Raw genomic sequence first — 272,802 nt, 5'->3', positions numbered from 1 at the left:
CTAAACTGAGTGAAACAGAACCCAGGGGAGACTGGACAAGCCACCACTTATTCCTAATATGAAGTCAGCCGATCAACTCTTTTACATTATATATCATAACCTTACTTTTGGTTTTGTACAAGAGTCGAACACTGGTCTCAGCTTTCTTCCTATTGCATATTGTCATTACGTCCATCATGCTTCCTGTTATAACTAACAATAAACATGAATCCTACGTTCTGTCTCTGGTAGGTACGAGTCAGGTCTGTTGACTGTTAGGACCTGATAACACTGGCCACCGCAAATATTACTGCAATAAATATTTAAGATTTTTGTACCTCAAGGATGAAAAAGAAAGTCATAGTTGTTTTTTTTTTTATCTCTCATCTCAAACACAGAAGCAAAAAGAGGACTGCTTACTGAACATGTCACACTTCAGATAAATACCTGTCAACCTAGTTCGCTGCATGTACATCCCTGATAAAAGAAATGTTCTAGGATCAATTAAAAAACAAAAACAAAAGACATTTCAACCATCCGTCTAAAGGTTTTAATAACAAAAGAATCATCTGTCAAGCGTCCATGTAATTGTTGTTTCTACAAACGATTTTATTCACCAGTCATTGTTTCTGCACATACGTTGCAGCTCTGCATCCACACTGTACATGTGGAATTGAATAACTCACCTGGGCAAAATCCTTTCATCAACAGTGTTTTCTTTTGTTTGTTTTTAACATTTTTGCAATTCATTTTAAAAATCATTTACCCGAAATGGAGTTGGCGTGTTTGTTTGCATACAGGATAGAGAGTGATGTGTTTCCTTCACAAACATAGCGACGACACGTTGCATCGGCTACAAAACAATGACATCATCCAACGAGCGCTCAAGCCATATCAGCTTTCAAAGAGGAGTGCGACAACAACACCGCTGTGGTGCTGAATGGGTTAAATCCCTGGGCATCAACAACCTTTATTCTGAAAGCATAGAGAGCTCCTCAGATCTCAACGCGACTCCACACGCTTCCCTGGCAAAGAGAACAGCAGAGAAGAAGAAGTTTGAATAAGAAATCTGAACCCTTTCAAATTAAAATTTTCCATGCGCCTTTTTATTTACATTTAACCATGAAAACATCTCTGAGCCCGTCCCGTTCAGTTACTGACTGTACTTTAAAAGGATGTGGCTATCTGTCGTGTGGAGCTGGAAGATGCGGCTGATGACGACATCCTTGCATTTCGTCTGAAATGGTCTTTCAAATCCAGCAAGTGCGCTCCTATGTTAATGTTGCAGAAATCACATTGAACTTTGCTGTGACCTGCTTCGTAGCGCGACGTCCATTACGACAAGTCTCTACATTTTCCACACTTTTGACATCTTCGTATGGCTGCGACCTGCTAGTGCTTCTTAATCTACTTCGTCACTTTGTCTTGATGACCCGCTGGATGGAGATCGTGGCCTTTTGGGCTCGAAGCCAGCTCAAATTGTCTGCATTTATGTTGGATTTGTGAAAAGATTTCGCTTTTGTTATCGACTGCAAGTTTTGTTTTTGGTTTTTTTGTGAGCAGCTTGAAACCAGCAGCATTCAGAGCATTGACAATGGTGTGCACGCACACACACACACCCACACCCACACGTTGAAGCTTATAAAAAGTAGACTGCACACAGTGAGTCCCACTAACCTAAAAAAAAAAAAAAAAAAAACGATGCAATTTCACTTCTTGCTCAGCTAGAGCAAAACGTTCCACCTTGAAGCCACAATGGGAGATACAGTAAACCTCAGAGGAACACCATCGCCAGCACAACCGCGCACCACAAATTACAGGACCTCAGGCCAGCAACAGGACAAAGTGTAGAGATGGAGTAAAAGGGAGCAGAAGTGAAAAGAACAGAAATAAAGTGAAATCTTGTCAGCCTGAGTTTTATATTCGACAGTAAAAAAAAAAAAAAACCAACCTTTTCTATTTCTGATTCCTCCATTTTTCTGAAGGCCGGCTCCAACATCACAGAAGCACAAGACAGAGCCACATTGTGGATGAACGCAGTGCTTTTGTTCTCCTGCATTTCAGTTTAATTGTGCTTTCCAGCAGCTGCCATATGAGGCCCAGCGTCCAAGGACACTTCAACATATGGACGGATGAGGGATTCAATTTGCAACCTTCAGATTGAGGAATAAACCTGCTCTATGAACCAAGCCACAGCCATCCTCTTTCCCCACTCTATCTGGACAGAATCGCACTCAGACACAATTCAAACTTGATGAATCGAATAACATGCGGTCAAAACTGAAAACAAATACATCTAATCCCCATTGAAAGTCACGTAACTCAGAGAGGAAGCTGGACGGTAATCGCTGAAGATGGCAGGAGGAGAAGAGGAATACCGCAGGGAATATTCAGGGATGTTTTATTGGACGTCTTGGAGATGGCTGGCGCAGCGGGGGGATACGATGTGTTTAAGGCAGACGAGTACCTAATGAATAAGCAAACTGAAAAAGTCTAATGGCTGAAGAGCATAAAGCATCCGCGTTGCCGTGGCAACAGGTTTCTCCCAACATAATCTCAGGGTTTCCTCTTAATATTGCAGATCTATAAGATAGAGCTTAGCAACATTTAAGCTCCGAACCATTTATTTGATTCAGTTCTCTTCTTAGTAATCTTGAAGAGGGTTTTGTAGTTACAGCTTTGGTCTGCTATGACGAGCAGCACACGTTACGTAAAGGGTTGCCGTCCGGCTTGATGCTCTGAATCCATTTGTTTATCAGCAGGAAAACGCCGGCGGGTCAGAGGAATGCTTTCACCCTGCAGGATTTTAATTTTTTAAAAAGATCAGATGAAATACGCATCAACAACCATTAGTATATCACTCATTGCACACTATATAGCCTTTAGAAGAGTATCTGAATAAGTCAATAAGTCATGAATAAGGCAATTGCAGAATGTGGAAGCTTTTATTTAAAAGACCAGTCCAGCATGTTTAGCTTCAGGAGCTGTCATTCCCAGCATATTACAGACTCCTATTAATTCCTACATTTCCCCTCTAGGCATCTGGGGCATTTATTTTCATCACTGGTGGTAATATGGCAGGTGAAGGCCTTAAAAAGTAATGCATTTAATTATCCAAAACCTATAGTGCTCGTCAAAGCATTGGTAAGGCCTCACTACACACGCCGTCCGTCCTGGTTGTGTATACTTAAGTTTTCATCGGTTATCTTGGTAAATGGGTGTCATGTCTGTTTAGTATGCTGTACATAGAGCAGCCGTGGCTGATCTAGATAACAGCACTTAAAAGTGTGCGCTTCAGCGATTCCTTTTAACGTTGTATGCAGAAGCACGTTCCAGCAAAACAAAGCCCGTTTTTGCATTAACATGCAGATACAGTAGAGCTCAAACACTTTGCTCTTGCCTCGGTCTCACCACCCCCCACCCCCCATCAGCATTTGTTATGGTGTATCTCCGAAAGGCCCACGGCCACAGACACCAGCCAGCGACGCAGCTTGATCATACAGTTTTAAATGATACATTTTTTTTTTTTTTTTTTTTAAACATAACCATGACGACGACAAACAGAAGAAAAAAACTCCAGGCGTTATCACTTGTTAATGCTTTATCTTCAAAAATTAGACCATTATCATTTACAGTGACCCTTGATGTAAAATTTCATATCAAAATGACCTGGGAAATCAACAGCTTTCAAGCACCTGCTCCAAGTCAGAGGGAAGTTCGAGGCACATTCAGTTTTAGGAGTACAAGGTTAAACTGGATCTAGTGGCATGCGCGTTTGATATCTGCTCTCTTCAAGGCTCGGTTCCCTTCGGACACAAAGAACAAACGACATTCACACAGAGCTGAGCAGTGTGTCGATATCAGAGTAGCAACAAGTATTAAAACTGTCTCGGACCAACATGATCAAAGTGTTGAGCGAACTAGTTATCGAGCAAATTTCAACATGAGGAATTAAGTTCCACTACAAGTTAACCCTTGAACTGAGTAGAAGCGAGCTGGCGCCGGGGTCTCACAGCTTGGCCTTGCCCGGTGCGACCTGCAGGTTCTGCAGCTTCATAGCCATGCCCATGTTCCCAGCGATCTTCAGCTTTCCTTTGAAGAATGCCTGATGTTCCAGGAGGAGAGAGAAAAAATAAATAAAGGAACTTCATCATTGATTTAAGTTACTTCCTTTGAAACACACCGACCGGGTGGAACATTGACAATGCAAGTTTTTTTTCTTAGATTTGGAGATTTTAGGAGCCTTGCTCAAGGGCCCACAGTGGGTTGGCGGTCAAGCGGACACTTGTACTTTTCTCACCAAAATATCAAACTCCAAAAATTTCCCTGACAAGTAACACATTTTCAACAACACATTTTGTGGTTGAAATCTCGCTTCGTACGATGGCTTTCCCAGTGGGCTGCATTTGCAGAGCATGCTCGAACATACACACCCATGAGCCATAACATGAGAAACATTGGCCACTTTTGCTGGCCCATACACCACTGTTTACTCTAATAGCTTTCATTTCAGACCCACCAGCAAACTTCACAGCAATCTGAGCTCCATTAAGTCATTCTAGATTGGGCTTTTATGCCGCATACACATCAAAGACCCGCTTTCTAGGATCCTGTTTTACAGATATCGACTCCTGCAGAACGGTAACAACTCACACTGACTGCATCTCAAAGATGCTTTTTTTTGAGGACACAATGTTAGCTCAAGTTACAATATGTCACCCACTTACAGGTGTCATGACAAAGAGACAATATATGTTATCTATTTTACATAAGTGGTCATACTGCTGTGGAGGATGAGTGCCTGTCGCAGCATATAGCAGGATTTGCAATCCTAAACACCACTAGGTTGCCAAAATCTTTTGCTACGAACGGTTTCACCCACCGTCTACAATAGCCTTAATTTTATGTCATGGTTACATCACGGTGAGATTCATTTTATCTACAGATATGCTTGTCTGGGGTGATGTGTCAACCAACATTATTCTGTTTGGACACAAATCTATGGTATTGAGCACGTGTTCACACACCAAAATCCATTCAGTTCAATTTATACACGTGAGTCTTTGGTTTTTAGTGACTGCAGCCTTAACAACTCTGCTGGGTACTCAATATCTCATAGGTCAATATTTCTGGAAGATTTCATGAGATTATATATATATATGTATATATATTCAGAGACCATTACAGCCTACTCTCCAGAAAACATCGATTGTTGGACTCCTGCAGGATAGGAGAATAAGAAAGCTAATGAGGATGAAAACAAACAAGGGTTTAGTTTTGCTTTTTCTGCAATGGACTGGGAATATGTAACCTGCATAACTCGGATGACAACAGAATTTTAATAAGTTCAGGAGTCCCTTAAGGTAAACATAAGAAGAAACAGACAGCCTAATAAATTTTGTTCAATTATTTGTGTCGGTCGGTCATGTCACGTGTTGGTCTTCCTGCCATATTTGGTGAGCATGCTGGAGATAGTTCACTATAGGTGAATTATTTGAAAACGAAACAGGAAAGCAAAAAGTGAAGATAACATAAAACAAACCGTTTGCGGATTCAGCTTTCCATTCATCAAATCAGGGAGATCTTCATCACTCATTGATATGGTGCAGTCTGCCTTTTTACCTAAAAGAAACACATATGTAGTAAACACACACTTCAAATTGTTACCAATACAACTCAGCTAAAAACCCACATCCTCAGGAAACTACTTTGAATTGCTCAAACAGAAGAAAAAAAATCCTTAGTGCATAACAATGGTCTTATATTAAGCACTCTGTCATAAACATTTCTTTTCACTGAAGCAACAATTCAGAACACTTTGTGACACATGCGTTCTACTCTCGTCAGTTCTACTGTTTGGCTTTTAAAGGGAAACAGCCATTAGTGTGGCAAGAGTGTTTTCCTCATTTCAAAACAGACATGTTTTCTACCTCAGCTGATAATGATGCTTCCCACCACTCGACAATGCATTCATCTGGGTTGGACTTAGGCATTAATAGCTTTGTGTATATACACTTTTTTTCATACCATCCAATCAATCCCTATTTATAAAGTACTTTAAAACAACCACAAGGAGACAAAGAGCAGGACACAAAATAACACATTAAAAAACCTGAAGAAGACAAATAAATGAATACATTAAAAATACAAAGAATACATAAAACAAGCAGCTAAAACAAGAACTAAAATTAGCATTGGTTAAAAACCTAGAATAAAAGGCGAGTTTTAAGATTTCATTTAAAAAAGAAACACTTGTTTTCTAAGTATAGATCCAAGGGGCAATAAACAGGAAAAGACCCCAAACTGAACCTTGTGGAACACCACATGAGGGAAGCGGTGGTAGACATAGAACGTTTGATCTGCCAGGTAAGCGCTGGATCATTCCAGGACCCCTGATTCCACCCACACCTCCAAACCAGAAATCAGGGCATCATGGTCCACTGTGTCAAATGCAGCAGTTTAATCTAAAAGTACCAAGACAATTAAAAGCCATTAAAAATCCTTAAAAACTACTAACTCTGTGCTGTGCAAACCTTCAAACCTGGATTGGAAAACCTCAAAAATATTGTTTAAAAAGTCTATTGGTTGGCAAGTTCAAGTCAACTTTATTTATATAGCACCAAATACAACACAGTCATTTCTAGGTGGTTTCCAAATGAACCATTTTGTTCAGAACTTTTGATAAAAAGTTGAAATTCAACATCAGTCTAAAATTATCTGCAAGTGTAGGGTGCAAAGTTTAGGGGGCTCAAAATCAGAGGCTGCACAAGTGCACCTTCAAAAATGACTGGGGCCAAACCTGAGGAAGAAAAGTCCATAGTTCTCAGGACAGCAGGCCCAACTGTGGGAGAAAGCTCTTTGTACAATGGTGGAGGGATAATATCATTTGGAGAACCAAAATTTTTCAAATGACCTCCAGTTTCTAATAAAAGCAAACATAAACAGTTTCCTGATGAGTCTCATACTGAGGGAGACGTCAGCACATCAGAAGGATTGTACATCAAAGAAAACTGCTTCAGTAATATTGGAACACACCAAGTCTGCCACAATTAACAAGCATTAACTGAATTTCTGGTAAAACCAGAATAGCTAAAGCCACTGCTGCTAAACTGTCAGTGTCCTCAATTAGCAAGCAACCATACTGCAGAGACTGTATCAAAAAGCAGAAATATACAACAGGTCTCGTCGCAGAAGTTGCCCAGTCTTGATCCAATGGCTTGAGTTGGTGTTGGGCAATGAAGCAAAAAAAGAAATGTTGCAAAAGATTTAATAGAACAGCTTGTACAAGAACACACCTCAGGATTTTTCTGATCATCTCTTTCCATTTGGATTCAGTGCTGATCTCAGAAATAATGGCTGAGATGCAGTCAACAACACGGGGGAGTAGCTCTAATGGAAACATGTGGCCATTTATGAGAGTCTGTGTGTCATAACATGCTTTTAAAGGCAGGATGTAACTCTCCCCTTGATCACTTCTCCCTGTATGGAAGTGCTGTGCAGCTCAAAAAGGGACTTTGTGATTGTTTAGCTTTTCGTGGAGTTTAGACCGAGTTCCTCGTTTGTTTCGTGTTTTGATCCCAGGTGCAGCAGCAACATGAGCCCTGAAATATCATTTCAACTGTGTCCAGAAGAAAAATTCCATTGAAGCTGAACTACTACACAGAAAGCTGCAGCTATTGATAAGGCCAGTCAGACTCGGCAGTCTTTAATAGAACTTTATATCGAGTCTCTGCGGCTGAACTCAAAATCAGAGTGGTGACATGTCACAACCGTGTTTGCACGGCTGAGAAAGTCACACAGTGAGTTAAAAAAGTGAAATCCCCTCCCATTACAAACCTGGGTCATTGTTCACAGAACCGCTGCCATTTTTCACATCCACAATCCAAGTAGCCTCTTTCCCTCCTGGGCCACCCTTCACTTTGAAGGCAAACACTCCTCCGACCTTCTTGACAAGGCGCTCTCCATCCTGCAAAGGAGTGGACAAGAGTTTAGGAGCTGCATTAAATATTTCCTCTCCTGCAGACGGTATGTACAGCCAGAGACTACCCACACCATTAAAGTTGAACTCCACATCCACTAATACTGTATGTGTAACAGCTTGACATGGATATCTTAAAGTGGGGCTTTTGTGATGAAGCCTTTTAAAGAAAATGACTCAATCAAAAATCAGTGTGCGGTTAACACACCGGCAAGAAACTAACAGGTCGTCTATGTCTGACTGTGAAACAAGCGGCGCCATTCTTATTTTATACGGTACCTTTCTCTGAGGTTGTCAAAGTTAGAGCTGCACCAAGTAAAGAAAATCATAAAAACACTTTGTAGAATCTGAAACTGTCTGTCAACAGCCTTTCCTGAACGCAATCTAGAGGCGATCCAGGCAAACCACTGCTCGCCGGTCATACCTTACACCACTTTGAACTAACTGCAGTTCACAAGTGTTCAAAGAACCTTGATTGCTTCTGGAGTCATCGAGTGTACAACATTTACAGGGGTTAAAACCATCTTCATTAAAGCCGTCCACGTGGTTTCACTTCCCCCAATGAGCGGCGACTAACCGTTCCACAGAGATTGTACAAGATTACGTACTGGGCTGAGTTGAATGAAATCTATATTATATATAAAAATACACAAGAACAAACTCACAAAAATGACTACATTTCATACTTTTCACCATGAAGTGGATCCCCTGCGCACCCGCACCTAAAAATGTCGACTGTTGTGCATGTGCGCAGGGGATCCACTGCGCACCCGCACCTAAAAATGTCGACTGTTGTGCATGTGTGCAGTTTTAGCAAGCAAATCAATGACCAATCACAAGCTCAAATTAAATCAAAGTGGTGTCTGTCAACACAAATAAATCAATTCTTCTCAATCTTGTAACAAGATTTTTTTTCCTTTATTTGACAGTCTATAACTATTATGATCAGTTTCATTATGACACTCCTTAATAACACAAAACAAATTCATTCAACATTTTCTCAACTCATTGTTTCAGTTACAGCACAGGATTGTCAGCTATGAGTAAGAAAAGGAAGCAAAGAAAATCAAATGCAAGCATGCGTTTAAATGAAACAAAATATGTAAAAACTCTGCGTTTTTGTGTGCAAGCAGCCATTTTACCTTCTCAATGAGTTTCTCAATCTCCTTGAACACAGGGTACGCTTTAAATGCTTCCAGACTGCTGGCCGAAGTCAGTACTGCAGCTGGACGAGATCTGTGACACGCACACAATTTATACAATACACATAAATCAACTATCACAGTATTACGAGGGACGCGCTGTCAGTGAATACAGTTTCCAGAGGATACATTTCCTAAACTTTGGACGGATCTGAAAGCTTCTTAATGTTGTTTTTACCCTTCATCAGTAACTATACTTAACTTAGCAAACACAAAGAAGCATTTCAGTTCAATCATCTAATCTTTCTGTAATTAATTTATTATTTACTTTGCAGTTTTGCACCACCTTCATATAGACATTCAATACTTTGTCATTTTTAAAGGTAATACTTGCATTAAAAGTAAGTTTAATGTCAAATAAAGGAGTGTAAATTAGAGACTTTCTTTGCGTTGTTTTTCTCGTGTCTATAAGATTAGAGAAAAGGCAATAAATGGCGATGTTGAACTGAATTTTAGATTCAGATTTTTTTTGTTTTTGTTTTTTTACTGGTATAACTAAACCTTTACCGACCTGATTGAACTTCAGTATTAAACGCTGGAAGAGATCTGATTTTCAAAAAAACTCCCCCCCCCCCAAGGAGTGAATTCAAACGGACTAAAACGTACTATCAAACTATCAAAAGTAATGGAACAAGAACATCTTTGGTACTCCAAATAAGTTGCAACGTAGTTTCATATAAAGTTTGCAAACCTCGTCTCCTGCGGGAAACCTTTCCTGTAAAGTCCCACGACCACAGCGCCCCCTAGGCCGATGTTGTGCTGCAGGGCCACCTTTGCTCCCGGGACCTGCCTCTTCCCGGCCTCCCCCCGGAGCTGCCAGCACAGCTCGGCACACTGTGCCAGACCTGTGGGAACCAATCACTGAGTGAGAGACTAGAGACGTACATGTAAACGTGTTGGCTCTCGACCTGGATGTATCAGTTAGTTTGAACGTTTTATATGTGTATGTTGAAGCTCCACGCCAAAATCCCGACCCGGAGGTCAAACAGCTTTTGAAAAGATCAGCAGAAACTCAAATAGAAGATGACCGATTTGGAATTGTAAGCAGGCTGCCTGTGTGGTCTGAGTCACCAGCTTTAATAGTCAAGTTATTGTTTTCGATCACGATGCACAACGTGCTACTGTGGATGTGGTGTCCCAGTACAAATAAGCAGTACAACCCGAAACACCTTAACTACTAAATAGGAAAGTTATATATTTCAGAGTCTCCCTGTTTAACTATTTAGTTTTGTTTTAACGTGTTGATTGAAACGTTGATATGCAGAAAGAAAAAGGAAAAAAACGACCCTGAAAGAAATGTCACAAAAGGGATAAATGGGAGGTTTTTCTGTTGCGGTTCATTTCATTTATAGAAAAATATGCTTTTAGTTTCATGAGACTCAAAAGGCAACAAAAGCAGGATGATTTATATGCAAAGTATTGACAGCGTGGGCAAAAATACACACTGTAAAGACAACGTGTGACTGTCGTCTTCTTTTGAGCAGACAAGAGGAATTCGTAACAACCATAAAGTTTATATAATCTTAAAGGGCCTCTAATCTCAAAAGTGGTTGACGTAACTGCGCAAACATGCCTCAAGTCCCACAACTTTATCGACCGAGGCAATACATGTTGACCACCATGACAAAATGCCCAACTCTCACACCAACTCCATTCCAACTCTCAAAGGTGTGTGTACTTTTGTGGCGTATTTTGATCTCCACCACTGTGTGATCTGAGGAAGAAAACATGAAGGATGGACAAGCACATTAAAAAAAAAAAAAGTGTTTCAGTGAGATTCAAAATTGAGAAAATGGATCATATTTCAATGGTCCTGATGTGAGAGAGTGATGAATGGTAATATGAAGCTGTGTGGCCTATTGGTCTTTGTTATTGTTGCTCACTGGATTAAAAAAAGGTTTTCTGACCATTCTATGTCAATAGAATAGTGATTAACCATTAGATATTTGCATTTCCTACATGATGTGATTGGACATATCAACACATTTGACAAGCATTTAAAGCAAAGACAGGTATAAAAGATGGGTTTAATAACAAAAGGGATGTAAAGGGATGCCAAAAACTCTTACACTCGCACATTTTATCAGTGACTAAAAAATGGTTAAAGAAATCAGGTGATATTCAGTCGAAAAACATTTTCGGGATTATATTCAGTCACAGTTTTTTGAATGAAAATAGAAAATAACGCGAGAAAAACCCTCTACAGAGCCTGTCTACAATCCATACACCAGAGCATCACGCAAAGGTAAAACCTAATATCCTCCAAATAAGAGGAGTGGCAAGTTGACACCTAATCTGACAACTTGCTCTCTAATCTCACCAGCGGCAGCTCCTGCACCAACATTATGGCTAAGCATTTCATCCCATCTGCTTAATGAGCTTTTGCATTTCTCTATTATCCCAACAAGCTAAAAGACTTAAGGATGAAGACCTGTAGAGACACGAAGCGTCTTTCACAGCACTCCTAATCTTCGTCCCTGAGGTGTGTGTGTGTGTGTGTGTACTTTTTAGTGCTGGGTGAGGAATTTACTGCATCCTTCAGTAGCCACTTCATTAAAATTAATTTTAATTTAATATAAAACTTATAATTATAGTAGAGGACAGTCTCACAGGGACAAAAGTATTTCACTGACGTAAATCCAGTTTATCCTCTGAAGAAGGGAGACTTCACCGAGACAAAAGAGAACACTCCAGTCTTCCCTTATCACTCCAACGGGTAATACTTTGTGGTGATTAAAAATGGGACCTCAAGGAGCCTAAATATCTGACCACCACGGAGCAGCTCCACTTCCTAAAAAGAAGACCCGGGTGGGGATGTCCAGTGCACAGGTCAAGCAATTAGCCGTCAATATCGGTGCTCACGGTGTTCCAAGAGGAAGAGGTCAGAGCTTCACAGGCAGATTAGGAGCAACACCATAGATCAGACAGAGCTTAGCTTACTGAGGCATTTACATGCTGTGAGAGCAACCTGGGAAGGCAGCTGATGAGGAAGGGGAGGCCTGGGGGGGGGGGGTGTATGATGTCAGTAAAACTTCTTCAAGAACACAAACCAGCAGGAAGTGTTTAGGGAATAAAGGATTACAAATTTAAATAAATATATTAAGTCACTGAATATCATAACAAGATGTAACATTTCCCTTTCTTCATTTAACTCAATACTGTGCGTGGTGCGTGCGTGCGCCAGTCTCCACGGGCCCGGACTTGTTGTTCTATTAAGTACGCATGTGTGTAACAAATACGAGTAGCAGATACAGATTTGGCTGCTCCGCTGTTTGCTTCATCTTGTCCCCAACGGTTTAAAATGTGGAGAGATTACAGGGAAGGCTCGCCAAACTCACAGCCGGCTGCCTGCTCACATGCAGGCTCGCTCGTCTCCGCCACAATGGGGGCGATCATCACTATGAGACACACGCCACCTTGTGGCCTTTGTAGAAATTGCTAAGCAAAGTTTGCATGTGCTCAAGAGAGCAGTAGCACAGAAAAAGATCTCTCATACCTCACTTGAGTCCAACTTACTGTGTGGACATAATCTGACCGCTGATAGCTTTTCCTCAACAGACCTGGAGTTTTTATTACTTGCACTGATTCAACATATTCATAAAAAGACCCACTTCTATACAGAAGGAACTGTAAGGCATACCTGTTGCACCAAGAGGATGTCCCTTTGAGATGAGACCCCCACTGGGGTTGACCACATATTTTCCGCCGTACGTGTTGTCCCCTCTGTCAATAAACTCTCCGGCCTTACCTGAAAAAAAACAAAAAGAAATAGCTGAGAGTGAACCGTGACCGCGCATTAGTAAAAGTCATGATCTTACCGGAATACACGCAGCAAACACTGCTTCTTAAGGTGCGTGTGAAAGTACGTTAGATCTGCCTTTTTTATTCTAGATTCAATACACAACGCATAATATTTACCAATAATCATTCATTTTCACATGCAAATAGAATTCTGCTCGGAAAGCAGAAGCTGAGAGGTAAAGATGTAGTATGCATTCATTCTTACTGACTGGTAAAATCTAGCCTTACCCTCTGAACATAACCCCAAGGCTTCATAGGTGATGAGCTCATTAGCCGAGAAGCAGTCGTGCAGCTCCACCACATCAACATCATTTGGAGTCAGACCTGCAGCTTCAAAGCATCTTTTCGCGGCGGTGCGAGACATGTCATATCCCACCTATAAATGAAAAAATAAAAAATAAAAAAACATCTTGATTGTCTTGTCTGTCAAAAGACCATCTAGTGTTACTTCAAATACGAAAACTGAATTTCCAGAAATATTATACCATTTTAATGCAGCTCTTTTCTTCAAATGTGGAGGAAAGATCAGTGACCATCTCTTGGGCCAAAATCTCCACTGCCTGATTTTCAAGGTTGTGCTTTTTCACAAAGGCCTCGCTGGCCAAAATTGCTGCTCCAGCACCGTCTGATGTTGGACTGAGATCAGAAACAACGAGTAAGACTCACATCAAACAAAAAAACTCTCCTGATACAGTTTCATTCCATACTTGGTTCATCATTTTGAAAACACATGACCAAGTCTTACCAGCACTGCAGGAGAGTGAGATACTCAAACACCTTCCTGGATTTGATCACCTGCTGTAAACTGTACTCGTCCTGGAACTGGGAGTACCTGCAGGAATGTACACAAACCAAAAACTCACTCCAATTATCATGATTCAGACATGGATGAATCATTGACGAGGCCAACTGTGTCTTACGGATTGTTGGTGGAATGTTTGTGGTTTTTCCAGGCAATTTTAGCAAAGTGCTCTGGTTTGGTCCCTGGAAGAAGAAAAAAAGAAACGTTTTAAAGTATTAAAATGATTACATAATTTTACATCTTAGTTACAATGGGCGGACTAAATGTAATTTCTCTTGTCAGAATGTTGTACCATATTTCTCCATATGCTCCTTGCCAGCGTTGCCAAACATCTGAGCGGTCATTGGTGCCGGCTGAATCCCGTAGCGGTTGACCATCACTTCCATGTGCTTGTCCATGGGACTGGTCCTGTCCGTATACTGAAAGCAAACGTTTTCCATTTAAGAAAAAAAACAAAAAACCTTTATACAACCCTGGCATTTAAAGAAATGAAATATTTAGGCAATCACACTGACTCACGATATCAATGTTGTTAGAAACATGAGCAGACTCAAACTGGTTGTTTGTTTATACTTCTTATGTTGTAAATATGGACATACATCTTTATTGAACATTTTTATCATCATTTACATTTTCACATCTATTATTCTTCAATATTCTTGTTTTCATACATTTTGCGCAACCTGGAGCTGCTGTGATAACCGAGTTATTCCAAGTTAGATGACTAAAGTTTTATCTTATTTTATCTAAACATTAGCTCTGTCTGTGGATTAAGGTTATTATTTAATCATTGGCCCGCTCGATGGCCAAAAGAGTACCAGCAAACAGATCAGCCTCTCTAATTGCAAAACTGCACTAACCCAGGGCACCAACAGGTGGCACCACAACTGAGTCCTGCAAGATCGAGCAGAGATCACTGAAGCACACGGGCTTGAAGAACCAGGCCTGGCCAACAGCACTAAGCACACCGCCATAGCCTCTCTTTGAGCAGACATCATACTCTGGTAATATCATGGCCTGACTCTGCCATGTGGAGAGCACACACCCATCTAGAGGACAATGCCTTTAATGATTCCCTAAGCGAGAAGGGGAACTCTCCACTGTTTTCACAGAAAAAGACAAGATCCTAGCATGAGAAGAACACCTCTGTGAGATGGAGGAACACCTGTGCGAGGCTCCTCTTTGTCAATTTTAGTTGGGCCTTTAATACGATTGGGGTCTTTTTAAGCTCCGAGCCAAACTACACCATTTAGGACTGAACATCTCACTGTGTATTTGGATCAAGGACTTTTTCATAAACCGAACAGAGTATTAGACTAGACAAGCACACTCCCTTTTAATCAACACCGGGGACCCCCCCCCCCCCCCCCCCCCCCAAGGGTGTGTGCTTAGCCCTCTGCTCTACACCAGTTACACATGGCTGCTCTGCTTCTTTTCCTTACGATCTCATTGTTAAAATCGCCGACAACACCACAGTGCTCGGAATCATCAACAACGACAAGACGGAATACAAGACTGAAGTGCAACATCTCGCGTCACGGTGTGTGGGTAATACTCTCGTAATGAACGTCAAGAACACCCTGGAGATTGTTGTAGATCCTCGTAAGAAAAGATAAAACAACCACCCTCCATTGTTAGCTCCTAAACCTTCAGGTTAACAAATAAATGTCACAACAAAAGCATGAGCAGGTTCCAAGACGATGTTTTGTCAACTTTGTTTAGGACGAAATGTTCTGAGGTGCAAACAAAAAGCGGTGTGTCTCGGTCTGTCAGCGACTGCTGAATAATTCCCTTGGGGGTGGTAATTCAAATTTATTCAAATTCACATACATAATATTGTTTTACTTTGGTAACATAATTACATCAAGTAAACAGCAAAAGTATTTATACCTTGGAAGTCAAAGAGCCCTTTTCCATCTTCTCAAAGCCGAGAGCCAGTACACAATCAGCAAGACCTGCAACAATAACACGAGTGCTTTTAACACCCAGCAGACGAACATAGCGAAGGGCTATCAATTCGATTCTTTCATTACCAATAACAAATTCTCTACATAATTACAGTGTACATTCAGATTGGCCACAACAGTCAGAGATGTGTAATAGAACAAATCGAAACCCTGGCTAAACCTCACAGTCTCCAGATGTATGAGGATCATATTTGTCTCACCTCCTCTGACCAGCTGGCGAGCCATGTAGAGAGCAGTGGAGCCAGTGGAGCAGTTGTTGTTTACATTTATGATTGGAATCCCGGTCAGACCCAGGCCGTGATAAATGGCCCTCTGTCCACATGTGGATTCCCCTGACAAAGTAAATTACTGGATGAGACATCATCATCATCATCATCATCATCATTACTAGTATTATTATTACACATGAAATTTATTTCATTTGAGCAGAGCAGGACATGATCAAAGGTTTTTCTTCTTTAAAAAAAATACATAATATTTGCAGTTTAACATATAAAGTACTTTTCCTCACCACATACAATAGTGTACAAGATGCTGCATATGGGAGCACATACTGTATGTGACACATGGAGTGCTTTATCTTTCAGCCTTACCATAAACATATCCCACACAAGCATGTTCGATGCACGTGTAAGGGATTCCTGCATCTTGTAGAGCCTTTTCACCTGTTACAGAACACAGAAAGAGAGGAGTGAAGTAATGTTACATAACAAGACAGATAAAGATATTCAGAACGACTGATTATCAGTGAAGATACGGACCGGCTTCCTTGGCCATCTCAGGGTAGTCATCATTGTCGCCAGTTCCAGGCTTTTCAAACTGCAATAAAATCACAATAGAGATTAAAAATGAATTCAAAATCATTTTGACACACAACATGTTTCTTTCAATTATTGAAGTCGAAACTCTCAGAAATAAAACTTTTGCATTCGTTTCTTCTTAATTTGATGACATTACATGCCGAGTTTCTCAGGCCCGAAAGCTCGTTTTTAGCTTCTTCTTATTTTAATCTTATAATGCGAGTTCTCAATTGTTTGTGAAATGTGTGGCTTTGTGTAAACAATAAAACACAGAGCTGAAGTAAGACATTAAAAAAAAAAAACGGAGGGATTTTCAGCCATGAATAAGAAAAAGGGCAACTGATAAAGGGTCACAATACAGTGTGTGCACATAGCCAGAGGGAATACTTCAAAAAGAGGCCAAAACACTTTAGACACAAAAAAATGATAATGATATAAAGATTCACGACAACAACACAGAGCTGCATAGTGGAACAAAAACATGCCAAATAAACAATACCAGCAACCATTTGAACCCACTTGTCTGCGAATGTTCATTATGTTAGGTTGGTTTTATGAATTGGTGCTTTTACGGTGACACACTCATCCTTCTTCTATAATATTTACTGTTTGATTCAGCCAGCTGGAAGCAGTCACAGCAGACATGCTTTCAATAAAAGCCAAACACCTGTGGATATGGATTGCTCTATTAAGAGAATATCTGTGCATGGAAAAGTCCCAACCTGCATAGATCTTTTGATAGAGTGGTTGGTGACTCCTGGAGCAAGACACTGAACCCCAGACTGCATGGCAGCAGCCCCCTCTACTGATGTGTGGATGTGATTAAAAGCGTAAAGCGATTTGGAGGCTGCTCCAAGCTTTGGTAAATCACTGTACAAGTGAAATCCATTTACCATTTATCACGATTCGACAGTGCAAACCACTGGTACACCATACCACCTGTTGTGTAATAATCCTGACAATGTGACACAACCTCACACAATATATCTAAGTTAATTGTACAACAAACAGGATAACGGTATAATAGTACACTAGTGCCTTTGGTAAAGTTTACAATCAGGGTTTGATATGTTAGTTTTCTTCCTCAGATTGAACGTGTTGAGCAGCTCTGGAATTAAAGTTCACCAGCCAGCTGGACCGAGGACCCTTGACACACTTCTGCTTATCGTGAACTATGGACTCTCACTGGAGCCGCAAGATGCAGGACAAACACTCCGAAAAGCAGGAAAACGTCTCAACCAGAGATAATGTCCTTCAAGCCCCTAACAAACAGGGTTTTGTTTTTCTTTTGTAACAGAAGATGGAATAGTTTTATTTTGTTCCGAGTTTTAGCTTTAGGTTCCTGTCAGCTGTGACGCAACACACAATATGAGCAAGTTTACCAAGAACACAGTGTGTGACAGCTATTACTAATAGCAACATGTCGAGTCAAGGAATAGAAAAGCTTCTTTTTATAATATTATTATTAAAAACAGGCTAAATGCACCAAACTGTAAAGCTAGCCACCACTTCCCCTTGGTTTGCTTTGTTGAGTTACTTAGCTGGCCTTGACAGCAATACAAATGATAAATAAACTGATAGCATTTACCTTTGTCATGCCCACGCCGATGACAAACACTTTGTTCGTGCCACGATGTGCCATGGTGTGTTTTTGTTTTCCTGGGGAGCAGTGTGCAGAGAAACTAGGAGGTCAGTAACACTGAGCAGGAGCTCCGGCAGGAGCAGTCAGTTATTTACCAGGACGAACCAGCTGCTCTTCTTCTCTCTAGTACTAACAGTCAGTGTGTGTGTGTACAGCGCCATCTAGCCCCAGGATGTCGCACGGCAGAGCGCAACTGGTGGATCAGTTCGTTCCTTTTTTTTTTTTTCAATAAATAATTTAAATCTATTTTCAAAACATAGAATCGTCCAAAAAAATCGCCCAGAAACGTATTTTCTGTATGATCACCTGCACGTGGCTTGTTGGTGTTAGAGTCAACTTCTTGTAATATAATTTTTCCACTATTCTAAATGCATTTTATTAGCTTCATTTGAAATACTTAACTCCATATTCTACTGTTTTATTTAAAGTTTCAACGCACCTTTATTGTTCTTAATATTTTGTTTAATTTCTATGATTTCTAATGCAATTGTATGTATTTGTTTGCCTTTTTTAAGCCATTTGAATTGCTTTGTGTATGAACGGTGCCTTGCCTTACCTGACTCTTAGTCTACAACAAAAAAGGGAGAGGAGAGGATCCAGTGTTCAAAATGTACATTTATTCTAAAATAAAGGTAAAGATGTGTCAGATGTCAGTGGCATGTGAGTATGTAGTTTTATATGCAGGGCCACAAATCAGCATCACATGTGTTTTTGGACTGTGGGAAGACGGTGGAGTACCTGGAGAAAATGTAAACTAACTCCCCAGTGTTGGAAGGCTCAAATCAGTGCATGGATCTCTTTCTAACTCATAAAGTATAACAAATTAAACTTTTTTTTAGGTGGGGTGTAAAAACTAACATTGTTACCGTCAACCTCAGCATTACTCACATCCACCTGCATTCCATGAAGGCACTGCAGGGACAGGTGGTGAGCGCAGGACAGACTGAACATTGATGAAAGCTGCTGGTGCAGATCTGAGTAAGTCTGCCAGGGGGTTAATGACAGCAGAAATATTATTACAAAAACGGCAGTAGCACCAAACCAGATTAAGGTTGCGACCAAATATGTGTAATGCTGCATATACTGTTCATATGTGTTGGGGTTTTTTTTCTCATTTGTAATCGTCCCGTTTTTGTTGTGGTGCTCCCATTTGTTGTTCTCCTTCCAGACACTGGCGACATAACACATGTATTAACCAATGCCTGTTCCCTGAACTTTTTTCATACATTCATATCATTGTCTCATCGGAAATCCGTATGTGTCTCTTTGTGACGCTTCTTGAATGAAAAGGGGATTTGGGTTTTTTAACACTATATGTACCATGCTGCTCCAGAATAAAATAACTAAATATGTGTGTGATCTGGATGTTGTGTGAGACTGCACTGCCCTCATCTGAATCTCAAATACTTGGTAAACTTGTATAGTCTTTCAAATAAACAATAACTAGTGTTTTCCAGTCAGGTCTTTGAAGATTCCTTCAGTTTTGTAAACTCCCTGAACCGTCACATAATCAAGCTCTGCATGAGCCTTACAATGAGCTATTTATAGCAGAGTGACAAAACGTGCATGAAGTCACACCAATGGCTCAATAATAGAAGGCGTCATCCAAAGAAATGTTGCGAATCAGAGATTGAAATCAAAGAAACATGTCAACACAACATAGTGATGTTTGGATTTTATTGAGGCGATGAAAAAAAAAGTCCTGTTTATTGAGAATGTTCTTCCATCCACACAAAGACACCTGCATGGACAGCCAGCTGTGTTAAGTCCACGTATTCTGTCCTTCATCATCACCAAACCTCCTCATCTTCTGATCTGACGCGTCATCGTCATCAGGCAACAGGATATTTAGCGGTAGTGTTCATTTGTTGACCGACTCCGAGGTTCAGCACTTAATGAAGCGGTGTGTGACCTCGTAAATCCCCACAGACTCATTAACTTTCTCATCGTAGTCCGTCCAGTCCTGAAAGGATTCAAATGAAAATGAACGGTGTTGGGATCACTACCGACAGCCACTGTGGGGCAACCCGGACATGAAAAAGAAAATCCACTGAATGGATTATCTGTTCATGAGAAAAAAAACTTCATACAACTTAATAAATTTCTGTTTGGAGTGAAAAACTGCAAGAAATGATTGTTTGCAAGTGAAACAACATGTAAGACCTTCTGCTCCACTCACCTTTTCTAGTAGAGTAATTTCAGGAAATTGTGTTCCAGACTCGGCTCCTTCTGCAGCAAAACCAGCCTGGAGGAGAGAACAAGGAGATGTGAAATCCTGAAACACCTTGAGTTACGCACGCTTAAAAAAATTTGTTGTGGAAAAGTAACTAAGTACTCCAGTTCTTCAAGTTTGGACAACATTACCTGACTTGTATTTAATGTAACTTTACAAATTTGGGGATTGCATTCAGGATATTGAGTTATTTTAACTCTTTCACATTGTCAAAATGACAGAGAAGCAAATGGGGGTTTGTTTTGATATTTCTGTTGGTCTTCAAGACCTTATCTCCACGTCGACTGTCCTGCCATTTCTTAAATTACATATCGACTGAGGAAATCTCAGGATACTTTCTCCTTTTAACTCTAGAATTGCAGAAAACCGATACAATACACTGATACTACTTCCAATATTGCAAAATACTATTTCATGGTTAACTTTATGCCTTTGGGGGCCCATATTGTGTAAAATCCAGATTTGCTTTGATTCCAACACAGAACAAAAATCAAGAAAGAGATGAGGCAGGACCCGTACGCTGTACGATGTACTTTGAAGGCAACGCGCACAAAAATGATCCTCACCTGCGGCTGGAAGTCGACGGGTTCCAGACCTCGACACTCAAACTGCACCATCGTCTTGAAGCTCTCGCTGTCTTCGGCCTTCAACCGAGCAGACATGGCGGTAAAGAATTTAAAAAAATTTAAATGTTTTCATTCAACAAAGCAGTGGGAGAGATAAAGTGGAAAAAAATACTCTTTTATCAGAATACCAGTGATACAAACATACCTCTAGAACCGGCAAGGCTATCGTTATACTACTCAATTCATCTGTACTTTAATGTATCCGGATCACTGTGGTCTCCTTTTTTAAACAGTCAATAGTGCAATATTTTAGTACTGAAGACAGAAAAGTAAGACTTGTGTTGATGGGTTGAATCTTTACTTACATTATAAGGTGTGATTGTGTCTGCAAGGATATCTGGAAGGAAAACGTACTTTTAGACACATCGAGAGAAGAGAGAAAATAAATGAGTGGAGATTCAAACCCACCGATGGAATTCTCCCTGGCACAAAGTTTACATTTCTGCACCATGCTGGCACTGCCTCTCCCTCCTTTCAGCGGCACGCTCTCCTGAGGAAACACAACAGGAAGGATGCTGCATGCATCATCACATTTATTGATAAGGACAGTTTTGTAATCACAAAGAAGGTCTTCATCCTCACCATGAGAGTCACATACTGCCATTTATCTGGGATCTCACCACAGTTCCCACATTTCAGCTAAATTAGAAAGAAGAAAGACAAAGAAGTGAACAATTCTAATATGTCCAAGGTAACACTAAAAAATATATATATTTTAGCGTATCAAAGTACTAAAGAGTTTTTAAAGATTGACGGAATATAGAGATGGTGTAAATAACTGAGTTAAGTTCCACATTAAAATATCGAAGCAAATACAAACAAAAGAATATATGATTGTCCAAAGAAGCATTTTTCCACCTAAAGGAAAAACACTGAATATTCACTATTATTTGGCAGCAGTAGTCTGGTAACTTCATGCTCCTTCTAGTCAATCGAGATAATTTAAGATGGCCCTAGATGTGTATGTGTATGGGTGTTTGCCCTGTGATGGACTGGACTGGCAGTGGCAGAAAATGGTTCAAAGGATGAAGGGATGAAGGGAGGACTCTGGATTACATGAGGAATAAAACATGGAGAGAGAGAGAGAGCGATGACATGTAAACCCCTCAAAGCTCCTGACCAGAATAAATTCAGTACAATTAGTACATCAATCAATGTGGATTTCCACCCTGGATCTCTTAAAATCGTCAATTATAGATGTAGCTTGCATAAATAATAATCATACATAATATAATAAACCATCAGTCGTGTCTTTATCTAAAGCTATTAACTATTACTGCATCGTTATTAAAGTGCAATAACTTTGAATCAACTATGTCAACACAATCTGTAAAGTTTTATTAGTTAGGTGGCAGATGAAAGTGTAACGTTAGCAATAAATACGACAGACACGGTGAACCTTACCGCACACAAACATGGAGTTAAAAAAAAGAAGCTTGACTGAAATAAGGAGGTAAATATAAAAGTAGCATGTTAGCACGAGAGCTATGCTACCTTCAGGAACCAGCGGAAATCGTCGCCCAGCGGCCTCACTTTGGTGACGTTCTCCAGCGTGGCTTTAAACTGAAGCCCGAATTTCTGCCATGAAGGGAAAAATCAGGTGAGTTGAAACAAAACTGAGCAGAATTATGTATTTTGAACCCATAGATACACAGAGACATGCTGCAGGTTTACGTACCACCATGTTGACGCTGTACTGCTGACGTTTCTGCTGCGTTCAGGACGCCTCGGAAAATAGGTCTTCACACACTGACAGGCGAGGATAGATAGATAGATAGATAGATAGATAGATAGATAGATAGATAGATAGATAGATAGATAGATAGATAGATAGATAGATAGATAGATAGATAGATAGATAGATAGATAGATGGATAAGTCTGCCATCCTCTGTAAAGGCTCTCACATCCAGACTATTGATGAAAAATGAAAAATAACAAATGAGCCATCAGCTCTTTAAATAATTGCTGACCTGGGCATTGTCTACGTTTTTACACAATTACATTTGGTATTTATATTACCTGTATAATTTCTGTACTTTTTTATTGATGCACAAAGGGAGCAGCACATGCAATTTTAGTATATGAGGCTTGTTATGACAAATAAAGCTATTCTAGTCTATTCTAAAATTTGACCGGGAGTCTCCAGTCATCGGTTTTTAAGATAATTTTAGCCTGATCACAACAGTGGGGATGATGCCAGAAGTATGACTCGTTGACTAGAAATAGCTGCCATCAGAAACTGGCCGTATAATTCATCCTGCCGTTTAGTCATTGTATTTTAAAGTGGATTATTTCTGAATAAGACTGAATGGAACTGTTATGTTAGTGCATATTGGTGGTCCATGTAACACCTTCTTCCTCAAACAAGCAGGGCTATGAGTCTAATCTGAACCTGGTGAACAGGCAGACTCTAAAGTTTACTGACATGTGCATAAACTGTTTATTTATTCCAATTACACAGTATGTCCTGACATGATTTGGACAACTGGACGCTCTATTTATCCAAGATTTAGCAGAACCACATGCACCGGAGCGTTCACATGTTGGAACTGTGTATGTTTGAACTTATGGTTTAGAGGTGACATCAGTCTGCCAAAGTATTCTAAGCACATGTCATACCAGTTAACTTGGTGTAACACATGCAGGCAGAGCATACTGGACGGTTGTGCGGGTTGAGTGAAGCAGTCCTGGGACAATTAGACTGGAGATGGACACTCCTCAGATTGTTGTGTCCTTTGCAACACCTATCTGAGTAAAATTAGAGTGAGCTCGTGTACATAGTTTATTGAGAAGATTGTGCCATCTAGTGGGTAGATTATGGCATCCAACCAAAGGCTGACAGGAAGTATTGTTATTTTATTTTGTTTTCGGGTATTTGTATATTTCTTTTGGGGGGTTTCGAGGAAGATTAAGTCATTTGATGAAGAAACTCACCAAATGAAAGCAAATATTTTATAAAAAATAAGTATATTATCATGGGTCCAGTCAAAACAAGTGGAGTAATTCCCCCTCTGGTTGTACAACTTAAAAATAAACTGCGTGATGAACGGTGGAATATGAATTGCACGTGTATGCAAAAGATTCAATAAATATGAAGAAACACAAAGAAAATAACTATATAGTAATGTGCAAAGTCCATTTGAAGTATTGCACACGCTTGTTCTCTTCTTCAACATCAGAATCAGAAGTACGCTATTTGTCCCTTGGGGGAATTCTTTATATGTCTGGATTTAAAGGAAAACTAGTGAGATATTTCTTCACTGAAGCTGTATCATGTTTTACATCTCCGCCTCGCTTCGTTGCAGCAGTTGCATGACGGACTAAACCATTATGAGAGGGATGACGTAATCTTTGTATTTATAAATTTATTTTTTATGTATATAATCGATAAGTGCTTTCAGTTATTATATTCTGTAAATTATATGTTGAGGGGTGGGACAGTTAATCGTTTCATCAAATAACACGGGTCCGGACACCCCCGGGATTTCCGCCAAAAAATCCAAACAGACATTTCGATTGTGAGGGACCACCCAACACTCTTTAATATTCACTTCAGTTTATTGACCATCAACTGAGTTCAATTACAAATCACACGTAATCGATTCAACAGCCATACAGTACAAATATTTTAGTACAAATCATTCATTCAATTGCACTATACAGACACAGGACGTGGCATACAAAACGGGATTCAAGGGTTTTTATTGTAACCTCGAAACAGAAACCAGTTTGCAGTGTGGGTGCTGAGCAGAAATGTCAACCTGAGGCAGTTTCGCAGAGGCATTGCGGTGGGTCGTCCAGTAGTTAATGGCCACGCAAGTGGAGGGGTGGAAGTGATATTGCTGCGGAGATGAACACCTCCATCGCATCTTTTTGTCAGGCATTTCAAGTGGAGGGGTGTCATCAACCTGAGTGTGTGTGTGTGTGTGTGTGTGTGTGTGTGTGTGTGTGTGTGTCATCTTGAAATCAACAAGGCCGATTTGCAAATGTCATCGCTCGCGTCTGTAGCGGACAAGAGGAAAGTCACACCCAACGAGTCCTACGCCTGGCTGACAAGTCAAAATACTTTTTCATACAAAAAAAACCGAAATACTTCAGTCGTCACATATCAATTAGAAAAGGGACACAATTCATAATTTAATTGTATATGGTTGGTTTAGTCTGTTCAAATTCCCCAGCATTGGCTTCTTCAGTCATTAAGTATGTGATACTTAAGTGTTTGTTCTAGTGCTGTTTTCAAACAGAAACAATGCAGTGGAAACTATTTGTAGTTGACAGACTTCTAATGCCATGCATTGGACTGAACGACTCACTGAGGAAACATCAACACTCAAAACAACGGGAGGAAAGAGTTCCCAGATTGTCGCTACAAACAAGAGTGCCATTCATTTTTATTTAATTAACATCCGTCTCATTTGGACACCACCCTAGACATTTATTAGACTCCCCAGGTATTTGGGGTTCAAGTTTTATCAGTCATAAGTAAAAAGGTTTCCCCTCTTTTATTTGTTTTCGGCATAAATTTTAACAAAGCAGCAGGGGATACATTAAAAAAAAAAAAAAAAAAAATGCAATATGGGAGGAAAGTGTGTGGGATCAATGTTAACCCACAAAAGCAAAAAACTTATGCTTAACCTGCTCACAAAACTCTAAATCCAAGTTAAACAATTGCAAGGAAATCAATAATAAAGAGCAGTCATCAAATAATAAAAGGCATTTCATTTCTTTTTGCAATTTTTTTCCTTTTTTTTTTTTTTTTTTAAATACAGTGATGCCTAAAGGCATTTATTTACAGCACGACCCGCCCACACCCCTCTCCGCTCTGAAGAGAGGTGCGACGAGGTCAATGAGGCCGGCTGCTGGATTCAGAGGTCCGCCGCTGCCGAGGAGTGCTGTGGCCGTTCATGCAGCCGTTGTGGCGCTTGCTGAGTCCGCCGTTCAGAATGTCTTGGATGTGCTGTACTATCAAGTTTATGGCCACTGCAAGAAGACAGACGTGTGACACACACAGGGTCAGTCAGAACTGTTTGAGAGGGTCATTTCATAACTCATCAAAACTAAGCCGTACAAGTGGATCAGCCCAGTTATTGTGTGAACGTCGACTTAAAAGCTTTTTTTCCCAGAAAACTTCTGGAAAAGAAGAAACTGTTCCACTAGAAAATCTTTCTCAGTATCACAAATCTCTGAACAATGACTCCAATATCCAAGCGATTCATTCAAAGTGAGAAGGAAAAGAAAAAGAGCTCAACAAAACTTTGTCTCAGAATTCTTAAATGTTACAAGTAGCAGAGAATCGACAGTGTCTGCAATAAATCTGGGCTTTCCTTCACATTGACAATGCAGTGTTGCCCAAAAAAAAGAAAGAAACTCACCAAGGTTGTCTGCTCCTCGTGGAATTATCACATCTGCATATTTCTTTGTCTAGTAGAAACACAACTAATGTCAAACAATGCCTTGTATAAAAAGCTAAATGCAAGCAGGTTACTACTCCAGTCTAAACCACTAATACTGTTAAAAAATAAAGTTTTGTTGACAAGTATTTCTTGAGTTTGTCAAGAAATTCCATGTACACAGAATACCGTTTGAAAAAAGATCCATAGCTGAGTACAACTGTAAACAATACTTTTAACAAAGACTTGACCTAATGTGAATATTTGTCTAAACATGTTACGAGAATTGCATTTATATGGATTTTAAAAGACCGGATGATAAAATTTTATTGTCCGATCTGCAAAAAAAAAAAATCTAAACATCTCTTACTGGTAAACAGAACTCCTCAAAGGCCGGTTTCACAAAAGTGATGTACTGAGCCAGAACCTGTTCCAGCTCTCGACCGCGCTCACCGATGTCCCTGAGAACTGAGGAAAGCAGACAAAGAGTACGCGTCTCAGTCCAGACACAAACTCAAATTTGCTGAAACCAAACTCTTTTCAAAAGTGGACGTTTACATGTCAAGACATGCGAGGTATCGAGCACAACGCATTGACGCACCTCGACGTGACAGTCGCGTGTCCGGATCCGTGTCTACAAACAACTTCATCTGGAACAGATCTCGGATCTCTTGGGAGTAGAACATGAGGATTCCCTCAAAAAGGACCACATCGGCCGGATAAACTGTAACAAACTCATCTTTCCTGCAGCACAAACACACAGGCAACAAAATTACTTTTGCTGCAAACATTTAAACCCAGTGCACAATCAGCCCATAAGCCATTTCCCATATTAAACAACTAGTAGTGTCTGGGACCAGGAAATAGAAATACTTGCCTGGAATGAGTAACAAAGTCATAAACAGGGATCTGGACAGTCTTTCCCTGTAGTATCAGCCTGAGCGTCTGCAGGACCAGCTCATTGTCAAAGGCATCTGAGGACAAGAAAGACAACAAACTCAAACGTGATCTTTAAGCTATGACTTTCGTTTTAATACTGGTTCCACTCGCTCGGCGTGCACATGAGATTCATGCTGCACGTTTGGTAATTCAGGAATCCCTTTTGTAGAACAGGTGTTGGCTTCAGTCTGAACTTGAGAGCAGCTGCCTCTGAGAAACGCTTGCTGACTGTGGGGATTTCCTATCAGCCGAAAAAGGAAGCAGGAGCAAGAGGGGGCAAAGCCATGCTCCGTAAGCAGTGTTTGAGCGGTTTGCCTGTGCCATAAAAACTGAATAAACAGTCAACATGGCAGCAAAGTCTCAAAATAGGTCACTAATGAAATCTCTTGGGATAAATAGACTTTGACCTTAGGCCTTTTGCTTTCTGCAACACGAACTCCCAACAGTCGTACATTTGCTTACAAGTGAGTTTGAGCAATAGCAAAATATGTTAATCAATTAGCATTTCATTCCTAACACAACGTGAGCAACATCCATGACCTTACAGGCTACACATGTCAGGTGCCTGTACATGGGCCTTTGCAAACAGGTTGGGTCTGTGTTACCATACCTGGATGGTCAAAGTTGAATTGGCCTTTCAGCGCCTTGGCTTTCTGCTCTGGAGTCAGCACCTTGTAGAAACTGTCCTGGCTGAGGATCGCCACCTGCCGCTGGTGGTGGTCAATCTTGTTCTGCCCCAGTAGCTCCATGATTTTCTCACATACCGACGACTGAACAGATAAAATAAATGTCTGTAAGCACATGTTCAAAATACTAAAGATTCAAAAATGCTCCAGAGGTGAGGGCAAGTTCACATCATTATGAAGTCAACAATCCACCAGTCAAACTGCCCTTCAACTGGACACGTTTGTACCCAATGACCTCCCGCCTGTAGCAGTTTCATGCCCAATGCTGAGTGGGCAATCCTCAGCAGCCTAACGCACCATTGCCATTGTGTGCCCCCCCCCCAAAAAAAGAGTTCTGCTGTACTCATTTTGGGATGGCAGGTTGTATCAACCGAGTGAACTTCAAGTCAATATGGCTCTGAACACAACCATGACCAAGGCCATCCAGACTTACAAGACAATTAGCTGCATTAAGTGACGAACATTTTAATGTCTCTCTTTCCAAGTATAAATACACCATTAACATAATCTCTCATCAGCTTTGCTGAGCACCCCAATGGGGCTGCCGACCACATCCTACAAATAAGAAGGGTAAATACGGGAAAAAGGAATAATAAATTACATTTAGTTTAGTTAATGGGGAAAGCCAAACTGCACCTGAAGCTAGGATAAGTATATTGGTCTACTGTATGTTTTCAGAAATAGCATCACAATACAGCTACAATGAGGGGTGGGTGGGTGTGTGTGTGTGTGGGGGGGGGGGGGGGGGTCCTCAATATCACACTGAACAGTGATCTAACCAGTTTAGTGCAGCACTGGGTCACTTCCATTCTCGATACAGGAAACAAAACACTGGCTTACTGCCAGTCACATCAGGTATGGTACAAAGTTGAAGAGAGGAGCCAACAACAATACACACCCTGCCTCGCTTTCATGTAAAAGTCCATGGAGATTTAAAAAAAGGTTTGCACAAATCAATATTCCTCTGAGGATGTTGCACTTATTGAGCTAATCTCGGTAATGCCGTGTCTCTGGTGTGTCTGGCAGCACTTGCACTTGGTGGAGTCATGACAAAGGAAGCCAGTGACGTCTTTGGAAAAAGAGCCACGTCTCTCTGCCGTTTGCTCCGCACTGCCTCCGCAGCCCCCGATCACACTGCCTACATCTGACTTTCGCAAGGTGTGACGATTTGAGGGTTGGTTTTCACCAGAAATTCAGCTTGACACGATTGTTTCACGGCAGACTCGTGATGGTGAAGCGACTTATGCCGTATTTATCCAAATCTGAAGCACAAATGCCGGCCAGGACTGTCTCGAGCGCTCTGGATGCAAACGTGGACTAAACTAAAAAAATAACACAAATAAATCTAATATTTGTTTATAAACGCCTGCTTTCACCTTTAAGTGTATTTTACTGTAGTACTGGATGAAAACGGGTGTGTGCGTCCCTCCTGTAGAATTTCCCGCGGGCGCCACCGTTTGGATCAATTCAAAGCAACAAAATGTAGGTTAACGTTATTTAACGATGGCGGTTCGTCCCAGGTCAAGCAAACACAGACGTTTCGTCTGAACTGACGCTACCTCTTAACTACATTAACCGTGTCACGTACATAACTTGGGGGGGGGGGGGGGGGGTAGGGGGGGTAAAGGCGAGGAAAGGAATATGGGGCATTCGTGTTTACAAACACATAACAGGATTAGTGACGAGTTTAGCGCCGGCTATTGTCTTAGCCCATCCGGGACCGCGAGCGTGTGATGGAATTCGCCGCTAGCTCGGTGGCTAAGAAAGAAAAAGCTAACAAAGGTCTCCGGTTGACGCGAGCGGTAAATGACTTAAAATGAAGAGAAAGAGCAGGCCGGGTTCAGCGCCACAGACAGTGGGGAGCTAAAGCAGCATCTAGTGGCGCTCAGCGGTTGAACAGATGAGAGAGCTGTCAATCAAACTTCCGCCGAGAGACGCCGGAGCCACGCGGTCAACGAGCAGCCGGCTGCCGCGAGCGACCCTCGGCCTGGGGTCTTACTCAAAACGAGGCCAGTGTCACCTCGCGGAAATCATCAAAAACATCAACGGGGGTGCCAACCTTGCCGCTGGCGGTGCCTCCGGAGACACCGATGAGGAAAGGTTGTCGAATAATGGCGGTATTGTCGCTGCGGTCCCTGAGATGTGTCTCAGTGTCGCCGGCCATGCTTGCAGTGTGCGGCTCGAGCGGCTGAGGCGGAAAGTCTTTGTGACGAAGCCCCGCCCCTTTCACGACAAACTCATATTTGATATTTATACATATTTTCTATTTCAATTCCATTTAACGCTGGTTCACAGCAGCATATAATAATTGAGATTTAAATAGTTCATTTTAAAAGAAATATTTTGTTACCGTATTTCTGTGATTGACAGTCCAGTCATCCAATAGGGTGCTGGGGATCTTTCCGCTGCCTTTCGGGAACTGTCGTGGACTATTTGTCCCGCCTCGCGCTGCAACTTACGATAAAACGTTTAGGTTTGACAGCCAAAAATGCTACGTGTGGATCCACAACTTATCCACCGTATTTGATGTGAACACTTGTTTTGGGTGAGTTTCACACGCATGATGCGAGACGTTCACGCTCATGTCAGTGAGTGTGTTGGACACGACGAATATAACTGTCTCGGTTGTCTTTAAACTTCGCTGCAGTGACCTGTGTTAATAGTTGAACTCGGAGCGTTGCGTCAACATGCTCCGGAGGCTGGCCGCCGTCCCCCGCTCTCTCCCGCCCGCGGTGCGGAGTTTGTCTTCGGGCTCGGTGAGGATCACGGAGCCGCTCAACTTCTGGGCTGGAAAGCGAAGAGAAGGCCAGAAAAACAACAAGGAAAATGTTTACGAACCTTCAACCGGTAAATAAGTTTGTCGCTCTGTTGATGTTATTGAGTATGTGTGCTGCGCGTGGACTTTGGTCGCTGCTGTTTTGTGAGCGAGTCTTAGAAAAAAACAGTTTTCTACACGGGTTGTCAAATATTTTCTGGTCTTTCCGCAAAATAATTGTTTTCAGAAAACGTCCCTTTCCTCTTTACGTACATCTCCAAATAGCCCAATATCAAAGAATCTAAGTCGTCGATCTGTTGTATGGTAAACTTCATTTTAATTGTGATAATTGTAATAATTATTACGTGTGTGTGTGCGTGTGTAATCCTGTCATCATGTTACCTCTTGATTTGTATATTAAACTGGATGACGCATCACTTTGCAGGGCTTGTCTTGTGCCAGCTGGAGCAGTGTGGTGCTGCAGAGGTGGATGAAGCGGTGCGGGCTGCCAAGTCGGCCTTTGGTCACTGGAGCAAAATGTCAGGGATGGAGAGAGCAAGAATCATGATAGAAGCTGCTCATATGATTGAGGTGTGTTAAACCAGTGAGGACACAAGAGTTCAAGTGGCACAGATGAATTAGAACCATATATTAAATGTGTCTCAGCAGATAAAGATTCATTCCGTGTTGTTTCCACGCAATTCCGAGTTATTGTGTTTGATATTAATGCGCAGAGCAGGAGAGAGGAGATCGCCGAACTGGAAGTGGTGAATAATGGGAAGTCCATCACAGAGGCCCGTCTGGACGTGGACTCAGCTAGACTGTGTATAGAGTACTATGCAGGACTGGCCAGCACAATGGCAGGTCGGTACAGCTTTCGTATGTTTAGGTCAGAGCCGCTTTTCCTAATATCATGAACTATGGATAAGTCATAGATTTTAAAGAACAATCTCATTGGAAAAGAAACCATTAGTTCATGTCATGACCCAAATTATTGGAATTTCACAGCGAACGTTACATATATTGTTGTTGTAGGAAAGCTGATTTGTAATAACATGTATACTTGACATCGCCGCACCTTTTTCCTGCTCGTTTTCCTTTGCCAAGGTCAGCACGTGCAGTTGCCTGGAGGATCCTTTGCTTACACCCGCAGGGAGCCTCTGGGAGTCTGTGTCGGCATCGGGGCTTGGAATTATCCCTTTCAGATAGTTGCATGGAAGTCTGCTCCGGCCCTGGCCTGTGGTAGGGATTTCTTCTTCACCAGTAGAGAAGACACACAACCACCTAGATTTATTTATACATGTGAGCCACACGACCATGAAACTCATACCCCATTGAAGAGCTTGTAAGACCCCATGCTTTATCTCTTCCAACCAATAGATGGCACCACTGCACAGTTTGTTACAGGCAGATTTCAGTTGTAGAAGTTTGTTCCTCACAATTTGTAAGTGACCTGACCAACGGTACAAGAGTTTAGATTCTGCTGCCCACTAGTGTCTTTGTGTTTGTTAGTGTGAGTTATTAATTTAGCCGATTTTCTCCAAAGGTAACTCCATGGTGTTTAAACCTTCCCCGATGACCCCTGTGACGGCCGTCATGCTGGCAGAGATCTTTACGCAGGCCGGAGCTCCAGAGGGGCTCGTGAATGTGGTGCAGGGCGGCCAGGAGACTGGCAGTTTACTCTGTCACCATCCCGATGTGGCTAAAGTCTCCTTCACTGGCAGTGTAGCCACAGGACAGAAGGTCAGCGGCTACACCAGCTCTGTCCTGATCTGAGACGTGACGATTTTCTTTATTGAATATTCTCCCGCGTCGTTCTTTACCTTCAGATTATGGAGATGGCATCTAAAGGAGTGAAACCGGTGACTTTGGAGCTCGGAGGAAAATCTCCATTGCTCATCTTCCAGGACAGCGACCTGGAGAACGCCGTGAAGGGAGCCCTCATGGCCAACTTCCTCTCTCAAGGCCAGGTGTGGTGTCCTGCTCTGAATATCCTTTCATCACTTTCATCCGGCATTTGACTGACTTCTACCTGTTCTGCAGGTCTGCAGCAACGGTACAAGAGTGTTTGTTCAGAAAGATATTCTGCCTGAGTTTGTGAGGGAGGTGGTGACGAGGACCAAAGCCATTGAAATCGGGGACCCCCTGTTAGAGAGCACCAGGATGGGCGCGTTGGTCAGCCGACCACACCTCAATAAAGTGCTGGCATTTGTCGAGCAAGCAAAACAGGAGGTACGTCAGGTTTATCTTCACCTAAAGAGCATGTCTGCCTGCTACAGCTTCAGTTTTGACTTTAGTTTGAACTCCACTGTCGTTAGGGAGCCACGGTGCTGTGTGGGGGAGAACCCTACGTCCCATCAGACCCCAAACTCAGAGGTGGATACTACATGACTCCCTGTGTACTTGGTGAGAAACCTTCTGATACCGTGTTGAGTTTAAAATAGGAAATATTTAATGGAAGTCATCTCAATTAAAAACGGCGATGAGTTATTCATGTGGGCTCATCTTAATCGGCTTTCCTGTGCCACAGGTGACTGCAGAGACGAAATGACCTGCGTGAAGGAGGAGATCTTTGGTCCCGTCATGTCCGTGTTGTCCTTTGAGACTGAGGAGGAAGTCCTACACAGAGCCAACAACACCACAATGGGTCTGGCTGCGGGAGTTTTCACCAGGTTGGTTTACAAAAAGGCAAAATCTGTCAAGTAATGTTATGCGAATAAGTCACTTTTTTTTTTTTTTCTTTTTTGAAGAGATGTGAGACGAGCCCATCGAGTGGTTGAGCAGCTCAAAGCCGGCTCCTGCTTCATCAACAACTACAACATCACTCCTGTGGAAGTGCCGTTTGGAGGCTTCAAGATGTCAGGTGCGACCTTGTTGGACCGGAGTCAGCAGAAAAAAACACATTGATCTATTCAAGCTGTGCTGTTGGAATGACATTTAAATGACACAAATCTATTTGCACTGAATTACGTAACCAAAAGCCTAACGATAGCACCATGCTCTACCCAATCTGATGACTAGGCATAGGGCGGGAGAACGGCCAGGTGACCATCGAGTTCTACTCCCAGCTCAAGACTGTGTTTGTGGAGATGGGAGACGTGGACAGCCTCTTCTAGACCACCCAGCAACAGGAGAGGAGCTGTAACACTCAGCCAGAGACTCACAAACACAGTGTGGCCCCGACCGGACGCCAATCAAACCCTTCAATCCTGGAAAGGTTGACTGGCTGTTAATCCCTGAAAATGGCTTCCTTATGAAGGAGGTGTCAAGTGAAGCAGTGAAACTTTGTACATAAAAACCCATCTGAGCCAAACTGACTGAATGGAACAAAGGTTTAGTATTTACTAAACACAAGCTGACCACGTCTTGTATTATTCCTTCCTTGTATTGAAGTAACTTTGTGTTTCCTGTTTGTACAAGAAAACAAAAACAATGTTTACAATCCAGCTTTATTTACTCAACTAGAGAGCCTTTTTATACAAATCCAAGATTTAATAACAAGTGTCAATAAATGAATTAATACATTAAACTCAGATGAAACACCATCTTGTCTGAACTAGAACCTGCCACACGAACATTTCTGTCTTGTCAGTCGTGAATTATGAGAGGAACTTAACACTTTGGTTTTTACCAAAACTTAAACAATGTTCCAATAATAATAAAAGAATAATGATAAGACTGTGTATGTTGTTTTTTTGTGCGCTCCTCTTGTTGACTAAAATCTTCTTTTCTTCCTCACTAGAGTTTTGGCAGGGGCTTTTCGCTGGAACAGACAAACAGGCAGTGATAACGGATTCCAATCTTTCTGTGTTGCAGCCATACGTGGAGTATAAATGTACCTTCACCACTCGGGTCTTCGGTCTCTTGAACTGTGCCGATTCTGTAAAAAGAAAACAGAGTGGGGTAAAGCGTTTGTTGACTACAACTCTCAGTATTGGTAATACCGGTTGCGGCGCGCAGCCTCACCATCTTCCGAAGGGAAATCTTCGTCATTGTGTATTTTCCCGCCAGGATCCTGGCAGCAGGTGTTTGGAAACATTGAGATGAACTGACGGATATTTACAAAATGCAACAGCCAGGAAAGAGTCAATAACTTGATGAAACTCACCTTCATCATGTCTTTCTTTGGAGAAAGCCCCTGGCCGAGCTGCTCAGTGTCCCTCAGCTGCAGTTGCTCTACCCGACCTTGCTCCACCAACACGTCCACACTGAAGCAGTGGAAGCCCGTCTGCACCTTGCCCACCTTGAAGTGCACAGCGTGGCCTTCGAACCACAGGCTGTCACACTGTGCCTCCTGGAAGCCCGGCGGCTGGTAGTCAACCGGGGTGACTTTGAACAGATCAGAGCAGCATGTGAGGTTTTGGTCTTGAAGTCACGGATAGACTCTTCAATGAATCTTACCGTCATCGTAGTAGTAAAGCTTCATGGTGAGGTGCACGTTGTCGGGGAGGGGCTCCATGTTCTGCATCAGCAGGTAGAGCTTCCTGATCAGCACCACAGAGGCTTTCTTGGTTTCCTCCAGACTCACATGCATCTCCACGCCATCGTTCCTGTAGTATCATTTCAGAACGTTTCAGGAGCCAATTAAAAGTCGGACCGCTTGGCAGCATTTTGTATACTTGTGAGGCATCGAGCCATTCAAACCTGACGATGTTGAGCTCTGGACCCTGGGCGGAGTATCTGATCTTGAGCAGGTAGGACTCAATGACGCACTGCAAAGTCCGACGAGGTAATCAGACTCTTTCACAAAGACGATCGCATGAACAACTTAAAAATCTTTACAAATGGAAAGTTTAGAAAACTCACATCCGGTTCATCTGGATTGGTGTAGACCTAAATTACAAAAATAACCAACACTGGAAATACAATCAGCACTGGAAATACAGCAGTAGTCATGTGATTCACTCACCCCGATGTACACAACCTGGAGCTTTTCCGAATTCAGACAGAAGCATTTAACAAAAAGAATAAGTGACAATTAAAAGACCAAATCCCACACAATATTACATTTTTAAAGTTAAAAAACAAAAATAAAGTAAAAAAGGTGTGATAAACTTACATATTGCTTTTCTAACGCGTCAAAGCAGCCCATCATCCTGGGTAAAACCATTTGAGAAAAACACAAGAACATCAACTGCTGATGAATACTGCATATTTACAAATTGTCACCGGATCTGAGTTCTGCAAGTGAGCATTGTTACTCAGCCAAAAATAGAGATATCATATTTACCATTTCACAATTTGGTTTGCAGCATTGTTCATGCAGTTTTCCCGCAAAATCTTGAGGCACACATCTGTTTTCAAAACACATACATGACAAAATAAATATTGAAAAACGTCGTGAATTCTTTTCTGTCATTATTGCAAAAAATAACGTTTTTTTAATGGCTGTCAAACACACCTGGAGTTGATACCAGTTTATCATTTTGGTTGACTTTTTAAATTGAGTTATATGTTGTTGTTTTTTTAATTTTGGAGTTACAGTTACTGCAATAACCTTTCAAATTAAAACATTTACCTTTTAATCCCATTTCTGTACGTGCCCCTTTATAATGTCATCTTTAGAATCCCAAGTCTAAATTGTACAAATTTAATAATGATTTGTAAAAAACAAAAAAAACATGACTCCCACACATTTGTAATCACCTGTTTCCTATTTCTGATCAAGTAGTATTGGTAAGTCTCTGACTGGCAGAAAGACGCTTTTGAGAGAAGAAATGAAAATCTAACAGCATCCTTGTTCAGTCTGACTGTTTAATCGAGTATTTTATGGCTAGTGTCAAAGTTTAAGCTCAGTTCTGGGAGGAACCGGAAGAAACGTGGAAGTCAGTGGCTGAATATGATCAGCCGCCTGATGAAGAGTGAGACACCGAGTGTGTGAAAACAGTGACTGAGTGTGTGAAAACATCCTTTCTCACATGTTGAGACTGTTGATAGTTTGACCTCATGGTGCCACAGCAGTGCAGTGTTTGTTTGTGCCTCAGTTCTGTTCACCTTCCAAGTATTTGGACCTGTAGGCCTCCTCGGGGAAGATCCCTCTCAGGTAGGTGATGTAGGACACAGTCACAGCCATCATCCTCTTGACAAAGACCAGAGACTCCTGCTTGGTTTTTAAGTCATTCGGGAAAAAGTTTTTCCACTATTAAAAAAAAACAAACAACAAAAAACTAATTTAATGAGAAATCAACAATTGACCTTAACCAACCGTGACTGCCGGTCACGTCACGGTGGATTCTTAGATTTTACAGCTAATAAGCAGGTATTAGTTGTTTATTAGTGTTGGTTTTGTGTTCATACCTCAGCCGTGGCCTCCTGCTGTTTGACCATCGTTTCCAGAGACGCCATTTTTAGCTCCAGCTAACAGACCGAGCGGGCCAGCTAAAGGGACAAATACTTCGTCGTGAGAGCTGCAAATTGCTTTCGGTATTAAAACGCGAGTGCTGGTTCAATAAGCCTCTTTCCTGTGGGTTGATTGGGTAAAATTAAAACGCTAAACCCCCGGGAGAGGCGCGATGGCGATAAATGCTCGTTTTTCCCGCACAAAATGCAACGACGTCACTTGGGGGGTGGGGGGGGGGGCACACAGGTGTTGAGCTAAGGTAATTGGGTTTTGGGGGACGCGGGTTCGAACCCCGCGGCTGGATTGAAAAAGAAAATAAAAAGCCAAACTTCCGTCTTTCAATGACTTTCTGACGCCCCCATTTAACTGTGTGACTTACGTTCTCTAATATACTTGTCTTGCTTTATATATTATTCTCTGTTTATTCATATGTGTTTATTAATCTACTGAACTGGACTGAGTAACTTTTTAATACAGGTTCTGGCTATGATTTTTGGGGGTTTTACTTATATTATTTGACCTGAAGAAAGTGTTTATCGTATTATCCATCCATACATCTTCTTTCCCGGTTTCTCCCATGCAGGGTCGCAGGGTGCTGAAGCCAAACCCCGTTAATTATGAGTGTAGGATGCAACGTGGGACAGGTTGCCAGTCCATCACAGGTCCAGCACAGAGAGACAGACAACTGAACACATTCACATCCATGCTTTTGGAGTGTGAGAGGAAAACGGATTACCTGGTGGAAACCCTCACACACACATGGACCTTCTCACTTTAAGGCCAGAGTGCTAACCACCGTTGCACCGTATAGCCCTTATTTTATTTATAATTAATTAAACTGTAACTCTGTAATTTATTTCCTGATGGGGAATTTCAAGGTCAACTGTCTTATTTAATGATCAAGTGCATATTTCTTTTCTTTTGCTTACAATAAAACGTATTAAGATGTGTGTCATCCGTGTTGTATTTGCTTGAATTACTCCCACAAGCATCCCACACATGTTCTAATCGATACCATTATGTTTCAAGATGGATTTGGATTGAAGCCACGTTCTAGTAACAAATCCCTAACAGACTCTTTGATTTATCATTATTCACACAATGGTTGGAGATTCAACCTGAGACGTGTACAATGTTCTGCATGAACTGTAAGTCAAGCAGAAACATTTCATTCAATTTTATCATTAAAGACATCAACAACAGCCTCGTTTAGACCGTAAACAAGTTCAGTTATTCAAATGATAATATCTGAATAACTGAACTTGTTTAGTTATTCAAATATTATCACTTGAATAACTGAACTTGTTTACGGTCTAAACAAGTTCAGTTATTCAAATAATATTTTCCTGATCGTCATATTACAAATTTATACAACTTTTGGAAGGTAAAATTACTTCAAATTCACAATGAGTCTTGTTCAACGTCAAGTGGAGTGGGAAGGGTAGATTATGGCTGTATCGGGATAATACAGCCTTCTAAATATATTTCGAAAAAACGAATACAGTCTTAGTAGCTTTCAGAACTCTTTATTTAGATGTGAAACATTTGTTGGACACTGTAAAAAAAAAAAAACATAATAAGCACTCCTTTCAATAATGAAGAAAAGGCTGTTGAGTCTTGTGTAAGTAACAATATTAAGGAATGACAGAAAATAATAGATTTACCACAGTGTAATGCTACTGCCACGAGTGCATTGTTGAGGCAACAGAGGACAGAACACAAACACAACATCGATGAACGAAAGAACCGGCTCCTCAACACTCCTCCACAGGCACAGTGGCTCGTATATTGGAAACGTAATCACAAAAGGAAATCTCCCTACAGCAGGCGGCAGACTCGAGGTTTGGGCTTATTACTGCTTGGAGAAGAAATCTTTGCTTTTCTGGACGTCTGGCTTGATTGTGTCGCTTCCTGGTTTCCAGCCGGCTGGGCAGACTGAAAAGATAAACCTGTAATGAGTCCTGACCAACAGATGAAACATCAACATGCTTCACAGAATACAATTTAAAACTTCTTTACATATCAAACAGGTCAGCATGTCAAAGGTTTGGGTATACGGTGTAAAACCTCTTTGTTCCAGTCTCTTCCCAAATCCCAAATTTTGCACACTGGCATCAGGATTAAACTATGAATATCAGTCAGCCTCTAAGATATTTCTTCTTTTCTAAACAGTCAATATAATTTTTTGCTCAAAGTGTTTATTGTGCCTGAAAACAATGCTTTATTTATTTCTTTGTGGCTTATCTGGCCCATCTGTGCAGAAGCAGATTGTATTCAATTAAGAATTAAAAATATAGTTTTTCCTGTAACTGTATATTTTTTTTGCCTGAACCAAGTGGAGAACAGAATTAGGCATGTAATATATATTTCTTTTCTAACACAGATCACGTCACAGTCGCCACAGAGGTGCAGGAGCTAAAACTCACCTTCTCCGTGCTTGTCTGTGAACTGAAAGGCTTGGACCAGACGCAAGGTCTCCTCAACGGAACGTCCAACCGGGAGGTCGTTGATTGTAATCTGCCTCAGGATGCCCTTGTCATCAATGATGAACAGACCCCTGAAGTAGGCAGAGAGCACTTTACAGATCAGCTCTTGAGAATGTTACTGAAGGACAGCTGATCAAATGCACAACTTTTCACAATAAGAGGGAAAAGAGAGTACGCCAATCGCCCTCCCAAAGTCCTAAGACATGCATATTAAGTTAGAATAATCAGTTCATCTTAATTGCAAGTAGGTGTGAGTGTGAGCGCAGGGATTGTGCTTGCCCAATTGGATTTTGAAAGATATCTAGAAAGGTGGATGTTCAGCAAACCTGTAGGCAATGCCTTCATCCTCCTTGAGTACGCCATAGTCTGTGGAAATGGTGCGGCGCGTGTCAGACACCAGGGGGATCTTCATGGGACCCAGGCCGCCCTGCTTACGTGGTGTGTTGGTCCTTAGAGAGCACACAAAGAAAATGTGAGAACTTTCTGAAAGTAAAGGCTCACAATCGCCGTGAATGTTTAAGTGTAAAAAATACCAGGCGAAATGGGAGAAGTGTGAGTCGACCGAGGCGGCTATGACCTCACATTTGATCTTCCGAAATTCGTCGGCAGCATCGCTGAAAGCAATGATTTCCGTCGGACACACAAAGGTGAAGTCCAGCGGGTAGAAGAAAAAGACCACATATTTTCCTGCGGCAAAGAGAAAAGGAACAATAAGGCCTGTAAAACTACCCTATTAAGGTGTAATTATCTGTGTTCTGTAGTGTAAATTAAGTGAATTCTGTTCCATTATAAAGCAGGGGATCACAAGGGGAGAGCGCCATCAAAGCACGTCCTGTAAGTGAGTCACCAGCCGTGGTGTACCTCTGTAGTCCGACAGCTTCAGGTCTCCAAACTGTCCATCTGGCATCACCGCTTTGGCAGTGAAGTCCGGGGCCAGCTTTCCAATACGTGCGTTTCCTGCAGACATCTTCAATCTGACGGATGGACAAAGGAAGAAAACTGTGTCTTACAAAGTCTGACATCGAAACCAAAACACACTATTGTTCACAGTGTATGTGGGGTCATGAATGAATGAAAACGCTTCCTTTTTTTTACGATTTTCTTTTTTCACGCAAAGTCAACTAACTCTTCCTCTTTATCTACGTCTAATGAAAACACTGTGGAATTTAAAGTAATATGCCCAGATTAATAGTTTTGTTATTAAAATTCTTATTTCACCTACAAGATTAATTTATACTTTATACAACAAATTAATACAAAAACTAGAGTTCACAAACATGCATTCAATAGATTATTGAATAGATAGAATTTCAGTGTTTTCACTCTTATCAATGCTCAACATCTCTGGATATCACGCCGAAGTTTGTTATCTTCATAACAAGAAAGTGCCGAGACAAAACAAGACATTTTGGCTGCACCTCTGTCTTTACAATATATTGATCAAACAAACAATCAACAGCACAAATAGTGAGATATGTATCAAGTTATTATAAAGAAAAATATTAGTTACAATAAATTTGTAGAAATCATACCAATGTTGACTTTGTTCTGTATTCTAGTTATTTTACTCCTATCGCGCCACTATTGACAGAACTTTACACACTTCTCATAACCGTTCCAGACCATTTAATATCTAGATAATACGTGATATGAATAGAGCTTTGTTCATGTATTACATCATCATTGCGATCAGATGAGTTTTTCAGTAGCTTCACAAATAGATAATTAAATTTGAAGCTACTAAATACAAAACTGATAAAAGAGAAAGTAACCATCCATAGTAATTATGGGCTGAGCTTTAACTTAAAGCTGAAGCAGAAAAGAACAGCCATGTTTCCGCCATCCATTAATATGTAGGTCCTTGAGCGAATGTTTCCTCGGGTTTTCAATAATGTCATTGTCGTCTAAAAATAGTCAATCAAATCTATTTAACGAATGATGGAAACAATTAGTAAAGAACTTAGACAGGACCCTTCGTGTTTTCCTCAATTTGCGACTTACAACCTGATGTCTAACTGTCTTTATATTACAATGCAACAGGTATTTAAGTCAACAAACATTTCCCATTCAAACACCCTGCACTTCTACAAACGAAACGCACGAAGCATTTACACTTCTCTAAATCCACAGCTGTTTCCGTGATTTCTTTCTTTTATTCTTTCTATAAGCTCCAGTTACATGGGGGAAAAAAATAACTTATTGAACAAGGTGAAGGTTTTCTACAAAATAATTATTTACTGTAGATACAGAAAATGGCAAATGAGTCTACATTTTAAGCATAAACGTGAACCAACAATCAATAACGGTCTCAAACTTGATCATGATCAAATCAATAATCTCAGTTTTTGAGTTTTGAAACACTTGTTGCATCACTTAACATCAGAAAAGTTTAGTCTGCCATGAAAACAACACTTACAAGTAAATACAGCAGGAGTTTATAAACAAACTATGATAAAGAAATAGATCATAAGAAGCAGATATAGACACGAACCTGAGTTTTTTTTTTTCTTTCTCTCCTTTCAGTACAAAGACACGGGCGGAGCGCAGAGTGGGAGCGAGCCCACTCCAGATAGGGTTTTATACAGAAGTCACATCTCGCGAGAACACGGAGGAGAACGTGACTCCAGCTCATTCCAGCTCAGTCATCCACAGACACACACTCACAGTCCTCTGCACACACACTCCTCTTACACAGCATGACTCTGCACTTTTCCTCTTGTGAAATCCACATCGTAGGGATGAGAAGGAAGACGGAAGAAACTGCTTTCAGGAAACGTCTCTCTGTAAAGACACATTTGTTTAAGCTTCTTATCTATAGAGCGCATTCCCGTCCTGGCACTGTGTTGCAATCAAGTCAAGTCCTTTATTTCTAACGCTGGATTCATTGGCTTTATTAATGTGAAACACAATCATTTCAGTTCTCTAACTCAAGGAAATACACACAGTCATGAGGTTTTGTCATCTGACCTTTACAGTTGGCTCACCATGAGCACACGAGAAGTAACACTTTCATATTTCAAATAGCCTCTCCATCCAGTGTTGTAGTACTCCAGAGCAGTCCGGTTCTTGAGCCCACATTTTCAAGATCTTGGTTTTGACTTGGTTCTCAGATTAGGTTGTGTTGACTTGTAGTCAGGACCACCTAATCTATCTCCATGATTTATCTCCATGGTCTATGACTAAACATTATAGTTAACTAGTCAGTAGAGCTTTCAGACTCCTTTTTGTTCCAACATTCTGAGTTCCCTGCTCTTCGTCTGGTGCCTCGTTGCGACATCTTGTACTTATCCAGATGGCTCCAGAACGCATTTTTCTCTGTCATATCCTCCTCGCTCACCACCGCTATATTTACCTAACGACTGGGCTGAGGAACAGCAGGCGTTCCTTGACACAAGGAAGGGCCATTCTGTTGGTTTATAAAAAGGAAAGATGAAACATTTATCTTGAATAAGGTTGGAATATCAGAACATACGTGCGGTGATTTGGATTGCATTCGCCCCGCTGTAACCTTTGTGTCCGTCGTTTTATGATCGTTTGCGATGCCTCGCCCCGGGCAGCTGGATGAGTCATAATTTCACCTTTTTCCTCCTGCATTTCTGCAAATCACAATGAGTTTCATTTGTTGGTGGACTTTAAACAATAGCTTCATTGTATATTGTGTTTTATTTGAGAGGAGGAGTTAATTACATGTTGCTTCCTTCCAGGTTGTTATGGGTAAACTAAATAGCACTGTTTTAATACTGTAAATTGGGATTTCGTGGGCCTGTACGTCGCACTTCATTGAGTGGAAGTGTCATCCAAGCTCCTGCTGTTCAATCTTCGTCTGTGTAATCAAGTGTCACCCTCACAGGGGTCCATTTGTGTGTTGACTCTTCAGGGTCATTGTTCAGACTCAGGAAGCTCACATGTGACTGGGAGTAATATAATGTACAACTAAGCATAAAGTAGTGAGCATGAGACAATAAACCTCATGCCAGAAACTACTCACAAAAAAGGAAAAGAAAAACAATGAAATGGGAAGTGAGAGTGGTTGGTGTACACACTACAGTGTGGATTACATTGTTTAGCTTTACAAGGACTTGTCTTACAGCTATCTGCAGTTAAGAACAGATTTAGAGATAATTGGAATAAATGCACCTTTTAGACAGATCGATGTCAATTATCTACATCACTTTAAAACAAGAGATTTAGCTCAACATGTGGTTTTCACAAGGGTGCACTCTGGATAGGCGGGGCTGCTGTCGGCTCAATCAGCTCCCTCTTTTCTCTGCTGTCATCGACCAATGTCTTCGCACGCTGTTGCCATGGCATTGCATCGAGGGTCAGATAAGAGGTGGAGGGGAGCAGGCACACAATAACCTCCTTTTGGAAGCACTGAGGCGAGCTTGTGATCAAACACTGCTCTGTGTTCGTCTGCTGCCACACAATCTGCCCATAATTAGTGCATCTGGTCCAGCGCCGGTTCCAAAGCTGCTGGATGTATAAAGAGCACTCGAGGGGCCATCATTCAGATGCATTCAAGCCAACAGAATAACAAATATGGTCATCACTATCACAGATTTGATGTGAATTGAAAAAGGCTTTAAAATAATTGGACGTTTAATCAAATGACAGGGAATTAATGCATCTCTGTGAGTACTCTTTGTTTAAATATATGTATAGATGTGACTGTTTTGAAGAACGCAAACAATTAAAATGCACAAATGTCAGCAAGAATATAAATAAGAACAGATTAAATCAAATTTTAAAGTGTAAAGCACACAACTGTTGCAGGTAATCACAAATGTTTTTGTTTTTTTTCCTTAGAGGGGAATTTCTTTCAAAATACATCTCGACTCGCAAAACATCTTTTTGAACAACATCCATATTTGACTGTGTGTTATATTCTCTGAAGTGCAGAGGGCTGTAGATTTCTTATGACATGAGGGCTGTGAAAGCCATGTATTCTAATGATGACTGTGTGAGCGAGTTTGAGTGGGATTGTCACAGTGGGAGATTAATTGGGTGCCAGGTCCAGACTTGTTTTTAAGAGGAAACCACACAGTGGAGACAGCAGGAGGAGCTCAGAGGAGAGCTGGATGATTCCTGTCCTTCACAGCAGGAAGTGACAGCAGCATGCTCTCATCCAGGCATGAAGAAGTAAAGATACACAGAGAACGACTTATACTACCATCCATTTTATTGGCCTATTATAAAGCTGTGGTTGTGTTTCACTATCAATCCATCTTCTATCCTGGTTTATCCAAGCCAGAGCTGAACCCGGGTGAAGGTCGAAGAACTGTGTAAATAAACACACACACACACGCACACACACACACACACACACACACACACACACACACACACACACACACACACACACACACACACACACACACACACACACACACACACACACACACACACACACAATATATAACTTGTTGCTGGACTGTATAGGAAATCCTACACATGGAAAACATGCAAATCCTGCAGAAAGAGTCTCAAGTCACAAACCAAAACTCAAAATCTTGTGACAATGAGGGATGAGTGTTTATCACTACTCCAGTGTGGCCTGACTGATGATGATGATGATGATGATGATCATTGTTGTTGTTGCTGCCCAGAAGCAGGTACTCCCTCTTCTCAGCCTTGAACACCAGCTGCATTCAACATTACTTATGTCGAGAGAAGCCTTTTCTTTAGTGATGATTTTGCAGAATATGCCTCTCATTGACTTTTCAATTGCTCCTAATTTTGAGATAATTTGCATTAAACCACACAGCAAATCTGTAACCTTTCGCCTCAATCGTCAAAGTGTCAGATGCAGTATTTAAATCAGTTGTAAAACGTGGCTTTCGATACCATGTGTATGGCACGTTAATACATATTTGATGTGCGTTTGGTAAGCTCGAGGTGGAAAGGAGCTGCATAGTATTAGTAGGCTGTAGTAGTAGTGGGTTTTGTGGCAGTGGTATTTCGCCTTGTGGTACTCGGTCCCTTTAAGAAATCTCCCGCGCTTTGTTTCGGAGCGTGGAACTGACCGGAAGAGGCAGGGACAATTCGCGCCAAATTGAAACAAGAGCGCGGTCGCAGGCAGCAGGCGACAGCAGACCAACTGAAAGACCCTCCGACACGACCTCAGTCCTTCTTCGTCCTCGCATCTGCCAAGGTATGTCGTTCTCTCAAGGAAGCGCGTGTCGGGATATTTCCTCCGCACTTCAATCGTGGGTTTTCTCTGACGTCATTCATGTTCATTGAGCTGGTGCGTGGCGGTGCTTTGTCTCCCGTGAAGCGAACATGGAGGAGGCTAACAAGCTGATCGGCACCGGCAAGAAGCACCTCGTGATGGGGAAGGCTGTGGAGGCGGCGAGCGTCCTGCAGGAGGCCTGCGGCATGCTGTGAGTACTTTAATCAGGGAGACGAGCCACAGCTGCACCCACAGTCATTCATCCATCCATCCTCCATGCTGCTTCATCCCAGTCAACAAAGGGCCCGCAGACAAGCTTTCAAACTCCGATTCACACGACACACTTTCTTATCCTTGAACCCAGTGCGGTGAGTTTAAAGTAGAAACGGTAACACGTTTCCTGTGAGGTTTAAAAAAACAAACAAACGAGGTAATCTAAAAAAGTAACTTCTCACTAAATATATGCTGGATTTACACACTCACCCTTGTATTTACCAGGTTTTAACAAATTACTTAATAGAATAATTAGCAACAGCTTTTAATAATAATTTAACATCGCTTGTTCCTTTAGCATATCTACTTCAGACTCCATATTAACATGAGTAATACTAAATGGGTGATATACTGGGTATGTTTTTAATTTGTCAATGATTCCTAATTGTTTTGCCGTTTCAGAGCTAAGAAGTACGGAGACACAGCAGATGAATGTGGCGAGGCTTTCCTCTGGTGTGGGAAAGCGCTCCTTGAACTGGCACGGTGGGTTTATGGCCATTATTTGTCTTCTGCCAGAGCTGTAGGACTCATGGATAATCTTAAATCATTGTTCGCCAACACGTGTTGGAAGTGTGATCCATTAATCGACTCACCTGCTGCTGTTGCAGGATGGAGAACTCGGTGCTGGGTAATGCTCTGGAGGGAGTGCCAGAGGAAGAGGAAGGAGAAGACAAAGCCAATGATTCCAAGTTTGAGAGTGCAGATAACCTTGATGGTGAGAAGAAAGGAAAAAAAAAAAGACTTGTTTCTGTGCCCCTTCACTCGGGTGATTCCCGCGGCTCGTCCTCACGCTCTCGTTTTGTCTCGACAGAGAAGACCCGGGACGAGCTGAGGGTTCAGGTGTACGACGCCATGGCAGAGAAAGAGGCGAAGAAGGCGGAGGGGAAGCAGAGCGAGGACGCAGACAAGACGGAGGCCGGAGAGAAACAACCAAAGGCTGAAAAGAAGGGCGACGAGAACAAGAGTGACACTGATGGAGCCGAGTCCAACGAAGGGAAAGAGGATGGCAAAGAGAAACCGGCCGGGGAGGAAACGGCGGCTTCGAAGGACGACGGCCCCACTGAAGCTAAAGACAAGTCGACTTCTGAGGACGAGAAATCTGCTGCTAAAGACGAGTCCTCTGAAAAGCAAGAGGAAGCGGGTGAGTTTTCCTTCTCACTGAACTTCCTGTCTGATGAGACTTGATCTCAAAACCTTCGACTTGTTTTGTTTTAGCCGAGGAGGAAGACGTGGAAATGGAGAGCGACGCTGAGGATCAAGGCGATGATGATGACGACGACGACGAAGATGCTGCTGAAAAGGTACCAAACACGATCAAGTGGTCAAAGTGCCTGAAAAAGAGTATCGGATGTAAACCTTTTCTTGATTTGGTCAGGACGAAGAAGAAGAGGTGGGCAACCTGCAGCTGGCCTGGGAGATGCTGGAATTGGCTAAAGTCATATACAAAAGGTAAAGAGCAGAGCTGGGATTTAAAGCTGACATTTGAGTGTAACTATATATATATATATATATTTTTTTTTTTCTTAAGGAAAGAGACCAAGGACGATCAGCTGCTTGCAGCCCAGGCTCATCTGAAGCTGGGGGAGGTTTCTGCTGAAACGGGTAATAATAATATGGCACTTTAACATTAGTTAATCTCAAGTGTGAACCAATTCGCCAATTATAGACTTACAATAGCGACCTAAAGTTGGATTTCCTTTTTTGTGTGTGTGTGATCACAGTTTTGGTTCCTCTCTTCATTCTGATGTTTTGAATCTCAGGAAATTACAGTCATGCTCTGGAGGACTTCCAGGAGTGTCTGAAGCTGCAGGTGACCCACCTAGACCCGGACAGCCGGCTGCTGGCGGAGACCCACTACCAGCTGGGTGTGACCTACAACCTGAACTCTCAGTACGGCCAGGCCGTGGAGGCCTTCAACAGCTCCGCCTCCGTCATCAAGAGCCGGCTGGGTAAGTCGCTGCCCGGTGGAACCCCTGGCGCGCTCTGGGGGTGGCTGCAGGCCCTCGGGGGTCAACGGCGCTTCGTTTGTGCTTTTCAGAGAAACTGCAGCAGATCATCAGCAAATGGGAGGAGACTCTGCAGAGCGAGAAGAAGGAGATGGAGGAGCTGAAGGCTTTGCTGCCGGAGATCCAGGAGAGGGTGGAGGACGCCACCGAGAGTCGGAAAACTGCAACTGAAGCTGTGAGGAGCCTCTTGGTGAGTTTTCTACGTCCTGGTCCCGGAGGCCAGTACGCTGAGCTGTATTTGTTTATACAGAGAAGAAATCAACCCGGTCACTGATTACATAACACTAAGAGGATCTTATGAGGCATTTCTGGATTTTTTATTTTTTTTTTCCTTCCTGCTTTAAATGATCCCGTCAATTCACGATGTCTGACTTTACTATAAAAACATCTGATTCAGGAAGGAGCCTCGACATCTTCCGCTTTCCCTTCATCCAGTGAGGGTCCTTCATCGTCCACGTCAGCAGTAAGTTGTGCACTAATTTGCTTTTATATAAAAACCAGAAATGAATCGGCTTGGCTGAATATTTCACGACGTTTAGTTTCCTCCCCGACAGGCTACAGCCGTTTCCCCCGACAAACTGGGCTCTCCGAGCAAACCCGCCTCCACAGCTCCCGTGTCGGACATCTCCCACCTGGTCAGAAAGAAGGTGAGGCAGGAACATGGTCGTTCGGATTCTAAACCGAGGTCACGCCGACGTGTCAACATTTCTAATGTAGAAACTGATCAGTCTGCTGCGTTTCAGAGGAAACCAGACGAGAGTCCCGTGAAGGAGAGCGCCGTCAAGAAGGTGAAGCAGGACGAGGAGAAGGCGAAGGACGCCGAGACTCAGACCAACGGACACTCCAAAGTGATGGAAGTTGCAAAGTAAGTTTGAGAATTCCTACAGGAGAGGATTGGTCAACGCATGAATCCGGCAATCGGACTAATAATTTCTGACTTTGTCTTTCAGGGAGTGAGGCCCGTCTGCCCCGAGCTTTACCTCAGTTCAACGATGCATTTACCAGCCTGCCCAAGTTGGGTCCTGACACATGCTTACACTTGTTTGCTCTTGTAAATATGTGTATCTTTTTCTGTGCCTGTTTGTATTTGTGAATTTCTAAACTTGAATAAATACTGTTGACTTAAGACTTGGGATTTGCAACGTCATTCCAGCAGAAGGTCTTTTGTTTTGAAGGTCAAGGAGCAGTCGGGTGCAAAAAATGTAGTTTTGCTGACGAGTGAAAAGTGAAACCTTTAAACTTAAGGATATTATACAGTAGGGATTAAAATCATGCAAGTAAACCTTAAGATTTTATGTGTTTTGCAGCTCATTAAATCTGATTTGGTGGAATGTCATAAAAGTTGCAGACCGCTGTACTGGACCCTCAACAATTTTAATTTCACTAATCCTTTAGTCATCACTGAGCTTGCTTTAACTGCTGAATTCTTCAGATTCGTAGCCTTGCTCCTGTCTCGGCAGAAACACTCATGACGCTCCCACCAGTCATCCGCAACATTGGATTAGAACCAAGAAATGGGAGGAGAGGCAAAACTCACCTGTTCAAAAGCCCTGTAATTAATTAGTTCCCATTGTTTTGAAATGTACCTTAACGGTCACTGAGGACTATTGACCAACAGTGTGTGTGTGACCTTCAGTAGCCTTTTAATGTGTTCGCCTGCCTCCTCCCCACACATTTTCACTTGATTTGACACATTAAATCCCACAAACTGAACACTGCAATCAGCTGGGCACCGGCCTCATCACTGTCTGAACACCATTACACACTCCTGCTCATCATCTCGACTTATCAGTGGAGGAGAGCTGCAGGTTGAGACAATACCAGTCATGTCACTGCAGGTATATATTTAACTCCAGTGGCTTTATGAAACTGAAAAGCAGATATACGTGGAGCCTGGGGAAGTAGCTTTTGACATTGAATTAATTGGTCATCTCTTGCCGTTCGGCTGCACGACTCAAATGTTAGGTCAGTGAGATTTCTGTGGCACCCCCAAAAAAGAAACATGCCAATGACATGAGTGAAAGCAGCTCGATATGTGGTCTGCTTAACATACAGGCACACTGTCCACCACGTTCATTCCTAAGGATCCAGTGATGCTGTAACCCAGGCAGAAAGAGTGAAAATACCACAGGAGCCACATTCATATTGAAACATATCAGCTTGTCAGGAACCAATTTTTATTAATATCATTAATGTGTCATCAGCATCAACAATGAAATGAGTTAGTCTGTTTAAAGCAGAATCAAGTGTGCATTCATTGCCCTTCTTTTCATGATGAACACTTCAGTTCCACAAAGCGAGGAAGAAAAAGGAAGGGGGTGGAGGGGGATGAGGGGTGCGGGGTTCGAACAGGGGCAGGGTCTGCAGTGAAGGAGGAAACGCAGGGAAAAGGACGCCTGGCAGAACAGGAAGCTTCCCCTTCACTGGGATATGATTGGTTTTTCCCTTGTGCAAGAACGACAAAAACAAAAAAATCAAAAAAGGAAATTCGAAATGGTGCTCTAGAAACGAAGATGAGAGGAGGAGGAGGGGGGGGGGGTTGCTTGCTGGGATGTGTGTGTTGGCTGTTGTGTTGTTGATTTTCTTTTTTGTTGTTTTGTTCCATGAAGCCACGTTAGGATTTGATGCAGTCGTCGTCGTCAGAGGTCTGGCTGCTGCTACTGGTTTCGGACTCGGAGCCCTCCTCGACGTGCGCCTCCGCCACACTCCTCCAGGGGGTGAAGTGGAGGGTCACACCCCGTGTCCTCGGGAGAACCCCGTTCCTCTGCACGCCGTTTCTCTTCAGCTGCTCAGACGGCACAGACACTCGGCGTCAGACAATCACACAGCGACGCGATGGGTTCACCTGGCCCGTCACGGCCGCCTCACCTGTTCCGTTTTAGTCTGGAACTCCCTCAGCTCGTCCTCCGTCAGAGGCAGAAAGTTGTCGTCGTTTTCTGGATACTCCTGCCAGCCCATGGCCTTCAGCAACCTGAGGCCGACAGAGCCATGTTATGCTGCGCCGACTCTGCGCGTGGAAACGCGGGGCAGTGGCGTCCTTACCTGTGCTCTGCCTCCAGGGAGCTGGACAGGTGTTCGGTGTCGGAGTCACTGAGGGAGTAGGACAGACCGTTCTCGTGGCAGACTTCCTCGCTGTAGGCTTTGGGCTCCGGGGTGCTGCTTTCACCCTGCGGAGAAAAGACGGCCGGTCAAACCTCGGAAAACTCAAACAAGGAGCCACAATTAAAATGTCTTTGGTCCGTTTTGCTGACTGAAGGGAGGCTTCATGTTTCAAAAATAAAAATAAAAATGTAAATTTGCTTTAGGATTTAAACTCACACTGAAATTAATGTTTTTATTAAATAAAAAATAAATAAAAAAGAGACGACACCAGGGCTGCTCTCTACAGCAAATCATCTGCCTCCATCCAACTATTTTACTGTTACACCAACTATCTCCACGTCGGCCTTCACTACACGGTTGAATCATCCGAGGTCTCCTCTTCTCCTCACTCGCTCTGTGATGGACTATCAATCCAAAGATTAAACTTCATCCAACAAACTACTGTGAATGAGAATGAATATTGTCGTTCCTTGATAATCATGCCCCTTGGTGAAAACATTAGAATTACATCAGGAAGTAATCCAAACGCTCACACGCATTTCAGACTCTTGATGATGACCAAATGTAGATCAATTATAAAAACAAAGACTCCAGAGACAGTATGACAATAAAAAAATGGTGTTTTTCTAAGTGAGTGGCTGCTCACCTCTCCTGACGTCCCTGGGCTGCTGCTTGTCGTCAGCTCGCCGGTGCCTTCGTCCTTAAGAGCTCGCAGGAACTCACTCTTACGGTCCGGACCCCGGCGCATCAGCTTCAACCTTGACGGAGCGATATCTATAGGAGGAGTCGTGCTGGAAGGGTGCTGCGTGCACGGGCCGAGCAAGTCGTGGAAAGAAAGACAGAAAGAAAGAAAGAAAAAAAAAAAAGAGTTAAAGTCATTCTTTGTCTCTACCAAGACGTCAGCGTAACAGCTGTGAAATCATTTGGACAGTTTAAAGTAGGTCAAAAATGAGCAGACATTTAACTGGCTGAACACTGGGGGAAGGAATATAATCTGCCAGATTAAAAAGCAAAGCAAACTGTACACCGCAAAAAGATTACACAATTATTATTAAGCAGAGAAGTAGTTCACCGGCTTGCTTGTTATCCAAATGATGTTATAAATAATGTGGCGAAAATGTCATTAAAATTACAATAATAATAATAATAATAATAAAAAAAAAGAAGTTAGTTAGTTTAGGGTTGGGGGGGGGGGTGGGGGGTAGTTACAAAAAGTGCTCTTCCTAATATGTTTGCCATGAGCCCCACTGTTTCATTTGTCTTGGCAGACATTAAAAAAACTAACTATGAGACCCAGAACGAACAAGCGGACTTCAGCGAGCTGCTGCAGCCTAAACTACCAACATCACATGACATCCGCACCGTGAGGGGCGGCTTGGGCCTTCCTCACCTCTTTTGGAGGGTTGTGCGGTGGTGCACTGGCTGGGGTGCTGGGTTTGGCTGCAGAGACGGGGCTGGTGAAGACTGAATCTCGGCCTGGCATGTGAAGGCCAGACTTGGCGATCTCTCTACCACCAGATTTCCATTGGGTGCTCTGGAAGAGAACGCGAGTGGCTGTTCAACGATGATGCTTCACACACACACACACATGCTGGCGTACGGAAATCAAACAAGCTGCTGAATGAGCCTGATGCGGCGGCTCACTTTGGTGGGGGCCACAGCGGGCTTGGGGACCAGGTTCTTGTAGACGCTGGAGCCAGCGATGGGAGTTTTGCTGCCGTTGGTAGGCAAGGGGCCAGCAGTGGCAAAGCCCGCAGAGAAGGCTGTGCTGGGGTCCTCCTTGGAAACTTTCTTGATAACCAGCATTTTGGACACCATCTGTTTGCCACTAGGGGGATTTTCTACAACATAACCAGGACAGACAATGAAACATTAACAAGTGAGGATAAGGAAACGGGGCCGAGCTGACACATGGCCACCTATTTGAGCTCTTACCCCAAACTCCAGCATGGGGGGCGACTGCTCGCATCTGAGTCCCAGGCTTTCCAGTTGTTTCAGGGTTGAGGGAAGGCTGTGAAAGGCAGAGAACGTATCTGGATGAAGTGCAAACTTTGTTCATGTATAACAGCATGAGGCGCCGACATCGTTCATCTCCACTTGTTTGTGAAGGAAAACCCTGATGAAGCATTAAAGCTCTTAAAACAAATGCCACAGAGATCGATCACAACGTCAGCTGTCTGACCTGATACCCAGACAAAAACGGCAAGGTTTTCAACTCACAAAGTCCTCCTCAACAAACTTCAGCTTGTCGTCCTTGCCGTCCTTGCGTTCCTCGTTGGGGAACTTGTCCTGGTACGAGGTGCCCTTGCGGGGATGGAAGTTCCCATTGCGCTGCCGGTGCCCCCCCTGCCTGTCCCTGTCGCCTCCGACCCGTTTGGGGTGGCGTCCCTGGTGGTGGTGGCTGTCCTGGGGACCCCGAGGAGCGCCGTGCCAGCTGGGTGTTTCCTTCCAACAAGAGCCCCCCACCAGCCCGCCGTGCCCGCCTTTAGCCACGCCCGAGTCCACAGAGTCATGCCTCAGGAGCAGAGAGGGCTGCTGCCATCCATCACCTCCACAGGGAGCAAAGACAGGAGACGTGAGAATGACGCTGCAGCAAATAGCGGATGAAACTAATCTGTACAGGCTTCAAACTTTACTGCTGTGCAAAGTGCTTTATGCAAAACGACTCCTTCAGTTCAGAGACTTCTGTCAAAGGATTTTCCTTCAGTCACAAAACCCAAACAAACCCATTGACAAGGCCATAAAAACATCACTGTGAATGATAAACAGGTCACTTTCCAGGTTCTCCCTGTCAAAAATATGCCTTTCTGTACAATCTCAAGTCTACCTCGCTTTATGTTTTGGTTGTTTGGTTGTTGATGGACACACAGAAAAGACAGATTTTCCGTGTCCCGTCCAGTTGGAGTTAAAACCAATGGATTCGGCGGGGCACTGAATGTTTCAGGTAGAATTGGCAGAATAGTTCCTCTTAAACGCAAACTAACATCTAGCAGCTCTTTTCACATTCATCTTTGTTAAAGGAGCTTACTTGTGCTCGGCCACATTAATTCTCAGCTCACACTAATGACACCAGAACTGAACATTAATCGAAACTCATTTTGAACAGGTGAAACTGAATATCGCCCACGTCCTGGGAAAAACTATGACTCTGGAGCAGAGTAAGATGTAAAAAAGTAAAATGAAACCAGCAGCACTCGCATCACAAGCCCTTAATCAAGTCTTTATCTGCTACAGACTCCGAGATTAGATCTTCTTTGCTTCTTCGCTTGATGCTGACGATCATCTTTGGAATCACATTCATTTCATTTTGAATTTGTCTGATGATGTGCTACGACGCCATAAAAACCAAAAGTGATCGCTCGGCGTCTCTATCCGCCTGTATAATCCCAACCCCAGACACCAGAGATTTAGAATGACTTGCTTGACGGGTCAACAATGGACTTTCATTAAAAAGGATGAATATAAAGTCCTACACACCTACAGTCATGCAGGATTTATTTAGGAGTGGGAGCGCTCCGATCTGTGGACAGAATTACTGAACTAATAGATGTGATATCTGACTGACGGCGCCGATCAAAATAAATCCTACACTTCATACGAGACCATGAATCAACGCTGATCATATTTTGATAATGTTGATTGTTTGGACAGTTTCTTCACTGTTATTTAAAATATTCCATTTGAAAACCTTAAAGTTGCATCTGTAACAACCCTACTTGAGTCATGCTACCCATGGTCAGTATTGTTGTTTATAACTTAAACTCAGTTATGAACAACATTGGATAATCTTGGTATTTTTTCCCCGACAGTCTTTACATTTTAATTTAAAGTATTTAATTTGAAAACCTGAGAGTTGTTGCTGCTCCCCATTTGTATTTTGAAGCCAACGTAGCCTCATTTAAGCTCACACATTATACCAGCAACAATAACAGTTGTGTTGGAATCAGAATCGACACTGAAAAAAAGTGAATCGGTGCGTCCCTAGCCCCCCCCCCCCTTGTTAGACTTCATGGTGCTACACCGACACTCAGATGTGAGGAGATTACATAGCAGGGGTATTAACCAGCTTAACCAAAAAGCGGGTCTTCACGGTTACCTGCTGGGGCACGCAGGGAGCCGTTGTTGAAGAAACCATCGGAAGAGTTGTGGCGGCGGCGGCTCACAGCGGTTCGGCCGTCTCTGTGGTGGTGGGGCTCACTTTGCTTGTCGAGGTTGGCAGCAGGGGACTGGGGGGGAGGACAGAGGCGGGGAGCGGGTTCGTCAGAGGGAGAACATGGAACGCTTGTTTGTCTTTTAGGTGCCTCCAGCTCACCCTGTCTCCTCCTTCAGGCGACTGGACCCAAAGTAACCCTGACAACTTTTCAAGATATTTGTAGTTTTAAGTTTAATCTTTGATCAAATTTACTTCATATCTCACTATTTCGCCTCTGTTGAAGAACCGACAAAAATAACTCTAAAGTGAAAATGTCACTAGTGGCATCTTATTCCAGCAAAGTAAAATGGAAAAACAAAAACCTCAAACAGTGTGTGAGATACAGACATGACATCCAGTCTAAATCTTCGTCATCAGTTGAGGTCCAAAGATCAAATTAAATACGTCTTCCTCAGCCCGTCCCTGTAAGCGTGACGCTGAATTTGTTTTTATAGCTGCCACAACAATAACAACAAAAAAACCTAGAATAAGAGTGAAACTATCTGCAGCCCTGCAGAGTGAATGCAAACAGATCCCGGAAGACAAAACAACACAGAGGTGAAGTCGCGTGTCTGCAGGAAAGTGACTGGCAACCTGTTGCCAATAAGAAGTGACCTCTGTTTCCTTCGCCATGTGGAAATCTTAGTCAGCCTGCACTGCTCTCAGGACAACACATCAATACATTACAAGGGAAAAACATATTCTCGAACAGTGAGATTTTCATACAAACTTAAATATTTCAAGCCTTTGTTTACTTTCTGGATTTTAGCTTATAAGTCACAGAGATTAAAAACAAATCCTGCTTTATATTGCTTGATACAGTTCCAGGTTGCAGGGGAGCTGGAGCCAAATCCTATCCTGTGCAGCTATATGACAGGTAACGGTAGTGTACACCCTGGACAGGTCTCCAGTGAGCACCGTTAGTTGTTTCAGTGATATCCTTCAACAATAACATAACGTTCACTTTAAAACAAAACTAACTTGTGCTCTCTGTAATGCACAATGTGACGGAGACATTTTTCCTTTTCTCCACTTGATCAAAGTCTAACGGAGCCGATCAAATCAATACGTAGGATAAACATCCAATCCTCTAAAACAGCTTGACCAAAGAATGGAAGCGAGATATTGTTATCATGTGTTCTGAATGTCGAAATGCGATCCGATGACTAAGCAGGTTAAGTGAGGTCAGTTTTTGATTTTCACTGTAATCCAGACGATCTGACATGTGGCTCATCCAGCTGAGGAGCTTCAGTGTCAATTCAATATTTAGTGTTTGAACTGTTTGTTTCTTAACCAAGACAAATAGTGTATATACGTATGTGTGTTGATTGCTCCATCAGCATCACACCAGCAAGAAGATAAAACTTTTCAATGTATGCTTAAGCTCAAACTCAGAAACTGTTTTTCTTTCTGTGGTTAAATGCATTGCATTTGTTACGGTTCACCACGATTGAGGGGAACTGTCAAAAGCGTTGAGAAGATGCTGAGGTGCAGTGGGGATGCGAATCCAATTTTTGGCGGGACACGGATTAAATGTGGTCGTTAAACTAATGTTTCAGTACTAATTCTAATCTCAAACTGCCCCAGTATTCGTTGCCACCCACCATTGATCCAAGAGTTTTGACCCAAGTCATTTCAACACTGATCACAATCTCATTTTACTGCACATGATGCACACAGTGACAAACACCTACCTTGGCAGGCTGGGGTGTGGAGAAGTTAAGCCAGGCAGGGACAAAGTCATGCTGCGCCATTTAGGTCCAGTGTTTCCGGTCAGTGGATTGAGGCATCAAACCTCATGGCCAGGATCTAACGAAAGACCAGTTAAGACTATTTTAATACTCAGTTCCTGTGAATTGAAGCCCACACACAAGCATCTTTGACAAGACAATCCAAGATCACTTTCATTCCATTCTATCTTTGACTTCATGTCATCTCTTTCAAGTGTTTTTCAAACATCAGCAATTTAGATTTCGTTGCATAAAAGATCTCCCACAAGACAAGTAAGTCCTATTCTTAGCAGAAAACAACAAAGCTTGACTCGCTGCAGCTGTAATTGTAAAGTCTGGATGGGAAACATCAAGTACAGCAGAATGCAGGCACATTTTGCATAGTATGGAGTAATCTAAACAGCACGACCATGCATGTTCGTCCTCTGTAGGTACGGTGAGGGGGAAAAGCGGTGACATTACCCCAGAGTCTGATGCTCTGAAGTCCTCAACCTCCTCTCGCAGTCCGGCTAAGGTCTGTTGCTCAGGCCTGTTGGCACCGATCACAGAGCGAGTGCACCGACAGTCGAGGAGCAGCACACTGAGAAGCCCTTCTCCACCTCCGCCAGGACAGCGCAGCCCCTTTCCACAGAGGCAGGTCCCTTCGTCCAGGGTGAAACACTTGGAGATGGGTCAAACGATTGTAGGAATGATCTGGAATAGCGATCCAGAGAATTGGCTGAGCAGGAAGCGTGATTGTGAAGCAGAAGTGTGGCGCTCTGTGAAGAACAGGTTCTCCTTTGTGGAACTAGAATCCAGGCCGTTCTCGTTGTCGGTGGGTCACGTATCTGACAATTGCTACAGTTTTCAGTCCAGGTAACCTTTTTCCCCAACGGATAAATTTCTTCAACTTACTCGAACATCCTGATTGGCAAAAAAGAAAAAAAAAAAAAAAAAAAAAAAGGTTCTGATGGTGATTTGTCACGATGGTGAAGAAGAGCAACACTATTGCGAGGAAAGAGTCTGTGAACGTTGTCTGTCCTGAAACATGGACAGCAGTGTGTGCAGCAGTTTCTCCTTGACACCAGATGAAGGGAGAGAGAGAGAGACAGGTGTTGCCCTGCCACACTGTGTGCCAGTATGTTTTTTGGGTCGACTCTTTTACCGAATCATTTTATGACCTGCGTGCAACATGCAGAAAAGAAAAGAAAAAAAAAAAAAAAAAAAAAATGAACTGAGAGACAGTCTTTTATTGGCAACGGAGGACACCGAAAACCACTGCTCACCTCATTAAACTGGTGAAGAGACTGTCTTGGGTTCGAAGAAAAGAATGCTTAAAGGTTTAAAGTCACATGACAATGAAGGAAGTGAAGCCCTATGTTACATCGCCGTCATTTTCAGGTTGGGTTAGTGAAACTGAGACGTCGCTGGGTGATGCATTATAATGACGTTTTTAGCTTTGAATGATTTACCATCACATTTGGAAGACGCCCATTTATCTATCTGCAGTTTTCGTACTGAAGTAGAGATAGGCTGTAGCACTGATTTCATAGATATGCAAAATTGAAAACCCAAAAAAGGTCAGGAGCAACAACAACAAAAAAAAATCCCCAAGAAGACTATCCTCGAGAGAACACGGACACGAGTTCTTCTCTGAAAAAAACAGGCGAAAGCTGAAAAACAGCAGGTATCCAAAATCTGTCAGGTGGGTTGATCTTTTCCCTCGAGTGTGTGGTTTGCCTCCGACACACAAACTTTCAGTGCAGTCGTCAAACTTCTTTGCACAGGAACACACTGCACCTGTAATGAACCACATGACAATTTCCGGTTGAAAAATTAATGAACATTTACACAGTTTCTAGTTTGTTTTAACTACATGTTGTTTAAAAAAAACACTTTATCAAAGATGTATAACTTATAAGAGGTGCAGATTCAACTACTTTGTTGAGCTGTTATCGGTGTGCTGGATCAGATTTAAAATAAGAAGCACAGAGTACTTAAAACAAGTTTAAAAGCAATCTAAATCACAAAACAAGAGAAGGACACAGCAAATAACTACTCAGACTAATCACAACAAACACGTCTTGGTGCAGTAAAGAGCTCCTTTTCTAAATCCCCTGAATAAATGCTAAAGATACCTTAAAATTCATAAGACTGTCAAAGTTAACAAATATACTTCTCCAGGTACTTCAAACACATTTTGGTTGGTATAAGAAACAACTCTGATTTGTGATCAAAGTCACACTGGAAGCTGGCTGCAGTTGTAAATTGTGTTGGCTTTTGCAAGTGAAATATTTATGCGAGTGTAAAAATAACACGGACACCATCTTTCTGGTACCTTTGCACAGACAGTGGCGCTCAATGCAGTCTGCAATGTCATGTCAATCTGAAGTTACGATCCACAACAATTATTTTTACACTATAGCTCAGATGGTGGGCACAGTAAAAGAAAACCAAAAACAAAAGCACATCAGCCTGTGCACAGACGCAGAGTAGTTGAAGAATCTCCACTGAACTATTACATAACAGCCCAACATCAATGAGTGGTGGCTCAGAGCAAGACATTTACATCCCTTTGTAAGCATGCCCACATGGATGATGGCTGCAGAGACACATCCGAGTATGGATAGTACTCCTCTAAGCATCCGTATCCAGTCTGGGTCACTCTTAGATCCACAAATGATGCAGCAAACCATTTAATCTTAGTGCAACGCACATCTCATGCAGCTTACATGCAGTGCAATGGCCAAGCTTAGGAGTCCGTTAAGGTGACCGATCACGTAAAGCTAGCCGATGTTGGTAACTAACTACTAACGTTGACTATCGCGCTTTAACTTAGCCTCCAGCTAACACGGCTTAGTTATCTAAGGTTATCATTAGCGTAGCAACTGTTAGCAGTTAGCTGGCGGAAGCTAACACGTTAAGTGGCCCATCAAAACTCCTCGCGTCCTGAATGAGTTGGCACACTTGGGGGGTTTATCCCGGTAGCAATGCAGTCAGTGCGCCTACGGTACCTGAAAGAGTGTATTTCGGCGGTTGTCACGGACAGAGAGTGGAGGTAAACAGAGCTGGCTTCGTTGGAACAACACAGTTTCAAAATGGCTACCTTAGCAGCGGCGGCACACATTCATCAGCCTGCTAAGAGCTAACCAGCTAACTGGCACTGTTTCATGCCATAAAGCTCCCCGGAGAGGGAGATTAATTCACATATACATGAATTCTGCAAACACGAACGACATAATAGAGGTTCCCCCGCGTTAATCCCGGGCTTGTGGATGTTTGTTTGGGTTTTCGTTGCTCTTACCACTGGCGCTGCCAATGCCTCTACCGTGCTGCGTTCAAGGCATACCGTCATTATGCAACTTACCGAGGTTCCGAAGTGTTTTAAAATCCAAACAGACAAAACAGCGGTGCTTTATAAATTACTAATTCCACCCAAACAAAATTAATGGATTTCCAACGTGATGTTTCTGAGTATTCGACCAAAAACTCAAAGAGCATACCCTGATAATACTAAAAGCAATATTTTGAAACATTGAACACAACTTAATACCTCCCCGCCGCCAGTAGCCCAAAGCAGTCGATACCAGAAACCGTCTCGGTGGTTTACTGAGGAAAGGCAGTTAATGGAGCGTCGATATTATGTAGGCGAGTGACCGACCTTTCGTCCAGCACGTTTCTGTTGTTGTTGTCACTATTTATGTGTTTTGTTGTGACTGCAGTTTCTAGACCAAGCTGGCGGATGATAAAATGTAAGGACAATGCTTCGGTAACGTGAGCAAGTGTGGGTTGTGGAATTCTTTTTGCAGTATGATAGCTCTGACAGATTGAATGCTAACTGCTAATACCAGCATCATTAGTCCCTCAATAATAATGAGAGTGAGAGTATCATTACTAATTTGTAGTGGGTTTCTGTTTGTTTGTTTGTTTGTTTGTTTTAGATAAAATGATCTCGATGGCAGCTGGGAGGCAGATAATGCCAGCGGTAAGAAAAACTTACAGAATAAATTAAGTTTAGTAAATATAATGTCATAATGATAATACTATTCTGTTTGACTTCAGGTTTCTGGATTGAGATGTTTCCAACACTTAACCAGAGCATCTCACTCCTCAACAAAAGCTCGGCTGCAGCTTCACTCTCCAGTCTCCTCTGGGATCCTTCCATGGAGACACACCTCCTCCACCAGCAGGCTGTTGCACATCAGGCCTGTCAGCTGGCAGGTTTCACGCTCCTGCAGCAGTGATTCTAAAGGCAACACTGAGACCGATGACAGAAAAGTGGGTTTCAGCACTAAGGCCCCCAAACCAGCTCTTTACCTTGGTTTTTCTGGGCTCATTCCCTTCATATCTGCCCCTCTCTTCATGGCTGCCACGCAGTCCTTCTACCCTGAAGTGGCACATGCTCAAATGTTGTACGGAGCCTCTATAGTGTCCTTCCTCGGAGGTGCCCGTTGGGGGTTCGCCCTCCCAGATGGGAGTCCGGCTCGGCCTGACTGGATGAACCTGGGCAACAGTGTGGTGCCTTCTCTTGTGGCCTGGCTGGCACTACTCTGCAGGGACAATATTGTTGAAGGAGCCCTTATCGTGATCATGGGACTGGGTTTGTCCCTTCATTACGACCTGAACGTCCTGCCAGGTTACCCTCCCTGGTTCAAAGTCATGCGAACTGTCCTCACCTTGGTCGCAACCTTCTCATTGGTGGCTACCCTGGCTATGAAGCAATTCTATGCTGAGAGGAAGATCACACAGACCTAAAATGAATTACAGGCAGAGCAATTTAGTTGGAGATGCTGCGTGAAATGTAAATTAAATACAAATTACAAATATATTTCAAACCTTTTGTTGCTCTTGTACTTTTTTTTTTTTGTTTATGGTGTTTTGAAAGTTTTCTGAGTTATTGTTATGCTTCTTTATATGAGCTACTGAGTGTGCTTTTGAATTGCTTCTTGGGGATGAATAAAGTTATTTGACTTTGACTTTATAGTTCAGATATTTACTTTGCACAAGTCTCAGTTTTGAAAGTGTTTACATGTGACTGTGTTCTGTTCACACCTTGGACATTGTCCCAGCTTTTCTGAGATCAAGGTTTTGCTTTATTGAACTTTATTACAAGAAAACGACAACTTTGAATGAAATATCACAATTAAGAAAATTATGAAAAACTTCATAAAGCTGTGAAGGTTTATAATCCAACTTATTGAAATAAGTGGGAAAGAGAATCATCAAATGGAGCAAGAACAAACAATGTTAAAGATATTTCTTGTATCATTATTACGTGGTAAGTAAAAAGAAAAATTTTTTCAACTATCTCTTCAAATATTGGATTTTTACATGTGTAAACTATTACATATATTGACTGAATAAAGATGATTTTATTACTTTTATTGTCATTATTGTGCAACTAAAAGTTAATGTAGCCCAAAAAAACTGGTGGAGAATTGATTATTAAGGTTACTAAATAGTTGTTTACATGTGTTAATATGATTAGTGATACTTCGAGAACATCTTCACCAATCCACCAAGTAAAAGTTTGATATCTTTTTGCTTCACGAACGTGATTGTTAAGGCGACACATGTGAAAGGCAGAGCCCCAAACCAGGAAATGCCACAAAAATAAATGTTCCACAAATAACCGTTGAAAGTGTAAATGTGTTTTGATGGACATAGAGTGGCCCAGCCACAGCTGAGACTGCAATCGGATTGAACACCTCTGGAGAGACACGAAAATGGCTTTGCGCTGATGTACATGTGATTTCTTCGTTTTTTTTATTTTCATTGTCATTATGGGACTTTGTGTGTAAAGTTTTTAAGGATTTCTTTTTTCATTTTTACATAATACAATATAGAAAAAGTGAACACTTTCCAGATACACAAGAGGGCTTTTTTTATTTTCAAAATGAGTAATAGGCTGAACTGCAGTCTGACTTCATAAATTAGTTGCTCAGTCACTGACATTCAGAGTTTGAGTGTTTTTCAAACCATCCATGCTCTACTGTTCAGGGTAGAACCAATGAGGTAATCCCAGCTGACTGTGGGGAAGGGCAGGGTGTGACCGAGACAGGTCGTCACACACACTTTTTCACTGTACCGGGATGAAAATTACCCAAGAACATTCAAATGCCAACAAACATATCATGATACACAACTCTTGTTTATTTAGTCAGAAAACCAAGTGAAATGACTTTATTTCAGTGATGTGAAATGACTGTTTAGCAGCCTGTGACGAGATAAAACAGTACGTGTTAGAAATTACTGTTATTTTGCTCTCAATCCAAACAGGAATGGTGTCGGCGTATTTCTTCACACTTGTAAGGATCAGTAGGTCTTGTGCCTCAGCGTCAAGAGGTTGAAATGTACGTTTTGGTCCTTTGTGGTCCATCCGATGAGTGAAACGACAACTAAAATCGGTGTAAATAGTGACAGAGGCGCTCGTATTTACATGAGCATATGTACAAAAGTCATCCAGTGGAAACGGAGAGAGAGCTCTGTGCTGTAGCGTCACCAGAAGCCTCTTATTCAAGTTTACAGAAATCACAGACCACGATATGAAAACAGCAGGGAGTTTGGACCGGTTCCAATCTTAACTGGGCTCAAGAGGTGTGACGAGACCGAAGAACAAAAGAGGAAAACAAACAGTTCTCTTACATCTCAGTGCTGAACATGTCGTCAGTCCCCACGGGGCCCCGATGCTTATCAAAAAAAGCTCTCCGATCATCAAAAAATAGAACTCTTCCTTTTTGAAAAAACCATCGTCCTCATCAGGAAAACTTTCTTTTCCAATATAAATAAGTTAGAAAATGAGTGTGCAGCCACGGTGACCAGTCCTGTGAAAAGATTCAGCGGATTGAAACGAGCGGGAGCTGATGAGTCATGTAACAGTGGAAGCAAAGGCAGCGTTGGCAGTTTCCAGTACGAGCTGTGCTTTCATAGTCACGTTTTCATTAGATGACGAACGCTCAGGGCAGACTTAAAAAAAAAAAAAAAGAGACTCATCCATGTACAAATAAGACACATAATCAATGTGGGTCCAGTTGAGATGCAAACACACAGTTCTGTGTGTTAAAGTGCAGCTTTTTCCTTCCAGTTTGTGCGGCTCCAGGAGGATGTCAGAGCACGGCCAGGCCGCCATCACAGCGGCTTGTGATCATGTTGCCGACCTCCGTCCAGGTGTCCAGGTGGGGGTCGTAGATCTCCACCGAATCCACCGTCACGGGTGCCGAGAAGTCACTGCTGGCGGCCCGTCCGCCAACGGCATAGAGCAGTCCGTTAACAGCGGACACCGACGCGCCCGCACGTGCTGTGGACATGGAGGCCACCTCCACCCACTTCTCCTACAGGAGCACATCCACACAACACCATGAATCAAACTGACATTTAAGTTAACCCAGCAAAAAACGACGATCTTCTCGTCACCTCTTCCGGACAGTATTTCTCCACCGTCTCCAGGGCTCCCAGCGCCTCGTTCCAGCCGCCCACAGCGTAAATGCAGTTACTGAGGCAGGCGACTCCGACGTAGGCCCGGCGCGTGACCATGACGGGCAGCGCGCTCCACCGCCGGGAGATGGGGTCGTACACCTCTGCCGAGCGCAGCTCCATTCCTTCATCGCTGATCCCTCCGATCACGTAAATGAATCCTGATGAAAGCAAAATACGGTTGGATCACAGCCGCTGAAGTGCTGCCAAGATAGAAACAGGAATCCAACAAAAGATCGGCGGCATCAACTCCAGACAGACGCACCGTGTAGCTCACAGCAGCCGAAGTAATATCGAGGAACTGCCATGCTGCCGATGACCTCCCACTTATTTTCCTCGGGGTCAAATCGCTCCATGGTCTTCCCGATCTCAGAGCCAATCCAGCCGCCTACAAGAGCACAGCGCACAACGGTCAGGAGTGGTCTTCTTGTTTAAAATGCTGATTATGAATCAGTCACCTAAAGGTGATGATTGTTTTTAACTGCTCTTCTTCACAATGGTTCAACTTAAAACAATAGATTTAGTTTGTTTTTACATCAAAGGCCCTTCCTGGATTCTTGTGCCAAAATGATCCAGATGTGTTTTTACGTTGTCTTTTCTTTAAGTCTCCCAGAGTTTCAATCTTTTACTGATCTGGATATCGTTTGTGCAAATATGCCGTCTCCCTCTGTAAAACGACACCCGTGGTGTTTTTTTAATTGTCTCTCGTGCGGTTATGCTCTTTACCGAGTGCGTACAGCGCTCCATGGCAGGGGCAGACACCAACTCCGCAGCGAGGGAAATTCAGCGACGCCACAGCGGCCCACTGCTTGGTGACGGGGTCGTATCTCTCTGTGCAGTCAAATATCATAGAGTCCTTTTCCCCTGGGAAGAAAAAAAAAAATAGAAGAAAAGTTTGTTTATTTCTTAACTTTAAGATACATTTTTCACTTTAACTTCAAACAGAGCAATAGCTTTCGGCTCCCTCACCGCCCACCACATAAATCATTCCCTCCAGGACGGCCACTCCCGGCCCACTGCGGGCCTGATGCAGCGACGACACGGTGGTCCAGTACTGGTTGAAGGTGTCGAAGCGCTCCACGCAGCTCAGCGCCCTGCTGTCGCTCCAGCGGCCGCCTTGCAGCCGGGTGTATCCTCCTAAACACGAGGAGACCAGAACGTTAGTCCCAGAGCCCATGAATACGTCTCACATTCAAGTTGGACAAAACAAGACCATACAGAACCTATAGCATAGAGGTATTTTCTGGCCTTTCTTCTTGGTCTCATCTTCGCTGGTTGCTGCAGACTGAACATTTTATTTTCTTTGGGAGACTTTGTGACCTCGGTGTATTCCTTCAGCAAAGTCTGCAGCGCCACCCGCAGGCTGAAGTCTGTAACACCTTAGTAGAAACGCAAAGCAGGTAAAAATATAAGATTTCAACTTATGCGTCAATAGATCTTTATTTTTCTTTGCAACGGATTACATTTTAAAGCAATTTATGCAATATAAATGTGAAATAGGAACGCACGCTTTCACGTTTGTCCCCACCTTCTAAGTACTTGAAGAGTCTCTGTGGAGAAAGCAGAGGGAAGCGGACTGGTTCCAACACCTCCACCACATGTTTTTTCCTCTTTGCAACATCCTGGAGCACCCAGTCCATGGCTGCAGTGAACACCTGGTACTCATCCTCAATCCTCAGCTCCTCGCTTCTTAGTAGCCTGACCAGGTGATCCTTCGACAGGCCTCTGAACTCATCGGTGACACACACCTGAAAAGGAACCGTACCAAAGTCAGCTTAGCAACACAAATCATGCAAATACAGTGAATATGAGATGCAGATTGTGTGTTATAGTGATTTTTTTTTCTTCTAAATTTGTGGAACTATCTTAGATAAGCAAAGAAATCGGAGAGTTAAACAACCAAACCAGTTTTCTTCAAGCCCACGACGGGTGGCTGTGTTTGAGTTCTACCTGACAAGAACTGTCGTCATAAATTGATAATATTTCTGACAAAAATGTGAATGCATTGAAGAACTCACACTGAATTTTAAAAGTTGTGGGCATACACGATGTACGTACAATGAGCATATATTGACGAGTGTCACTTTTTTGGCGGGGAATATTTTATCTTGAAGATAAAACACTGAGGTGAGAGCTGTTGTGGTAGATTGTATATACTCTCCACTCATTGCAGGGTTATCCCTGAGTCTTCTCCTCCAGTCAATGTGAGTTTAGTTATCTGTCTTTTCCAAATTTGCCCTGTGACCGATTGGTGCCCACGCCTTCACCCTAACCCAGAATGAGCGGGGATCAACTCCAGCGCCTTGTGACCATAAGCTAGGAAAAGCAGTTAGAAGTTTATTGGGAAGTAAGTGACACAAATGATCTATAATTCTCAGAGTCTCCAATCATTTATTGATTGGGAATATGAATTGATGTGAAAGAAAAATACTTTCACGCAATATTATTTCAGCTTCAAGATGGCTCAGGTGTTTCTTCTATTTTTTTAAAGCACTCTAATGACTCAGCTGCAAAACAATGGCTCGGAAGAAGACATACCTCCAGAAAGTGAACATGGATGTAGTTCTCTGAGAATTCAAGCATATCCAAGCAGGCGATTTGTTCCAGGAACTGAAAGATGCCCACACAGTTGGATGGATCCATATGGCTCTTTAGAAACTCTCCGCAGATGGTCACCACCTCGTTGAGCTGCAGCATGTCCGCTGCCACCATCAGCTCCTGGACGTTCTCCACAGTTACGCTGATCATCCCTGGTTTGAAACAGGACACGTTTGCACCCAGAACCTGAAGCAAAACAAGAGGTGACATCACACCGGCATTGACCCAGACCTGTGTATATGAAGTCGAGCAGGACCTCAAACACTTCGGTGTCCACTCCAAGGATCTGCACCTCGTCTTTGTCAGCCTCCCTCATACCACCGGAGAACAAGGCGGAGAAGTAGGGGCTGCTTGCAGCCAGCACAAGTCGGTGCACTCGGAACACGCGGCCGCCCACCTTGAGTCCCACGTCACAGAAGTCTGTGCGGAGTCGCATCTTGTTCATCTGGGCTAGGATGAGGCGGGCATAGCGGTCCGAGGCCAGCAGGGCCTGCTCGGAGGCTTGGGTTGCCATGGCAGCCGCAGCATCACCAGCACCACCACATCCAGCCGGGGTGGACACAGAGATGGAGGACATGGCAGAAGACGCAGGTTACCATGGAGGCCAGGATGTCCACAACTCCTCTCTGAAGTCCTCAGTTTGAAAAAAAAAAAAGAAGCCTGGAAGACATCAGAGCTGCTGCATAAACTCCAAAACAATGAGTGCCAGTGTGCAGAGGTGTTGTGTAACAGAGAGCTGCGGAGTGATCAGCAGATGAGGAAGGATAGACTTATATATATATATATATATATATAAATATATATTGACAAAAAAAAGAAGCTTTTTGTTTACTGCCAAGAAGGGCAATGACAGATTTAAATGATGATCAATGTAAACGAGGATCTTTATAAACACACTTGCAGCAGCTGTTAGCCGCGCGTGCTAACCAACAGAAAGCTCGCCAGCCTGAATTCAATCAGCGCATTCAACTGTGGGACAAAAACAAAACAGTTTCACTGCTCCGGAGATCTACGAAAAGTCTGCAGACTGTCTACAAATGAATGTTAATTTAAAGGTTTTAGTTTAGCGACCTACCTCCGAGGAGCTCCGAGAGGATGCCGCTACTTCCTGTCAATCCCGATCTCTGGATCTACTGAGCGGGTCTGAAGCTGCTCACCCTGAACTCCGAGAAAAGACAAGAAAACTCAGGAAAACACAAAGAAAAATCCCTTGTGGATCTGATCCGAAAGATCCCTGAGAGATAGAGCTCGGTTTTCTTCAAACTTCTTCATACAGCTAAAGTTTTTCTGTATAGCACTTTTCATGCACAAAGTGCTTCACATTTACAAAAACATAATAAGAATAAGAATAAGAATAAGAATAATAAGAATAAGAATAATAAAAACACAATCATCTCTCCCCTACCCCACAGTTTATTCATCATAGTGTGTAATGTACTGTGGTATTAAAAGCTAAATATATAAACTTATATTGGAGTCAAATTAAAAAATTTTTAACAATAGTGTAGTGATTGAGGATTAAATCAGTTCCTTTCTCTTCATCTCTAATCAATAACTGGAACCTGAGTTTTGTCCAGTTTCAGTTTCAGAAAGTTATCAGCCATCCAAGAGTTCATATCTACAATGCATTTAAATAGCCAGTCTGAGACTTACTCTGAGTCTTAAACAGTTTTATGAGCCGCATGGGGTCAGAGTCAGATTGAATTAGGTATTATTGTCATATTCAGCCTGAACAACCCAATTATCTTTTTACACATACTGTACATTTCTGAGAAGATGCAAAAAAATTATAATAAAATGAGAGCTTAATGCTTAAAATGTTTTAATTGAAACACACATTTATAAAACTGAATTTGAAATATGGTTCAAAACAACTACTGCAACAAGAGCAGCAGATTCGAACACCCATTTAAAACTACAATATGCCTTATAATGGGAAAAATAAGGCAGTAATGGCACGGAGGTATGCCTTGAACTCGTGTGGGGTTCTCTCAATAGACTTTTCCCTTAAATGTTCCTTAATTCATGAATGAGAATCTATTAATCTTTAAGTCAAAGCTCATCCAATCCACAGATTCCCTTGTCTTTTCTGAAATCAATTTGATGGGGCAGTGCAGGAATCATTTATCTCTTGGTGTTTATACTCTTAATATATTATGATGAATAATCAATTTGCCCCAGGGATCACGTGAAGATTTTCTTTAAACTCTGACGCCAGGTGGCAGTGTTGCCCTCAAACAAGCCGCAAACTGTCTGGAAGACCTTGACAACAGGCCACAGCACTCTAACATGTAAATTATCATAGTATTCTTACCATTTTGCCTCCCAGTAGAATGGTAATTTTAGCTGCAGCTAACCTCCAGTGTTGGCTCTAACCTCCTCCACTGACCAAGCTCACAGCCTATCCTACTCTTTAGACCGTGTTGCTGGGTAGTACAGTTTGTTTTAATCAGTAGCTTGGGACCAAATTAAGTTTAAATATTATGTTGGAGACCTGCTATTACCTACAGGACTCCATGCACTTTTGCTGACCTGTCTAGTGACAAAAGCCTCTGAACTCCATGGAAATATCTGGGTTAACTAACTGTAATGTTCACTGAGATTATGTGTCACACACCTGAAATACAAGTCCAGCAACATCTGTCGAACGACTTGTATTTCAATTCCATTACAATGAGTCCGTCCACAGCCATTGCTGCGGAGGGCAATAATATGTGGTGGCACCTATGTCATTGGGCCTAATAAAACTCAAAGGTAGTCATGTGCCACTCTGGCCTCCCTTTTAGCTGCTACACCCTTGGCAGGATTTCCCCTCAGTTCATGGGCGGATTATAAGACAACGAGCCTCAGGGCAGACAAGCATAAAAATTCCCCACCCTCCTTGGGAGCAAGAGAAATCTCTTTATCAGGCTTGTGTTCGTTTTTTAGTGTTTCTGCTCTTATGTGTCTCTTCACGACCATTTTTTTTTTTTTTTTAAAGTTAGTGATTATTTTAATGTTTTCTTGGCATTGAGCATCTTTATGGTCACTTTAAATCACATTATAGTTGTTGTTCGTCCTTTTTGTAATTTAGTATGTCTCTATGATGGTTTTGTTGCATTTTGTGTTTGTTTTTTTTCCATTTATGTAGCTATATTGAATTTTTTGTGTCATTTATTATACGTTCACACTTTTTTGTGACTTATTAGTGAGTCGTTGAGGTTATTTTGTGTCTTAGTGGTTGTTTTACAGAACTTTGGCCCCTTTGGGTTTCTGGGCCTGTGTGCCCACAGGAGGCTGTTCATTAATTCTAACATCCTTTAATGTTGCGTGTGTCTGGTTCCTCTGAAAGACACCCACCTTGACCATTATCTCTGCTGGACAATTAGCTTATTGGATACAGCCTAAATGGACTTCTAGTAAGCCAATACAAACCAAAGCTTTCTCTGAATTAGGAGGGGGCACCAACAGCAATCAGTGGTCCTCTCAGTGTTCATCTGAATGTTTCTCTCGGTGAAAGGGTCGTTATTTTAAAGATTTCATGTCCCATTATTTTTATTAAATTACCTATTTTAAACCATAATTATTGTCTTCATTTAAAGATTACAGATTTGTTAGAAAACTATAGAAACATTATTTACCACTGTATTGTTCATGTATGCACCTATCGTGTATATTTTGAATGACAATCAAGATCTATCTATCTATCTATCTATCTATCTATCTATCTATCTATCTATCTATCTATCTATCTATCTATCTATCTATCTAAAAATGTTTTGTCCATCTTCTCATAACATTCTCATCATTTTTCTGTCTTTATTTCTCAATAGTGGCATGATTATTGTGTCTGTTACCACAGGTTCGAGACGCGTGTTAATTACATTCCTTATTCTAAGCGGCCTCGAGGTGATCTGTGTTGCTTTGCAATTCAAGAACCTCATTAGTGTTTCATTGAAGTAAAACAACAGCCTCAATCAACGGATAGAACATGTTTCCTGCTAGTTCAACCATGTAATCTATCAGAGAGCCACTGAACACAATTTCAGTGACAAGGTCAGGTTGTTAAAATTTCACGCAATCAGAATAGCAAAAAAAAAAAAAAAAAAAACCTGAAACAGTTCATAGACTTTCTTAACAGCTTTTTTTTTTTTTGTGTCAAGTGAGTACGATGTCACATGACAGCGCTCCTTTTTATTTGCCTTTTGTTGCTTCAGCAGCTGCCTGGGGAGGTATCCCTTGTATAACTGGTTTTAAGGTTTTAATGAGAGGGCGAGGTGCTAAAATGAATGTGAACGTGGTGACACAGACTTCCATTGGTGTTGACTGAGTTATGATGGGGACTTTTTTATGTCTTGGCACTAACGTTTTATTTTTTTAATTTTTTTTCCCCTATAAGCAATGTTTTCACTTGTCATGACCGTCATCTTTTTTTTTTTTTTTTTTTTCCAGATCATTATGTTTCTCAGCTATGGTGTGCGTTTCCCCTCGCTCGCAGACTTTCCCATACTGTGGGACAAAAAGTAAATATTGTAAGGGTCATCCTATGGAAAGTGGTCAGCGTAATTACAATTCTGTTTTAAGTGCTGGGTTTGTCTGAGTTTATCACCAGGATTCTGTTAGCCTGCAAGGCTGTACTTTTACCAGGAGAGAAAAACATCATGAGCTATAGCTGACAAATTCAAAAAAAAGTTCATAGATCCGGCAAAGTGAAGTTTATTGATAGTTTCAAATATTATCATATGAAACAAAACAAGTTGTATCTCTGTGGTTGGAGCATATCTATAAAACTGTGGTACTACAATAATTCTTATCGACTGATAAGGTATCTCTGTTTTATGTTAATATGAGTTTGGTGCTCTTGCAGCAAAACTTTATCTCGCATGCATGTTTATTCTTGACAGACAAGGCTCCTGTCCTCACCTGACATGGTACGTGAACTGGGCAAGCTGTCCTTATCTTAGCTGGGTTTAACACCTACTGTGTGTATGCAGTATTATACGTTCAGACCAAGCAGCTTCTGATTTGAACCCTGAAGCTTGTCTGCCATCTGCACTGGAGCCGCCTACCCGTCAGTTCTGTGCCCTATTAAATCGCTGGCTGCGTGCCTGCTGCTTCTTTTTTTTCTTTCCTAATCTATTTGAGAGCTGAACTCCTGCAATGAGATTGTCCTGAGACTTTGAGGGCCATTGAAGAGCATGATGAAGATTTTCTTTTTTTGGTTTGGGACATAATGCAAAGTACTGTAACTTTCGCCATGCAATTCCTGTGCAGTTATCAAAACAAAAGTTCTTATCTTGCAGCGTTTTCATTAGAGGGAGGGATGCTTCATCTTCCACCCCAGCCTAAGCTGGTATCTGTAAATCTGATTTGGTTGTGACTCTTGGATTGGCCCTCATCCTGAAGCATTTGTTAAAAAGCAGCATTATGTTATCCCTGAGCTGGCTCAGTGTCACTTCCTGTTTCACTATGATCTGAGCCCCTTACGACAAACGCTGATACCACCAGCCCAACATTGGTCATAAATACTTTGTTCATGTCTGAATGCATCATGGGTATCCAGAAGTAATGTCATACTTGTTTTGTCAAACACATTAATAACATGTTTCCAAAGTTAGGTATCATCATTTAACAGATTTTTCCTCTTTGAACAACTTTCAGTAAATACTGACCTTTGCAGACTGCAAACACCCATCATGAGCTACTGAGAATCTTGAATCCTGCTGTTGAACTTCGACAATTCCATCATATATTAGGCTGTAAGTATGTATCCATACCTGTGAACACCACTTGATATCTATTTATTTTTTCATTAGTTAATAGGTGAGTCTCCAACACCCTTGGAGTGTTGAGATAATTGGGGGAATCCAAATTTTTACCAGGAATGAAGTTGTGCAAAAAAAATATTTGCACATGTCAAAGACAACCAACATAATACTTGCATCTAGTGAGAAAACGATCAATCTGCCAGTGGTTTGGCTTCAGTGTAATGTTTTTGGAAGCGACTTGCAGCCAATTTATAGAGGCAGTTGAACGGGTTCCTTGAAAAGGAGGTTTGAAACCACTGATCTATAAGGTTACAGTCGTGTATTCTATGTGTAGAGTAGTATAGCATGCAACATAATGCCAAGTCAAATTCCTTGAATACAAAACCTGTCAGAAAAAGCCCCAGATTAGGGTTCTATTAAGGGTTTCAGTTTGTTTAGTATGTACTGGGTTCAGCATTAATTACAAGAGGTCCTTGTCGTTTAATTTTAACTGGGCCACAGGAAGTATTACTCTTTACATTATTATAGGTATGTGGCATACTCAAAATAGCAATCACCCTCTTTTTTAGCAGGTATACGATACATTTTCTTATTTATCTCAGAGAGTACAGCCAGGATATTCAATAAGAAGGGCAAAAAGAGGAAAAAAACTTTAAATACAAACTTTCTCAACATAGTTTTGTGACAGAAACCTGTTTGATGGGCATCTCCGAGCACAATTCCTCTTGGCTTTGGAAAAAGTTTCCGTCTTCAGCTTCCAGGTTTTCTGTGACCCCCAAGAACTCAGTGGGTGACCAACCTGAGTACCTAAATTTAAACAAAACAACACAAAAAAACCCCCAAACCATCACACTTTAAATGCATCCACACATGTACATTAGGCAACACATGGACAATTTATTTACTTTTTTTTATTTTTTTTTAATATGTGGAGGTTTTCAAATAAAATGTGGCTCTGGTGTGTTTTTAATGGTTCGTTCAGTTGCCTACATGTTGGTTGGCAGGCAGCAACACTCCTGCCTTCAGCCTATAAGACAGCTATAATGTGAGCTAGTAAAAAAGAGAGAGAGAGAGAGAGAGAGAGAGAGAGAGAGAGAGAGAGAGAGAGAGAGAGAGAGAGAGAGAGAGAGAGAGAGAGAGAGAGAGGGACGCGGAAAAAAATCCCTCATCGATTCTGCTTCCAACATAGCAACTGCTCGCTGATTGGCTGGAGCGTGACACACTCTGGGGTTCTGATTGGCTGAGCCGGCAGCGTGAACTCGTGGAATCGGACGGAGACAAGCGCGGAGGAGCGACGCGATTGGCTGCTGCAAACTGAAAGCGAAAACCTCCTTTTTCTGAAAGCCTGCGAGACAGTTGATGGTGTGTGTATTTTAGGCGTGACTCCAAAGGTAATTCGTTCTCCTGCCCCCCCCCCCCCCCTCCTTGCCCTCCTCCTTCTCCTCTAGTCAGGACTTATTTAAATTAAGAGCTATAAAGCAAAAAGAGATGAATTTGAAATGAGCCAGCTGTGGGGAACTAGACACTGAGGGGTGTACTTGCCGAAGTAAGAGAAAGGGGGTAAAAAGGAGGAAAGGAGTTCTGTGTATGTGGGAGAGAGACACGAAAAAGATGTTGGGGGCGGGGTTTTTACAGAGTTTTAAGGCAAGCCTCTGGGGAAGTAGGTAAACTGCTGTAAAAGCAAATAGCTTGGAGCACAGCCAGGTGGGAGTGTGCTTGAGGTGAAAGGAAAGACAGGAAAGGCCCAACTTGACCTTTTCAGGCTTCATCTTACAGACCATCCTGTGCAGGAGCAAAGAGAAATGTACTTTTCCTGCCTTTCCACCCCACACACTTTCCTCTACCCACTCTCTTTATATTTTTTCGGGCCAGGCCTGAGGGTGACTCAGCTCCGGTACACTCTGTCCTATCTCACTATCTCTCTATTTTCACTGCATCTGGTCCGTCCAAGCAGAGCATGCATGCAGCCTCTTCACAAGGTCTCCATGCTGACACAGGTAAGAGGGAGTAATCCATCGCCTGAAACTGAGGCTCCCCCCTCTCAGTACATCCCTGCCCTCTGCACCTCATTAATCCTTACCTAACACAGACCTTATGTGATAGTTGAAGGAGGCCACCTGTTGCTCTGGTCACGGAGGGCCAGTAATGTTGAGATCCAGGGTAATTATCATTACGAGTCGAACCCATTGTATCATGTGGTTTTACAAAACTCTGCTGCAGTTGATTAATTTGGAAACAGGATTTCTATAAACAAAAACTATCCTGCCAGTTTGAGAAGTTGGTCTCAAACTTATGAACACAACACAAGATGTTCAATATGTTTGAAACATACATTCCTTCGTTGGGAGTATGTAGAGAAAAATGTTTGGTATCCTAAATACCATGAAGTCAGTTTGATGCATATTTTTGCTGTGAGTTAACGGCGCCCAGGCTGAGAAGGGAATGGGCCGGCGCATATCCTGCCATTGTCCTCATGGCTTCCTTTCTCTTCCATCTGTCCACAGTATGTCCTCCAGTGCCCTCGCCACAAAGCGCTATCTCTGCTGACCTGAGAATAAGCTGATTGGACTACAATGGCTCCACTCGAGACCTACGGTACACTTCCAACTAGTTATCGCCGCATTGTTTTTGGTCATTTTCCTGGCCCTGTCATTAAAATTTTTACCATTCCTTGGATTTAAAAAAAGGAACAAATACTTAATAAACACACAAAAAAAAACCTGATAACAGTTGCTTGAAAAAAGAAACTGCAACGGATTCTGTAAGTTGACAAAACCCTCATCAGTTTATTGTCTTTCAGCAAGAAAAAGGTCAGGATCTCACATTGCTTAGCTTCACCGGTGGAGTTTCCTCAACCTCCCTCTGCCCACTGCAAAGTTATACATATTTTTAGGAGGCTTAATCAACCTCCTTCCATAAATCAACCTCAGAAATACATTTTACGGTTTCTCTGTACAGAGTATCTATTGTCCTCAAACTTGAAAAAAATGTGCCAAGTTCAACATGGATTCCTTTCCCTCTTAAGCTATGTAGGCTGCATGTCACGGAAAAACATTCATAGCTTGAGCAATGCCACAGTTCAAGTAATGGAGGCAGGATACTTCCGGACCTCTGGCAGTTCACACAAACATTGGAGGCCACATCATACCGACACCACCAAAGAGAGTGCATTTTTGTGGCAAACGTCAACCTCTCAGCACAGCATTTACCTTCACCACCACCACCATCATACATTGCAACAATAGAAATACTGTTGGATTGCACTTTCTCAAGCTTTCATCTTGTGGCATGTTTATAGAAAAAATATATATAGAATACAAAAAGCTTATACTTCTTTGAGTAACAGAATATAACATACAGTACTTCAGATTATGTTTTGATCAGCACATCAGCAGGTGTACATAAATTTCCCTACCTTTGCCCAAATGCAATAACGGGACTAAACAAGGATGTAGTTTGCTCACTATTAAGTGCTTTGGTCAATGGGTATAACATTGAGTATGCCTTTAAAGATGGTATTCTACAGGATGTTAATGCTACATAATTATCCACTGTATATGAATGTCTAGTAAGAAAGGGGCAAATAGTCAAGATGCACCACGACATTTCACATATTCACACGTGGTATTTCACCCCCCCCCAAAAATGGTTTGGTCCACCAAACCGATACCATGGAATCAGCCAGTTTACAGCACCATTTATTTTAAATCCCTTACAAATGTACTTAGTAGTAGCGACATAGCTGTCAAATTTTCAGAACTAAATAAATTTTCACTCAGGAAAATTGACATCTCAAGCAACATTGACTCATAGCAGTTGTAAGAGCTGGAACTCAAACGAAGGTGCAGCACCCGATGTCAGTGAGCAAATTTCAGGTTGACAACGTCCCTAACTGTAAAGGTGTTCATTAAAACCAACGGTTTTAAATGATGTACAAAAATGTGTTTGAAAGCTTAAACAGTCTCTTTGAAAAACAAAAAACAAAAACTAAAGTTCAGGCTGACATTCAAGTTCCGGTCCCACTTCAATCTGTGAAATCCCATTCACAAAAAAAAACAAAAAAAACAATATACGATGGAATCACTGTAGTGCAAAATATTACACAATGCACCTCGATGCAGTCGTTCTCGCAGGATACAGTAAACATGTCCTTTTTGTATCTCTCCACTGGGTTACATCTCCGGAGCCGCAGGCGGGAGCCCCGATGTGTGTTTGGGAGTCTGTAACAGTTTGTGCTCCTCTGTGTTCTGAGATGGCGAGGTGGCGGCTTTGGCGTGTACGGGATGAGACAGCCGAACGTCCAGAGCATCGTTGTGTTGCGCAAGGGAGTGTAGACGATAGTGCAGGACAAGGTCTTTGAGAGAGCAGTGGATGTCGTAAGGCTCGGCAAAACCATATCCGTGTGGTGTGCTGTAAATCATGCAATGCTTGACCTCTTCGTTCACACTGTAACCAAGAGAGAAACGGACATACATGAGGCTCACGCAATTACACCGTGTTGCAACATACATTTGTAATGGCTTTTTTTTTTTTTTTCTTCCCCATTGCCGATGTCATACTTACACAACAGAGCAGGCATAGCATCCCTGTTTGCTGCTTTCCCGTATCAGGAATGTTCCTTGAGCTTTGCCCTGAAGCATCTCCTCAGCCTGCGTCCGACTCAGTTCACCAACAAACCAACTCGCCTCGTCCTGATGTGGCAAATTCTTCTCATCTCCTTTCAATACGTATGTGCTGAAAGAGGGGAATTAGAACATCTCCTAAATGTGTTCCTTTTCTGATGACGACGACAACAACATAAAAAAAAACGTATTGATACTTACTCATCAAGGCTGTCGCTGTGTATCCCGAGCCAGTCATTTATGTGTTTCTGTCGTACGCCTTTGTGATTAAGCCAGCTGCACGAAAAGGTACATAGTAAATGTTCCATTTCAAAATTAAATAAAAAGGGCAGCTTGAGAATTTTTTTTTTGATTCGTTGCTCTGATGACACATACTTGAGGTACTGGTCTCTGATGTTGCGTAGCTGGATGAGGTCCGGACGCAGACTGTTTATCTTTCTATCCGTCTCTCTGTAGTCCTCCACCTGTGTCCTCAAGTCCTCCTCCAAGTGAATTTTGCTATCGTAAATCTCCCCAAGGCGGCACTTCAGCTTCTCGTAATTCACTAGAAAGCTAATGAGGAAAAATAAAAGTCAAAAGGTAAGAACAGATGAATATTGGCTACACATAAACATAAACTTCACTTGAAAACTTTTTTTATTTATTTTTTTAAACATGTAATGAAGTACCTCTCAAGATCTTTGTCAACGCTTTCCAAAAGACTGTTCCTCTCAAATTCCTCTCCGTAACGTTCCTGCTCACGACACTGCTCCTCGAAAATGAGCATCGTCTCGTTGAAAGCCTCTATTGCCGTTCTCTTCATCTGTATCTCCTACGGTACGAAGAATAGATTCAGTCACAACAAACTCAGGGGTTTGGTAGAAAATAATTCCTATCATTTAAAATAGAAATGAAAGTCTTCTATTATGAGTTGGAATGACTTTTCTTCTTCTTTTTTTTTTTTTACCTGTGAAGTCTTTGTGAAAGCTTCATAAAGTCGGTCAAACTCCTTTGATTTCTCTTGGTACTGACAGTGGACTTCCTTTAGTTTTCTACCAGCAACGTCGACACTGTTTTCTCTTACCTGAAGACAAAAAAAAAAAAGTCCAGTTAACCAAAGAGCATGACAATTATTCAAGATGCAGGCAAGCAGATTGAGGATTCTCACTACTCTTAAAATACAAAACAATGGCATTTGTGAACACGAACCTGCTGGAAGCGGGACACGGGATGGGTGAGCATCAGGTCCAGTGTGGCGTTATATTCTACCAGCGGATGGTGCTGATAATGCCAAATGAGCTCAACTACTGAAGTGAAGGTGAGAGGGTCCGAGAAGCCGTATTTCCCATCATGGTGGTAAATCTTTATCAATTTGTTGTGCCCGTCTTTCCTGCAAGTGTGAAGAAACAACACATTAGCTATAGCACGTCAACAGCCTCCGTGATGGTGCTTTTGTTGGCAGTTTTGTTCAGCATACCTTAATGTCAGCGTAAAGTCTCCTTGCAACTTCGTGGATGCGTCACGCACCAGAAAGGAGCCATCAGGCGTGTCTCTGAGCTTCTGATTCACCTCATCCCTGAGGGGAGAAATCGGTCAACGCTTAATGACTCGCCAATGTGTTATGCAGCCAAACCACACATTCCTGTCATATACTGTGATGACTGTGGATGTTAGAATTCATTACCTTGTTATGTCTCCCCAATACCATTCAGCGTCCTGTAGTGAGTATGCAGGAGGGGAGAGGCAGTTGTTGTTCATGGTGGAAGACACTGGCTTTGTTGATCTGGGGGGGAGGGCTGAGGAGGAAAAGAAAGCACGATGAAATAAAATCCGGATGTCAGTTTCTTAGAAAGAGATCCCTGAGAAACTATAATGCATTCATCTGTTGCCAAGTTTGGTGAAGTAAAACAAGTACTGTAAAAAAAAAAAAAGAAAGAAAGAAAAACAAAAGACACTGCCACCCCCAGCAACATACACACACTACATACACACACTCTTCAGGATACTGTCATGATCTGGGGACAAGCCCAGGCATGTCTCCAAGTGCTATCAAATGCCATATCATGATCTAGAAGTGTGGTCAGCGCTAAAACAGGAATGTTCTCTTTTCAGAGTGCAATAAGTAATCCATGTTTGGTTTTTTTTGTTCTTTGAATTATTATCATTCTATGCATGAAAAATTATGATTATTACATTTTAAGTTTCCCACAAGGTATGCAAGGTATTCACAGTTTTTACAGATTTGCTTTGGCTCTGTCCTCAATCACATGACTGCTCTTAAATACATCATAAAATATACTCTTTTTTTTTTAAAATCTTGGGCCGATCCTCCCTCTTATAATCAGTGCAAGCTGACAGATCATAACTTTTCCATCAACCTTGGGAAAAAAAAAAAGAAAAAGAAAAGAAACAACCTGGCCAAATAGACTTAAGTGTTTTCCTAAAAAATTGAAAAAGGAGCGCAAACCGCATCAAGAGGAGGTGAAGGACGATATATTTCACTGCAGGACAAAAGTGCCTTTCATACGGCAGTTGGGGAGAATACAAGAGCACCCTCAGAGAGCAGAAAATGTGGCTTTCTCCCACCATCCGCTCGGCTCGTTTTTTTCCCCCCGACCTTAAAATAAACAAAAGGCAGGTGCAACAGCAGTGGCAGTGCACGGTGGCAGGCGCAAACGCTGCGGCTCGTCAGCTCTGCAAAATTCTATCTGCACACCTTCCCCTTCCAGTCTGCAAGCCAAAAAGAAAAGGGAAGAAAAAAACAACATAAAAAAGAAAACTCCCCTGGAGTCCAAAACCCACATGCTTGTGCTAGTCAGGGGGAGGGTCGCGTATTTTAAGAATCGACACATTTATTAAATAAATAATTGGTGACACTCACAACAAAGACTAACAGGTCCTTTGGGCGCACTGATAGGATGCCATACTTCCAATGTAGGAACAATGCAAGGCATCTGTATTGTTCTCAGTGTTGTCAGCTGCTGGCTTGCTTTTATTACTACACATAACAACTGAATTCAAATTCGCCAATACTCGATATATACATTTTAAGCGATTTTAGTCGCCATTGTGTTTATTTGGACGAGGTCGGTCATTCTTGGTGTTATCGAGGTTCAGGCGCCACTCTCGTGACAATGCCACAACACGGTCAAAACGTGCAAAATGTAAATAAAGTGCTCGGGGAGTTTTGCAGAAGTCATGAGACGGGCTGTCTCGCTCCAGCTCGGCCGTGCAGCCCACTTTCAGAGCTCGCGCACAAATTAAGCACGGCTGGCTGCAGAGGAGAACAAAGCGCTCGTTTCATTCGGCGCTCATTAACGCACCAGCGACCCTCTATCCCCTCTTCAAAATGCACTCGCTGCAAACTCCTTCTTCTCCACCGAACCTCCATCTTCCCCCCCCCCCCTTTTTCTTTTTTTGGTTCATATAAAAAGCCGATGCGCATTCTGGACCAAGTTTTGCACTGAGCGCCGGGACAAAAGAAAGAGAGCCAAGCCACTGCGCCTGGTCCTGAAAGGTATTACGTAATTGGCAAGTGGATTGCGCTATGCATGCCTGGGCAAAGCCGCTGGGGGAGCGCAGCACCGCCGACCTGGCTCTTATAACGTTTTTACTAACACCTGCAAGCCACCCTGTCGGATGTCAACTCCATTAACGAACCCGACACGGGAAGACGCGAGCAAGGGAAGCGGCCAGACAAATAAATTAAACCCGTTTTTCCGACCCCCCGCAGATGAGACAATGGCTGTCTTTAACCCTAAACTTACCTGGCGGTGCTTGATCCATTTCGATGTAAAATAAACCTTCGGGAGGATAAACCATTCCTGTTGTACAATAATAGTCCAGGTTGTCTGCCGTTGTCTTCGCTCGTCTGGGGAAGGAAAAAGAAAAATACGCTTCTTCTGCCGCAGTTGGACCTAATTCACTTCAAGTCGCAGACGCCACGTCCAACAGAGATGTGGGCAAAAAAAAGAAAGGAAAGAAAAGAAGATAACTCCTCAAATCCGCGTCCAGAACAGGAGAGTGTTGGGTCAGCATAGCATGTCTAAATAAGGACTAATTTCCTTTCTTTTCAAGGGTACAAACTGTCAGTCCACGTCTCCTTTGTGTTCCTGTGAGGCGTCGCTCTACTTTATTTCATCTCGGAAGTGAAGCGACTTTAAAGGGCTGATCGTAACATCATCTTGGGACGATCCAACCGTCTGCTACCACGGGGGGGTCCTCACTTTCCTAGTGTTCATAGACACGTATAGAACAACAAATTGCACATTCATCGCAATGTGGCTTTAAAGCAGGTATACTCAAGCTTATTTGCTAAATAAACAAAAAAAATATCCCAGTTTCATCTGATGTTTTTTTTGTGCAACTTCGAAGCGTATCCGACACGTTACAAACCTCTAAATGATAATGGTACAATCCAGACTTTTTCATTCAACCCTCCTCAAGCTTCGCTGTACCAGCTGAAAAAAAAAATCCTTGCAGAGCATGAATGGAAAAGAAGAAAATACCTTGAATCATGAAATAAATATTATACAACCAGTCCCAAGTATGTGTTCAAATCCAAACAACTAGGAATATAAGCCTTTCCAGCTCCTTCATGGGCTGCTTCACAGTTTAGAAATGTGATTGTATTATAAAGTGACTTCATTCTGAAGGCTGTATCATAGTTAACCTGTCTACGATTGTGAGATGCTCAGGGAGCATTCAGTTTAAACCTCTCAGTTTGCAAGGCAACAGTGTCATTTTTTTTTGAGCTTGCGAGTGAGTATTATATTCCCGTTGGACTTGTCAAACACGTTGGTTGAGCAGCAAAAATGGCATCTTGACTGTCACTGCATATAATCATCACTCCGATGAGATCATCCTGTTAAAGACACAATAGCAGGTGTGTTAAAATCGGTATACATGAATGAACTGATGTTTGAAAAAGATGATCGTTCCACAATGAGACATTGGATTGCCTCATGTGCTAAAAATGATCGGAGCCATTTACATGACTGTCTTGTTATGCGTTCATGTTGGATGAATACCCACACTGTTGCTGGCTTGCTTGTGACACAGAATGACATTGTGCAGTAAATTTAAACAACCAGTTCTTCATCCACCAGCTGACATCAGTGGCTGCAGGGAGAGTGAAACAAGGGCCTGCTTGGTCAGAGGTCCGTCTCTGTTGGTGTCCAAGCGTTTATGGCCAGTTGCCTTTTGACCCTGGCACAGGGAGTCAGCAGAGGTAATTGCCTCCAGCATTCCTTTTTTCCCATCAGTAAACTGATTCTTTCCTTGTCCGGCCAGTGCCCAGGAAAGTAATGCCTTGATTGAGCATATAATTTCAAAAAAGCACAACCATGGCTCAGACACACTTGGATGCCTTCACACATATTCATGTGGGAACTTAAGGGAAACACAAATACAGCTAATTGACCATTTTAGGTTAAAAAAGCAACCGAGTAACATTTGCACAGACATATTTATATGCAAATGCAGTTTAACTTTCCATCATTAATCAGGAGATGTTGGCAAGCCTCTGTGAGTCGTTCGATCTACTATTTGACAGGTTTCTAATTGTGTGGGTGTGCTCGCCACACTAGATGATTGTACTCACATGTGTCTGTGTATATTTTTCGGGGTTGATGTGTGAATGTTTGCTCATGTGCTTTCCATGCCCTCCTGCTTTAGGAAGCCATGAAGCCTGTCACGGCATGTCACTTGGCCGCTACCCAACTGACCCTCCCACCCTCTCCCTCCTCCCTCCCGCCACTGCTTTCAGAAGACCACAGACTTTGCCCCTTCAACTTCTAGGTTAGACCTGTGTGACACTTCTCCCAATAACTGCCCTCTTGAAACAGAGCAGGGGTCAGGGGTTAAAAATGGGGGTGGGGGGGGGGGGGGGGGGTGGGGGGGGGGGTGAAGGTGGTGGTGTCATAGTAAACTGTATGCTTGATGAGTTACAGTTTACGGCCTTCGTCTTGTAGGATATGTTGCGACTTATCCATATTAAAGAAAGAAAACTTTAAATTTATTTTGTTTGCTGCCTTTTTGTGTGTGCTTCAGTTGTGTTTGTGTGCGTGTTGTGGTCAGGGTGAGGGAGGGCTGACTTGAGGGATAAGCCTTTAGGCTCTGCGCCCCGGATCCAGGCAGTCCTGATGGGATCAGTGACGGCTAATCGTAAGATTAACAGGATAGGCTGATACTGCAAGCCTGCCAGCTGCCTGCTCGCTGATGTGACTCATCTTGATATCCACCCCTGCAGTGTGCTACTGGACAGTGGTGGTGGTGGGAAAACCCTGCACAACTTTATTTAGGCAGATGTTTCTACACGTTAAACGGAGACAACAATAAAACTGTTTAAGCCGAATGATCAATTTTTAAATAGAACAGAGTATCATCATGAACAGCAAATACTGAAGAAAGCAGATGTCAGAGCCGTTGTGACGTTTATCGGGTCAGCAGTGTCAGGCGGTAGTAAGCTCAGGAGACTGGCTAACTTGATTGGTTTGGCATAGTCCAGATTATGAAGTCGGTAAGGTTCACTTTGTTGTATGTCAACCCTGTGGGGAAATTTTAGAACAAGCAAAATAATCCCATATTTAGGAGTGGTAAATTTGTACATGATAGGCCTCCTGCTGTCACTCAAATAGCTCGACAACTGATATTTGCCTTTGTGGAATAATCCCCTGGCGTTTTAGCATAATGCTTGTTTAGACTTATTTACTTAAATGTGTCAAGAACATCATCAGTTGTTTTTCAGAATTCCTATGCGCTGCAATGTAGGACACGTTTTATCTGGACTTTGTTTTGTTGTTGTCCGTCAGAAAAAAGACTGGCAGACACAATATGGAGAAACCATGTCAGGGATTAGTTCAGTTCACCAAAGTCAGTATGTGTGTCATGGTCTTGCATTGTCGCCCTGAGCGAATTGAACGTCTCTCAAATCTTCTGTACTGTAGTGTGCTGCTATTCACGGCCATTGAAGGGATGCATAATGGTCTTGGCAAAGCTTTCGACATTCACTATGGAGAGACTGTGGGGTTTCCCTGATCGGCAGCCAGAACCAGCACACAAAGCATGCAGCGGTCCTGCCAGAGGCAACTCAACTGTGGGCAGAGTGTAGGGCGGCTATGGTCTGGACCCCAGGACCCTACCATTGTGGAAATGCAAGTGGGGACAGTGTCTGAACGACTTGAGCTGGAAGAGAAAACCTTGGATGACCAAAACTATGAGCTTCAAATAGCTGGGCCCTGGGAAACATAGCTTGTTCTTTTAAGGAGGTCAAAGAAAAGCCAGAAAGAGGGGAAAAAAAGCAGAAAACCAATGTTTGATGGAGAGAATGTCAAATTGGAGGCTACTGTTACTATAGACATCAGCAAAACGGACATAGTGCTTTTCCAAACCCGACAGTGTCTGTCTGTCTGCCTGCCTGCCTCTCTGCTGGTCAGGTCTGGCCCCGTCTCAGGATTTCTCTGTCCTCCGAATTAGCACCTAGCGGTCATACCCACCAGTCATCATCTGTCACCTCGTGCTGTCAGAGCCTAATCTTCCTAAGAGAGGTGACAGCGGAGGTAGTCGTGGCATGCCACGGTATAACCGCCAGCTCCGTGTCTGAGGTATGTTGAGGACGATGATCCTCTGGTATCAGCTGCATCTACTTCTCCGAAGGCTTTTCCCTCGTCTTTGCTTCAATGTTGTGGCAAATCGAGGCTCGAATATGAGGAGAATTCACAGATCAATGGGATACGTAGACCTTGTATCACTGAGCATGGATCACTGTAGGTAGTAGAGCTGCAAGATGAAACAATTACATTTTTATTGGGAAACTTTACAAACATTCATGGATTGAAAGACATTAATAATCTATTTCTAATGATGTATGTGGTGGTTACATTTTCCTTGATGATTGAAATAGAATCAGGATGAAATTATTTCAAATTTATCACTATGCATTCCGTCTAAATGACATTGTTCCAAACTATGGCACAGCTGTTTATTTAAGGTTAACACAAAATATTTTTTACATTTATAAAATGACAGTAGTACAATTGTACTTGCTTTAAAAGTTAAAGTGTTCTTGATACTTTGACTGGAACTATGATGATATGTATTTTCAGAGCAGAAGTGTGTTTCACCAATTCACTGAATCTCCCAGTTGAAGCTGCGTTCACCTTTTTCCTCAACAACCAGAGTTAAAATCTAAAGTGCTTGGTGTCAGCACAGCTTACGACATGTGTTTGTATCAGACTGTGGACATTTTCATGTGTTTTTGAGTACTACAAATCAAAAGTGTTGTTGTGACATTATATGTTTTTTTCTGTAAAACATAAACAAATATTACTCATGCTGTAGTGGCAACACTCATTAACTCATTGTGTTGGGATTAAATAGTACAAAAAAAAACAACGTATTACACATAACTTAAAAATGTAAAATAAATGCTAAAACCATCACTCTATATCATCATAACAAGAAAAGTTGAATTTGGTAAATAAGTATAGCATAATACAAACATGTATGTATATTAAAATTTAGTAAATCCATTTGGTAGATGTATTTTCAGTGTTGTTATACTTTCACATGTACAGCCCATATCAGTTTTAATATAATATTTGTAATGACTTAGGTCATAATGCTGTATTATTCCTTGTGCTCAATAATTTGGGAGATTCTTTCTAATGTTGATTATGAGAAATGTTGAAAACTATATGCCACAGCTTTCCATGGCATCTTTAATTTAATAATAATACAGTACTGAAAAAGAACAAAAAAAAGTTGTCAACAAGCTTGTGTCTTTAATGTGACCTAAAAGATCAGTAGATAGAAAAGTCACGTTGCAGTCAGCCCACCTGCAAGGTGAAATCATCAGAACTTCTGTGATTAATCTTTAAAGAGACGAGTCATGTGTGTGAGTGCGCAAGCGATTCATGACTGGAAGTTAAGCTGGAAAGCCTTCTCTCTTTCTCACACACACACACACACACACACACACACACACACACACACACACACACACACACACACACACACACACACACACACACACACACACACACACACACACACAAATGCTCCCACACAATCCCAGGCTTTCATGCAAAGCAGAATTGAGAAGCCGAGACCTCTTTCAAGCTCTTGGCCAGTCCCCCCCCCCCCACCCATATAAAAGGACACTACTCTCCTCAGCCACACAGCCATCACATCAGCACTATAACTCTATTAGGCACAGCTCCAGGACACACCAAGCAACCCACAGGCTACAATGGCATCATTGTCAGTCGGGATTGCAGCTATTGTCGTCCATGCTACAGGATTTATTCCCCTCCTCCCATATTGCGACCTTCACCTTTGACCCCTGGCAGCCATCTCACAAGCTCTGAGACTGAGAGCTTGCAAGGGGTTATGCCTTCCAGGTCCTAAATACTCCTTTACAATGACCCAAGCCTGCTAAGTGGCTTCTCTTCACAGCAACACTGTTGGGATGATTCAGGTTAGTGTCAGCAAAGGGTTAGAGGGGTCAGCGTAAGGAGCTGCGGTTGGACTGAATGACCCATAGAAAAAGGTCAGTTGAAAGCCATGAGAGGAGATGAGCTCTCTAAGTTCTCTATTTTTCTCCCTGCTTGGCCAGAGCAGAGAATCTGTCTAGTTATTTATGAGTTTGTGGGAGAGCAAAGTGGGGCAGCAGTGAGCCGACTTTGTTGTAAGGGCTGATCTGGGTTTGAACAAGTTGGTTCTACCATACATACATGCACATGCAAGCACTCACACACTTAAGTACTCTTCCCAGGACTGCAGGGATGGAGGAGAGGACACGGCAGGGCAGGTTGGGGAAATAAAGTGTGCTCTACACAATATCTGTCAGCAGTTTGATAAGATGCCTCTTTGGCATCCAAACCCCGTGAAACTTTGAGAACCTGAAAGTCAAAGTGCTCAAATATATTATTATTGCAATGTGTCACAATATATCAGAGATTTTAATGTTTCTTTGCTCCTTTTCTGCATATAAATTATATGAATATGGGATTGGTTTGATGTGCATCATCAATCAACCTCATATACACGTTTTGGGATTGTGGAAGTAAACAGGAGTACCTGGAGGAAATCCACGGGGAGAACATGCAAACCCCACGCAGAAAGGCCCAGCTCGATTTGATCCCATGATCTTCTCGCAAGAGTGCTAACATCAACATAAGTGCTAAATTAAAAAAAAGACTTATATTGTCAGAAATGAAACTACGAAACAAAATATGGCTTCAGTTTGCCACCGTTGTTTTACTGCATCTAGATGAATTCGCAAGCTCTTTCTTTTTTAACTGTAATACTTGAACGAGATTCCTTTGAGTGAGAAATTATCAATGCACTTAATATTCAGAAGAAAAACTATCTTCATCTTCGTAGAGTGACATCAAGTTACAGTTGACACCATGGCAGTGCTCCGCCAGTGTAACACACACCACTTTTTTTTTTTTCTTGACAAAGTTAAATTAAGCTTGAATTTCACGCTGAAGTCAAATGGTCATGATGTCATGGTTTGAGGACAGAATGACTCGGTTTGTCTGTTGACTGAGAAGGCCTATTCTTGCATGTTTGGGTGGGAGCGAAGCATATAATTGCAGAGCGGGATAGCATGAGGGGATGGGGGAGGGAGAAAGTTAGCACGCAACATGAGTTTTGGCCCACAGTTGCTGGTGCGGGTGCCAAACTTGTCCAGAGGGCTGCTGTGTATATCTGTGTGCGAGGCTAGTTCTGCTCTGCCTGGAGGCTCACGTCGATCCAAGACACATCTTTCATTTGTGCTCGCTAAATAGCTTCGGGGAGCCCAGGGCAGTTTGGACTGAGGATGGAACTGGCTTTTTCTTTTCTTTTCTTTTTTTTTTTTTATGACTTTTTAAGGGAGTTTTGGTCGTTGCCTGGCTGCACAAGTGTGTGCCTGCACGTACGTCCAAATCTTTTCTGGACGTGCAAAAATTCTTCTGAGCGTGCCATTTCAGTAACAGCCACTGCTGCATTGTTTAGTTGTCAAGTTAGTTGTTAGGGAGCAACCAAACCGCTGTACACGTGTTGCAGCCATTTGAGGATTACACTGATCCAAAAATCTGACAGTAAAAGAAGAGAATGGAAAGCTTTGTCGGCCTTTTCATATCCTCTCAGTGGGAGGTAGAAAGCCAAGACCTCCAGACATGGGCTAGCACTGGTGGGTGTTAATGGGGGGGTGTGTGAGCTCTCAACTGCCAACCAGATGGACAACCAAGCCCTGTGTATTTAGAGAGATCATATGGGATAACCTTGCAAAGACAGATTGACATTTTGCTGACAAAACAAACTACCCCGGTCCGACACGCAAGTCACCCCCTTCCCTTTTTGCCCACACACACGGAACACGTGTGCAAACTCTCTCATGAACGAGCATGCAAATACTTTAAGTGGTATTTGCTTACATAGGTCTTAAGGAAGTTATTTCGGCATGTGTTAAGCAGTCAATGAGGAACCATAACAATAAGAGGATAGGACAGAAGAAGCGAGGATTACACAGCTCCCGTACAAACAATGGAAGCATAAGTGTCCTGTGTAAATGACACAGCCTTGAGCCATAAGAAGAGTAAGTAAATTCATTGTCTGCGTCACGCATAGAGATTTAATTCTTCGTTTTAAGGCCATAGGGTAGGATATGTGTCGACAAGGTTACTAATTTCATCATCTGTTTTATCAGTGTCCTGATTTTCCTTGGTAATAGAATTAGACTACTTCTTAACAGGTCAAGAGTTGTATATAAGAAACAAAAGTAGGTCTTAGGTGTGAAATGATTATATGAAATTTATATTTCTGTAAAAGAAAATGTCAGATTAAAGTACACGACCCCCCCCCCCCCCCCCCCCCCCCCCCCCCCACACACACACACACACACACACCCATTGGTCTAGTCAAAATATTTCACTTAGTTTAGGAAATAGAGCCACAAGAACAAAACATTCACCGACAGGAAAGGACAGAAGAAAAAGAAAGAAAAGGGAGTCACTGTGCTCTGTTCCATTCAATCTCTCAGTCTGTGCAATCATTAGTGGGACATAAACTCCCTCCTCCACACACTGCTAATTCACATTATTAATACAGCTTGTACCCACTCTGTGCGTTCCAAAAATACTGATTACATTTGTTGCCATAACATTGAACATTACTGTCATCTTTCGGCTGCATGTCTGCATCTTCGGCCTTTTCTCTCCTGAGTTTGTGCATTCTGACTCTGCGGAGGCACGGTGACCTAAAGAAAAGATGCCAAAGGTTGGTGTCACTCATTTCCATTAGAGTGACAGGAGGAGTTTTAAACTAAAAGTGCAACTCATACTGACTGTGTGAGCAGGAGCGTATTTGATTTAAATGGGTTAAAGATTGTAATTCAAGTATATGATAAGCTGTGCAAATAATCTAAACATCAGGGGATGGGGGCGTATCATCTGGGTACACCACTACAAATGTGTAAAACTAAAGTGACAGTCATGCAAAACACGACTTTCACTTTCACACACGTTACCAGCGTCTCTGTGTACACATTAACATGCTGAATGGGGCTCAAGGCACCACTTTGCCAGAGCACAGTCTGCCAGAACTGCTGCTGTGGCTATACTATACAATCACACTATAGTCTTTGGCCATTGCTACAGACAAAACTATTTCCTCGACTGTTTTCTCAGGCCATTTCATGCATGAAATTGGTGATTTACTTCCTCAACATTAAAACTTCAACATAAGTCAGTATCCACATAATGGGAGAGATATGCGTTCGCCAAGAAGATGGACATGAATTGGATGTGTAGTTTGAACTATCACGAACATTGGTGTTGTATTAAACTGCTAAGATGCTGTTCATGTCTCACTCTTCTCGCTAAGTCCCCTGATTTCAAGACGGAGGTGAGCTTAGCAAATTGATTCAATCCTGTTTGGCCATCGAGGACTGAGCTCACGACTGGAAGGTCAAAGACCTCTTAAGCTCGTATGACCACTCTGACAATTAGGACTGTCGAGGAGGGTTAGCTTTTATCAACAATGGAAATGCCAAAAGGTAAACAGGTCAGGAACAGGCTGTGCCTGGGTTTCAGCTGTAAAGATGTAGCGTAATGGGATGTTGAGGGTGAAGCAGAGACAGTCAAATAAACAAACAGAGCGGCGAGCCGGCCAAGGCGGGGAGACAAACACGCAGTTGTCACAAAGGAATCCTTATTGTTACATGGCCACAAAGATAGTTTATGTCGCATGTCTGACCCAACTCGGTCTGATTACACTCATCATGCTCAGATTTATGTTAACCACAGAGATTCTTCTTTGCGCTATTTTGGTGAAGACTGTGTCACTCGGTCTCGACTATTCAGCTCTGCTTTGCTCTCTCTCTCTCTCTCTCTCTCTCTCTCTCGCACACGCACACGCACACGCACGCACGCACACACACACACACACACACACACACACACACACACACACACATACACACACACACACACACACACACACACACAACCTAACTGTTAACCTTATGCGCGCGCACGCCCGCACACACACATACCTCCCTCCTCCTATGCCTATCCCTCCCCGGTGCTCTGGCCACATTGCCACACTCACTTTTCCATGGCCTCTCATTCTCGGTGCTCTGCTAACAAAATGAACACAATCCGGAAATAGTGTTCCAGCAGGAGATGGTGGGAAGGAAAATCCCTTGACTGGTGCTGGCAGGAGGTTGGGAGAGCGAGGGAAACTGTACAGGAACCATTCAGACTTCGGACAAAGCTTGTTCCTTTCATAGAACTCAAACAACAAACGTTACAGCCTTATAATTTGTATTTTTGCTGTTTCAGCAGAGAAAAGAAGTGTATAATATGCTCGGTTCCTGTAAGCACACTTGTGCAAACAGGCTACAGCCCATGTGTGTCGCTACATGACATGGCTTCAGAGGTCAACTTATCTTTAGGCCAAGTGGTCAAAAGATCAGCATTGAAGCAGGCAGGTGGCTGTCCAGAGGTCTGTCGTGGAGGATGGGAGCACAACGTGCTGGGTAAACGTTGTCTGGACTGGCCCAGAGATCGGCAGAGGCAATGGGGGCAGACTCGGGTGAAGATAGGAGGCGTGCCAGCAGGTTAAAAGCGGGGTCAAGTCTATAACCAGGGTGTTATCTGGATACCTCTCCACAGCTGCCAGTCACAGTCAGGCCGCAGAGAGACCGATGACCTGTCAGCAACAGTGAAAGCAGGCTGTGGAGGGAGGTTCAGTTGCTGCAGTCATACATGCCGAGGAAATGTGTTTCTGTTGTGCAACAGTCCCTTGGTCAGGGTGGTAAAATGTTCCACTTTCATTTGCCGGAGGATGTGGTTTAATTCTCAGCTGAGAAGCCAAAGACTACATTCAGGAATCAACTGTGTAACATTCCGAGTCTGTTTAAATCAGTATGCTCCAGTGCAGTAATATTCTGAAAGCTAAACATGCTTTTGTAGAATTTAAAAAAAAAATTTCTCTGAATGCCCTGTGGTGGATCTTGAATTGTGTTTAGCTTGGTGCTCGCTCGGTGCCTATTAAATGGCCAACAAATGCCTTGCTCACTTTTTACAAGGGGAGGATAGGCTGCGTGAGTGCGTCTCACTATAACAGTCAGTAACATGAGATGGGGAACCACACAACCGCTAAATCAGTAAAATGGGAACCGAGAGTCACTGTAATTTGGGAGAGAGCTGGTTAACCACTCCTCATAATGGATGGTGTTTCTGTTTAGCCTAAGGCGTTGGGGCTGAGGTCATATGCAAACAAGGCAGATGTTGAGCTTCAACCTCCGTACATGCATTTGATTAGGTTCGCAAAATGCGTTCTTAACAAGGCGCTGCAATTTGAGGCTATTAAAAAAGTAATAATTCCCTATTTTAAAAGGCTAAATTACTTTACCACACCCTTAATCTGCTTTACTGAAAGCCAATGTGCCAATTGGCTGTCACAGCCTGATTTTTTAATTGCAAAAAATTATGTGTAACATATTCCCCATAAACTGTTTTCCCTAAGGGTTTCAGTTTATCAACCAGCTTAAATCCGACCTTGATACTGTTGGAGAAACAAGTTCTACCTGCAGGATAATTTGCCCAGAGCTACTTTATGTCACAGTCAATTTTAGAGAAGATTTGGAATTCACCAGAACTACCTGTTCCAGAGTGAAAATATATTTTCTAGGCAACATGCAGGAATATATAAAAATAAGACAGGAAATATTTTGAATAACAAGTTGTACAGTACAATTAGTAATCTTTATTTAAAAACTTAGGCAGTTTTTTAAAGGAGAAAGTCACCAGCTCCTGACTCAAGATCATTCAGAAACCTCCCAGTAGGTCTAAATTAAAGTGTTTATATGCAAAATTATGTGTCTGTGAGGAAAATAATCACTTTAAATGTGGCCCCAACTTCTTCAACTTTACTTATTAACAAAGAAGGAGAAATGCTTCCTCAGAAAAACTAAGTCTAACTTTTGTTTGTTTTCACTATTGTTTTTTAGGCCTTCATGCATTTAACAGTTCTGTTAGTATGCCATAACTTTTAAAGTGCCACTGATTTGAGTCACTATAACTTTGGTGGAGGTTATTCAAGAAGAAAACTCCACGTGAACATGGCTTGTATGCAACTTTCTGAGGGTCTTTTGTCCTCTTCCTTATCTCCCCCCTCCAACTAACAGCACAGTAATACCTGAGGGCTGCTTGCTAGTTCATGTATGAGAATGGTCTTCTATGTGTGGCTCTTTTAATGTTAGACAGTACTATATGTGACCCTGAGGCTTGACTACACCCATTCCCACAAGCTGACGAGACTGGTCCCTGACGTAAAGGAATCTCTGGCTGTCTGTTCCCAAGCAGAAAATCTCACCCATAGAGCCAGTTGCCCATTTTTTCTCATGATATGTCATTTAAAAAAAATAAAAAAAAATAAAAAAAAAAATAAATATATATATATATATATTTTTTTTTTTTTTTTTTTTTTTTTTTTTTTTTTTAAGTGTTGGAGTAAGTATGAATCTGATGGATCTTAAATATTCGAACTGTTAGTTGTACTCTTTCATCGTATAAGTATCATGTATGTACTGGCAGCTGGCGGCCTTTATTATACACCTCATGAAGTTTGCACGTTCTCCCTCTGCACGCATGGGTTATTTCTTGTCCTTCTTCAAATCCAGAGGGTCACTATTGACAAAAACTTCCCATGTGATTTTGAGTGTGTGGTCGTCTGTCTCTGTCTGCCCATGGAAGATGGACGTATGGATGGAATTGTGACGTTTTAAACATGTTTAATTTCTATAAATATATATTGAAAATGATCACGGTCATCTCAACCTGACTCACCGTGTTTCTTGTTGCCATGCTCAGTAATTTTTGTGAATGTCCCTTTAAAGGATTACATCATCCTCTTTGCTCCTTCTTGCTCCTCACAGTGTTTCTCTGTCCTCAGCCTTTTCTGCCCAGAGACAATTGGTTAATTCACCGGTGTCTAACACTGCCACCTCCTGCTCCACCGCACCATCGGCCGCCGTCTTTGCACAGCTGGCACACCTTTCCTTTTTACTGGGGCGCGTTTAGTCCGTCCCGGTACCTGACATCACACCTCCCCCGTGATCAGATTACAGCGCGAGCTCCTCGAAGTGCACGTTTCATTATCACGCGACCTTCAGCCAAGTTTCCGTCTGTGGTCAGAGAAGGTGGGACAGACTCGAGCGTTTCACGGTCATAATTACCCGGCCTGCGCTGCCTCCATACTGTCACTGCGCTGCGCTCTCATTGGGCCGCTTTGCCATCTAGTGGCAGAAATCAAGAATAGACAACTCATTTACGTCGTTAAATCCCATGTGATATTCTTATATTCCCAGCCAAAACGTCATATTATTTACTCAAAAGTGCATTTTTTTTTTTTTAATGCTCTGGATGTGACATTTTCCAGCAGTGACTTGTGCATAACGCCCTGGCACAGTGGTCCTTTGTGTTCAACTCAGCTGACATCCATGAGCCTGCGACTTTAAGAGATGGTCACGACACCACTGCGTTCTTAATGTCTCTTTGTTATCCTGGTACATAAAAACAGCTCCTGGAGGGGAAGACATGTCAGCTCTGAGATTTGGTTTTTATAAATATCACTGTGTGACTCCTCATCTGAAAGTCTTGAGGGAATGTTTCTCTCCCTTTCATCTAAAAACACCCGACTATAATTTCCCTCCATTTATATCTATAACAGAGCATGTGAGATTTTTTGAAACGTTTATTTGCTTTATTTGGTTTATATAACACAGGATGCTGATGAGACCAGTAGAGTTCACTCCAGCCAGATTGCTCCAGAAGTAGACTTGTCTTCTGGACAATACCCTATAGCTCAATGTAATCTAAACTGTTACGACTGTTACCATCAGAAATGACATCATTTTATTTCACTTGACAAATAAAGTAATGCAATATCCAATATGTCTTGTCTCGCAGCATGGAGATCTCCAGCTTGAGTCTGGGCTGTCCTCCTTCCTGTGAGGAGATTGCATGTTCTCCCGCTGATCCAATTGATCCAACTTGGCTTGAAACAGAATTTAATCAAATAGCTAAACTCTGTGTGGTGGTCAGCCCCGTTTCCTCACAGCAAGATGACATGAGTTTGATTTTTATGTGGAATTCATTGATCTCTTTATTCAAGTCTGCGTGGCTCCGTCCTTTGTAAGCCTGTATTCGATGCAGAAACCTACAGTAACTGAGATAACGCAAATAATAAAGATGGTTGGTCATTTTATTTGTGCTAATCAGTTCATCGCTTATTGACAGTGTTGAGCAGAAAAATACAACACCATGATTTGCTACCTGTGCTTTAGAATTTGTAATGGCTTTAAAAAAAAGAGGCATTAGTTTGAATAAGAGGGCCTGAAGCTAAACTCCCTGCCAGGACCAGCGTTGGGTGACGTTACTATAACCACAAGCATTTATTAAAGAAACTAACACACTGTTTTTGAGGATCAACATATCACAAAGAATAAAATTGCAATACTTGATTGTGTAAAGATTGTCCTGTATCATGCTTCATTTAACATGTTTAAAAAACCCTGGCCACTTAAATGCATCCACCAGGATGAGGGTTTATGTTGGACAGCATTAGCAGTAATCTGGCCTGTTAGATTTGTGGGGATACTTGAGCCTCAGTTTTGAAAAGTAACGTGACAGGACTCGCTGTGGGGTGAAATTCGATTTCAGTTTTAATTTCTCTTTTAACATGGCATATCATTGGACCCCCACTGTTTTGGGAAGCGCTCTACACTTTCTTCCCCTTTTCCCTTTTTTTTTTCTCTCCCCCCCTCTTTGAGCTAAGTGGCCTGCTGGGAGGTACACCAAGAGTTCAGGTATAGGTTCTGGCTGTCTTTGCAGTAGTTCGGAAGTGCTTTGTGGACAATTCCGTGGCTTTAAATCCGGCTCACAGCTCAACATTTCTAAAGTTGGTGAAGCAGACACAAAATATCTCGGTTGTGAGAACCCCCTAAGCCTGTGTTGTTCCCAGTGGTTATGAAAAGCAATGGAGAAATGTATGGGTTTAAAAGTTCACTGAAGACTGTGTTTTGTGGGAGGCTATGATGATTTAGCAAAGTGAAAGTTTTCTAAAAAAAAGTTGCTGCAGCATAAGAGATTCATATAAGTTTAACAACTTTTTTTGTGTGTGAGGTTCTGCTTTAATAATAATCCCCATTATGAATTCTGACCCAGTTTTCTTTTCACCGACAGCCTGCTGCTTTATACAAATCTCTCTCTCTCTCACCCTTGACCTCACATTCTATCTCTTACAGTCTTTTCGTGATCCTTAAATATTATTTACCTGCACCCATGCAAGCAGAAGCAAATAGAAGTGGGGAAGACAGCAGCAGCATGTTCACTGCCTTTATGTTTGTTCTCTCCTGCTGTGGTGGTGAGCTGTCAATCTTTCCCCTCTGGTCAGGTGTGGCAACAGGAAACGGTCTCTGGTAAGCCACCAGCGGGAGGAAACCATTGCTGTGGATCAGATGGTGGAGTGGGTTGTCCCACTGTATCGGTGGTTCCATTCCCTGTAATCTGCTTCAGAACAGGAAATATCGTCAGGGTTCATATTCTGTCTCGTGTTTTCTTTGAGATTGTTGTCACCTGGTGCTTTTTTGCTAAATAATGGGCTTTCCATGTCTGTTCAGGTTGTCAGTGCGTCTGTTTCTCTGTGTGGCTTTTCTCCTGAGCTTCAGTGTTTCTGTCTTCCTGTGATAACTCTCCAGTGAACTTGTGGATTTTTGGTTTCACCTTTTTTGCAATAAAAAATTGTTTTTTCATCAACAACAGTAGTGTCTGGCATTCTGAGTCCCTTTCTCCCAAGCCATACCGAACAAATATACTATATAAGTGACCTCCATTTTCCATTTAGACCGCCGTGAGACAGGTTAGTATTACACTGTGTTTGTTAGACAACAAGCACAATGTAATTTAAATTAATACCATCAATAAATGATAAAGAACATGCAAGCTCCACACAAAAATGCCCTCAACTGGACTTGAACCAGTGATATTGATCACTACACCCACAGTCATAGGGAGAGTCACCAGTTCGCCTCAAATGCTTGTTTAAGGACATGTTAGGTTCCTCCATGGCTATACAATCATGGGGGAACATGCACCTGCATTCAACTACAAATTTCTAAGACCAGCACTTATTGTCACTCTCTGAAGTAACACAATTTATAATAAATACACTATTGTGATGAATGCACGACGGCAAAGCCTTTTGCACTACAGTCAAATTAAGATTCTGAAAAGATGAATGAAATACACTATTTTGTTTCCGAATGCACCTTGCATTTGTTACACGTTAGAGGAATTATTGCTGGTGAGTTATTAGCGCTGATCGGTCAAGGCTAACCAGGCCTTCTGTCCTCTGCCGGAAAAGCTTCAGGAGACAGAGCAGCGGCAATGTTACGGCAACTCACCGCCATGGCCGACAGCAGCAACACGACCTACTCTGCTCTGCCAGACCCGCAGGAGACAAACTGCTTTGACACCCAGAGGATGGACAGCTGTGATTCACACAAGGACACAAACAGTCTGTTATAAACACAGAAAAGACAGAGATATTACGCGTTGATAGATGGACGTACTATCGAGATAGAAAACACTGTGGCAGCAGAATTGTTGACACAATAAATACACTATATTGTTGAGTGTATTGAAAATGCAAATACTAAATATTGTCACGATGATCAGATGAAATGAGATTCCATCCATCCATCCATCCATCCATCCATCCATCCATCCATCCATCCATCCATCCATCCATCCATCCATCCATCCATCCATCCATCCATCCATCCATCCATCCATCCATCCATCCATCCAGGGTGCTGGAACCAATCCCAGCACCCTGGATGGCTTGCCAGTAAATGTCGGATGCAGCATGGACCCTACGTCAAACAATTAAAAAAAAAAAAAAAAGCAATCAATATAGTGCGTCAGCAATCATTAATATCACACTGAAGATCTACAGATATAGGTCAATGAACAGCCCTCAACAAAATATATAGGAGATTAGACTAAAAGATAGATATTGTAAAAATAAATGATAAATGCATGCTCATTTGAATTTACGAAACAAAAAATAACCGATGCATATAACAGAATAGAAATATTTCAATAATCCCATGGGGGACTGTCCTATAGTGTTGCGCCATACAGAACAGAATAATTCAAGAGTGGGATCTATCCAAATTGTAAAATGTGTTTCTGGGTGAGGAACCAGTTCTGTGGGATTTAGTTTCTACCTAATATTATGACGGCGGGATTATTTTGTGGAAGTTTCCAGTGGTTTTACCCAGCAGGTGGCAGTGTTGAGCCTCAGAGAGTGAAGAGAGTAGTTCTACACTACAGTGAAGAGTAATCCTGCCTGTTTCCGGCAGCCAGCCCTCTGTGAACGTCATCTCCCCATCTGTTATTGTTTTATTAAATAAAATATAATCTCTTTATGTTATGTATGGATCACTCTTATTGAAAGTGTGTGTGTGTGTGTGTGTGTGTGTGTGTGTGTGTGTGTGTGTGTGTGTGTGTGTGTGTGTGTGTGTGTGTGTGTGTGTGTGTGTGTGTGTGTGTGCGTGTGTGTGTGTGTGTGTTATGTTCATCTGTAATCTCACTTCAGCAACTCTTCTCTGGTCCCAACACATCATTGTTTCATGCTGCAGTCACAGGTTGAGTTGAATGCACAGGATTCTGTACAAACTGTTATGTCAGCCTCAAGGCTCTGCTTCGCTCTCTCTCTCTCTCTCTCTCGCTCTCTCGCTCTCTCTCTCTCTCTCTCTCCTGTCCCTGCTCTCTTTTGCTAATCCTAGCCGCCGTGACCTCTGACCCCTGGGATGGCATCTTACGTAAGGAGCTGGTTGAGGAAGGCACACGGGAGCAGCCCGTGCTCTGTTGCGCCACGTTAGATAAGCTCATTAACGGTTACACTGGATGCTCAAGCCACAGCGACAACTACAAATAAACATCAACGGTGGAAATAGAAAAGTGGAGTACTTTAGATTCTGGTTTTCTTGATAGTGTAGATTTTGGGAAATTTCATTTTATGCTGATTGCCTCAAGAACACTGGTTTTGTTTCAGCAGCATAAGTTCATTTCTATTACTATTTTTTTATTTAATTTTTTACAGGATTTCTGTGTCTGCATGTAAATATACTCTTATTTTCTGTACTCGAGTAACGATCAAATAATTTGAAGTTGTTAGGAAACAGAAGGGCAAACAACAAAATGATTTAGTTTTCCTGTTTTAAAATGAAATGACCTTCAGACATGTCTCTCCCCGCCTTACGCCGTCTGTCTTTTGGTCCGTGAGTGAGGGTGAGTCACTCCGCTCCTACGCAGCCAGTAAACCAGCTCGATAGCCAAAACCACTGCTTGTGTTGGAGCATCTCGGTTTTCCTACTAAAATTCTACACATCCTGCTCAGTGAGGGCACTTTGAGCTTTCTTTTTTTATTTCTTCCTCCCTCTTTCAGGCTTCAGTTTGTGTCCCTCCTCCATGCAAAGGATGTGCTGTTATCATAGCTGGCGGTGGTAGACACGCTGTTGTCCTCCAGTAGGACACATGGTCCAACAATGGAAACAATTGCGCAGCTGTGTGCAGTCAATATTCCTCTTTAGTGGGAGAGATGCTTGCTCGGACCTGCAAAGGAAACCACTGTCTTCAGAGGAAGTTTAACCTATAAGAATTCCTCCCACTTAAATTGGATAAACGATTTTCCTCTTATTCTCATGTCAAACCACAGTCTTTCACAGTGCACTCTATGGTTTGGCTTGTTCCACTTTGGACCTGCTTTCCTTGAATATCTCCAAATACAATGCTTTCATAAAGAATTAACTGGGTATTCTTGCTTGTTTTTCTTCCTCCCTGTCCTGGAGGCGACCCGTAAGGCTTGATTGCTGCTTCAGTTCTTGCCCGGTTCGCTCACACAACACAGAGACAGCGTCTCTTGCTGTTATTTTGTGCATGATGAGAGTGAACTTAAAAGCAGTTTAAGTTCACCGTCTTTCTAAGAGGCCATGAAGTCATAAAGGTGCATGCTTTGTATTATTGACCAGATATCATAACTGATACTATTTTTAAAGATCAAAGCAACATTTTCTTAAAAAACAGGTTTTTTGGGGGATAAATGATTTAAAATCATGGTCACATGATCACATTATGTCTATATGGCATCAATTATTGATGACCCACAATAACACAGCAGTGCACCCTCAAAATACAACCTGAAAAACGCTGCTAACTTACCATTAATTATTGATTTAAGACTGAAAACCCCAGCTGACCTCCTTGTGCCTGTGCAACTGTGGTTTCATCTGATTTGACAACAAAAAGAAACAAAGGACGCGGCTCATTGAACTACTAGATTTTTATTTGCCCAGTTGACCTCAATCATGTTCAACACAAACAGCAAAAATCTCTTGTTTGAGATCACTGAAGCTATTTCAACCTCTTTTCAACTATTATCCGGGGCTTCTTAGTGATGACATAATAATATAGTAGCTTTATTATAGCACAGAGAACCTTTCAAACTAGGCCCCTTTTACATAAAACTTCATACAGATGTTTTTGTTTTTGATATTTTGAGGTTTTCATCGCTATAAACAGAAGTATGGGTCTTTAACCTCTCATTTTTCCTAACTAACAATAGCAACTTCATGACAATCACAATCATATGACACATTGAAGCAGGTGGCGCATTTGTACATTTTTCAGAATTTGCGTTAAAGGAAGAAAGGGGGCATACTCTTTTTCTTTAAACTTCCATTATGTTGACATAAATACTGTCGTGTTTTGCCCTTCTGACCTCTTATTTCCAGTTGGGGAACGGGTGCACACACAATTTTCCTTCTAAAATTGGATGAAATATTAAACATTTTGAAGCCACGTTTAATCAAAGTACACTTAAAACAACTAACGACCGACACATTTGAGGCACCTTTAATCACATTTCCCTGTAGGACAGTAGTTCTCAATGTAGATGTGTCAACAAGATTTTCTAAGGTCCCACATGAAGCCCAGTTTATTGTGATTTGTAAGCTACAAATCATGGAAAATCTGTGATTTTGGTCCGTTTTACAGTTTTTGCTACCATTATCAATAAAAGGCACAACAATTTCTAAAAACTGACCCTTGAAATACCCTTCAACAATGTCCCTAGGTTTGACATTTTCCAGTTTTGTCAATGCTTTATTAAGGGTTAATGAGGCTTGAGGTTCTTCTGATGTACATCTAAAATATTTGGTGACAATCTTGATAAGATACATTGCAGATGAAGATTACTGGTTCAAAGAAAAGCCTTCCCTTGCATACAGTGCATACAGCGTCATACTTGTCTTGAAGGACTGCTAAAAAAGATGTGTTCATGATCCCAACAGAAGAATCCTTCTCCACCCAATAACATGAAATGTAAAACATTTAATGTAAAAATCTAAAGTTTCTCTGATCGCATCAAGAATCAGATTTTAAGGTGTATGAGCACGATCTGATGATTTGGGAGAAAATCCTGATTCATTTTGACCTGTACAAACATGAGGAGAAAAGTTGAAACCCTAGGTTGACGTACACAATATTGCTTGTCGTGAAAACAAATTTCACATATGAATATTGATAGGCGCAATGATTTTTGGGTTGTGATGACAAACCATTAATCTGGCGCAGGATCACAGCACGGGACGCTGGAACCAATCCCAGCTAACTGTGAGTGATGGCAGGATACACCCTGGCAAGGGCGCCAGTCCATCACAGGGCAAACACACACACACACACACACACACACACACACACACACACACACACACACACACACACACACACACACACACACACACGGGAGCAATTTAGGGTCACCAATTAACCTCACATACATGTGGGAGGAAATGGGGAGAACATGCAAACCCTCGCCAATATTTGAACCCATGACAGCGCTCACCACTACTCCACTGTGCAGCCCTGAACCCATTATAGTGACACATTATTCAAAGTACAGGTTCTATATACAGTCACCTGTAAACATAAGTGGGCATATACATTTTGACATTTCAGCTCGAGCTGACTTCATATTTCATCAAAAATTGAAGTGTGTATTTACTTTAACACAGCATAACAATCAGTACCTGCAACACTGAGAGAAGGCGTTTGGCTTAAATAACTGGACTGTGTGTGTGTGTGTGTGTGTGTGTGTGTGTGTGTGTGTGTGTGTGTGTGTGTGTGTGTGTGTGTGTGTGTGTGTGTGTGTGTGTGTGTGTGTGTGTGAGTGTGTGTGTGTGTGTGCTCCAGGCTGAAAGGTACTGAGGGGACAGGAGCCATGTGACCATGGTTGCAGGGATTGGTTTAGTGCAGATGTGACATCAGCAAGCCTCCCACTCCCTCCTCCCTCCCTCCCTCCCTCTCTCCCAGTCTTCCTCTGCCTCTCTCTGCCTCTCTATCTCTCCTCAGCGCTCTGTGTGAGTGTGGATGTGTATGTGTGTGTTTGTGTGTGTGTGTGTGTGTGTGTGTTTTCTCCTCCTCCTCTGCCTTTCCTCAGCATCCCCCCTCTCAGAGATGGCGTGTGTCGGTGCAGCTCGGGCGTCTGGGGCCTAGCGCTACGCAGAGAGGACACCCCTCCCCTTCCCCTCCTTCCCGGGGTCTCCGTCGTCTTTTTCGGGCATCTCTCGTGAGTCCGTCCCCTCGGCAGCAGCTCTGCAGCCTCTCGGCTCCCCCACCCCTCCAGCCGCCCTGCTCCCCGCCGGCCTGCCTGCCCGTGCGGGTGTCTGGGAGTCGGGCCCTCGGGGGTGGAGGAAATCAACATCGTGCTTCGCCGGGGAGCCGTGCGGAATTAGCAATGCCCTGCCCAGGCGTCTTCTGACCGGCCGGATCTCTCCATTCCTGTCCGCCTGCACACCAGAGGGCAACATAGGATGAAAATCTGCAGCCATGATGCAAGGTAAGTCATCTGTGCACTCCTCGTTCCCTTTCTATTCCACCACAGTTTGGTCCTGTGTGTCCTCCTGTGCGCGCGTGTGTGCGCGCGCGCGCGTGTGTGTGTGTGATCTGTAACTGTGATGATTGGGAAGGTATTTGAGCTGACAGCAGTATTGGCCTGTATGTGGTGATGTGCTTTAGTGTGTGTGTGTGTGTGTGTGTGTGTGTGTGTGTGTGTGTGTGTGTGTGTGTGTGTGTGTGTGTGTGTGTGTGTGTGTGCGTGTGTGTGTGCTTTAGTGTGTGTGTGTGTGTGTGTATATTGAGATCACGGTTATGTTTGATTTGAACCCCATAAAGCTGCACAGAGAGTAACTTAGAGAAGCTGCTCTCACATATAGTACCTCTGTTATAGCATCCTACAAGTCATTCATTCATTCATTCAGACCTGCACCAATTGAAGTAAAGAACACCGAAGTTAAGACTTGAATGAAGTGCAGCACACAGGAAACTGTAATGGCTTAATCATATACACACCCGCGGAGGACAGATGCAGGGCCTTGACCATCCATTAATGCCTACGTGGTAATGGAAGCCGGCTATTATTAGCAAAAGGCCTGCAGTTAGTCTGCCACGATATTGTACTCAGATCACAAGCTTGAGGAAATTCATACTAAACTCAGATGCCACAACCCCCCTCACGTGCTATGTTCGCCACACAGGAAGTGATAATAATACAATACTGAGTCCTCTTTGTGAAATTTAAAATTAAACATGGCTGCAGTTGATTTGGCAGCCGTACAACTAAATAGTGTGTTGAGAAAAAAACTTAAATTCATACTCTCTATTCTTAAAGTGCCATGTATTTACTTTTATCTCTGTGATTCTATGAATTACTGCTGATACTTCCCCAGAACAGGGATTGCGTTATTAGATTTCCCTCTTTCTCTGCGGCCTCTGCCAGTCAGGACGTTATGAAAAGTAACTTGCCGGAATGTGAGACAGGAAATCCAAATGCAGGAAACATTTAAAAGGAGGAAAGGCTGTATAACGCATCATGCAACCACATTCAAGAGTCTCAAATATATTTCAGTGGTGTAAGAGAATATTTGGAGCTTATTGTTAATGTCTGGCACGATTTTTTATTTTTTATTTTTTGCCGGAAACTTCTTATGCAATCCCGTGAACAATGCTCCACGGAGTTTTGAATCTTGCATTGAAGCGTGCAAAAAAAGGAAATGAGTTCTAAAACCTCTGTTATTCCTCATTCGATATTCCCTCCATGTCATTACAAACTGATGGGCTGTTAAGTAGGTATTGTTACTTTTAAGTTAATGCTGAAAAAATAGCAGATTTGTTGGGGTTTCTTTTTATTTCACCTGAAGCACAGAGAGGAGTGACTCTACTCTGCTCTCCGGTTTGTTTTAATATTTAATGGGAACTCCATTACTATAGAGTTGAGTCGTCTGCTGAAGCATGCGACTGTACTGGAGCTGAGAATGGGAGGCATTACCTTTCTTTGTGAAATTAATCGTACGTACAAAAGGTTTAAAGTCGAGGACTCCATGCACTGATGACGAGCATTAGGTTCAGCTGAATGCATAACAAATGCACAGAAATGGCCGAAGCTCCAACCAGCTGCTAATCGGACAGTAAAATTGCCAAAACTCTTTGAGTGCAGGACGCAGAACACATGGAAGCAGCTTTTTGTGAAATCTTTAACACGGTAACTTTGAACATCCATCCTTGATTTTACATGTATTGCCATAAATAGCAATATTACCTGTTTTTCTTCTATTTAATTAAATTTTTTTCATGGAATATATATTTTTTCTGACTCTCCCAGCTCTAAAGCATAGTTTTGATAAATGCACGACGAGGTGAAAGTCTTCCATCCCCAAAATTCTTGCACAGTTTAAAATCCAACCACTGTGCTCCAGAGGTTAATTGCTCAAAGTTGTATTAATGAGAGTGTGATGATGCACCGCAGTCTGCCACAAAGACAATTGGTCAGAGGTTATATAAAAGAGAATGTTTTTTTTTTATCATGTCTGATTCCTGCAGTGGTCTCAGCAAACAAATAGTCTAAATGTGTCTGAAATTCTCCTTGGTCCTTGTCTTTCATCCAAACCATCTCAATGGCCTCAGTTCTTTATCGTCACACTGCTTATTTTGGTTTTAATATCATTATTTACGGCGAGTCCTTCTGTTTAACGAGGCTCTCCTCCGGGGCAAACTTTGTAAATGGGTTAGAAAAACAGCCCTCATGCAGCGTGCAGTCTGCATCGCTGTGTCTGAGCAGACTGCTCATGTTGGTCTGTGTCGCTGTAATCCAGCCGGTTTGTTACAGATCAGTGTTGGGATGGATTCTTTAATTCTTCCTGGAGACACACGTGCGGGTCACAACTGGAGAGAGAGGCTCGCGGTGCAGAGCCGCCTCTGCCGACGGAGAGTCATGATGCAGAGATAATTTGTTGCTATTGAGCAGCCCAGCGAGTCACTAAAACATCACAGACTCCGACGTGTCCTTCAGTAGGAGGCGATACTGAGCTCCAGCCCAGTGCACCCACATAGGAAGTATTCATAAGTTCTATATAGGATATGCTTCACAGATTTTGATTGTCAAATTTGTCCCTCCTACTATTGAATCGTTTTGTGGATTTCAAACCAAATAAAGTCTTGAGATGTTTTTTCGAAAGGCGTTATTGGCAATTATTTCAAATTTGACTAAGAATTGTGAGGAAAACAAACCAACTCATCTGTTTCAGCTGTTAAACAAAGTGTTCACCTACTCACCTGTCTATCAAACCAGAGTATGTTTCTCTGTGGGCGCGACGCTCAGCTCAAATCATTCAACTCCTCAGTTCAGTGGGACATTCTCACTCTGCAGATCTCACAAATGGCTTTTCTGACAACTTAACTTAATGAATAGGAGCAGTAAATACAATACATTGGACACTAAATTCATGGTATAGATTAAAAGAATTGCTCTAATGATTCACAGAAAAGAACAATACATTGTTTGGCTCTTCTTAGTCCCATAAACTGAAGCATGTGGACATTATTACTCTTTTTTATGTTGCCTTTCAATTGAATTTTAGAAGAAGAGTATAAGTTTAAGGGCCTGGCTTGATTTCAATCAGGACGGAATGGCATAATAAGCTTTTATAAATGACTCGTTAAAATTTTACTCTATGATTTAATGCAAAAATGTGCGAGTCCCACCTGAAAAGGTTCACAGTTATTTATTTTTTCTTTATATCGGAATACCTGAAATATCTCAAACAGAGTGAATGCAATCTAAAATAGTGTTGCTCCTCTTCCGCAATTCACAAATTCACCCTCATAGTGTGACTTTCATGATGATGCTCATTCGTTTGCAATAGCTTCCAACTGTTGCTTCACTATGAGTATTTATTCTTTGAGTTGAGGTAATCTTCCTCTGCTGTCCAGATTATACTGTTATGTTATGTATGTGGTTATTGTTGACTTCAGATTAGGCGTATGCGTCTGAGTTTCACCTATAATGGACCTTGTAGATTCTTCTCTCTCTCCGTCATAGATCCTCCTAAATAAACATCATTATAGTTCATAAGACAGGATGCAATAATATGCATTGCCAATACTCATGCTGAACTCCTGCCAGTCCACACTTTACAAACAATAGTTTAAAATAATAAAAAGGTTTGCAAGTGTAATGAGAAAACTTAAATTGGAAGAAAAGACAAAGCCACAATTTAAGTTGTAATTGTTCTAATTGTTCTAATTTTAATAGAGATTCTGTTACTTCTCCAGTTTGAGTGATGCATCGCGTGAGTTTGTTCATTAAATCATTTACCGGTTTCTCAATTGGCCTCACAAACTCCTGTCATGACACAGTAAACCTGCACCAAACGCTCAACAACGGGAAACGTTTTTTGGGTTTTTCACATGTTGAATTGTGTCGTTTTCCCCCCTGGCGTCTCAGCCATTCGGATTTTGCTTCTGCACGTTGCCAACTGTCAGTGCTGCAGGGGTCTTGGCATTCAGTCTGGCTGACGGGCTGTAGTAGTAGATCTCTCCCTGCTCCCCCCTGAATTTCGCTAATGAAGTGGACACATTGATCAACCTTTGGTTGTTGTTTCCTCTCGATTTTATTTTATCGTCGGGAAGGAAGACACTGGACAGAATTGCATCAGCATGGTTTATGTTGAGGCTCAATGCGTGAGGGCAGGACGCTGGTCATATCATACAGCTTTTCAACACTTTCACATTGGTCTCGTCGGTCCAGAAACATTGTATTCAAAGTTTATTGCCCCAAATCCAGCTTTTTTCTTGATTCTCATCCATTTGAATTATTGGATCATATGAGCTGCATTCAGAATCTGCTGTGTCTGTGCGAGCTGGCCCGTCCCCGGCCCACCGTGGTTTTTAGGCAGCGAGCCGTCCGGCCGTCATTTGGACGGTCAATTTTCGGAAAAGACGGCCGAACAAATAGCACACGGGTTGTTCAAAGCCGTCTAAAAACGGCGCCTAATGGCCATCACGACTTGTCACCGTCGAATTTTGTCAAAATCCATAATTTTTCGCCTAAAAATAGTGAATCATCGACTCGAGTACACAACTCGCGACTGACTACCGGTTTTGTATTACGACACGTGATTGGTCAGTTGATACCACGCGGTATATACTCTTTCAAAGGCGGCCTCTTGATTGGTTCGCAATTCTCTGACTCATCTTGGTGCGTTGAAATGCTGAAGCAGAGAGGAGGAATTTTAAGGAATTTTCTTTCCAAGTTGCTGAGGAATTCTGTCTGTAGAATCCACACAGGTGGGCCTAATTATATGAACCTATGATCTATCTCATTTTTCTTTTCCAAAATATTGACACCTATTTGAAATTTTCTCCATCATTTATGTTTTTCATTGAAAATCAACTTGTACGCTGTGAAAATGTTGATTTTGATTGACAATCCTGCCAATTTAATTGTGTGACTGTGACATTCTCAGGCCTTGGGACTGAGCTATAGGTGGCATGCAGATAACAAATAAGCATACAATGCTTAATTAAAAACTAATAAGATGATATTACAGGTGCTCAATTCAGGGGTGCAGGTAGAAGCAATGTGCCAACTACAGGGGGCATAAACAAGCACATGTAGTGAACTTTGGAGTGAGGTGAGTCAACATTTAAACAGTGCAAGAAAAGATATAGGATGCATTAGCAATAATGTCAGGGAGAACAGGAAATATATTACTGAGAAGAGGCAAAATCTACATGTCACAATGTAGTATTGAGTAGTCCAGAATGCATTAGAGTGCACAATTTAGTCTGTTTTGAAACCCCCCCCATCCCCTCCCATCCCCCACCCACATTGGTCGCCTACCAAAGAAATTTTGGACACCCTGATTTTTTGGTCGGACACCCATATCACAGATTTCTGCCTAAAACCATGCCGCCCACGCATGCCCATCTTGAGAAGAGGAGGAAGTACTTCCTCCCATGGCGCCATGTAATGGGACTATATAGGGTTTGATTTCTGATTCGCTCTTTGGGTCACACACTTTTTAAAAATTGAGAGAGACGACAGACTTTCATCACTTCTGTTGGAAAACCATGAGAAAATGAATTTTGCTTGTTATCACCGCAGCATATAGGGGTTACTGTATTTCCTGTGCAACCGCAGAATTCTATATTCAGTTTTGCTTTCATGTTCATTTTATTGATCTGGTCACTTGTGTTGCATCGAAGTCTAAAACTTTAGATTGATTTGCTGTGATGTTGTTTTTCTCCCTTTCTGTTTGCATCAGGACTGAAAAACCGAACCAGGAAAGCCCTGGGACTACGAAGGAAAGACAGGGACACAGACACCACGTGAGTTTCCTCAAACTTTTAACCGCAAAACTCCAAATTCATCACATTGTACATGGCTATGTGGAAGGAGAGGACCGCATGTCAAACCACAAGTGCTCCAATGTTCTTGTGTTCCTTTGTAAATTGTTTAAATCAGTCCAGGAGTACGGATGCCTTTTCTCACCATTATCATGTTAAATGGAAACTTTCTTGAAACTGAATATATTGCAAGTGTAAAAGAAACATACAGCGGCTTTTAAAAGTATTCATACTCCTTGAATGTTTCCACATTTCTTTACCATTCAAAGATATTCATCTTCCTTTACTCTCATTCCCCGGAAGAAAATGCAGCGCAACCACGTGCTTTCCAAAATTTCAGTATAAATGCAGCTGTTCTGTGAAGCCCTCAGTTGTGGAAAAAAAATGGCATCATGAAGACCAGGAAACACTCCAGACAGGTCAGGGAGAAAGTTGTGGACAAGTTGAAAGCAGGGATAAGTTATTAAAATAAAAACGTACCAGGCTGTGAACATCTCACAGAGCAGCGTGCGATCCATCATCTGTACAAACCTAGCCAGACATGGCCGTTCAAGGAAAGCATTGGTCAGAGAAGCAGCTGAGAGGATCATGGTGACTCTGGGGGGAGCTGCTCAGGTGGGACAATCTGGAGGCAGGACATCTCTCAGTCTGCACTGCACAAATCAAAAACAGAAAAAAGTCTGGTGAAAGAAAGCCAGAAGGAATCCCGCTCGCAGTTTGCCCCAAGTCGTGTTGGAGACAAAGCCAACCTGTGGAGGGAGGAGCTCTAGTCAGATGACAGCAAAACTCAACTTGTTGGGACTAAATGCAAAATATGTGGTGGAAAACTCGCGCTGCACATCAGACTGAACACACTACGCCCACTGAAACATGGTGGTGGCGGCAACATGCTGTGGGGATGCTTTTCTTGAGGAGGATCAGGGAGGCTGGAGACATGAGACGGGAGTGGAGGTTCACCTTCCAGCAGAACAATGACCTGACACATGCAGCCTCAATGGAAAGCTTTAGAGCCAAGCACATTCATGTCTTAGGCTGAACAAGTCAAAAATCCAGACTTTCATCAAATTGACAATCTCTGGCAGGACTTGAAAATTGCTGTTGAGACAATCTCCATCCAATCTGACTGAAGGAAAAGTGGGCCAACATTTCAGTCTCTGGATGTGCAACGCTGGCAGAGACAAAGCCAACAGACTTACAGCTATGACTGCAGCTGAAAGTGGTTCTGCAAAGTATAAACTCAGGGGGGATGAATACTTTTGCACGCCGCACTCTCTAGTTTTTTATTTGTAAAATTAAAATGTAAACCACGTATCATATTTCCTTTAACTTCAGTGTTGACACACTGCAAGCCAGAATGACTTTCCTTCAGAATCATTCGGTTTGTTTATTTCACTGATGTCCTTTAAAATACAATGAAATGATGCACATCCTTTTTTTTTTTTTGTAGAACATTATGAGGTGTTGAGCCTTATCCCCTGTGTAAATGTTTATACATATATGTTCATCATACGTGTTTGTCTTTGTTGCTTTGTTAATTCAAACAGGAGCTCACCTGACACAGAAGGAAGTGGAAGTGGGAAGAAAGGAAGTGTAAGTACATTTGAGAGCTCAAGTAAAAGTCTCCGTGCTTCTATATGCTCCTGTTTAACATAGAGTAGTGGCTTAATAACGCAGACAGATTGTTTGTAGGGCAAAAGAATATCTAACTAAATACACCCTCGTCTTATGATATCTTTCTCTTTGATGGTAGAAAAAAGCCAACGGGGCTCCCAATGGTTTCTATGGTGAAATCGACTGGGACAGATATGTAAGTGTCTGCATCATTTTTTATTTTTTTTTTTATTTCATCGAGACTGTGCAGCTCTTTTATGACACAGTCGTCATACCGTTGCAATCAGTGTCGCGTGAGGCGAGGTTTAAATTTACTGAGAGGTCTGTGTGAATAGAGCGATAGCTGGATTTCCTGTGAGTCAGTGGGAGCTTGAGCCAGGAAGCTGAGCATCTTAGCGAAAACATCTGTGAAATCTAATCTACATTTATATGCAGCGCTGAAGAGCTCCCGTCTTTGTTACAGCGTACGATGGGTTACATATGACTGTCACCTCTCTCTCTCTCTCCCTCTCTCTCTCTCTCTCTCTCTCTCCCTCTCTCTCTCTCTCTTGCAGGCTTCTCCTGATGTTGATGAGGAGGGCTTCAGCCTTCGGCCTGGTGACGAGGGTGATGATATCCTTTTAGTGAGAAGGGGCAGCAGTAGTCCTGGGACTCTTCTTCTGCAAAACTATTGACCTGTTTGGCTGAGTGACTCATTGGCAGAGTGCTTCTCAGCATTAAATAGGCCAAATCAATAGTCGTTGCATGTGTGGGTCCCAGCAGAGGCAAAAAAAAAAAGAAGAAGAAGAAAGGAGCAGTAGGGCAGCCAGACAGAGCCACATTACATCGACACTGGCTTTCTCGTTGTCACACAGCAACAGTTCTAATTAACCAATGACACTCAGGTCAATGGTATTTTAAGTTGTTGCTCCCGCAGGTGTCCACACCTATACATTTGATTTGGACCCATAAAGCGCAGGCACTATGGAGACTCTGCCTGAGCAAGATGATTTAGCTGGGACCGAGCAGGAGGGTCACTGACAGCAGGTGTGATACTGCTAACTGGGACGAATTAGACAGAGATCCAGACCGGATGTGTCACTCTTGTGCTCCAGTGCTTTTCCTGGTGCTAATGCTGAATTAGTGCCTGTCTCGTACCTCGTGTATTCCACTTTGTCCTTGACAAATCCTCACCAGCCGCCAAAGAAAAACACTTTTTCTCCTCCAGTGACTCGGAGGAAGACGAGGACAGCAAGAAAAAGTTCAAAATCAAGATCAAGCCGCTGGTGTCGGACAGCGCCAAGTGTGCCCTTCCATCTATGGATGAGCTAAAAGCCTCAGTGGGAGGCCTGGCGCTGTCTCCATCTCTGGTGAGCGCTGCTGAGACTCTGAGCTCAGCTCTTCTTCTGCTGCGCAGCTCTGAAGGGCACAAAGCACATAAATCACCGCACTGCTTGTGGGGCACACTCATTGACATAATTCTCTCCTGAGTCCCGTACCCTCATCCAGAGCTAGGCCCTCCTGATCCCGCAGGGCCACAGTACCGCATTTACTGACTTCCTGCATCGTCACGTTTGGATTTAATGACCGTGTCACCGTGAGGCTCTGCAGAAATTCTGCTGCTAGTCATTGCATACCAGATGTGATAAATCAAGCACATGCATGCTGAACTGTGCCCCTCCAGTACTACATGTGCCCGTCTGCTGTAGGTCTTCATCACGACTAACTGTGACCCCACGCTCAGTCTCAGTCGTTTATTTTTAACACTTGCTTCTACTCTGTTTAACTCTTGTTTCCTTTGTCGTTTCCTCTCACACCTCTGCTGTCATCTTGTAGAAGAGAAGTCCGGTAAGCTTGTTTGTGCATTCTCACGTTGGCGTCGCCGCCAAGACTGATTGCGTGGCATGTTCTCACTTGGTGAAGATGCTTGATTGAAATGCTCCTACCACCGTGACAGTGTTCATTTAAATAATCCTAACGGCTCCCCCTTTTTTCTTGCATGCAGTTAAAATAAACAAAAAAAAAAAATCATGTTTTCTTTATCCAGTTTTTGCCAACTTCCTTTTTTCTTGTCTGCTTTCGCTGCAGCTTTACTTTACTTGTCTGGCAAAGCATCTGTGTTACGTAATGCAAAGCAAACATAACACACATGCAGCTCCAAGCGTATCGATCTGGCCTCAGTGGCTCTTCCACGCCAATATGCCAGCGACAGTCGGTGTGAAGCTCTGCGTGTTCCCATCTTCGGCTGTGTGTTACGATTCTTGTTGCATTGTTGTGGCTTTGCGGTGGAAGTAAAGAGGTGCGGTGTGTGCAGTTTTAGTTGGTGTCCATTTGACTGATTTGTCACTCACTCTCTGACCCAGGTCTGTTCTCTCTTCCTTTTTGCTGGTCTCAGAGACGCAGTCCGGTGAGTTTGTCTCTCCATCTGCTGGCAGTTTCAGAGCCGAGAGCCTGAAAACACAGCTTTTTATGATCTCTGCAGGGTGACCTGTTCATTTAGGAAATTCAGAACAAAAAAAATAAATAAAAAATATGAGTGTTATGGTTCAGCATGACATGATGTAATGTTTACAGACAGCTATCTGCTAAAGAAAATGTTGTTTAAGAACACAAAAGTTTCAAAACAAGCAATGTTTGTGTCGTACATTTAACATGATATCGTTCATACCATTGATTTATCTTCTGTGTGGACTTTATTTTTGCAGGGGCAGATAAAAAGAAATTTGTCCTGTAAGTATATCCATACGGTGACACTTACTTCAGATTCTGTGTGATGTTTTGACCGAACAGCACTGTGCAGGCAAACAGTCCTCTCTGGTCGACTTCTCAATTCCACATGCTGCCAATACAGTAGCAAAGGTTGAGCTTTACTTTATGTTTCTTGTAGGCGAGGAGATCGCCAGACCAAGACGCTCCACCCCAACACCAAGTCCTGCTCCGGAGACGCAGAGGTCTGTGTTTCTGTTTGCAATATGTCCAGGATGGTCGCATATCTGACACTTTCTATCAAGCTTGGTTTGAAGACGCAAATCATCTCTAAACAGATCAGTACCAGTGTCTGTAGGTGTTTCATGCCCTCACTATTAGGCGTTTGTGTCTATATGGCGCAATTAATTGAAATAATCTGATTGGCTGACATCTCTGTGGCATTATGAAAAGTCAGAGAGTCAAAGCAGGTTAATTATATTTTAGACAAAAATGATTTTAGGTTTGGCTTTATTGCACTTTGAGGGGATTTTTCTATTTTATGGATCTTTAAAGTTGTAGATCTGCACTTGTGCAGATGTGGTATATCTTCAAGACCTGAAGCCTTGTGTTTGACTGGTGTTTGTCTCGTCCTGCAGTGAAAGGCTGCCGCAGAATATCCCTGCCTTTTTCGGGGTGCCGTCTGACAGCAGATACTCCAGATACGATGGTCCGTTCCCTCTCAGCCTGACACGACGTGCTTCTGAGTTTGGAATTGTTGCACTAACTGCTTCTGTTGTGCAATGACAGTGGTCCCGGCTGATGCATGGGGGGACTCCAGACCGCGGTCAGAATCGCAGCTGAGCAGAAGTTTCCCAACAGGAGGTGAGCCGATTACATCACTGGTCTACTGTATGTTGGCAGGAGTGCTGAGCTGACCGGTGTTTTAACCTCTGTCGCAGCTCCTCCTCCGCTTCCACCAAAAAACATCCCGTCCAGAAATCATTACGGCTATCCTTCAGACTTTGCTGGTAAATTTTATTTAAAAAAGAATTCATTATTTCAACTATGGTCCTATGTCTGGTCGCGGCTATGATCTCACTGCTGTGATACAATCTTTATAGCTGAACTCCCCAATGGAAGAGCAGCTCGCCGGTCTGCCCCCATCTACCTGAACGTCCTCTCTCCGGCTTCGTACCGAGGCTCCCCGGGTCCGGACCTGGACGATGTGTTTGGTCCCGTGGACAGCCCCCGTACAAGTGACGACACCGTGTCTCCGAGATGGGTTACATTCGCCGATGACAGGCCCCCGCCACCTGATGAACCCGCTCCCCCTCCGCCACCGGACTCTCCTCCTCCAGACACGCCCTCATCCACCCCGTCCACCCCTTGCCTCTCGCCTGGACCTCCTCCGGATGAACCCCCACCTTCGCCCCCGCCGTTTTCTCCCGGCTCCCCAACTCCTTTCTCGCTACCGGACTCGCCCCCGTCCATCCTGCTCGGACCTCCTCCCCCTGATGAACCAGCCCCTCCGCTGCCCCCTGACTTCTCCCCCTCTAACTCACCCCCTCTATGCCTCGACGAGGAGGCAATCGATGAGGAGGTGCTCCAGTTCGCGGAGTATTGTTCCTCGCCTGCTCCCATCAGCCCCGTGCCTCCTCTGCCAGCCGAGCGCCGGTCCCCTCGGACCGGGGTCATTTCTCCACTCGTCCTGGGTGGCGCTGGTGGAAAGAGGACTCCAGAGGGTGTGTACATGAGAGAAGATATGCCAGACTTCGGGGGCTCTCCCAGAGAGCTGACGCCGAGCTTCAGAGGGACGCCGCCTCCTCTTCCTCCAACCACCTACAGATCTATCATGTCTTCCCCCGGACCCTACTCAGGCAGCAGTGAGTACTCATGTTGGGGCTGCTTTGATTGACACATGATTGGAGGTGTTTGCTTAAAAACCAGTACAGAGATACAGTGGTCACACAGCTTACCACAAGGAGGACTGACGTCAGGGTTATTCTGGCTTTCCATGAAACAAATGTTTGGACACATTTCAAGCTTTAGACATTGTTGTCTGCCTGATACTTTTGTCAGAAAATACCAAACAACTCCACTTTTTCCCCGAAGCATCCAAAGTCTGCCTCACTAGTGCCCCAATATTCAATATGGGATACTTACACTGACATCTAGTGTTGAAGCTGTGAAATAGCAGCTGCGTTATTTTGACCTCAACCAAACAAACTTGAGCAAAATGTCTCACCAGTCGCTGATATGGGACAAAACAAGGTGGGAAGTCACCTCTTACAAGTAGTTCACTATTGTAATTCAATGTAGTTATCTGTACTCAAGTATATTTTTGGTATGGCTTTTTGTCATTTACACCTGAAATTATGACTTTACGCACACATTTGAATTTAGTAAAAAAAAACGCTAAAATTTACTTTTTGACTAGGAGAACCTTCACTTTCTCACTTTGCACAAGACATATGTCCACATAGACAATATCAACATAAAGAAAATATATTCGATCAAAATATTTATGTTTACTTGAGTAAATTAGTATATTTGCACAAGCATCTTTACTTTTCTTTAGGTTTCCACAATAAGAACTATTCTGAGTCTGTACAGAGTTACAAAAGTGTATAGTTCTACAAATATCGCCGAATACACAAGAGTAATAGGTGATACATTATTCTTAAGATCTTTTGCGCTTGAATAAAAAGTACATTTTGGCCTCAGTAGAGATTTCAGAGTGAGCAGGCTGATCATCCAGAGCGAACGTTAAAAGAAAATGTCTCTGGCTGTAAACTGATAGCAGTGTTAACCACAGTGTGTGTACTGTGTGTACCGCAGGCCCCTCCTCTCCGGCTCGTCCCACCACACCTCAGTCTCGAAGCAGTCCTGTCCCGCCACCTCCCCCTCCTCGTCCTTCCTCTCGACCAAAGCTGCCTCCAGGGAAACCAATCACAGACCTGGTACATGCGAGCGGCGCTTTCTATTCTCAGTTTTCCACGTTTCTTTTTTTTTCACGTTACTCACAGTTGTTGTGTTTGTATCTTCAGACCCGCCCGTTCAGTCCGCCAGTTTCAGGAAGCCCCCCGCCTTTCGCCCCCCTGGCCCGGGCTGAGAGCTCGTCCTCCATCTCCTCCATTACCTCACAGAGCGCAGCGTCCACTCCGACGTTAGGGAGGGACCTGAACATGTCCACCACAGGTACGCCGGCAGCTCGACGCCGTTCGCCCGTTCACTGTTAAGTGTTACCTGTCTGAGTCTGAGTGCACATGTTGTTTGTCGCTCATCATCGAGTCATTGCCTCACAGTCTTGTCCCTCTCCATGATTCTCTCCTCCTCATGTCTTTGCGCAATCAGGGGCCTCACAGCCTCTGGTGTGGTTTGACCACGGCAGGTTTTATTTAGCTTTCGAAGGTGAGTTGAACCACAGTGCTGCTGTGGCCCCGAAATCGCATGAACTGAAAAAGCACCTGCATTGTTTTTCACCCGCTGTGTTCACCAGAGTATTGCTGTTCATCCCCTCCCATACCATCAGCTAGAACCCCACATTCATCCAGAGAAAAAAGTCCACTGTTGCTTCGTTCAGTTTTTTTTGTTGATTTTTTTTTTTACTTCTTTTACCTGTGAAACTTCAAATAAAATAGTGTGAAATCAGACATCACATAGATGTTGGAGGATTTTTTTTTTTTCATGATTATGTTGTGTTTTAGGATGCTCAAGAGGGCCTAGTCCACTTACCATGGGACCCCAGGACACCCTGCCAGTGGCTGCTGCCTTCACAGAAACCATCAATGCCTACTTCAAAGGCGCTGATCCCAGCAAGTAGGTCCACATCACAAATGCACTGATTGTCAGAACAGATTATTGTTAAAGTTTAAAAATGGCAAAAACTGATTTCTGAAGCATTTGATTTGTCGCTGAGCCTGAGAGGCAGCCAAGACTTGTACGTTACTTGTGGCAAGATGCTTTATGTGGAAATAATCTCCTGCGCTTAATATTTAAAAAAAAATTTAAAGGAATCTGACGCATAGTGCATGATTTTGTTCAGTCTGGGTCCTTTGTGTCTGTCTCAGATGTGTTGTGAAGATTACCGGGGAGATGGTCCTGTCTTTCCCCGCGGGCATAACCAGGCACTTTGCAAGCCAACCGACTCAACCCATTCTCACCTTCAGCATCAGCAACTACAACCGAATGGAGCAGGTCCTCCCCAATCCACAGCTGCTGTGCTGGTAAGAGCAACGCCACCGGCAGAAACGGCTCCAACAACAGCTCCTCACACAGTGTGTGGTGTTGGGTATTGATGTGATGGATCAAAACCTCAAAAAAATGTATTGTTTCTTAGCGATTCTGCAGCAGATGGCGCAGACACCAAGGAATTCTGGGTAAACATGCCAAACTTGTTGAGCCACCTGAAGAGAGTCGCTGAACAGAAGCCACAGGCGACATACTACAATGTGGATATGATCAAATATCAGGTATGAACTATTACCTTTCTGTCTGTACTTCGCTGGTTCAGAAGCTTCTACCAGAGGGAGGAAATAGTCCTTGATTTGGTTGGATAGTGAAAATAGTAAAGTACTTACATATTCATAATGCATGATCACGCCCTCAGGTACCAATATCCAGAAACCGCGGTTCTTAGAAAGATGAGGGTCAAAACAGGAATCCAAACACTAAACACGTAGCAAAAACTGTGATATTTCAATGCGTTTGAGCATTTCGTTTAAATGGAGACAATTGTATCTGAAAACTCAGGCCAAAGTGGAGATTTGGAAAAACACTCCCGTCGTTACCTTTGCATGTAGACACTCGAGGGGAGGCGTAGTTTAACGTCACAGTGTGCGACAGGAGCGTCATATGGTGTGCGATCTGGTGTTTACAGTTTGGCCACTGTGATGACAATGGATGCTGTTTGACGCGGTGCTTGTTTTGACATTTGGTGCAACCGTTTTTGGCTTGTTTGCATTTATCATAAACACTCTGTTATGTCGAGGAGCGGAGGCTTTATGAAAGATGTTTAGTAAACGCGCGGTGTGGTGAGACGAACTGGCAGCAGCCAGACTGAGGACACCACATTCCTCCTAAGCGGTGAGAGCAGAGAATGATGCAGTGTGGCACAAAGGAGGTCATGAAGACGGGGGTCAAACAATCCCCTGAAACAAGACGAGAGTCCAGAGAGACTAATCCTCTAATTTAATTGATGACTAGGTATGTGAATTAAACCACTGCGGTCACCAGTCTTCCATTGTTTCTTTTCTTTTTTCCCCCCTTCAGGTGTCAGCGGAGGGGATCCAGTCCACTCCTCTGAACCTGGCAGTGAGTTGGCGAGGTGACGCCAATAACACAGACCTTAGAATAGACTATAAATACAACATGGAGGCCATGGGGGCACCGGTGCCGCTGCACAACATCCACTTCTTGGTGCCTGTGGATGGAGGCATCGCTAAACTCCAGGCTATGATCCCACCGGCCACCTGGTGAGGAACCGCCATGTTTTCACTCAGCTTTGTGGGGATCCGTGGACAGTATGAAGTGTTTATATGCTCGCAGGTGTCGGATGTAGACCTGAACTGCCTTGATTACCCACATTCCTGTTAAAAAAGTCTTCAGCTCATGTCTAAAACTGATGGAGTAAGAGGATAGCTTTTAGACCTTGAGGCGCCAAATAGATCAGACCAGATGCATATCAGCCATCTTATCACGAAATTATTCTCCTGTGAAGGAATCCGGAGCAGCAGACGATACAGTGGAAAATCCCAAGCTTGTCTCACAGGTCCGAAAATGGAGGCAAGTGTTCGTCTTCCAACTTCTGCCATCACTCTGTGTCCTGTCGTTTAGATTAAGCATCTCACTTACAAGCGCATGTGTGACGGCGACCACCACATCACCCGTGCCGGCTTGTAAACAATGTGTTTGTTGCAGGAGTAGGTGCTCTCCTGGGCCGGTTTCAGATGATCGAAGGTCCCTGCAAACCCTCTCAGCTTTCTGTCCAGTTCACCAGCGAGGGAAGCACCTTGTCGGGGTGCGACATCCAGCTGGTCGGGACCGGCTACCGGCTCTCATTAGTCAAGAAGAGATTTGCTGCAGGTCAGTGTTCGTATCAGAAATATTTGTACTTGTTAGTACGCAGAATTACTCTGCAACGCTCTGATCTCTTTGCACAGTTCTTGACTGAACTCCTCCGCTCTCTGACATGTTTCATTTTGTCTCACAGGGAAATATTTGGCAGATAACTAGTGGACCTGGTTGTGAGCGGAATCATGAAAAATCAACGGCTTTTGACTGTGAAGACTTCAGATCCGTCCCACGTTTAGCGCTTTTAGAACCGTTAAATTTCCTTGAGTTCCTCGACCAGAGACAATTAATTGACTTTTTAACTCCATATTCAGTTGACTGACTGCGGGTGAGTTTATGCAAGTAAATGCAAATCATTTGTTTTGTGCACTTGGAACACCTACGAGCTTATGTGGAGTGAGAAAAAAAAACAGGGCAATCCTGATTCTTTGTTCTTGTTAACTTTAAAAGTAATTATGGATTCCATCCAATTATCCAGCCTTATTTAGTGCAGTTTCATTTGTCCAACCGGCTATAACTGCAAAATGCACTGTAAAAGATAATGTGAATAGAGTAGATACTATTAAAACAATCTTAAATAAGGTGCAAAAGGGTGAGACATAGGGGGGACATGTAGTTAGGGTTGGTTTGTAAGGTATAGTTTAGATGGTGGTATCTGATTGGCTACTCAGATCAAGAGTTTTAGTTCCACAATGTGTGACGACCTTCATTGGCCTCTGAGCAGAATCCCTCCTTCTGTGTCACGTCCTATTCTGCCAGTTGGAAGTGAAGTCGATTCAAAATGACCTGTAGCACCGGATCAACATCAGCACTTCAGGTTTTCAGGTGCTTTTCACATGGATTTATATTTGTGCCTCAGTCCTGAGTAACCTGCGCAATGAGGCATTTCATCATTGATTACCTAAAAAGCCTCAATTCCCCCCAAATAGAGTCGCTTTGGCAGTCAAGGAAGAGCGGAGATGTCTCTGATGATCTTCCTCCATCGAGTCTGGAGCATCCTGAGGCGTTGACAAACCGAGCTGGAAGGAAGAAGTTCACAAATAGGTCCCGAGTTGACCTCAGAGTCTCCTTCCAGTTGGTCGAGGTGCCTAAATAAACTTTCCAGTGGCTCCTCAAATGAGCAACCTCTCTGAACTCCAGAGAAACGGCAAGGAAAAGTTGTTTCAGCTGCTTCTGTCTGCAACCTTTTTTCCTTTACTGTCATTACCTCGTGTTCGTGGCTGTAGGTCAGGGAAGGAATGTGGGCGGTCCCAAAAACTTTGAGGTTTGCCTTAAAGTAACTGTATTTCGGCTGCTTTTTGTGCTGATCAGGGATGAAGGATACCCACAGATACTCTTTCAGCGGGAGTCGATTCCATACTTTTCATGGATTCTCATGAGATACTGCAGATCCTGCAGTATCGTATTCAAACACCGCGCATCAGAGTTATAATTCCTCATCACATGATTCTTTAAGAAATTGTTATATTTTTGATTTGGATCAAAAAGAAAATTGTCTTCTGCCCTCAGCAAATCTGTTGTAACATACAACGATGATTGTCGAGGAGAATATACAGTTTTCCTGCAGTAAGATGAAGTTCTTTCTCATTGCTCAGGAGTGAGGCACATATATATATATATATATATATATATATATATAAAAAACGCTGTACTTGAATACACGCAGCACTTCGGGACCGCCAACGGTTCTGATGACATTTCAATGGGCCGATAACGAGCTGACGCTGGCGGTGAATCAGTCCTCGCTGTTTGATGGGGAGCAAAAAAAGGAAATGGGGAGAGGCATCCAAGTTCTCACATTGCAGGGCTTTGTTGGTGTTGCTGGTGTTCCAATAGTGAAACGGCATCGTGATACGATGACGCAGGGTGAGGAGCTGCTACTTTCACTGGAACGGTTTTAAGTTATTTCCATTTAGGTTTGAAAGGGCGTTAAGATGTGATGTACAGAGTCAGACGTGTGAGTGCCATATGTCGTGGGAAATATTGGAGAGGACCTTTTAAGTTTCCAGAGGAGCGTTGAGAGACCTGGGCTGACGATTGTGTGCGTTGCCTTCAATGCTGCTTAAATACGTGGCCAGTTCCACTGAAGTCTTTGGTGACACGTTTTCAGAAGGAATATTACAGGGTGGGAATATGGGAGTCATGAAAAGAGGCGTCTATCAAGAAGACAGCACTATTTATGTCCCCGTTTGGTTTCCGTCTCTCTCCACCCTGATGAATAGATGTTTTATCATTTTCTAAGAGCAATATTTAAAAACTTAAGTGTATAAAGTGTACATAAAAAAAAAAGCTATGTTTCAAATATTTCTCTGGGCATATGGACGTGTCTGTGACTGTCTTGGTTTTTTTTTTTGGTTTTTTTTTAAATGTCAGCACTCATGATGCATTTGGTTCTATGTGACAACACACAACATTTTCCTCATCTAATGTTTTACATACGGGATCCTGGTGCAAAAAAAAAAAATGAAAAAAAAGAAGTGTAACTGTTACTAAATAACTCCCAACAGTGCCGCATGAAATCTGCGTTTGTCCATCACTGATCTTATTCGTGCAATACTAATTTATTGATTTAATTAAGGTCATAATTCGTGTGTTGTTGTGTAAGTGTGCTATGAGAGGAAATGTTTTGCCTTTCACTAAAGCCTCCACTCTGTTTCGCCGTTGAAGCACCTTCGGAAACTCATTGTCAATAAATTTGGCATGTGTTCGTTGATGTACCCATTCCTTACATCCAACTGTAGGTGTTTTACATTCTCCTGTGTTTGACTTACACACAAAACACACATTCAGTTTTCTTCATAAAACAATGCATTTCTTCAGGCCATGTGTAATGTCTCTTTTTTTTTTTCTATGTTTAAACATCACATTATGCCAATTGTTATAATGTGTTGGTTCAGTTTGGGCCCAGGTGCAACATGTTATTCAGAAAAGAAACATGTTTTGGGTTTTTTTCAGTTCTGTAAGTAAAACACTTATTTCTGTTAATGCTTCTAATTTTCTTTGCCTCATTTCTGACCACTCGCCAATATCCAATATTGAAGGTTTCCGTAGGTTTATTCTTTCTACAGTCTTCTAGCTGTACTCCTCCACTCCATTAGAATCAGAATATGCAAAACAGTTCATGTAAATTTCCCATCCAAAGATTTTGAAAAGTGAATATATGAAAAAAAAAAAAAATCAATATAATGTAATTCCTGTTTTACTTCGTAATAAAGAAGAGGAAATATGAGATATGCATCTTCAGCTTATTTGTTCGAAGATATGAGAGCATACTCGGGGTACAGAGGCTCAGTGTGGAGGCATATCCCAACTGCTGGGAACTGACTGAAGTATCATGTCATCACAGGATGTTAACTCTCCCAAATGTTAATATACATTAGTTTGAACAAGGTCAACTCAATTAGATTTGTGCCATGGTCAGAGCAAATCTTAGTATAATGGCTTCATGTAGAGTCGTCAGACACATGCTGGGTTGACTATTTCTCTGATATAATGTTCAGCATGAGCCTCTGTGAGAAGGATGGACTCCCTCAGATGGACGAGCAAACTCAACCCAACCCAGAGTCAATTGGGATCCACTTTTGATGAGACAGAAATAAAAGATAAACAAAATGATTTGTTGAATATTGGGTGTGAAAGTTGTTTCATCCAGGCTGCCTTAGATTCCCATTAAAAACTCATTTGAACATATTTACATACACCAGAACTTGGCTGACATAGTAAAACCTGGCACATTTTTCAATCTTTTTTTCATGAAACCGTAAGAATCCTAGGTTTTGTTTTCCCACCGATGGTTGATCTGCGAGCCCCGGTTGCCTTGACAACAGTGCTGTGAGTTCAGTCTGCAGGAGCTCCTGAAATCAGGAGTGCCTTGAAGCAGCCGGTGGATGGAAAGACGATTTTAAATAGTTATAGTCGGCAAATTCATAGCTTTAACGACGTGATATAGTATGTAAAAATAAGAAATTAGCATTTGGAAGACAAAAAATATTTACAAAGTTAAATCATTGTCTTTTGAAAGGAGCACAATTCCCTTAAATCTTTTTACAACCAACACGTTATTAAACAATGTAAATGCAAAGTCTGGCTTTAAAGCCTGTAAACAACTAATGGATGAAAGAGATTTAAACACTTCGACATCCTCTCCGAGAATGAAAATTATTTCAGCTGTTTGTGGTGTTTCAGCCTCTACAATCCAGGTATCGGTAAAGGATTCAGAGGAGACAGAAAAACACTGAGAGGCTGTGACCTTTGACCCCCTCAGGCAGCAGTGCATTAAGAACCTACATCATTGTGTAAAAGATGCTGCATAGGCTTGTGAACCCTTTGCAAAATACTTCAACAAACTGAAGTTAATTCAAATCAACTTTATTTATGCAGAAGTTAATCTGAAGCACTTCTACAGAGAAAAGCCCAACAATTCCACATGAGAAGTAAAAACTCCCTTTTTAAAGGAAGAAACCAGCTACACCCAGGAGTGCTGCCAACTTCTCTGGGGGCCGAGCTCATCCGAGATGGACGGATTCAAATTAGAAAAGATGTGCTGTGGTCTGAGGAGTCCACAGTTCAGATCATTGAAGGGACTGATGGACGTCGTGACGTGGCGTCTGGGCAGAGCAGAGCAGGGTGAGATTCTATTGAATGTAAGAGATTATTACCTCCGTCAAGGACGTTATAAAATCACCCGCGTTTTTTTTATTTAGTTTGTCTGCTAACAAGATATCTGGTAAACTAACCAGCTGATCTTCGTGAAAAATTGTTACACAGGTGCATTTTGACCAAAGGAAGAACCCCATTAAATTCTGGTGGTTCCAGTCGATCTGGATGTGGACTATGTTGTCATTTCCCTGTGTCCATGTCTACCGTTGATGGAGGTCACAAATCTCTGATTGCTCTTGTTATTTGTTATTTCACTTTCTTGGTACTGCGTGAACTGCTGCATTTTTGGCAGCCTAAACTTGCTCAAACCTTCGGGAAAATTTACATATATGTCAGAACCGTGTCTACTACAAGCAACGTGTTTCACCTATTGTCCAAGAAATTTGGTCGGCATATTGAACATTACTGTGGAACTTCAACCACACAACAAATTCAATAATCTTATTTTTATAGCTTAAAAGTATGCAGAAATGCACTCTGTTGAACATTTTGATATTAGAAAACTTAATAAAAACTGGAGGAGGAGAAGTGAACCAAAAAACACACACAGAAGACTGGAAAATTATTTTGGGATTTCTGGGTTATTTTTCATGAAAAAGAAACCATTCAATTAAAATAAACCTCTTTTAAACCTTCACCAAATTAAACAATTCAACTTTTAAAACACTCAACTTTTCTTTTTTGCTATATTCTTCATATCTTTTAAACTTATTAAAATGGTTCTTAACATTGAAGTGGATGGGAAACCCCTTCAATTTATCTTTAAACTCCTTCAGCTTTGAACCACTACAGGTTCACCGTACTTTCAGCCAGAGACTTCATTTAACGTTCAAAACGTTGCCACAGCTAATTTCACTCCACTATTATATACATACATACATATATATCATATTCAGGTGACATTGTCAGTCGGAGTAGCGAGGACTCGATCAACTTTGATTTTCTTTTTGTGTTTTTCTTCTTTCTCTTACTCTTTGGTTTTATGTGCCACACTAATAATTGCCCCCTCGAGGATAAACTTTTTTTTTTCTGAGTCTGAGTACTTTGTCTGATTTGATGGTCACGAGCACTTTCCTTTTCATGTTTAAAAACGACACGGGAGGTCGGACATCCGGGGACTCAGTGACGTCACTCTATAGCAACGGTGGCCGCCATCATTGTTTGGGGGGTAACAACGAAACAAAACAGTCTCAACTCTCGGGAAATTCGTTTAGTTTGATCAGTATGCTGAAGATTTAATGCGTGTTTTGGGGGTTAAAGTTGCAGACCTTCGTTTTTCATTGTTTCAAAAGTCAGTCACGCCGGAAAACAGTGGCTGTCTTTTATCGGCCGGGCGAAAATAGGAGAATTTGGCAGGTGGATCGTAGCGAAAACTTCACAACAGGTAAGTTATGCGTGTCATGCGTGCAGACTGATGATACACAAGCTGACTCTTTAGAGGAAAAAGGAAGAATGGCATTACCTGATTTGGCAAATTACTAATACGCTGGTCAGATTAAAACCTTATTTAATTTGTGCAATCCCAAATTCTATTGTTGATGAAAACACTAACATTTGGAATACTATTCAGGAACAATATAAATGAAATCAAAAACAACAGATAATGCAATGGTGTGCCTATTATTCTGAGTTCAAACCCACCAAAATTGGACCATAAATTTAAATCCTGGCTCACGAAAGGATTAATGACATTTTATTCATTCAGAAAAAATGGCTAATTCAAAGAATTTGAAACTTAAAGGAAAGACCTTCTTCTTGAAATGTCAGGTTTTTATAGATACCGCCAATTAATAAAACTAGTTTGAACACGATATTTTAAATGTAACGGAATTGAATGATCCAATATTATTGATGATTATTGACACCTATTAAGGCAAATTAAACAAGGCTCTCCTTGCCGGGTTCTGCAAAGCCCCTGAGGTAAAAATCTCCTCCAACATTCAATATATCAAAAATAAATGAGTATATGAAGGGGATTTCGACATGTCATGTGAAAACTGGCCTAAAGCATGTAACTTCCCCTGGACCTGTACAAAACCAAATATCTGAAGAGACTTTGGCTGGAAATGTTTTTTTCATTCCACCCAAGCAGAAAACACATCATGTGCAGCCACCTGCTGGAGACGGTGTGGTGCTCGGGAGGCCAACTCCCGGCATTTATTTTGGGACTGTTCTCTACTAAAGCCATTCTGGCTTGAGATTCACAAGACTCTCAACGTTGGACTTAATATCGATTTGCTTCCTAAATTCCCCACTCTATTTGTAGGTATCCTCGCCCCTATGACGAGGCAATCAGACAAATATTTATTTGGTGTCCTTTCATGCGCTTATAAAAAGGCTATCATGAGGTGTTGATTACTCCCGGAGCCTCAACACACACCAATGGATGGATGTTGTTAGTGACACGTACAGGATGGAAAGGTTAACTTAGATGCTTTATCTCCAAAATAATCAATTCACCCAACAACAGGACATCCAGTCATGTAGAACTGATTCTGTCCTAAATTAAAAAAAACAATTTAAAAGAAAAAGAAAACACAAGTTTACTCGCAGCAGATGTGTTTCACAATCACACAACATGTCGGTGTGATTTCGCAGTCCGCAATCACGTCCTAAACATGAACGGAGCCTTCGTCGTTGTGGGGTTTATTTGTTTGGAAAGTAATCCCCCCCAAAAAAGGAGGAGGAGGATGTATGTGGACGCGGTCGTGGCTCAGAAAGAGAGGATAGTAACTTGTCAAGGGGAGCTCGGAGTGAGTACTATCATTTACTGTTATGGTCTTTCATTTTCCAACAAAACACACGCCACGGAAATGAAACAAACAAATATCTGACACTGTCTGATATTGATCAAAGGGTTACGGGCAGGACTAAAGTTTTCACGACTCTCCCATGGTCGGAATCTTTCGTCCGAAGCTCGCAGTGTGTGGAAGGCAAACACTTCCGCGGTTCGTTGATCATGTAGTTGTACAGGTCAGGGCCGGTAAGGTCCGGCCACTGCTTTGCATTGTTGCTCCAGGTGTTTGTCAGGAGCTCGTATGGACACTCAGACAACCTGAAATATTTAACTTGGTATGGTGTCGGCCCCTGGCCTCCTCCAGTAATTTCCCTTGGGAGCGGTATGGCTTTTGATAACATCTTTTTTAAGTTAAGCTAACTCTATATCGTAGCAATCCACTGTATATATTTATGTACTGAGCAAGTTTTATGTTTAGGTTATTAGTTGATCTGAAGGATAAGCTGCCATGGCCGATCCGGTCAAGGACACATTGTCAAGAAAGGAGAAGAAAAATGCCCCTTCAGAGAGAAGTCATGGAGCCAGAGGGAAAGAAAACACTGGCAAAACTAAGGAGTAAGTAATTCCAGATAAATATCCTCTTCTTAAGATTCACACAAGTTCGAGATTCTTTGTTGTCATTAAATAAAAGTATATAATCGTGACACTTTATTAACGTTGTCTCACTAATATTAAAAAAAATACTCTTGGTAAGACGTATAAAGCTGCTGTTTGCTGTTCTTAAATAAATTGTTTGGCCTCATTGGGGGCCAGTCAGTGTCTGTCAACAGTTTCCTCAGTGTGATTGTCTTACAGCTCCATAAGCACAGTGTCCGGAATAGATGAACTCCACCACGAAGACATGGTGATGATTAAAACAATGCCAAACACTTACCAAATGGGTGAGATGACACTACGCAAACACTTTAAACAGCCACGTGCGATTCAGATTTAACACAATTTAAGTTGTGTTGATACTATATCACCCCGTTACAGTAATGAAGCTGCTTTTCAAAAATGTTGAATTCAATAAAATACGTTTTTTTTTTCCCTCCAAAAAATGATTTCAGACAGTGAACTTCCAGACATTTTTTATATTATACACATGAACTGAAGTGTTTCAAAGCTTTTCAATAGGTTTTATTCCTGATTTGTTTAACTCATAAGTCCGAAAGTAAAATAATAATTAATTGATTTAACAAGGTGGGATGTTTTTTATATAAATATATTTTAAACCTAGACGCCATAATCATCATAATTAAGATAATAAAAAAAACAGCTTGAAATGTTTTAATTTATATGTTAACAATTAATGAAAAAAACAACAACTTTTTAAATAGGATATTCCAATTTTTGAGGTGCACCTGTACATTTCTATTCAAATGTAGAATCTTGTAGTACCAAAATTATACATTCAATTTGAACCAGGCCTAGAGTAGAACATGTGTATGTATTCATCATCATAATATTTCCAGTACATCAGGACTCAGTCTTGTTCATCGGGTGGTTGTTTTATCTCCTCTGCACTGCAGGACCGTTCAAACGCTTCCCCGTCTCTGCCGTCACAGAAATACTGAAGGATGTTCTCACCACTAACCTCCAGCTGGAAAAGTATGAAGTAGAGTGGTCTCGGAAAATGACCAAAACACTGTCGGAGGTAAATAGGACAGCAGCTCTTTTTGAATACATTTGAAACCACTGCTTTATGGAGACCGGTTCTTCACTTTGGCCTTTCCAGGTGATCAAAGCCCGTGTTAAGGACCTAATGATCCCCAGATATAAGATTGTGGTCCTGGTCACCATCGGCGGGCTCACCGGGCACGGCGTGCAGATGAACAGCCGCTGCCTCTGGGATGCAAACAATGACACCTTCGCTTCACACTCCTTCAAAAACAGCTCTCTGTTTGGCGTGGCAATGGTCTACGGAGTTTACTTGGAATAAACTGAAGACGATACCATTCGGTCGGACGAACAAACAAATTATTATCGCCACGTATTTCTCATGAAACAGTACAAAAAGCAGGAATTTTCAAACCAAAGTATTTTTTTTTTTTAGTTTATTTTGTTTTTGCGTATTTAAAGTTGCATGACATTATTCCACAAAGCTTTCTTTCTGTGACATATGAGCGATGGGCTTAGCAGAGCAGGGAGAGGTCGTTCCTCCGACAGCCTTGTTGACAGCACGCCGCTATAACAGCCTGGTTTTGGTCCCGCCAATGACGGCTCAGGAGCAGCACGCCGGTCGCCTTCAGGGGGTTCGGTTGTCTGTGTGCTGCTAGGAGATACGCACCTTTGTTCACGAGACGTTTTTGGAATTTTAATGCATTTTTTTTTTGTGTTGCAAGAATAAAGCCAACATTCCACTGACCTTCGGGCAAAGTGTCCTCCTCACCCATCTGTCTTCTCCACCTGGAGCCTCCACATGTGTACACCACCGCTCGCAGGAAGGCTCGACCGCACAGCCGCAGTGGGTTGGTGTTGTCCCGTGTCTGAAACTGTGCCGTGCAAAACATGGACAGCAGCATGACGAGCAGCAGTAAAGTTCTCATGTTGTTAACACTCAGAAAACACCCAGCGCCCCCTTATATGTGCAGCCTCTAAGTGAGTCATCCTCCCTGCATCCCTGTGTAAATATCATCACATTATCTTTGGTGATTGTCATGAGCTTTTATAGGCGGATGTCCACCTGGCCATTTGGGAAGTGTGCGGGAATCCCAACCATTGTGAAGAAGATCACTGGCTGTATTTTTCTAAACGTTAAAGAGGGTTATATTGCCGTGGAATTAGCAAAGACCTGCCTAATGGATGGCGTGAGATAACGAAAAGAGATAATTGCTCTCTACATAGCAACATAGTGGTGCGTGTGGCCACTATCAATGACATAAATCAATGATTCCAAGAAAATGTTGTTGTAATTACCGGTCAAAACTTGAGCTGTGTTGTATAGATTCACCTCAAAGTGGTTGTTACCAGCACACTATCAAATATGAAGGATGGGGTGAGAGTAAATATATTTGAAATACTGATGGGTAAATAAATACACGTACTTGCTATTACAATGCAGAGGGTTTGAATTAATACAAATTTAGAATGTATCAAGCAGAACTTTTAATAATAGGTCATGGCTCGGTTGGTAGAGAAGTTGTCCCCCAATCGGAAGGTTGCAGGTTCGAGTCTTATCTCTGCCTGCCTACATGCCGAAGTGTCCTTGGGCAAGACATTGAACCCCAAACTGCCCGGGTGAGAGTGAGTGAGTGAGTGAGTGGTTTGTTGTTGTCGGAGAGGCTGATGTACGGAGGTATTATTCGCGAAAAAGGTTTGTGAATTTGTAGTTGTGTACCTGTAGAATTCTTTTCTCTCCACAAATACAACACCACACTTACTCTTATTCTTAATTACAGGAGCACAAATACTGTTTTACAAGTCACAGATTAAAAAAACTGTCATGCTGATTTTTTTTCCTCCAATTGTTGCAGTAAATCTGGTGAAAAACATATTTGTGCACCTGTATCAATGTGAAGTTCTTCCACACAAGTCACAGATTGTTTTCTTCAACTACAAATCACACATCGCGGCTCCCCTCCGCTGAGATAACTGGTGAAAAAGACCTGTGCGTTCAGTCAGTGGAGAAATAGGCGGCGCTTATCAGGGTCCTGAAAGACGCTGTATAAAACCAATGCATTATTAATAGCAAAACTACACTTAACTGACTCACTTCACAAAAATACTCCCAATGTCCAAAAATACAAATAAATTATGGGAATGTTAGTATTCCTCATTTTATCATTCAACTCCTGGCTTTGTCTGTCTTCCCTTTAATCCTGTTGCTCTTTGGTGTTGTGTCTACGGGCCTTGTTGGGCCCTTAAATCACCGGTGATATTATTTCTACAGGCGACGTGAAATGTGAGGCAAAAGGTCCTGTTTATATCTTCTGCTGTATGATTTGCAATCAAATCACATATTTAAAACAGACATTTAATTTTTTTTTAAAGGACAACATAACTCTTGTTTGGGTTTTCCTCTGCAACAGATGTCTTCCATAGTCTTTCAGCGTCCCAAAAACAAATTTAAAGGTTTGAATAATTTATATGGGCTTCATTTCAATGGTCATAGCACTTCTTGAGATGTATTTCTTAAATTGAAAAAAAAAAAAAAGTTGAATAGAAGTGGTTTTGATGTATGCAAATGTTTGATTATATGTGCAGTATATGTTTGTGTAAAGGTTTAAAATTGTTTATTTAAATCATTTATCATCAATAACTGCTCATACGATATGACGCAGTTTATATTTATAAACATGAGTAAAAGGTTTATCGTTGTTTTTAATGAATTGCCCATTAAGAATAGTATCATAATATCGCAGCTCTCACGCGCTCCATACTGCGGGTGGGCGGGGCTCTACATCCGGGTCTCCCGCTGACCCCTGACGTGACCCTGCAGGATTGCAAACATGGCGGAGGTAAGAAAGTGAAATAAATATTCGGGGGAAAAAAAAAAATATTCAAAATTTCTCCCTCAGCGTGGTTCGCCCAGACGAATTCATGCACCGCGTGCCTGTCGTAGCTTTGAAGCGCTGGATTTGTAATGGGCCGTTTTCACCGCTGGTTAATGATAATTTCTCCAACTCGAGCATGTTTAGTAAACTTCGGCTTTAGCTAGCGTTAGCCGCGTTAGCAGCGGCGTTAGCGGAGGACTTCCAGGCTTTGTTAAAAAAACACTCAACTCTGCCTGCTGGCGATTTTAACCCGCGTCGCCTCACATTTCTCGTGTTTGGAAACGTGTTGTGCGCTGTTTTGTGGCCATTGTTCGCAAGCCGTGGGTATCGGGCTCAACTTGGAGGCGCTAGCGTCAATATAAAGGGGAATTAACGAGCTGGCAACTTGTAATGCAAGTTAGCGAGTTGAGGAGATTACCGCAGTGAGCGCTGCTTTCCCCGGGCCGGCTGGGGCCAAACACAAGTCGAAAACATGTCTGTACTCACGATATTGTCATTTTCCTGAGATGGTAGGGTTTCCCCTGTCCGCAGGAGGCAGTGACGGGACTCTTTGTTTCTGCTCTTGTTGAACTGCAGTCAGCCTTTAGGGCACCAGGTCGGGCGCGCTTTTCTCCCCCCTGAGCTCCCTTTGAGGCCAAGCCACCATTTTATTATGTCGCTCCTAAACTCACATTTCTAATGCAGTTCGCGTCTTGAAATGTGATTCAGTATTATTCATGTCACCATTTTTCCTGCTTTTCAGCCCTCCGCCGGGAATTCGAGCCCAGGTAACCTGAACGCGTCTACATAAATCTTCAGCGGTTGACTGAGTTAATGAAGCGGGTTTACGTGCAGGACAAACACAATAACAAACAACGATACCGATTGAAGCATCCGTCTAAGATACTGGCTTAGCAAATATCTCCCTAATTATGGATCCTCGTGTTTATATGTGACATTGAAAGGGATTTTTTTTGGGAAGATAGTAAATAAGTTTAACTGCTCTCCAGTTTCACACGAGTCCAAACGTGAAACCACATTAAAATTTAGAAGAATGAGAGAATTTTACTGAATTGTCTTTATGTTAAATATTTGTTATCAATAATTATCAGCTTAATTGATAAGAATTGGGAAACTCTGATGAAACACTCAGACTTGCAGCATTCAGTAACCCCCCCCCAAAAAAAAGACATTAATGCGTCTGTTTTAAGATTTGTGGTAATCTCGTATAAATGTGTATAAATATGTAAATATTATTTTATAGCAATCAGTCAAATTCAAATATATATGCTTTTGATTTATCGGGGCTTCTCATATAGTTTGAAACTGTAAAAATAATACACAGATGAACAAACCAAACATTAAATATACATAAAAAAAAATATTAAAATGGCTTTTGTCTAAAAAGAGTTCTGTCAATATGTAAAATCTAAATAAGACCAACTTGTAATGGAAACCACTGCATGAGATGAGGAACATCCAGAAATCATTGTCTGTGGATACAGTTAGTAGTAGTGAACATTGCATCGTGTAAAGAATGAGCAATATGTGAACACAGGAAAGTCTTCTCACAGCAAAACCTCATTTTAAATGACGGAGACAAAGTGGAATAATTTTTGTGGTCAATGGAATCACTCTTGTGGTCAGTTGAATCAAAAATGGATTCATTATTAATTTGGATATCACATAAAGATTTCTGCTGTCAGAGGTTGTTTTTCTTCTTGTAATATCAGCTTTTACACTATTATATTAATAATATTGTAGTTATCAAAACTCCATGTGTTTTATTGAGTACTTAATATTGTTGTTAGAGTTAAAGCATTTCTGCATATATGTAATGAAGTAAGGATATTTACATTGCGATGAAATAGCAACATTATATACACTATATCAATGCTGCAATTATCAAGGTTCATGTCATCCACTGCTGATGTGATCTTTCTAATATGTTTATATTACAATACTGATGGGACTGTTATCATATTTCTTGTTATGTCACTTGTTGGTCATGTCGAGATGTCTCCTGTTGCCTTCCCAGGAGGTTCAGCAGGTTCCGATGACCATGATTTCGACCCTTCAGCAGACATGCTCGTCCATGACTTTGATGATGAACGCACGATGGAGGAGGAGGAAACTCTGGCAGCATCTGATGAGGCAAATGCCAACGAGATAGAAGATCTGGCACGGGTTAGTGTCAGGACTTTTCAGTCGTACTTTTAGTTCAGAATAAGAATGATTTAAAAGAACCGTCAAAACGTATTTTTTCATAAAACCTTTATAAAAGGACATTTCATTGATGGATTCAGACTTTAAGTTGACCATGAGGGAACAGGTTGAGTATTCAACTTACAACTTCCAGCTGTAAGTGAATCTGTCCATGTAGCTTTTGTGTAAACAGGCGACACAGTGGTGCAGTGGAAAGGAAATACCTCACTTCTTCTCAAGTTTGACTTTTTGGTGTTTGACCAATGTTGCTTTTCTTTTGACAGGAGGGAGAAATGCCTATTCATGAGCTACTGAGTCTCTACGGTTATGGGGGCAGATCGCCAGCAGATGAGGAGGAAGAGGAGGAGGAGGAAGAACCTGAAGAAGAGGAAGATGACGAGGAAGAGGAGGAGGAGGAAGACCTTGACAACGATGAAAGCAGCAGAAGCACTGGCGAGCTGAAAAGAAATGAGGTTTGTTTTGTGTTTCACTTGTTGATAAAGCTTCATTAGGCTCAGTAAACTAGTTTGTCCTGATGCAGTTGTTCAGACTCACAGGTTTTTATGTTTTATAATTTTCGTAGTTAAAAAAGGGCCTTGTTCACATGGGTTCCTACTTTTTTTTCTGTGTTTTCTCAGAGTGACGACGTTAAGAACTCATCAGATCAGGGCACTGAGACCCAGGCAATATGCGAAGGTCGCACGCGCTCAGTTAGATCACTCGGCACAGTCGACCTCATCCGTCCTCAGAAACTCAAATACTTTGAAAGTATGAGCTGTCTCCCTTTCACAAGTTACAACACCGCAAATTTTAGTTTGAGATTCATCTGACTTATAAATATCTCGTTCTGAAGGTAACAATGATGCAGAGGAAGAGTCAGATGAAGATGAGGACTATGTCCCATCTGAGGACTGGAAAAAGGTTTGGTATTATTCAAGTCCTGGGAATTTTTACTGGACTGTTAACTTTTTCATACTGAAGCATAACAAAAATGGAACTCACTATTTAAAAGCAATATATATATATATTGGAGTGGACTTTCTACAGTGGCGGTCTAACCAGTGTTTTTCCTCACAGGAGATTATGGTGGGTTCAATGTACCAGGCAGAAACGCCAGTTGGCCTCTGTAAATACAAAGAGAATGAAAGAGGTGAGCAGTGTGTTTTTTTTTTTTTTTTTTACTCTTTTCATCATCTTAAGAAGTGAAGATCAACTTTAGGTAGGCCACTGGGTACAAATTTAGTGTTTTAAATGTTTTTCTCTAAACCTTAGTTTATGAAAACGATGACCAGTTGTTATGGAACCCGGAGTGTCTTCCTGAAGGCAAAGTAGTGGAGTTTCTGACTGAAGCGTCGAGGCGGACGGGAGATGAGAGGGGAGTGGATGCAATCCCAGAGGGATCCCATATCAAAGACAATGAACAGGTGAGAACAGATCAATCACAAGCTAAATCCATCACGTCACAGTCCTGCGGTGGATCGGATGGGTGATTTAACCACGTTTCTATCTTCCTCCCCTGCAGGCGTTGTATGAGCTAGTAAAGTGTGACTTTGACACAGATGAAGCTTTAAGAAGACTAAGGTTTAATGTAAAGGCAGCCAGAGGTAAGCGGAGCCCTGCTCAGATTACGCCATGTCATGAACTTTACTTGACTTGTTGAAGATTTGTTCTTAAGATTTGACTCCAGATGTGGAATTAACACCTTTTTTCTCTGAAACAGAAGAGTTATCTGTCTGGACTGAAGAGGAATGTAGAAATTTTGAGCAAGGACTAAAAGCTTATGGGAAAGACTTTCATTTAATACAGGCCAACAAGGTAAGAGGAGTGTTTAGAAACCATATTAATGAACTCTTTGTAATTGTGACTGTATCCTACACTCTTATGACTTTCCCCCCTGTGGTGCCGCATTATGGAATAATGGTGCAATATGTAATAATATAATATAATACATTTTCAACCCATTATGTAATAACGCTACATTTTGTAATTATCTGCTGCAGTTCATAAGAAACTTCTTGAGCAATTCTTCTAATAAACTTTGCCTCATTTTGTAATAAATAACTTGTTCCATATTGCAACAGTCATTACAAAATGTGGGTGTTCCACTTTTCTTTTCTTTTTTTTTTTAAAATGTAATGATTTGTCACTTTATATAATACATTTTACCCTTCATCCATTTACATGGTTCTATGTTTAGAAGTGAGAAAAAAAATTAAGATTCAGTTAGACAAGAATTATTTGTCACTCTTTGCTTTTGCTCATGTTCTGCCAACAGAGCGATGGGAGAAAGCAGGGCTCTACATCAAGTTTACATTTTTAAATCCCCTGCCATTGTGGCTGGTAGGTTTTTAAAGTTACAAGCAATCAATCAGTATTTCCACCAGCCATTTCTGTTTTCTTAAAGAAATGAAACCAGATTTTAAATGCCACTGAAAGCATTTAATCAATTTATAATAACTGTTGCATATACATACATATTTCAAAATGCAGCAAAGTTTATTAGAAAATGCGTTTTACAAAGTGCAGCAGATTATTACAAAATGCGGCATTATTACATGAATTGAAAATGTATCACGTTATTATATATTGCACCATTATTACATTATGTGGTGTTACACCCCTAAACTGACTCCTACACGAGCATCAATCAATCAATCAAATTCAAAATCAGTCATGATGTTGCAAAAATTGAATTTGAAGCCAAACTGCAACTTGGAAGTGGAAAGTGTCAAAACCTTTTCTAGTTTTGGATTCACTCCCGTTCATAGCACCTCTTAAAAATGGAAAACCATGTGGACATTAAATGTCTTCTAACAATGGAGACATCTGCAAAATGTGGATGGAATCTGGGTTTTCTCATGTCTCTTATGTTTATTGAAAAGAATCTACTTAAAAGTGTCGTTATGGTGGAACTGCGCAGAACTCTGCACACTTAAAACTGAGAAAAGTGAACTTAATCCCAGAAACATGGGGCTTCATTCACTGACCCCAAGGCTTTGCCTGTTCTTGTCAAAATGAGATTTTCTGTTAAAAAACCACAAGAAGAGAATTGAACAGATCTGAGGGGAAATTTGACACCAGCCATTGCTTTTATTTTGAAGTGTCCAGCTTTAGTTTTACTGAGAAAGCCAGCATTTGGTTTCACAGTAATGATGTGACATTAGAGGTCAGCCGGGGAACTACTGCTAACAGAAGCTTTTAATAACTACAAGAATTGTTTTTCTGATTGAATTATTAATTCATGATTACATTTTTGATTTGAAGCTTGTCTCCTGTTATAACTCGATATTTAATTGTAAAGAATCATAAGAGTTGTGTTTGAAGTTTGTATTGATGTGATGTTTCATTTTCTTTCTGTTTGAGACAAATCAAATTCCTTCCTAAAATGTTTAACCGTGCCAATGATTCTGACTTTTTGTCCAGTGCAACAGTTTGATTTGTCTCTTCTGTGAACATGTTGAATTTGTGTTGAAACTGTTGAGGCGATGGTAATAATGGTGATTTCATGTCTGCTGAATTAAATCTTTCAGGTGAGAACTAGGTCTGTAGGAGAATGTGTGGCCTTTTATTACATGTGGAAGAAGTCTGAGCGTTATGATTTCTTTGCACAGCAAACCAGACTTGGGAAAAGGAAATACAACCTTCATCCTGGTGTCACGTAAGTCTTAAAGAAATACATGCCGATGTAGTAGAATATACTTAGGCTTCACATTGATGTACTTTCTGTCACTTTTATTCTACTTTGGGGGCCACAGCTAGCACGTTTAGCTTTAATGCTGATGTAAGCCAGTTCGTTATAAAGTTTCACAGTGAATTTTTAAGATTTATTACAAATACTGAAGTAAGTAAACGCTCAGGAGTCGGTGAGCTCAGATTGAATGTGGCCGTGTTAAGTGTTACATATATAAAACATCTGTTGGGAATGTTTTGGGGTGTAAAATGTGTAAAATAAAGTATAATGAAGAGTGGAAGCTGCGTTGTGACCACATGTCTGCTGCTGTGTGTCGTTCAGAGACTATATGGACAGATTACTGGACGAGACTGAGAGTGCGACGTCCAGCAGAGCTGCGTCGCCTCCTCCCACCACGTCCAGCAGCAGCACCAGCCACTCTGAGAGGGAAGACAGCAGCAGTCAGAACGGTGAGCTGATGAACACGGAGAAACGTACTAGTTTGCGGTCCGGAGTGAGCGAGTGACCCGAGGCCTACGAGCAGGACATTTATTTTTTTCCTCTTGGTCGACAGGTATTGCAAGCCACAATTCATGTCACCCAGTAGACGGTGCTCAGCTGCCCACGGTGAACCAAGTCAAAGCTGAGGGAGTTCAGTCCAACGGGCCCTCTCACCCTACAGCGGACGCTCTTCCTCCTCCCCCTCCTCTTCCTCCTCCTCCTCCACCAGCTTCAGACAACAACTCCAACGGCTGCAGCCAGCCTCCCGCGCCCAACCACGACACAAATGGCTCTCTGGAGCCTCTGCTCGACCACAGAGACACAGCAGTGGCGGCGGCGGCGGCACTCGACAGGCCGGCTAAGAGGTGCCGGACAGAGGCAGAACAAGTGGGCCAAAGTGAGATGGAAGCATCCAGAACACAGGAGAATTGAACGCTCCAGAGCGGGCCAGTGTCCACTCGAGACTGAAAACTTTGACCACCAGTGGGTAGGTTGGAGGGAGCAGAGGACAGAAACGCAGCCAAAGTTCCAATATGTAAGATTAAGTAATGCCAGTTTTTTATGTGGGGTGGCAGTAGTGAGTCAATGTAGCATTCACACTCCCAAGCAGTTCATTGTAAAAGAGGTTCAATGACGTTCTGGAAACAAAAATCTGTTGGTGCAGAGTGAGGAACTTTGTGGTTGAAAGTGCGAGTTCACAAAGTTCAACCAGAATTATGGTCTGCTGTTTTTCTAACGATGGCATTACAGAGTTGCTGTCAGTTTCTGATCGACGACTGCTGAGAAGCTCCTCAACTCCCTTTCCTAGGAACACTGAAGAAGAAGGTCAGCACAGCTGATTGATTACACGGGGAGGGTTTTTGTTGCGGTGTGTGCGTGTTCTCCAGAGTTTCTTTCAACATGGCCAGGGGGGCTCGTTTCTTCCCTGCGGGAGCGATTCCAGAGGAACCAGCTCTGGTTCCCGTTCTGAACTGTGGATGTGACCGACTGGTTTATTCATGTTCAGTATCGTCTTCACTGTTCTGCTGCCGTGTCCGCTGGTAGAAAACAGTCAATACATACAAGTAAAAGTTTCTTATTATAGTGTAGGTTTCTTCTCCAGAGGCATCAGGTGGTAATTAGCGAGGAGCTTCTAAAGGGTGCGATTAGTATTGAGCAGTCTTCGCCTGCTGCTGAAGACCAACGATTAGAGCACACGCCTGATAGACTTTAATCCCACGGTATCTGTTCAGTAGACCTCTGACACAATGTCCTGACTGTTGTAGGTTCTATTTTAAACTTAAAACACTTACATATTGTATCTTTTGTGAGGGGGTCACTGAAAGTCGCAGCAGCAGTCACTTGAACCCTTCGTCCAGTCTGTACTGACCGCCCGCCCGCACAGCTGATCCCAAAGTACCACAGCGAGATTGTGTCCTGCAAAGCATCTCCCCCCATCATCTTGAGTCCCTGTTTGGACACTTAAGTGACTAAATTTTGCCAAGAATTTCCTTTTTTTTTTTTTTTTTTTTTCTTTCCTATTTGTACTTAAAGAAAAGAACTCACCTGTGATATTTTTTTACACGAGAGATATTTATATTTTTTGACACAAGAAGAAAAACAAAAATCTAAATCTAATGATAGGTCATTGCCGTTCTAGCCGATTGTTTGCTGTTGAGGCTCTAACACAACCGGACGCGTTTTCTAAATGGTTATGTGCTTAAGTTGTTTGAAGATGCAACGTAGGCGGAAACAAGAGGAGTCGTGGTGCCGTCACTCGCTCACTGTAGTTGCACTTTGATTGTATGTTTCTCATCCGTACCGATGAGTGGCGTCAGAAGCCAGCAGAAGCTCATTGTCACTCCGTCGTTTCCTCGTCTTTACAGAGCTGTTTGTTTCTGGGAAATAAACCGGCGGGCTCGTCCCCCCGCAGGTTTGTTTGTGTCAAGCAGCTGACATCAGTGATGTCCTGTATTATAACTCGTGTAGAAGATCTCTGTATTTTTGGATTTTCATAGTCAAGTGCTTTGCTCAACTTTGTTTTTACTAGACAGAATGTGATTTTTTTTTTCCATGTAAAGTTTGTATAGATTTCTTACTTTGAGCAGCTGGTACTTTTTTTTTTTTTTTTAAATATATAACTGTTCATCTCTGTATTCTCGGGTCTTCCTCATTGGCTGTGCTCTTTGTGGGGAAACTTAAACCCATGTTTCTCCAAGATGGATGTAATAAATTAAATTAGCCATTCCAGTTTCGCTCTCTGCTTGTTGGCAGTACTCCGCATTCCTGTGTGACCCCCGCTCGGGTTCTACCAATATTTCCCATCTCTCCGGGGTGGGTGGCTTCAAAGCAGAGGGGGCAGAATGTGGAAGACCTTAACTTTTTTTTTTTTTTTTTTTTGGTACAGCAGCTGTTCAGCTTCATGCTTCAATGTTTGAATTTCAGAAATTAAGTTCAAAATATTGTCGAGACGTTCAGTCCCCCCCCCTTTTTTTCGGCAGTGATCTTTTTACCTCTGTAAATGATGACTTGGATTAAACTGAAGTGTAATTCCATGACTGGCTTTGAATGGAATAACATTGGCTATATTTAATAAATGTATTAATGAACTCCAGTTTGTCATGTCATGGGTCCACGATGCAGAAAGACACGAGGCAGATGAACAAGTTCATTTCAATATATTTTCATAGAAATCAGGAAATTATAAAAATGTAGAATTACAATACTCTTAAAAACTTCTTCACATTTATGTGTACATATACATATGTATATATATACACACACTGCATGACGTGTGCTGGTTGGAGTTCTTGGGCCTTCATGCCTTTTCTGTTGAATTAGATGTGAGACATGTTAGTTCATGACACAACATTACAAACTAAGCTTTAAAACAGTTATTACTCAGAGCGGAAATATCCCCAGCCTGCAGTTTCTATGTTTTCCCTGTTCATGCACAGGTTTCCTCCCACAGTTCAAAAACGTGTGTTTGAGGTCAACTGGTCACTGTGAATGTGTGTGATTGTGTTTGGCCTGGGACGGACGAGTGGCGTAGAAGATGAATGTTTATTAAGACCAAGATAACCTGATAAAGAGGCTTCTCCATCTTTCTCAGCAACATCAAAGGTTTCTCATAAAACCGTTTCAATCTGCACAAAAGCACCGCAGAAGTTTCATGCCAACTGAATGCTAATAGTCACAGGTTGACCTTCAATGCAGGAAGACACCTGGATGCACAGGGAGAACATGCAAACGTCACACAAAGAGGGCCCCAGTCCCAAGTCAAGCATTGGTCAGTAGAGCAGTAGTGTCCAACACTGGACTTGAAAGTCCTGCAGGCTTTTGGTCTCTCCCTCCTCCAACACGTCCCATTGCTATGTGAGGGTGTTCATCTGACTTTCATATGGAGCGTGATGATGACAAACATTAGATTTGTTTATTGAAGCAGGGAGACATTAAGTGTCCCACCAGCAGCAGGATTGGACACCACAGCACCAGAACGACTCGCTCCACTGTGGTGTGGTATTAAAACTACATAGAAGCAGGTGCTACCTGGTGAGCTTGTAAATATCTTACACAGATCTTTATAGAGACTTTCTGGTGATTATTTCTTCTCTAAACTGGCCCCTCACTTACTTGTGCGTTCTTGTGCGAAGGTGATGTAGGAGTACACCAGGCTTCCAGCAATGCTGTGAGACACAGACGACACATTAAGACAAAGAAGAAAGAAAACCTCAACATGAAGACTGCCAAACAGCTGAACTGGTCTCACCTGATGTTCAGACCCACGAAGTTGGTCCAGGTGAATATGTAGTCTCCGCCAAACACCATCCCCATGTACGTCACAACTACGTTCTGAGGAATTTCACCAACGAGAGTCACTTCACACATCTGTGTACACGAGAGGATCGGTCGCCAAGGAGGGAGCGTTACCTTAATGCAGCCTATGATGGAGGTGGTGAGTGCTGAATTGTGCTGCGTGCACAGCATGATGGAGTACATTAAAACGAAGCTAGGAGAGACACGTCAAAGAGCAGTGAGACACAGACAGCGTCGGGGGGGGGGGGGGGGGGGGGGGGGATATATCACCTGCACACATGCGATTCAGAATACTTTACCCCATGACACAAGAGAGCACAAACTGCAGGACAAACAGCCAATCAGACCAGCCATCATACTCCCATCCCTGCACACACACAACGCCACTGACTCACAATGTCGCACTCTGGATTACTCACACTCCTCAGTACTGGGAAAACGTACCACATGCAAGTCCCCGGAGTAGTAGGCATACGCCACAGTGGGGAAAATCATTATTAGAGCGTTGTAATAAAGGAGTCCGTATTTGCCCAGCTCCTGTGGAAAATAGCAGAACATCAGTACTTCTGCATTCAGGCTGAAGTGTAATTTCGCCGTCACTGCTCACCTCGGAGTCCAGTTTCTGTTTGACGTACGCCCCGTTGGCAGCCGTCAGGAGGTTATTCAGCATTATGAATACGTATCCTTCAAGGTCAAAGGCTAAATCAGCACTACAAAACAGAGGAAGACCGCAGTAAGGCTCAGATATGTGCCGATACACGCAGCCTGGTCAGGAGGCTGGAATACCCGATAATCTCACCTGGCTGCGACAAAAGCCCCCAAAATCATAGTGAACACTGTCATTTTAATAGATGCAGAGAAAGTTTTTCTGTGACAAAGAGAGAGAGAAAAAAAAAAAAGACATTCAGTCACTGAAATCACTGATTAAATTGAAGCAATCTGCATCAAGGAGACATACTTCAGCAGGAGGCCTTCGAACACCATGGTGAGAAAGATGCTGAACCTTCTCAAAACAGTAAACATGGGCAAACTGAGGGAGGAGAAAATATACAGCGTCTTAGCTTTGTGGACTCGTTTCAATCCATTCAAAAGTACCGACCAGCTCTCACTTTAGCCGCTGTGTCCCAAACAGTCCCGATATTTGATTGCCAACATATAATAGAGGCAGCGGAAACATCTGGTGGAAAAGGATTCCAGGTTATTGTTGAGAGTACATGGTGAATATGGTCTTGGACACACGCCACACTGAGCGCCTCACCTTGCGCGGTATGCTCAAATCTACATCTGGAAAAGAAATCACACCCAGCATCTTGCCGGTCCTCAGGACGACGATCGTAGCCAACATCTTCATCAGATGACACACACTGTGTCAGCCTCTGGGCCTCGGGGATAAAACATTAGCTGAAAGATACAGATACATACCTGGCCGATGCCAACGCACGTGGATGATGGAAAACTGTAAAAAAGTTTTTTGTTTTTTTTAAAAAATGACACAGAGAACATTTCAAATCTTTTCAACGGGGACATTTCTTGTGAGGAGACTGAACAGTCCACTGCACCACTGTGTCATTTCATGATAAATCGTGTTCTAGTGCAAAACCAGTAATGTTTTTAAAGTAACATAATGGATGTATGTAGGATAGGTGCATATATTATTGCGTTTAAAAGAACAGAAAGTTTTGTATCTTAAAAAGACAGAATGCAATTTCCTAAAAAAATATTTAGCACCTAAAATCTCAGCAAAAGCAGTCTGGTAAGATAAAATCCTTACAATCATTACACACATATATATTAGTGTAAACAAATGTTTTTCTTTGTTTGTTTCGTACCCTGTTTTCCACCTGGGGAGTTTTAGAAGTGTCATACTACAATATCTAAACACACATCACTGATAATACGGACAAATTGTGCAGCTCCGACGGTCAAACATTGGATTAAACATAACAGTAGAATGAGTGGAGCGTTTTCTCCTCGTGCCTGTCTGTCACTTTCACCACAGCAGCACGCGCCTCGCCGGGCATGCCACGCCCACCTGGACTCTGAACTTCTTACCTGTAGTTGGTCAGGACGCTCTTGTTGACGACCACGATGAGAAACGAGCTGACCCCGTAAAGTCCAGCCGCCAACAGCTTGACGGCCACGGCCGAGGAGTCTCCCGGTGGTCCGGTGCGCGGCGTGAACGTTTCTCCATCAGCCGGAGGCTTCCTGCGCTCAGGCTCCGCTCGACGCTTCGGACGCGCCGCCATTGTTTTCCGTAGCGGAGATTTTGTGTGAACAGGCGCGTGCGCAAGGCGCGGTGACGTCATGCGTGACGTTGCGGCCCACCTTCGTGTATGAATACAAAAAAAAAAAAAAAAAAAAAAAAAAAAAAATTATTGTTTTGTTCTTTAAGTTGAATTGGTTTAATTTCTTATTTCTTTGGTCTTAAAGTCTATAACTGTTCTTTGTAAGTTGTGCTTTGTTGTGTTCCATGTCAATCACGCTGAGCCTTGCACATCTAAATGTTACCTATTCAAATTGTATTGTTCTATTCGATACAGCAACTTTTTATTCTAGTAACGTGGAACATTGTGTGGAACAATGATGTAAAATTATTTCCCTACGGAACTAATAAAGAGTTTGCATGTTCTTCCTGTTCCTGTGGAGTTTTGTCTGGGTAGTCCAGTTTCCTCCCCACAGATCAAAACATTTGAAGATAATGTATGACTGTTAGGTGGTGCAGTGGTTTGTGCTCTCACCTCACAGCAAGAAGTCCACTGGTTCAAATACAAGCCGGGCCTTTCTGTGTGGAGTTTGAGTGTTCTCCCCGTGTGTGGGTTTCCTCTAGTTACGCCATTGTCCTACCACAGTCCAACCCTGAACTGTATAAATCTGTGTAGAATGTTTAATCACACCTTGTAAGTGGTACAGCGCAGTTCCACTTTTGAAAAAGGAAAATTATATATATATAGTTAAAGCATTAAATACTTGAGTACCACATCAACTATGCAAACACATTCAGAGATGGTTTTACCACAGACTAACAAATCTTAGACTCCAAATAACTCAATTATAAAGGTCTCAGGGCAAGAAATACTTCTGTGCATTGTGCTAAATTCTACGTGGATTGATATTTTTAGTACCACCTGCCAGCAAGGTTATAAAAAGTGGGTAAAAGGTAACAAAGTGATAATCTTGATTTAGATAAACTATTGAAATTATTTGTCTAACTTTTCAGTAAAAAATAAAAAAGGTTTGAAATACTCCTGGAAACGTAGCAGACATTAATTTTGTTAGGAGCAAATTCTATTCAAAACACTGTAGAGGGAAACTGGACACTTTAAAAAAAAAAAAAAAAAACTAAAAATACTCATACAAGGTGGCCTAATTCATTACAAAGAAACACTAATCATATCATCGTTGAATGGTTGTGTGGGACCATGTTGTCTGTGGTGAACAGTAGCTCCAGCCCAATAAGACAAAAGACACCAGAGTAGCATTTCTAACAGCAGGGGAAGGACAGAAACAAGTGGGTATGTTTAGAACTATGGAGAATGAAGGCATTTGCCATTCAGCATCACTAGTTTCTAAATGAGAAGCGGGAGTTTTGACAACACATTCACTCGACACGATGCTGTACTGTGGATAGTCAAATTGGGACTACTTTTTCCAATAGTTTACAGATGTCAGGGTAACACTTTTTTAAAGCACAATTGGGAGATGATCAGGAGAATTTAGGGACCCGTTTGTGGTGCTGTTGATTCATCACATCAGGAGAAGAGAGAATAGACCAATATGACCAGCTACGACTTAAAGAATCCATTTTCTTAACCTTTTCCTGCAAAAACCTCTACAGTTCATGACACATTCCACTGCGTGGGCCCATAAAATACCACCATCCAACATTGCAGCGAACGGTGGAGCTTTGCTGGGATTACCTGGATTACCTGCAGCGCTGTAATTCAAAACCAACAAAGACTGATTATCATTCTGACGTGATGAAACACACTGCAGCCTCATTCTGTTTGAAGCAATAAAGAGTCGGCAGCGTGTTTGTTTACACCTTTAAAATCACAGCATTGATTGGAAACAACCCAACAGCCATCAACAGGATACATGTAACACCTCTAAAACAATTTATTAGAACAGGGATGTTTGCAGAGAAAGTTTCATCGTCATGTGGCTCAAACAATCCTACGAGGAAAAAAAAAAGAAAAAGAAAAAAAAAAAAAAAAGAAAAAAGAAGCTCCAGCCGTCTGTATCAGTGCATCACCAGCGAGTCTTAGCAGAGCACAAACACGTAAAGCTTTAAATTCACTCCATGTCTTCAGTGTAACCCCCCCCCCCCCTCCCCCTCCCTCCCCTCCCCACGGGAGACATACCCGCTTCATGAACAGAAAAGAAATGCTCACTGGAAACGCTGACACAAGGGGCTGAAAGCATGGTTAGCTTACGTTACATTCTGTAGCTCGTGATTGTTCCACAATGACAAGCCAACATTTCTTTCAGACTAATTATGCATTGATGCTTCATCACTGAGCAAAATAAAAACAATTCAGAAACAAATTCAAAAAACAGCAACGATGTCCAAAAAAGAAAAAAGAAAAAAAAAAAAAAAACAATCACCAGAGGACTGGTGTCGATAAAAACCAGGTGCTGTAAAATCTGAAATGCAGAGGAGATACTTCAAGAGTGAGATATGTCCATGGTCTACCCATCGTCATCATCATCCTCCTCCTCACCTTCATCTCAACACTCGCTTCTCAATCCGACAGTATGAACTACTTCAGAAAACTTGCAGTCTACTGCTGGAGAATGGCAAGTCTATAGCAGAGGAATACTTAAAACTTCTAAGTAACTAGCTGTCCAATTCACTCAAGTCACAAACAGGCTTTCTCGTTCGCACACACACACACGCACACGCACACACACTCACACTCACACAATACATACTTAACAAAAAAATACAATATTTGCTCAGTGGTCCTGAAGAAGAAGTACAGTCTGTATGACCTAGAAGGACCAGCCTAAAGATACATTGGGCCCCGGGACACCCTGAAAACACAGGTAGCACATGTCTGGATCAGGGGGTACAAAGCGTTACTAACCACTGGTCCACCAAAGAAATAAAGGCAAGCTATCAAAAAATAATAAAATAAAATGGAAAAGAGGCATTCACTTTCACTGCACAACAAGCAGAAATAAACCAAGCCAAGTAGGAAGTCACTTTGCCTGGTTACCCATCCAGAATTTGTGCCTCGCAAAAAAGGAATGGGCAGTCAGGAACCGAGTAATTACACTTTAAAAAGCATGTTAAGCCATACTTCAGACATCTAATACGCATTTCCTATGTAGTGCTACCACATCAGTGTGTCTTACTGGGAAGGAAAAAGCTCCAGTAGAAATTTTCTTCTTAATAAAGATGACCTCGTAATACTGAGCTGAAGTCATGAGGAAAATAAAAATAAAAGCACAACAGCTTCGAGGGGGAAGGAGATACACACACTTCAACCTAACTGCAGAAATGCATCAAATCAAAGCAGCACAAAAATATCAACAAAGTATGCATGATCTCTGGGGAAAAAAAGAAAAAAAAAAGAAAAGAAAAGAAAAATGTATGAAAACATCCCTGCTTTCATGTCCCTAAATACAAAACTTCAGTGTAACAAGAGGTCCTTTTCCTGCCTTTTTCTTCTTTTGTTCTCCTTTAAAACAGGTAAAATTTGAGTCCTCTGGTGGTGTGAGTGGTATGGGATGAATGTCTTGGTTTTTTTTGTTTTTTGTCATTAAACTTTTTTTCTCTCGCTCTCTCTCTCGTTGTTTTCTTATATACTTGAAGATGTGGTAAGCATGCAAGCCTCGTAGAGGAGGGGCCCCGGAAGGGCTGATGGGTGGGCTGGTGGTGGAAGAGGAGGCCCTCAGGCCAGGGCTGGGAAAGCCTCAGGATCATCCACATTGGGGACTGACACTCCACTGGCCTGCGGGGAGCAAAACACAACGAGGACCATTAACAAGAGCGGCAGCTTCCGTGTCGGAACCAGAACCTTTCAACCTTCACGTGCGGTTACAAATTGAAGAGTGATTTCAGTTACAGCACAGACGTTGGCAGATCTATGGGACCGAGTGATTCCAATCAAGTTTGGCATGAAGCCCTTAAAAATGGATCAGGTACATTTTACATTTGTATTCTTTTTGTTGTGCTCTCAGATAACCGTTTTAATCGGCACTAAAATACAACAGTTCTAACTCCCAGCCAGAATAAACTCCACATTTCAATTAATAAATACATATAAAACACCCATTACTCGAGGGCACAAGAAAAAAAATATGACAGAATTCAAATTAAAACTACCCTGGTGGATTTCATCATCTTTTGCATGCGACAGACCCACGCCGTTAAGAGACGACGAGCCTTCTCGAAAAAAGGTGTCGGAAACCAGCAGCGTGGGTCCACTGTGCTCACCGAGCGGACAATGTGTTATTTCAGGGCCGCACGCTTTCAAGTCAGTGCTTTCACAGCCTTTGTGGAGCCACCAAGCTCCGTCTTTTGTGAGGGACGCTGCAAACTTTTGTTCTTCCAACAACAGCCAGCTTTAGCGATTACCTTTTCGGAGCGTCCTCCCCCGCGTGCCGTCCTGTTGCCTCCCCCGCCGCGGCCTCCTCTGCCGCCGCGTGCGCCCCCACGCCCGCGGCCGGGGCGCCCCAGGTCTCCAAAGTTAATCTCCAGCTGGGATGTGATGTCGTTGGCTGGTTTACGGAAATGGTGGTCACTGGACTCGTCAGCGGTGCCCTGCGAGTTAAAACAAACCACAAGCGGCAGATTAGAGACGCTCTAAACGAGGATCACCTATAAAGTGCTTATTAATCTTTTCCCGAGTGAATTCCTCGACTAGATTCTTCATTCAGCCAGGAATCCCCAACATAGAAGAGCAGCGATCCATCACTGCTCTCAGTATTTGTTGGCACTCGTCATTAAATGTCAGAAAACCTTTATTGAATAACAGTGAATGTGTGTATGGAAGCCGTTTGTCAGAAGCAGGCACCTTGTTGTAAAGAGTCTGCGGCTCTGCTTCCGGCTCTGTGGAGTCAATCAAAGCGCCAACAGGCCTCTGGAAATCAAACACAAGAGTTATTTATAGACGCAAGTGACCTCCACAACACACCAGCAGCAATTTCAGAAACAACTATGCAGAGATGATCTGCCATTCAACACACCGCTCATAAAGAAGAGGAAAGAAAAACGCCGTCTCCATGAATTAAAGACGACAGTCACAAAGCTCAGAAGTTAAACCTTCAGAGAACGCCAAGTCTAATGAGTAGAGAAAAAAAATTGTTTTCCATCACCTCGCTCACATCTTCGCTCTTGGACTTGTGCAGCACGTATCCCTTCTTCCACTGGCTGTCGGCGCCCTCGTTGGGCTTGCGGATGTTGAACTCCACCTTGGTGCGCTCTTTGTCCTGCATGGCCTTCCACTCGTCCAGGGTCATCTCTCTGGGGCCTTCAGTTTTCACTTCTTCGACCTCGTTCTCCCTGGAATGCCCGCACACAACGACAACAATGTAGGCCCTTAAAACCTCAAACTGCCAATCCTCTTACCTCTATACATGCTCTCCTAATCCTGCGGCCAAAGGGTCACTGACAATGTTTATCTCGTTTGCACTAGAGCTCTGTGACAGCCACGTGCGAGCGGAAAATATGTTTACAAATCAATAAAATCAGTGTGATCAAAAAATGGGCACGCACTAAGAAGTGAAGACGACTTTAACCAAGATGCCGATCAGAAATGGATTCTCACTTGTTCTCAGAGCCGGCGGGGGCAGTTTCCTCGCCCTCCGGGGTCGTCTCGGGAGCTGCAGTCTGTTCAGCCTCGCTGCAAATGAAGACAGGCAGCTGCTGTGTCAAGGCAGTTCGGCAGCCTCAAGTCAAAACATCATCATGCCGGTCCAAACAACCTCACCAACACTCGCTACAATCAACTATTCCAGGATGTCACACCTGCAGTCTTATCACATCCACCGTCAAAACTTGTTCTGGTACCCAAAATAGAACCTGCTTCAGAGCCTGTGCACGGTGAAGTACGCACAAATATCTCCGGTGCTTCACGATCCCGCCGACAGCAAATTCTCACACAAACAGGCCGCGTGTCCCTTTTGTGAGAACCCACCTCACTTCATCCTTCACGGTGCCCCAGTTGTGCGAGCCGCCGCCACCGCGCTTCTCCTCGCTCTTCTGATTGCTGAGGAAAAAGGAAAACCAGTCACACAATCGGGACGACGGTCTAAAAACAAGGACCGGCAGCTGTGAGCAGAGAGTGTTATCCCAGCAGGCACGTGTTTGGTGTGAAAAGTAGATTATGATTTATAAAAGTTGAACAATCTGACAGGTCATTAACAAATACTTTAGATAACATGTGGAGTGTTCTTGGTTTAGTTCTCATAGCTACTGTATTACACAGCGCTGAGGGACTCGGCATGCTGCGAGGTCTCCGTTCACGGCTGACTCACGATTTTTCACTGGCACTGTGTCTGTCGAAGTCTCGTTTCCCACGCGAGTCGAAGCCCTCTCCTCGGCCCATGCCCCGTCCTCTTCCACCACGCCCACCCCGGCCGCCACCACGCCCTCTGGGGGGTCGGTCTCCAGAAGGCCTGAGGGACACAAACTTCAACTTAGAAAGCAAAAATCTCCGGAGGACCGACTCAACAAAGGCCGCGGCGAACGCCCCCACACTGATCCTGGAATCGGTCGTTTCAATACGCTCTCCGTCGTTCTCCACTCACTTGTCTGCAGGGAAGTCGCCGCCACCTTCGGGCTTGTCCTCGGCAGGCTTCTCGAAGCGGCGCTCACGGGGAGGTCTCCGGTCCGGCCTCTTGTCTCCGGACCGACCCTCGCCCTGCCCACCCTGGTGTTGGGGTCCAGACTGGCCCTGCTGGTCCGGCCTCCTGCCCACCCGCCTGATGCCTGCAGAGAGAGGAGAGAGAGGAGAGAGAGAGAGAGAGAGAGAGGAGAGAGAGGAGAGAGAGAGTTGGTTCTGTGCCATATGGAAACACGCTATAATAACACTTGTTTTCAAAGTTGCTTAACGAATCAAATTCACTTTAAGATTTAAGTGTAAACCCTGAGGAGTGTTTGCACGGGGCACCGAGCCTTTGTGCTGCACACATGTGGAGGATCTCCCATGGTGCTCTTGCACAGCCCGAGCATCCTCCAGCAGGCAGTAACCCTACACTGTGGGATGTTAGCAGAAACCGCGTCTGCGACACTCATCAGGACCAGCTGCTGGCTGCACGGCTCTCCGGGGCTCTACACCGTCAGTGTGCGGCCTCTCCTCCGGTAGGAGGACCGGGTCCATGTTGACCTCATGCTGAGCTCCGCGGTGACCACCGGCAGCAGCGGCAGCAGCAGTAGCAGCTAACGTTGCTAACAGAGGATGCACATGACAGCAGAAACCCTCTAAATAAACACGCAGCGCGCTCGCGCCGCCCCGCAGGTGCTGCTCTTACCTTCTTTCTTCAGGGGAACCGGCGCCTGGGACTCCTCCTTCTTGTCCAGCAGCGGGTTTTTTCTGTCCTTCTGTGACTCCTTCTTCGGCTGCTTGGCGGCTTGAGCCGCGGTCTTGGTGGACCCAGCGGCGGCCCCCTCCTTCTTCTTGTTTTCTGCGGCTTTCAGGATCTCGAACGGGTCGGACTCGTCGTCCAATAACTGGTCGAACCGATTGGTCACGACGCAGCCGAAGCCTTCCTGCAGGTGTCCGGGCATGATGGCGCCCCTTCAGCGGGATTCACCTCCGATTCTACGAGGCTTGATGCGACCGAATCGCTGGATGCTGCCACAAGATGGCTGGGAGAGCTGCCCCTTCTCTTCCGGTGCGAGCACCATCCGGGACACCGCGGCGCGCACCAATCTGAGCACGCGGCAGCACAATGTTTTTATTTATGAGGGGGGGAGAGCGCGGGTGGGTGGGAGTGGGGGGGTAAAAGGTGATGCCACCGTTCGTAAACTCTGTCTATATCTATAACCGAGGCCATGCATGCTCGCTTTACATTTGTTCATCACGAGGCAAACCCATCCATTTCTCACAGAAATGTTTTATCACGTCATAAAAGATACGGAAAATAAACATGTCTGCCTAAAATGTGGAATTGCTCTCACCTACATGCTTTACTCAAGTGACTCATTCAGTACCAAGCTATTGCTGCAATTCAGATGACATCAGATTACCATTAAATATGGTGATAAAACGTACAATAAGTGTCATACTTTTTCTCTTTAAATGGAACTTGGGTGTGTGTGTGTGTGTGGGTTCCTCTCATATCATTCCACAACACTGCATAAATAAACCCTTTGTGACGATCTTGAGCAAAACTGAACTTTATTACTTTTCCAAAGGCAGACTTTATGTCCGAGCTGTTGAGGAGGATCACTCGGGTGTACAAGCCTGCTCGGTTAAGTGCCTGGCAAGTGTAATGCTTTTTTTTCCTTCAGACTTCAGACTATGAGCTGTGTATCAGTTCATTTATAAAGTCCTGGTGGCTGAGGAGGCGTCACTCCTTGATCCGCCCTGCTACATTATGTAATGCCGAGCCTTTCACATCCTTTCTATAATCCGGCTTTTAATTTCTGTGAGGATGTCACATGCGTGGGAAGCTTTCCGCTGTGTCACATTTGGTTGGGGAGTTTGTGGCCACAAAGAAAAATATTGACTATTTTCAAATAAGATAGCAAATTCACACACACACACACAAAAAAAATGCTTCATAAACACTTTGGTTTGAAGTACAGCCGAGTACTTTCTACCAGGATGGAGGCTGTTTGCTGATGACTTTTGCGTTTGAGCATAAGACTGGAGCACCACAATGTCCCTGATCAGTTTGTACCCGATGTTGCAGGAGCTCTACATGGATACAAAAACTTTCTAATAAAAAAACTTTGTGGCAACCAGCATGTGCAACAGTTATGCATTTCATATGTCACAGGATTTAGTGGGATTTGTTGGTTTATAAAAAGCAGAAAACATTGTGGTTAGGGGCAGTGAGGGCATGCAGAGAAAACCCCCGGCGGCAACGTATCTGACAGTTCTGCCTTCTGCAAACTTATCAACTCCTTAAGTATTCTGCGAAAGCTGCCGTCGCAGGTCAAGAGGAGTTCGTGTTCAGTCAGAGCGTGTATGCTCGGCCACGCATGTCGTTGATTGAGACTATCACTGCACTCAATATCAAATACTCAAAAACTAGTGATCTCATGGGGCAGAGAAGTAATTTAAAAAAAAAAAGGTTATTATGATTCTGTTGTGTTTAGTCGGCTATTTAGAGTCAGAACTCCAAATTCTCCAGGTTGTTCTTCTGACCATGTGATGTGGTTGGCTGCTCTGTATGTAAATCCTGAGTACAGAATGTTTGTCAAGCCATTCAATTATAAAACAAAGTTTAACATCACCCCCTGTTTTAATGCTTTGTGGCATTAATTGTGTTTTCATGCTGTTCATTTGTCCGTTTCTTTTTATTTGGCGTGAGATTTCTCATATGCTGTGAATTTGATGTGCTGTGAATTAATATGAAGTTACAATCATATTCACCTTCAGTTATCAAATATGTAGATTTTGATGGCCAAACAGCAAAGTCACCGGAGCCTCACAGATTCTCATTCTGAAATGTCTTGAAGGCATCAGATTTCGGCTCATGAAATTAAATTGACAGGGCAGTTAAATGTTGAGGTAACTGACCTCACTTCTATTTTGACTACATTAATTCAGAAAAAAACATCCTACCCAACAGTCAGTGCATACAACAATACATAATTCCTGGTTAAAACGTAAATATTTCCTCTTAAAATTTATGATTTATACATTTTTGTCATCTCAGAAAACATTTGATGACGATGCACTTTACTCATTACGTTCATTTGGCAAGTAGGCAGAGTAGACTCTGTGGCATTTAATTAATAGTGTTGCAGGAGCTGTATTTCCTGCACCTAATTTCTAGATGTTCACCCAAAACAACTTAAATCACACAAAACTTTTCTTATAGATAATCTCAAACGGTGAAAGAAAAAGTCGTCGTATTGGTTTAGCAGCTGCAAAACCGTATCCCTGATATACAATAGCCTAACAAGGCTTTTACATTTAATCGATCTTGAGAAGGAAGTGTTGATTTACAATATACTCTTGCCTATGTGAGCCATCTTAATCATCCGACACCTGACTTATTTATTCATTCGCTCGGCCCGCTACAAACCTCCGTGGTTTTCATTTATTTAAACTGAGACCAGTCCTCTATAATTGATGACGTGTGGTGAAATGATCTGTTCAACACTGCTGGTCAGTCACTGACCTCAACAGACCACAGCGACTACAAGCCAGCAGCTAATCAACGCCGTTACAGAGGAAACATAAAGCAGCATGCAGGTGTTTTTATCAACAATCCAACAAGAAAGGAACAATTAAAGAGTGGTGCACCGGGTTAAGTTCTGGATGTGGATGCAGAAAGAGTTGAATCCCAGCTGCAACAAAAAAAAAAAAAAATTGAAAAGTATTTCATGAGAGGACAAATTTACAACAGAATCTCCCCATTTTTTTCCAAATCAAGATTGTAAGGTGCTGGACCTGATCCCAGCTGACAATGACCAAAGGCAGATGACACACATGCGCAAACTTTTTTAGTTAGTAGTAAACTTCGGCTGCAAGTATTTGAACTATACTGAGTAATAGTGAGCATCGTAAAATATACATAACATCAAAATCAAATATTTTCCTAAGGAATTTTTAACTTATTCAGGTTTTGCTTAACAATTATTATAAATGCAAAAACAGTCTTAGAAAACTACGTTCTTTGCACTACAAACTAAAACAAATCTAAAGTTCTTGCGCTATAAAAAGGTTATTGGGCCGTCACTTGGTCGCAGACACACTTGGACAAGCAGGCTACTAAACTAAAATAAGTTTGAGACTCCTGATTAGAATAATGAACTATTTATTTCCATTATGTTGTCTGTATGTACATTAAAAATCCAAGCAGAGGTAAAGCAGATTACCATGAAAAAACAAGAAGCCACTTCAGAGGATTCAATAGTTTCACACACAAAGAACAAAGCTGTGACCTTCGGAGGCAGGAGAGACGGTTGTGTTCATGATATGAGAAACATCGACTGTTGAAAAGTCCAGCAACAATTAAAGAAGAATATCGAGGCTTCAAATTGCACTTTGGTGGATTTTCAGAGAGGAAAACACGCTCTTCTAATCCGGTCTACTCAATCTCACTGTGGGGGCTTCTGATGAGCTTCACTCTCGGCGGGTTTCTCGCTCAGCCTCCGTCGGACTACTTTCTCAAGATCCAGAAGTTTGGAGAAGAGGGCCTCGCCTGTTTCACTATCAATGTCCATCTGAAACACAGAAACATCTCGGTCACACATTAATCATTGTGCAGCCTATCGCAGAAAAACCACTGGAGCAAAAGTCAGTTGTTTTGGTGCTCGGCACTCCCGCCTCTTACTTGTCGAGGCTGAGTGTAGTTTCTCCCAAGTCCTGACGTCAAACTGTGATACTTTGCTCGGGCATCCAGACACTCCGGCTTTTGGAGAAACAGCCAGTGCTGTGAAAGTCAAAATGGTGATTTTGAATTGATTACGGACAAACTCAAGCGATTTAAAGCCTTGTCATGTACAATCTGCCAGCGTACCAGTGCCTCGGCTCCGTTGTACGGCGTGAGTGTGAAAGTGTTGGTGAAAATCCGGATCTGTTAGAGGAAACAGTTATATATGGAACTACTGATGTTCAACAAAGAAGCTTTTTCTTTTCTTCTTCTTTCAAAGATTACAATAAAGATGTGAAGTCATGACCCCTCACCAGATACATGACGGGCATGATGAGAGTCCAGAAGAAGGAGGGGAGGATACCGTAGGTCAAGTTAGTCATGACCAGGCCGGGACAAATCACAGAGGAGTACAGACCCTGAATGAGGAGGGACAAATACCAGGAACGGTCAACTCTTCAGAGACGGCGTGGCACACGGGAGCAGATGCTTCACAGTTAAAACGTCTGGGTGTTTTTAACCGAACACGGTCGTGACAGACCGACCTGGCTGTTCTTGTGCCGGTTCAGAGCCAGGCTCAGCAAATCTGAGGCGTATTTGGAGGAGCTGTATGGCTCCAAGCCACTCCTGTGTTGAATGTCCTCGATGCTGAAGGCAGAGCGGCGAGCGTTACTGGACGAGGTCCACACCACCCGGGACGAGTGGTCTGTCTGACACAGCAGCGGCTCCAGCTCCCGGATCTGATACACAAGAACATGGGGAAACACTGTGAAAACATTTACACATCTTCATGGAGTTAATCTCAGCGTCTTCTGCCTGCCATCATGGCAGCCTCATGATTTCCAACAGCTCAAGACCATTTCAATACGATACTAATACAAAGTGAATCACACACTAATCTGGTCTTTAGACAAACATGAAGGATAAACTAAAGAGATTTGTCAGTCGTTCTTTCGTACAGTGACATGGTCTATTTTTGAGATCATGAGCTATTTTGCTTCTATGAAATTTCAATGGAGAAAAAACCCCCCAAAAAAACACACCAAAAGATGTTTAGTATATATTTTACTGTAATGGGTAATTTCAACATTTTATATAAATTGTGACTTGGAATGATAAGAACAGTGAGAGTTAAGACTGGATGATAAATATGGCTCATGTAAATGAAGCTGATGCCTCGTCCTGAGAGAATCCCTTTTACCTGAAGCCACATATTCTCCTTTCATTAATACCTTGACTAAGTAATGAAAAAAACATGGAAATTCCCCTTTTTGAAAACAACATAAAACATATATTTGGAAAACAATCAAATCGTATTTGAGTTAGAAAGTCAAGTACAAGAGTAGAAAAAGTTACGGGAGATCAGAGATGAGAAAAAAAAACAACAGTTAAATCAATGATGTGCGGAAAGACACAAGCAGGACTGAGTGGAAATGTGCAAAAGACATAATTCGCATAGCATCAAATAACTCGAGGGGAAACCGATTTAAAAAAGCATCGTCTTGATAATGTGAAGTTTGAGGTTATAGCCATCAGTAATCTTACATGAACATAAAGCAGAAAATGCACAGTGTGGCTGCATGTGCCAAATGAAAGAGTGATTCATTTTCTCAGGTGTAGGTGTAAACACGTGTGTATTGTGAGTAGTACCAGGACAAAATGGCCAAAGAGGTTCGTGGCAAAAACTTCCTGCAGCCCGTCTGCGTTGAGGCGATCCTGTTGAGTCAGGAGACCCTCTGCTGTGGAAAACATGTTGATGACGTTCCTGCGGTGGGGAAGGGGCACGGTTACACCGCGGCAGAGATATTGACAGCCATGCTGGTCTGAGCTCAGTGAACCGAGAGACAACTGCAAAATGTACCTGGAAAACAGACCCTTGAAAAAAGCTCCGACATCCACATGTGGATTGGGCATAATCCCTGCGTTTAGATAAAGAAAGTCAACTCTGCTGTATCTGGAGAAAACAGAAAACCAGATGGATCAAGTTTAAATGTAGAGCTCAGATCAAGACGATGAACTCACAATGCCAGCGTGTCAACGATCAATCGATATGTGTGGAAGCCCCCCCCCCACCTGGTCTTGATCTCCTGAGCTGCAGTGAGCACCGACTGCACCGAGCCCACGTCCAGGTGCAACAGGTCCACGCCGGCGTCGGGGTGAGAGGTCAGGAGGGCAGCGCGGGCAGCCTCGGCTCGCTGCATGTTCCTGCAGGCCAGACACAGGCGGAGCCGGCCGTCTTCAGTGAGCAGCCGCTCACACAGAGCCAGGCCGATGCCGCTGCAGACAGACAGAGAGAGGCAGACGAACACAGGAGCCATCAGGACGACTCAATCCAAAGCTTTCAGAAGGTCATTTGTCAACACAGAGAGATTGGAGAAAAGATATTTGGGGCAGGAAATACTGTCATATCATTTAGTTCAAACTAAAGGACTTTGCGTGTGTGTGTGTGTGTGTGTGTGTGTGTGTGTGTGTGTGTGTGTGTGTGTGTGTGTGTGTGTGTGTCCAGCAGGCAAACAGATTTCCTCTCACAGTCCAATGGGCAGGCGACCTGCTGGGATGACTTCAAGTTTGATAAAGTGGTGTAGTTAATGAATGGATGGAGTCAGGGTGGCAGTATGGAGAGCAAATCAGCTCAGGCCTCTTGTTGATGGAGGCTCTCCAAAAGCAGCTTTTTTTTTTTCAAAATAAACTTGCTTACAACAGTTTTTGTGATGGTTTCAGTGTCTTCACTGTTTTGTTCTACAACAGCGATGACAAAGCTGAAACCAGAACTTTAAAAACACCCACCAAGCAGTTATTTTGTAGTTAAATGTCACATTTCCTAAGTCACAATACTGTTTGGCTCAACGGATAAAAATCCGTCTCTCTGTGGTAGTTGTTAAGTTTTCAGTTGGATTACCTGTCAAGTCTTCACATGATGTCTACAAAAGGAGGTGTCGCAGTCAACAGATGCTAGAACGAGACAAACTGAGCGTTGAATGTGAATAACTCACCTGTTGGCGCCAGTAACGACAACAACTCTCTCCATGTTTTATCGGAGCAAAGAGCGTAAACCTGAATGAATGAAAGAACTCATCTAAACTATCTTAAGTGACAGACGTACAGCCCCTGGTCCGAGTCACACACACACACGCTCAGCCTATACGCTCAGACAACACTGCGTGGTGTGACCGGGCGCACATATCATTGGCCAATCAGCGCACACTACGGAGAGCGCACGGGGACCAAAGGGATAAAAAGCGATTAAAAATGCACCCCTCTCACACATTGATTAAAGATACTTTACCAACAGGCAAAGATATGAAGTAATTATCTATCAAACAACGGCAGCAGAGTTGCCAGTTTTAATACCTTTAATGCAGAAAGGTCCAACTTATTATAGTCCAGGAGTCCTAACATGGCAGTAGAAAAAGATTTGAATATAGATTTTGGGCAACCACACACATTCATATTCACAGCTAGGGATAATTTAGTGACACCAATTAACCTCACATGTAAGTTTGTGAACTCTGGGAGGAAATCGGGAGGAAACCCCCACACACACAGGATTGTCCTAATTTGCTCATAAACTATGAATAGCTTTACCTTTGTTTATTTGTTTTGTGCACATGCCTCAACTGTTACTTTATTCTATGAGGTATGGAATCACATAGTTAAGATGAGACACAGTTGATGGTAATGGTATTTATATAGTGCCAAATACAATAAGAGATGGTGGAAAGGAAAAACTCCCTTTTAACAAGAAGAAACCTTTGCAGAACAATACTAAGAGTTGGCGTCTTTCTGCATTTCCGATTGGAGTTTAAGGCGCAGAAAGACAGAATATTATAAGACAGATTGAGGGGAAAGATACCAACTCTGGTTTGGGTAGCATTGATACAAGCAAAAAACAACAAATATGAAAGAAGACCGTCATTAAGTCAGTCATACTGTTTGTGTTATGCAAATTTGTGAAATATCAATAAATATATTGATTATACCTCTTCAATGGCACGCCCCAGGTCTGTGGCCACGATATTCACTCAGTACATTTGGTGAAGAAGAAGACAAAAGAATGCAACAGTCAAAATCATATATTATTTTTGGTTTATTTCCGAGGATCTTTGGTCTGACATGTGCTTAAAAATATTTGCTTTGCTACTTAGCAACTAGATTTATTTCTGCATTTATCAGTTATACAAGTGAACTTATAGTAAAACACATTCTCATCCAGGAAGCAGTCATCATCACGTCATTGTTAAAATGACAATACAAAGTACAAACATAAAAAACAACAACAGTAGTGTCATTCTTTAATAAATGTGCAATAGAAATTTACTTATACATTTGAAAGAAGTTATAAAAAAATATTCACAAATGCTTAACTTATTTCTAAAGGTTACCTTGGTTCTCTATAAATAGACAGCATAAGAAATATAAAATAAATACATAGAGGTTTGAATACATTTTCTGAATAGTGCTAAACAGCATTATAGTATCTACAATATGTGGCTCTGTTTGAGTGTATACTGTCATACTTCATTATGTAATGTATAACACCACTGTGACAAGCTAACTTTGGCAAAACGGCAAATATTTTAATCAATAAGTCTCTGAATCCAGATTAATTTCAGTTCCGTTCCTCTCCGGGTTGAAGTGAACGAGACCGTTTGAGGCAGACAGATATCACACGCGGCATCTGCTATGCCAGACTCTCCATCAGCTGAATGTGGATCTCCTGAAAGCTCGGCCTCTGCTTGGCGTTTCTCCTCCAGCAGCTTAGCATGAGCTCACCGTAGACTCTGTCGGGACAACAGGGAGGCTTTGGCAGGTAAACCTGAGAGGACAAATCAATCAGAGCGCAGGATTTCTACGTTAGTACAGTCACCTGAAAGGAGGAAGATCAGGAAACCACACAGGGCCTTCCTATGTAAGGTTTGCACGTTCTCTCTGTGCCCGTGTAGCTTTGGAAGTGGGTCCCTCTCATATTTAACAGAAAACAACACATGCTTGTTATTATATTGTTGAGTGTTTGCTCAAAGGTGTAAGGGTATATAGGGCCTGTCTCTGTGATGTAGCCTGTACCTGAGTGACTCTCACCTGTTTGCCATGGTCTCTGAAGAACTCGCCCGTGTTTTCGATGACCTGCTCATCAGAAAGCTGGGAGTATGGCTGCTCCTTACACAGAGTCAGGATTTCCCACAGAGTCACCCCGAATGCCCACACATCGCTGGCCATTGTGAACTTACCCTGGAGGGGCAAAAGACAACCGAAGCAACCAAATACATCATTCAGTGGACCTCTGGCTTAATGCGCCGTAATGTTCATCTTTAGTTAGAAATAACTCACTAAATCAGATAAAACTGATACATTTTAAGGCAAATTTTCAGATTAAAATCTATACTTAAAGGCTACAATTTGTAGAGATGATCTCAAAGTTTGGGCTGGTCCTCCCTTTGAAGGGTGCTAGAGCGGTTAAGGGGAGCACAGCAGAAGACAGTAGGGGGTCAGGGGGATGCCTTTCTAAGAAGAATTCATTATAAAAAGAAATACATGGAGGTTAAAACTGTCATCAGTTTAGTCTTTTTATGACTGAACTTGCTGTGTGATGGAAACTAATTAAGATTATGAAATAAACGTTATTTTAAAATCATAAGTGTAAAAAGAGTTGCTGACGGTGTGGGAAGAATTTAGTGCTCAATAAAGAACTTTTGATTTGTTGAAGTGCAAATAATTTCAAATAATTTCCATTTCATGTTTATAAAACAAGTCTAATTTTTGATTTAAAAGGAACATAGTCAGGCTCAGGTGGACTCGGCAAGTAATTCAGTTTTCTTGGAAGACTCACCAGCAGGATGCTCTCCCATGACATCCAGCGAATGGGCAGCACGGCCCGGCCCTGGATCCGATAGTAGTCTCCTCTGTACAGATTCCGACTCATGCCAAAATCTGCAATCTTTATGGTGTAGTTTCTTCCAACCAAGCAGTTGCGGGTTGCCAGGTCACGGTGGACAAAGTTGAGAGAAGACAAGTACTTCATACCAGACGCGATCTGCACCGCCATGCTGATCAGTTTGATGTAACTAAAATCACAGAAAGTCCCAGCACAGGCAAAATACAAACTATTAGCGGTGTCCTTTTAAATTTGGTGGCACACTGGAATGTTTATTTAGTCATTTTCACAATTTAATACAAACCTAACAATGCTCTCTCCATCTTTTTCCTCTTCGTCTGTCTTGTTGTCATCAGCTGCCTCTTTCAGTCTGAGATTGCACAGAAACTGGTTCAGATCTCCATTTTCCATGTACTCCGTGATCATACACAGGGGATCAGTGTCCACACACACTGCCAGCAGACGAACAATGTTGGGGTCCCTCAGACGGGACATGATTCGAATCTCCTTCAGGAAGTCGTTCCTGTAGTTAATAAAGATTTGTAATTTACAAAAATCCACAGTGACCCGAGGGCAAAGGTTTTAAACATTTACTCTCTGGTAACTTTTACCTTGCATTCTTGTTCGCATCTTCCCGCAGGGTTTTAACAGCAACAAGGAGAGGTGACTCATTATTTCCCTCTATGGACAAATCCTCATCCAGAAAGTCCTGCATGCCATCTGCCTCACACAAGTGGACCTGTGTAGAAAAGCACATTTCCAGCCCCTTATCCTCTTGGAGCCATTTAGAGGCATCTGTTTAGCCGTGTTCAATACTTCTAGCTGCCTTCCCATTGTCAGTGTGTAATGCAGTTACTGCATTTCGCATTCCAGTGTCCACCCAGCACTGACCTCTGTCACTGCATTTTATAAATGGCAGCTCTACATCATATTGCTACAACATAATGATGGCTGGCAGAGAGAGAGAGAGAGAGAGAGAGAGAGAGAGAGAGAGAGAGAGGGAGAGAGAGAGTCCAGCATACGAAGCCATGCCAACAAATAACTGCAGAAGGTGAACATACCTCTCCAAACTGGCCCTCTCCCAGTTTCTCCTTGAAAGTAAGCTTTTGTCTGGGAAACTCTCTCATGGATGAATCAGTGCTGGTAAAGAAATTCATGTTGACAGCTGTGATGGAGTAGGTGCTATTGTCTGAGGACTCCTGCAGGCTGATGATATCAGCCTCTGCATAGTGAGGAGCCCCGTCTGACCCGCTGACTGCAGGGCTTCTACCCGAGGTGCTTGGTTCTGATGTGGAAGATAAAACACACAGTACAAGATATGTGGCTCCAGCTGACTTCATAGGTGTTTTTCTTTTGCCGCCTTACCGAGATGCTCAGTGGACTGAGCGAATTCGGGCAGTTTCCTAATGAGGCGTGAGGGCTCCTGGTAGTCGGCACAGAGGGGGAAGATCCTTTCATATGTGGAGTTGGAGGTCGAGCCACAGTCGCTGGACAGAGAAGAATGGTGGGAGGAGAAGGCCTGGGTCTGGACCGCGAGACGAGCTGTGAGCTCATCGTCCAGCATGCGACGGGACGCCTGAGTCAAGAAACAGCAGAAAGTGAGATGTGCTGTGAAGCAAGATTCAAGATATGAATGATTTAGGAGGTTGTGGTAGCAAATCATTGATGCACTTTGAAACAAACAAACAAACAAACAAACAAACAAACAAACAAACAAACAAACAAACAAACAAACAAACAAACAAACAAACAAACAAACAAACAAACAAACAAAAAACAAACAAACAAACTTTCAATAGTGTATTTCATGCAACATATGTATCATGAGACTGTTTCCTGGCCATATACATGGAGATATCAAACAAATCTCCACCTGACTGGGGATCCCCCTTGCCCTCCAAAATGTGCTTATCATGATAAAACGTTAACTATTCCATCATAAAGAAACCATAGGCATTTGTTTGCAAAGGCATGTAATTTGACACCAGCATCACTGTTTCGCCAGCTACTACTGAGTCTGCAGCTCATGAGCACATCAATGACAAGCTGACGCGAGCTCTTGCAGACCTCAAGAATATCCTCGAAGGAAATCACATTTAATTGCCTTCACCTCATGCTTGTTTTTTTTGTTTTTTCAGAAAGCTGAAGTAATTCTCACTATATTTCTTCATGTGTCTCTGCTTATGCAAAATATAGATTTAATCAGCTGTTTCGTTCTCTTTTACAACAACTGCTCTGCACATGTACAGTGACAGAAACAGAGACTGAAACCAAATCAATACCTCGACATGAAATAAAACGAATGTTGACTCGTCCTAGAAAAAAAAAAGAAGTTATTTTTACCTTCTCCAGCATTTTTTGCCAGACCTGCCGCCACAGAATGATGACGATGATCGCAAACAGGATGGCTATAATTGCCACCAAGCAGCCAATCAAGATCCTTGTATTGCTGTCATCCAATTTATGAGTGGGATCGTCTCCTAAAACAAACCAGATTAAAATTAATCATAGTTCAGGTAATTTAGTAAGTAATTTATAATACTGTCAGCAGGGGGCAGTGTTGAACCAGAAAACACCTTTCACACAGAGCATCGCTTGTGCCTCTGAATTAAACAATATCACAAAACATCTCAGTGAAACCTATGACACACACTGAGGGAATAATATGTGACAAATTATTTATTGTGTAGCAAAGCTTTAGTATTCTTTATGTTCCGGTACTAAGATTCCACTCATGATTTGACTTTCCATCATTCACTCTGCTGCCAGCCTTTTTCAATTCTGCAATTTTGGCTTTGAAATAAAAAACAAAGAAGTCACGTGAGAGATCAAACCTGGCAGTGCGTTTTTGGGGTGTCCATGTTTGCGAGGGGTCAGAGATGTGTTGTATACTGCTGAGCCTGTCAATGAACAAATAAAAGCTAGTGAGGACTGCATTGACAAAGAAAATCCTCTAATGAGCCACCTCCACCTGACGTCTGTGTTACCTGACTGAAATGCCACCTCGCTGAACAGCATCCAAAGGTCAGAAAAGTGGAAACGGCATTTGACGGTGCTGGCTGTGCGGTCCCCGAGGGGCACGGCCACAAATCGGGAGGCTTGGCTCACGCGATCTTCAGCGGGCCTGAACGTCACCGGATCGGCGTCCCAGTCTGATCCTGACCGGAAGAAGCAGGTGACCTGTCTGAACATCTTCACGCTGCGGCTGAACATGTTACTGCAGTGAACCTGAGGGAGGAGGGCACCAGTCAGTATCACAATGATTAGATATCTAAAACATATGTAGTGCTATTCTGTTGCACATTTAAAGAACATGCATTGTGCATTTTCTGTTAAAAGATGCTGGAAACGCTGAAGACCTGAAGGAAAAGGAGGCAACTGCGGCAGGTGTGGTGATGAATAAACCCATCTCACTGCTGCGGCTGGAAAAACATTCAATCTTTCATCTCTGATCTCTGGCCACGGCACTTATCCAAGGCAAATAGGATAATTGAACAGTAAATGTGATTTTCACACTTCAAGGACATTTTACCACTATAGAGCTCCATGTCTCTTTTACATCTTATATCTCAACAAGGTGTACAGCAGGGAGTGCTTGCCCAGCTGAGCAGCTCCATCCTGCGTAGTGTCAGCTCAGCGGTTTCAAAAATGCTCCTCTTTGTAAATGTTTTGGCTGCACTCACTTTCATGGAGGTGAAATTTCGGACGTGGTCGAACTCAAAGAAGATCTCCACATAGCCTTTGGGGAAACTCTTGTTGCTCCATCCCACATAGTCGTATCCAGGCCACATGGCATAGATGTGGCTGTGGAGAAAATCATCCAGACCCCAGGTGCCATCTGACAGCTGCCCAAGGCCCTTTGTTAGTCTGGTGGAGGGATTGATGAATGAATTACAACCAGAAATCCAGAATGTGTGTGAATTAATACCAGCCGTTGCAAGTGAAAGAAGGAAAATCAGGTCTTTAGTGAGGTTTGAAAAAGATTGCAGTATTCACATGAGGACATTTACATATTCTCTCTGAAGTATAGCAGCATGTACAGACCTGTCTGCAGAGACTCCGTCATACACAGAGTCATTAAAGAAGACATCCAGGCCTCTGTAGATCATTTGGTGACCTTCTGGGACGCTATAAGACATGAGGCCATCTGAAATAGACAGGTCACAATGATTGATTTATTTCCTGTATAGATTTGCAAAAAATGTGTTTGAAGTTGTAAAGAGATAATTTCAAAAAGTTAAAGTGATGAAAGGTGAAACATTCAGTTAATATGGTAGAATGATGATATTGTTAAATAGTTTTTTTTTGATTAAATCAAAAAAAATCTGTAATAACTTCATATCTTAAAGAAAATGTATACCTTAGAAAGAATATATTCCAATATATTTCATTAAAAAAGATGGATGAGGACTAGTTACTTATATAATACTATGATTACACAAAAATCCCATGATGCTAAATTATTTGCTTCTGTTTTGAATTTTAGAAAAAGGAAAGAAGAAACCGGAGTGACTGACCCAGCCATTCACAGCCGTAGAGCTCCACCCTCATACAGACAAATTGCGAGTGGTCTGTCACAGGCAGAAAGCGAATGAAACGAGCAATGATGGGAGGCTCCAGGTCCTTCAGGACCACATCGTACGTGTTCCGGTTGCCCTCGATGACCTGGCAGAGGAGAAGCACAAAATAAGATTTACAGCGTACAAAAGAAAAGCAAACCCCCACCAGGATGTCCTCCATGATGCTCATGTAGACATAAGAAATAGAGAAACGTTCTTCGGTGTGATACATTTTGTAAGCTGCTTAACAATCTAGATTTTAACCTGTGACTTTGCATAAAGTTTTATCTGTATAATAATATTATTAAAATGCTATGATTTGTGACTGGTTTTTTTTGTGTGTGAAAAAAAAGAAGTGGTTAAGTGTTAAATGTGAAAAATACATTTCCCATTGTAAAGCATTAAGATGATCAGATTTGAATGACAAATGATATACTGTGATTATGTGTTGGACCAAACACAATCAGGTGTGTAGGTGCCGTGTGAGAACAATGATGTGCAGACATGCTCACCTGCCTTTCCTTCCTGTCCTGCCAGCCCACCCAATTGCTGCCGTCGCGGCTGTACTTGATCCTGTATCGCTGTGCATACTCCTTCCCCATGCCATCAGCATGGCGGCCCTGTGTGCCCACCAGAGTGATGAAGTGCAGCGAGCGCAGGTCCACCTGCAGGTACTCTTTCAGGCCGTCTGGCTCTGACATGATGTTGGGACACCAGGCTCCGTCGCCGTCTCCGTTGTCAAAGTCGAGTCTGAGGGGAAAACAGCCAAATGAAGACGTTCTTGCACGCCACCTTTTTTTGAGAGATGGATTTAATTCTGCTGTCATGAAATGTGAAACGCAGCAGGGACAAAAGCATTTGCAGAAGAAGTTATTTCACAAAACACTCCTGTTCAAGGGAGTGTTTAGCCTGTCGAGGTTGTGCTGCAGTGCATGAGGTTGTGTTTGAAAACAAAAGCTGCAGTTAGTTTGACTGCCAGGGGGGAAATTATGTTTCACACAAGCAAAAAGAGTCAACATCTTGCTTGGCGTCTACTGTCAAATGTTAGGCACCTTCTCTCAAAGAAATTAAAAGAAAAATAGGGAAAACATGCCTTCCAAATCTTGCAGCGGTGGATTCAGACCACTGACTGGAAGCAGAGATGTCTTCGTCTTGAATTTGTCCACCGGTCATTCCGAGAGGATAGCGACATATTTCTATGGACACACAAAGCATCACTGCTAAACACTTTATGCAAATAATGACTATTCGAAAACATATATTCACTCATAACATGCTGTATTTCTCGAAGAAATCCTTTCTGCATTCATAGGACTTGAGGTGTTGAGTGTTAAGTGGTCAGGACTTGTCCTTCCCCGCGGTCCCCTTCCTGCAGCCCTGCAAGGCCTCTGAAGCCAAACAGAGGCATCACTGTGTAGGTGCCAGTCTAAGCAAAATGAGAAGGGAGTGGCCTCAGAGCTGCCCATTCGTCGCACTCCAGCCTTTTTTATGATGCTGAGCTGAGACACGTGAGGGGAACTTATTTCTTCTTCTAAGGTGTCTGCTGGGTTTTTAGGTCTGGTATGTTTTAGAATTTCAGTTGAATTGAGTTTTATCCATGTCAGTCAAATCACAGCCCAGTCATCTCATGGTGACCGTACCAAGAAAAACCAATGACCCCATATGAGCGAGCATCGGTGACAGAGGAGTTGAGGTATGGCCAATATATGTTGTGATGGGCATATATATATATATATATATATATATATATATATATATGAGTGACACTGTGCAGCCTATTGAGCATCTCACCCACTGCAACCTGATCACTGTTTGACATTTTTGTTTGGGTCACAATTTTACTGCACACTCACACATGGACGGACACATATGCCTTTGACAGCAAGAAAGTTGGGGAAGCTGCATGTGAAAGTGTGTGTGTGTGTGTGTGTGTGTGTGTGTGTGTGTTACCTACAACTCAACTACACTTACAAATTTTCTCGCTTTTTTTTTTCCACAAATGCCCCCGTGCTTGTGAAAGGTCTGCTTGTTCTGAGGGTATTTGCTCTCTGACCAATAGGTAAACCACACACACACACACACACACACACACACACACACACACACACACACACACACACACACACACACACACACACACACACACACACACACACACACACACACACACACACACACACACACACACACACACACACACACACACAAACACACTATATTCCTGCATTCTGAGCCCACCCACCTCACCCACATCTGCCCCTCCATCTTGTCAACGTTCTTCTCCCTCAGGAATAGGAAGAGTTATTTTAAGCCTGACTATAACATATCCACATGTCTGCCTCATATACACTCCTCACTTGGCCACTTCAAACTGTTAAATGAAGATCTTTTGTATTGTCTTTTGAAGTATTTTGCTGATCCTCATGTGGTAAACAGCTGCTGTGATAAGATTCAAGGATTCATCCCAGTGATGGCCACGGTGTCCAAATTGTCCTCAATTAAGGTAATGAGCCTACGAGAGGTAAGATTACAGTGGGAAATGTAAAGCTAAATGTCCACCTGGGTTGACTTGACATCTTACAGAGGCAGTCAGCAGGACGAAGAAGACGCGGTGAGTGATCACTTTAACCTCAGTGACCTTCATCTCGTCTCACCAAGCCGCACACCTGGAAGGAAGGTTGTGGATCAGTGCGGGGAGATTAACAGCACAGCCTTTAATAAGGGTAATCCAATGAGAGTTTTATTGAAGTTTTTATCGAAAGCAATTTCTCTTAGCAGTGATTCTAGATCTTTATTATTTTTGAGCGATTGTGACACTTTCAAAGACTTTGTGTCAAATGTCAACATGAAATAAACAAAATAATTGACATCAGAGGAAACATAATAAAAACTATTGCAATATAATTAAGAAAAACACAATCACCCTTCAGGACATGGTGTAAAAATCCCCGTGTTAGTCAAAGTCCTGCTTTTTCCTCTGCTACACTCACAGCATTTTTCCTTATTTATAAGGCCTGTGAAAGCCTGGCTGATTTACAGCTTCGATATAGTGCTTCACCTTGTACTGCTGCACAGACACTGCACCCAGTGTCTTTAAAATAGTGTGGACTCTGACATTTTAGGGGTTCAGCGTAGTTTTATGCCTCTGCCTTGTGTAGGGATTAACAGATTTTACTCATGCTGAATATTACATGAAACCACATTTAAAAAAGTGTCTTGAGCGAGTCTGGAAACTGTACAACTCCTTGTACAGAACAACATCTCTCATATTCTACTTCAAGATGTCAACCCTGAACTTTTTTTTTCACGTCAACATGGATCTAAGGATTGATGTTCACATGTGACAGAAATATGGATTTGACTTACCTTTGCAAGATCCTCTGTCTGTTTTATGAAGCCATGTGTCTGGAGGAATATTCCACATCTACTGTGAGGTGATACATTCAGCGGCAACGAGTTGTTGACCTCCACTTTGGGAGGACTTTCTGGAAATGGAAAAGAGAGAGAGTAAGGAGGCAGGAGAGAGAGAGAGAGATAGAGAGAGAGAGAGAGAGAGAGAGAGAGAGAGGGAGAGGAAATGAAGGCTGATGTAACAGTCTCTCTGGCTGGAGCAAAGAAACAGAGAAAATAACAGGCTTCTGGATTTTTTTGAGGCGAGGCCAACATCCCAGAATTCCACCTGATCCACGAATGGTTTCAATTATGGCCCACAGAGGCAGCTGAGACCTGCGGGATCTGCCAGCTTCTGCCAAGAGCTACTGAGAAAAACAGACTGGAGTTCATTTTAGAGGAAAACCTGCTAATTACTCAGGCAGTCATGTTGTTTTTGCAAGAAAAAAAATCAGCTGGATACAAACAAGATGAATCAACTCTGGGGCTGAATGTATATTAGAAAAAATCAGGGAGAAAACAAGAGCTTGTTTACTTGGGTTAATAACACCACAAATGACAAGCTGGCAATAAAATAAATAATGTTCTCATCAGACTATGGAAATGCTCTTCATGCAAAGCTTTTGCACGCATTTGGGAGTTATGGTTGTTGTTTTCTTTCCTTATTCACTCAGTTAAGAAACAAATGTGTGAATCTAGCACATGTGAAAATTGTTATTTCACCTTATTTTGTGTTAGAAAAGCAGCTCAGGTAATTGTGACAGCTAAGATGAGGAAACTGAAAGAAATACTATATTTAAAGCCACACCTACACAGAGCCCTCCATTTACTTCATAGCTCTTGTTGTTCCTAAAAAGCATATTTTAAGGATTTTCAGGACATCTGGTGTCCCTTACTGTATTTGAAGTAAAACAATAAATACAAATGACTAGCACGCGTTGTCATGAATTAAGTGAAACAGATCATGAGGAAGTTTGACCTATTTGCAGGTGAAAAAGATGATTAAATGCATACATCAATTTAAGCTGAATTTAATATAAACACTACAGCATTCTGGCAGAATTTGCTGATGTATTCATTTATAAGACATTTTGCTTTGCTACATAGTCAACCTATATTTAGTTGATATTAATACCATAGATATTTAAAATACTGGCTGAACTGTACCTGTTGGTACTGAAAGGTGAGATTTACACTGACCCGTCGTGGCCGTCGTCATCAGGATGAAAGCAGGACAAGGATCTGGCAGCACACCTCCATACCTGAAGGCAGTCATGCTCTTCCATGGGAAACTGATCCCACCTCCATACTGGAAGCTCTTCTTCTTAGTTTATTAAAAAGTAGCTGGGGGATTAAATGTTAGGGACAATATCTTTTCATCTCACTGCACATTATTCTTTACTTAAAACCTACTAGCAGTTGATTTGTACAATGACATTTGTAACGCTGTATCATTCGCGACACAGTCAATTTCCAGATGCACTAATTCTTTTGACATTTCAGTAACAAACTTTAAATTGCTCCTTGAGTTAGGCCGGTCTTCATCATTACTTATTGTAATGTGTTATTTTAGTGCTGCTGTGACATACTACACACTCAGGTGTAATGACTGATTCAACCTTTACTTGAGAAATTATTGAGATGGCCTACAAACATGCAGACAGTAACAGGATTTATTTCAAGAGTATTGCAGCATTTCCAGAGAAAAGAAAAGACAGTCTGGTGATTTTGGCATCCTTTACATGTCTGAGTGACATATTTGCGTCAAGTTAGTTTGTTGGCCCAGTCCTGTTTAATGTTGTGACAGTTTTCAGAGACGAAGCTCAACAAGCAGGTGTTAAACAGTTTATTTCAGCACTTGATTATCAAGATTGAACTCAGGGGCAGAGATTCAACCATTATCCAGAAACTGAGCCGGAGACAGAACAAGATTTTCTCCTGCTGCTTGCTGCCTCAGGTACCCATGGATACATGACGCACGGAGAAACAAACTGGTGGCACACTCTGGCCAACTCACGTCTGCTCAAGAGCACGGATATCCGTCAGACAGATGGCATGTTTAACTGGAATAATGAGGAATATGACGAGGATCAGAGAAGGCAGATGGAGGATGAATACTGATGTTTTACTGTGTTTATAGTCCACGACTATGGTGGCGCATTTTAAAGCTGTAATGACGTATTGAGCAAACCCTTGGCATGCCCACAATGACAATGTCGGTCTCAAAGGTGAAGTGTGCGATTTTATCAGCTCATTCTGAAGCTGCCTTTCTATAACAGGCATTGTATTTCATTCTACTCACAATACCACAGCAGCAAAGACTGCAATTGTGTGGGGCCAATGGAAATTGCTAGAGTGAATTGATTTAAAAAAACAAAAAACAAAACAATAAATAAAAAATTGTGCTCCAGTTTTTTTTTTTTTTTTTAAATGACCTTGTTTTTGGAAGCTTGAGCATTTCATTGAGGAACTCTCAAAATGAATGGGTTCCTTTTAATATTTGTTACCAGCTGGTGGTGCTACACGAGAGGTGATCACAAAGGGCAGTCATTCCCTGGGAGACCATCACTGTCAGCATGAAATGAATGAAAACGTTTTAATTCATCCAGTCACTGCTGTACTCTCTCAGTCTGGACGGACCGTCATCCCTCTCACAGGCACGCCGTCCATCTCCCTAAACATTACAAACTGGGCACAAATAAACGACTGCATCAGATGCAAACATTTGTATTTTGGATGCATTTTATGTGAGAACAACAAAGGAAGCTACTGCAATAGAAACAAGAGGGGGAAGAGCAGAGTGACATGATCATTTTTCTTTATGATCAAATGAAAGTAGAGGACAACTCCTAGAGGCCGCCCACTATCTGTGTCAGCAGCAGCTGCACTCGTGGAGCTGCAGGGCGGCGTGGCTGGATGTGGGTGGGTAATGGCTGATATTATTCATATTTTCCAGCTTATCTGCTCACATCGTGCCACTGCCGTCTACAGGAGCGGTGTGCTTAATGGGAGCTCACCCTGTTTAATGACCACAGATGGCGGATCTCTAACAATAATAGAGAGCCATCACCTTCACAAAAGACCTCCCCGCATGCACACAGCTCATTTTCTCAAGCAGTTATAAATACTAACGAGGAAAACACTGCGAAAAGGTCAGCTCACAAACTCACGAAGCTTATCATTATGTTACAGATGCATTCAAATCAGCCCTGGATACATTTCAGCAATTTGTAAGTCAGACCAAATGGACTGGACATACCATGGCATTTGAGAAAGGCCATTTAGATCTACAAGGAGCCGGGCGTTTTCATTTTTAGCACACTTCTCATGAGCGGACATGATCTTGGATGGAGATTTAAAAGATTGACAGTGAGAGAAATGGAACGAGATGACAAGCTTTGGGGAGGAAGGTGAGGCAGAGATTGATTGATTTTGGCAGGAGCTCAAATAACACATGACCAATCCAGGGATTCAAAGCGCCGGGTTGGAGGTGGTGCGACAGCCGCCGAAAGAAACAAGTCTACATGTCCCTTATTTGCCTCCATCTTTCCCTGAATATCTTCTTCAAAACTTTCCCAAACAATTCCTTGGAAGGGTGGCGCAGCAGTGACACAGCAGTTTGTCGCTGCCGCACTACGGCACCAATAAAAAATGCTCACACTAAGTGGTGGATACAGAAACGAGCAGCACCTGCACAGGTTTCATACAGTTATGAAATGTTCCTCAGTCGTATAAACAGTATTGGATTCATGCAAATTATATTTTGCAATGCACACACACGATCTGTTGAAATGAGAAAAGTTACATGCTTTTTCTTTAAAACCCTTTAGTGAATACAGATTACAGATGAGTGTCATAGCAAGTGCAGCAAGATTTGGATTTTCGCACTAAATGAGTCAGCATTAACGGACACACTTGGCAAAGATGTCTTCCATCTTTGAAACCTTCATTAGAAAACAACAAGAATGACAGTGTTCATGCTGAATGTGTCACAAATCCATAAATAGACACAAGCACAGTGTAATAAGCCTGGAGAGCCGTCCAGAGTCAGGGAACCAACAAGGTACAACAATCATAAAACACAGTACAATAATGTAACACACGAAGGAGACAGTAGATTTTCACAGACAGAGAAACAACTGAAACAACACAGTGCTTCATCTGAGGAGATTTTTTAAAGAAAGCTGCACTGCAACATATTATTTTCTAGGAGTGTTCATCTTGCAATGAAGCCGAGAAACAGATACTTATTGTACCAGTATTTCAAGTTGATTTGATTTCCGGTTGGAGACGTTTTGTTTGCGGGAATTGAAGGATATCTAATCCATCCACCAACACATCTTTTACACCTGCTTTATCCAAACTGGGGCAGAAATTCAAAAGATAGGCTGAACCACAAACAGGTGCCAGTCGCACAAAGACAACCACCTACTTCTTCGCTAGAGACACTTTACCACCACAAATGAACATAACAAGCATGTCACTGGATTGTGAGAAGAAAGTGGAATACCTACTGTTAAATCAAAATGTTGATCTTCATTGCTCTTTTTTATAGATACCTACAAATGGTTGCTTCAAATAGTTCTCTTGATAAAGCAGGTGGAGAAGATGGATGGATGTGGAGATTTTAGCAAATAAGCTAAAAAATTTATAATCTTTTTTCAATTGGATTTGTATGAGGCACTTATTCTCATCATTGTATATGATCAGAAATGTGAAGCTGGCATGTCGTCAGCGTGGAGAAAAAGGCAGACGCTGGGAACAACTTGGAAAACAACGAGCATTTCACCCACCTAATATAAAAAAATAATATTTTTATGATTTCACATCGGTGTCAGACAAGTCTTTAAAAATGGAAACAATAGCCACTGCATTGTTTTCTTCTATAGACTCCACAAAACAAGATATTTTAAATGTGCAGACCCTGAAGTTCTTATCTACTGCTGCTTCCAATGGAATAGTTTGATTAATGTGTGAAACTGATGTCACGAGACCAAAGTGAACAAATGAACTAACCTGTGAAATGAAGCAGAAGAGTAGAAAGTTGTTCAGATGGAATGAACGTTTTCTTTTCTCATCGAGTCTGACTTTGAAGGGAGGAATGACAACGTAAAGCCATGAAGACATCCTAAATATAGCCTGCACTTACAGTGATATTGATTTTCGTTGGCAGTTTTATTTTAGGTGGATGAAATGTGTCTCGCTGTTTTCATGTCCTTAGACATCTTTAGGCTGCTTCACCAAAAAGAAGGCATGACAACCCCCCCCCCATCTTCTAAATGTAATACACATTCTCGATTAGTACCTCATACAACTCCAGCTCAGATAATCCAAACTGTGACTTCATTGACTGTTCGGCAGACTTTTGTAACTGCAATGTCGCTATCTGTTAGCATTTATCTCAGAACGTACAACTTGCTGTACAACGTTTACATTAAACTCTAAATGTTAGAAGTGAGCCATCTCAATATTTAAATATATTTCAAGTATGTTGGTTTGTAATGCTGAATAATTTATGAGTTACAGCACCCACACAAGTGAGTCGTCTGAGTGCAAAGCAAAACTTGCCAGTACCGTGATGAGTGCACACCACCAATAACTTCTACTTGCATACGATGCAATTCCGGTCACAATACGTTATTTTAGGCCCTTGAGTTGAGAATTTCCTCTGTTTACACGAGGGCAAAGTTTGTCAGTAGCCCTAAACAGCCATCTCATCACCTAAGCAGTCCGGGAGACTCTCTGCATTCAGCACATTCAGGAGTCGAGCCACTCCGTCAGCCGCGCCTCCCTCCCCCTGACCCCAGCTGTCCCGGTCATCGCTCTCATCCGTGTTCGATTCGTACTCGGACCCGATCCCAGACTCCCTGAAACGAAGCAACTCCAGGGCTCCCAGGACTTGTTCCCCCAGCAGCGAGCTTTCGTCCGGGACTCCGTCGCTGGGCGTCTCTCCGATGTCCTGGCCGTGGTCCTGATTCTCCGGCCCCCGCGAGGAGAAGCGGAAGCACTCGAGCCGAACTCCGCTGCCACTGACCCCCAGAGGGATGGTGTCGGAGCCCGTGGTGCTCGGAGAGCAGGGCCCCGGCAGAGCGGAGACCCAGGCACTGTCACTAATCTGGAGCTGGGACTGAGCCGCTGTGGATGACGGGGTGAGCGGTTCACAGAACATGCTGGGGGGCTTGGCACGGAAAGTGATCTCCAGAAGACTGTCCTGGGAGCCCACTGAGGACCAGAAAAAATAAAGATGAAAAGAAAGACTCAGTGAGGGCTCATAAAGGATGACACAAAGCAGAGGAGAAATGTTGGCTATCACACTGAAACAGAGATCCAGATCATAAAAGAAAAAAGTCTCAGCAAAGCAGATGAAATTACATGGAGGGGGATGATGTCAGTGCTGACAGGATTTGATAATTCATGACTTTATGGCAGCGTATTGCCATTGGCTGGTTGCAGGGAGAGCAGAACACACAGCAGAATCCTCTGAGGGAGCTGCCAGGAGATAATTAATTGCCCACCAGAAGTGGATGAGAAAAAGGAACCATAACAACAGGAAGAAAGGCAAGAAAGAACTTATTAGGGAAAGAGATCAAGGGAAAACCGGGTGATCTTGTGACAGAAATCAGCAGGGGAAGAAAGCATGGAAGAAGAGGAAGATTAAAGGCAACCAAACATCTTAAAATATAAACTGTAAATGAGAGAGGAAACTGAATTGTTCGAAAAAAAAATAAAAGGAAAACAGAGCCGATTTCCACTCACTTGATGTTAACTGGCCAGCAGCTTTGAGCTCGAGCTCTTGAATCTGTTTGACTAGCAGTGAAATGTGTTGCAGCAGGTCCGTGTTCTGCTGCAGCAGCCTCTGCACTCGAGCCTGGGCTTCAGTCCGAGCACACACCTCCACCGACAGCTGCTCCTGCAGCACGTGCACCTGAAAACACCAACACATACGTGTCATTCGCAACGCACGAAAACAGGCTGCCGGGAGGAAACGCGGTGTGCACTCTATGAACTATTACTCCTGTGTTTAGACGCACAAGCTCAATGCCAAATAAGTTGGAACATAGTGTGAGAAGCAAATAAGAACAGGGTGTAATGAAAATTTCATGAACTCAGAAAAGAACAGACTGCAAATCAGCTCATAAAAGTAGTCTATGCTAAAAATTCTCCAAGTATAAGTTTAGTACAGCTAAATAATTGTAAGTTTTTTTTACCTGGAAAGGAAACTTTGACTAAAGAATTTACATTATGATTTTTGTCATTGTCGATGTTTGGTGATGTGAGTCCAGTTTTCAGGTCTTTCGAGTGGCGTTCTTCACAATACTACCTCTGGTCTGAGATGCCAAGTATACGATTCTGATCTTGCTCTGTTAAGAATCATCCGGACTTAACAACATTTTACATTTATGCAATAAATATTTGGAACCAGTTTCCCGAAATCTGCAGTGAGAATGTGACAGTTCTGTTTCCTTGCAGCCTTTCAGTAAAGCGATCACTCATTTTCAACTGCACAATATTTTTGACTCTAACATTGCACTTACTTTTCCTTTTTTAAAATTGAACATTTTTTGTTTTATTCTTTTCTGGTTTAATGATGCTTTCACATGTTTGTCTTTCCTTGTTTTACTCTAACTTCCTCTCGTTATTCTGCAGTTATTTGAATTGATTCCATTTGCAGAAATGTGCTTCATAAATAAAGCTGCCTTCCTTCTTGTTTCAGTTTGTTGTTGCAAAATGTCCTCAGGGAGATTCATATCAACGGATGTGACGACTTCTGCTCTTTTTATTGAGAGAGTTTTAATGCAGTTATAATTGAGCATCTGGTCGCTTTTAAATTGGTGTTTAAAGATGCACAATGTAAAGTACATTGAAAAAACACTAAGACATTGACAAAGCTTCAAATGTTATTCTGTGTCAGATAGTCAGTACCAATTATCTACATCCTGTCTTGTTAGATGTGTAATTTCTTTGTACTGTAGCTTTATACAGACAAACCTTGTGTGCAATGCTACTTGTATTTTTGTCATGAAAGAGAAGCAAAGGCCAACATTTTAGATGTGGCTCCAAATTAAAAAAAGAAAAACCCTCTGTACCTGTGCAGAAGCCGCCAGAGCCTGCTGTTCCTGCTGCTGCAGCTGTTTCTGCAGGAGATGGACCTGGTGCTCTGCAGAGCAGGACGCCTCTGCTGCAGACTGACCGGACACTGACGCCCCCAGGATCGGAGAGCCCAGCAGGAGGGATGGACTACCAGAGACCTGCAGGACAGACGACGGTCACAGCGTGACGCAGTGTTCCTGCGAGTCTGCACAGATTTAGATCTGCCAAGAAGGAGAATCCACCTCCCAGAGTTTGACACAACTCCAGACAACACTGCATCAACACAAACCATTTCCGACTCCCAAGAAAGTGGGAAATATAAAACAACCATATCTCTGAACTTCACACACATTGTCGGGTGTCGTACTTTATGGCAGAGCCACTTGGTGGTGCAGTGGACTGCCAAATATATGAGCCAAATCAGCCACAAATACACTGATTAAATCAAAATATTAATGCCTGTCTGTGTGGAGTTTGCATGTTTTCCTTAAAAATTTGAATCTTATATTGTGATACCAAATGTGTGAATGTGAGCGATCCTCTGTGTTCTTGCTGCCAGTACGTATCAAGGGTGATGACCCAGCTTTTTGGCCGCTGTCAGCATGAAAACGCTTTAACAAAAAGCACTCTCTCTGGCACACAAAGAAGTGATCAAACTATAACTCTATTTGCAGTTTTTAGCGTATTTTTTACATCCTTGAAATACAATCACAGCTTAGCCAAAAGGTGAGGAAGCTCCACTGCTAAAACAAGTTCCTGGTTCGTTTCTAAATGACTGTGTGTTCACATACTTTCTTGTTGGTGAATAGTGTGTCAATGCAGGACAGTTCAGTTGAAAACATTCAAAGCAAAAAACAAAGCTAACCCCCCCCCCCCAAAAAAAAACCATATCTAATATATTTCCATTATTAAAAGAAGACAACCAAAGAGCACATGTGGCAGTGGGAGGGCTGCACAGCAGACGGGGAAAAATGAAAAGTATAGGGTAAGATAACCAACAATCCTCACCGACAGAGTAACAGTGGAAAGAAAAATAGATGAAAGCCTGCGTGTGCGGTGAAATATGTCTAGAGTAGTGGTTTAAAGCTGACAGTCTCTCTCTGCTCTGCCTGTCTGAGTTCCACAGGGAGGAAAATACGAAGAGACACCGCAATGAGTCGGTGTGCTCTTACCCTGACAGAGAAGGCAATGCATGGGTTCTTGGATTTCATCACTACTTGAAGTTCAGGGGCTTATGGAGGGATTTCAGAGACGAACCCATATAATAATGTCATTTTCGGGGATGTGTGCAGTTGTACAGGGAAGGCTTCATGGACTGAGGGGGAAAAGAATCAATACAATATCTTCCATGTTGTATTGCACATATTCATTCAATATCTGAAATCCCTGACCAGCATAAAGCAATGGTTATTACAACGCCTTCACTTTCTTAAAACTGCTGTGATCAAAGATTTGATGTTACTGTATGTTTTAGTGATTGAGCTCTACTGCAACTAGCCTAGGAAGAACTTCATCTTTGATTTTGAGGACTTGGTGCTCGTTTTTACCGATGTTTTCATCATTTTTTTCTGCCTTTGAACCAACCGATGATGAAATTATTCTTCCGTAATGATTCAAGCATCAGTCCCTTCACAGATTACACATCTTGTGTGTTCCATAGTTTATGTGAATGCAACAAAACTCCCTGTAAGTGGACGGGTGATATGAGTGCGTGACATTGCCTGTCTCTCTGATGGTCCAGGGTGTACCCTGCCCTTGTCCGTAGTGATCTAGCATCAGCTTCAGTCCCTCGCAATCCTGAGTTGAACATTAAAAACGGATAGATATGCTATAATATATTTCACCACATTGAAATGCGACACTAATTCACAAATTCTCTTTGGATCTTTCTGTTCTGGCAAAGTTATATTTAATTAAACTGTCCAATAAGTAGCCTAAAGTAGATCAAATGTTCTGAAATAGCTTCCATGACCTTGTCAGTCATGATGACATATGACAGGAAAGTGTGGCAGGACCTTTGTGTTCGAGTCACGATCACGTTGCACCAGATGGCATGACAATCTGACAACTGCAGACAAGTTATGTGAAAAGATCACAGCCTCGTTGTGTGGAGCAAAAAGGAAAAGCTAAACTATTGGATGCTGCACAACATTGTGGTAGAATGTAAAAGTGCCATGGCATTTGTTTAAATTGCCACAGATTGGAAAGAGAAATGTAAAAGGATTATATAGGACTGTTTCAAACTGAAACACCACATCCAACTTGCTTTATGCCTCCCGCTCCCCCTCCCCCTCCCTTCACCTGAACCTCTTTCACCAGGACACCGATAAAGAACATTAGTTCACTCATTCATAGATAATGTCAAGTGACAAGCCACTTACAACATGGTAAAGTTCATTCCAGCAATTTCATTGGTTCAAATGTTGTTCAGTCGTGATTAATATTAGTAAAGCTTTTTTCCTGCTAATTAACATAAAACTACAGTATGTAATGCGAGTTTCAGCATATAAGATATCTATTCAACCCCATCCAATGATCTACTATTTAACATCCACTACAAATAATTAGTATCATTATACCTTCTGTCGAATGTGAGAAAAACTGCTTGTGAACGGAGAAGTTAGGCTACAGCAGCTTTATATTTAATGATTTTAGAAAAAGATAAATGACTGAGACATAGTCTTACACAGAGCGTAACGTTAGTGTTTTTGTTTATTTATGCATTTTTATGATTCACTATTTAATTACCACCAGATCCCATTCAGATCAAAAGCCCACTGCAGGAAGCTCAATAGATACAACTGAAGAGGACTCAAATATTTGCAGTTGTTTTCATAATATGCACAATGCTTATTATTACAATTTCAGTAACAGTTAGAAAATGAAGAGTTATTTCATCACAGACTCGACTTTTGTCCGTCTTTGATATATTTGATCTAAATCCACTGATGAAGGAGTCATGCTGTATTATGTCCCCGTTTATGTACAAACAAAAAACAGAACAGAATCATTTAATCTGATTGTACAGATGACGCTTAAATGAAGATTCAATAAGTCCATCTTTAATTGGATATATAGCTTGACCCTATGGACTGCAGCCGGGCTGCATGACTCAGTTTACTGTACGTTTGCGCCCTACAGTAGGAAGAGCTGCAATGAAGGACATGACTCAACTGTCGGGTCTGAGATGGACGATCAATACAGTGGCGTTTTCTCTGTCAATAAAACCTGACGGTTCAGTCCTGGTGACCTTCAAATCCCTCTCAGGAGTGAGACAAAGTGCTTTGTGGTCTCAACATAGGACAAGCTGCTGTTTGATTGCGGCAGAATGAATAATGGAGATATATGTGACTAATTCCTGTGTTCTCGGGGTAACCGAGCAATTAGGAGTAATAACCACTCAATCCAGAAGAATTAACTCCTCGCCAGAACAACGCTGAGTAATAAAGCTCAACTGTCCCTCGGAGACTCGGTGGGAAAGTGTGAAGACAGCTGTTTGTCCGACGTCACAGGATCAGCAGACCCGTGTGGGGGAAAAAAACTAAACAAAACAACAAACAAACGCACACAAACCTCACTGTGGTTGATCAATAAGCCATGTAATCTCATCAATATTAAAACTCCCACATGAAGCATTTCGGTGCGAACGAGCCTTAAAGACACGTTGTTGCTCAAGTAAACTACTCGCGCCTCAGAGCTGCTTATTCATCTTCAGTTTTTTATGAGGCCAAAACCTCCAGCGCACCTTCTGAGAGCATCACAAAATGCCAAATGAAAAAGATACTTCGGCTTTACTGCAGAAACACATGCTCTGTGAAAATATATCCTGTTTATCTGCAGCACAGGAAGGTTCGTCATTCCCACTGATTGGTGAAGGAATCAATCAATCAACCCAATTGTTCTGGACAATTTATCAGAACAGTGAATTTGAGCCTGGAGAGACGACTATACATCAAATGAATATTTGTCTTATCTGCACTGCTGTCATTTATAGGTTTCATGCTTGAAATTTAAATTAGGAGCATATATAGTTGTGTGAATAAAAAATAAATAAATAAAAATACTACAATAACTGCATGCACAGCCCACAGCGTGATGAATTGTATGTTTTCTCAATCTTTTTTCCTTCATCTGTTCAAATATTTATACTGTTAAAAATTGCTGTTTGCCATTTCTTTTAGAGCCACACACACTTCTGCCAGCCTCTTTTGCTTCACTAAAGATTAATGAACACACCATTTCAAGGGGAGCATTGATGTGTTCTGAGTGATGCAGCCCACAGTCGTGCCATTATTTAATTCATTCAGTAATTTGAATTATTGATTTAATCCTACGGGTCCTCCTTTCTGACTTTTTGGTTTTCTGCCGTTTCTCCTCAATTTCTGTATTTTGTTCATCTGAATTCTGGCCTGTTCTCAGCAGGTATGACGTGATATTGAAATAATGGAGGGAAATATGATCTGTTGTCAACACAAAGCAGTGCAGCAGAGTCGAAACATGTTGAATGGACAGTGCATGGTCGCTTGCAATATGTGTAATTGAAATTTGAAATATTTAATGGAGCCCTAATCCTGAATATAAATTAAGTTCCAAAAAGGCTCCATTATTAACAATGGAACAAACAATGCAACATAGACGACAGCCCCAATTGTTGAATACAGACTGGCAGGCTGGAATATCTCTATGATGAAATTAAATCAACTTGAATAACATAGTGACATCAACACAGTTGTTTTATGCATCTTAAGAGAACTCCTGCCAGATACACAGAGTCAGGTACCTTTTGGTGTTTTATCACCAAATCAAATTTGTAGTTATATTTTAACAGGAACGAAAGGAAAGCCAAGAAAAATGTTGATCTTCTTCTCATACAACTTTGATGATAACCTCACGATGGCAGACTTCTTGAAAATTCTCAGATGCAGATCATTACAAATACATTCGACGGTTGTTTAGTTAAATTGTGGAACAGAGTTTTGTAACTGGCAACAACTAAACCCCCGAGTTGAGTCCAGGCACAAATTCTCTGTAGAATTGGCATGTTTGTGTATTATGTACACAGTCACAGTCGATAATGATGAATATTTCTGTAACAAGACACTTCACCCATCATCATGTGTATCTGTAAGAATACTTTTTACAACAGGAGAGTGTTAAATTATAGACATATGCAACACACATCCAGTATCCTGACATGAATCATTTCTCAGTGTTGGGTGACCCAGCTAATGTCAATCTGCCTTCTTTAACCTGTTATCAGTTGTGTGATGACGAGTGGACACTGCCAATCAAAATGTAAATACTTGAGGGACAAGTGGAGCGAAGAAAGAAAGACTGGGAAGAGGAATGATATAGTTGTCATAGAAACAAAAACCCACATGCAGCATGTCTTTCTCTCAGCGCAGAAGTGCCTAATCCCGGCATCCTGGCACACAGAAGCACTGGCCTCTACATTATGGAGCACCGTGACAAATGAATTAAAACTGATGTGGAAATTGAGCTGGCAATGGCCATTTTGTCTGATTCTTCCACTGTAATATTTGTTTCGGTAAAATCTGACAACTTTAACCATGTTAAGGGCCTCAAAAAAATGTCATTCTCTTCATCAAATCAGACAGGAATAACGATGCATGAGAACTGGAACAAACTGAGCGGATGTGTGTTGAGCTTATTCAATCAAAATGAATGCATTTGGTAGTTTCCACATTAAAATGCATGTTAAATAACTGTCATTGATTTGAGGGTGAACATGGTTATTTGACCTTCTCCCCGGCAGATTTAAAGTCAATTTATTTTTATTACTGTGACAGTACATCAATAAAAATAAGGGAGGAATCGACCTTTATCTCTTGACACTAAATAGTCAAATGCAGGGCTAATAAAACCTCCCATATACTGGTGAGAAAACAGGAGGGCTTGTTGTGTGTGATTTTGTAATAGGAGCTCAGTACCTTCCCATTGTCGCTGACGGCCTCGTCCTTTTTGCTTTTCTCCAGGTCAGACGACGAGACGCACTCTATGCTCTCTTCTGTAGTGGCTTCAAGGTCCGTCTCCTCCGACAACGCAAACCTCTTCTTTACTGTGGAGAGACCAGATGCATGGGAAGAGACTTTCGTCCTGCTTTTACTCTGAGCTGCACAGTTTGCAACATGTCTAGAGGCGGTGAGCAGAGAGCTGGCGGAGGCCCACAAAAGGCCAGGCCTTTGATAGATGGCTCACCCGCTGCAATAAAACCACTTTTGAAGCTTCAATGTGGCCAACTGTCAATAAATAGAAAAATAAAAAAAAGCTAGCGAGGATAATGACATCCCTTCCCCGAGAGGTGTGTTCGGTTGCCACGGTTTGTCTTTGCGGGTCCTGAAGGGCCATTTGTGCAGGAAAGAAAGCGACAGAGAAGAAAGATGAAGACCCGGGGAGTGTGCGTGTTCTCGTGACAATCAGCGCGTTTGTGTGTAACAGAAGGGCAAAGGGATGGAAACAGACAGAGGGGGTTGGGCACAGGTTTGGTGGATGCCATTTACTGTGAGCCATTGTGTGGTTGTGAATCACCTGGTGCTGCCTCCAGCTCCTCCGCCTTCCCTTCTTCGTCCTCCTGCTCATCGCTTTTTGTCTGCAGGGTCAGCTGGTGGCATACATCAAAAGCCTGACCCACCGTTCGCACAATCCTCATGGCCTGAGACTGTGAGGGAAGAATCAGAGGAATAAAAAGAAGAGTGTGTGTGTGTGTGTGTGTGTGTGTGTGTGTGTGTGTGTGTGTGTGTGTGTGTGTGTGTGTGTGTGTGTGTGTGTGTTGGAGGTTTGGACAGCATGTGCAGAAGCAGTGGCAGGAGCACAGGCAGAGTGGATGAAAAAAAATGAAGGTACACAGCAGGGGAAGGAACAAGGCTGGAACAAAAGCGCATTATGAAAGTGCGTCTGCAAGCGATAGCACATCAGTAACAAGACCCAAGATGGGAGCTCGGATGGAGAGAGGGGCAGGATGGGAGACTAAAATGATGACAAAGGGAAACGGGGCGAGAAAGACACCAAATTAAAAATGCTAAGATATTGCCGGTGCATCTACTATCCTGTCTTTGTTTATCATCTACTGTCGCTGTGGTGTACTGGTCTGTTTCAGGAGCAGATACAGTGAAGTATTGTCGGAAGCTCAATCACCCATTTGAAGGACAGGATTAAAATAATCCCTATTTAATTGGCCAATTTAAGCTTTTCTTAGAAAAACAAAATCATGCACGTCCTTCTTTTCTCACAAGAGTGACATTTTCCAGCAAAGGGGAAGTTGTGTATTTGGAAATACTTGCAATAGAATATATCTCAGCACCTTAATCCACTCTTAAACTTTATAGATGGTCAGGTGTGGCTCCGTAAGTAGAACGGGCTGCTTTTCAATCCCTCATCATGTGTAAATGTGTCTTTGAGCATATAACTGGAGCCCAAAGATTTGATGTGTGAATGTGACGAGCAGTGAAAGTACCTCAAAACTGCTGTAGTTGTTCTCATAGCAAAAAAATAAACCAAAACAAAATGTAACTGACTTTATAATCTGGATGAACTTTCATTCAAAGCTCGTAATATAATGAGACAAGAAAAATAAATGAAATAAAAAATGAGATAGTAGGAGTAGAAAGTACAAATATTTGTGAAAAATGTGTAAAAGTAAAAAGTAATCAGAAAACACATTTTCTCAAGTAAAAGTAAAATCTACTCAAGTATATTACAGTGCAAATTTTTTGTTACACTTCACCTCAGGTATTTGTCCTTGTGCATTCTCATGAGTGATTAGAAATGGAAAATCTCACGTTTTGGGAGGAAATCAATTGATGTTGAGTCCGACTGGGATCAATGGCTTTGTCCTCACATTAGAGGAAACTAATCTCGAGGTGCAGCGTTTGTGCGGAATACAAACAGGATTTGTCATGAATGAAATTAAATTTAATTCTTGCTCATCCTGAAATTTGTGTGTCAGTGTTTCTTAGGCTGAGCACACAGCACAGGAAAATTCAATGTGGCCTTTGAGAAATAAACACTTCCCCGATCGATTTCAAGGTAGTTTTTTTTCCCCCCTCTTGCAATATGCTCACCCACAGTCCAGTGAGCGTATACTAAATCCTGCGGAATTAAACCTCATCCACCATGCCCTTCGAAGGTTATGTTTTTCATATTGAACATTGCCAAAAGCCGTGTCAAAAAAAAGAAAAAAGTATTGCCATCTACCTCAGGAGGACCGTCTTGCCTCAAGGCAATCTGTCAACATGTCAAAATACCTCATGCTTAAAAGAGGAGTTCGATGAAGCAAAAAAAAAAAAAAAAAAAAAAAAAAAGAGAAGAAAATAATACATCAGGAAAAAAAAAAAAAAAGTATTCCAGAGTGGAAATTGATTATGTTGGTTCATCAGTGAGGAATTTAATTTAATTTGTGAATTGTGGAGTTAAACTGCAGCTCTCCCAGGGCCAAGCACAAACGGCTGTGCTGATGCAGCGGGCCGACATCCGAAGTCTCGCTGCGCTACGACATGCCGTGATGAAAATAAATCAAATCTCCTCTTATCAGCGGGTCCATCTCCTCCTACTCAGCACACATGCACGTCTGAAACGCCCAGATAAGGCCGCGCAGACCCCAGGGAGGCAGAGCGGCACCACTGGTTGTGTCCTCGACAATGTGACGGGTGTTTCGTTCAGCAGAGGCAACAATCATCGAGGAGTGTGAAGTGAAAAAAGCCCCTCTTTATTTATTTATTTTTTCTCCTTGTCTTCTACGTTGATTAGTATTCGGCTTCACTAAGTCTTTCTGGTATCCATGGTGAAAGGATGGGAGTCAATCTTAGTGCTGCTCCACCTCCGTTGTCGAGGGAAAATTGGATTTGCTTGATAAGTAGACGTGTGGACAAGAATGGGTTTCATTTTGAATTTTAAATTAGACCGGAGGAGTCTGAAGATGGATTTAATTGGTCCTATGAGCGTTCCAAAAGGACTAGAAATGAGACAGCAGGTATAGATATGACCAGAAGCTGCATAGTTTGGAGCTCATGACGTTAAATAAAAAGAGATTAAGCAGTTACGGTACTTTCAAATTGTTTACATCCCATTCAACAGGTTTCAGTTAGGGAGCTTGGATTTATGCACACAAAAGAAAAAATGTGGAAAAAAAGACATTTTAAAACCAAGTAATGGAGTCACAATGTGAACAAAAGACAAAAGACAAGAAACACGAGTTGCAGCAGTGAAAATTGGATGAAAAACCTCTTCTGGAGTTTTATATCACAATGAACATGTGAACTCCAAAATTTGATAATAGACTGGAAAATGAAAACCAAGGTGTTTGGATGATTGCGTTTATGACGTGGACGTCAGACGCACTTGTTACAGTTATGTTTACGCCCGGTTGTGAGATTCTTATGATCATGTCAGCACATCTCTAATAAAGTCCAAACCATTAACATTTTTGACAGCAAAATGTCAGCCTGTTTCACTCATGCTGGATAAACGACTGAAAAACATCTTGAACCAATACAAGATGATGTTTTATTAATAATATTATTTTTCTATACGCCACAGTCATTATTAACCTGTTATTTACCGTTTTTCTTATTTATGTTAAGTGATTTCAACATGGATTGACAGGCTATTAAACCGTGACGAGGAGTGAGGTCTGTATTAAGGTTGTTGCTCAGATTGTTGATATGAGGAATGCTGCGGCGCTCAATAGAAAGACAGTAAGAGTAACTTATGTGACGACAACAGCATGCATGAAAAAACACAAAACAACGATGCTTCTTCAGACACAGAAATCTTTCAGGGCAAGAGATCTCACACCAACATATTGACAGGAAATCCCCTCTATATAAAAAAATTAAGCAGTTTAAGTCCAGCGCTGCTTGATTTATGTAATAATCTGGTGTAAAAGGCTGGTGTAATGCTTTTTTAAGAACATCAGGATGGATATTTTTATCAGTGTTGATGCAATTGAAGGGCGCATAACATCCAGCGATGTGTGTGTTGAATTAATTCCTCATTTGGAAAGAAGAGGATAGATTAGACGCCTCAATCAGTGATTCTCAAACGTACCACCTGAGAAAATGTTGAGCACTGAGTGCAAGAATCAGATGTAGAAGGCTGATAAAGACAAAAACAAATAAAATTGTCATGCTTTCGATTTTTTTTTCCGACATTTTGTAGCATTTTGATTTGAGATAGTTTCAAATTAACTAATTAAAAAAAAAAAATCTATAACTTGCCAATAGAAGGAGCTGACTTACCACTGGTGGTTTGAGAATTGATGAACTAAATCATCCCCAGTGTGTTAAAAGTTAAGACATACCTTCCTCTTAGACTTGAACACATTGCAGCGGAAGAGGTTGGTCTGTCCATCTCTCGCGATGTAACTGAAAATCTTTAGGTCCTGTGCGTCATGTGAGACATAAAAGATCCTGAAGGTGAAAAACACCCCCCCCCCCCAGAAAATCAGGCTTAGAGGATATCAGAATCAGAATTAAACTAACTCTTGAGGGTCTTATACACAAACTGAACACAGGTGTAACAGATTCCCACGGATGTTTTTTTGCTGCCATGTTTTTCTTTTTTTTTTTTACACTTTACAAGCTCTTCAGATCTCTGCTGGTAAAAAAAAAAAACCCATCTCAGTGATCCCCCGAGAGCATTTAGCTGAGCAGCAAAGTATTGACGCAGAAGTTAGGAAGCTTCTGCTTGAATGATTCACGTCAACAAAAGTGTCAAACAGACAATCTGGTTACATCGTCAGGTCTGACGTTAAAACAGAGAAGGTGCCAGAGGTTTGAACGCAGCACGTCATCAAGAGGACTCACCTGTAAATGGGATCCTGTGTCACCAAGATGGCGTTTTCATCCCACGACCATCCTTTTCTCTGGTTAAAACAAACACAGTGCACGCACAGACGTGTGTTTTTACAAGATGAATCATGTCATCCGAAGTGTTACAACAATTCTTAAAGACTGACCTTCTTCTTTTTGCGCAGAATGACTTTGACGAAGTCAGTCGACACAACGATGTTGACCTTCTTCTTCTTTATGTTCTTCAGCTTGAATTCATACTGCGGGCAGCAAAGGAGACAAATTCACATTCAAGCAGTTATCAAAGTAATTTGTTGACTATGCTGCATGGTGTGACTAGCATTAAACGTAACAAGTCCCACTGAGATGGAGCTCTTTAAACAAGATTAATGAAATATCGGGGGGGGGGGGGGGGGGGGGGGGAGTTGGGATTATGCAGACGGGGGATATTTTTACATGTGTTCTTCTCAGGGGAAATCTGAGATTGAGTAAACATAGAGAAATCGTCAGTTTCTGTTTCTGGGAGCTGTTTAAGCTTTCAAAGACAGACTTCCCACAGGGACGCAGACAAGTCTGGGACACTTTCATCCCTCTCCATGATTAATACTGGAGCCCGCTGCACGGCTTCCACTGCAGGCTCAGGCTCCAAATACCAGGGCTGGAAGATCTGAGAACAGCCAGGATTTATATGAAATGCCACACTTGCGCTTTGAAAATTCAAAAGTCCAACATCACATGATTAATTGATCAGATGAAGTCTTCTTGCCACCATCCAGTCTCCATGACAGACGGGATTATTCTTTGTTATCTTTTCTTCGATTTGTCTTACAAAATATATATAACACCCCAAAGCTTGCTTTTACGTTCAGCAGCCGCCTTCTTGCTTTTTTTTTTTTTTTTCCTTCTTCTTTTAATTGGATTTTCATCGTTATCAGTGCAGGTTAAAAGAAAAATCCAGAGCTGTTGGTCTATCCAAGTGTGTCATCTGTGTCCTTGAGATCTGTTCTCATCTCGTGGATTTAAACTGGAGTGTGGATTCTTGGGTGAAGGACGCAGATGTCTCAGATGCGTGTGCGCTCTCCCAGCGAATGCAGCGCCACATAAATTGGGAGAAGAGAACCATCCATCTCTTTGCACACGCTGATGCCGGATAGTGATGAAGTGGAATGTAGGAAGTGTTTGCATCTCATTTTCAAACTAATTCACACCAACACCGCCGCCGAGCAGACGAAGGCTACATGTTGAGCCAGCTCACCTCCACTCTTATCTCTAAACCCCCCCCTGAGTACTTTAAGGACATGTCACGCATCTGATTATTTGGAGTCAGTCTTCCTGAGAAGCAGAGGGTCTTAATTACTCTGCCATTATGCATCTCGCCCGCCATGTCTCTTGCAGACTTGTTTTCATGTTATTAACCTCTAATCGCGTCCACATTCACTATCATGCTGTTTGGTCTCTTAATCTATTTTTCTTTTTAGTCTTTATTATCTCATTTTCATTAGTTCTGCATTAATACCTCAGAGAAAAGCATTTTACCAATCCTGTCTACAGATAATGAACAGAAATAAACGATATTCAAACTATACAGACAAGTTCATAATAATAATGCCTGGGTTTTCAGGACAGTCAAAAACGCTTTACATTGCATTATTCATTCCCTCCATACTGGATGGTGATAAACTACGTATGTAGCCACAGCTGCCCTGGGGCAGACTGACGGGAGCGGGGCTGCCAACCTGCGCCATCTCCACGCCCAACCACTCACTCTCACACGGCTTTCACCCAGGCACTTTGGGGTTCAGTGTCTTGCCCAAGGACACTTTGTCATGTAGGCAGGCAGAGATAGGAATCGAACCTGCAACCTTCCGATTGGGAGACGACCTCTACCAACCAAGCCGTATCTAGCTCAAAAGGACCATTTCTTCCTGATGAATATCAAACCTGCCATCCTTACTGATTTATAATCATCCACTCATTCACGACAAAGACTAATAACAGGTTTCTCAGATGTGCAACTTGAAACAAACACAAAAACAAAAGTCACACCAGTCACCTTACAGTATGTATACCAATATGAATAGCTTCACTATTTGTATATCATAGAAAAAACACAAAAGCAGCCAACCCATGTTATTTATTGCTGGATCAAGGGTCTCGCTGAATTTTCAACCGTATATAACTATATCAGAGATGTGTGCACGAATCCTTTGCAGTGGAAATCAATGTTAAGCTGCAAACATGAAGCTACTAAAAAGGCAGCCATTGACAGTGTTATACTGCTGTTCATTCATAACTCATTGGCGGAGGGCAAACCAACAAACAACACTGTAATTTCATCAACTGGCCAGGATCTAACCCCATCCATTGCTCAAGTTTGAGGATTGCTGAAACAACGTCAGAGAGCTGAGAGCCGGGGCGAGGGAGGGAAGGATACACACACTTGGAGTTTGCAAAAACTGGACTTGAAGTTTAGTCTTACCTAAATGTGTTCAATATATTTTTTACCAAATATAAACCAATGGAATAGACCGTTTTATGATTTTGGTCTTCCAGGAAACACTTCCACTGCACTGATTTGTTTTATTAGAAAATATTCAGATAATTTGATTTACAGCCCAGAAACCTTGTTTGAGTGCTCAGGCACAACTTGAACATTCGTGTTTGAGCACAGATGAAAAAATGTGCCCGGCACATTTTTAGGCATCAAGGTCTTCATCCTTTTGAAAACCTTGTGGACTGTGTGGGTTTGAGCTGCTGCACTGAATACGCTTCACCTCAATCCCGCAGGCAAACGTAAGGAAAAAAAAAAAAAAAAAACGCAACAAAATCCTGAAAACATTGTACAGAAAGAAGGATTAAAAAAATAAATAAAAGCAGCAACATTAAGTGTGTGCCAGTACAATCAAATAGCCATTATCCTGCACTGCATGCAAGTGCTAAGGATTAAGTCTTTCCTGGATGTCACTGGGGATGTGTCCGACCTCAGAGTGACACAATAACTTGGTAGCTAGATTAGATCTCACAGCTGACAAGCGGCTAAATCCTTCGCTCTCTGTGCTCGTGTGTCACTCTGCAGTGACGAGGCGGCACAGTGTCTGCAGTGGCCTCGCGTGTTCTAAACAGAGGAACACAGAAGAGGTGTGGTGTTCCCAACAGCATCACAAGTAAACCTGCTTTGGGTAGCTCTCCCTCAGATAAACAAAAACCAAGCTGCAGTATGAATCCTGCCATGATTCAAACCGCTCCTGACAGCTCATGAACAGTGTGCTGCTTCACCCAGACAGGTGATGCATGTATAGCGAGGCTGCTGAGGGTACAATGGATCCGGTGAACTCTCTGTGTGTGTGTGTGTGTGTGTGTGAGCCACAAGATGAAGTATAAAAACACAAGCTAGTGAGAGATGTGTAATGACACAGTACATCAATCGCTGCCTCACAGTAGCTGCGTTTATGTGGGTATTGTGGGGTCAAGTTCAGTGTCTGGTTCAGGGAGGTGTCACATTCAATCATCTTACCCGGATTCTCCTCATTGCAGCAACTATCTCCATGCGGCTGCCAGGACGACCCACTTCCAAACTGCCGATATACTGCAGAATGAAGGAGAGAGGTTTAAATATTGGCCGTTTAAATGATGGAATGAGTCCGATTACTGGAGGGAGTGCTGTTTGTTCCAGCTGTTCCTGCTTTGGAAGCTGTTTTTTTTTTTTTGTTGTAAGTTTCTAAACAGCTTTGGAAATATAAGGATATCCTCACACTTAAATTACCAACAATACGCATTTATTTCTAAGTGAATTGCAAATACTAGTAGTAACTTGAAATAATCTGTCACTGTCAAGGACGTTGAAACTTTAATGAACTGAAATGGAACTGCTTGTCAGATAAAGTTAGACGTGATATAATGTTGAGAAAAATCTTGATGGGGACTTCTTTTTCGTTTTCATGCATAAAGACCAATAGTAAAACTTCAACAGACGAGAATGAAGAAATGTCATTAGATCACTCTGTTGTTTGAGGTTGACAAATCATTAACTTACATATCAATTGAAGTTGCATTCTTTTTAGCCTAAAGACGCTGCATAAACCAATATAAACAATGAAGTTTCTCTGGAGGTTACTAATCCTCACACCAGTGTTGGACACACTATACATTGGATCTTTAAGCCCGGAATGTTTCTCCACACAAAGTATCTGTTGCGGTCCTCACCTTCGCCTCGAAACACACCCCATGGTTGAAGACCTCCTCGTTGTGCATGGGGATCCTCAAGTCGTGCGAATCGTCCACTAAATTGTACTTGGTTACTCCTGGCATCGCTTTTTGACGACAGCACCAGCCGCTCCTCCCGGTTTTCACGCTTGTTCCACGGCAGCGCTGTAGAGACCTGCAGGTTTGCGCATCTCCTCCTCCGGCGCCTTCTCCTCCAACAGGCGCGTCACTCCGGAGGTCATACGGCTCGAGACGCTGCGGACGCGGCTGATTGATGATCTGATGAGGCTCAATTAGGTGGAGGATCTTTGTGTGTGTGTGTGTGTGTGTGTGTGTGTGTGTGTGTGTGTGTGTGTGTGTGTGTGTGTGTGTGTGTGTGTGTGTGTGTGTGTGTGCGTGTGCGTGTGCACCAACAGACCTGCAGACCGGTCCAATCGGAGGCACGACGGGGGAGCAGTGCGCGCTGCCGCCGCCGCCGGTGTCCCGATGAGGCGCGGATCTCAACACATCATTGTTTTCCCCCCTCAGTTATCGGACTGTGAGCTCAGTGTTCAGAGGCAGCGGGTGCTTGATAAACACTGGATGTGAAATCTTTGAGGAGGGAGGACTCTTCTTGTGTTGACTCGGCTTCTGCTGCTGCTGCTGCTGCAGCTTGGCTGGATGACATCTAGTGGTCCAATAGTGAACACACACAACTAACTACTGAAATAACTTGCATATTTCAAAAGCCCCCAGGGGTCATTGAAGGGCCTCTTATCTCCTCAGGCAAACCAAAAATGTATTATGATGATAGATTCAGAAAATTTCATGCAAAGTCCCCTGTTGGGAATATTTGTGTTGTTTCTCTGCCAAAAATAGGAACTGAATTGTGCTTCACGTTTTAGTTTTTTTGTGTTTGTTTAACGTGTTAAGAGCGCTCAGTTTTTACACTCATTTCCCTGGATTAAAGGGCTCCATGTAAAATATAAGTCACTCTGTTGAGTTCCTTCATGGGGCTTTCAAGGTTTTTAACTTTTTGCTTTTCCTCCATTATAATCCAGGACGCCTCCAATGGTTGAACCTGTGCATCATAGTCTTCACCACAGCGTTGCAGTAACTCACCCATTTTTGTAACTTAAGTCCTCCTATGCCTATTTCTTTTTCTTTAAAAAAAAAAAAAAAAAATGACTTAATGCACCATCTTGTGGCACAAACTTGTATTACAAGTCTTATGGAGCTGTGTGAATCGAAAGTCTTGGTCATTTTGATTAGTCAACAACAAAAAACTGTCTTTGAGATAACATCAGCACTGGCATTTTTGATTTAATAAATGAAAACATTTCATATTCTAATTTTAAATGGTAAATGATGAGAGAAAATTAGGGAAATGTCTCATAAATTGGAAATATGCATCTTCATTGTAATTGATCTTACATACTGACGTTCTATTAACTTGGACTAAAGTTATACTAACTTGGAATATAAAACCCATACCCATTTTGTGAAGTATACTGTACATCCTCTTGCATTTACATAATTTTTCTCATTTAAGTTTGATAATACCTTTTAATAAGACAATTTGAAAATTCCCAAAACTGGCATTTTGTGTCTTAACCCTTGTGTTGGGCAGGTGGCCATATTTCCAACCTAGTTGTAAACCTAGTTTCGTTCTTAATTATAATAGTGAATTGAAGGACATAGTAGAATATAGGAAAAGGATATGAAGATCAGTGTTATTTTTGGGAGTCTTTCTTATGATGGACTAACGTTTCACTCCTTTGCTTTAAAAAAAATAAATTCTTATTCTTACTTAGTCTTCCTGAATAATACTCTATCCTGCAAATATGAATATTAATACTGGCGAAACACTTTGACAAGTATCAACAAGTATGTAAAACTCACAATCAATGAGTCATATACACACTGTATTATGGGAGAGTAATACTCAATAATGTACAGGCTTTTTATTAAAGGGGGCCACAGACAATATTAAGTAGAAATGGGGACATTTTCGTTATTTTGGTTAGTTTTAAACCATTTTGCAAGATGGTGGATTGTATAATTGGCATCTTTATGAAGAATTAAAGCCTGGAAATATCAATCAACAACACCTTAGGGTCATACAATACAATTAAACTGATTATACTGGTTAAGCTTTCCCTTTAGCATTTTAATTAACTATCATCTATCTTTTGACCACATGGGGACAGCAGAGTCAAACCGTGAACACAACGCCGATGCAATCTGTCACAGGAGCTGTAAATGATATTTCATGTTAAATAAATTGAATGGTGACAACATGAGAAACCCTATGAATTGGGATGTTTGCACCATCAGTGCATCATTTTAAGCCCAATCTGGGTTTGATCAGTTTTAAAGCAATTAGCTGCTGAAACACCAGATATTTCCCCAAGGAGGAGACATAGAAGAAGTGAAAGAGAAGCTATATCATCTCTGAAGCGGGTTTCTAGATATTTTCTCTCTAAAACAGCTGCCTATTACTGTAGAAAATGAGTCTATTGATGTTGGCAAGAAAAGAGAAGATCCTGATCACACTTCAGTTCCATCATGTTTCCAGCAGGTGGCAACAGAGTTCTTCTAAGACTTCACACCACGTGAAAACCACAACCACCCAAGCTGAAGAGCCAAAGTCAAACATTCACTTTAAATGTCAAGTGAGCCCCTCTTTTTATACTGTTTTTGTTCCTCTTTATGTTTCTGGGCAGCTTGTCTTTCGCTGACCTATAGCCGGAACCACTCAGTGTGATTGCTGTAGTCTCAAGGCTCAATGAGACTCCGGTGTGGTGCAAATGAACGCCGACCTCCATCACTTTAGAAAATAACACAAACCCCTACGCACTCTTTATATTTTACTTGTTATCTGTTGCTTAAATGCAACATTTCCTTCTAAGTGTTCTCAAGATCATTCTCAAAGAAAACAGTGACGCTCTCCAAGCCTTCTCCTATAAATCGTCTCATTTTGACGAGTCGGGGTTTTGCTCGGTCCGTCAGGTTCCTGCAGCACGTGCAGTCTATTATAATCTAATACAAAGGCGAGTGACATGAGCGTCACGTGGGTCTGATATTAGCCTGGTGGTTCTTGCGTTCAAGTGAGTTTTATTCAAACATGAGTAATAAGATGGGCTGCAGCGTGCGTGAGTCACCTGCAGTGTGTCGTTTGACCCATCTCTCAGTTTTCCACCTGTCACATGAGAAAAAGTGTGGATCATTTTATTTTTGGACGGTTTGATAGGCTGTACTTATCCAGTGGACATCCGAAAACAGTTCCCACTCACGGTCCAACCAATTTTCGGTACTTTGCTTTCCGTTTAATTAGTCTTTCAAGTGAACAAACCCCCACTTTGGCGGACACAATTTTCAGTTTCTCTTAGTCTTCGCTGGTGTCATTAGCATCTGTTTACTCACTGCATTTAGTTTCAAACAGATTAAGAGCTGACAGCCGTTTACTCAAATCAGTGTGAGACTGTAATCAGAGAGTATTCAGAGAAGAAATATGGCTGGAATCATTTGCTGTAGACCCTGCAGTCACCGTTGAGCCTATTTTAACCCCTCTTGCTTGTGACAGTTTAATTACAGAAACTGACCAGGACAGAGCAGCTGCAATGACAACTTGATCAGTTATTTCATATTGATTTACAATCAAAGGTATTTTGATCTTTTTTTTTTTACTTTATTTTGCCATTTTAAACAATAATTTCAAGAACTTGAAAGTGATTTCAAGCTCCTGGCCAACACGGTGGTTTAGTACTGTTTCACATATCTCACTTCAGATTAGTCAATGTTTGTCTTTTTTTTTTTTATTCAACTCAGACCCGGGCAGCAATCTTGTGACTGAAAGTCCTCTGGCTATCAAACCAAAGTCACAGCTGATGAGCTTCATCATCGGACTTATCCAATTTCTTTAACTACTATGACTGCCCTTTCAGAATGCAGACAAATAAAAAGTCTGAATATTTAAAAAAAAATTTTTTTAATGTTATAAAGCAAAGATATGCAAGAAAGATCATTGTGTCGTTGCAAAACATTTGCAAATTGTGACAAACTGTCACAAACACTTTTGGTAATTATGGGAGCTATTTCAATAAAAAAGGATTTATTATCTGTTTTTACTTTTATATGACCTTGAAAACAAAAATCTGCAGCTTGAAGTAATTCCAATTGATTCCTGCTTCAAATGACCCTCATCCAACTATTACCTGGTAAGCCAACGGTTTATAAGTTTTGGAAATTGAGTCCCAGGCCACAAAGTATGGGAACGGGGGCTTATCACATGGATAGTGGATCATCATCATCATCATCATCATCATCATCATCATCATCATCATCATCATCATCATCATCATCATCATCATCATCGTCATCGTCATCGTCGTCATCATCATCATCATCATCATCATCATCATCATCATCATCATCATCATCATCATCATCATCATCATCATCATCATTATCTTCTTCTTCTTCTTTGTCTCGTAAATTTACTGACAAATGAAACATTCACTTTACCCTATGCTTTATTTTTAAAGAATCCTAAAATTGTTGGAAATGATCCTTTTATACTCACTTATGAGGAGCCACAAATAGTTTTTCGGACTTGAAGCGGTGGTCTAAATTAGATGAGGAGAACATTGCTTCATAGCAAAAAAATAAATAAAAAAATGTATTAAAAAGGAAACAGTTTTAACGTGCTGAAATCATTGTTTTTAATATGTCACATGGCCACACAGGGATTGCATGTCTTGCTGATATCTACAAACAGTCTGGCACTTGGCCAACAGGCCGCCTTGACATCAGCTGCTTTCATTGCTCTTCACCGGGCAATAAACTCACAGCTTGCTGTCTTCATCAAAGCAGCTGAGTAGTAAGCTGACCCTCCCACAGACACAATTACCTTCTCGCCGTGGAAGTCGCTCGGTTATTGCGACACGTAGTCCCTATTATTTTTGAGAATGTGGTGGTCGGTGGAGGCTCTGCGTCACTCGGCTCCCCGTGTCTTCCAGCCAGGGCCTCACGAGGACACAGCCTTGAAGAACTATTATATGCAGCACTGAACCTCATAACCCTGAGTCAGTTTGTAAAATGTTACAAAGTGCATCCAGAATACAGAAAAACCACCACTTGCATCAGGGTTCAGACAAACTGCTTTACACATCCTCCAAGCTTTTTATTTTGACTTGTTCCCCTTCACTGAATTCTTCACTGTAAACTTTGAACTCTGAAATAGTTCAACACTTTATGAGTCTGTGGGGTATTTGAAGGGTTTCCTCTACACGCTGCAGTAAAATTGGACTTAAAGAAGCAATTTTAATTTCAATACAAAACGTATGTAGATATATCAAAGATATACATGTCATAGAAGAAAACATGTTAGTTGGCTCTCAAGCTGGGAGTGAAAAAAGTGGTATCGCTCCAGTGACTGTGCGCTGAATACGAGGATGGCAAATGCTGTGAGGATAGAATGAAATTTCAAGAGAGAAATCCTGAATAGTAACGATAAATTTGGAGAGAAATGTGACCAATGCACGTACGGTCCGGAAATCTTAGCACATGGGAAAATTGAGCTGTGGAGATAATTCTGGCCTCATTCTGTATAGAAATGTTAAAATGAGTCACTAAAGGAAAAACATTAGTATACGGTCAGAAATAATTGCACATTTAAGGACTCCGTTCCTATTGCACTAAGCACACGTTAAACCTTTAAGAGCAGCCTGCGATGTAGAGAGTGATGCCTGCAGGACTGAAGGCACACGTGTGAGACGAGGAGTGTAAAAGACAGCAATCAACAGGGATCATTTATCACCCGCTACATTCTTGACAATGGGACTGATGTCAATAGGCTGATGTGGGGACTCTGTTGAGCCCCAGGTGGGCACTTTGCGGCCATCGCATGAGTCCACTTCTCACCTTGGTGGGGAACATCACTAGAAATCAATTCACAGTTCTTTTGAGTGATCGCCTTAATCCTGTGATGAAACATTTCTATTCAGCCGAGAGTGATCTCTTCCAGGCTGACAATGCCCCCCTCCACAGAGCAACAGGATCGCACAATAGTTTCGTGAGAGATGATGTGAATCATTTGTTACGGCCTCCCCAGTCTCGGGCCAATCGAACACCCGAGGGAGCTTTCTGTGTGTCACACAGTCTCTCCACCTGCATCATCAAAACACCAGGAGACGGTATCTTTTGAAAAGTGTCCGTCCCTCCTGTGGATTTCGGGGGACTTGGAAAATCAATGCCACGAAACACTGCAGCGTTCATGGAAGGAGGTTCATGTTGGTTTTTTTTTTCTCCCTCCCCCCTCCAACTTGCCGCCTTAATATCATGCTAATTAGTGGTACGGTCTCGTTTGAGAAAGCCTGGTTAACTGTTTCCCCATTTTTTCAGCCCATATTGTGAGATAAGCCGACAGGTTGCAGCTTGGCATTTAATGGGCTGAGTGGTATCAGTTGAAAAGCCAAACTATTCCTTTATGAGCATGTTGTTGCTCAGTTTGATGTTTTGTACATATTTACTTTGCTGCTTTCGTGCTTTAAAAAAAAGAATCTGCCTAAGAGGGGAACTTTGATCCCTGCATCTGTCAGTGAGTATCCCGCCTGGATTTGCTCAACACGATAATGTATGACGGTGCAAAGCTTCTCGGGGGCTTATGATTTTCATCTTATTGTCGTCTTGTGAAGTTGCATTGAAGAATGCACCGACTCATGTTGAATAAGGAAAGTAGACACATGATTTGGTGGGAGAGACTGGTCCAGAACTAAACACTGGAAGATTTACTCGTCATATAATTAACTAGTAACTCAAAGTAAAGTTTTCTCTGTCAGCTGTGTTTGTGGGATTAGAAAGGCAGGTCAGTCCCAAACTTTTCAAGTGCTAAAACATACTGTGAGTGGATAAATGGCTCGTTTCCATGGGAAGGTGAAACTTTAATGTAGCATAGGATGCCCCCTGAAAGCTTGATATTATGAGGGTCAAATAAATTAGAAAAGTAAAACGTCTGGTCAGGCCACCGGAAACACAACCAAGGGGGTCATTTATGGGGCGGGAGGACAAAACTGGCCCACCAACTAACACTATGTATTAAACATAGTTTGCTTGCAGGTTTTTACAAAGCCATAAGTAGTATTTATATGTTTCTACATGTGATTTTCTTTCATATTAGTCAATATGTAGTCAGTGAGGAAAACAGACGCACTTTATTATGATATTTCACACAGAGGTACTCAGTTGGCATTATGTTCTATACTTTTATTATGTATATTTCATGAAAATGCATACACACAAAATAGATATTCTATATTCAAGTATACGTCCACACATATACACATGTATCCAGCTCTACATGCCTGAAAAGTGGTAGGAAAAGGTAAAAGTAAAGTAAAATCTGCTATTTTGGAAACCTGATGTTTAAGGTAAAAGCAATTAAACAGCTGAGACTTGGCGCACTCCGTTAAAAACATTTGTTTGTAGAACTGCTGACGATACGTTCATTAACCCCTGATTATTGTGTTTGGTGGGGCAACAGATCCCACTGGCTACATTATACTACTACTACTACTACTACTACTACTACTACTACTAATATCAATAATAACCAATAGAAGTCTTGTTGCCATCAAATTCTATTTTCGTGTGAAGTGATAAGATGTTTTTTTTCTCCCTTTTCTTTACATCTCATGCAAATGAGGATTGGCTCATGTTTCCATTACACTTTCTTTCCAATCTTTTAGAAACTGAGACTGTGTTTCATTTAAAAAAATGTATATATATCTTTAAGGTTCCATTTTAAGAAAATTCATTTCAGCACTTTAGCAAGACATGTAATCCTTGCAGAAGTAATCTGTGCCTAAGATGCACAGTCTCTTTCCAGCATCATTTTGACAATCTTTTCTAAATGTCAGAAAAGTGCAACACTTTACAAGCTTCACTAAGAAACATCCATCTCTATAATTTTCGAGGAAATCTACGCTTAGAGCAAACGCACATACGGTCACCTGTCTGAAGTGAGTCACCAACTTTCTTTGTGTCTCTATATGGACTTCCTGCTCAGCTTACATCAGAACACTACATCACGTGGACTAATGTACAGCAGAGCAGGGGTTGGGATGAAATTAATCACAATTCATATTTCACACAATATAAAAAGTAAATTATAGTAATAAGTAATAAAAAGAGATTATAACTCTCATGTGATGAGTGAAACCTCCCATGCCAGTTCATCCATATGTGAACAAAAAGGTTTTATACAATGTGATAAAACTTAACTGATAAATGTACTCCCCCTTTGGGTGACTTGGGGAGTGTATTTTTCTCCCCAATTCTATTAATCTTCTGCTTTATCCGACCAATGGTCATGCAGCTCAGCTGATATCTCCACTGAGTGAAGGTGAAGGATTGAACACCCTGGACAGGTCACCAGTCCATCACTGGGAAAAGGTCACATAAACACATAAATTCACACCCAGAGTCATCAGTTAACCTCATATGGTCTTCATTTTGGTTTCAGGGGCCACAAGCAGCTCCAGAGCTCTCGTGCTCCAGACTTGTTAAACAGTGCCAAAATAACCTTTAAGTTTAAACCTACGTTTTTTCTCTTTTTTGTGGCGCAGAGTAGAGGTGATAAAAATGTCCATATTTTCACAAAAATCAAACACTTACAACTGAAAATAATTACAATTTAAACATACTATGTAAAATACATCCACCCCCCATATTCTGTACATGTCCACACTTATAGGCACCGTGTGCATATTCTTCTATTATATTGTATTTTTATCTGCTTTTTTTTAGTTCCTGCTATGTGTGCTTCTTTCTCTGTACTATCCTGCTGTACCACTGCAATTTCTCCACATGCGAGATAAATAAAGGGATATCTTATCTTATCTTATCTTATAAAGCCAATTTTAATGATACTTTCTGGTGCCAAATACAGTGAAATCTTAAAAAAAAAAAAATGAATTTCAAAACATTTTACTAACATAATTTTCCAAACTTTGCGGTTTCATCACTGATATCTCAGCCAGGTCTCAGTTTTATCTTGTGTTTGTTACTTTTAAACTTTTTTGGGGAAAAATCTATGTTTTCTTTGAAATATTTACTTTCTAACATTTAGTTTTCTTGGTGGTTTGTTGGACCAAATTGGAGCTTCTTGCCTGGTGGTTTTGGCCCATGGGGCTTATGTTTGACACCCTCGCCTTACAGCATTTCATTTTGCTGACTTTTATCACCGTGGATATTTGCATCCATGTATGTGTGTTTTGTGTTTTCAGTCATGTGTCCTGATAAATAGTTTGCATTGCCTCAAAATGTGAACGTGAGTGTGTGTGATTGTCTGTTTCTGTGTCTGACTGACCTGTCCAGGTGTACCCTGTCTTCTCCCACAGTCAGCTGGGATTCACTCCAGCAACCCTGAACAGGAGGAAGAGGTTTAGAAGATGGATGGATGCATTTTTTTTGTCGATCATTATGATGCAGTTTGAGTTGTATTTATGTTCTGAAGGGTGCTATACAAGTAAAGATAAATTGATTAAACCTTTTTTCAACTTATGCCACACATGCTTTATCTCTGACCAAAATGTAATATTTTTTTCCTGACACGGTTGTAAACAGCTGTCAGACTCAGTATGAAATGTGCAATAACAATTTTAAGAACTCTGTGAAAAAGCCTTTATGTAATGCCTGCAGCTGTCACACCTGTTCACTTGTTTATAACTTTGATTCTCTTGATTATGACTTAATAATTTGTAAAATGGTTTTTGCTTGGATTTTGCCCTTCATTTTCAGATCTCTTCTTAAAAATATGATTTTGTTCACGATCATGACTGAAACAATGGCAAGAGCCATTAAAGGACAATAGAAAAAAAAATCCTCCTTTGATTTTTAAAAAATACCATCAATTCCCTCCATTCTCATAAAGTGATTTCAAGAAATGGACCCAAAGGAGTTAATTTGTTGCAGCCTACTTTTTCCTGCTTCGCAAACCAAATTCAATGTAAAAGGCTTCCAGCTCTCATGGTGGAATTGGTTGAGATTGAACAGTGGGATAGGACCACTCCGCTTGTGCTGGGTTTGTTGCCATGGTAACTGTGTAACCATGACTGCAGCTCTTTGTTTTTGCACCACTACACCAAGGTTCAAGCTCTGCTGGTGACGCTATTAATCACCCGCTCTCATAGCAAATATGTTTTAAAATGAGCACTCTGACTCAATCCCACCAGAGGAGTGGGCACCCCGATGAGCAACAGCCACCGCGTACCCTAGCTCCGCCCCTTTGCTTCTGGAATATGTGTTCACCTTTTTGACATCAAGCACTGTCCCCCTGAAAGTAATCAGTGTTGCAGAAGGACTTCAGCCCCTCCCATGCCGACTCATCCAGGTGTGAACAATCTGTTTACAATATGTTTAGTAAAACCTAACGACCCTCCGTGCTCAGGAGACCAACAGCTGAAATCAAACTTCGTCTTCTGGTTATTTTCTTTTATTCATGTATGGAAATTCTGTGTATAATGTAGACATATTTGTATTTGAAATGTAATTTACTTACTCTGACACCATATCAAGAAGTGCCTCAGCTCTAGTTTGAGTTTGGGGCCTTTCGGTGCGGAGTGTGCATGTTTTCCTGTGTGTGTGTGTGTGTGTGTGTGTGTGTGTGTGTGTGTGTGTGTGTGTGTGTGTGTGTGTGTGTGTGTGTGTCTTCCCCAGCTTCCTTCCACATTACAGAGATATGACTCTAAGTTCCCCTTAGTGTGTCTGACTACATTTATCCTGTGACATGAGGTACTGTATATTACCTCTCACCTGGTGTCAGCTCTGATCAGCTCCGGCACCCTGCGACCCCGAGGAGCAGAAAGATTGAGATGATAGATAGATTGTTTAAATCAACAACCAAGCTGGTGTCTTTCTTTAGCAGCTGGTCTGTTTTAGCCACTTGGTGATTGTAAGACAAAGATATATATATATATATATATTTTTTTGTAATGATTTGAAAAATGCTTTATTTAGAGCTGATCTTCAGCTCTACAGCACTGCGTCTTGTATTTTACTTCATTATTTTCAACCCTCACTTTAATCTGTGTTCACATGGAAAAGATACGGAACAAAAATGAAGAGAAAGAAGAAAAAAACCCGATGACAAGCACCAGTGATCTCTCGCAGGACTGAAGTTAAGGATACTGTGGTTTCTAACTGAAATTTCATAAAAAAAAAAAAGAAAAAAGGAAAGGAAAGAATGGTTTATATTTTCAGTTCTTGGTTTGTAAAGATTAATGTGAAAAATGTCTTCCAGGATTTTGGATGTTTGACCTCCACTGTGCAGAATGATGAATGCGTTTGACAGTCAGTCTCAGTATGAGACTTCAAAAGTTTCTCTCTGCTCATCTCGGATTCGGAGTTTTGAAGTGTGTCTGGAAAAAGGATTTCTGATTTCACAGTTATTACATAAGACACTCCCGGTCCAAAGGGCATTTTCCAGTGTCTTGTGTAAACTTGAAGAAACCACAATAGCCATTATCATTTCAAGTTTCAACAAACAAATCAGTATTCAGTATTAATACGAATATTTATTTAGTAAGACACAAATCTATTTCTTGTTCATCATGACACAACTGCAACTTACTGGAAGCAGAAAGTCTGAGATCCCGTCAGCTGTGCACACATTCGTATCAGGGCTTGTCAAACCCCCCCGAGGATTTTCAGTTTTATATTTGGGTTTGGCTGCAGTTTTCTGTCTTTTGTTGCCAAATGAAACTCCACTTAGATTTAGATTGGAGGATCTTGACTGCAGTTCAGGAGATTTCCAGGATGCTGCTTGATATGCTATTTGTTCTTTGTATTCAGGTAAATCGTCTGTTACATGAAGAGAGTGACTTGAAAAGGAAGGTTTGATGAATTGAGCACCAAGGTAACCACCTTCATTTACAGGACAAATGTATTTTATAAAGTAAGGTTATATTTACAGGTGCAGAGGTTCACACAGTTTGGGCCTGGGCTTTCTTTCGCTGTGGCGTAGCATGTTCTACCTGTGTGTGCGTGGGTCTTTTTCTCCCAACAAAATCTACATGTAAAAACACGTATTAGAGGCTAGTTAGTGACTAAATTGCCCGTACGTGACTGTGTGAGTGTGTGTGTGTGTGTGTGTGTGTGTGTGTGTGTGTGTGTGTGTGTGTGTGTGTGTGTGTGTGTGTGTGTGTGTGTGTGGCAACCTGTCTAGGATGCGTCCTGCCTCCTGGGATTGGCTGACTGAGGCAGGAAGCACCATTTTTATGAGGCAGTATACTTTATTTACAAATCTTCAAATTCCCCAAATGAGATTTTTGTCAGATTACTTTGTGTCTGTCAGTTGTTTTCTAAATATTTCTGGATGCCCAACGAGCTTCAGTGATAAAGTTGCAGCATCTCACACCTTCACTAATAAAATCAATTGTAGAAATGGTCACTTGTGTGATAAAAACATTTTTTGTTTTCAGAATGATTCAAGAAGATTTAAAAAAAAATTTTTGGAAGACATCCATTGAAAACTTTAGCCTATTTTAGATTGTTTTTAATATAAAGAAAATACAGGTTCCGAAATGAAAAGATTTTTATTGTATACAAAAACCATTTAGTCAACCTTTCTTTCAAACGACTAAATTCATCACAAATACAAAGATTAAAAAGCCTTTGTATTTTCTTGGACAACACCACAGAGTTGAGTGCTTCAGTCAGTGCTCTATAAATGATAACATTTCAGAGAAAATAATACATTTCCTTTTTTTTGGTCCTAAAGATAAAAAAAACAACAGAAAAAACGTTAAATGCTAATGTGCAAAGGTATTCACGTTATTATTGTATTTTCAAAGAATAGTTAATTAATTCAAGTATGTTCACATATTGTATTTCTTTTGAACAATGAGATTAGAGGATTCTCATCATTATCAGCACTTAGTTTAACGTTGGATAAAAAAAAAAATTATATATATATATATATATATATTATGAACACAAAAAAAACTAAAGTTTAAACTTTAGTGACATGTTCAGCTTGTTGTGCAGAACTTTACACTTTCATGGGGACCAGGCCGCCTCACTGTAATGACAAGACTAGTAAGAATAAGAAGTCCTCCTAGTGTAGAGTGTAGTGGAAGATGTCGTAATGACATTAACAACCTTTTAAGCAGACTAAGAATTAGTGTTTTGAACACCTGAAATGTTGTGGTATTGTTCAATTTGTCAAACACAACTGACATTATCAACTGCTCCTGTAACATGCTGCTCGCGCTCCTTATCTCCTGCAGCCACTAAACAAAGACGAACACACCCCCACACAGGACAAACCCACTGCAACTGCAAACGTCTCGCTCGGTGAGAAACCGTCTCTCTACATTGCCTCCGTGAAGAGACCGAGGACTCCTGAGCTGGAGACACCGGCCTAAATACCCAAACATGACCTGGCAAGTTGAAGTCAGGTTGAAGGTGTTTTTGTAAAATTTCCATCACAATAGTCTCATATTGTAGATCTTTGACTTATTGTTCTGTCTGGTCTTTTTGTCCTTACAGACACCTGAGATGTAATGATATATAAATGCAGTCCAACCAAACATGATGCAGACCGCCATCAGACCTAAACTCCTCAGTTACAGTATATAAATATGGATGGAACGTCTTTCTGGTTCAGCTTCAGAAAAAGCCATTTTACTTCTGAAAAATGTGATGAATCAGTGATTATTTGGTGTCTTTTACACCATATGTATATATGCTATAAGGTAGTTTTACAATTCATTGACTGTGTGTAAACCTTTACTTCATGGTGTTTTTTTTAGTCCTGATTGATGTGATGAGTCATTACCTGCTTTACCACTAACTTCACTCTGTTCTTCTTACTGCAGACATAAACGACCTGACCTGATCACCTGAGCCTCCTCCCACCATCACGTCTGCAGTAAATGTCTGTCTGTCCGTCAGCTTGTTGTTCTCTGTCTCTGTCCTCATGCGGTGAACGCTGCCCCTTTCTTGGATAATGTTTCAACATACCCTGAAACTGAATGTTTTATCCTCATCATCACTCTGAGTCGAGGAATTTCAATGGATGTCCTACGAAGGGTTAAAAGCTGACAAATTCCTAAATGATCTAATATTGTAAACAATATGTAATATTGCGGTCTTCTACCTATTCGTGAGTTTGCTGCCACCGTCAACAGTAGAATAGAAAAGTCCCATTGAGACGAAGCCTCAGTGTGGAAGCGCCGGCCTGCTTCTCCAAACTGAGGACGTGCTGACTGTCGTCCACTGAGACTTTCTCACAGCCGGAATCCAACACTTCATGTCCTTTTGAAGCCGAGCTGAGAAGTCCAAGGACAACACACAAGGAAAGCTTCAAATCGTTATTACCTCCAAATAATGACAGTGAAGTGATTCCTTTTGTTATAATGGAAACAAATGTGAAAATGTTCCCATTTAGTACACTTCTTTCAACACTCTGGAAAGCCTTCATGAGTTTTTTTTCCTTGTATTAATGGTCTTAAATCATTCACAGTATTTGCATCCACCATGTGTCTGCACATGTTGGAAAAACTTTTCATCAACTGAAAAGCCACTTCCTGATAACATGAACAACCTGAAATGTAAAAAAAAAAAATAATAATAAAATAAAATAATGCAGTGAGTGCTTTAAACTGCTGTCGGATCTCAGGAGACTCTAGCAAACATGTTTTCACACAGTCATCGTCTTAATGTGTCTTTGATGTAGAATATCCAGATCTGCGACGTTAAAACATGTCAGAAGGATCCGGACTCAAACCAGGGATTTACTCACTGTGAGGCAAGATTGCTAACTGCTACCACCTTGCAGCTTTTAGAAATGAACATGGAGTTAACCTAAAACCTCTCAAGGATCTCAAGCAAATCCAAACCTTATTACTGGCTGTGTAGAGGTCGAGTTTACGGCAGAGCTGCTGTACTCCATCAATATAAATTGTACAGGTGCAACTAATGAAATGACCGGCGAGTGCATTGATCTACAGATTGTTCATATGAACAATATAAATCTCAGATAAAACCCTCCAAACACCACTTCAATACAAGACTTTATGGACGCCCTAAACACAATATTACTTTGTTTTTCTTTCCTCAGAAGGTGAGCATTGGGAACAATAACACTGATATCGACTGATAATCCCTCAGAGCAATTTCGCCTTTGAGATCAGCACGTTCAGTAAACCGTCTGTGTGCACACAGCTGGTTACTTGTGTCAAAATACAGTTTGTGTGGCACCTCCTGTGCGTGTATATTATATTACATTATACTTCAAAGACAAATATTGAGCCAGTGTTAATATCAAAGGAAAAAAAAAGAGGTTACTGTGTGTACTTACGCATGCACACACACACACACACACACACACACACACACACACACACACACACACACACACACACACACACACACACACACACACACACACACACACACACACACACACACACACACACACGGCCTCTGGATTTGTTTTGTTTCCGTCATTTTCCAACACAAAACAGCAAGCCAGCAGTTTAGTAAGCTGCCAAAATTAACCTCCCCTTTGTCAGCACTGTTGAAGCTGACAGTCATGATTCACTGAAGAAAAAGATAAATTCTTGAATCACCCAAAATGTGATTCACCTGTAAACTCTTTTTGTTTTCCATCTGCTTGCAGTTAAACTCATCTGACAAAAATGCACCGCTTAGAGACACGGAGTTACACAGTTTGCAGCCTTGAAATTCACGACGTTATATCTTGTGTTTTTGACCGTACAGATAGTCGTGTTATTCTTTTGGGTTGTCTCAGGTGATTATTTTGGTTTCCATTGATGTCAGATGTTGGAGGGTGTCCAGGCTACACCTCTTGTGAATGTGACGAAAACTAAACAAAGTCTGAACACGCTCTGCCCACCCACACGCAGTCACACCTCGTCAGGTCTCCACAGGCTTTATTTCAGCAGATTCTGGCATTAGGTTGCTTAAATTAGATATGAATCACGAGCATCTGCCCAAACATAGAGGGAAATCACACCTGTAATTAATGATCAGCACACACGGGTAACAGCAGCTTTTGCAGCAAAGGGTGAAAGTCAGAGTTTCGGTTTGTGGAGCCAAAGAAAACAATTTTGTGTTTCTTTACAGAATCTCAGTTCAAGCAATTTGAGGCTCAGACGAAACCTTTTCATCACTTCTGGCTGAAGATGACAGCGAGAAAGAGGGATGGAGTGGAGAGGTAGCCTCTGCCTTTTTCCAGGAGTGTCAGAGTGGTGTTAATGACTTTACCCTGCCCTCTTTAGAGGCCGAGTGTTTGAACAGGAGTCGTTTGTTGCAGCAGGAGTGCGTAGGATGGCGAGTGCAGCGAGGAGCCAGGCGAGGAGGCGGCTATGATGGATGGCGGGGAGAATAAAGGAAAGGGCTCGATTTACAGAAGGGAGAGGAGGTGACTCACTGGCAGAGTGATGTCTGGGGTAGTAAACAAACCCGCCCGTGGAGGTGCGCTGTAGGTGGCTGCTGCATCTGCCCAGTGCCCAGGTCTTCTCACCTTCAAACGCTTCACAGAATCATCAGCACTTCTGATTTAAACGCACGTGCCCAGATATTCACTCAAACCTGCCTTGACTGGGTGGCACTTCTGCTGCACTTCTGCTATTTGAGCTTTCCTACTTATTACAAACAGTCCTCCTCAAAGGAAAACCAAAGTCTTTAATCAAAGGGATCTTTTCCAGAAAACCTCAAACCTTATAGGAATAGATGAAGCGTCTGAGAAACCTGCTCTTTTTTTGTTCTTTCTTACAATATCAAACTGACATACTGACTATAAAACAATACTATAGTATAAAGGCACCTTACTATATTTGCTTGAAGCGATTCTGAGCTCTTCTGATACTGTTCAGTATGAGGAAATCTCTGCGGGTTAAGCTTAGTAAAATGTAATTTAATCCAGATCTGGCGATGTCTCATGGGTCTGCCTGAAAACTGAGACGCTACACTTGTTGGGAGGAGGTCTTTTTCATGCTTAAAAAAAGAAAAGGTTTCAATACTCTGGAGCTTATTGTCCAGCCAAATGGTTTCTCTATATTTGTGCTCAAACATTGACTTTTAGTTGCATCAGCTGTGTTCAACGACCCGTCTTGATTCCTCTTGTGTATGTAAAACTTACTTGAGGAGTAATAATCCATAAAATCACAACCACGGCTCCAAAAAGGTTGGGCCAATGTGTAAATATTGGTTCACAGCAGACTTTGAACTCCTGGATCAAAGTCCCGGCGTTCTTCCCATCCTCCTTGGTCTTTACTTCCATCAGTATTTTGATGCTTGAACTATTTTTTTCTCCTCTATAACTGCAGGATATAACAAATCTAACCTTCTGGCTTCATTAGCTGCACTTGTGCCTAATTTCCCAATGTCAATGGTGCTGAAAATAAACTGAAACTTGTTCAACCAGAAAAAGAATGATTAAATTAGCTGTTTAGACTTTCCATAAGAGTTCTTTGAATATTTTTGTTACAATTAATGAAAAGTTTTTTATATTTTTGTGGCATTAAATCTAACTATATACACGTGAACTAAAAGTTTTCTTGAAAAGCATCTTTGTTCATATGTGAGCATTAAAAAGAAAAAAATAAAGATTTAGCCACCATGACGCTTTTATTTGATTTCTACTGTTTGATTAAAAAGCTTCACAGTAAAGCAATGACAACACTATCCACTCTGACTATATGAGGAGTAGGTATTAGATTTGACTTCAAGACTCATCCTTCACTTCCCCTAAAGGGATGAGACAAGACTTGTTTCCATAAAGCATGAGGACTGTCAGTATTTCCTACACCCTCTCCCTTCATAGCTTCCACTGCGTCTCTCCTGAGAGGGCCGAAGAGTCACTGGTCACCTAGTTGTGAAGTACACCCTTCAGTTGGCAGCCAGACCAGCGGACATGAGGAAGCCCTCTTTTTCCTCTCCCGAGTACCAGCTCATCTTCCATAAATACATTCTCCATGCGACAATATTGCTCTCATCTTTATTTATAGCATTTTCCTTTATATACAGAAACACCATACTCCAGAGTGAAAACACAAGTTTTAATGACAATAGTGATGGGACTCTTTACAAAATAGACATTCATTTGAAATAAATAGAGAATAAATAAAGAATAATGCTACGGAATCACATCTCCGAGTGGCAGCTCCTTAAGGTGTATTTGAATTCCTGCCACTGTGGCTGTCATCCATGCATCTTTACAGTACAGTACATGTTTCACAGGCAGGTTCTGCCTGCCGGTCAGTCTTTATCTCACAGCTTCGGGTCTCCTCTCCTCCTTCACACACTCCGGCCTGTGTGGGTTCCCTGGTCTCTGAAATTACTCCACAACTCGGAGTGCAACTCCTCAGACCGAGGTATTCGTTCTGTCTGAACTTTTCCAGTCTCCATTGTGCTTCTTTAAGCTTGCTGGGTTGATGTGTGATCTCTGGAGACGTCTCTTAGCCTCTCTTGGCCTTCCTGGTCATCTCCAGGTACGTCGAGGATTTCAGGAAACGGGGGTAGCAGTCTTTTTCCATCAGAGTGTAGATTTTTGCTTGGGCCAGATCGAAACAGGACTGGTTTGGTTCCTCCAGGTTCTCCTTGGTGATGGCTTTAGTCACATGGTCAAGATTTACCTGTAGAAGGAACAGAGGAAACATGCTTTTAGCGTCAACATTCAACAACAAGATGAGAGAAAACCGTGGGGGTTTGTTTAGTCCAGTGAATTATTTGGACATTTACCTCTCGTGGGGCATCACAGCCGATGAACTCGTCGTAAATTTTCTTAGCCTTGGCGGCCAGTTTGGACGGCTTGGTGGACCTGTAGTCCTCACATGCCAGGTAGAAAGCAATGTTTTCCTCACTGAACTCTGACATCAGGAAGGCTCTGAACAGGCACAGTCCATCTGGAGAAACAGGGACAGAAGAGAGGGTGAGTTAAAATCACTGTCACACTTTGGCAAAGATTCATACTCAGCGTAAACTGAATGATTATACTTACTTTGGCTGGACAACAGCTTCTCAAACGACTCCTTCCACTTCAGAGGCTCATTGACATTTAACCTGCAGAAACAGGAGGGATTGTTAGGAAAACTCGGACACGTCACCAGAGTAGAGTGCACTGGGATGAGAAATCTTTGATGTGAGACTTACTTTAGTTTATCACTTTTCTTTGAGGCTGCGGTGATGCTGTGATCGGATTTCTGCAGTAAACTTCCAAACAAAGCTTTCAGCTCCTTCGCCCTGTGGGGAACAACACGACATAACAAGTCAGAAACAGAAAGTTTGAAAGAAAGCAAACCACCTGTCGATTCCTCAACTGTGAACAGCTATATTCTCTCTGTTGGAGTTGCTCACCTCTCCAGGCAGGTGATGGGCAGCGAATCCAGTCCTCTACACATGATGAGAGGTTTTTTTCTTGCTTTCTGGCTGATAGATCCAAAGATTTCCCCACGTAGGCAGTGCCTTACAGGGCTGTGTTCCTTGTTGTGAGTGAGTGAGCACCCGGCTGGTCTGTGGTCTGTGTGGGAGAGCAGCTCTTTATAGGGTAGTCCTCTGTGTCGTCACTTCTCATAGCCAATGACAGGAGACGTGTGGGAGGATGAGGAGACTCCTCGATGCTGATTTTCCTCCAGACGACTTCCTCACTGCTGACCAACATGTGTGATGAACACTCGCTGAACGTGGTCAATTGGGGCGTGTGAACGCAAGTGTGTGCGTGTTTCCTTCTTTCAGCGCTGAAGGACAAATCTTCACAAGTGTACGGAAACTCCCTGTAGGGGAAACATTTTGCTTGGAATGGAGGCTTGTGGGTCAATTAACTTTCAAATCAAATATGATGCCTGCTGGTAAAATCTAAAAACACCCAAATGGAAGGATTAACAGACAGAACAATAACATCCTGTGGAGAAAAATTGACATAAATCATCAACTTGTCTAAAAATACAAACCCCGTTTCATGTTTTTAATCATTTTTCTTTTGTAATTAAAAAAAATTACTTGTAATGAAAAGATTTTAATCAACACAACATTCCATCCACTTTCTCTACGGCTTTATAATTTATTCTAGTTATCGTCTATTGATCAAATATTTATATTACTATTGATAATTGCTTTATCAAAATTATATGACTGTTTTTATATTCATGATCATATAACAAACTTTTAAGTGTTGTGATTGGTTGAGGTGAAGTTAGTTAATAAATGTTTTCATTATTTCTTCTGTTGTGTGACCCTATACAATGAGTTATATATACAGTATATATAGTTTCTCATCTGCAAAATAGAGATGTGAGACATGAATAAGGAACAACGGCTACTGTTTTGGTGGTAAGATCGGTAAAAATGTTTATAAAAACTAACTCATACATAACACTGGAAAAAAGTTTTTAAATGAAGCCTTCAATCACACAAATGCAGGGTTTTTCCTTCTCTTGTGTTATAAAAACAGACAGTATTTTTTGTTTAAGGAATCTGTAGCCGCATAGTACTTATGTATTCCTTCAGAAACTATAAGTAAATGCTGTTTACTCTTCATGTTGAACATTCACATTAAAGGGATTTGTTTATATTCAAATTATTTCATTTAATACTTTAATACTACTTGGAGTTGAGTTTCCTCTGGAACTATTTTGATACAAAAGCTTAAAAATAATATATGTTGTTGTTTTGTATCTGTTATTTGACAAGAGACCATTGAGTCTTGTGTCCTTCTGTCTGGTTCTGTTCTTGCGTTTGTTCTTTAGTCTTGATCGTTTATGTTTCCATAGTGTCTGATTCCCTCATTGTTTCTTGTATTCAAGAGCGTTTATGTATTGGCATGTTGCTGTCTTGTTTTGCTCGTGCTCCTCGTGTCGAGGTCCTGTTGATCTGCCCCTCATGTGTGTCACGTGATAGATCACTTTCCTTGTTTTCACTTGTATTTCCTGAACTCTAACTTATAATTGCGTGCAAGTCTCAATCTGTTTCTTTCAGTTTGTCTCTTTAGTGTTCGCGTAGGTATATCCGTGGAACTATCTAGACTTTGTTGTTCCTTTGGATTAGTTGTGGCACACAGGTTTTTGTCGTAGTATTCTGCTGTATTACATCTAATGATAATGAGTGTTTTTATTTCTCTTCTGGGTTCTTCTTCCAGTCTTGGTTGTGCCGTCTTTGTTTTCTTTTGAAGAAAATATAAAGAAGTTCTTTTGCAACGGTTAAACCACACTTGTGGGATTGTTGTGTCTCATCAGCAAAATCCATGCAATCTCAGCGGAGCAAATTAGCTGATTGTTAAACCGCCAATAAACAACACCGGCACAGAGAACACCAGCTGAATAACACAGGTGATCGGATTTAAAGATGAAAACAAAATTCAACTCAAATATGTGATACCAAAATCAAACAAGTATAATCTGTACATTATAGTGGATTTTAAATGCTATTGTCATTAATATATCCCATTTTAGTTTATTTTACATGAATATAATTTCATCAATAGAAGGAATGATAAAGTTTAGATTTGTTTCAGCAGCAAAGATGTGTGCATGTATCCTGATGAGGAGTTTGCATTATCACTGTCTAGACTCTCATTCTGGGATTTTATTTCCACTCACTGCATGACCAAATAAAGATGTCTCTGCCTATATTTAGACTCAGGATCGAGAAGACAATTGTTTATCGCACCTATATTTGGACTGAACTGCAAGGTAGCTAACGGTAAGATCCATTAATAGGTTACTTCTCACTGACTCACAAAATGCTCAGGAAGGAGGAAAATCAGTAAGCCGGAAGGAGACGCTGAAAGCTCATTGAAAATGTCTGAGCTGACTTCCTCTGCCTGCGAGCCTGAACAATACTTTCCTTATTGGCTGCTCTGCCTGACACACAGCTCAGAGAGTCAACACCGGGTCACTGAAAGCTAAACTAATGAGCTCCTTCCAGCAAATGAAATGTACTTAACAGGCCGGAAGTTTCTTCTGCAGAAAACTGTTGGAAGACGGTCCCCTGTAGTTTAGCGGAGAGGCTACAGAGTTACAAATCAAAAAAGAAGGTTGGCATTTAACACATGCAAACGCTTTCACAGAGTTGCATAATTCATTTAAATTACCATCCACTCATGCTCTGTGGTTGAAAATACTAAGCAGGTTCAGCCGATTCTGATTTTGTATGAAGCTGAAATAGAAAGAGATCTAAGTGCCTCTGAAAGAGGACTCATCATAATAACTCCTTTGAATAAAGCAGTAACTTCAGTAAATTGGCTCTCGTCATACAGTATTTTACGGTTAATGCTTCAGACAATCCGTCATACAAGCAGAGCTCACATGCAAGGTGCTTCTTTAGAACATAATTCCATGTTGTTAGAAACAGACTGAACCCTCCACCTTGGGTTAAAGTAACATTTGAACCGTCTATTGGAAAGTCAAGAGTTAAGATGGTCACAAGATGTGGTTGACCATTCAAATTTGATGATGCATGTGCATTGGTGGAAGGAGCAATTAAAAAAAACTGTGTATAAACAGAGTGACTTAGATTGTACAGCAGGACTGTTTTGCAATAACTTTTATTGGGAAAGTTACCGTATTTGGTAACTGCTGGACTTCTCCCTGTTTCCCCCAAAGACAGTGCGTTAATGGCAGTCTCAGGATAAATCATTTTGTTGTGCATGAGGTCGGTTAAGCTTGTTTACAACTTCAGGATTGTGTGAAAATAATAATACTTCTGAATAAAACTTCTCATAAAAACAAAAACTCTTGTTTTTTGACTCTTTGGACATGAACATGAAAACATGATAAAACATTGGAAATAGATATTGAAGTTAGTGGCACCATATTACATCAAGGGATTAGATTGTTGAATCTTTTAGAGACATTAACTGAGAAATATCTCCAATTTAGAGACTTTGTGAAGTCTGATGTCTGATGTTGATCCGTTTTACTCTTTTATTGTGAGTGAAAGCCATGTAACAGTGTAATGACCATACAGAAAAAAAACCCATGTCAGAAAACATCCTTCAGCAACACTCTTGCATCGCAGTTTTCAATTTCCAAGTGAATTAATGAATACAATACATTGTCCACCATAAATATTAAAACTACAGCAGATCCAAAGATGAATGAAGATTTGAGATTTAGGTGATGCAGAGCCCATCGGCATGTGTGGCGTAAACCAAAAGAAGAAGACAAGCTTGAATTTATTTTTTTTGATGCTGGTAATTTACCGGAGTTTGCTTCTACTTGTCCCTTCATAAAAAAACCCACCTGATTTATCCAGTGATAAGACGTTCCTGTGACCACTCTCGGGATGACCGACCTGCTATCCATTCAAGACAAGGCTCGCCGAATGGTTTGGTGAGCATAGCTGTTATGAGAATGTTCTGCTGTGATCGACTCACAACAAACTAGATCCTCTGGGAGATTGAAAACAATAATCCGACAATAGTCCACCATTGTCAAAACACCAAATGAGGAAGAACTGTTTCAGGGACTTGAAAAATCAGTACCTTGAAATACTGAAGCTGTTTTAGCAGTATGTCGTGCTCCAATACATTTCAGATATTTTGTGTAGTGTGGTCAGTGTGTGTATTCCGGGAGAACCAGTACTTGGTCAATTCAGAAAAAATACTGTGTGGAGGTGGCTTTAATATGACTTGACCTTTAGTCATTGTCTTTTGCAAATCATGTTTTAGTTGAGAAAACAAAACTTTTTACAAAAACGAAATTAATATGTAAAGTTTCAGTAGTTTCAGTTTGCAAAACTGATACTTTTCCCTCTTTGATTGCGATATCTTACACAGCACACAAACTCCAACCCACTAATCACTCAGAGGTCAGCAAAGCATCCAAGCACTGCACGAGCTCACGAACAATACTCTCAGATGAAATAATGCTGTCAAGCGTTCACTTCTGCACAAACAAAACGACTAAGCACACAACCTCTTTTGTTTTTTTCCACATGTCCAAATGAGTTTGTGATAGAGAGCCAACGTTGAAATGAAATCAAGCTTTCAGACTCGTTGTGTTTTGTCAAATACACAATACTCTGAGTCCTCAGCAGCAGCGTCAAGCTCAGCGCCCGTAGAGCAGAATGTCTTTCTTTACTCTTGGGTCCGTGTTTTTCAGGACATCACGGCTCCGACATGTTCGGTCTTTTTGAAGACACATGACATACTGTAAACATGTTTTCACTGGTCATTTCTCAGTGTGAGCGTCAATGAGTGTGTGAGTGTCAATCCTGCGAGCAACAACATGTTATTGTCTTTCATATCGGAGCTGTGTTCTTTCTATTCACTCATGCAGCGCATGATCATCACAGTTACTGAACATCAACAGCAACAAGGATGTTTCATTAAATTCAAAACATATCTAAATTTAAAATAATATTTGTGTTATTTTTCCTAATACTGGTAATTGCCGCTTTCATGTTCCACATTCAACTGCAAATGCTGCTGCTGGCATATTTCATTTGTAAACCTTGCTTAAATTAGAGAGATTAAAACTGCTGATAACTTTGCAGTCGGTGCTTTTAATACATCAACAACTCATGCATATGTATGATTCTCTCTCGGTGACAAGAATAATGATATAATTATGGTTATATCACCAGATAATTGATGTTGCACAACATCAGAACTGGGCCCTGATGTTAACTTCGGTTTACTGAGGCGCAGTGACACAGACACACACAGACACACTGACACACTGACAGTCTGACCAGCAGCTTTGTGTACAATGATTAGATTATTGATCTAGTTGCAATCTAGGTGAATCAATAATGAGGAGAGACATATGACAACAGTCATCACCTAGGGTGAGTGCGCACGCAAACACTGAGATATTACATAGAGATAATAAGGTGACTGAAATTGGCACAAAGATGTCATAACAGCCGGCAATGTGGTAACACTGTTAAGTGTAATAGGCCAAAAGCTGTTGTTCAAAAACTGGGTCAAGTAAAAAAAAAAAAACATTTGACATTTGAGTTTATGAAACCTGCATTGTGCTTTGCTGTTCATCTACTATAATCAGCAACTTTGTACAAAAAAAAAACATTTTTTCAAGGAGGAAAAGTGAATCATATGATTTGATTTGGTTCATTTTCAAAAGCCCTTTATGCCTCTGACACACATAATACGGAAACTTTAATCATGTCAAGCAGACAAAAATTAGGTCTCAGTGTGACATAAAGTAATTTGGAGGCAGATATGGGGAAAAGGGCAGAATGTTTATTTATACAATTCAATCAAAGTGCGTAATTATTTCCAATATCTTATATAACCTTCACTGGCAGCTATATCTCTTTTCTCTCAGTACAGAAACAAACAAGCTAAAACACTCAAAGCATAATTCTAATTCATGGAGAAAAACCATTTGAAATGCAAACTGACTTTTAGAAGTAACAACAGTGATCAGACCCTCAATGGTGAAAGTCAGTCATATGCACGTGCACAAACACACGCACGTCACATCTCTCGCAAATTTCGAAGATCCAATTAACCTGAAAAAACATATCAGTGGACTGTGGAGGACACCAGAGCACACTGCGTAAACATCATGTACTGGATGAATTGTGTTGTTGTTGTTTACTTTCGCATATGAAGGTACATATATTATGAACAATGACAATAAAGTTTATTCTATTCTATATTTTATGCTTTGTTAACGCAAAATATGAAATTATCTACTATACCCGAACACACTATGTTGTTAATGCAGCCTCTATTACCAATCAATATGGACATGAATGGATTTTCTTTTTTACATTTATTTATTTATTATAATAATACGACTAGTATAAAATATGTCCAACATGTGTCCACGAGTAATCCATTTAGTTTTAACTGAAAGTTCTTGAGTACAAGACCCCCCCACCCCCCCGCGCCTTACTCGAGGCAAAATGAGGTTGAAATACCCATAGCTGAACTTTACACAAGAATACTTGCAGCTGTCAGCTTGTAGAGAAGACAAACTCAGCTTTTATTATTAAGGAGTTTTCCATTTGCAGTAAAAAACATAATTGCTGTATGATCTTTTCCATAAAGAACAAAATGCTTATGTTAATGTTGCATAGTTGATATTATTTCATGGTTGAAGTTGTGTTGTAATTCATTATCGTGACACCCATGAGACGGCCACTGTTTCCCGTCTCACTTTGTCTGTGATAATACAAATTCAAAGCTTGGTTTCTGTAAGAGTGTTTTAAATGCGGGAAGCACACGGTACCATGGAAATCCCACAGGGTGCTTCATTTCCCAGCCGATGTGACCCTTTGTTTGGAAGAGTGCCAAAAACAAGACTGCTCCCCTCCGCCTGACCACTTCCTTTGCTCCCTCTTCCCTCTGCCTTCAACAAGATTTCAGTGTTTAGATTTTGTTTTAAAGTAGCAGGGAACAGAAATGCAGTGCAGGTTTGAGTTATCCGATCATGTTTTGGTTTACACAGCCTGTTTTAGCAATGCGCAGTTTGGAGACTGCAGGTACGGTTTGAGTGGCACCATCTGGCAGTGAACAGAGATGCCACAATCTGCATATTCACTCAGCTTTCTATCTGCCAGAACAGGTGGAGGCTTACCTAATGCATCCCAACTACGAGAGCCACTGGCCACTGGTGGAGCACATGATCCTATCTGTGCATTATCAAATGTCAACTGGCCATCGAACATCTGGAGATGCAGCAGCAGGGATGACAAATCAATGTTAACTAGCCTCAGCTTCAGTGGAATATCAATGAGTGTAAATGCAAAAGAAGATCCACTGCATGCAGAGCTCCAGGATACACCCATCTGTCTCATTAGCTCTCTGTACCTGCCACCCACTAAAGCTGAATGTATTTTTAATTCTCACACACTCCCTTTTATCAATGCATGCATGACTTGTTTTTCATTCGAAAGATATCAAGCTGCAGGTTTGTGATCTGAGGAATATATATATATGTTTACAGGCTCCTACTTAATTCAGCAATAGGTTACCTTGGTTATTACCGCACTCTTCTCAGTGTTGGCACATATGACTTTTTGTTTTATCACAAAATGATGAGAATTCCTGTTTGGTAAGACTACAGAGCTTCGCCTTTTTTTTTCTTCTTCTTCTTGGAATAATCAGAGAGAGTGGGCAGAAGAAAAGTAGTTTGGGCTTTCCAAAGAAATCTCTGCAGGAGACTAATAAGTTTGCACTCGCTAACACTGAAACAAATAGGCCCGTCGCAAGGCCAACAATGCACCAGCAGGACATTGGGAGACACACGGCTAATTGGGTACATTGCCAGATATCCAGCAGCAGGCATGCGAAATTTGTTTTATAGGAAATGATCAGCGACACTATATGCTACTAATACGCCATCCCTCATTCTGAAATATGGCTGCGCTGTGAGACAATAGGGTGAGCGGGAACAGGAGGTTAATGAGGTGACTGTAAACAAGACAGAAATGTCACATCAGTTTGATGAGGGCACTGCAGTCCTTTCCATATTGATACTGAATTTTTTTTTTTTATTACATTTACAAACACAAGCTGACAGAGTTGGCAACATGTCAACATGTTCTTTCAGAAACAAACAATCACACTGAATTACACTATAATTAAAACAACTAAGCAATGAACCGTCAGGAATGGCACGGGAAGCAGTTCTGTCTGATATTGCCAGGATATATACGGCATAAATAATTCATTAAGATACTTTAGTTCAAAAGAGAAGAAGCATACAAGAAAGTTAATAAAGGATAATGAAAACAACTTACATCAGTAACATGATTATACCAGGTTCAACCACCAGTAATTGAGTTTTTTTTCTCTCTTTCCATTACAACAGTAGGTAAATATTTGTCTGCTTTTAAGCTCTCTAGTTCAGTTTGGTGGTGGTGGAGGGGGTGGGGGGGCAGGTGAAGAATATTCTGGGACAGGCCTGTTGAAAGTATCTGGGCAAGCACATGGCTGAAAGCCCCGTCTGCTTGGCAACACTTGAGAGAGGAAATCTGAGCAGAGCTTCTCTCACACACCAACTGACTGCGAATCGTGTCGGTCTAACGCCACGACCACGACGGCAACTCTTTGAGTTTTACTTAATTACTACACTTTTTTCTGTGAGAAGCATGAAACCAACTGCTTTGATGATGGAAAGGCTTGATGGCTGTGTTTCTCTCTTCAAGTTACGCTAACATTTTGTTTATTACATTAAGTTACAACATGCTTCACTGATGCCAGTGGGCCTCGCCAGCGAGAAGTGGAGGCTAATCAACTTTGTTTGGCCTATTAGCATTATATTAATAGTTTTGACATTAAAAGAAGATAAATAAACTGAAATCCTGTGGTGCAAATGAATGCTTGTTTAATGCTTTGTAATTACGAGAGCTCTGCCTGTGATACTGATGAGAGTTCTACGTGATTTGCTGAAGCAAACCCTGCATGCCTTTCACGGTGGGCTCATTATGTGGAGAATGTTGTGGGATGAGCTGTTCCGCAGGTTGCTGTTTTTTCATACTTTATTTTTGTTATTGGAAGATTTTTATGAGAAAGAAAGAAAGAAAGAAAGAAAGAAACAAACAAACAAACATAAAAACACTGTATGACTAACAGACAGGGTCAGTCCAGGTTCAACATGTGTTATGTTTTTTTCTTTTTTTTATCATTTCTAAGGTGTAAACAAAAAGCTTAGGCACAGAAGCATATCCTTTGTAATTCATCCTCATCATCCTCCCTGGCAGCCGCTGAAAGAAGAAACAAAAAAGAATAAGCAAAACATCAATTCTACAAAATACAGACAAACATCTGTGTGGGATAGAATAGGAACTATGACTATTTTAGATCTGCATATACTTTCCAAGGTTCCCAGTACCTCTCACACTTATCACTTGCACTTCTTGTGGAGAAGGTCAGGCGCGCCATAATATAGATATATAGAAAAGTTGAATAAGCACAATTTGAACTAAGCACAAGCAACTAAATAATTGGAAATGTTTTGTATCATTTTACAGAAAAAGGAGAAACCTATTCCAAAAATGACTGTGTTTTTTTTCCTTCTTCTTTCAAGGTCTGCATTTCGCAGTGTAAATTGTGTACACAGCTTTTGTGCAGTGCATGAATACGCCCATATGATAATCAGTCTGAATCAAAAAAAGAATCAAAAAGTCAAAAGCACAAGCAAAACCAAGAAAGAAAGCATTCACCTCAAGGTTATAGTTTGAAAAAGCAGCATTTCTGCAATGTGATGCAGCAGGTAGAGCACATCAATCTGAGGTAAACACTGCGTTTCAGTCTACAGCACTAAATCTGTCAAAAAGTCGATCTCCTCTTCACTATACATAGAAATGAGGAACTTTTTTTTTTTCATCCTGTTTAGATTGCCAAATGTTTAAACAATCATGATATGAAAAAGAAAGTACCTGCAACACACTAGTCAAATCCAACGGACTGTTAAAGTTCACAGTCTTCGTCAGACAAACACATTCTCACATCAGTAAAATGTTAAACTGGCAGCAACAAGTGCTCAACATGGAAAAAGAAAGGATGGCGGTGGTGGAGATGGTTTGTCCCTTGGGCATATTACATTTTGTAGGACAGGCAGACGATTTAAGTTTTCCTTTACTTCCACAGTGATCGTGTGCATATAAAGCAAAAAGTGACTTTACCCGCAATGTGAGTTACACTTGTTCATTTGCTCAAATGGTGTTTTCTCAGCTATTTTTTAAACCAGGACGATGAACAGAGGACAAATTAAATACCTGGGATTTTAAATATTTTCATTAATCATTCATTTTCATCACTTCCTTCGGAGACCAATCCTAGTCATCTCCAGGCCAGAGAGAAGAGAAGCAAAGAGCTTGTGTTACTTATTAACATGAGGTTTCCACAGCTACAGACAGCCATACATTATCAGTCCCTGAACATCAGGCGGTCCTGCAGCATGCTGGGTATAGAGGTGGGGGGTATAGAGGTGGGAGCAATTGACATAACTACAAATCCATACCTGCTTTTAATAAAATAGTGGAAGCCGCTACAAGGAATTGAGAAATATTTGTTCAGCTCAAACTGCAAAAAGAGTGGATGTACATTACTTCTTAAAGTTGAATCATTATAATTCATGTGTTCCATGTTTCACATCTTGGTCAAAAAAAAGAAGAACGTTTTAAGATAGATCATTTAGCCACTTAAATGAAGGATATAACAACCAAATTTTTGACATTTTGTCCCTGATGTCATGATACATATTTTGCTCTTGTGTTATTTTGAGATTCTAAACTCTGTCTCTTACTTCAGGCTCCCTGATTTCCCCTCCCCATGTCTGACTGCTGCTCCCTGCCCTGATGTGTTTCACCTGTGCCTGAGTGTGTGATTGTCTGCACTTGGTGGCTTTAGCTTATATTGGACACCTTCTGTGTGTTTTGGTTGTTGGTTCGTCTGTGTTCTGCTTCTCTGGACTTTCCAGCGTCTCTTCGTTATCACCTGTGACTTAGTTATTTTGGTAATTTAGATTTTTTTTTGTGTGGCCTCTTGAGCTTTCCACTGAGCCAAATGCAACACCCGAAAGAAATTGAGACATTTGGCCCTTTATTCAAATAATGAATGTATTTTTAAAATGTTTTATATAGTATAGAGATCAAACTTTTTCAACAGTTAATAATTCCCTGAAATTGTTGTTGACATAACCAGGACCTTTATGTCTTTTCCACCTTTTAGCTAAACAGATTATGAATAATCTAAAATGTTTTCTTAAAGGAGACATATCATGCTTTTAAATCCTTCCTTTTTACATATAAATCATACAGTTGTGGTCTATACAACGCGGAACTGCAATGCTTGGGTCTGAATTCCTCATTATTAGAGCTCCACAGGCCCCTTTTCAACCCCTTTTCTGATGTGCTTCTGAGAGCAACTCGTTTTGGGGCTGTCTCTTCAAATGCAAATGAGACACTTCATACCCCGCCTCCTCTCCAGGTTGCAGAGGTGATACTCGGTTCAACGTCACCCTGTTCGGCCATCTTTGTAGTTTGATAGAACAGATACAATTATCTAGCGGCGCAGAAACTTTATATTCACACATTATTTACAAAATGTCAACAATGGAAGATTTGTCCATCCAGCCATACATGTTGGAGCCAGATTCGGACCCGGCGGAGCGAGATGAAAATGACGATGATGCACCTGAAGAACAACGTCTTCATATGGATGTAACGCAATGGTGTGTTACTATATTTACACTAACTTCTCCATCCATGCCCACTACTACAATACTGCCTGTATTACAACGACTATTTAACACAGAAGTTACATTATAATCTAAAACGAGCACACAGCGCTAACATATGAAGACGGTGCAACTGCTAATGCTAACAAAACAATGACAGGGACGTCTTATCATCACACTTTTTAGCGTTATATACAGCTTACCGAAGTGCTCTGTTCGTCGTCTCCATAGATAGAAGGAACTGACCGCTCAATCAGACGAAGTCTTTCGGCAAATCCTTCTTTATACTGGCGGAGGTTGCTGAAGCAGTCATCCTTAAAGTGATTCGCGCACACAAAAATGACCTTACCCACAGATGTGGGTACATTTCTGTGAAAAATAAAACCTAACCAGGCACTTCGAGAAGGTTCTGATGGTGGGAGACGGTGTAACGAAGCTTGTGGGTTACTACATCCAACAACCGAACATTTCGACTTATCCTCTCGTAACTTCGGTTGGACTACAAAATCGCAGCGAGAAACAAAAATGGCGGATTGCTCGAAATGTCGATGTCCTAATTTGGCAGTTCCGCTGAGAATACTGTGACGTCATTGTTCAAAAAACATAATAGAGAATAGAAAAATCGAAACCGATCGCAAAATATGACCAAAACAGAATATAAAGATATCAACGGAGCACCTGAAGAGACTACTTTGAACTTTTCTGTACTTCTAAACACTCTAAATATACAACAAAATGCATTTAAGGGCTAAAAAAGTGGATTTAGCATGATATGTCCCCTTTAAATGTTAAAATCACTGGCGCCAACTTCAGGTCAATGATAGGAATTTAAAAAAAACAACACAAAACTGTATTGAATATACGGTGCATATACTAAAGTACAAACAATTTGCACTTTAAAACTGATCAAACTCACATTAACCTTCAAGGTGAAAACTTTTACTTCTCGATGGATTCCTAACACTGTTGAACGTCTTTCAATCTGATAACTAATCATGTTTATTTGGAAATCTGTCATCAACCTAACGTAATACTTACTATCAGGTGGTCACACCATCTTTGGCAGTGACAGTAAAAAGAAAAGAAAATCCTCTTCTTCACATACAATGTTTCATTCACTGAATCATCCACAGGAGTGTTTGTACTCGTCAAACTATTTTCTATTTTCAGCTGAGGAAGAGAACACTTGCATCTATACGGGCAATTTGGAGTCGCCAATTACCTTCAAGTCCATGTTTTTGAACTGTGAGCGGAAACCTGAATAGTGAAAAAAAAAAAAGCCGTCCAAGTGGAAAGAGAACTTGCAAACTCCACTCAGATCCGGGGCCGGACTTGAACACTGGTGTAATGAGAGCAGGGATCGGCTAAAACGGCATAACATTGACGAAAGGGTTATCATGGAAAGATGCTGTCATCAAAAAATGTTATAAAAATAACAAAAAGATTTAATTTGTCCATGAATTGGAATCTGTGCTTCTTCCAACAGTTCTGAGTTTTATGTCAGGCGCTTTTCAGTGAACCATTTTACCTTTGCTAATGACTCATGCAGCTTCAGACAGTCCGCGTCGCTGAGCCTCTTAACGTAATGCAGAGCGTGAGTTGCTGTGTGGGTGGATGTTTCACACCGGCGCTCAGTGGCCTTGAGCGGGTTTTAAAGCACTTAAACTCATTGTTGTACAGTGTGTGCTGTCGTCCTACACCTCCAGTTGAAGACGGTGGACTGTGAGGCTGTCACAATGTTCGCTTAGTAAACTACCTCTGCTCCTAATGTGAAACACTTTGCCTCGTTACAAAGATTTGGAGGAGCTTTTTTTTTTTTTTCTTTTTCAAAAAGCAGCCATGAAAGGATTACATTATGGTTCAACCTTCCAACACAAGTGGGAGGATTCTGAAAACAATCCAAAAAGATGGAGGTGAATCAGCAGTGGTTATCATTGTAATTACCCACACAAGACAATGTGGATTGAGAATGTATGGTAATCAAAGGAGCATTTGGAAATCCCCCCCCCCCCCCCCCCCCCCCATCAATCTTTGTAACTGCCTCATCGAGACCCTCATACAACCGTACATTTTCTCTCTTAAGGGTCTGAAGGTCTAACAAAGGCAAGCTTTAGAGGTTACTCAGTGAATAGACGAATGCTTTTATTTTGCAGCCTCAGCATGCTGCGTGAGTGGATCCAGCCTGGGTTGACGGCTGGTTTTGGTTCTTATTGATCCCACAGTCAAGAGAAGATTACACAGACCCCTCTGGTTTCTTTGAGCCAGTGAGCTTTCATTAGCAACATATTAAAATGGCAGAAAAGGAGAATACCGGAGATTGGCTTGAGAAAATACTCTCCCTCCGTCACCATGGTAACAAATATACTGATGATTTGACCTGCTTTGATTTAAATAACAATAATGACTTCAGCTTAAAATAGAGGTCATTACACTGGAAAAGAGGATTTGTAATGGCAAATTAAATTTGAACATTGAGTTTTAATGAAGGACATGTTAAGATTATCGCAGCACATTTATATACTTGGATGAGAATTTCTCTCTGATAACATTGTGAATTTTCATAGAGCTGTATATTCAAACAATTCTCAAGATTGTTTGCTGTAATTTTTCATTAAACCATGTGTCTGTTTAAATGTGTTTAAAGACAAATTACTTGAATTACAAGCACACCTGGTGAATTTTTAATCTGGATGCTCTTCCTGCTCCAAACACTATTAAAAACTGTGTCCCCCACCCTCACGGTAAAACCACCAAATAATTACGAAACCGAGGAAGAAAATGTCAAGCTTGAATTTGATTAAATTAATTTTCCAACCACTGCCATTTTAATTGCTATAGCAGCGGCATTTTATTATGATTTCATCAGTAAAAAAAAAATTTTTTTTTTTAACAAAACAACTAGACTTACCTGCAATGGATTTTTAGCTTTGTTTAATGATTCTTACATTTTCAATACATAAAACAATAAAAATAGAAAATACAAATCTTGAAATATTCACTTTATTTAATTTAAATTCCAGGAAAATGTTCCATATTCTTTTCCTGCCGAATGACACAGAGCACTAGAGACCCCGAGAGCAGCAACAGGCTCTGACAGTTTGCTGTAACTACTCCATAACTGCGGGAACCATAAAAGCACATAGTGGTAATTAAATTTGACAGACTGTTATCAAATCCACCGACATGATGACGACCTGTTGTCCAAATGGTGAAGAGCTTCACTCAAACAATAATGAATCACTCCTGTATCCACGCTTGGATAAGACATTTGTGATTGAGCCATTATCTAGAAATGAGTCCTGGTAATAGATTTTGTACCATAAAATATCTTTACATTGTGTCACATTTGTAGAGCGCTTGAGCAGTAGAGCTGAGTATTTTAGTTTATTGAAAGTTTTATATCATATTGTTCCCATAGATCATTTGTATTTTCAAAAATTCTTTATTCATTAAGTTGTGTGTACTAAACCATGTATGTAAAGAAGTGTAAACTAATTTATGTGCACTGTTTAACGTAATCAAACCCAATTATTTCAGCCTCCACATTTAGAAACTATGTGGTCAGTTAATAAAACAAGCTCCCCAAAAAAAGATTATGAAGGGGTCAATGTGATTCAGAATTTCCCAACTCACCATCAATGGGATGGAAAAATAACGATTTATGTTCTTTGAAGCTTTTACAGCGATCATAAATTTGCCATTATACCTATTAAAGCTTTTAGAGACTGACAGTGTTGCTCTTTCAGCGCTCTTCATCATTTAATTGAGAGTGAACGTGACAGAAATGGTCTTCAAACTTCCCATGTTGCCTCATTCCTGCCTTGCTGGACTCCCTCGTATCCCACAACAAATCAGAGTCATGTGTGGGAATTTTGCTGTCCCATGACAGCAATAGAATGATGCATCACTTGATGAAACAGCATTTGTCACATGGCTGACAACATTTTTTTTATCTGAAAGTTGTGGCATTGTAGACATCACATCCGGCCTTTATCAACACTGACCTCTGAGGTTTTGGTTTTCTCTCAGAGGAAAACAGCATTCTTGGCGACAGGCCTGCTCAGACCGCCGCTTGTTTGTTTTCATTTGCAGAAATATGTTTCTTGTGAGTGGGAATGAACCACAACCCAACGATGCACCTGACTACGTTATTCAAAAGCTACGAAAGCAACTGTGCTTCACCTATCCAGCGAGATAAAACACATTTCTGAGTGCCATCCTGGTACAAACCCACTTCCGTCCTCTGCAAGTGACTTATCAAACCACGTCCTCTTGCTATCTTTTGATCGAATGCATCGAAGAAAAGCCGTTGCCACCACACACAAAACCTCCCGGCGTAGCCGATACAATGAAATCTCCCGATGGTTTCTCCGTTTTGGGGTGAATATGTGTCCAACAAATGCGTCTCCCTTTCTGTTTTCACTCTCTCTGGTTGCCATTGTACTTGTGTTTTATTAATGCATCAGTGTGATTACATGATAGTCAGACAGGGTCCCATGGTGACATCTCCCACAGCAGCAGTGCTGAGTGACAAACGGCAAAGTAATGAGAAGCAGTATGTACAGTCACTCCTGTGTTCACCTTGGAGACCAGCGACAACCCCCCCCCCCCGAAAGCCTTGTTGCTTAACCTTGGAGTTTTGACTGTGAAGTTTTATGTTTATGTGTTCCTGACAAATGGAATTCTAAATCATGACCACATACATATATTTTTTGGATGCAATCATCACAGTAATGTCCCTCGAATGAATAAGTTAGGAAAAAAAAAACTATTTCCCCTCTTTCCAAATTATTCCCACATCTTTCTCAACCGGCCATAATTTTACGACATTTTCAAACATTAAAAATACATCTGAAAATGAGATTAAAAAAAACAACGTTAGAAGGGAAATTACCTTTTGGTTCACCTGCTAATGGCACATCAGCAATATTTGATGTGTTCTTTAATGAACTTAGAGGAGTATTTTAATATTTAATGGCCCCTGTGAAAAAGCTTTCTCTCTATAATTGGCCAAAAAGGAGAAAAAGCCAAGCTTAAAAAGTCTGTTTCAGCTGATGTGAGATTCAGAAGGGTCCAGGAGATGGAGGCAGAGTCACATACGCTTATGTTTCCCGTAATCGCTGTTAAGTCCTAATAACCCTGCAGCCTCTCCTGTACAAACGCCACTCCCTGCACTACACACTCTATTCAAGGTTTAGGAGTGAATTCAAAAGAAGAGAAAATATCTTATTCTTTTAATAGTTGCGCTTGTCATTTATACACCAACACTGAGACGATGTCATTCAGTCCTGACAAAGAGCTACCTTTGAACTATAAAGAATGTATTTTTTGAGCATTGCGCTCCAGTAAACAATTAAACTGAAGGTCTTAGACTTGCTTTGTGTCATCTATAATGGGATTGAGTGAATACTGAAGCCTGTGGGCAACTCAATGTGTCCTAAACAGTGTAAATAGACGTGCAATATTTGAATACATGCACCATCTTCTGTAGATAGGAGAGAGAGAATAGACACACACAAGAAAAATGATGCTTTGTTTTTCCTGATCAATTTTCCTTCCCGGCAGAAACCCCAGGATACTGTGTATTGTTTTTGTCTTGCATCTTCTCCCCCCCAAAGGGCCACATTATCTTGCATATTTCCATAGCAGACAACAGAGAAAGTGTTCATAATGCGTTCATGTGTTATCCACAGAGAACAGATGTGCATGTGTAAGCATATTTCATCATGTATGCCATTAGTTGGCCTTAAAAAAAATCCAATCATTTTGGCTGTATCTCTTGCTGTTTCTCATTTCTTTGAATGCACTTGAACAAAAACAAGGTGGCTATAAGAGTACACCACCAGGAGCACTTTCATGTAGGAATACATTTAAGTGAGGTAGGTTTAATAGATTTTCACTATAAGGTCGCCTTCTTCTCGATCTATTGTGTCTACTGATCAGTGGGTGTGACTAAAGCCTAATGGGAATGGATGATGGCTATAAGAGCACCTGTCTGAAGATGAGAGTTTAAATCAGTATTCTCTCTTGCAATGAGAAGTGGAAATAGGGGCTAGAGTTAAGGCAGTAGTGGTGTCTATCCCCTGGTCTGTGAAATGGCTCAATCTCCTCAGCTGATTCACTGTTTGATTGTTATAAATCTTTTGGAATCACATTAACTTGGCAGCTCCTTCATGTGAACCTGTTTGGAATACAGAGAAACTGGGATACATTCTCAAAAAAATCCCCACAGATGATTACTTTAAGTTTGCATGTCTCATTTCTTTTTTTACTGTAAACCTCCAATTCCTCCATGAATCTTTATATATTGAAACAGGTGCTGTTTGCACACAGTTTGGATTGAGGATTTAGGATCCGCCAGTATGAAAGTAACTCTGTTAAGCTGTATTTTTGGCACAGCTGTGCTTTAAGCTAAATGCAATGCTAATGCTGGCATGAGAACGTGTTCATGAAGACAGAATAACACGCGGACACTGAAAAAATTGTGTTTGACAGTTTCATCATTATACTTAGGCATTTTATACTGAGAGCACTTAATCATAAGTAAACCGGATGATTATAGTAATGTGTGTTTAGTCATGAACAGGCAATAGTAGTGGAATTACAAAGGTACAACAACCTCTTGTCTGTGTAAAACAGAACGACAAATTGGTGGCTGAATGCGCTGTACTGTGAAAAACATCCTTTTCTGCCACTGAGCAATCAAAATAAATTCAAAGATGAACACGAGCTTTGATTTCTGACTTGTACTTAGCCACAAGAAACAAATGACATAGATTGTAAAACAGATACTTCGAGTTGTTAACTGAGTTTGTTCATAATTTTTTAAGCTTGTAAAAACATTTGAAAGGCTTTTGAGGGTCAGTGAAACTGGAATTTAAAAAAAAGAAAGTCAATTTTTTTTTTTTTTTATATTCAGTTGTATTTCATTCTATTTTTGTCCATTTCTTCTACAAAGTCTCACACTGTTTGACCTCCAAGCTTAATATGTCCTGTACTATTCTGTCGTGATGCTACTTTTAAACTGCCATTTGACGGATAAATCTGAGCAATTTTCTGGACATGTTCAAGGAAAATTAGAGTTACGTGGTGGAAGGAAGAAAAGAGAAAAATACATCTGCAATACGTTCGTTTTTGAGCAAATTCATCAGAGCACTTAAGCTAAAAGGGTAATTTCATAAATGGAGATGAAAGCCATTGAAGTGATTTGTCTTCCTTCCAAAGAGATTTTGATAGTCTTTTCAGTAAGAGGCAGCTATTTGGAGTACTGCACTCTTATAGGACCATTAGCTGTAACAAAGAAGTCTTTTTAGGCAGGCGACACTAAGAATATCACCAATCTTATCATATTTATGCCGCAATAATGAACAAATTTATGCTTAAAGTGCAGTACTAAAGGAAATAAAAAAGGAACAGATCTGATTTTGTCATTAAAGATGCGTCATTTTGTTACGGAAACCAACATGACTTTCAATGCTAACATAATCAAGGGCACACGTTGGTGGAAAAAAACAACTGTGCGAATCAGTTAAAATGTCCTCATTTCCTGCACAAACTGCTCATAAAATGATTTAATTGGCATTAAAATAAAAAGTGCATAAAACCACAATGTTTAACTGAATGGCACATAAAGAGTTACAGTATTTCATATCTCTTTTGAACTGTCATGGTGCTGCTGTAAGGAAAAAATAAAAAAATGCATGATAATGGCTTTCAATGTCTCTAGTTGTCAGTCAGGACCATAGACAGATATTTCAGGCCACAGTGAAACATCTGACATGAGTGCTCCTGTAGCTTGTGCAATTTTGTCTTCATGATGTATTTAAAATGTTTTGGAGCTCTGTACCGAGAGCGGGCTGTTGAATTATTTGTCTCCTTCGCCCATTTCGCAACACCACTGCCTGGAGTTTTAAAGAGTTTGATCATTATAAAATATTTAATCATTGTTGAGGGTCATTAACCATCTGCCATAGCAGTAATAAAAGTTAGATATAGTTCACCCCTTAAGTAATTCACCCAGCCTTCAGTTGCCAAATTAGCGTACGGTAACAGTATTCACGGAGGCCCAAACCAAATGTGAGCAGTTCATTGCAACGCAGCTTAAAATGTCAGTTTCCGAGCCTCGAAACGAGATGGGAAACTCTGGAGAGTTTTAACGACCACGTCGGTGATATAACTGCATGTTCTTTCAACTCACTGGGGCGTCTCAGCTTGCTAAAGACAGACTGCTAAGGACGAACAAGGGCAGCGGGAACGAAGCAGCGCTTAAAGCTAATCGTAATCCCCCCTCACTGCATGTTAGCGCGCCGCTTTACCCTGGAGAGCTCTTATGGCTTATCAAGACAGAAATGAAGACTTACCCTGCACTGATCGTGTTTAATTAAGAACCACTAGTGACTGGCTTCTGTGGGTCTAACGTCTTGCTAATAGAGGATAACATGTCTTAAGAGGCCCGGGTCATTTCGGAAATACGTCTCATGACTATGATGCGAGATTAGAGTCGTCTCCTGATGAGGAGCGTGGAGGTGATAGTCGGGTTAATCATAGTAGCCACTCATTTAATTAAAACAGCATGCAAAAGTGATCATGCAGTTTGGCGTCCTGCAGAATAAAAGTGTTTCAGTGACATTTTCTCTTGGTGCACGATGTGCAGTCACATAGATAATAAAGTAAAAGGTTCTCACTCTCACTGACTGGAACTTTTGTACTAACCTATACGTAGAAGGGCAATTCATGGGCTTTAAATGTACTTGGAGAACAAAGCTGATGGTTTACAGTCATGCCACTAGTTTCTTGACTGCACTTTGAGCATGCTGAAATTGCTCTCACAAAACATCCAGAGGGTAGCAGTAGGTCTCAACTGAGTAACTCAGAAAAATAAGGGGTATGTTGGTCTTAATTTTTGTTCCACAGTAATTCATAAATCATTTTAAGCTTTGTTAGATCGCTTCCAAATCCAAGCAGAGTTAGTGGCAGACCATAAATCTCTCCAAACCAGTTCACAATCAGTCAGCTGCTGCAGGTAATGTGCCTTGTCAAGTCAATGTTTTGAAACAATACAGCAATAAATATCCATTAAACGTCTATTTACTTGGTCGTCTTGTAATAAAGAATCAGTCGAATCAATCCCAAAGACCCTCGAGACGCTCTGTGGATAACAAATATTTAAAGAAAACACTGCTGATCATCTCAGCTGCAGCAGAAGTATTCCAGCCCAAAGTCTCTCCTCTGATTTTATTCTTCAGAAAGTCTTGAAAGAGTGCATTAAACAACCTCCAGCAAACCACACAGACAAACAATGTTGCTGTATCAATTAACCATTTTTTATGGAGGGAAAACAAAAGGTGTAATAACACCCCTATAACCCACTTTTCCATCTGTAGGTCTCTCGTTTCCTGGTCATTGACCTTTTAAACACTGTACTCTGTAGGTATAAAGCCATTTCCGATACATGTGATTTGCGACATTAAAAATAAAAAAGAGAAACTTTACAACAGAGTAAGAAAATAAGACACTAATAAGGTACCGTGCTGGTTTCTCTTTACTCAGATTTCAGTAATCGAGGTCCACAGGGAACACTTTGCATAGCTGGAGAGACGCAGAGCTCTGCAGGATGGTTTTTTTTTAGGTGTTGGTTGCGGTAGAGACTGACTGAGCTAATATGCCAAAAGAAATATATTTTAGTCGGTTTGCTTTTGACTTCATGGGAAAAACAATTACATTCTGACAGGTTATGAGGCATATCGCATCTCAAGATCTGTTTGTGGCAAATAGAGACAATGTGTGTTAATATGTATATTAATAGACCAACAATGCCATGACTGTGTGTTTTTGGTACGGATAAGGAAATAGGGCATGGATAAAATAGATGATTATCTTTTAAACTGTATTAGTTCAGCAAACTTTGCATGGGGCAGTGGGGATGGTTGGTGGGTGGTCCTTCCTGTCCCTGGGTAGGGAGATCCCGAGGTGAGAGCGCCACTTGACTAAAGTGACCAGTTTACCAGGGGGCCACCGGAGGTGGTGAGTACTGTGCACTGTGAGGTTGTCGAGATGGACACCTCTCTGGTCGGTTGGGGGGTAGTGTGGCAGTCCAGGACTGTCAGGGGCCTGTCGAGTGCCCAGCGGAAGTGGCAGGTGTTGGAACTTCAGGCTATATTCCAGGCGCTCAGGCACTTTCTCCCTGTTCTAAAAGATCGGCATGCCACCAGAGCAGCACCAGTTCTCTGGAGTGTCTGCGAGTGGCACGCCGGCTCCTCGTGTGGGCTTACCCCAACTTCCTGTGCCTCCGGGCAATGCTTGTTTGGATGCATATGGCACCCGAGTCCAGGTTGCCTGAAGCTGTTCTTGTGGCCCCTATAGTTGAGGACCCACTTTTGGTGTCCTGCGATCGGACAGTTGCCCACACGCTTTTAAACGGCCAGGCACCATCCACCAGGTTGCTCTACGCTAACAGGTGGAAGCTATTTGTGGAGTGGTGTATCCCTCACAACGAGGTGCCGGAAACCTGTTCAGTGGTGGCAGTACTGCATTTCCTGCAGTCCATTTTTGACAGAATCAGGATTATTTCTACCTTCAGAGTGTATTTGGCTGCTATCTCGGCCAGTCATACCAAGGTGGATGGCCAGTCAGTGGGATCACATTATCTGGTCAAGGAGTTTCTGAAAAGGACTCAGACGCTCAGACTGCACCAGGTCCAGGAGCTGCCATCATGAGACAGGCAAGCTGTCCTTCAGTCTCTTTCCCCAGGATAGCCTAGGGGCCCATGATGACCTTAATCCTCCTCTGTCTAGGGTCTAACCCTGCACATTGCTGATTACTGTGCAGCAACTATACGTAATGAGCACATTCATACGGTAAATCGACCATACAATACATGTACACTACAATAGTGATGGTAGCAAGTTTATGAATGTATGATTATGATCAGCTTGTCACACTCATGTGTTGGTGAGGTCTGGGAGCGTCTGTTTCCAGGTGACATATTTTAGCCGATCATGTTTTTTTCAACTTGACATACGAGTGAGGATTTTCTCACAAGAATGAGCGGGATTGGCTGAATGATAAGCTGCACTCGCCCCACGGGACGTACGGTCAGTACTTTGCGACTGTGAGTCGGGACTGCTGATGTGGTGCATGAGTCCACTTTGTATTGAAGCCACAAAGCAGTTAGTGCTTGTGGATGCCATTAATCACATAGAGTGACGATATTTGACAATTGCACAACAACAGGCTTGTTATTATGGTGGGAGTACAACGGCGTTTTGTGTTACAGGTACGATAATCCAACATTTCACATATTGTGTCCACGGTTTGTGTGGTTTGTGTTCATTTTCGGCAGGATCACTTCATTTGGCTCACATTGATGTAATGTACTTTCAGTTTTTGAGGATAAGGTTGGACGTATAGCGACGGAGTGATTAGCACTTATGATTTCTTTTAGGAATCCTGTAAATTTGAATTCCAACTGAGCTTTCCTACTTGGAGCATATTTTCTCTCTGGGCCTGTCATGCACGTGAGGTTAACTGTTGATTCTACATTGCCTGTAGGTGTTAATGTGACCTTCAGTGGGGAAATCTTGGATATTTATGCGCTTCCACCTGATCAATCTCCACTGACTCCAATGTTTGTCTGCCTGGTGTAGGGTAAATATTCTTTATGCATTCCACACTTTCCTGTCCTCCGTACATTGTCCACACATTTCTCACAAGACAAAAAATATTCATGTGCTTGATTTAGGTCTGTTAATTAATTGCTTGTTGCTTCATGCTGTTACTGGGTCGAGGCACGTGGCTTGTTCTTGTTGAGTGTCGTGTAATGATTCACTCAATTATAACTTCATGTGGCGCACGCTTCTGGAGGACAGAGGATACATATTTTTCCCCTTTTTGAGAGTTTCTGTTTGCCTGGATTGCTGCCCACATTTCCATTTCCCGGAGAAATGAAAGGCAAGTTCAGTGAGATTTTTGGGGTACTGTCTGCTCTTGTACAGGTGCAAATGTGCTCATCTACATTATCCTGTGCAAAGGTGGATCAGAGACTTTCTGAAAGGGAATAAACACCATCAAAGTGAAGAAAAACCTGTAACACAGATTAACCAATGAGCAGTGACAGCATGTTTTCTTGCAGTTCCTCACACGACTGGAAATGAGAGTTGTTGGAGCAGATAGGTGCCTCGGCGGGATTCAATCTTAATACTCACACAGTCCATCACCTCTGGGAACACATTATTCCCTTGACTTTCATTCATCTCATTCCAATACATCAAGTGCAATCCCCAGAGAATCTAGGGCGTTGTTCCTAAATCTCTCCATCTTCTTCTGGAGGATTTATGAAGGCGACGTCTCTGGTCAGACCTGTTGCTGTTACCCTGCGTGTCTTTGATGCTTTATGATCTGTGAAATAGACCCTGCAGATGTTGGTGTCTTCTCTTCTCTTCTCTTCTCTTCTCTTCTCTTCTCTTCTCTTCTCTTCTCTTCTCTTCTCGAGGATGTCCAGTGATAGATAGAGAAGACACGAGGGTATCAACTCTGTCAGACAGTCAATCAGGTTGACTAACGGCGCTGCAACATCAAGTTAGACCATCAGGCATAGAATCTCATTCCTGAGCTTTGTTTCCTGTAATTTGTTTTTGCTGTCATCTTGTCACGGTGTCGACAATAGTTGAATGAAGTAAATACGTCATACTTTCTCTCTTCATTACTTTCAAAAGGACTCAACTAATGTGCAGTGTCACAAGCCTTCAGTTTTTCCAAGTGAAAGCATACTTCATAAAAGCCCTTTCCTTTAGAAAGTTATGACACGCCAGATTAAACACTGTATTGTCAACAAATTTATAAAGTACATGAATTGGGATCCAGTCATTCAACTAGTTTTGACGTAAAAGTCAGATTTATCTATACTCTATAGTCCTTATCGGTAAATCCTCAGCAACAAATCTACAGAGACAATTCAACCTACAATCCCATGAAAAGTGAGACAGAAAAATAATGCACAGTGGAAAAAGAAAAAAAAAAAAAATCCACAAGAAAACAAAACAAAGCACAAAGAAGAAATAAACAAAGGAAAATAGCTCAACATTCTGCCCGGCCCATCGAACCTGGCTCAATTTACCCAGCATGACCGTTTCAGAGCGTGAGTGGTGTCAAAAAACACACAAAAATATTTGACAAGTTCTGCTTTTGCTGTCTTGCAAGAATAAAATAAACAAAAATGTTAGCAATCAAAAGCACGTGATCTTCAGTTTATCAGAGTGTACCACTGCACGCATTTTTAATAAGCATTAATTTCTCTGTTTGATCCTTGAGCGTACAGGATGAGATCGGCTACAAGGGAATCAGTTAGAGGAGGGCGGTGCAATCTAGCAACCTCTGAAATACCACCGATTTGTCTCAATTTGCCCATCAAAGTCCCTCGAGCATCATTGTGATCCCATTAGTGGACGTCCCTGGGTGAAGATGACTTCATTGTGCCTCGGCGAAGGGGAATCTGACAGCTCAGAATAGCAATAGGGGTGCGAATGGAAAGGGGAAGGAAGGTAGGGAAGAGGAGTGGAGTGTGTAAAAGACACCTGAATTGAGAGTAATGAATCCAGAAAGGAGTAGAGACATCTCTTTCATCTCCCAGCGAACTCAAGCCCCTCTTTCATCATCATCATCTGAAAAATGTGCATGCTCATAGCATAGACACATTTACCTGCAGGGAGGAAACACACATTTCACTTCCAAAGAGTACGCACTCCCACTTTCCCTTTTGGAATTGCTTTTCAGGTCCTGCAGTGTTTGGAAGCAGAGTGAAGAGTCATTAAAGACACGAATCGCACCCACTGTGAGCAGCACAGGCAGGTGACAATTATTTACCCTGAAATTAGCCTTGTTATTGTGCATGATGAATGTGTGTGAAAATTAGGAGTGAAAGCTCGGAATGGCAGCCTTGCAGTGCAGCATAACAAGGGCAGGGGAGTGTTTGAAGAGTCCCTCATCAAGATGACAGGAAGGAATGTGAGGAGCTACAAGACTCGTTGTATGTTTTGAAAGCTGAATATATTTGAAAGGAAGCCAGTTTCATTCTTATGATTCCTTTTGGTTTGTCGTCATAGTCAAGTCACATCAAATCAGTTGTATTTTATTAGCCATGCTTGCAGTGCATGGTCAGGACTGAAATTTATTCAACCTATTTCAGTCCTGACCACACCAGATGGATTCATTTTCTTCCTCAGAGGATGACTTTTTTTTTTTATTTTGATCATCACCTCACCGCGGCAGCAGGATTGCCTTTCCTGTTTTATGTGAAAAGTTTCAGCAAGTTTTGACAGTCCATGCTACGACCGATGTGGACATTCATGGTCCCTATGATACATTTGGTTCTACACCATAATGTTCTACACCAAAAATGCTTGAAACCTTCACCTTCCAGGACATCTGCACAGACTCCATTAATTACTTGGTCTTTGTTTTTGATTTCTACATGTTTTCTTACTCATCTTCTTTCTGATGTAAGACTGGGTTTCTGTATTTTATTGTGTGTGTGTGTGTGTGTGTGTGTGTGTGTGTGTGTGTGTGTGTGTGTGTGTGTGTGTGTGTGTGTGTGTGTGTGTGTGTGTGTGTGTGCACAGAGGGGATTATATTTGTATCTGTGTTATCGTGTTATTATGTTACAGAAATAAAGCTTGATTGATTGATTGACTGATGTCATCACCATATACTATCCTCCAGCCAGATTTGTTGCATATACATTTGCATGGATTAAAACATTCTCTCATTATTTAAATATTTATTGTATCAGAAATGATAATACACAGCTAAAAAGTACGTATTAGATCAATAATAATTATAATAATAATAGTACACTTTATCCAAATGAGGATCACAGTGGTGTGGAAGAGGAAGATGGGGAAGAGTAAAATTTTGAAAAATCTGGAGATTAAGAGTCTTAATTGCTATTTCTTTGAAAAAACTTTAATGTTTTACTTTCTAAATCACTGTGAATTGCCTTGTGTCTGAATGGTGCTCTATAAATACATTTGCCTTTACTTGCTATGCTTCAGCTGATCCTAGTTGACTTTGGGTGAATGCAGTTTTGTTAATCAATTTAGCAAGAAAAACTAATAAAATGATAACTGAATGAAGATAATTAAAAATCTATTTTTCTATTTCATTTACTGCAGCATTTGCGCAGTTAATGAATGGATAAATGTCCTTTTGCTTTACTGAATAGATTTCTTGAATTTACATTAGCTCACGTGTTTTAAACTTTGCAAACTGAAGAAAAAAGTGTGAAGGAGGAAATACAGTAATTTATGATCAGATTTATCACATATTTGTCATTGTGCATTTCAGCAGAATTACATTGCCGGGTGTGAGGATCTGTAAAGCAATAAGTTTTCTCCAAAATATTTATTTTCAAATGTGTATTAGGCATTGGGTTTATTTTATCATATAGTTAACAGGTTGAGTGTCAGGGTCTACGGTTTGAATGGCTGTTGTGGTATGAAGGGCATCCTCTGCAAAATCCAGCCAGGTCTATGTTGGAAGTTGCAATGAACATACAAATTTCTTTTTTTTTGTAAACAAAATGATTCTAACAAATCAGGAATATTTACACATACAATACATAAGATGTATTTTTATTTGGATGCAATTATCAAACCTGCATTGTATGTTTTTAGTTATTTTTCTTGTCTGCAATATATGCCTGAAAAAAAGCAGGGTTTGTTAGGTTTGACCTTAATCTAGTTAAATGAGCATAAAGCTGCAACGCTAAAATAGAATAAAAGCTCAGGTGATCTCAACCGGGTTTGCCACTAATGCGTGTGTGTGTGTGTGTGTGTGTGTGTGTGTGTGTGTGTGTGTGTGTGTGTGTGTGTGTGTGTGTGTGTGTGTGTGTGTGTGTGTGTGTGTGTGTGTGTGTGTGTTGTGTTTGTGTTTGTGTTTGGGCACACAGACTCGCATGCCCATGACTCAGTGTGTACTACTGGATTAAAGCTCAGTGGCCTTCCTCTCGGTCTACAAGCAAAAGACATGAAGCGCTCAGACCATCCGACTGGATTTACCGTGACCCAGTTAAACTGAACTGTCGGCTGCTGCCGCTGCACAGAAGGCCTGACTTTGCTCTGCTAAATACCCCCTTAATTGAAGAGACAGCTTAGTGAGGGAAGACACAACAACTTTCAAAGGGCATTTAGGTAGGTGGTTTATTTTCACTTGAGGTGAGCTTAGTCATTGCTTACTCATCAGTAATGTGACTTCATCCTCTTCCCATCTGCTCCAGGAGCTCGGAGACCTGGGTTGGAATTACCACCGACTGGAGTCCTTATTACAATGGCACATGAACAAATCTAATCTAAACAATTTGCAGTCTACGTCTTGATCTGCTGATTTATTCTGCTGCCGAATTGTGTTCAGAGAAATGAGCAGCTTGTGATTTGGAGACGTAATTACAACATCCAGCTGAGGTTTTGGGAGCTGTCCGTTAATATGGCGGTTTCCTCTCGATAATTGGCCACAGGATTCCTCGGCTGTGAGATTGCTGTTTGTCCGGTTATGGCAGCTTCTGCTTTCGAGCAGTCCCCGCAGGGCTGAAAGTGCTGATTGCATGTGCTTTTACAAGAGAACTTGTTCTCTCTTAATCGCAAAGCGGTCTCCAGATGCCTTTTTTTTTCTTTCATGCGAGTCAGCCTCAGTTTGATTAATGCGATCTGGGAGGACTGAAAGTGCTGCTGGGCTCAGAGGTGTCACCCAGCACTGCTGAATAAATGAACAGAACTAATTGTTTGTTTATGATTTGAAATATTAATAACACAGGAAGTATGAGGCAGTTGGTTCAAGTCACCATTTGGGACAAATATGTGCTGTAGCTGGTGCAGCTTCATTAAAGCGTTAACAGAAGCTGCATCGGCTGCCCGAGCATTAGGACATAACTTATTTCTTAAACACTGAGGCTAGATCAGTTGGACTTTGATGTCATTATATCATTCCCCTAAGAAAGAAAAACTGTGCCTATTTATAATTAAAGTATCTTTCATAATGTTCTTTTTTTTTTTTTTTTAGTTTTGGGGGGTAAACATTTAAGGGGGGAACTGCCAGAGATTTCAGCGAAGATAGTGTCTTGTGTTAATGAGATGATGAAATATTCTCTAACGGCTTACCTCCCATTGCACATCCTCCACAATCTACTGTATGCCATTCACACAGAACAACAAAGACAAATGCCATGGCAGTTCTTGCTACATGGCCGCAGGGACCTCGGAATGCAAAAGAAAGTAGCCTTGATGATTACCATTAGTTATGATTGCACTTCAAGCATGCACAAGTTCCACGCTGACAAGAATTCCCAAGACACTGATTAATGGACTATTATACTGTATGTTCTGCTCTAGAGCCACTTAGAGGGAACATCAGGGCTTCCACAGGCACCGGGATAATGAGTACCGAGACTGTGCACCGCGTGTGCAGGCACTCAAAATCTAGTGGTGGTGTTCAGATGTTGCAGCATGGAGCTCTGGTGGGCCTCATCAGGATTTCTGCTCTGCGCCTCTCTAATGCTGCGAGTTTAAAGAGGATGACTGTGAATCAGGAGACTAAATCCTAACTCCCTGGTGGTGCAAACCCCGGGCCAAGCTTTGTTTGTGCTGTGCTTTATCAGTGATCTGGGAAGCATTGTAAATCCTTTGCATCTCCTCTTTCATCTCCACGCAGCACCTTGATCGTCACTGCATCATTAGTGCTGCGGCAATAATGAGAAGCTCGGGTGAAGAATCGCAGCCTTTCTGGTTACATTTCTTTGTGTTTAGTTTGCGTATGGCCGTGTGTTTTTATTAGTGGGTGTATAGTTATTACTTTTGTGGGGACCTGAATCAATTTACATACTTTTCCATATGGAAATCCATTAAATCTGTAGCTGAAAACATATTTTATAGTTAGGCAAAGGTTAAGGATCAGGGTTTGACATGCAGTACTTATGACTGAGCTTAAAGTAAGCCTGCAGGAAATGAATGTTCATCACTTCAATGTTCCTGAAAGGTATGAAAAGATATGTGTGTGTGAGGTTGAGGCACACCAGCCCCGCTCATTATAAAACGCTATGTAAATCCAAAAGCCTCTGTTGTCGTTAATCTTGGTAAGGAAGCGACCTTCAGACTTTTTATTGCGCTGCAAATGGCTCTCAGAATGAAATAAGATGATGATTTTGATTACGGGTGATAGTATGAAGCAAATAGCCAGGTCTGAAATATTCTGAAGCATCTAATCAGTAACTTCATTTTATTTTATCGCCCAATGAACAATCTTCCACAGTAGCAAAACAAACCAATATTTTGGTTTGCAGATATATAGGTTGATGCCTGCCATTATATTATATTTTCCAGCAGTCGTTGTTGTTGTTGTTGTGACTTTTACTGCTTTTATGATGTTTCCCCTTCAGCTCAATATGCAGTTTGCCAAAATCTGAAGTGACATGTTATTTTCTTGCCTTTGTCTTTATGTCGGCAACATCAGTCATGCTTTCTCTCAACTTATTTCTCATTTAAGCACTAAATGCATCTCAAAGTTCCCGGAACCATTAACTATGGTGGCTGTCACCCTGCCTCTGCCGACAGTATTTCATCATGCCATCAGTCTCGCTTATTTTGTGTTATTTTTAGTGCCAAAAGATGGTCGACAGTTCATGCTGATTGGGAGGATTTTCCACCCTGTCAAAGTCAGATTTGGGGAGGAAGCGCTTAATATCTGCAACATTTGACATGAAAATAGTCACATTGTACAAATGCACAACAGTCAATGTGAATTCAGACCAAAAAAAAAAAAAAAGCCACTTTTGAATTAAAAAAGCATCACTCATGATTATAAAGAACAGTATAAAAAGGCTGCATTGAAGAGCTTCACACGCCACATTCAAAACTGCGGCGTGTCGGATCTCATTTGGTTTGCTGGTGTCGTATTACGTTGCTGCATTGGCGTCACATTATTTGATGTTTTATCATTATTCCAGCTGACATTAGGCCCCTTATTACTGCTGGCAGAACATAGCCCCACTCTTAATTTTCTAAATTAACATGGCCTTATGCTAATTGAATGGGGTTTTAATAGCTCTCAGTAGACAGCATCTAAAATGAAAGGGGAAAAATGCCCCCATTGCCCACCCACACCTCCCTTAGAAAAAAAAAAAAGTGTAGCATTAAACTTTAATAGCGCCTGTGGACATCTAAAGAGGACACAAAACAAACAAACCAAGTCACGGAGCAGCCACTCGCAGGTATAATACCAAAAAGAGTTCCCACAGGTCTTAAAGATGTCTGAGTTTCAATAGTCAGGATGTCTCAGTACTGCTGCTTTATGAAAATTACATTAAATCTCATTACAGGCTAACATGGAGACCATGCAGCTAGGCTTCACTTTTTGCCGACTCGAGTTGAGTTTTCGTTCAAGAGAACTTGTGCCCGAATAATTTTCCGAGAAACTGCACTGATGCTGCGTGAAAAGTGTGTAAATAAACGTCAGGGGGACTTTCAGATGCGCTTTAGTGGAAATTGTTTTCGCTGCGGTGAAACTAATGAACTAAACAAACATGCAACCATCACAAATTTAACTGTTCAGTCTTGCAAGAATTGCTTTTTTATTCTAATTAAAATTGTCGTTCCACCAGTTCAGCTTGGAATCGGAGCATTTATTCATGGTAGTGTTTGGTTACAACCTCTTAAAGTGTAACTGTCTTTTGACTGTTGCTATTCTCCAGTTTTTCCAGATTGTAAGCAATAAGCAGGCTATAATATTTGATTATCACTCTCATTTTAATCTTCACATGCCAGCTTTTGTGGTATGACAACTTTTAATTTTTGTCAGCAAGAAAAACCCACTTGTGCCACGTCTACCCATCCACCCCCCCCCCGAACAAAAGCAGACAGGAACTGATTAACCAAACTAATACATTCAAATCTGATACATCCACTGCACATGAACATACAAATAAAACATTGTACATAGTATATATAGTTATAAATGGCAATAAAATAGTAATAATAATGAATTATGCTGGGAAAATATTACTTGATACAAATTGTGTACATGCCATATTGGTCAATAAAAAAACCCACAAAGGTACATAATGAGCAGAGTAAATAAAACAACGCAAAAGTATAATGTGTGCTGTCGTTACCATCGCAATACCTTAAATCACTGCAAGGAAATGCTCAAATTAAGTATTTTTTTTTATGAATCTGTTAAAATCATAAACACATAAAGCTGTCATTTATAGCCACTAATAAATGTCGGTCCAGGTGTGACATCAATAGTTCCACTAACGTCTGGTCCCGAAGCCCCTCGCTGCACAGCACAATCAAGTTGATGTGACATTTAATAGCTAAACTGGGTATTTAGGACAGATATCTGGAACTTAAAGCTTTATTGTCAAGAAGAACATTAAGTTTTTTGGGGGTGGTGTAGATCAAGGTTCTCTTATGTTACCTGTGCTGTCCTTTTGATAAATCAGAATGACAAGTGATTTGAGAAATCCCCAATCAGTCACACTGAGTCTGAAGAAATACTGAAGAAATATATAATAAACAAAACCCAGTCATCCCAGGGCTAACACATAGTCACAGCTAGACATTTAGAATTGCCAATAGACCTCAATAAGCATGTTTTCTGATGACACAGGCAGCGAGAATGCTGTCAGAAAAGCATGTGGACACAGGGATAATGTGTAAACTCCAACCAGAAATCCTGCTAACAATACTGGAAACAATACTAACTATGGACGCTCCTTTCTCTGTGGACTAAACCAAATATTCAAATAAGACTAGTTGACACAAGACTGGAAACGCTGAGAAAAGACTCACAGTTGACTATTTTCAACATGGCCACTGAAAGTATAGTATGCATAAAGAGCCCTCTAAAGCCGTTTAATAACAAGCTTAAATCACCATTTCAAAGGCTGCTGAAGCAGGAGGCGCTTTGAGTCGTGCAGTACAATAGAGGTTATCATTCCGCATCAATTCAGATTTAGCAACTCCTGATGCCTTCACCTACAACCAAGCTAAGTGGAAGCACACTTCACAATGCCATTGTGGTGGTGATCTGCTTTATTTTTTCAGAGTAAGTGGAGTAAGAGCTGATCTGTCTAAACAATATCAAATTGGCCTTGGATGGTTAGCACAGCTAGAAGCAGCAGCAGCAGCAGCAGCAGCAGCAGCAGCAGCAGCAGCAGCAGCAGCAGCAGCCTGTTGGTGCAGGTTAAAATCAAAATGTTTGTGGTGTACATCCTCCATCAATCTTCTATAACCTGAACTTATCCTGTTTAGTGTTGCAGGGGACTGGAGTCATTCATGATTACCTGCCAATGTTTTTTTTGTTTTTTTTTCTAACAAAGCATACATCCTTCCTTAGTTTCTTTTTCTAAATTGAAATGATGACAGATCCCGCTGGTTTTGCAAAAGAACGGCGTCCTGTTTTAAAACTGCAGTTTACACAGCCTGCAGCATCCACTAGTGGCAGGTGGATGTATGACAATTAAAACTGACCAGCTCTGAAGTGAACGTTCATGTAACTGGAGACATCCAGTGCAAACCATGCTAAACACAATCAAAGAAAGCACTTGAGAGGTGTTTACACATGGTAGCTCAATATCTGTCATGTGAAAACAGTTTGGCCATGTGATGCGTCAAACAATTTTTTCACTTTTGTTACATTTATACTGCAGATTTCTTCAGAACCTACTGACAAACATTAATTAGCCATCTGTCCTGGTGTTTGACAAAGCTGAATATAAACGCATTTACCTTGCAATTCTGAGATTCCTTTTTTTCAATTATATCTGCCTTTCTTTTCCCCATTATTGATGTGAGATCGGCCTTTAATTGCATTTATAATGATTTCAGAGAGGTCTTTAAATGATGTAAGTTAACCTAATTAAATCTTGCAGGAGCGCTGAAATTACCACTTTGCTTTTGTGATTTAAAATACAAACAAGGAACATGACCCTGAATGAAAATATTGTTGATCAATAACCCGTTTCCTTCCCTTTTGTGTGCTTTGTTTATCATAAAAAGGGCGAAAACGAATTGATGCTTCAGTTAGCTTCCAATGAAAGGCTCCCACTTGGCTTTTAAAGCGAGCTGTCTGGGCTGTTCTTGACGTATCGTCAGCTATTATTCCTGATGCCTCCCATGGGGTCGTCCTCTCCATAAACTCTTTCCCTTCACTGAGCCCCTGCCTCCCATCACCAGCATGCTTGTTAAACAGACACACGCATTAGTCTAACTCATGTTTCCTCCGAGGCCCACAAGCCTGCCAACCCAAAGCTCCTGCTTATCACTCAGCCTCTGCCCCTTGTTTGTGTGCATAGCTGCTTGCACACATTTATACTCATGGCCTCCCCTCAGATAAAACCTCTCCAAGTAAGTGTGTGCATTTTCTTTATCCCAGCATCCTGCCTCTTAATAGCTTAGTTTGTTTGGTTTTATTTGACCTAGAATCCATTAGTTGAGGAGGACATATGCAAATTCCCCACTTGTATAAAAATAGAAGTATCCTGTTAAAGGAGCCTTGTAAAGAAAATATGTGGTTTAACTCATTACTACAACATATTCAAACTTATCTGCACCAAGAGGAACCCCGTCTTTGATGCATAAATCTCTACAGGTCAAGTGGAGTTTTCAGTCAATAGCATCAGTGTATCTGCATAATACAAGAAGCATGGAGGTCAAGCATATACAAACTATTCTGGAGAATCAAATAGGAAAATCTTCCCCGGGGTAGGATATAAGCAACGCTCAGCAAAAGCAAATCAAAACATCAGTGCGCTGAAGGAAGTCTCTACAAGCAACAGACTGGGTTCAGCACAGGATCTGAGCTGATGCAACTTGGTGCACTATATAGCAGCCTGTTTCCACTCATCTGTACCAACATCAAATCACTATCTGTGCAGGAGCCCGAACAGCATGCTGCCAGTGGACAGCAGAAACAGGCCATTACACAACTATTAGAGATAAAGTAAACAGATCAGACCCCTTATTGTTTCAATCAAATCTCCTCTAATTTAAACTAATGATTTTCTCATTATAGTTTCAGTTCTTTCCTCTGCCACTTCCTGACCATTATTTAGAAATCAGTTCTGAGTCTCTGCTGTGCAATACGAAAAAGTCCTCTGTGTCGATTTCCTCTATGGGTTTTTTTCTGACTAAAGTTTTTTTTTTTTTTAATGGCAAGCACATCCACAACATCTATTTTTGAAAAAGAAATAGGATGCTCAGAGATCACTGAAGGCACTAACGCAAAAAAGAAAAAGAAAAACCCCAGCAAAAAAAAAGTGAGACACGCTCACTTTATCTGAGAGCAAAACAAAAGAAGAGAGCAATTAAAATTTAGCAGGCAGCCGTAGCACAGATAGGAGGGTTCAGGTGAGATAGACTCGCAAAGTGAAACTCATTAAATAGCAAAATTTCCTTCTTGAATCCTGCCCACGTTTAAATCTATCAGTCACCGGTAATTTAGGACATAAAACAGAAACTATTTAAAATGTGACGGAGACATTAGCTGCTTTGTGCAGGCGACTACTTTCATCCGCATATGAAATTGTTTGAGTTTGAAGCTGCTGTCAGCAGCCAGCTTCATATAAATAAAGGACCAACAGGAGGGCAGCAAGACTGCCTTCAACTCGTATTACATTATATCTAAAAAAAACTTAAAGCAGCACACCGGTCAGGGAGTTTAATGACTGCGAAAAACACCTTTTCAAAGATGGCGGCGCCGCCTACACAAAGGCCACACAGTGTGCTGCTGTGGACAAGTGTGACAGTTTCTCAGTTACTTGACAGAAGACACCCTCAAAAAGCCAGGATCACTTTTGAATGTAGATTACATCTGGAATATTTTGAGACTTTACCTTTCTATCAAATAAATCTCAATAAGGGCTTAAAGAATTTCGTGTGGAAGGCAGAGCTTGCATGTGTGTGTATGCGCGCGTGTGTGTGTGTGTGTGTGTGTGTGTGTGTGTTTAAGGCTAATTGGTGATCCAAACATTGCCCACAGGTGTGGGTGGGAGTGTGTTTGTCTGTCTGGTGACCTGTTCACTGAAACCTGTAATTATGGTTAGCTGGGATTGGCTCCGGTGTTATATGACATGACGAAGAAGTGATACAGGATGGACGGATTGATGAGGTGGAATTTTGTCTTTATATGGTGAATCAATCAAACACCAAGCTACCTGGTCAAAGCAGCACGTAAACGAGCTTCCAGGTGAAATGACTCCCTTTTGGTAAATTGTTTTTAATTTGCTAAAATATTCTTTATGTTCAACTCTGTGCATCAGTGCATTGGTTAGTGTCTGACCTACATTTGCGACAAATTACACTATGGTAATGTAACCCTATACTACAAATGATCTGACCCAGAATGCCATTTTTAGAAGATAGTTTATTTATTCATTCGTAAAATTAAGTGAAAATGATCAAATTACTCTCTCAAGATGACAATTTACTTCTGTTCAATGTTTTCATTGACTTACGTTACCAACAACCATGGCGGTGGCTGGTGGACTAATTGCTGTTGACTGGCACAACCGTCAAACCGCATCACATACACATGTAGTGGCTTTGAGATCTTTAATCAAATAAATTCTCGGTCTCACAGGATCCCCGGTCATGTGGTGGATCCACTCTACAACCCCTCTGAAGCTTCGTCCATGTACCAGTAGAGCATGTGCTGACTCAAAGCTAAGTAACACATTCTTTATTTTCTGTAGTTAATTTTCAATAATTCAAGGGGTTTATCGTAATCAATTCATCTGCCGTTATTCTACGTGTGTGTGTGTGACTGGTAATGTCAATCTTTTACTTATATACTTTACATTGTTAGTCACATTCAAATACACCCTTGAATCCACAACCTTGTAGTTTGAAGATGACCGGCTCGACCAACTGAACCAAAGCTGCTGATTGTTTTTCTTTCTACACTACAGTCGTGCACATTTTTGCAGACTTTTCTCTGAGTGCCCTTTTTTTTTGACTCTTAACACTCCATGAACGATGCTGCCATCTGAGTCGAGATGAAGTGAAAATAAGCGGAAACAGTTTGAGTTGATCTGTAAGACAAGGTGTATATCCTCAAACCACAACCAGCTTTCCAAGCCTGAACCGCTCATAACAACAAACTCTTTTCTTTCCATTTCTTTTTCCTCGTGTCAAATTCCCCCCCAGAGGTAAGCTGGACTGTTTCCAATAAAAATGTACCACATTTTCACATCCAGACGCACAATATTTGCTTGTTAAAAAGACTTTAAAGTCTGAGCAGATGCTTGCTGTGTAGCCAAAGGAGTTAACCCTTCACTGGGACGTGGTCCAGATTTAATATCTTCCTCACACACTTTTTCCTGCAGTCAATTAAAACTCACAAGTTGGTAGATTTTGGCATGTTGGATTTTACTGCTGCAACTTCTTCCAGCACATAAACTGCTTTTAACTTTCCAAAATGAGAGCATGAGGAAAACCAAAAGTAAGGCTCGTAGAGAGAGAGAGAGAGAGAGAGAGAGAGAATTCTAAAGGATGATTTTAGATGATGTGACGAGACAAGCCAATACGAAAAGCCCTCGATATCTGATAGCTCAGTAAAAGGCTTAAAACTTGGAGACAATGAGTCTGGGTCCTAACACTGCAAAATCAATGTTTAAGCTTAAAGGTAGCCTTGAAAGACTCCAAAACTGCCTATAGTACCACTTGAAGCTTTTTTCCAATCTATTCCGTGCCACACAAACTGAATGAACATTTTTTTTTTTTGTACCACTGCAGCATGATGCATCATTCAGTAATGTGAATGACAGCATAGGGCAGCGGTGGAAGTGGTAGTACACTCAGCGTTTCATCTCACAATCAAAAGTGGATCAGCAACCTCGTTCACATTCATTCTGAATGACGGCATCAGAGCAAATTGTGTCTGGCTTTAATCTCGGGAGAAAAATGTCTGGTGAATCTTGATGAAGCCTTTGCTACCAGCTCTTTAGATGCTAGCCTAATCAAAGCGGTGCCATGCTGTTAGCCCGCGGCGGCACCATCGACAGTCCTTCTGGGATTAATGCTGATTTCTTTTTTTTTGGCTGGAGTCACTGTTGTGAGGGTCCGACACCCCGGTGCGAGGAGGGAGCACCGTCCTTGTCGCTGATGCCTTGCTTACTCTTGTTTGATGCTGGACATGTCTCTGTGCTCCCCACCTCATCTATCACAGTAACTGTGAATGGCGGACGGAGTCAGCAGAGGAACAGAGAAAGGCTACTCCCGACCCTCCCTTCTCTCACTATATACTTAGTAATCTGTGCCAACGCTGTTCCCTGAATGGAGAATGGAGACCTTGTGTGCTAAGGCTCCAGATGGGCAAAAACAACACAGCACACAGCACTAGAACTCTCCACTGAGATAGAGGGGAAAGTGTACGACAAGCTAAGAAGGCTGTGAGGACATTTTTACTGCGTGCAACTGACAATTAGTCAAATTGAACATGTCTTTTTTATTAATGAATCTGTAATGATGGAGTTTGTAAGTGATGAACTATTTATAATCAATACCTAAAAAAGGTTTTTGTTGAACTTGAAATAGGTTCTTCTTTATCCCAAATCCATTTTTGTGGGCTTAAATCCATAACACTACGCTGAAATTAGGAAACAAAACATCAAATTTAATTGCACATTGTGTATGTACAGCACAGTTTTGAACAACAAATCACACATGTGACACAAATTTATCCAGCTGACAAAGGATACAGGCCTGTGGCGAGGAAATAGTACAAAACATCTAATAGTGGCCATTAACTACACAGTTTATTTGCCTCGTATTGCATGTAGTTTGGTTGTTTGGCACTGAAAGCTTGCAGGGCAGTGAGTATCCTGGTCACGTCTGCACTGGACAGTTTGAGTCTGTGGCGCAGCAGACACGCGAACAGATCTACGTGCGGGGCCCCTGGGGGCGAGAGGCGATTAACCCTGTAGCGCAGCTCTACCAGCTGCAGCAGCGCCGAGTCCTGCGATCCCTGAGTGTACGGGTAGTCTATCTGCAGGATCAGGTCCTGAATCGCCTCGGGGTCAAAGTGCACGCTGTAGCCGAACAGCTGCATGTTGTTCACTTTCATGTAGCCGATGTTGTTGGACGGCTCGGTCGCCTCCAGAGGCTCATTGTACAGAGTCATGTTTTTGTTTCCTCCCACAGTGTCCCTGCTTTGACTCCTCAGGTAGAAATGAACCGTCTCAAAAAAGCTCTTCCATCTGTTTCCCAGACTTAACGTCCAGTTATAGCAGTCCAAAGGGATATCCAGCTTTTTCCGCTCCCAGTCAGGGTATCCGTGCTGACCTATAGGGATGGTCCAGCTCTCCGAATGGCTGCCCCCGAAGGGATTGACAAACAGTGACAGTGCTGGCTCCAGAGTGCTATTTCTGGTGAGGCAAAACTGCAAAGCGATTCCAAGGAGCACATGAACACGGTTGGACTTGACTCGGTTGCTCTTGAGAGTGAGCAGCATTCTCTTCCTCCATGACGGATCAAACCAAGTGTTAATGCGCACGTCGTTGCTCACGAACACGGCATGCAGAGAAATGCGTGGGTCACGCCGCTGAAGCAGGTAGCGGAGCTCCAGGTCCTGCAGATCTCTGTCACTCTCCAGGCCCAGGTAGGGGTCCGTAGGGTCGGGCACAGCCGGCCGGCAGACCCCCTGTGTCAGTGTGAAACCGAGGTTACAGCTGGAGCACCGAGTCCGGTTCTCCACGGAGCAGGAGGCGCACCGGGGACCGTCGCCCACAGAGCAGGGTATGATGCCCTGGCATGTCGGGTGGTTGTAGGGACAGGAGCAGCTGTGGCTCTCATCGCTGTAAACACCAACCTGGTTATTCTCACTGCAGTACAAAATGGAAAGAGCGTAGCTCAACCAGAAGAGCAGAGGCCTGAGGGAAGAGACAAAAAGTGTTTCAGTACACCCCGTATTCAGCTGTAGCGGCTATCGTTTAATATCTAATTTGTATTTGTCATTTTGTATCATTTTTAAGTTTTTGTGACTATACAATGACAGAAATGTTTTGCCTGAGAAGATTAATCCTGCTTCTCCTCAAAGAATGGGCTGTTTTGATGTGCAGCAAAAACAATTTAAGCTCGACTCAGCTGGAGCCACAGAAGCAAAATCAGATCAAAATGAATATTTTAATCCGCTGAATTTCCCCCTGTGGTGTTGATGGGTTGTGATGACATTCACACACATAAACATGCAAACAGATGCACATACTCGCAACGAGTTTCAAGGTGGGGGTAAAATCGATACACCACAGCATATTCTGCAACGCAATACTTTATTGATGACAGATGCTGGGTATTGATGTTTTATCGCATAAATAAATTAGTTTGTCAGATGCAACATTGATGGCAGTTCTTTGGACCGCATGAGTCAATTTGTTTGTTTTCATATATTCATATAGTCATCTTACAGCTTTATAATTAATTCCAAAAGTAATTTCATTCTCGTTATGGAAATATTGGAGTTTCAAAAAGTTCTTTTATTTTTAAGTAATTGGCCTCATGCATGAGTTTGACTCATTACTCATTCATGTCATATGTGTATTTCCTACAGTATACCAAGGCTTCATTGAGAAACGGTGCTTGAACAGAGTTAATGCATAATACATAGTGTTCCAACAATCTGTGTACATTGAATGTTGGACTCTTTACTTGCATTTTCAAATGTTGAACCAACTAAATGGCTTTTAAAATGAATTCTCTACTTATATGGCCGTGGCTTTCAGAAATGTATTAAATATTTTCCATCTGCTAGATCTGAAGGGGTTTTGTGAGACAGCATGGGTCCTTCACCAGGCAGAGCCTCATCTGGTGGATTCACGAATGTGTGCTATTATGCAAAAAAAGACTATTCTCTTTACATGTCTGCATTTGAACCTTGCATGCCTTTGTAAAAAGTTGTTTCTGTTGGTTTTACCCACATTGATATTAGCTTGCTGTTAAAATGTCTTTTGCTTATAAATAGAAAAATATTGATTTGAGAATGCTTTTATGTATCTTCTTTCAGTCTTGTTGCAATAGAAGCAATGTTGGTTGCAATCGAAATGATAGGACTGAGATGAGAACCTATTCCTTTTGGTAAGTTTCAGAAATTGCAATCATGTGTTGTTTTAATACTCTGCAGTACTCAGGACTTAAGGTGCTTAAAATTGCAATAACATTGATTATGATTTAAGTATTATGAGGTCTCTTATTGTATTGCAGTTCTCATATATTTTCTCTCATGGCTATATTACCTGCAAAAGCACTGTGACAAACATGCATTTAAAAGTAAATTACAATGGTTCAAAAGACAATGAAATCAAATCAATAAAAGAATGCAAATATTTCATTTCTCTGTGACACAAAAATGGACCAGCATCCTTTCCAGTTACTCTGAACCACTATTGAGTTTCTTTCTTTCTTTCTTTCTTTCTTTCTTTCTTTCTTTTTTACAAGCAGAAGGGGGTGTGATAAAGAACTGTAATTGGATTGTGGACTGAGGAGGCAGTGCCTGAGTTTCAGTAGTAAGCTGATGGATTGTGTCATTTAGTTAATTTCCCTGCCAGAAATAGCTATCAACACAGAGTGTTCATGAGAGAGCATAAATCTGACTGAAGTTATGGCTCCAGCGGCCTCTGATAGGCTGCTGAAATAGAGCACCCAGGTGGGAGTTTGTTGCTGGAATAGCAGCTGTAACAGTAAAAACAGGAGTCGATATAAGCAGAGTCTATGACCCTTTCCTTTAGATTTCTCTGCTGGCCACTGTTTCTCTGCATAGAAGAGAGTAAGATAGAAAATACTCTATTATTCATATGACTTATGCTTCATAATTTTTAATCGGAACTTTGTACTAATTAGTTTCACTATTTATTTACTCTCGTGTTCATCTCTTCTTGTTAAAACATATGATGCCTTCTCACTTGTTTTTGAAATGGATGTATAAAAATGGGAATTTAGATAACAAGGTTTTAGTTTATGTGATATCCCCCCCCAAAATCTTTTCAGCTTGTATTTTTCGAATGTCTATAATATGATCATGGATGTCTGATATGGATATGTAATAGATGATAGCATCGGAAAACGATCTATTTTGAATAAATAGAAATCTATCAAACAATTAAACATTTGCACTAAATACAAATAAAAATAGGACAAATTCATAATAATAACAACTTCTGGGGAAAACCATTTTGTTTTCTTTCATGTGTAGTAAAAATGTACTCACTTCTCCAGTAGGATACACAGTGAAATCACTATCAATACAATATGGTGCAATCCAATATAACACGATCCGATACGATGTGGGGCAGTGTGGTGCGATGCAATACAACACAATACGAAACGATACGATGGGACAAGACGCGACACAACACGACACGACATTACACGACATTACACGACACGACACGACACGACGCGAAGCGGTGCGGTGTGGTACGATACGATCAGATACGATACGATATGATACGATCAGATGCAGTGCGGTGCAATGCGGTATGATACAATGCGGTATGATACGATACGATACGATATGATATGATACGACTGATGAAACTGCTGGATCAGTTGCAATGCATTTTCTAAGCTGCACACACTAAAATGTGTCTATTTGGCCAAACATGATCCCGTTTGTCTTTCAGTGGCTATAGAACAGAGAAGCAGCTTTGGACCTGTCAGCACTTTTCACCTCACCCCACAACTACTTTTCCTAAAGTGCCTTCTAATAAGTACCGTCTCGCTCGGCTGCTTTCTCTCGGTGCCTGCCGCATAAATCATTCTCATAATTATAAGTTTAGGGGAGCACCTTGGGTTAACAGGCTGCAGTATAAATATTCCCTCCTCCTGTCCCCGACTTGCTCCTTACCTCGGCCTCTGCTGGATTATTTTCGGCTGTTTTCGACACCTCTTGCTAAGGCTGAAGAGCTTGTTAGTGGTGCGGCGGGCTTTGGTGAAAAGCTGGCTGCTACTGGTTTCCAGCTGCCTGTAGCGGTGGAGCAGGCTGCCATCCGTCCTCCACAAGTGCTCCACGACAGATGTGTTTACAGCGTAATGGGTTGGCAGCTTCCCAACAAAGCTTTGGAACTCCTCTGGTAGGAAGGAGAACATGAATAAGTAAACTCAGCCTGTGGCTACAAGCCGCAGGGTAACACTCCCCAAAAAACTGTCTATTCCTCATTGTTTGTCCTAGAAAATCAAACAGCTCAAGAGGAGGGATAACAGCTGCCATGGTGCCACAGGAAAGTGTGTTTTTGTTATTTAGATTTTCTTTGGAGGGAGGTTTGCTGATCTTATTGTCATGTCCAAGAACAAACAAATTGCTTTCATACTTTGTGAAGACATTTTACGTTTGTACGTTACACCTGTTGTCAGCGTGCAGCGCTGCATATCTTCAAGGCAACTCGATTTTAATTAGGAATGAGTGACACTGAGCGCAAATGTGCAGTTCCTGTCCTTAATAGTGTGAAAAAAAAAACAAGTTTCCATGGTAACTGTAATAACTTGTGGCAAACGTAAGAAAGAAAGCAGCATGTTTAATTTTGCAATGAGCTTCATTTGTTAGATGAAAAGAGAGACAGAGGACTGAAAGATGCTCAGGAGGATTTTCCTTTTTTTTTTTATTGTGTCTCCACTCAATCACATGTGCATCATGCAGCATTATGTTATCCATAACATTGGCTTTGTTTCCTCTAACAGCCAGTCTGTCTTCCTGTTGTGTAAAGGGTTGTGTAAGTGCCAGTTGAGGCGACTAATCTCCTCCGCAGATGTATTCTATGTTTATGGTAATTATAGCACTGTCTCAAAAATAATGCAATTATAAAGTAGTACGTGCTTGGATTCAGGCCAGGTTGGGTGTAATTGCTGGTTTATTTATTTGTGTGAAAGGCTTCGTTTTGTTGTGTAAAGCTCAAATTAGAGATGGCTGGAAAAAGTGGATTTCAGAATATATATTATTTTTTATAGTTTTTATTTTCTCTTTTTGCTTGAAATAAAGCAAACCAAGGTTCCGAAGTTGTCGTTTTTTTCCCTATAAACAAAGAAAATTATCTTCGATCATGTCAAACTGAACTAACTATATTTCCCATTTAGATTTTCTTAAAATAATGCTGGAAATGAAGATTGATTTATCAAGCTGATGGACGTTTAGTTTAACCAGCTATGCTGAAATCTGTAGTTTGACTGATTCTGACCAGAGATTACAGGGACTATAGTGGATTACCTGCTGCTACTGATGGACAGATCAGATATTACTGTTAGCTGTGGATGTGTGCAAGACACTGATATTACCTTTATGACTTATATTTTCATAAAGAAGTTGCTGGCATTTGAGACGTTCTGTTTTTACTTTCAATAGAAGCTACCGTGGTGTACACCCACAGAGGGAGTAAAGTTCAGACCGCACAACCCTGAGATTTCAAAGTTGATTTTATATCCTTGCAGATTTTTACATATAGAAGTAAAAAGTAAGGGAAATGATCAGTGTTCTGGCTTGTAGTGTGAAGAAATTGATACAGATTCTTATTGATGAAGTAGAAGTAGTGTGCTGGAAAAAATTCCCGGTACAAGTATAAACCTACTCGTACTTCTTCGTTAACTTTATTCAGTCAAATTCCCCGAGGCTGAATCCCATAACTCCAGGACAAAAAGGTCACATCTTCCTGACATGACAAGAATCACAAATTAAACCAAATTACATAATGCTTAATGCACGGCCCGAGAGAACATGCAAACTCCATCTGTTGTCACTGCTTCAAAGTTGCAGTATCAGAATAAGGTTTATGTAATAAGGTGATTTCCCCCCATGCACTATAGGTGCTATTATGAGATCATTTGAGAAGCTGCTAGTTTGAACTACTTTAATCAGAGGGACTGATAAATAATTAATGACAGAAAAAAGAGAAACATCAAAATCCAAAGTTTTATTTTACAAATCATTTTTGTGGTAAATTGTTTGGAGGGTATAAAATCAGTGGACATTCTTGAAATTGAACCATTTGTACCAAAACATTTTGCCATGTTTAACTCTGTGTTGTATTTAGTTTTATATTGTATTATATCATTTTGTGAACCTAGTGAAGTTTTAAAAGTGACTACAACTGACAGATAAGAAAATAGAAAACTTGATCTTTTTCACTCAAAATTGATCAGAACTGAAAAACCATATTAGGATCAAATGGAAACATTCAAACGTGTAGTATTGACTTCAGCTCGCAAAACACATTCGAAACAAAGGGAAATGGAAATAAATAGTCATAGAATCTGTCCGCCAAGACCCCAAAAGCTCACTGGTCAACAACTTGCACCGTGTCCCAGTCTATTGTAACATTGTGAAGTTTCTTTTTGACATTTTTTTTTTTTTCACTTTTATTCTGTGACTCTTTGCAGCAGTTTGGTGAGAACAGATGGAGTTTAAAAAAAAAAAAAAAAACAACAACCCTAAAAGCAGCCCGGAGCACCTTGAGAGCACCAGAACAATCATTTGATTTGACACAATAACTGACGGGTCTCTTCATTCGGTGTCAGGCAGCTGCCACTGTTTGACAGCTAGGAATGCATTTTGAAAGAGAAGGATAAAAAAAAAAAAGCCATGTTGTAGCTCTAAAACACATTTTTACATTTCTTTTCTCAAAAAAAGGTGACCAGTGTGCCGATGTCCAGAGTCCCAGGGACGGGTTTTCAAGCCAATGTGACACATGTGGTGTTTTTAAAAGCACTATTCAGGCTGACATTTTCAAGTCCCACTGTTGCGGGTCACACTAAATTATTTTCTGACTCACCGGATTCTTCAAACTCCTGATTGGCCAGCCTCCAGGCATCCCTGATGCGCAGGAGGTTCTTTTCCAGAGTGTCCAGGTCAGAGAGTGGACAGTTACATTGTGGAAAGTCCGGGCTGCACTCGCACCAGCAGTCACCGCTCTGGCAGACGAACTGACCCTCGGATTTGCAGCCAATGTAGTCGAGAGCTGCCTGGATGAAGCGGCTCCGTAAATAGCCTGGTAGGACAACCTGCAGCCCTGCAGCATCAAACAGAGGATTGACAGCACAACGTAGATTAACATAGTAACAAGAAAAAAATAGACAGTATAGGGGTTTATAGAGGTCTTTGTTCTTGTTGTACTCCACAAATTTTATTATGGGCAAAGAAATATACCAATCTCCCCTCGGTGTGTTTTATAAATCTTAATGAACAGTTTGTTGTTTCTTTGTCGTCTTGTGTTTTCTGAAAACCATCAATACCACAAAGACCCCGCTGCTTCAGTTATTCACAAGTGGACCAGATAATGGACTACTTACACATATGTAAGACAACTTTACTTAAATGAATGACCTTCAGAAAAGGATTTCCATATAAATTTGAGGGCATTTTTAAAGATTTATGTCTGTAATAATAACGAAAGAGCTTGGATTAGCATGCAGCTGGTTTTGTTGATTCCGTGGGATTCGTCTTAAAATGAGCAAAAGATAATAAAATAAAAGGAACCATTTAAAGAAGGGTTTTGATTCTTTCTTTTTTCAGATAGGCATCTTCAGGGTTTTTTTTTTGCAAAGTACCACTTCAGAAGACTTCAATCAGTCTGGATCTGAATTTAGTCTCAGTAATCTCATTTGATTTGACATGAAAGCAAATAAGCTTATCTTCTAAAATGTCAAACTGTACCTCCGAAAAGAGCACCTGAGCCATGTCTCGTCATCACAGTGTGCATATACCTTGTAGCTGAACCTTGTTTTCTGGACTGTGGACCAAGACAGAGCTGACCGTGTCCAGATTGTCATAGTTGCTGCATCCCAGAGGACCGGTTCTGGTTTCAGTCACCTGCAGGTACACCAAGAGGAAACAATAGTATGACACTGTGTGGTGATTTTGTGCTTTTTTTTTTGTGTTCTGTAACTATCCATGTTCAGTGGTGAGATCTTTTAGGTCCTCACAGCCTCTGCTGACACAAAGACAAACATTTTTGGTCTTGTCTCCCTGAAATGACCTGCATGTTTTTGTACACGTTGACTTTTTTCACTTGTCTGTCTCTTTTCCATTTTGAGAAAAAGGATCTCATGCCTCATACAGCGAACCACTGCGTAAGTAATATTCAGAAGATCCTCAATTATAAAACCTTCTCTCCACAGACAGAATAATTTCCTCTGATGGAAGAGATGGAATCAGCTTGCATCCGACGGAAAAACCTTAAACTGATTCGCTTGTCAGCTTACATCATTTCCAACAGTAAGTTTGATGTTAAGTTTATAAACTCACAAAAGTCAATCCGCGTTCACATTTGTTTTTGTTTTTTTTGTTTTTTTTTAAGAATTCTCTCTGATTCCCAAAACCATATGTGATTTTAACGAATGGCCATCCATCCCAGGTGCTGCTTTACATCCCTCATAAAGTGCAGCGTTCATCTCCCTCAGCCCCTCTTTTTCTCTTCCTCTGATCTTCAATCAGCCTCAACTCCGCACCTGCTGCAAAAACCAAATGAATGGAAGTCGGCCTGGCTGGAAATTAATGGAATGATATCTTTAATCCATCAGGCTGATGCATAACCAGAGGAACATGTTCTCATTTTGGGGGGGCACTTGTCTTCATCAGTGGCTACTCACTTTAGCATCTACGTTTGCCCCTTGGGCTGATTAATGCGCACACTCTAATAGCCACTTCAGATGATAAAATGGATGATTGGTGTTTTATACCATAGGAAGCACAACTGCCGCTCCGCTTGTCTTCGGCGCTCTTATTCTTTAAAGCCTGCCACCGAGCAGACGCAACCTTGCATCGCGCAGCATTGTTTTCCTTGCTTGAAAACAGGCTGTTAATTACTGTGTTTAGAGGCGGTGAGCTATAAACACTTGAGAGACCTTCATTTATCATATTCTGATACAAATGGAGTGAAATGTTTGTTCCCAGCTACTTTAGCATGCCAAGATATTTTCTCCCAAAATAAACTCGATGCCGGAAGAAAAAAAAACCTGGTAAAACAGATTTGACAGCCTGCTTGCTTCCCTGCAGCCACAACAGGTGAGTCTCCTAATGGCAGGCCAATTCTGCAAATAAGCATTCGTTCTTAATCCTGCCTGATCATGTAATCATGGGAAAGAAAGTCCCTGAACTGGTGTTAAAGATTTGGGTTTGTGTGAGTGAACTTGAAGTTTTGCAAGTGTCCTGGATTGAACGTTTGCCCTCCATGTAAATCAGTTATTCAGATCAAGTGTCTCCGCCATCTTGATCCGTTTTGTGTTTCGTACTCTCTGGTGTCTATGTGATCCCTTTTCCTAACATGGTTCATTCAAGCCCCCCAAAAAAGGTGCATACATACTCTGCAAGAATTCAGAAATGTGTATTCTTCTTTTAGGTGACAAGAACAAGGATGATGTCAACTCTGCTCAGGACAGACTTCTTGAGCAAAAAACTTGTGAGAGGAGATGAGACAAAAAAAACAACAAGAAGCGACTGAACATGGCATGTTGAATTTTATGCGCACATCATGTCCACTTCAACTCTCTGACCTGTTAATTGTCCCACATGGAGTCACATGACAAACAAGTTCAGCCCTCATGATGCGTTGAGAACAAGCTGTGAAAACATCCAGACCAGGGTCGCGGGAGAAGAATTATGTCGTTATTTCCTTGCAGCCCTGGGAGAAAGAACAAGTTTCTCCATTCTTGCAAAGTATGTAGGGACAGTAATTCTCCGCTCCTCCTCTCTGCTTCCTCACCCGTGAATGGATGGGGTGTTACTCGTTAACTTTCCTCTCCCTATGTGTATTTATGTGCCGTCCTCAGTCTTGTCGGTTGCCAGTTTGTCTCACCATGTTACGCATCTCTGTAATGTGTCTTGTGTTTGTTCTCGCCTTTACCTCAGACTTTAACCACGTCTCCTTTACTGGTCCACAAGGGGTCAATGATAAACTATGAATCAAATGAAAATGAGCCTACTTTATGCATGCAATACAAGTGTTTTCCTTTTTTTTCTGAGGCAGCCAGCCCTATTTTAACAGCGTATGTAATTCATGCTTGTGGGCGAACCCATATTTTCTCTACTGAAAAAGATTAAAATCATTCAAATTTGTATCACCATCATTTTACAACACAATGCAGAGAAATACAAAAACTTGACAGATATTGAGCAGAAACAGTATAGTGCAACATGCTTTTTAATGAGCTTCATATTAGTTTGAGGCGAATTGAGTAGAACTCTTGCTTCTGTCCACCATGGTAATCCTAGTTTTCCACAGTAAAATCGTTTGCCCATCCTCGCTTTAACTAGAACATATTTTCCAAATTTAGTCTGCTCACGTTTGGTCATTCCCTGTTCTTGACCTCGAGTTCCTGGATCACTCTAGTCTGCCACTCTGACTGATCACATGTGCACTGACCTCTGCCTGCATGAGCACGAATAAACTGTCTGAGCATTCATCTGCATCCTGAGCCACGAGTTGGGACCATCAATCTGAACCCTGACATTAACCTCTGTAATATTGCAAATAAATTTTTTTGGAAGGTATTCCCATTTTGTACTACTTCATATCTCTTGCATCTGTAATTATTCTAAAGCTGTACATACAGCTACATTTCCATGCAATCAATAATTTGCTTGAGATACATTGACATCGATTACATTTGCTCAAATGATTATGCAGCAGGGCTGTTGTAGATACCTTTATGCATTTCTTCATTGTATGATCTTTCACTGTAGGAAAACAAACCACTAAATGAAAAGGGAAAAAAAAGCCCACGGATGGGTCATTTACACATGGAGTTTTCATGTTCTCTCAGTGTGTTAAGGGGACTGGTACAATTCAAAGACTTGCATGTTAATTCTTGACTTTACATTGCCCGTCGGTGTGAGTATGATGTGTCTCTGTGTGAGCCCTGCGATAGACTGATGACCTGTCTTTCACTCAATATCAGCACGAATCGCCGTATTCTACTAAGCATAATATTCGCAAAAAATACAATTATTGGAAAACTGTCATATCAATGTATCTTATTGAACCAAAGGTAAAGCAGTATTTCAAATATCTGCAGTGCCTTATTGTTCTTGTGAGGATGTATTAGTAGTCTAATCAATGCCTGGTATCCGTGAGTGTGTTCAAGTATTACCTACAGAATTATTTATATAGCCATGTTTGCAACAAAAGCCAGTAGAGCTAAGCAAAAAGATTGATGGACTAAGAACCCTAACTTTTTAGAGGGTATCATTAATAGATAACATCACTGTATGAAAGAAAAGGCCAACGTTAATTTAATATCATGAGCCCAGGAAATTTTCAAGGCTCAAATATAAAGTTGAAGCTAACGGTGAATACTGATATAAAGCATAGATTTTATTTCCAGTCTGATGTCATCATTCTTCTCTGAATATTTCCTTTATGAAGGTAGAGTGAGTTTAAGGAAACTGAACCAAGCCAGTTCAACTCTGTGCTTCATTTCATGGCATTCCCACGTGTAACTGCTGGAGGCCTACAAACCACGACACACCAGAGCAACACATCTCGCTTCAGGCAGAAAGTATGTAGTGTTTCATTTCCCAGCAGATCACTGTTGTATTTGCACTTTTCTCACTTCCACGTACCCTTATAGCGGTGGATGCGATTTGTAGATGGTGCAGCTTGCGCAGGGTGCTCTCCCGGTCTGTGAAGTAGGAGGCAGCCAGCTGGTGGAGGGCTTCCAGGGTCACGGCCCCCGTAGTGTTTGAGTTCCCGTTGCTGCTACGGCTGCCTTCGGCCGCCGAGGAAGAAGAAGACTCCTGGCTGAGCTTCCTTTTGTCCACAAATATCGTCAGAGACTCCTCCCCTGGTGACAGTCAGGCAGAGGCAATGAGAGGTTCATTAGCTCTGACAGAGCAGCACTAATCACCTTTCATTAGTATCTTTTCAGATTGGAGAGAAAAGCGCAGTAGTGATTAAGTGCTGTGGGAGAACTGATGGTTTGGATGATTGCAGGAAAAGGCACAGACAAGGTCTCTGCATCTATTAAACTCCTCATGAATAAAGAGGGCTTATTCAAGATCATTGATCAAGTTCCCTTAATTATTTTAATTATCTTAATTATAATGGCCAAAAATCACACAAGAAACAAAGCGGGTCTCTGGTTGCCACTGAGTCTCTTTAAGAAATAACTTGTGCACTATGTTAATATCACTGAGAGCCATGAAGCCCTCTCAGTTTCATTAAAGATTGCCTTCAGACATTGGTGAGGGATGTACCAAGATATCTTAAAAAAGTTCAGGATATAAAAAAAAAACTTTTTATCCACAATTTTATTCAAACTGAGAAACATTCATATTTTACATTTCTTACACCTAAACTGAAGTATTTCAATACTTTTTCAAAGCCCCACAGGTCCTATAAGGAAAAAAAACACTTTCTTGAATTAATGTATTTTCTGAAATGAGCGAGATATTGAATAATGACATGGAAATGTAAAATATATGAAAAGTACAGTATTTGCCCGAATGGTCTCAAACTTCAGGCTATACGTGAAAAGGTTGTATATTCGATCAGAAACGTTGCTCATAAATACCATCAAAACCAGATTTTCAATAAGCAAAGTGCAAAGCAAAGCCAAACACTGGACTGCGAAGTTCTTCCCGCTCTTTACTTTTGATGGAGGGAAAGCCAACATTGAAAACTCTAGGCCTTTCTGCGATGAAATGCTGTAATTTACTCTTTCTGGTAAAGCGCCTCACTTTTCCCCTCACTTTTTTCGTCTTCTTCTCCTGCAATTGGTCATTTTGCGCAATTTCTCGATATAACTTCCCACTACTGTATTCCCCAGAGAGCAGGTGTAAAATTGCTCCATTCACTTTGGGTGAAGAGGTCATCAATAAAGCCCATTATTTTTTCCAGCAGGCTGAGTTGTCAGGAAGATACACAGATGACCACGTTTTGAAGACCGTGTTCTTGGCAGGTACTCTTTAAGCCTTAGCAACCATTAACAGAATCAGGAGCCATTTGTAAATACCTGTCTGATTTCCTGATTTTCAAACTATCTATTTGCAGCTTGACCCTCAGCTGTGCAGAGGAGAACTGTGTATAAACACACAGGCAAACAGACCAACCTCCAGACAAACACCAAAAACCTTCTGTTGTAACAAACTTCTCTGTTAGTCCATCTGATTTAATTTGCCTCTGAAGTGCCAAATCAATTTTAACAATCCAAGGTTTCCCCGCATAGAATTTACAGTATGGACAAAGAAATTCAGTTTTTATTGTTAATGGACGGTGATGGTGTTGTGAGTTTTTAGGAGGGTCTGGGGAAGAACAAATCATTCATTATGAGGAATGTACTATTATATAATGCAACAAACCACAGTAGCGCAAAAGTGCGGCCTGGTTACTAGTTTTGATTGTATTAAAAACGTGAACTAAATTAGATTTTCTAACATACAGGAGCCTTTGTAACGTCGCCACAGAGTTAAAGTCAGTTACCGCCACACTTCTACTCATCATTCAGCAGTAAAATGGACTAAACCATTGTGATGGGCGGGGAGTGGATATAAGTATTTATGTTACAAAGTTGTCTTGTCAAATTGCACAAATACTATCAGTTGGCACAATTGAAAATTTGATACTTATATTAGATTGATGAAACTAAATGGGGGGGGGGGGGGGGGGGCTTTTCTGTTTTTCAGTGAGGACGGTAAAACACATTCAGTTAAAATGTGACATTTGCTGCTGTCCTAATCAAAATAGATAAGCACATTTTGCCAACATGTTTGTGGTAACAATGACATTTTTTTGTGCGTGTGTGTTGCTGTCAGTTTCCTCACACGTCACATTACATTTTTTGCGTTTGTTTTCTAATCTGCTGCTGCTATGTTGAACACTTGCTAATGGTCAAGGCTGGAAAAGAGGATCTATCATGGTGACCTTTTGGTGTGTGTGATTAGCGCTGTTTCTTTACCCTTTTTCTGGGAACAGACGCCATTTCCATTGCAATTTGTTGACCTTTAACAAGTTGTAGTTTTGATAATTGCAAGTCAAACCTCACCATACCAGTTGGAATAAAAGAAATATAGAAATTCTCATCTGATATCTGACAAGGATGATTGACATAATGACATTGTGCTGTCCACAAACGTTTCCTGTGATACGCGTAAAAATAATAAGAGGAAAACAATCTTTATTTTCAGCAGGAAGCTGGAGCAAAAAGTATTCCCTTGTTGTTACTCTATTCTTGACATGTTTATCTACTTTGACCTCCTCCTTATTAAGTTTTATAGCTGTCTCACAAAGCCAAACAACATTACCCTTTGTTTCTGACAGCCATAAGTCATAATTCTTATTGTTGCTCGATGCCTTTGTCAGGTAAACATAATTTGTATTAGTATGGGTGACTTACTGGATTGGTTCAGAGAGTCCGAATCTCAAAGAAACTGTGAACGAGACGCATTACATGAAGGAGTAGTTTGGTTGTCTTATGATCCACATCTTAGGTACTTAGTGGTAATCAAATGACACTCCAAAAGACAACAGGATAGGCTGTGAACAAAGACAGACTTTGGCTTTGCTTCTGAAAAGCAAGGCCAAAAAATGTAAATGGCCAAAAGCAGAATAGTTGCAAAATCAAATAAAAGCCATGCCTCATCCATACGAATGAACCTAGAAATATAAAACAAGCATATTCAATAAAAGTATTACCAACTTGACAATCCAGCTGTTTATTTGATGAATGTAGTAAATTTTTTAACAAAATCTCCCAGTCCGCCCTTCCTTCCATCCATCCATCCATCCATCCATCCATCCATCCATCCATCCATCCATCCATCCATCCATCCATCCATCCATCCATCCATCATCCATCCATTGGAGGGAACTGGGGCTAAGCCTAACTCACTATGGAGGAGGCAGGTTGCCACATTCACAGTCGCAATTTAAAGTCACCAGTTGACATAAAATGCATGTTATTGGACAAACCGGAGAACTGGTTGGAAAACTCATGCATGCACAGTGAGAACACTCTACGACAGGGACAGGCTCCCAAGTCCAGACTTGTCGGTAGGACCTCCCAGTCATCAGAAAATATCATTACATTTCTGAGATCACAATTTCTGATTTTGTTCATGTTTGTCAACCTCATGATGATGCAGCATTTAGCATGCTCACCTCACAGTGAAGAGACACTGGTTCAAACCAAACTCAATTTATTTCTGTGTCAAATCTAAATGTTCTCACTGTGGGTGCATGAGGTTTGTTCAGGCTCTACAGGTTCCTTCAACAGTCCAGAGACATACCGTATGTGTTAGGTAGAAGGCAACTGTAAAGTACCTGGAGCTGTGTGATTGTCTCCATGTATTGGCTCTGTGATGGAATAAGGACTTGCCAGCGGTGACTGGTCCTGCTTACCGCCCAGTGTTTGAAGATTTTTAATGAATAAGTTAATTTAAGAGAAAAGATCAGTGATTATACTTAGAATTGGAAAGTATAATTCTTTTATCTATTAATTTTGATATACCTTTCCTGAGAAACATTGGTTGGTGTCTACTTTTGTTTTAAGCTATAAAAAGGGGTGAAGGTTGACAGACAATGGTGGCTGTAATGGTGGCACATTAGTACTGCGGCTTCGCTGCTGCAGAAACGATGGTCCCAAAATATGTCACCAATAAAAGATGGCAGCCCATAGATCCAAAAGACTTTGGCTTCACTTCTGTACAATAGGCAGAACAAGAGGCATGTCGTTTATCTTTATATGCAGTATATTAGACTAAATACCCGGTGACCGCAGTAATTCAAGAGTCCAAGTTCAGCTAAGCAATAAAGGCTTCATTTTCATTTAAATCTTCAGTTGCTTTGCAGTGTGCTGAGTGCACTTCCAAATTACACTATGAGAATTTTTCCTTCATGAATGTATGAATTATGATTTTATAAGATACTGACAAACAAGTGGTATGTTTACAGATGCTTTGGCTGCTATTGTGTTTGTGCAAATAGGATAAAAGCAAACCAATCTACAGAACAATCCAGAATTTACTATGTAAAAACAAATAATTTTGATTTGAACTATCAAATTGGATTGTTACTTAAAGGAGACATATCATGCTTTTAAATCCTTCCTTTTTACATATAAATCATACAGTTGTGGTCTATACAACGCGAAACTGCAATGCTTGGGTCTGAATTCCTCATTATTAGAGCTCCACAGGCCCCTTTTCAACCCCTTTTCTGATGTGCTTCTGAGAGCAACTCGTTTTGGGGCGGTCTCTTCAAATGCAAATGAGACACTTCATACCCCGCCTCCTCTCCAGGTTGCAGAGGTGACACTCGGTTCAACGTCACCCTGTTCGGCCATCTTTGTAGTTTGATAGAACAGATACAATTATCTAGCGGCGCAGAAACTTTATATTCACACATTATTTACAAAATGTCAACAACGGAAGATTTGTCCATCCAGCCATACATGTTGGAGCCAGAGTCGGACCCGGCGGAGCGAGATGAAAATGACGATGATGCACCTACAGAACAACGTCTTCATATGGATGTAACGCAATGGTGTGTTACTATATTTACACTAACTTCTCCATCCATGCCCACTACTACAATACTGCCTGTATTACAACGACTATTTAACACAGAAGTTACATTATAATCTAAAACGAGCACACAGCGCTAACATATGAAGACGGTGCAACTGCTAATGCTAACAAAACAATGACAGGGACGTCTTATCATCACACTTTCTAGCGTTATATACAGCTTACCGAAGTGCTCTGTTCGTCGTCTCCATAGATAGAAGGAACTGACCGCTCAATCAGACGAAGTCTTTCGGCAAATCCTTCTTTATACTGGCGGAGGTTGTTGAAGCAGTCGTCCTTAAAGTGATTCGCGCACACAAAAATGACCTTACCCACAGATGTGGGTACATTTTTGTGAAAAATAAAACTCAACCAGGCACTTCGAAAAGGTTCTGATGCTGGGAGACGGTGTAACGAAGCTTGTGGGTTACTAAATCCAACAACCGAACATTTCGACTTATCCTCTCGTAACTTCGGTTGGACTACAAAATCGCAGCGAGAAACAAAAATGGCGGATTGCTCGAAATGTCGATGTCCTAATTTGGCAGTTCCGCTGAGAATACTGTGACGTCATTGTTCAAAAAACGTAATAGAGAATAGAAAAATCGAAACCGATCGCAAAATATGACCAAAACAGAATATAAAGATATCAACGGAGCACCTGAAGAGACTACTTTGAACTTTTCTGTACTTCTAAACACTCTAAATATACAACAAAATGCATTTAAGGGCTAGAAAAGTGGATTTAGCATGATATGTCCCCTTTAAATAGTTTATTTTCCAGGACCACATTTTCAGGTTGTAAAACAAACTACACTTTATGAATATAACTGATGAACGAAGGATTAAAGTTAAGGAATTAGCATTTAAAGGATTATATTGTACAACAGCTGTGAAGCTCAATTTGTGGAATCCTGCTGTCTTTTTCCCGCCTCCTACAATGAATTTGTCACATTCTAAACAACAGAGATTTGATGAAATTTGAGCCAAAATAACACTGATCCAAATATATGATTATATGCTTTGTTGCTCAGAAAGCAGCAGGCGATAAAATCAGGGCCCCATATGCTGTAAAAAAAAAAGAAGAAAAGAAAAAAAGAAAAAAAAATGGAACAAGCTCACATGAGAAGCGATGTGAACCAAGTTTGCTTTGAATCTCTACTGTACCTCCCAGAGTGGCAGAGAGGAGGAGGTGGGTGCCGTATTTCTTGATTAGACTCTCTGTAATCGTCTGGAGGGTCGGACGCCTCCCCAGCTGGCGGATGGTGTTCGTGAAGTCTGGGTCGAGGGGTGGAGCCAGACCACCGCTGCCTCCAAAACCATCCCTCTTCTCCACCGCCAGGCTGTTGACCTTCCATCGACCAAACTCCCTGCAACACACACACGCACGCGCACGCACACACACACACACACACACACGCACATGCACACACACGCACGCACGCACGCACACACGCACGCACACACACACACGGCCTTTAGTTGTGTATGGAGAACGGCGCTGCAGATGAACACAGACGGATGCATTGTACATATATTGAGGCATATATTACAGGCCTGACTGAACAGATTCATTCCTATAGAGGGCTGACACAATGTGGCAGTGATAATCTGACGAGCTCTATCTAAATGTACGGGTGAAGGACTTTTCGACCTTGCTGGACCTTTTTCATTTCAGGTAATAAATCAAATCAGGTTTTTCTGTATTACTGCTACATTTTCACTTGCATGTAACCTGAGGTTCTCACAAAGTCTATTTTATTCCACAGTGATTGTATCTTTTCCATTTACCATACTTATTTTATACTGATTAAAAACTTAGTTTTTATACAAGTGGATACTTCAAACAAGTGCGTACGTTTCTATACTTGTTCTCTTTCGTTCAGTGGGTTCAGTCAAGTTTGCTCTCGTATTACTACTATTCAGATCAGCAGAGATGAGACATTTTAAGAATTATTCAGCACTCAGTTTATGCTCTGCTCACTTGTTGTTCTCAAGCACTCATCACAGCAAATTCTGATGCTTTTGACCTTTAGACCGATGAAGCCTTGTTGCTTCATTCTCTTTAACTGGGCAGCTAGTGGGAGCTTTTTAGTTGGGGCTCAAACACATTGCATGAATCTACCAACGAGAGCAATATTATAGAAAAAAAAAATTTAATTGGGAAGGGGAATATCTTCACATGTCGTAGTATTTCTAGAATCTGGTTGAAGGTCTGTACTGTGTGGCTCTGATATTAGAAAGAATCAGAATCACATTGATTTGTAATATGGCTTCTTTATATTGCTTCTTAGATATTGCTTCTATTTCTCCACTTTTGTTTCTGTATTCCTCCTGACTTTGTCAAAACCATTTGCAAGGAGACCCCGCTAAAAACAAACGTTCCATTTTCCAATCAAACTTTAGAGGACTAAAATGGCAAAATATCACATTACCTTTCAACAAATTCGGAATTATGTTTTACCAAATCACTTTTTTCCCCAACCATTTAGAGATTGTAGAGTTGCCCCTAGAGGACCCCTGGTAGAGAATCAGAGTGATAGGGCTCACAGATTGAGCGCAGCTTTAAATAACTCCTATACGTGCATAAAGGAAAACTTATTGGGATGCAAAGCTGTGCCTCACTCTGCCTCAGAAAGGCACAAAATAAAGTCCCACATCATCAGCTGCCTTCATTGGTTATCTTATGCCCTTTGGACACGAGTCTCGCTGAACTGCAGATAGACACAAACTGTCTCTCTGTCGCTCTGTATAGCACCAGTTATTGTCTGCCTCTCCCACAGCATTCGCTTGCTGCTCTGTGTCCCTCCCTCCACTTCCAGGAGGTCATCAAATCCCTGCCATGAGAAAAACGATCGGCAGGGAGATAATTGGAGGACCGGGACAGTGTGGAGTGTATTATTACAGCCAATCATCATAACGAGGGGACAGGCTGAGTGTCCGTCTCCGGTGGACATCTGGGCAGTGGAGCTCCCGCCCAAGGTTTAGCCTCCAGCTATTCCATCAGCAATGCACACTGTGGCAAACAAAGGAGCTGTAGGAGCGTGCATCACCTAACCATGAAGCCCTATGCTGTGTGAAGAGAAAGCAATAAGCCATGATATAAACATTTGTTGAAAGGGTGCAGAAAATTAAAAAACGGAGCAGCTGTGGGGAACAAATGGACAGCTTAATCACACGCTGCCACATGACTGACAGCCACATGACAGTCACTGTGGTCCAGCTATTACAGGGGTTTTAGGGGTGTGTAAGCCTCAGGCTATTTAAGAACACTTGCCGATGAAAAAAATCAGGAGCTTACGATGCTGCAAGAAGTGTGAAGGGGTACGAAACATTTCGGAGAATAATTGCACTCAGTCTTTCCACTTTCAGATTTTATCTCCAAAACTTTAAATAACAGCCAAGATCAGGTGGAGGAAAGTGCAAACAGTCTTAAAAGGGCTTTCCTGCCAGTTATCATCCTTTACAGCTGGCTTTTACCTCAGCTGGGTCTCATTTTGGAACCATCCTTAAAATCCTCAAATCCCTAATCTGCAGAATATGCTTGGAGTTAAAAATGTGAGCAGCCAGCTTACAGGGTACAGGGCTGACTGCTGCAGGGTAAAAGTCCTCCAAGAGGTGAGACATCAACTGCCAATACTGACAGTGGCTGTCTTAGACATTATACCAGCGCTCCTCTTCTTTGTCCCCAACAATGATTTTTCACTACCTATACAATGGTAGAAGCTTTATGAAGGACATTTGAACTGCAAGTCTGTTCTCTTATAAAACACTGTAAGAGACAACAATGGAGCAATTGATTTATACACCTATGTATTCACAAGCAGTTTTATTTACTGGCGGCTGAAAAGAAACTTTGCATTCTTCAACCAAACTCTGCAACACCACAGGCATGTAAGAACCAACTTAAATTCCAACAAGAAATGTGGAATATATTACCCAAAGAAAGCTTGTATTGCTACAGAGGTTGGAGCAGCAGCTGGTAAGTGCACCTTCGGGATGCTCCCGAAACTCACTGAAAAGATGCAATAAATGCTGTCATTGGATTGCCTCCTGCTGCAGAGGTCATTTTGAAAGATCAGCAATAACACTCCCATCACATTCCAGAAGGCGAAACATAAACCTCCCCCCAAAAAAAGAACCAAACGCTGGCTGATACTCAGATGCCTAATCTGTTTGCAGTCAGAATGCTTAGAGAGCAAAGGGCACTCTCTCTGTGGCTACAGCTCTTCAGATTTGCTCATCAGCTTGCAAGTAAATTGGTGCAGATACCTGTGAGGGCAATTCTGAGAGTGTGCAGGTGTTCATTCCAAACACTCCAGCAGCTGCCTGCACTGATAGGTTGCACTCTGGCTCAAATTGCTCATCAGTAAAATGATCCAGTAGCAAATATGAAGGAAATGAAAAACTGCAAATAGCACAGCCCCAAAGTCTTGTTGTATCTCAAGAATAGGATTCTGGTCACATAATATTCATTGAATTATCACTGCTGACTTGAAGTACATATCTCACCTATAGATTTTGTATCTGGTGCTGAATCCCTGCTGATACCTTTCCGCAGCCTCGGTGAACTCCAGAGACTGGTGGAACGGCCCTTTATCCGACAGCAGCCAGCCCAGAGGGCCGGGGGCGCTGTCGCCTTGTCCGGCGGCGGCGGCTCCGGCAACGGCGGCGGTCCTGGAGGTCCAGCAGCAGCAGCAGCAGAGCCAGAGGCTGAGAGCCGCCCCCTCCCATAGCAGAGACAGCCGCTTATGACTGATTCTCTGACAGGTCATGCTTCACCCAGTGACACCTCATTCTCTCCGGACTGAGAGGACAACAACTCTTAAGAATCCAAAAGTGGCCTGGCGCGTTGCGCACATTTGAACGGTTGCCCAAAATTCATCCTAAACCCTCCTAATATTTAGAAATGAATTGTCAAGCGGCACAGTTGATGTTAATCTGATTCTGCAAAAGGAGCAGCTTTCAGGAATGAGTGAACTCCACCGATCTTGCGCGTCGAAACGAGAGAAAGAAAACCCTCTCAAATTCTCTGATCCGATTAAAAAAAAAAAAAAAAAGTGATTTGCACCAAGTCCTTTACATCGAGTGTTTTCCCAACTTGAGATCTGCTCTTGTTCAACTTTTTACTCGCGGAGAGGATGCTCCGGAATCCGCTCCTCGGTGAGAAGTTGAGGCGGCGCAGGCGGCGACACACGATGGGAGTTCATTCTGAGGACGTCCGCGCAGTCCGGGGTAATTCCAGAGGTTGAACGCAAAAGACAGTTTTCTCCAACCTGGCTGCAATCCTTTTGCCGCACTGTGCGATCCTTAAAGTGTCTGCTTTATAGAAAGCCCTCTAAATGTTTGCGTGCGGGCTCTTCTTTCCCTCCCTTCCCTTCGCTGTGTGAGCTGGTGGATGAATGAGCGCCTGCTTCGACAAAGAGAGCTTTTCTTTCCCAGCCTTTTTTTTTTTTTCCATGTGAGAAAGCAAGAGGGCGAGCAAGTGCATCACGATGAGGGTAATATATACAGTGAAGATTATCACTAAGTGAACTTCAGCTGTGAGGACAGCGGGGTGATGATGATGATGATGATGATGTGGTGTGCGTAAAATACTGCTTCCATCATTCGCCATCACCTTCACATAATTTATACTCATTACTTTCAGTCACTGCTTGTACCTTTCTGTGTGACTGTTTCACATTAAAAGTTTTAAACAGAGTCTGATAATAGGCTAATTATCTCAAAGTAGTACACCCCCCCTCTCCCCTTATTGTCCTGTGCCACAGCTCCAGCGCCTGCAGCGCGCGTGGCTCAATGGTCCACACCAGCTCCCTTATGACATGCAGGGAGCAGGATTTACCGGTGAGCATAATTACAAGCCATTAACAGTGAACGGGTTTTTTGGTTGGTGCAATTCAAGTTCAGGAGTGTGCTCACTCTGTCGTCCCCCAAGCAAGATGATTTGCACAAAAAATAAATAAATAAATAAATAAATAAAAATACTTCTCAGTCTGAAAAGAATGCTTCAACTCCAAAATATGCAAAAGAAATCTTTGACCCGTAACTTGTAAATAATACAACTCATTTATAACTTTTTAAACATTCTAGAGTGATTTTTCATAATTGATGGCGTTTCTGTCAGACATCGATGGGAGAAACAGGTGTAAGGGCAGATGCTGATTGGGATTTCTTTTTTTTTTACCCTCCAGCCTTCCTTGCAGCAACATCATAACTATTTTATGACAAATCTTTCAGATGTGTGAAAGCTGAGTGATGTGAGAGGGAAAACTGCTATAAACCTTCAAATTACGTTGTGGAAGAAAGCAGGCATTTGCCTCTTTGCGTGAAGATGGCAGGTACAGGAGATGAATCTCTAATTAGACTTTTGTGTCTGCTTTTTAGAGGTTATAATAAAAACAAGCTAAATTCCAGAGACATTGTTTTACGTCAGTGGTTCTATACAGTGTTTGC

The 272,802-nt window shown here is 41.7% G+C and overlaps 22 protein-coding genes across 30 annotated transcripts; 6 read left to right on the top strand and 16 right to left on the bottom strand.

Moving 5' to 3' along the window:
* Window positions 1–2,901: 2,901 nt before the first annotated feature.
* On the bottom strand, window positions 2,902–18,302 carry scp2a (sterol carrier protein 2a). Its single transcript, XM_080484262.1, has 16 exons — window positions 18,118–18,302; window positions 16,491–16,548; window positions 16,323–16,394; window positions 15,930–16,061; window positions 15,653–15,717; window positions 14,055–14,181; window positions 13,881–13,944; window positions 13,706–13,792; window positions 13,446–13,596; window positions 13,189–13,336; window positions 12,800–12,907; window positions 9,851–10,004; window positions 9,100–9,193; window positions 7,816–7,945; window positions 5,522–5,601; window positions 2,902–4,084 (listed from the first exon to the last, which is right to left on the bottom strand). Exons 1-16 carry the CDS (start codon window positions 18,169–18,171, stop codon window positions 3,989–3,991), a joined length of 1,620 nt encoding a protein of 539 aa, XP_080340388.1. The 5' UTR covers window positions 18,172–18,302; the 3' UTR covers window positions 2,902–3,988.
* Window positions 18,303–19,834: 1,532 nt separating this feature from the next.
* Window positions 19,835–22,739, bottom strand: czib (CXXC motif containing zinc binding protein). The gene is made up of 8 exons (XM_080478644.1): window positions 22,709–22,739; window positions 22,525–22,608; window positions 21,613–21,669; window positions 21,439–21,520; window positions 21,336–21,367; window positions 20,971–21,048; window positions 20,351–20,416; window positions 19,835–20,134 (listed from the first exon to the last, which is right to left on the bottom strand). The coding sequence occupies exons 1-8, from the start codon at window positions 22,712–22,714 to the stop codon at window positions 20,057–20,059; spliced, it is 483 nt and encodes a 160-aa protein (XP_080334770.1). The 5' UTR covers window positions 22,715–22,739; the 3' UTR covers window positions 19,835–20,056.
* A 1,806-nt stretch (window positions 22,740–24,545) lies between these two features.
* uck2b (uridine-cytidine kinase 2b) lies at window positions 24,546–30,222 on the bottom strand. 2 transcript variants are annotated; one of them, XM_080462578.1, is made up of 7 exons: window positions 28,946–30,222; window positions 27,972–28,131; window positions 27,300–27,396; window positions 27,024–27,166; window positions 26,793–26,890; window positions 26,405–26,453; window positions 24,546–26,012 (listed from the first exon to the last, which is right to left on the bottom strand). In XM_080462578.1, the coding sequence occupies exons 2-7, from the start codon at window positions 28,108–28,110 to the stop codon at window positions 25,876–25,878; spliced, it is 663 nt and encodes a 220-aa protein (XP_080318704.1). In that variant the 5' UTR covers window positions 28,111–28,131; window positions 28,946–30,222; the 3' UTR covers window positions 24,546–25,875. The 2 variants fall into 2 exon arrangements, with proteins under 2 accessions (XP_080318704.1, XP_080318703.1); XM_080462577.1 differs by having other exon boundaries at window positions 30,107–30,216.
* A 279-nt stretch (window positions 30,223–30,501) lies between these two features.
* aldh9a1b (aldehyde dehydrogenase 9 family, member A1b) lies at window positions 30,502–34,453 on the top strand. Its single transcript, XM_080462564.1, has 12 exons — window positions 30,502–30,592; window positions 30,695–30,894; window positions 31,248–31,393; window positions 31,537–31,666; window positions 31,910–32,044; window positions 32,349–32,545; window positions 32,632–32,772; window positions 32,846–33,034; window positions 33,121–33,208; window positions 33,333–33,474; window positions 33,553–33,665; window positions 33,824–34,453. Exons 2-12 carry the CDS (start codon window positions 30,735–30,737, stop codon window positions 33,916–33,918), a joined length of 1,536 nt encoding a protein of 511 aa, XP_080318690.1. The 5' UTR covers window positions 30,502–30,592; window positions 30,695–30,734; the 3' UTR covers window positions 33,919–34,453.
* Window positions 34,454–34,643: 190 nt separating this feature from the next.
* Window positions 34,644–37,147, bottom strand: zte38 (zebrafish testis-expressed 38; the record flags this gene model as incomplete). The annotated part of the gene is made up of 10 exons (XM_080467172.1): window positions 34,644–34,682; window positions 34,911–35,131; window positions 35,204–35,352; window positions 35,447–35,514; window positions 35,609–35,635; window positions 35,712–35,732; window positions 35,862–35,898; window positions 36,033–36,096; window positions 36,797–36,941; window positions 37,100–37,147. 10 exons carry the CDS (start codon window positions 37,145–37,147, stop codon window positions 34,644–34,646), a joined length of 819 nt encoding a protein of 272 aa, XP_080323298.1.
* Window positions 37,148–38,649: 1,502 nt separating this feature from the next.
* prdx1 (peroxiredoxin 1) lies at window positions 38,650–43,160 on the bottom strand. Of its 3 annotated transcripts, none has more exons than XM_080476134.1 (7): window positions 43,101–43,160; window positions 42,120–42,409; window positions 40,490–40,602; window positions 40,162–40,315; window positions 39,955–40,077; window positions 39,569–39,699; window positions 38,650–39,077 (listed from the first exon to the last, which is right to left on the bottom strand). In XM_080476134.1, exons 3-7 carry the CDS (start codon window positions 40,593–40,595, stop codon window positions 38,995–38,997), a joined length of 597 nt encoding a protein of 198 aa, XP_080332260.1. In that variant the 5' UTR covers window positions 40,596–40,602; window positions 42,120–42,409; window positions 43,101–43,160; the 3' UTR covers window positions 38,650–38,994. The 3 variants fall into 3 exon arrangements, with proteins under 3 accessions (XP_080332260.1, XP_080332261.1, XP_080332262.1); XM_080476135.1 differs by having other exon boundaries at window positions 38,654–39,077; window positions 42,320–42,409; XM_080476136.1 differs by lacking the exon at window positions 43,101–43,160 and adding an exon at window positions 42,596–42,974 and having other exon boundaries at window positions 38,654–39,077; window positions 42,320–42,409.
* A 2,498-nt stretch (window positions 43,161–45,658) lies between these two features.
* Window positions 45,659–49,202, top strand: LOC308123466 (histone-binding protein N1/N2-like). The gene is made up of 14 exons (XM_080485974.1): window positions 45,659–45,779; window positions 45,903–46,008; window positions 46,473–46,553; window positions 46,679–46,785; window positions 46,882–47,211; window positions 47,286–47,371; window positions 47,446–47,519; window positions 47,599–47,672; window positions 47,831–48,019; window positions 48,109–48,266; window positions 48,474–48,539; window positions 48,631–48,723; window positions 48,820–48,941; window positions 49,027–49,202. Exons 2-14 carry the CDS (start codon window positions 45,908–45,910, stop codon window positions 49,031–49,033), a joined length of 1,488 nt encoding a protein of 495 aa, XP_080342100.1. The 5' UTR covers window positions 45,659–45,779; window positions 45,903–45,907; the 3' UTR covers window positions 49,034–49,202.
* A 1,015-nt stretch (window positions 49,203–50,217) lies between these two features.
* On the bottom strand, window positions 50,218–60,422 carry gpbp1l1 (GC-rich promoter binding protein 1-like 1). 2 transcript variants are annotated; one of them, XM_080485030.1, is made up of 12 exons: window positions 60,384–60,422; window positions 57,563–58,879; window positions 57,065–57,179; window positions 55,275–55,404; window positions 53,399–53,727; window positions 53,114–53,189; window positions 52,823–53,019; window positions 52,569–52,712; window positions 51,825–51,980; window positions 51,119–51,243; window positions 50,945–51,047; window positions 50,218–50,861 (listed from the first exon to the last, which is right to left on the bottom strand). In XM_080485030.1, exons 3-12 carry the CDS (start codon window positions 57,122–57,124, stop codon window positions 50,691–50,693), a joined length of 1,491 nt encoding a protein of 496 aa, XP_080341156.1. In that variant the 5' UTR covers window positions 57,125–57,179; window positions 57,563–58,879; window positions 60,384–60,422; the 3' UTR covers window positions 50,218–50,690. The 2 variants fall into 2 exon arrangements, with proteins under 2 accessions (XP_080341156.1, XP_080341155.1); XM_080485029.1 differs by having other exon boundaries at window positions 60,094–60,405.
* A 260-nt stretch (window positions 60,423–60,682) lies between these two features.
* Window positions 60,683–62,940, top strand: LOC308110811 (transmembrane protein 69-like). Its single transcript, XM_080465399.1, has 3 exons — window positions 60,683–60,831; window positions 61,021–61,064; window positions 61,142–62,940. Exons 1-3 carry the CDS (start codon window positions 60,780–60,782, stop codon window positions 61,832–61,834), a joined length of 789 nt encoding a protein of 262 aa, XP_080321525.1. The 5' UTR covers window positions 60,683–60,779; the 3' UTR covers window positions 61,835–62,940.
* ipp (intracisternal A particle-promoted polypeptide) lies at window positions 62,822–68,282 on the bottom strand. 3 transcript variants are annotated; one of them, XM_080465373.1, is made up of 10 exons: window positions 68,226–68,282; window positions 67,382–67,810; window positions 67,091–67,302; window positions 66,081–66,300; window positions 65,776–65,931; window positions 65,522–65,689; window positions 65,279–65,416; window positions 64,818–64,940; window positions 64,493–64,713; window positions 62,822–64,410 (listed from the first exon to the last, which is right to left on the bottom strand). In XM_080465373.1, exons 2-10 carry the CDS (start codon window positions 67,725–67,727, stop codon window positions 64,186–64,188), a joined length of 1,809 nt encoding a protein of 602 aa, XP_080321499.1. In that variant the 5' UTR covers window positions 67,728–67,810; window positions 68,226–68,282; the 3' UTR covers window positions 62,822–64,185. The 3 variants fall into 3 exon arrangements, with proteins under 3 accessions (XP_080321499.1, XP_080321500.1, XP_080321501.1); XM_080465374.1 differs by having other exon boundaries at window positions 62,942–64,410; window positions 67,382–67,784; XM_080465375.1 differs by having other exon boundaries at window positions 62,942–64,410; window positions 67,382–67,776; window positions 68,226–68,276.
* A 7,374-nt stretch (window positions 68,283–75,656) lies between these two features.
* Window positions 75,657–81,650, bottom strand: LOC308112909 (phosphatidylinositol 3-kinase regulatory subunit gamma-like). Its single transcript, XM_080468736.1, has 10 exons — window positions 81,266–81,650; window positions 79,183–79,294; window positions 78,976–79,074; window positions 78,708–78,888; window positions 78,466–78,582; window positions 78,188–78,330; window positions 77,895–78,071; window positions 77,721–77,795; window positions 77,461–77,631; window positions 75,657–77,343 (listed from the first exon to the last, which is right to left on the bottom strand). Exons 1-10 carry the CDS (start codon window positions 81,318–81,320, stop codon window positions 77,070–77,072), a joined length of 1,404 nt encoding a protein of 467 aa, XP_080324862.1. The 5' UTR covers window positions 81,321–81,650; the 3' UTR covers window positions 75,657–77,069.
* A 21,299-nt stretch (window positions 81,651–102,949) lies between these two features.
* Window positions 102,950–119,979, top strand: sgip1b (SH3GL interacting endocytic adaptor 1b; the record flags this gene model as incomplete). Its single annotated transcript, XM_080467050.1, has 24 exons — window positions 102,950–102,959; window positions 108,724–108,787; window positions 110,350–110,395; window positions 110,556–110,612; window positions 110,971–111,022; window positions 111,593–111,765; window positions 112,232–112,243; window positions 112,791–112,802; window positions 113,101–113,125; window positions 113,283–113,346; window positions 113,740–113,810; window positions 113,891–113,965; window positions 114,043–114,111; window positions 114,205–114,966; window positions 115,922–116,043; window positions 116,131–116,281; window positions 116,438–116,494; window positions 116,791–116,902; window positions 117,154–117,309; window positions 117,423–117,555; window positions 118,355–118,557; window positions 118,803–118,873; window positions 119,009–119,167; window positions 119,295–119,979. The coding sequence occupies 24 exons, from the start codon at window positions 102,950–102,952 to the stop codon at window positions 119,315–119,317; spliced, it is 2,679 nt and encodes an 892-aa protein (XP_080323176.1). The 3' UTR covers window positions 119,318–119,979.
* A 4,991-nt stretch (window positions 119,980–124,970) lies between these two features.
* dynlt5 (dynein light chain Tctex-type family member 5) lies at window positions 124,971–128,958 on the top strand. Its single transcript, XM_080466617.1, has 5 exons — window positions 124,971–125,198; window positions 127,030–127,166; window positions 127,407–127,492; window positions 128,123–128,247; window positions 128,329–128,958. The coding sequence occupies exons 2-5, from the start codon at window positions 127,060–127,062 to the stop codon at window positions 128,530–128,532; spliced, it is 522 nt and encodes a 173-aa protein (XP_080322743.1). The 5' UTR covers window positions 124,971–125,198; window positions 127,030–127,059; the 3' UTR covers window positions 128,533–128,958.
* LOC308111846 (relaxin-3-like) lies at window positions 128,726–129,139 on the bottom strand (the record flags this gene model as incomplete). The annotated part of the gene is made up of 1 exon (XM_080466927.1): window positions 128,726–129,139. The coding sequence occupies one exon, from the start codon at window positions 129,137–129,139 to the stop codon at window positions 128,726–128,728; it is 414 nt and encodes a 137-aa protein (XP_080323053.1).
* A 2,601-nt stretch (window positions 129,140–131,740) lies between these two features.
* mier1b (mesoderm induction early response 1b, transcriptional regulator) lies at window positions 131,741–140,027 on the top strand. Of its 2 annotated transcripts, none has more exons than XM_080466587.1 (12): window positions 131,741–131,853; window positions 133,104–133,252; window positions 133,555–133,743; window positions 133,909–134,038; window positions 134,124–134,191; window positions 134,348–134,420; window positions 134,543–134,694; window positions 134,793–134,874; window positions 134,991–135,085; window positions 136,882–136,928; window positions 137,283–137,410; window positions 137,515–140,027. In XM_080466587.1, exons 2-12 carry the CDS (start codon window positions 133,151–133,153, stop codon window positions 137,871–137,873), a joined length of 1,425 nt encoding a protein of 474 aa, XP_080322713.1. In that variant the 5' UTR covers window positions 131,741–131,853; window positions 133,104–133,150; the 3' UTR covers window positions 137,874–140,027. The 2 variants fall into 2 exon arrangements, with proteins under 2 accessions (XP_080322713.1, XP_080322712.1); XM_080466586.1 differs by having other exon boundaries at window positions 136,801–136,928.
* LOC308111640 (nucleotide sugar transporter SLC35D1-like) lies at window positions 139,987–143,503 on the bottom strand. The gene is made up of 13 exons (XM_080466606.1): window positions 143,289–143,503; window positions 142,659–142,692; window positions 142,495–142,581; window positions 142,346–142,413; window positions 142,195–142,266; window positions 142,036–142,104; window positions 141,844–141,946; window positions 141,681–141,773; window positions 141,536–141,603; window positions 141,351–141,429; window positions 141,190–141,272; window positions 141,054–141,106; window positions 139,987–140,249 (listed from the first exon to the last, which is right to left on the bottom strand). Exons 1-13 carry the CDS (start codon window positions 143,480–143,482, stop codon window positions 140,239–140,241), a joined length of 1,014 nt encoding a protein of 337 aa, XP_080322732.1. The 5' UTR covers window positions 143,483–143,503; the 3' UTR covers window positions 139,987–140,238.
* A 1,771-nt stretch (window positions 143,504–145,274) lies between these two features.
* On the bottom strand, window positions 145,275–151,099 carry serbp1b (SERPINE1 mRNA binding protein 1b). Its single transcript, XM_080476908.1, has 9 exons — window positions 150,717–151,099; window positions 149,994–150,174; window positions 149,721–149,861; window positions 149,381–149,452; window positions 149,012–149,086; window positions 148,560–148,746; window positions 148,259–148,324; window positions 147,820–148,005; window positions 145,275–147,193 (listed from the first exon to the last, which is right to left on the bottom strand). Exons 1-9 carry the CDS (start codon window positions 150,970–150,972, stop codon window positions 147,134–147,136), a joined length of 1,224 nt encoding a protein of 407 aa, XP_080333034.1. The 5' UTR covers window positions 150,973–151,099; the 3' UTR covers window positions 145,275–147,133.
* A 1,596-nt stretch (window positions 151,100–152,695) lies between these two features.
* LOC308123096 (3-keto-steroid reductase/17-beta-hydroxysteroid dehydrogenase 7-like) lies at window positions 152,696–157,907 on the bottom strand. Of its 2 annotated transcripts, XM_080485366.1 has the most exons (10): window positions 157,733–157,907; window positions 156,813–157,016; window positions 156,601–156,693; window positions 156,390–156,504; window positions 155,285–155,479; window positions 155,054–155,158; window positions 154,887–154,943; window positions 154,701–154,799; window positions 154,469–154,590; window positions 152,696–153,711 (listed from the first exon to the last, which is right to left on the bottom strand). In XM_080485366.1, the coding sequence occupies exons 1-10, from the start codon at window positions 157,765–157,767 to the stop codon at window positions 153,672–153,674; spliced, it is 1,065 nt and encodes a 354-aa protein (XP_080341492.1). In that variant the 5' UTR covers window positions 157,768–157,907; the 3' UTR covers window positions 152,696–153,671. The 2 variants fall into 2 exon arrangements, with proteins under 2 accessions (XP_080341492.1, XP_080341493.1); XM_080485367.1 differs by lacking the exon at window positions 152,696–153,711 and having other exon boundaries at window positions 154,163–154,590; window positions 157,639–157,895.
* Window positions 157,908–158,807: 900 nt separating this feature from the next.
* Window positions 158,808–168,663, bottom strand: LOC308119587 (discoidin domain-containing receptor 2-like). The gene is made up of 17 exons (XM_080479692.1): window positions 168,537–168,663; window positions 167,730–167,836; window positions 166,264–166,366; window positions 165,683–165,920; window positions 165,129–165,276; window positions 164,656–164,758; window positions 164,295–164,478; window positions 163,599–163,839; window positions 163,446–163,511; window positions 162,955–163,091; window positions 161,977–162,187; window positions 161,673–161,896; window positions 161,223–161,350; window positions 160,916–161,134; window positions 160,567–160,801; window positions 159,819–159,968; window positions 158,808–159,555 (listed from the first exon to the last, which is right to left on the bottom strand). Exons 2-17 carry the CDS (start codon window positions 167,812–167,814, stop codon window positions 159,421–159,423), a joined length of 2,607 nt encoding a protein of 868 aa, XP_080335818.1. The 5' UTR covers window positions 167,815–167,836; window positions 168,537–168,663; the 3' UTR covers window positions 158,808–159,420.
* Window positions 168,664–174,261: 5,598 nt separating this feature from the next.
* On the bottom strand, window positions 174,262–191,767 carry LOC308111913 (carboxyl-terminal PDZ ligand of neuronal nitric oxide synthase protein-like; the record flags this gene model as incomplete). Its single annotated transcript, XM_080467043.1, has 10 exons — window positions 174,262–174,782; window positions 175,317–175,485; window positions 176,648–176,809; window positions 182,603–182,730; window positions 183,201–183,330; window positions 186,970–187,078; window positions 187,475–187,533; window positions 187,627–187,719; window positions 190,974–191,045; window positions 191,663–191,767. The coding sequence occupies 10 exons, from the start codon at window positions 191,765–191,767 to the stop codon at window positions 174,262–174,264; spliced, it is 1,548 nt and encodes a 515-aa protein (XP_080323169.1).
* A 17,516-nt stretch (window positions 191,768–209,283) lies between these two features.
* On the bottom strand, window positions 209,284–211,179 carry rgs5b (regulator of G protein signaling 5b). The gene is made up of 5 exons (XM_080459626.1): window positions 211,028–211,179; window positions 210,824–210,913; window positions 210,672–210,733; window positions 210,413–210,576; window positions 209,284–210,306 (listed from the first exon to the last, which is right to left on the bottom strand). Exons 1-5 carry the CDS (start codon window positions 211,069–211,071, stop codon window positions 210,130–210,132), a joined length of 537 nt encoding a protein of 178 aa, XP_080315752.1. The 5' UTR covers window positions 211,072–211,179; the 3' UTR covers window positions 209,284–210,129.
* A 38,285-nt stretch (window positions 211,180–249,464) lies between these two features.
* On the bottom strand, window positions 249,465–271,766 carry LOC308121680 (BMP/retinoic acid-inducible neural-specific protein 3-like). The gene is made up of 7 exons (XM_080483070.1): window positions 270,859–271,766; window positions 267,514–267,716; window positions 261,406–261,626; window positions 257,550–257,655; window positions 256,619–256,855; window positions 253,708–253,930; window positions 249,465–250,738 (listed from the first exon to the last, which is right to left on the bottom strand). Exons 1-7 carry the CDS (start codon window positions 271,119–271,121, stop codon window positions 249,613–249,615), a joined length of 2,379 nt encoding a protein of 792 aa, XP_080339196.1. The 5' UTR covers window positions 271,122–271,766; the 3' UTR covers window positions 249,465–249,612.
* Window positions 271,767–272,802: the final 1,036 nt, after the last annotated feature.

The sequence above is a fragment of the Lipophrys pholis genome (assembly GCF_963383615.2).
Source record: "Lipophrys pholis genome assembly, chromosome: 1".
NCBI lineage: Eukaryota > Metazoa > Chordata > Actinopteri > Blenniiformes > Blenniidae > Lipophrys > Lipophrys pholis.
Note: the sequence above shows the minus strand (reverse complement) of the source record. Positions and strands in the feature narration are given on the sequence as shown.

Excerpts from the sequence above, each read along its gene's own strand:
- scp2a (XM_080484262.1), bottom strand. The coding sequence starts at position 18,171 with ATGGCACATCGTGGCACGAACAAAGTGTTTGTCATCGGCGTGGGCATG. Across the intron at positions 16,549-18,117 it reads TCGGCGTGGGCATGACAAAG|TTTGAAAAGCCTGGAACTGG; the intron begins GTAAATGCTATC and ends ATTTTATTGCAG. Across the intron at positions 12,908-13,188 it reads CTTGGGGTTATGTTCAGAGG|GTAAGGCCGGAGAGTTTATT; the intron begins GTAAGGCTAGAT and ends GTTTTTTTTCAG.
- czib (XM_080478644.1), bottom strand. Across the intron at positions 21,521-21,612 it reads GGCAGTATGTGACTCTCATG|GAGAGCGTGCCGCTGAAAGG; the intron begins GTGAGGATGAAG and ends GTGTTTCCTCAG. Across the intron at positions 20,135-20,350 it reads AAATTACTCTACTAGAAAAG|GACTGGACGGACTACGATGA; the intron begins GTGAGTGGAGCA and ends GAATCCTTTCAG.
- uck2b (XM_080462577.1), bottom strand. The coding sequence starts at position 30,211 with ATGGCCGGCGACACTGAGACACATCTCAGGGACCGCAGCGACAATACC. Across the intron at positions 27,167-27,299 it reads GACTTTGTTACTCATTCCAG|GAAAGATGAGTTTGTTACAG; the intron begins GCAAGTATTTCT and ends TTTGTGCTGCAG. Across the intron at positions 26,013-26,404 it reads ACGAGGAGCAGACAACCTTG|TGGCCATAAACTTGATAGTA; the intron begins GTGAGTTTCTTT and ends GTCTTCTTGCAG.
- aldh9a1b (XM_080462564.1), top strand. The coding sequence starts at position 30,735 with ATGCTCCGGAGGCTGGCCGCCGTCCCCCGCTCTCTCCCGCCCGCGGTG. Across the intron at positions 33,209-33,332 it reads CATGACTCCCTGTGTACTTG|GTGACTGCAGAGACGAAATG; the intron begins GTGAGAAACCTT and ends CCTGTGCCACAG. Across the intron at positions 33,475-33,552 it reads GCTGCGGGAGTTTTCACCAG|AGATGTGAGACGAGCCCATC; the intron begins GTTGGTTTACAA and ends TCTTTTTTGAAG.
- prdx1 (XM_080476134.1), bottom strand. The coding sequence starts at position 40,595 with ATGTCTGCAGGAAACGCACGTATTGGAAAGCTGGCCCCGGACTTCACT. Across the intron at positions 40,316-40,489 it reads GAAGCTGTCGGACTACAGAG|GAAAATATGTGGTCTTTTTC; the intron begins GTACACCACGGC and ends TCTTTGCCGCAG. Across the intron at positions 40,078-40,161 it reads CACTTCTCCCATTTCGCCTG|GACCAACACACCACGTAAGC; the intron begins GTATTTTTTACA and ends GTGCTCTCTAAG.
- LOC308123466 (XM_080485974.1), top strand. The coding sequence starts at position 45,908 with ATGGAGGAGGCTAACAAGCTGATCGGCACCGGCAAGAAGCACCTCGTG. Across the intron at positions 47,372-47,445 it reads ACGAAGATGCTGCTGAAAAG|GACGAAGAAGAAGAGGTGGG; the intron begins GTACCAAACACG and ends TGATTTGGTCAG. Across the intron at positions 48,724-48,819 it reads CCCACCTGGTCAGAAAGAAG|AGGAAACCAGACGAGAGTCC; the intron begins GTGAGGCAGGAA and ends GCTGCGTTTCAG.
- gpbp1l1 (XM_080485030.1), bottom strand. The coding sequence starts at position 57,124 with ATGGCGCAGCATGACTTTGTCCCTGCCTGGCTTAACTTCTCCACACCC. Across the intron at positions 53,190-53,398 it reads AGTTTGTTGAGGAGGACTTT|CCTTCCCTCAACCCTGAAAC; the intron begins GTGAGTTGAAAA and ends TGCCTTTCACAG. Across the intron at positions 50,862-50,944 it reads TCCAGACTAAAACGGAACAG|CTGAAGAGAAACGGCGTGCA; the intron begins GTGAGGCGGCCG and ends CCGTCTGAGCAG.
- LOC308110811 (XM_080465399.1), top strand. The coding sequence starts at position 60,780 with ATGTGTTTTGTTGTGACTGCAGTTTCTAGACCAAGCTGGCGGATGATA. Across the intron at positions 60,832-61,020 it reads AAGCTGGCGGATGATAAAAT|ATAAAATGATCTCGATGGCA; the intron begins GTAAGGACAATG and ends TGTTTGTTTTAG. Across the intron at positions 61,065-61,141 it reads GGAGGCAGATAATGCCAGCG|GTTTCTGGATTGAGATGTTT; the intron begins GTAAGAAAAACT and ends GTTTGACTTCAG.
- ipp (XM_080465373.1), bottom strand. The coding sequence starts at position 67,727 with ATGTCCTCCATCTCTGTGTCCACCCCGGCTGGATGTGGTGGTGCTGGT. Across the intron at positions 67,303-67,381 it reads GCTCGACTTCATATACACAG|GGATGATCAGCGTAACTGTG; the intron begins GTCTGGGTCAAT and ends GTTTCAAACCAG. Across the intron at positions 64,714-64,817 it reads CGGCTGCTGTGAGCTACACG|GATTCATTTACGTGATCGGA; the intron begins GTGCGTCTGTCT and ends TGCTTTCATCAG.
- LOC308112909 (XM_080468736.1), bottom strand. The coding sequence starts at position 81,320 with ATGGTTTATCCTCCCGAAGGTTTATTTTACATCGAAATGGATCAAGCA. Across the intron at positions 78,889-78,975 it reads GACTTTACGCTGACATTAAG|GAAAGACGGGCACAACAAAT; the intron begins GTATGCTGAACA and ends TCACACTTGCAG. Across the intron at positions 78,583-78,707 it reads CCGTGTCCCGCTTCCAGCAG|GTAAGAGAAAACAGTGTCGA; the intron begins GTTCGTGTTCAC and ends TTTTGTCTTCAG.
- dynlt5 (XM_080466617.1), top strand. The coding sequence starts at position 127,060 with ATGGCCGATCCGGTCAAGGACACATTGTCAAGAAAGGAGAAGAAAAAT. Across the intron at positions 127,167-127,406 it reads AACACTGGCAAAACTAAGGA|CTCCATAAGCACAGTGTCCG; the intron begins GTAAGTAATTCC and ends ATTGTCTTACAG. Across the intron at positions 128,248-128,328 it reads TGACCAAAACACTGTCGGAG|GTGATCAAAGCCCGTGTTAA; the intron begins GTAAATAGGACA and ends TGGCCTTTCCAG.
- mier1b (XM_080466586.1), top strand. The coding sequence starts at position 133,151 with ATGCTCGTCCATGACTTTGATGATGAACGCACGATGGAGGAGGAGGAA. Across the intron at positions 133,744-133,908 it reads GCGAGCTGAAAAGAAATGAG|AGTGACGACGTTAAGAACTC; the intron begins GTTTGTTTTGTG and ends GTGTTTTCTCAG. Across the intron at positions 134,875-134,990 it reads TAATGTAAAGGCAGCCAGAG|AAGAGTTATCTGTCTGGACT; the intron begins GTAAGCGGAGCC and ends TCTCTGAAACAG.
- LOC308111640 (XM_080466606.1), bottom strand. The coding sequence starts at position 143,482 with ATGGCGGCGCGTCCGAAGCGTCGAGCGGAGCCTGAGCGCAGGAAGCCT. Across the intron at positions 142,414-142,494 it reads ATTTGAGCATACCGCGCAAG|ATGTTTCCGCTGCCTCTATT; the intron begins GTGAGGCGCTCA and ends CTTTTCCACCAG. Across the intron at positions 141,604-141,680 it reads ACTCCGGGGACTTGCATGTG|GGATGGGAGTATGATGGCTG; the intron begins GTACGTTTTCCC and ends GTGTGTGTGCAG.
- serbp1b (XM_080476908.1), bottom strand. The coding sequence starts at position 150,972 with ATGCCCGGACACCTGCAGGAAGGCTTCGGCTGCGTCGTGACCAATCGG. Across the intron at positions 149,087-149,380 it reads ACCGTGAAGGATGAAGTGAG|CGAGGCTGAACAGACTGCAG; the intron begins GTGGGTTCTCAC and ends CTTCATTTGCAG. Across the intron at positions 148,006-148,258 it reads CGCAGACTCTTTACAACAAG|GGCACCGCTGACGAGTCCAG; the intron begins GTGCCTGCTTCT and ends TTTAACTCGCAG.
- LOC308123096 (XM_080485366.1), bottom strand. The coding sequence starts at position 157,767 with ATGGAGAGAGTTGTTGTCGTTACTGGCGCCAACAG. Across the intron at positions 156,505-156,600 it reads TTCAAGGGTCTGTTTTCCAG|GAACGTCATCAACATGTTTT; the intron begins GTACATTTTGCA and ends TCCCCACCGCAG. Across the intron at positions 154,800-154,886 it reads ACAACGGAGCCGAGGCACTG|CACTGGCTGTTTCTCCAAAA; the intron begins GTACGCTGGCAG and ends TGACTTTCACAG.
- LOC308119587 (XM_080479692.1), bottom strand. The coding sequence starts at position 167,814 with ATGAAGGTCACTGAGGTTAAAGTGATCACTCACCGCGTCTTCTTCGTC. Across the intron at positions 164,479-164,655 it reads GACGGAGTCTCTGCAGACAG|ACTAACAAAGGGCCTTGGGC; the intron begins GTCTGTACATGC and ends TCCCTCCACCAG. Across the intron at positions 163,840-164,294 it reads GAAATTTCACCTCCATGAAA|GTTCACTGCAGTAACATGTT; the intron begins GTGAGTGCAGCC and ends CTCCTCCCTCAG.
- rgs5b (XM_080459626.1), bottom strand. The coding sequence starts at position 211,071 with ATGTGTAGAGGACTGGATTCGCTGCCCATCACCTGCCTGGAGAG. Across the intron at positions 210,914-211,027 it reads CCCATCACCTGCCTGGAGAG|GGCGAAGGAGCTGAAAGCTT; the intron begins GTGAGCAACTCC and ends TGTTCCCCACAG. Across the intron at positions 210,307-210,412 it reads GCTGTGATGCCCCACGAGAG|GTAAATCTTGACCATGTGAC; the intron begins GTAAATGTCCAA and ends TTCCTTCTACAG.
- LOC308121680 (XM_080483070.1), bottom strand. The coding sequence starts at position 271,121 with ATGACCTGTCAGAGAATCAGTCATAAGCGGCTGTCTCTGCTATGGGAG. Across the intron at positions 257,656-261,405 it reads TCGCATCCACCGCTATAAGG|GTGACTGAAACCAGAACCGG; the intron begins GTACGTGGAAGT and ends GTGTACCTGCAG. Across the intron at positions 253,931-256,618 it reads TCAGGAGTTTGAAGAATCCG|AGGAGTTCCAAAGCTTTGTT; the intron begins GTGAGTCAGAAA and ends CCTTCCTACCAG.